This window comes from Monodelphis domestica, chromosome 7 (assembly GCF_027887165.1).
Source record: "Monodelphis domestica isolate mMonDom1 chromosome 7, mMonDom1.pri, whole genome shotgun sequence".
Lineage (NCBI taxonomy): Eukaryota > Metazoa > Chordata > Mammalia > Didelphimorphia > Didelphidae > Monodelphis > Monodelphis domestica.
In genome coordinates, this window is record NC_077233.1 from 13,131,839 (window position 1) to 13,358,534 (window position 226,696).

At 39.5% G+C, this 226,696-nt stretch overlaps 1 protein-coding gene and 1 pseudogene across 1 annotated transcript; both read left to right on the forward strand.

Moving 5' to 3' along the window:
• The first annotated feature begins 78,429 nt into the window (after positions 1 to 78,429).
• On the forward strand, positions 78,430 to 86,805 carry LOC130455387 (sodium channel protein type 11 subunit alpha-like; annotated as a pseudogene).
• Positions 86,806 to 86,888: 83 nt separating this feature from the next.
• On the forward strand, positions 86,889 to 217,781 carry SCN11A (sodium voltage-gated channel alpha subunit 11). Its single transcript, XM_056804223.1, has 25 exons — positions 86,889 to 86,998; positions 91,955 to 92,083; positions 93,241 to 93,335; positions 98,220 to 98,387; positions 99,132 to 99,185; positions 99,864 to 99,933; positions 111,639 to 111,780; positions 115,277 to 115,474; positions 117,364 to 117,537; positions 119,037 to 119,166; positions 120,716 to 120,954; positions 124,354 to 124,533; positions 134,686 to 135,048; positions 138,455 to 138,919; positions 163,561 to 163,656; positions 166,007 to 166,121; positions 167,910 to 168,064; positions 171,043 to 171,216; positions 184,614 to 184,736; positions 186,995 to 187,273; positions 200,656 to 200,709; positions 202,932 to 203,073; positions 204,321 to 204,421; positions 210,886 to 211,165; positions 216,129 to 217,781. The coding sequence occupies exons 1-25, from the start codon at positions 86,919 to 86,921 to the stop codon at positions 217,271 to 217,273; spliced, it is 5,151 nt and encodes a 1,716-aa protein (XP_056660201.1). The 5' UTR covers positions 86,889 to 86,918; the 3' UTR covers positions 217,274 to 217,781.
• Positions 217,782 to 226,696: the final 8,915 nt, after the last annotated feature.

The window sequence follows — 226,696 nt, forward strand, 5'->3', positions numbered from 1 at the left end:
TCCTCATCCATATAATGAGCTGGAGAAGAAAATGGCAAATCACTCTAGTATCTTTGCCAATAAAACCCCAAAAGGAGCCATGAAGTCAGATGTAACTGAAACAACTAAACAGCAAGAATATCTTCTATTTAATTGTGAGCACATAGTGTTCTCTGGACCTAGACTAATGGTAGCTGAAGGCAGAATGTATGTCTGGTACATAATAGGCATTTAATACATGTTTGCTGGTTAATTGACTGAGGGGACTAGAATATTTCTGAAGAAATTCTATTATTGATTAACATAAGGTTGAACCCTTTTCTCAGTGGTGGATAGTTGCTGTCCATTCAGGTAGCCATAGTCTACACTGCCTTCCTTTTGTTAGCCACTAGCTATTTGCCACAGAACTTTTTCTCTATGAAACTAACTGGCTTGACTAGGAAATTACAACTGGAGCAGTCATAGAACTTTGGATATGGAAGGGATCTCAGTAGCCATCAAGTCCCAAGGGTTACCCCCTCACCCAGCCTGGAAAACTTAGAATGCAGAGAAGTTTCTCCTCATACCTGTAGGTGCTTCTTTCAGACTCCAAGAGGTTAAATTTACAGGATGTAGGGGCGGTCCAATCAATGAAACTATGTCTTGGCCCTGCCATATATCCTTTTCCTTTTGTTTTCTATCCAAAGTAGGGCTGGGTTTTTTTTGGGGGGGAGGGGGGGAGTCTGCCACCTCCTATGGACAGAAATCAGTTTCTTAAACTCTCAATATTATCTAGAATGACCCATTGCCTAGAAACACCTTTTCCATGTCCTTTAGTTGGAGCTGGACACCCCAAAATACCTTCCCTAACATCTAGAGAACTTTGGAAGTTTTCTCATTCATGATTTGATAGGTCTGTGCAGGTAAAGTAGTCTTTCACTACTAGGATCTTGATTATGTTCTTTTTTTTTTCCTGACCCCTTATTTTCTGTCTTTGAATCAATTCTAAGTATCAGTTCCAAGGCAGAAGAGTGGTAAAGGGTATTGGGCAATTGGGGTAAAGTGACTTACCTCAGGTCACATTGCTAAGAAAATGTCTGATGCCAAATTTGAATCCAGGACCTCCCATCTCTAGACGTGGCTTCCTATCCACTGAGTCACCTAGCTGCCCTTTTGCTTTTTTGCTTATGTTCTTATCACTTTTCAAAGGAGAAGTCTATGAGTTGCCACTCTAATAGCCTGCTATGATTTGTGCTGCCAAGGTCAGTGACTAAAGTGGGAAGCAGTTTCTTTTTAGTCTACTGCCTGGATGCTGCCATCCTGGGTCAGGAGAACCTGTTCTATACCTGATCTAGTTTTCTGATGACCCAGGTCACCAAAATCATTATGGAGGGCTTAAATAGATATCCATAAATAGGCTTCAAGCTGCACTAATTGCTTTCTTGTAGTTGTGTAGGGCTATTTACAGTGTGTGATAAAATGTATTCTTCAGGGCATGACTAGATCTGCAGTCTTTCTCTCAACAAAAGGATACCTTTGGGGAGTTGAGATTGACTTTCAGAGGCGTGCATCCATTTATTTTTACTGATACCTCTTTTCGAGGGAGAAGATGGCAGGAGAGAGTAGCAAATGGCAGCAGAAAGCAGCTTGGTGACTTTGAGGCCAGTGGGAGGTAGCCGGTAGAGAGCTGAGGCAGGATTCCCAGTTAGCTGGACACAATGTCCAGCTGAGAGTGGCAGAAGCCAACATGATAAGATCACTAGATAACATTAGCAGCTCTTAAGCATCATCATGCTGGGCTCTGTTGGCTAACCTCTTTTCTCTGCCTGGGTGATCAGGTCTCCTGATTGTATCTTGTAGTCTCTGCTGGATGGGATAACTGGGGTGTGGCAGATAAAGAAAGGAAAGGGAGGGCATGCTAAAGCCCTTTTAGTGTGTTGCAGAGGACGGGCGGGCGGGCGTTGTCCATCAAATCCAGACAGGCAGCAGCAAAGGATAGCAGATATGATACACTAAGATGAGATTTAGTCTTGATTGTTTCTCTTGGTTTTACATTTGAAGTTCTTGCCCCAAGTTTACTGTCTGACTCAGAGTTAGAAAATTCCTTTGCACAGGAATCCCTAAATGTATGCCCCTAAAAGCCATTTTTGGAACTCTGCCCATCCAAACTCCATAGGAACTTGGTTGAAACTAGATTAAAGAGGCTCTCTCCTTGGCTCTCATAATGCACCCTCCGCTCCACTCATTCACACTGACATGCCAATAAACCTAAGGAAGGGTGACAAAAATCCTGCAAAGTCCTTAGCCTCAGCCTCTCCTTCCACATCCCTGCCTTTATTTTGCATATCATCTCACAACAAAATTCCTGACTGATGCAGCATTTTGGCCTGCCTAACTAAACCTTGCATGTCTCCCTACAAAATTTAGTGGTTTGAAGCTTGCAACTGAAAACAAAATTTCAGAAGAGTAGAATGATTGGGAAATGGGCTGGCAATAGTTACTGTGAGCTCAGTATGTATTCATGGTATGATTTGGGGCCATCCAAAAGATTGATGGGTTGGTTTCTTATTTTCACTATTTCACAAAGAAGCACAGTAGGATGGAGAGTCCTGCCATTCTCTGCTGGGGTAGAGAGTGAATTGCAAAGTGGATACACTTGTTATTTTGTAATATCTGACTCTTTGTGACCCCATTTGGGATCTTCTGGGCAAAGATACTGGAGTGGTTTACCATTTCCTTCTCTAGCTTGTTTTACAGATGAGGAAACTGAGGAAGAGTGAAATGACTTGTCCAAGAGTCATACAGCTAATGTCTGAGGCCAGATTTGAACTAGCTCATGTCTGAGGCAGATTTGAACTTAACTACTCCTGATCTCAGGGCCAGCATTCCATCTACTGTTCTTTTTAGCTTCACTCAAAGGGATACACTAGCTATCTTCAATTTTTTGAAGGACTTGTTAAATGTAATTATCAGAAGGGGCTCCCTTGATGCCACTGACATTCTGGTTAGAGCAGGCCTTGTGATATCTCTGGACTTATTCCTAGAGTCTTTGATTTGACCCGATTTTAATTGCTTCCATCTCATCACTCCTCCCAAATGTCACTTAATCACAACCAGAGCCTTTGGTCTCATCTCTCTGATCACTCTGCTGTAGTTTATTTAACCAGATCCTTCTGCCTCAAAGTAGGCACTTCTGACACATGTAGTGATGCTGAACTACAGTTCCTCTGCCTTGATTAATATATAACTCTACAATTTAAATATCCCAACAATTAGTGCTATCTCAAAATAGAATAGGATTTTGTGGAATGGAATTGAGTATTTACAAATAATTCATAATGTCCCAGGTGCTGGGGATACAAAAGCAACGAAGTAATCTCTCTTGTTGCTACTTTGGCAGTCTTTGTTTTTGGACTGACATATATGCAAGAGAGATTTGAGTTACTTTGTTGTTATGCAGTTGTTCAGATGTGTCCTATTCTTTGTGACCCTATGGATAAAAGCCACATCAGGCCCTTTTATCCTCTACTATCTCTCCCAAAGTCTAGCCAAGCTCATGTTTCTTGCTTTCATGCCACTATTTATCTCATCTCCGGTTGTCCCCATCTCTTTTTGCCTTCAGTCTTCTCCAACATCAGGGACTTTTCCAGTGAGTCCTGTCTTCTCATCATGTAGCCAAAGTATTTAAGTTGCAGGCAGGATTTGTTCTTCTAATGAATTGTCTGAATTAAATTCTTTAAGTATTGACCAATTTGATCTCCTTCCTAACCAAGAGATTCTCAAAAAATCTTCTCCAGAACCAGAGACCAGAAGCATTGATTCTACACCTTTTAGCTTTTATAGTCCAACTCTTATAGACATACATTGCTACTGGAAAAATCATAGCTTCAACTACGTGGACCTTTGTTGCCAAGGTGATGTCTTTGTTCTTTAGTATACTATTCAGATTTGCCATAGCTTTCCTTCCAAGTAGCAAGAACCTTTTAATTTCATGGCTGTGGTCTTTGTTTGTAGTGATCTTTGAGTCCATTTTGGCTCTAGACTAGAGAGCAGTTCCAGAGAGGCACCTTTTGGCTCAATATAACTTCCCTAACAATTAGAGATGTCCCAAAGTAGAATGGGCTTCTGTGGGGGATAATAAAGTATTTACTAATCACTTACTATGTCCTATGTATTGGTGATAGGAAATTTATGAAATAATCATATTCTTACAGAGTTTATATTCTAAGGGTAAAAAGAAGCATGTATGCATCTGGGCATGTGTGTATATATATGTATACATATATACATATGTTTACATAATCATTAAACATTTTTTTTACATAAATCAGATCTAAATAATTGGAGAAATAGTAATTGTTCATGGATGGGCAAAGCCAATATAATTAAAGTGAAAATCCTATCTAAAGAAATCTATTTATGCCATCCCAATTAAATCATGAAAAAAATTTTAATTGAGCTAGAAAAAATAACAAAATTCATTTGGAAGAATAAAGACCAAGAACATCAAAAGAATCAATGAAAAAATATATAAAGGGAGTCTAGCAATACCAGATTTTAAATTGTATTATAAAGTAGTAATTATCAAAACTGTCTGGTACTGGCTGGAAAAGGTAAATCAGTGGAACATGCCAGACATGCAACAAACAACAGTAAAAGATTATAGTAACCTTGTATTTGACAAAAGCATAGATTCAAGTTTTTGGAATTAAAAAAATTGTCAGGACAACTGGAAAGAAGTTTGGCAGAAACTAGGTATAGACCAGTATCTTATACCATTCACTAAGATAAGATCAAAATGGATACATAATTTAGATATAAACAGAGATAATAAGAAACTTAGAAGAACAGGCAACATATTACCAATCAGATTTATGGATAGAGAAAATTATGAGTCAAGAAGAGATGAAGAGCATTGTAAAATGTAAAATGGATAATTCTGAGTACATTAAATTGAAAAGTACAAATAAAACAAATGTTGCCAAGATTAGAAGGAAAGGACAATATTGAGGGGGAAATTTTTATAGAGAGACTCTTGCATAGGAGTCTCATGCCTAAAATATATAGAGAACTTTGTCAAATTTATAAGAATAGGAGCCATTCCCCAATGGATAAATGGGCAAAAAACAGTTTATATGTGTATGTATATATATATATAAATAATGTATACATTTATCTGTATATATACCTATATCTTATATACATGCATATAATATATGTGAACATATACATATGTACAAATACATGTATACCTACCTAGAATAATATATACACATATACATACTGAATAAATATAAAGAGAATAGATAGAAGATATATGAATAAGTATGGGTATTTGGGGAAGGAGGGCACTATCAATAGGGGGATAAGGAAATGTTTCATGGAGGTGGTGCTTGAGCTGTTTTGGAAGTCTTCTATCAAAGGTTATTAGACTATTTATCTAGGATGTCAGAGTGGATTCCTAATCTGACAAATTGGACTAAACATCAGTGACCTTGGATCCTGTGGTTTGAGTGGAATTTTTAAAAGAATTAAAATTCCCCTCTCCCCTTGATCATGTTGGTACAATTTTCAAGAATCATTTCAATAATTCTCCCCTTTTCCAAGATGACAGGTAATATTATATAGGTTGTACATATGTGCTATTATACCATACATATTTCCATGTCCATCATGTTGTGAAAGATGACACACATCCTAGAGAAAAATTTATGGAGGAAATGGAGTGAAAAAATGGCATGCTTCAATCTGCATTCAAACTGTGTTTCTTCTTTGGCAATGGATAGCCTTTTTCATCATGAGTCTCTTGGAGTTGTCCTGGATCCTTGCATTTCAGATAATAGTTGAGTTATTCACAGTTGATCATTGTGCTTTATGACTGTTACTGTGTACTATGCTTCCTTGTTCTGCTCACTCCACTTTGCATCATTTCATATAACTTTTCAGGTTGTGTGTGTGTGTGTGTGTATGTGATCATCTTGTTCATCATTTCCTATGGTGCAAAAGGATTCCATTACAGTCATATATACCACAACTTGTTCAGCCATTCTCCAACTGATGGATATCTGTTCAGTTTCTAGTACCACAAAAAAATGCTGCTATAAATATTTTTTGTGCAAGTAGGTCCTTTTTTCCTGTCTTTGATCTCTTTGGGATAAAGAGAGTATATGGAATTTAGGAATATACTCTCCTCCATCACAACCAATGGGAACTGTTTCAGGTAGGACTGGCCACCTTAGTAAAAATGATAGAAAAGTTGTTTGCTAGATAACCTGGTCTGTAGGGCCACACCTAACAGCACAATAGCAAGAATTCCACAGAGAAATCCAAACCAGAAATGGAAAATCCCCCAGAATGTTGCTCCAGGTGATGGCAATGGGAGGAGGCCATCCTTATGGGTCCCATTGAATGAGACTATCAAAGCTGGGCTAGGAGCAAGAGATGCTACAAGCAGAACTTAACAATAAGACTCCAAGAATATATGAAAAATAGGGCCAAAAATCAAAGAGTAGAAAAAGTTAGGAGCGTAACTCCAAAGAAAGAAAGCCATGTGAAGGAGTCTACTAACTAGTCACCAAATCTCAGAGCTAGGAAGGACCTAAAGCTTTTCTTGAACAAGAACCTTCACCACAACACAGCTGAAAAATGATCTTCCAGAAAGGGAGGCTGCTATAGTTGATTACTCCTCACTCAGCCTGCTCCTTTCCCATTAAAAAAGGCAGACCCCTTGGGAGTAGGGATTTTTTGGTTTAAAAATGTTCACATCACTGTTTTCCTCAGTATTTCCTTTCACCCTCTTCCCATGTAAGAGTCATCCCATCTAAGAAATATTTTTTTAAGGGAAAAAATCAGCAAAACTGATTGTATATTGAAAAATCTGTGTAACATATCTTATATTCATGAGTTCTGCAGAAGGGCAGGACAGGAGTGTCTTCTTATAACTCGTCTTTTTAGCCATGCTTGTTCTTGGTGATTTTGCAGTATTTACTTTTGATCTTTTTCCTGATGGTTCTTTGCATTAACATTGCTGACGTCATTGTGTATGAGGCAGCTAGATGGCACAATGGAACAGTGCCAGGCTGGAATCAGGAAGACCTGAGTTAAAATCTGGCCTCAGACACTTAGCAGTTGTGTGACCCTGGGTAAATCACCTAACCCTATTTGCCTCAGTTTTTTCATCTGTAAAATGAATTGGAGAAGGAAATGGAAAGCCACTCCAGTATCTTTGCCAAGAATTCTTTAAATGGGGTCATGATTTGGGAATGACTGAGAAATGAGTTTTCTTAGCTCTACTTCACTCTAAACTACTTCATAGAATTTTTTCTATGTTTCTGTATTCATCACATTTATTTTTTAATAGTCTAGTAATCACTTATATTAACTTTCTAAATTTATATAGCCATTCCCCAGTCAATGGACATTCACATTGTTTCTAGTTCTTTACTATTACAAAAAATGCTGCTAAACATATCTTAGTGGATGTGGTGACTTTATTTTTATCCATGGATTCCTTGGGGTATATATAATAAACCTGGTAGTAGAGTCTGGATGAAAGGCTATAGACATTTTAAGTCACTTTATTTGGATTTTGTTGTTATTGTTTGTTGTTTCAGTCATAACTGACTCTTTGTATCCTCATTTGGGATTTTCTTGGCAAAAATATTGGAGTGGATTGCCATTTCCTTCTCCAGATCATTTTATAGAATAGGAAACTGAGGCAAACAGGATTGAAAGACTTGTTCAAGGCCGTACAGCTAGTATCTGAGGCCAGATTTGAACTCAAAAAGTTGAGTCTTCTGACTTCACACCTAGCACTCTTATCAATTGGCTACCCCTCTATTTGCCTGATTTTAAATGATTTAAAAAATTATGTGATTCTCTTATCATAATTCCTCACCATTGACTATTACCACCTTTTCTCATCTTTGCAAATTTACTGGATGTGAGGTAAAACCTATGTTGTTTTGATTTGCAATTATGTTAACATTAATGATTTGGAACATTCATGTAGTTGTTAATCATTTACAATTCTTCTGAGAATTTCTTTTTTATGTCTTTTGACCACTTATTGGGGAATGGCTTTTGATTATATTTATGTATATGTAATATCTATACACACATATGCATGTGTGTACATATACAGATATGTATTTGTTAATTGTTTACACATTCTGGATATAAAACCTCATCAGAAAATTTGATACAAATCATTTTCCCATTCTCTGTTTCCCATTTTTTTTTCTTGGATGCATTTATTTTTTCTGTGTAGAAGTTTTTCAGTTTTATATAGTCAAAGTTATCTATTTTATCTTCTATAATTGCTTCTATCCCTTATTAGTTAAGAATTCATCTCTGTGAATTTTAGATTTACTCCACCCTGCTTAGTCTAACAAAAGAGGAATGTCTACGCCCCTACTTAAGGATTAAGTATTGAGAAGGATGGCCTATGACAGCCACGTGCTAGCAAATGACAAATGACAAATCAACTGACAACAAAACAACTGACAAATCAAATGACAGAAACAACTGACAGACCCCTGGGCTGTCGCAAGTCAAGATTAAGCTTCCATTGGTACATGTGAGACAGAGGAAAGTGATGTAAAAGAGGTCTATATATTTGGCATTACTTCCTCTCTCCAGGCTCTTTGCACAGAGAGGTGGCTGGTGGCAGCATGCTGAGCATCTTGGCGTCTTGGCGTGGTGGCAGCTATTGTCCGGGTTTGGTGGCAAGTGTCCTTGATACACTACTGGGGGAAGCTTAGTAACCTAGTTCAGGTGAGGCATCTTCTCTGAGCTCTCTTGGAGTTTAGGCTGATTCCTTTCTCCTTTACCTTCCAAAACACTATCCTCTTAGGAAGCCTCTAATCTTCTGAAAAGACCTCGTGGCAGAGGTCTTTAAAACTCCCCCTGGCACAGGCTAGGCCGGAGAGATCCTATACCCTTTCCCTCTCTCTTCTTCTTAATTCCTTCCCTCTATATTAATTAAACCACCATAAAATTTCCAAACTGTCTTGGGTATTTTATTTGGGATTTTCCCTAGCAACCAATTAAATTTGGATTAAGTCACAACCCTAAAATTTACGCCTACATCTCCTACTCATAGCTATTAAAAGAACATGATTTATTTCTCTTCTATTTTTTTCAATAGCACAAGCTTTAATATTAAGTACACAAGACTATTTAGAATGAGTTTGGAATATGGCTTAAGAGGTTGGTCTAAGTCTAATTTTCCCGGACTATTTTACCAAGCACTTTTTATTAAATAAGTTATTTCCTAGGCAGTTGAGGTTTTCCAGTTCACCAAATACTGTGACTTGGTTCCCTTGCTTTTGATTCTCTTTTGTCTAATCTGTTCCAGTGATCTACTTCTCTTTTTATTTTTATTCACTTATTTATTAATTATTAAAACCCCTTACTTTCCGTTTCAGAACCAATACTGTGTAGAGGTTCCAAGGCAGAAGAGTGGTAAGGGCTAGGCAATGGGGGTCAAGTGACTTGCCCAGGGTCACACAGCCGGGAAGTGTCTGAGGCCAGATTTGAACCTAGGACCTCTCATCTCTAGGCCTGGCTCTCAATCCACTGAGCTACCCAGCTGCCTCCTACTTCTCTTAAAAAAAATCATTGGGAAACTGGGTATGGTCGCCTTGCCCATAGTCACATGGATAGTGACAAAGGAAGAATTTGAACTCGGGTCCTTTGACTCTAAAGCTAGTTTTGTTTTTTCTACTCTCTTCTCTATGTCTAGCACCATTGCCTAGTGATATTTCATGGCTGAAGCCACAGGGACTGGTGACCTGTCCCCATTCCTGCCCTCATGCTTTGCCCAGAGTCCTGCTCTGGGGGAAGCTCAACTCCTGGTCAAGGGAGCTAGGTTCCCCCAAATTCTCCCATTCATTGTTTCATTATCCCTACTAGGGCCTCCCAAGGAAAGTGAATGACCTCACTGTCTTTGGTTCTGGTCTGGGTCCCCAAAGAAGACCAGAAAGGAAAAAGAGCCAATGTGTGAATATGAATTGGGTAGGAAATACGCCAAAGGGATAATGGGGAAGAAAAGCATGTTTTATAGAATGATTGACTTGTCTCTGGCAGTGGGTGGCAGGGGCGGGGGCACCAAGGCATAGTGGAGACAGTGTTGGGCTTGAAACTAGGAAGGCCTGAGGCTAAGGTCTTCCTCTGACACTCATTGGCAACCCTAAAATGCTTACGTCTCAGAGAAGGTGCCACCATGCTTTGGTAGAGGGATTTTCCTCCCCTGGGAGTTCCCTAAATCAGTGACATGGCAGGTCTCTTGGCTAGCCTCTCTAACAGACTCAATGAGACCACATGAGGCGGCGAATATCCATTTCACACCCCCGGTACAGTCTGATCAAACACCAAGCGGTGGCTTCTTTCCTGTGCTCCCCCAGCTCCGGGGCTCCCTTCTTTGGTGCCAGCACCTCCTCCCCAGCCACCATGGCTCAGCTTGCTGCTGCTGCTTCTCCCTAGCCCTCGCAGGCTTTCTAGGACTTTTCAGGGCTCCCAAGGAAGGAAGCAGACAAGAGAAGCGGGGAGCAGTCGAAGGCATGGAGTGAGCTCACCACCTTATCACAGCTATGTTGAGGTAGAGATGGGCTTTCCGGCACCTTTCGCTTTTCACCTGGGAAACTGTGGCCAGAGACCTTTAAGCTCCCAAGCCTCTTCTCTGAAAAAATGCAACCTCTCCCCCTTTCTGTCCCTGTAGGGGAGATCCAGAGAACCCCACAGGCCTTCCAGGGCTGGCTGCCGTGTGTCCAGGAATGTCCAAGCAGTGGGTCATCTGCAGAGATCTGAGCAACGATGGGATCCAGGCAAGGCTCCAGGGGACCTCTGGGAGCAGGGCCGGCCTCCGTGGGCTCATTCAGCCTTGCTCCATATCTAAAGTGCCTTGTTGACTCTAAGGTGTCCTGTGTGAAGGGAGTGATTGTGGAATGGCACCGTCTGCACACTCACCAATAACCACTTACCGGATTCTCTGAACGTTGCCCCGCCACTCCCCACTCAGGAAATTAGGCACGAAGGAGCTTCTTGTTCCAAAGTCCTGATTTCGCTGGACACTCACTAGGAAGATGCCACCCCATCCTGGTCAGTCACCATGGCTTGTGGGCCAGTAAGAAACAAACGTCTTCCCACTTTTCTGACAAACCATTCTGCAGCCATCTTCCACTTGTCCGCTAGAGGGCACCTGCGCTCCACTTCCAAACTAACCTAAACTCCCAATGGACATGATCTTTGGAGCTGAACCCTGGACCGGAAGTTACCTCAGAGGTCAGCTGGCCCACCCGTCTCATTTTACAAATGAAGAAACTGAGGCTCAGAAAAGGAAAGACACTTGCCTAAAGTCACAAGGAAGGAAGAAAACACATTTATATCGTGCTGTTATGGGCCACCTAAGTGTTTTTATAAACATCTCAGTCAGATCTCATAGATAACCCTTGAAAGGAAGTGCTATTATTATCCTCATTTTACAGATTGGGAAACTGAGGCTGAGAGAGGTTAAATGACTTTCCCAGGGTTTCCAGATAGGGAAGAGATCATTGTTTCGACATCAAATTCTTTTCCTCTCCTAAAAAGCTAGGGATGAGGTTCCTAATCCTCCATGTAATGTGACATGACTTTACAAAGGAATCTGTTCAAACAGTTAATTAAAACAAGTAGCTGTTTTATGAGAAACCAAGACCAAACAATTTCAGTTCTAGAACGATTAGAAGCCTTTTTAATAAACGATTTCCTAAAAAGCCAACTACTTCAGATAGAAGATTAAGCTTGAAATTTTGATTCCACAAAAGAAGTTCATTGTCTAATAGGCAATAGAAACATAGAAACACAACCTAACCATCTGCAAGCCATTTGCTTTTGAAAAGCCTCTTCTGAGCCTCCCCCCCCCCCCCATTTCTCCTTCTACCAGGTAAACCTTCTACAGTATAGATGTTATGGACGAGTAATGAGGTCTATAGGAGAAAACTCAAAGTCAAAACAAAGAAAATTTTGCAAAATAAACAGCCTGTTGAACCCAAGACTCTTGAAGACTTCCTTCAACACTCAGCCCAATTCTCACCTCCTACTGGAAGTCTTTTCCCTTTTCCCCAGCTGCTAATGTCTCCCATCCCAGACTACCTTCTATCTACCCTGTATGTTTTTAGTGCTGTGGCAGAAAATTCTGTATTCTTTGTTGGGGGCATGAGTTTTCTAGAGAGGTTTATTAATTAATTTATTTTTATTAGTTTAATTTATTATTAAACATAACATATTATCATATATTATTATATTTATTAATTAAATTATTCTTATTCTAAGCTTCCCTGCAGAGAGGTGGAGAGAGACAGAGACAGAAAAGAGATTCAGAGAGGAGAGAAAAAAGATTGAGAGAAAGAGGAGAGCGGAGAGACACCCACAAACTAACAGAGACAGAGACAGAGAAAGAAAGGGACACACAGAGAGAATCGATTGAGAGGAATCCCCAAAGAGACAGAAATCCATCCTGCTTTGAAAGTTGGATCCAAGCCATTTCTCCCAAGTTCCACAGAAAAATAAAACATAGTTCTAAAGCCCAAGGGAAAGTTTCCTTAACACTTTGGATTCTCCAGTCACATAACTTTTGGTGCACTTGGAAGAATCTTTCCCTAAAGTCATCCAACTTCCCTTCAATCACATACGAGGATTCCAAAGGTGAACTCAAGAGATGCTTCCCTGAATGGAACCAAATCTCAGGTTTCTCCCTTTATTCAGTGGAATCGTGAGCCCAATCACTCCGGGGAGAAGTCTTGCCTGGACTGCCTGAGCATCTCAGAAACTGGTGAGGCCGATAAAAATGGCTCTGCAAGACTTCAGGGCCGGACATTGTTTTCTATTTGATACTTAAAGACAAATAAGACTTCTTATTCAGGTGGGAACAAGGCCTTGAGAATAATTATTGTCTGCAATATTAGCCAATGAACAGATAGTTAGTAGATACCTCCCATGTTCCAGGAGTGTGCCAGTGTCCGAAACACAGATGTGAAGAATGAAAGGATCTCTGCTCACAATAAGCCTACACAGTTAAAGAGGGAATTGGAGCTTTAAGGTATTTCCAAGTAGCTACCGAGGTACATGTTGTCTTCCCCATTAAAATAGAAGTTCTTGGAGAGCTGAGGCCATTTTTGCCTTTCTTTGTGTACCAGCTCTTGGCACAGAGCCTGGCACATGGGAAATGCTTAGATGATGATTTCCGACTGACTTCCCTAGAGCTGAAATGAGAATCTCTTGGAATGATCGGATCACTCCTTATCTTCCTCTTTTATTAGCCATGCCCAGGACCTCTCCACTCCTGCCTGGGGGATTCAAAGGCAGCTCTGCTCTCCTACCTTACTCGGAGACAAAAATGAACTTCTGCTCTGGGTTCAGTTCTGCCATCATTTATCAAATTCCTGCTTATGCCAATCCCAGAGCTCAGCATTAGAGAGTCAAAGACATGCCCTCAAGGAGGTTACATTCTCCTGGGGGGACACAATGTCCAAGGTATTTATGTACATACAATGTCTATGTTGGCCTTCATGTGCTCATTCCCTGTTTGGTCTTACCATTCTATATTTGGTTGAGAAAATTAATAAGGAGTACATAGGTGGCCCAAAGGATAGAGAGCCAGGACTAGAGATGGGGGGTCCTGGGTTCAAAACTGGCCTTAGATATTTCCTAGTGTGACCCTGGGCAAGTCACTTATCCCCAGTCACTTAGCTTTTACCATTTTTCTGCCTTAGAACCAATACTTAGATTTGATTCTAAGATAGAAGGTGAGGGTTTAAAAAATAGCATTTATGTTGTGCTTTAAAGTTTCCAAAAAGACTTTACAAATACAGAAGATCCCACTTAAAATGTCACCAAGACTTTTGGGACACCCCTATTAAAATTTTTTTTTATTGATCAATTAATTTAGAACATTTTTCTATGGTTATATGATTCATGTTCTTTCCCTCCCCTCTTCCCTTACCTCCTCTCTGAGCTAATCAGCAATTCCACTGGGTTTTACATGTGTCATTGTTCAAAACCTAGTTTCATATCATTAATATTTACAGTAGAATGATCATTTAAAGTCAACATCCCCATTCATATACCTGTTGAACCATGTGTTCAATCATATGTTTTTCTTTTGCGTTTCTACTCCCACGGTTCTTTCTCTGGATGTGGATAGTGTTCTTTCTCATAAATTCCTTGGGATATATGCCCCTATTATCTCATTTTATTTTTACAACAACCCTGTGATAGGAGCTATGATTATTCTCATTTTACAGATGAAACAAAGTGCAAAAAGGTAACTTGAAGCACAGAAGGTTTGTTCCCCAGGATCCCACAGCTGGTAAGTGGCTGAGGCCAGATTTAAACTCCAGGGGTTCTGACTCCAGGCCCAGCAATCTCTCCACTGCTCCACCTACCTACCACTCACTTTATAAATACAAAATATGCTCAAAGCAAATACAAAAAATTATGGAGTTTGGAGGAAAAAGAGGATCAGGAGAGGCCTTTTGAAGGAAGTAACTCCAGCTGAGTCCTATAGGGAGCTGGGAATTTCAAGAACTAAAAGATGCGATGAAAGAAATGAACAGTAAGAGTATGTGAGGGGAGAAAATGAAATATCTTATAAGAGAGGTGGGAGCCAAATAGTGTATGACTTTAAGGATTAAGCAAAGGAACTTGTATTTTATCCTGGGGCAGTAAGGAAACTTCTGGAGTACAGAAGTGACGTTGATCAGGTTTGTACTTCAGAAATTCCAATATGGCATTTGTGGGATGAACAGGTCAGAGAAGGGAGAATTAGAACTATGGGAAAGCATTTGGGACCAAGACAGTTTGTTCAGATGGATATTTTACTTCAGTACCAAAGTCCAACACTCTTTATTTCAATGAAAAAAGCTTATATTCTCTGAGACGGGAATTTGGCCCTCATGGTGGAGAGAAATAAGAAGGGAGGCAGAGATCTGAATTTTATCCTTTATATGTTGTCCACAGTAGCAGGCACTAAATCATGTTTGTTTGTTTGTTTGTTTTTCCCACTGAGGAAGGAAAGCAATAGAGCAGCCTTGTATGTGAGTTCTTATTTTGTACTTTAAATGTCTCCCTTGTTTCCTCTCCCCCCCACCCAAGGTTTTCTTTGTCTTCTTCAAAACTCTTACCTTCTTTCTGTCTTTGACCTGATAGTATCAGTTTAGTAACAACTAGGCAATTGGAGTTGTGACTTGCTCAGGGTTATGATAGCTAGGAAATGTCTGAGGCTAGAGTTGAATCCAGAATCTCCTTCTCCATGTCTGGCTCTCTATCCACTGAGCCATCTAGCTGCTCCACTCCCTTTCAAGGTTTTCTTGATGCCTTTTGCTTAGCATCAGTCTCATTGTTATCCCTTCTTCTAATTTTATGTTTATCTTGACCTTCTTTTGACAAGTCAATAGTCTGGCTATACCCAAATGGCTAAAAGTAGAAATGACTCACACCAATAACCGGTTAGTTGTTTCTGATCTGATCTGAATCAGTTCCACTAATATCTCTCTCCCAGGCTCTTCATCAGCATTTGTGCCGAAGTTGTGCTGGGTTCTCCAAAGCATTTCCAGCAGAGCCAGAAGGATTTTGAGTGAAGGCTCCACCCCTGGATTGCATGTGTGTTGTGTGAACATCCTCCTAGTTCAGTTCTGAGAGTCTCATTATCAGCTTGTTAGCAGGATGCTGAATTTCTCTACTAACAGGGCATTTGTAATCTGAGCCAGCAGAGGGCAAACCACCCTGATGCAATCAAAGAATCTTGAGGGATGGAGGCAGAATTGAGGCTCTTTTATTGTGGGGGATGTTGGGATGCTCATGGTCATGGCATACAGATGGACCTGAGGATGCAAGAGTTCACAGCCCTTTGGGTCCTTTCACCTCGTAATCCTGAAACTTTGCAGCCTGATTTTTTGGTCATCCTACTTATACCAACCCTGGCTTTGAAGTCACTGAGGATCAAGCTATATAGTGACTTAGCTTGGAAGATCTTGACAAATTCTTCATTGAAGTTCTCCACTTTATCCAACAAATCAATCAATTAATAAGCATTTATTAAGTCCCTACATGCATCTGGGGCACTGTCCTGGGCACTGGGAGTTCTCATTTCACAAAAATGAAACAGTTCCTCATCTTAGGGACCTTTGCACTCTTGGGGGTGTGTAATTAGAATCAGTACCTGTGGATGCGGAGTTTTTGAGCAGGTAGAAAAACTTGGTCACGTGGTTGTATTTTGTCAGATAATAAACTTTATAAAAATACTCGAAATATTGGACATTAATTTAAATCTTACAAAGGTATACGTAGGTATATAGAGAAAAATGCAAAATAAGTTGGGGGAGAGAGTGGCTACTAGCAGGAAAGGCCCCCTGAGAAGGTGATAATTGAATTTATCTATAATTACAAGTCTTAGAGAGTTGCCTTATGCACTGAGAAAGTTAAATGATCTTGAGGTCACACAGCCAGCGTGTGTCAGAGTTTAGGGTTCAAGTCACAGGTCTAGGTCCTGCCTCTAAGGCTGCCCCTCTAAATACTAGGGAACTTGGCCTTTCTTCATTATTATTACCATGATGCTCTTTTTGCATATTCTCATTGGTGCTTCTATGTGGGATGACTGAGTATTTCATAACATGGTTTCATATTCCCTTTGGGTACAAAATGAGATCCACTTTTTCGATTGGTTCTCCAAGGAACACTTAGAAACTATCCTATCAATTACTTGCTTGTTAACAGCTTCTGATTTCATCTGTATCAAGGATATCCATATTGTATTTTGTATATACAATATTGTATCTTTGTATGCACATCTCATATTCACAGTACCAGCAATTGAATGAATGTTTATTGACTATCTAAGGCTACGTATGGGATCCCAACTACCATCTGCCCTCAGTTATCATTCCATTGTCATCACCAAAACAGAAAGGAACCATAAAGAATGGCATTTAAAAATATTCCTTTTGGGGGGCAGCTGGGTAGCTCAGTGGATTGAGAACCAGGCCTAGAGAAGGGAGATCCTGGGTTCAAATCTGGCTTGAGACACTTCCCAGCTGTGTGACCCTGGGCAAGTCACTTAACCCCCATTGCCTAGCCCTTGCCGCTCTTCTGCCTTGGAGCCAATACACAGTATTAACTCCAAGAAGGAAGGTAAGGGTTTTAAAAAAAATATTCCTTTGTTTCATGGGGTGTCATGACCAAGTAAGATATTCAGATATAACTAGACCAGGGAAAATGGGACTTTGCATCAGGACACCAACATGGTAGCAAAAATGTTTCCTCCTCAAAGTAATTGATGTGGGCTGAAACATCCCCAAGTAGCTGTAAACAATCAGAAGAACATAGATATAATAACTAGTTGATTAGAATGGGGCTACCTCAGGGGACAGCGGGGTAGCTCAGTGGATTGAGAGCCAGGCCTAGAGACAGGAGGTCCTGGGTTCAAATCTGGCCTCAGATACTTCCTAGCTGTGTGACCCTGGACAAGTCACTTCACCCCCATTGCTTAGCCCTTACCACTCTTCTGCCTTGGAACCAATATATAGTATTCATTCTAAGGTAGAAGGTTAGAGTAAAAAAAAAAAGAATGAGGCTACCTCTTAGATAAGACATATGAGTTGTCTAGATTTACAACTATGAGAAAACTCCTCAAATCAATCTGTAGACATAACCTAGGTCAGTGATGGTGAGCCTTTTAGAGATTTGAGTGCCCAAATTGCAGTCCTCATGCCTCATTGAGCCCCCTGCCTTATCCCAGATAGGGGAGGGAGAAGTGCTCCCAAATTGGACTGGTGGGCAGAGGGAGGGGTGATGTGAGAAATGTCATCAGACACTCGTGGAGAGGGGGGAGGGAGCAGCCCCCTCTAGCACACTCCAGCACATGTGCCATAGATTCACCAACACAGACCTAGGCCATTGGTTCTGGTCTCTGATCAGCAAGTACAGGTGGTTAAGTTTCATAGTCACACAGGACTAGGTTTAAAGAATGCTCAATTTCCATAGTCACTGCCTTTCTCAGAGTCTGCACAGAATAAGGCAAAAGTGACCTAAAGTTGCCCCAGAGTAAATCTCATTTACATTTTGGTTTGTTTTTCCCCTTGTTACCCCCCATGCAGTGGGCAAACAGAATAGCCCATGGGTAAAGCCACACAGACTAAAATGGACGATGGGTAAAGTGACGTCAGTTTCTTGGAGACCCAGGGCAACAAGTGCCCAAACAAAGGACTCCTTCCTTAGTAACTGATCTACATAAAGAGTGTTCCTGAGAACCCCTACAGCCCTTACTCTCTTAACTCTGACCATTTGCCCTTACTCTCTTACCTGTTACTCTTTACTCTCTCTCTACCTTTATTTGCCATACCTTCTTACCTTCTTGCCTTACCCTAAGTACTTAATCACTTTTCTAGCTATTCTGTCACTATATTCTCTTATAATAAAACTTGTTTCCTCAAAATACAGGCAGTTAGAGTCATCAATCAATTCTTTGGACAAGACCCAACTAGCATTAACCCCATCATAATCACCATCCCCATGCCTGAGCTCATCTGTCCTCTGGCAGTGCCCCATATCACCGTCCCTGCGTCACCATCCTCAGCGTCCTGTAGTGGGAGATTCCCCTCTCCTGGGGTCTCCCTGCCCCACGTCTTGAATGATCTTGTATTTACGTATCATAGAACTGGGGTCAGACAGGACCTCGCAGGCCACAAGTCCAACTCATGCATGAAAGGAATCTCCACAATCATATTTCAGACCAGAGATCATCTGGAAAGATCTGGAAAGAGGGGGATGGGATGAGGGAAGAGAGGGATACCAGACCCTAGCTGGTTGACTAGCTATCGAGACAAACATGCCTCTCTATTGAATTGAGAAAACTAATTCTCCTCCTGGGGCACCTCTCCTCCACCCAGAGGGACTCTGGCACTGGCAAGCAGAAGGCAAGGACATTCTGTCGCCACACTGACCAGAAGCATCATAAGTTTTTACAAGCAACTCAATTACGCCCAGGCTGATGATCTAGTCTGGCGATCCTCCTTGCTCTTTCCTCTCATTTCCATGGCCAGATTTATGCTCCAGGTCCCTTCTTCTGAGGGGGAGGTTAGAAGCAGTACGAAGAGAAAGTCCATAGATATGGCTACTTTGGACAGCTCCAGCTAGAGATCGGAAGAGGAAAACAACTGGCTAAAACAAGATCTGGATTATTATCATTATTAATTATCATCATCGCTATTATTTGTCTGGAATTCATTTATTCCTGCCACTTGGTTCATTGATAGTCATGAATATTAAGAAGTGGGTGCACCCATCTCTAGGTCCATTATAGAGATATACTAACATCGTGGAAGTCAGGGCAGGAGTAATTGGTAGGTAATGAGCCACTCTGCCCAACTGTTTGCTGTATGGCCCCTTAGAACAACATTCTGGATCTGGAGTCTGACATTAGCTGGGTGACTGTCAGGGCCCACAGCTGGGACTGAAAATGAGACAAACCAAACAACGCAGAAAACGAGGGCTCCTCTTATTTGGCATGTTTTGACTGGTTTTGACAGGGAAGGGCACTATGAGAGTTTGATGATCCCCTCCCTCCCCCACACGGAGGATCAGACTGACACATTCAGGTGGGGGTAATCTAGTGACTTTTCTCACACTGGGCACTGACTCCCACTTTCAAAGCAGCGCTGGAAAGGGGCAGCGAAGGAATCTAGCAGAGAGATCTCCAGAAAATGTCCAGCAATGTGGTCTTCAGACCATTGTAGGAGGAAGGACACTATACTTGTCTAAGACTCTTGGGTCCAAGCTTCAGGGCAGCTGAGGCAATTCCTGAGTCAGGCTAATGTCTGACCAGCTTAGAGATCATGATCATGGTCCATCCAACCCAGATCAGGTCCCTCATGGGTTTTTAATAGGGAGAGAGGCACCCCGTTCAGGCAGATCAGATCTGTTTCCCACATTTTTGTGGGCAAGATCTGGGAGACATCAATCAATCAGGAAGGAAAGTGTGAGATTCTAAGCTGTGATGCTCCAAATATGGGTGTTTTCAGATATGGGGGTGAGGTAGGAAGGTGTTCCATCAAAGGAGCGTCCAGATCAGAGGAGGGAACAGGCAAGCCAAGTGAATAGAGGAAGACAAAGCCAGAAAAGCCAGAGTTTCTGAACCATAACAGTAACCATCATCTCTTGGAGGCCCAGGCCACCTTGTCTATATGAAACGTTGGACTACAATTTCTGCCAGATAGCTTTCCAGTTTTCCTGGCAATCTTTGTCATGTTGTAAGTCTTTTTTCCTAGTAACTGTCACCTCTGAGTTTATCAAACAGTGCATAATTGTTTTCACTTGCCTCAGTTGTGTTAGTAATCTTTCCCCCAATCAAACTTGTTACTTTTTAATCGGTGCCATTTCAAAGATATGATTTCTGCTTTATGGTCTAATTTTGAAATCCGATAGTGCTACGTTCCCCCTTCTCGCTTTTACCCATGATGTCCCTTGAGATTCTTGACTCTTTGCTTTGCCATATGATTAAAAAAAATCTTACCTTCTGTCTTAGTATCAATTCTAAGATGGAAGAGTGGTAAGAGCGAGGCAGAGTTAAGTGAGTTGTCCAGGGTCATGCTGCTAGGAAGTGTCTGAGGCTAGATTTGATCCCAGGTTCTCCTGATTTCAGGCCTAGCTCTCTATGCACTGTGCTGTCTTATTGCCCTCCATATGAATTTGTTACTACTTTTTCTGACTCTATAAAATAATTCTTTGGCAGTTTGATTGGTAGGACACTGAATAAGTAAATAAATTTAGGTAGTATTGGCATTTTAATTATACTGGCTCATTCTACACATGACTAGTTAATATTTCTCCAATTACTTGTGTTTTGTGCCTCAATTCCTATAATTTCTGGGCATGTCTTGACACCTAAATGGTTTCTATACTTTGTAGTTATTTTGAATGGAGTTTGATTTGTTGTCAATATGTGAGAATGCTAATGCTTTATGTGGGTTTTTTCTATCCTGCAACATTGATAAATTTATGAATTCCTTAAATAACATTTTAGTTGACTCAAAAATTTTTGAGGCTAATCATCACGATCATTTACAAAAGATAATAATGGTGGTCCAGTGAATAGAATGCTCTACCTGGAGTCAGGAAGATCTGAGTTCAAATTTGACCTCAGACCTTGGGCAAGTCACTTAATCTTTACTTGTTTCTTTTTTCTCATCTAGGAAGTATAGATAATAATAGCACCGATTTCCCAGGGTTGAAATGCGATCTTTCTGAAGTGCTGTATAAAACATTAAAGAGCTTTATAGATGATAGCTATTGTTATTTCTTTCTTTCCTGTCATTGTTATAGAGTTAGAATTTCTAGCACTATATGATGTATAATATATACTGTAGAGATTAAAATTTAGGGGAGACGGGGAGACTGAGGCAGGTAGAAATTAGTTTCTCTCTGCAAGGAGTATTATATTTTTTAGAGGTTTATTAAAGGTTAAAGATTAAAGAATATACAAGTAAGAAACATGTGCCTAGGCCAGAGGCCTAGACAAAATAACCTCACATCACGCAAGAGACCGCCTGCTCCAAAACGGAAGTCCAAAAGAGCCAAGAGAGCCCCTCAAAAGCCTTTGAATCAGCTTAAATACCTTCTCGATCTCGGCCCAGGTGAGATTACAAGGCATTCTGGGGAAGTGGAGCAAAGGCTCGTGGGGATTGTAGTCCTGTATTCGAGTCTATTTTTTATAATACACATAAATGTACATGTCATATATATGTACAGACACATCATATAGGCATATAAACATATATGCATATGAATATATTACATATTTTAATATATGTTACATATATAACAGTAAAGAAATCTTTGATTTACTCCTTATTTTTTTGAAATGGTCACTAACTTTTTTCCAACCATATTTTTTCCTCTTGATTATGGATAGAAATTATGGATTATATTAAGGAATGGTTCATTGATTTCTATGCTTATTAGTGCTTTTTTAAAAATCAAAATGAGTGTTGGATTTTATAAAAAACCTTGTCAATGGTTTTTATTATTTATAATTATAAGAACATTCAATTCAATTCAATAAATGTCTGTTAAGCACCTTCTATGTGCTAAGCACTATGGCAAGTGCTGGGGATTCAGATTAAAAAAAAGAAAGATAATCTTTGCCCTCTAGGAGCTTATAGTCTAAGGAGGAAAGACAACATAGCAGGGGAAGCTGCAAAGGGTTAAGGGACCATCAGTGGGGATTTTGTTCCAGGGAGTTCAAATCAAGCAGAGTTACAGATGGAAAGTGGAGAGTATTTTTGTTTCCTTTCTAGTCTTCCTTATGTTAGTCCAACCCTGAATTCCTTGTGTGAATCCAATCTGGTCATAATGTATGATCTTGTTATTATTTTGTAGCCTATTAGCTAATAGTTGTTTTATTAATTAAAAAAAAATCCCTCACCAACTGTTTTGGAATCAATACTAAATTCCAAGGCAGAAAAGCAATAAGGGTTAGGCAACTAAGGTTAAGTGACTTGCCCAGGGTCATACTAGTAGGAAGTATATGAGGTCACATTTGAATCCAGGACCTCCCTTCTTGAGAACTCTGCTCTATCCATTGAGTGACCTAGCTGCCCAGGCTAATAGTTTATTTAAAATTTTTATCAATATTCATTGGTGATATTGATCTCTAGTTTTTCCTCTTCTTTGTTTCTTTCTAGTTTAGACCCCAAGATCACATTTATATCATAGAAAGAGATGAGAAGATTCCCTTCTTTTCCTGTTTTTGCAATCAAGCTATATATTATTGGAATTAATTGTCCCTCCAATATTTGATAGAATTCACTTAAATATCCATCTGGTCATTGAGTTTTCTTCCTTTAGGAATTCACTTATGACTGATCCAATTTTAAAATGATATTGGTTATGAAATAGAAAGGGGTAAATCTGTGTGAACTATTTCTTGTTGAAATAGAATAAATGATCTGTGTGACACTATTTCCTGTTGCTGTAGTAACTGGTATGTACTCTGGCTTGGCTTGAGAGAGCTGCTGGTAGGGGACACCTGCTACAGAGATAGAGAGGTACTGAGAGATGCTGTCAGAGATGCTGGTACAGGTAGATACTGGTACAGATAGATACTGCCACCGAGATACTGCTACAGGGGAATGCTCTGGATTTTGCCTGCTGATCCCTATTGATGGCTGGTGGATCAATATTTCTCCTAATCTCCTCCTACCCTCTCTCCCTCCCTCCTTCACCCTCTCCTCCATATCTCCCTCTCCTCCCAATTCTTCTTGAAGCCTTTGGCTTCTTCCCTCCCCCTGAGTGAACTATAAAGATACTCTTTTCTTTTTCAAGTCAGGATGTTTATTGGGAAACAGGATGGGAGACTGAGGTAAGAGGGATGAGGGTGTCCCTAATCTAAAATGAAGATTATGAGGGCTTGGGAAGTCACAATTGTGACAGAGGGACAGTCAGAGATGGAAGACAACAGCTAAAATCTTCTTTCTTCTTCACAAAGCTACCAATATCAGAAGCCCCCCTCACGGGTCTTTCAGTCTGGGACAGAAACTAAATAATATCAGTTCAGCTTCTTCCCCCTGGCCAGTTTCAACCCCCCAGAGCCAGAGACAGAAACAAAGTCCCAGTTTCTCCCTTGGTCAACTTCAACCCCCACAGCCAGAGACAGAATCAGTTCCTCATTTGATCAGAGCTCAAAAAATAAGGCCACCCTACAAGGGTCCTCAGCCAGCCTCAACTGCCAACTCCTGGGAACATTCCGTTTGGAACCTTCTTCTTGATTGACAGGCAGGTCCCCAGCCTTGGTTCTTGCATCTTGGCTTGTCCTGCAAAACCTCTCTCTCTTCATGTCTCTACCACAGTTATTCAATTAATTGATTTTTCCTGGCTAATCTATCTATCTATCTATCTATCTATCTATCTATCTATCTATCTATCTATCTATCTATCTATCTATTTATCTATCTATCTGTCTGTCTGTCTGTCTGTCTGTCTGTCTGTCTATCTATCTACTATTTAAAGAAGTGTTTAAAAAGTGTTCTTAGTGCCACATAGCTAAGAAATGTCCACCTAGCTTTCCTGCCACCCCAAATCTTGATGGAGGAAATAAAAAATGCAAAGGGAAATCTCTGGTTGGCTTTTGTTTATAGGATAAACAAAAGTAAGAATCTCTGCCCCAGTAGATGCTTGGGGGATGGGGTGGGGATTGGGAGTAAATTATATCCTTCAGCTAGAACAGGAGATCTCTCTTTTGAGCTCAGTTAAGATATAGGGGAGATTTAAACAGAAAAGGAAAATTATAGATTAACATTAAAAATCCAGTGATACAGCATTAAATTATTTCTTCTTCAACTAATCTTGCATCTGTGGAGCTGGTGAGAATAAATAACACTAAATGGTGCTATAAGAGCTTCCACACACAGGTACGAGAGAGCAGGAACTCATTTCCTTGTTATTGGCACTAACAACTCCATTTTGGAAACCATTTTCATTTTGCCAGTCATTCAACTAACATTTATTAAATGCTTATTATATGTCAGGCCCTGTGCTAAGCATCAGAAGTTCAAAAAGAGGCAAAAGACAGTCTCTGCCCTCAAAGAGCTTATGATCTAGCAAGGGAGACACCATGCAATCAAATATGTACAAAGCCAGCTATATCCAGCATAAATAGGAGAGAATTAACAAGAGGGAAGGCACTAGAATTGAGAAGGGCTTGGGAAAGCTTCCTATAGAAGATGAAATTTTTATTGGGACTGGAAGGAAGCAGAGAAGCCAGGAAGTTGAGTTGAGAAGGGAGAACATTGCAGACATGGGGATCAGGCAGTGAAAATGCCCAGAGCCAAGATATGGAGTATCTTGTTCATGGACTAGATTGAAGGGTATGTGAATAGCATCAGCTATAAGAAGCCAGAAAAGGCTAGAGGGAGGGGCAAGGTTATGAAGGTCTTGAACTCAAAACAGGATTTTGTATTTGATCTCGGCAACAAGGAGTCAATGAAGTTTATTGAGTAGGGGCAGGGGTGATGTGATCAGACCTCTGCTTTAGAGAAATCACTTTAGTGACTGAATGGAGAATGGACTGGAGAGAGGAAAGGCTGGAGGTAGACAGACCTATGGGCAGTGTTAGTAAGAATCTGTTGTTTGTCCTTTATCTTTGTAAGAGACCAATGATGCCATTCTTCATGAACTAGATTGACATGAGGCAGAGTTGTCCAAAGCCATCAGCCTTATTCTCTCTTCCATAGTTCTGAAGTCTAATGGCAAGACAAAAATCAGGATGATTGGTGATGGCCCAGGATGCAGCAAATGCCCTATGCTGTCTTCCATGTCTGACCAGGCTCTAAGACTCCACAGCCATTGTAACAAATTGTTCTCATCTGCTCATTCCTCCAAATGAAGTCTTCAAGTACTTGGGGTAGTCATCCCCCAACTCACAATGGGTTTGTGGCTCATCTGTTATCCTCAATCTGGTTAACCCATCTAAGAGGGTTTCCTGGAGTGTGCTCACTGTGGATGCTACAGCTTCTTGGAACCATAGGTGAGAGTTGGGTAAAAGGTAGAAACCAAAGGTGGATGAGTAGGCCTGAAAAAGGTTCAATGATCCCTTATACCAGAGGTCCTTGTCCTTTTTGAATACCCATACACCTCCAGGTGGATGCAGTGTCAGAGGAAAGAAAGAAGAATATTTGAGAGATGCTGCAGAGGTGAAATCAATGGGCCTTGGCCATAGCTTGGATATGAGGGGGGAGACACACACACACACACACACACACACACACACACACAGAGAGAGAGAGAGAGAGAGAGAGAGAGAGAGAGAGAGAGAGAGAGAGAGAGAGAGAGAGAGAGAGAGAGAGAGGGATGTAGTTTATAGAGGGCAGTATCCTGAAGCAGGGAAAAAATACTGATGGAGGAAATGTGAATGAGATAGAGGATTGAAAATTTAGAGCTAGAGGAAGGGAGTGGAAACCAGATCCAAGAAGCATCAGCTGAAGAGCAAGGAGATTTTTCCTTCTCTTGCCCACTAATGCTACATAATATGCATAAGCAAAAGAGAAAGCAAATGGGAGCGTGGCTTTCAAAGAGGAAGGCTGAAGATGAAAGGAAAGTCCAATCATCTGTAAATACTTTCCACAGTAGTGAACAATAGCACTGTACTTAGAATAATATTTATGGGCCCACAGGAGAGAAATGAAGTCTCACAGCCCAAGAGTTTTCAGGAATCTCTATAGATACATCAGGTAAATCAACATTTTCAGTAGCTCAAAGTCTTCCTTTCAACCAGAATTACCATCAGGTGGATAAGTGTATTTAGTAAGGTTGATGATGATAGTTGGAAGTAATAAAATGCTTTAAAGTTTATTTATTTTTATTTTTTTAACCCTTTACCTTCTGCCTTAGAATTAATACTGTGCTTTGGATCCAAGGCAAGAGCAGTAAAGGCTAGGCAATTGGGGTTAATGACTTGCCCAGAGTCACACAGCTAGGAAGTGTCTAAGGCCAGATTTGAACCTAGAACCTCCAGTTTCCAGGCTTTGCTCTCTATCCACTGAGCTATGCCAAGCTCATCATTCCTTTTAATTTTAATTCAAAGATTTTATTTTTTCAATTACCTGTAATAGTAATTTTCAACATCTGTTTTCCAAAATTATAAGACCCATACCATCTCCATCCTTCTCTTCCCTCTCTTCCCTTTCCACCACTCAGGGATGGTGAGCAATTTGATCTGGGCCATACATGTATTATTACAAAAACCCACTTCCATATTGGTCATTGTTGTATGAGCACATACATACAAAAACCAAAACACTGAATAAAACCATGAATAATACACTGATGTGAAAGATACTATGCTTTGATCTGCATCCATTGGTCTCTAACAGTTCTTTTTCTGGGAGTGGATAGTATTTCCTGTCATAAGTCTTTTAGAATTGTTCCAGATCATTGTATTGTTGAGAGCAGCTAAGTCTTTCACAGTTGATCATCACATAGTATTGCTGTTATTGTGTACAATGTTCTTTCAGTTCTGCCTATTTAGCCCTGCATCAGTTCATGTACATCTTTCCAACTTTTTCTGAAATCATTCTTCTTATAATTTCCAATAGCACAATAGTATTCCATCACCAACATATACAGCAATTTGTTCAGTCATTCCCCAACTGATGGACATCCCCTTGAAAAGTTGCTATAAATATTTTTGTACAAGGAGGTCCTTTTGCCTTTTTTTATTATCTCTTTGGGACCTAAGAGTGGTATTTTTGTATCAAAGGATACGCTCAATTTTAAGGCCCTGTAGGCATAGTTCCTGCATGCTCCAGAATGGTTGGATCAGTTCACAACTCCACCAGCAATATATTAATGTCCTAGTTTTGCAATGTTCCCTCCAACATTTTTCACTTTCCTTCACTGCCATATTAGCCAATCTGATAGATATGATAAAATAACCTCTGAGTTATTTTAATTTTCATTCCTCTCTATTCAAGAGGAATGTACAATATCTTTTCATATGTGCATTGATAGCTTTGATTTTTTTTCATCTGAAAATGGCTTGTTTATATCCTCTGACCATTTGTCAATTGGGGAATGGCTTGTATTTTTATAAATTTGGTTTAGTTCTTTATAGATTTGAGTAATGAGATCTTTATCAGAGAGATGCATGATAATTTTTTCTAGTTTGTTGTTTTCCTTCTAATCTTGGTTGCATTGATTTTGTTTGTACAAAAGCTTTTTAGTTAAATATAATCAAAATTATTCATTTTATATCTTATAATGTTCTCTATCATTTTTTTGTCCATAAATTCCTTCCCCATAGATCTTCCAGATAAATTACTCTAAGCTCCCCTAATTTGCTAATGGTATCACTCTTTATATCTAAATTGTGTACCTGTTTTCTTGATATGGGGTGTAAGATATTGATCTGTACCTCATTTCTGCCCCACTGTTTTGCAGTTTTTCCAGCAGTTTTTGTTAAATAGAGAGGTATTTTCCGAGAAGCAGTGTTTTTTGGGTTTATCAAACATCAACTTGCTAAGGTCATTTACCCCTGTATAGTGTGTCTGCAATCTGTTCCATTGGTCCACGCTTCTATTTCTTAGCCGGTACCAGACTGTTTTGATGATTTCTGCATTGTAGTATAGTTTGAGATCTGGTACAGTTAGACCTGCATCCTTCACTTTTTTTTTTCATAAATTCCCTTGATATTTCTAACCTTTTTTTCTTCCAGATGAATTTTGCTATTCTTTTTTCTACTTCTATAAGATAATCATTTGGCAGTTTGGTTGGTATAGCACTGGATAAGTAAATTAACTTAGGCAGAATTGTCATTTTTATTATATTAGCTCTGCCTACGCATGAGTAATTAATATTTTCCCAGTTGTTTAGATCTGATCTTATTTGTGTGAAAAGTGTTTGTAATCGTGTTCATATAATTTCTGTGTTTGTCTTGGCAAATAGATTCTCAGATTTTTTATATTGTCTAGAATTATTTTAAATGCAATTTATCTTTCTATCTCTTGCTGCTGAACTTTGTTGGTAGTATGTAGAAATGCTGATTATTTATATGGATTTATTTTGTATCCTCCAACTTTATTAAAGTTATTATTTCAGCTACCTATTCATCATTGCTTATAGCACAAATAGTATTCCACTACAATCATATGCCACAATTTACTTGGCCATTTCCCAATGGATGGGCATACCCTCATTTTCTGATTCTTTGCCATCACTAAAAGAGCTGCTATAAATACTTTTGTATAACTAGACCCCCTTTTGGGGGGATCTCTTTGGGGGTACAGACCTAATAATAATATTGCTTGGTTTCAAAGAGGGTATGCATAATTTCTTTGGGTATAGTTCCAAATTGCTCTCTAGAATGGTTGAACTAAGGGCAGCTGAGTAGCTCAGTGGATTAGGAGCCAAACCCAGAGACAGGTGGTCCTGGGTTCAAATTCAGTCTCAGGCACTGCCTGGCTGTATGACCCTGGGCAAGTCACTTGACCCCCATTGCCTAGCTCTTACTACTCTTCTGCCTTGGAACCAATACGCAGAATTGATTCTAAGACAGAAGGTGAGGGTTTAAAAAAATAGAATGGTTGAATCAATTCACAACTCCCCTAGCAATGCATTAGCATCCCAGTTTTTCAACATCCCCTTTAACTTTTGTCATTTTTCTTTTCCACCATAAAAGCCAATCTCATAGGTGTGGGGTAGTACTTCAGAGTTGTAGAATTTGCAGTTCTTTAATTAATAATGAGTTAGAGAATTTTTTGAAACCCTTACCTTTGGCCTTAGAATCAATACTGTGTATTGGTTCCAAGGCAGAAGAGTGGTAAGGGTAGGCAATGGAGGTCAAGTGACTTGCCCAGGGTCACACAGCTATGAAGTGTCTGAGGCCAGACTTGAACCGAGGACCTCCCATCTCTAGGCCTGACTCAATCCACTGAGCCATCCCTTGAGCTGCCTTTTTAATGTATGTTTCCTTTCCCTAATAGTGATTGAACAGCCATCTTGAGCTATGGAGGTGATTTGGGAGCTTGAAAAGGCTGCAGATCTTTGGTTTGGTTGAGACCATCGATGGCCACTAGATCAGTTGGTTGAGTAGTAGTAGGTGCAGCTGACCATGAGGTTTGGATTTCCAGTGGATTGACAGTGCAGGGCCAAAAGGAAGCTTCAGACACCTTTTCAGCAGCTCCCCAAACTGCTTCGGCTCTGCTCCTCTCACCACATTGCCCAGGAGTTAGAAGCCAATGGACTGAATCTAGCTCTATTCGTGCGTCCTCAAGGGTTTAAAATTGGGCACGAAGGGATAAATGGCCATCCGGTACTCAATTCCTCCTGTGTACTGAGTAACTTTCACTCCTCGTCCTTCTTCCTCAATCCTCTGGGAAATCCTAGACACCTGCTCATACGAATGTCCCTTTCTTTGCTGCCAAAGACCCTTCCCTTTTCTTGTCCAACTCCCTTCTCAGCTCTGGTCTTCTCATCAAGAGTGCTTGGAAGTCCTCGAGTTCATTAAGGAGCCTCCCCTTCCCTTGGCCTCTCCCGGGATTGTACTTTGCGTGGCCAAGGCAAGGAAAGGCTTCTTGTCATCAACTCAGATGTTTCTTTAGCCTTTTGGACCAGCGTATTCCAAGGGCTCCGATCATTTCCTTAGTAATTAAACCCTTCCCTTCCGTCTTGGAATTGTTACTGCAGAAGAGTGGTAAGCGCCAGGCAATGGGTCAAGGGCTTTGCTTAGGGTCGCTTAGCTGGGCAGTGTCTGAGGCCAATCTCTGCTCATTTAAAGAAGAAGCTGCCAAGATTGGCTTTTTAAAATCATGATTCTGACTAGGGCTCCTTGCTTAGTACTCTAGTTCCTTTCTACATGCTTGCAGGCCTTTTTCTTGGACATTTCTCTTTTCTTCTTCTCTCCTCTCCTCTCCTCTCCTCTCCTCTCCTCTCCTCTCCTCTCCTCTCCTCTCCTCTCCTCTCCTCTCCTCTCCTCTCCTCTCCTCTCCTCTCCTCTCCTCTCCTCTCTTCTCCTCTCCTGACCTGCCTGTCCTGTCCTGTCCTGTCCTGTCCTGTCCTGTCCTGTCCTGTCCTCTCTTCTCCTCTCCTGTCCTCTCCTGTCCTCTCCTCTTCTTCTCTTCTCTTCTCTTCTCTTCTCTTCTCTTCTCTTCTCTTCTCTTCTCTTCTCTTCTCTTCTCTTCTCTTCTCTTCTCTTCTCTTCTCTTCTCTTCTCTTCTCTTCTCTTCTCTTCTCTTCTCTTCTCTTCTCTTCTCTTCTCTTCTCTTCTCTTCTCTTCTCTTCTCTTCTCTTCTCTCCTCTCCTCTCCTCTCCTCTCCTCTCCTCTCCTCTCCTCTCCTCTCCTCTCCTCTCCTCTCCTCTCCTCTCCTCTCCTCTCCTCTTCTCTCCTCTCCTCTCCTCTCCCTTCCTTTCTTAATTCTTCTTCTTTTGATTAGCAAGTGCATGGCAGGTATCAGATACCTAAGAAATCCTTGCTAAGTTGGGTTGAATTCTGGTTTTGTCTTTGTCTCTGTTTTTCTCTGATCCTCTCTGTTGCTCAATCTCTGATTCTGCCAACCTCACCTATTCTTCAAGACCTGGTTCCACTATCAAACTTTCTGATTAGTCCAGCTAACTTCTCTGTTCTGATATTACTATTGGCAACATTGATTCTTATATGTATACGTGTACTTGTCTGACTTCCTTTAAGGAGAATAACTCAGAGGTCTTTATCTTCTTCAGGGTCCCTTACACAGTCAGGTTAGGCTAAAAATGGGCACTCATTTGAGAGGTATTCTTATTTTTATAGCTTAAAGGGCCTTTGAGATCATTTAGTCCAATTTGTATTTTACAAATGAGGAAACTGAGGTATATACATACCAGGTAGCTTACCTAAGTCACTTATAGATGGGGAGTTTGTGGGAAAGCCAGGACTAGAATTCAGGACCTGCATCTTAGTACTTTTTTCTAACACACCATAATAGATATAACACTCTCTTGAGGGAGAAGACCAATAATAGCCACACTTGTTTGATTATATGGCCTCATCAGTAAAAGTTCTTAAGCATGCATCCTTCAGTACTTGTTAATAAATAATATCCACATACTCCCATATTAATAATACCCATAATTACAGACATTGCAAAATTTATACAAAAACAGAACTTAAAAAAAGAATGAGAAAAGGGTGAAATAATATTTGATCCTTAAGCCAATAGGGAGTCATTAGTGTTTATAGAGGGGGAGAGTGCTGCAGTTAGACCTGCATTTTAGGAAAATTGCTTTTGCATTTGAAGATGGATGTGAGCGGGGAAAGACTTGAAACCGAGAGAACAATTGGGAGGTTACTGAAATAATCCTGGCAGGAGGTAACAAGGGCCTAGAGTTGTGTCCCTCAATAGAAAGAAGGTGACAAATGAAAGTGGATGTTATGGAAGTAGAAATAATGGGTGACAACTGATCATATATATGGAGTGAGTGAGTCTATAGTAAGACTAGGCAAGGGAAGGGGATAGCATTGGAGGGAATGTGGGGATGTGGAGGAGGAAGATGCTCTAGAAGATGCTTTAGTTGACTAAAAAGATTTTGGCTCTTATCTTGCCACTTCCCCACATTTTTCATCCAGGACTCGGTGGCTGAATTGGAGCCAAGTCCCAAAGCTATGAGCTCCTAAGTTCTTCCTGCATTGAATTGCTCTGCCTACAAATCAGAGGAAACTGTTTTAGAAAGTCTCTCTCTGCCAGCTTCCCAGCCCCAGGGGCAGCAATGCCCAGTACTTTCCTTGTTCCCCACGGACTCTCTGAGAGCATCAGTGTAAAACTTTAATGCCTGAAAGTCAATTAGAGTGAAGAAACCTCCAGTAATCAAAACAAATAACTCTTTATTGGAAAGGTCTAAATTGGTGGGCGTGAGTTAGGGTGTGCACAGTTCTGTGCAGCTAATGGCGTTGACTGGGCTGCCAGTCAAACACCCGCTGTATAGAGTCATGGGCATCCACCTCTATCCTTCTACTCACACAGCCACCCCTTTCCTCCGTGGTCCAGGTCCTCATCACCTCTGACCTGGAGTATTACAAAACTCTCCCACTGGCCTCCCTGTGTCTCCCATCTCTAGTCCATCAGAACTGCCAAGTAATGTCTGATCAGGTCATTCTATTATTCAAGAGCCTTTAGGGGCTCCCCATTGCCTCTAGGATAAAACACAAACTTCTGCCTTCGACATTTAGAGCCCTCCCCAATCCGGCCCCAATCCGGCCCCAGCCTGCCTCCCCAGGCTTCTTGCATGGCGCTCTCCTTCATCCGCCATGTTCCAGGCCAATGGGTCACGTTTTAATCCCTGTATGTGACATTCCATTTCCTGCTTTCAGGTTTCTGCGTTGACCATGTCTTCTGCCGTCCCTAGGATGCAGCCTTCCTTTGAGAGCTTCCTTCAAGGATCAGCTCAAATGTCTCCTTCATGAGACTTGGGATTCCCCAAGTTGCTCCTGCCCCTTCCCCCAGACATGAATGTGAATTGGCTTTCTTTGCATTTTGTATTTATTTGTCAATCTCTCCTCCACGGCAAAGAGATTCGGAGCTTCATCCAAGTAGGGGCTGCTTCATCTTGGGTTTTGTATCTTCAGCTCTTACTACTGTGCCCAAAACATAGAAGCCATTTAAATGCTTGTTGAATGAATAAGTGAATGAATCAATAAATGAATGAATGGATGGATGGATGGATGGACAGGAAGCCGAGGGGTTGAAAAACATATTAAGGGCCTAGTTAATGAGCAGTTATTTAATGAATGCCAACTACATGAAATCAGCTAATTGACAAGGACCCTCCTGTGTACCGGGTTCTGTGCTTAGCACTAAGGGTATGGGGTACAAAGAGAAAGAAGACCTGGCATGTGCTTTCCAGGAACAAGAATTCGTAGAGGAGAGGAGACAAAGGCACGAAAAGGACAAAACAGGACACAAAGGCAATAAGAGACATATTTGGAGTCAGAGGAAGAAGAAGCCAAAACCAGTACAGGAATCGGGAAAAGATGGAGGTGGCGTTTGGGATGGGCTTGGGTGGATTGGGAGGTCTGCGCTTAGTGAGGACAGGAATTGGCGACATCTCTCTAGGTTTGCATAGCCCTTGATGATCTACCCGGTTTCCAAGCCTGTAGATTCCGTTGCCTCAATGTGCCTAATGGTTCCCTTCTCCTTCTCAGTGGCAAGCCCCTCTAGGCTTGGTACTCTCTTCAACCACCCAGTGAGACAGAATAGAGCTCACATTTCGCTAGCTCTCACAGGTCTATGAAGCACTTTGCACAATACTACAGGTGTTATTACTCTCCATTTACAGATGAGGAAACTTAGACGTAGGTGAAATGATTTGCCCACTGACTCATAGTAACTGTCAGGGGAGGATTTGAATTCAGAGCTCTCTGACTTTAAATTCAGTGCTCTTGCCACACTACGATACTGCCTTTTGAGGAGGGCACTCCAAGAAGAGGAAACAGCATGAGTGAAGGGAAGGGCCTGTTCAGGGACAGTGAGGAATCCAGTTTGGCTGGAGAGCATGTACGTATGGGGAGACAATGGGAGAGATGCCTGGAAAGGCAGTTTGGAATTGGGGCATGAGTGTTTGTAATGTTAGGTTAAAGAATTTGGATTTCATTGAATAGAGCCAGTAGGGAATAATTGGAAGTTTTAGACTTGGAGTGACACAATCAGAGTTATGCTTTGAGAAGATTTATTGGGCAATTGTATATAGGAGCGATTGGAGGTGGAACCTGGGTGTGTGTTGCTAAGGAGACCAGAGTAGAAGAGATCAGCTGGAGGCTGTTGCCACAGGTAAGTATCATTTTAAGTAGGATGGAATCGGAGGGAATGGGAAGGAGGGAATGGGTTCCAGACCCGTTGTAGAAAGAGAATCAATGGGGGGCAGCTGGGTGGCTCAGTGGATTGAGAGTCAGGTCTAGAGATGGGAGGTCCTGGATTCAAATCTGGCCTCAGACACTTCCCAGCTGTGTGACCCTGAGCAAGTCATTTAACCCCCATTGCCCAGCCCTTATCACTCTTCTGCCTTGAAACCAATACACAGTATTGAATCCAAGACAGAAGGTAAGGGTTAAAAAAAAAAAGAAAGAATCAATGGCTTGAAATGATCAAAGGCAGAAGGCAGAGACAGAAAGAGAGGCGTCAAAGACCACTCCAAGTTGTTAGGTGAAGGTGACGGGGGCTGGTGGTCATTAGGGTCACAGATTTAGAGCTGGAGGGGACCTCAAAGGTCATCTAGTCCTATCCCCATCAAGTACCTTCAGGCTCACTCTCCCAGAGTAGGCTGCTATTTCTGCCCCTCTGGCTTCTAGGGCCCCCTTAGAGATTTTGGGAGGCCTCTTCTCTCTGGCCATCCATCAGTCTCCTCCAGGATTAGGCCAGGGTCTAGATACATCGATTAGCTTTTACAAGATATCATTTACTTTGAAGATGTAAAAGAACAAAAAGACAAATGTTTCCTCCCCAGTCGATACCTGGGAGGCACACTCTGATTCTTAGATATGTTGTTTCTAAGGAAGTTTATGTCCAGATGTAGCCTTGTTTCCACTATCACTAGACTAAATCCTAAAAACTGCTTCCTGAGGTGCTGCTATGCTGGCTGCCCATTTGTCAGTGTATCTCACAAAGTAATCACTGAACAGCGTGCCAAAGAGAACCCTATTACAGAGATCATAGATTTAGAAGGGACCATTCGGTCCATTTTTAGTTGAGGAAACTGAGGCCCGGAGGTGAAGAGACTTCCTGACTGTTACACATACAGGAAATGGCAGAGCTGGAGTTCAAACATGGAGTCTGACTCCAAGGGAGGATGGCATGTTGGTCCCATGGTTCAGCCAGTTCGCTGACAAGCTCAGTTTATTAGAAATAACTCGTCCCTTCCCTCCAGGGCTCTTGTTCATTGGTGTTTCTTTTTCTTAGATCTGCTTAATATTAAGAAAGCAGAAATCACATGAATATGGCAGGCATGTGTGGCTGCCTCAAAGCCCAGGTAGAGCATCTGTTCACCAGCCATCCTTGGCTGGGCTCTGCTTATCCCACTTATATCACTGACCACTGATGGGGCCAGAGCAGGCAACAGCCAGACTCCCTAAGGAGAAACCCAACAGACCTTGTTCAGGAACAAATACCACAGAGTTATAGAGAGGAAACTTGCGGGAAATAACAGGATTCAGCATGAGCCATGACTCTCTCCATACCCGTGCAGGGGATGTTCGTCAGGGGAGCCACTCAAAGTGCTCTATAAAATCCACAAATCAGTGTGAGTTAAGTGTGTGTGTCCAGCGTCGCTCTTTCTGGTAACTAGGATGATATCAATCCTAAGGAGGACAATCCAGAAAGGGCTTCTTGCCTTTGGCTAGGGCTGGGCCTTGAGGCTGAGCATGGCCTGAGTCTCTTTGGAGGCTGGAGTGGAAGATGGATTGGAGTGGGGAGAGACCTGAGGTATCTTGACCCACCAGCAACTATTGTAGTAGACCAGCTAAAGGCCACGTGTGTTAAATTTCACCCCTTTTCTAGGGTTCTCTGGTCCTTTAGGGGGTGAAAGTAGAGTTTCTCATCTCTGCTATTTCTCAAAAGTCCCCTGATTGAATTCTTCCAATCTGATCACTTAGAAGTTCTATAAAGGAATATTTATTTCAAGGTAATCTGAGAAGATGCCAAACCTTCTTAAGACTTCTAAAGAGTCACAGATGGTATAAGTACAGGGATTTTCTTTTGCAAATGTTGACCCTCATTTGCTCTTTTTCATAGTCCACCTGAAATTTCTATTTTTCTAGCATTTCATGAGTTAAAGTCTTGAAACTTGGAATCATATTCTGATTTCCATTGTGATAAAAACAGATTGTTTTCTATTCCTTTGTATTTGATGTAGAGAAGGGGAATCTAAGCAGAGAAGAAACTGAGTAGAAATGCCTATGAACCCCACCCAGTACAATCAAGAAGATTCCTGTTTGACTGAAAGCCAGGGGTGGCAGAAGAGCATTTGATCCAGCAGATGGGAGAATTCCAAATTTAGCTGGGGATGTTCTGGTACAAAAGAATCATTTTCTCCCAGGACCTGCAGAGAAACCAGGCACTAGGACACAGAACTCTTTCATACCCCAGAGAAGACAAAATCCCCCAGTAGTCTGAGAATCATAAAATAGATAAATATCCATCCTGATTTGTAGAACTTCTATTTCCATCGGTATGTGTCCTTATCAGAGGGGATACTGAGGGACAGAAAGATAGATCTAGCCAGTCTAACAGCACTAAATCCACCTACTTGTCTGATTGTTTAGTCATTTCTTGTCTTCTCTTCCACAGCTTTTTTCTGAAGTTGCTTGAACTTTTCTACCATCTTCTTCCATGATATTTTTCAGATGAACTCATACTCTGATCTGGTGCTGTTCTTGACTGGATGTCATTGCTTCTCACTTTGCAAGTGAGATTAAATGCTTTCTGGCCACGTTGGACAGGGAGGATTTGTCCCCTTTGTTATGGCAAACTGCCTTATATTGCTTTATTTGTACAGAAGCTTCCTAGGTATATGGTGCTGGGCAACTGACAACCTCTCTGAGCCTCAGTTATCTCATCTGTAAAATGAAGATAATAATATCATCTTTCCCCATAGGCTTATCGTGATGCTCAAGTGAGATAACATGGGAGCGCATTAGAGTATCACATATATGTTAGTGGTTATAATTTGTTAAACTTCTCTAAGAGACAATAATCAGCATCAGTGATATTCATTTTTGTCTAACTTTCATTTTTCAGTCAGTCGCTTATTTAAGTAGTTTGGGTATTAATTATGATCTTTGCTATTATCCTGAAATCTTACCACACACTGATAATTCATTCTGAAATGGCTTCCATGTTGGTAAAGTACACTCATAAACAATTTATAGGACAGTGAGTATAAAACTAAAGACGATGGAAGGGAGCCTCAGCCTTCTGCTATGTGCAAATGAAGCCATGAGCCTGAGCGGACCTGTAGGGCTCTTCCCAGGGTCTAAGACATTAGCAGAGGTGTGGAGTAACTGACCATTCTTGGGATGGATGTCTTGAAATGGAAGCCCGATTGTTTTTGTTATTGTTTGAGGTCAAGTTCATAAAATTGCTTCAATATTTCTCTGGAAATATGATTGCATCAGGGTGGGTACGGTTCAACCCTTAACAATTTTTGTCCATGTTTTCCTACAGATACTCTATAGAGAATTATTCCAAATATGACTGGAGCGTCCTCTTGACTTTTGAATATTTCATGGATATTAGCAGCATCTTATAAGTGCTTTGCCTATATTCTTGTTTATCCCCCCTTTTTTGATATATAACTAGTCTATGTTCTTTTTTTTTTTTAACTTTACCTTCCATCTTAGAATCAATACTTTGTATTGGTTCCAAGGCAGAAGAGTAGTAAAAGCTAGGCAATTGGGCTTACGTGACTTACCCAGGATGCTTTTGATATTGTGGTGCTCCAGGATTCACTGTCATAGGCTGAGCCCAGAAATGGATTGGAATTCAGGCTGGATCACAGCTGGGAAAGGGCGCCCTATTTTCAGTAATTCAAAGATGGTGGCTGTTACCAAATCCTTCCTTGCCACTGCCCATGTGCTCACAATGGAGGCATTTCTTTAACAGAGTAAGCGTACTTCAGGCCTCTCATTTGCGGGCCACTAGAAAAATTAAAAACGTTCTTGTTGATGACCCAAAGGCCCACCCATAGAGGGAGAATGGGGGAGCTTGTTCGTAAGGATTCCGTGCAGCCGCATGACCATACCTGGCTCTTGCAGCCTTGGGCAATGACCCTAACCCAATTTCCTCTCTCCTAATGTTATAAGAGCCCCGAGTTGAAGCAGGGATTCCTAGACTGCAGCAGCCCTTCCTCATCTCCCACAATGAGACTTCCATGTTTTCCTAATCTAAGATTCTTTGACTCTTTGCTCTAAGCATTGGCTGGGCTTCCACTGTTGCTGTAACCCTGTTATTCCAGCTTGAGCTGCAGCACAGATGATGGGGATAATTCACATTCGTGGCTCACTGGAAGGATTATGAAGCTGTTTCTCTGTGACAATGTCTGGAAGTGGAGGGCATAAGAGAAGACAATGGATTTCAAATAAAGATGACGCGTTATCAGTCTTTGGTCTGAAATTTTAGCCCTGTTGTTTGTACCCTTTTCTGGGCTGCCAATTCCTGTGAATCTCTCAGGTTCCTAAGAGCAGCTTGAAGGTGCAGTGGCTAGAGTGTTGGGCTTGGAGTCAGGAAGAGCTGAGTTCAAATCTAGCCTTAAATACTTCCTGGCTGTGTGACTGTGGTCAAGTCACTTAACTGATTGCCTCAGTTTCCTCATCTGTAAAATGAGCTGGAGAAGAAAATGGCAAATCATTCTATTATATTTGCCATGAAAACCCCAAACAGGGTCATGAAAAGTCAGATATGACTGAAATAACCCAACAACAACAAGAACAAGAACATATACATGTTGGCTATCATCATCATCATCATCAACTAGATCTTGGCCCCTTCCCCCACTTGATCAATCCATTCTTGTAGTCTGAGCTTAAGCATGATACAGGTATGTCCTCATTTGCATGTGACTTTTTGGTCCTTCTCTTGTTGTTTTGGGTTAGGTTGCTCCGACGATGTCCCACACAGACAATTGCCTCAATCAAATTGTTTTTCAATATTACTTTCTATAAGGAAGAGCCTGCATCCCTTACCTGGGGCAGAGGTTTGAATATAGATTGATGCGAGTACTGGGAGATCAGTAAGAGGTGGGTGTTCCTGACCCGTTGCCGGTTCTTTGTTTTGTTTCAGAGCATCAAGCACTGATCGAAGGGTTGCCCTCCTTCCTGTGGTCCAGAGGCTGTGACCTTCCTCAATCACTGCTAATATGGAAGCAACGGCTGCCATGTGGCCCAAGCCGTTCATCTCCAGAAGGAGGCCGTCAGGGGGTGCAGAGCAGCCATCTTTGGCTCAGCCAAGGCCACCCAGGAGCTGCAGAGTATGTTGGCTCTGTAGGACAGGAAGATGGTGTCAGATCCAAGGAAAGTGCTACTTAGAGTTGTCTAAGCCCAATCAGGTCCTTCCAGCCTTCCCAGGCAGCTTACACGTCCCCCTCTTCTACATGCTCAGTAGAGTCGATGACAATCCAGGGAGTTTTTTGTTGTTCCTCCTAAAGGGCTGACCTCCAAATGCTACCTTTGCACTGGGCATCCCTCATGTAGGACTGCTTTTTTTCTTTTTAACTCTTATCTTCTATCTTAGAATGATACAAGGATGGATTCCAACTCAGAAGGACAGTAAGGGCTAGGCAGTGGGGATTAAGTGACTTGCCCAGGGTCTCACAGCTAGGAAGTGTTTGAGGTCAGATTTGAACTCAAGACTTCCCATCTCCAGGCCTGACATTCTATCCACCAATTCATCTAAGTGCCCTTGGTCTGCTACCTCTTCACCTCTGCCCCCAGACTTCCTTTGAGACTCAGATAAGTTCAGCTTTCTGCAGGAGACCCTTATGCCTTATGGGTACATGGTTAATTGTGTAACCTATGCCTGCCATTTGAATGTGAGATCCTTGAGGAAAGAGGCCATGTTTTCACTTTTATTTATAGTCTCAATGCTTAGCATAGTGGCTGTATAAAGTAGCGCTTAATAAATGCTCATTTTCTGTAGGACCTACTGATTGACTGACTTTCTGATGTTTTTTTTTTTCTTAATTAAACTAGAATTCACTGAGCTTCTTGCTTTGTGGCAAGGATGAGGTTCAGTTGAGCAAGGTCAAGGAGAGTAATTGGAACCTTCCCAGGAAGGTTCCTTCCTGTCCCTTCAGACAGCTTGGTCTGAGTCTCTGCCTCTTGCCACACAAGATTTTCCTCTACCTACCATTTAGAGGGAAAGCGACAACAGCACTCAAAGTCTTTGTCTGGTGGACGCGGGACTTCAGGGGGCTCCAGTTGGGGACTTGACCTCTCCTTGGTGATGCTTTCACGGGGAGTCTGGCTACGTCTTACCCTGGACCTGCCTTGACCTGTGGAAGCAAAGAAGAGTTCCCAGTTACTGGAGAGGCATTGGCAGCCGCAGGAATGGTCAGTGGACCAAGCTGTGTTACTGTTTAGGGATTCTGGGGCCAGCGAGGATAACTACACGTGCTGAAGAGGGCCAGGGCCAACATGGAGCTTTGCCGGACAGGAAGCAACTGTGCATTTTTGTTTAATCTTTCCAGTTTTGTTTGGGGGGGGGGGTAGCTCCGATCCTCTGTTAGTCGGATGTACTATCTTGAAAAGTGACAGCATTTGAGAGGTAGACGCAGATACTGAGAACGAGAGGTACTTCCAGAAAGTCTTGGCCCCGTGGAACAGACTGGACAGCGATTCTTCTCTCTACTCCATCTCGTCCCGTTTGTTGTGACGTTGATGCTTTTTTGGCTCAGTGTCAGCCTCTGGCTTTGTGGCTGAGGGAATGAGGCTCTTTGTGGGAAAAAGGATGATTTTGTTTGCTTGAACCCTGCTGGCTCCTGATATTGCCCCGAGGCCCTTCAGGCTTCTCCCTGCCTTTCTATGATTCAAAATTTCTCTTCTGACATACCCTGCCCTTTCCCAACAAGTAATGAGACCAAGTAATTTGAGTAACCAATTATTGTAGATTCAATTTGCCATTATCATCCATCTAGTATTTCCTTTGTCCATTTAAATTAATCCTTTTCCTGCCTTGTGTCTGTTCTTATGGAGATTGCACATCTCTTAGAGAATTCTTCCTCCTTGGAGTGGAAAACAAGCATTCCTGGCTAGAAGTAGCCAAGCCCTCTTCATTCCTGGGTTCCTTGGCTCCTTGAACATTATTATTGAAAGGGACTGAATGATCATTAAATAGCCAAATATCCAACTGATCACCAGACCTCTGCTGGGCATCGTAGGGAGCACAGAGGAAATCATGGCCTTGAGGAGCTCCTAGTTGAGCTGAGGAGACGAGTCATGGATGGTTGGGAAGATACAGGACCAGAATAGGAGGTTGTATGGTTTGGACCATCAGCGCTGAAGTCAGGGAGGAATTCCTGGTGACATCGGAGCTCAACTCTGAAGGATAGACATCGTTTAGCCAAGGAAGGAAGGGACAAGAGTCCTGTATTATATGGGGTGCCCATGAATATTTTTCTAGGGACAGGTAACTGGAAGCAAGCTTATCTGGTACAAGTTTTCCCATAAACTGTCTCCTCTTCCACATTTCCCCATCTCTGCTGAAGGCACCACCATTAAAAAAAATCCTTATCTTTCATCTTAGAATCTATACTGTGCATTGTTTCCAAGGCAGAATATCCGGAAGGGCTAGGCAATGGGGATTAAGTGACTTGCCCAGGGTTGCACAGATCAGAAGTCATTGAGTCCAAATTTGAACTCAGGACCTCTTATCTATAGGTCTGCTTTCAATCCACTAAACCATCTTGCTGTCCCCATCACCACTACTTTTTTTTTTTTTAGTGTCTCTGGTTTGTAATCACTCTGCTGTTTCTTCCTTATGAACCCTTCTGGACTTCTAAAGTTTCAGACCACCACAGTGGATAGATTTGGATCCCAATTTTTGCCAGCTAGCCTCTACACATCACCAGCCTTCTCAGTCTTTGGATCAAATGAGATAAAATCTGTAACACGTTTAGCATAGTACCTGGCACATAGTAAGTGAGTAGCTAGGTAGCACAGTAGATAGAGAGCCAGGCCTGGAGTTGAGAGACCCTGGGTTCAAATCTGGTCTCAGTTACTTCCTATCTATGTGACCCTGGGTAGGTCACTTAACCTCAGCTGCCTAGCCTGTGCCAGCTCTCTGTCTTGGAAGTGGTACTAAGACAGAAGGTGAGAGTTTAAAATAAAATAAAGGCTTGAACCTCTCCTCTACTTTCCTCTTTCCCTTCCTCGGTGTACCTAACAGTCTGGCAAGAATGTTGGCACAACTATTTGTTCTACATGTCAGCTATGTGGACAGTGATCTTTCCACAGTGCAGACGGTGTTGGCTTCATTCATTTCTGCCTTCTTTTGCCGTAACATACCAGTTCACTGACAAAGGCTTGAGTGGGACAAAAGTCCTAGAGGCAGGAATGAGGAGGATGGTTGTGTGATCTGATCAGCATGGCTAGAGGTTATAGATGGTAGAACAACATCGGAGAAGGTCTTGGAGTTCTCTGCTTTTCTGTTTTGCATCAGCACGCTCTCCCCAGTTGCTACCTCCATTATACCCATCCTTTTTTTTTTAATAAAAATAAAATTAAAACCCTTACCTTCTCTCCTAGAACTAAGTATTGGTTCCAGGGCAGAAGATCAATAAAGGAAAGGCAACTGGGGTTAAGTGATTTGCCCAAGGTCACAAAACTAGGAAGTATCTGAGGCCATATTTGAGCCCCAAAGCTCTCATCTCCAAGCCTGGCACTCTATCCAGTGAGTCACGTAGATGCCCCCATTGTACCCATTCCTACGAAGTTCAGAGAATTGAAGTTACTTGTTTTTGGACTTTATAACTAGTTAGGTCACATAGTCAAGCCTAGACCCAGTCCAGAGGTCTCTTTGGTATATCTAATCATTGCCATTCCTAGGAATGAACCTTGATTATCACAGATGTCTCTCTTTTTCTGCACAATGTAAATTAAAATAGGTTCCACTTTGATTTTCCTACTGTTTTTTCTTTTATGTTATGCTGATTTTTACTTCCCCAAGTTTGCTCAAGCACATTCCTCACCTTTTTTTTTTACTTAATTTCTCCATCCTTCAAGGCCTCACTCAAGTACCACCTTGGACGTCTCTTTCTGTCTCTACAAAGACCAAGAAAAGAAATGGACTATTTATGAAATGGCCATAGGAAAATGTCAGAGAATAACTCCTATTTCTATAATACTCTCTCATTTACAAAGTATTTTCCTCACCAGAACTCTGTTGGGTAGTCAGATAAGAACTTTCTTTACAGAAAGAAACTGGAAGTCAGGCTCAGTGACTTCTCCAAGGTCACATAGCTTGTGGCAAAGGCAGGACTGAAGCTTATGCCTTTGGTTCATTGCACTAGAAACATGATAACCGGTCTGTCCTCATTGCCTGGTGAGTAGCCCTGGATGTAGCTTAAATCAGTCAGAATAAGGTTATTCGTTGGTTGTGGCATCTTCAAGTTCCAAGATTACGCTCATGTCAAGGGTTTTGGCCTGGAGTTTGCAATTTTAGGACTCTCCTAATTCCCTTCAGTGCCCTATCCCTACCCAAGGGAAAAATGAGATAAATGAGATTCATGGTAAACAGAAAATGATGAATCCTATTTAAGAGTAGCTACTACTAAAGTTCATTGTGATTCTTAAGTTAATTATATTCTCTTTGACTTCTTTCCAGGCCTTTCTCTGGGACTCCACATAAACTTGGCCATCTTTCCTAGCCATACACTGGCAGTATGCCTGCTTTCTTCCTTTCCCTAGTCTCTTCCTTACTCCCCAGGCAAACAACAGACCATTTCTGGATGTCTTCTGTGTGCCCAGTTGGGTGGCAGATGTTATGGGGTATCCATGAGAAAATATGGTCCCTGCTGAGAAGAGCTTACCTTCTGAGTGGAAAGAAAACATTGCTATGTGAAAGAACTGGAAAGATTGGGGCAAGTGGAAAGAGTGTTGGAGTTGGAGTCAGAAGGCCTGGATTTGGATCTTGTTTCTGTTCTTTGTTACCTGTGTAACTTTATTTAAGCTCTCTAGGATTAATTTTCTCCAGCCATAAAATTGAGATCTTGGACCAGCAGGTCTTTGGGCTTCTCCTAAGTTCTGTGATCCTATGACTAATGTAATGATAAAATACGGGCAGGCAATAAGAGGCTAGAAGGAGTACTTCCTAGTGTTCAGAACACTCAAACAGGCATTAGGGGTACTTTGGCTCATACAAATCTTGCTCAATATCCATTTCCTGTCTTTTAAAGTAAGAGGTTTGGCCTGGATAATTTCTAAGGTCTTTCTAGCTATGTGATCTAGCTCTAGAATAGTCTGGGAAGGTTTCTTGGAAGAAGTGAGACTGGAACAAGAACTTAAAGGATGGGGAATATTTGACCCCACATTCTGAACAGAAGAAAGGGGATTCCTGTTTGGGATCTTTCAGGATTCTTCCTTTGGCTGACATGAGGGAGAAGGCAAGCAGCTGGCACTGAATCTGTGTTGTCCCTCTATGCTGAGAGCAAGCAGGCTATGATATCTTGACAGAGCCACGCGTGGTAGCTAAGGAGGCCACAGAGTGGCCCTTGGCAAGATGTGATTGCCCACCCAGTCCCCCTTTACATGAACTCTCTCATCAATGTCCCTTACCTATGAATTGACATGATTATTATTCCCCCTAGTCTCAAAAAGGAATAATGCAAGAGCAAAATACGTGTACCCTATTTCTCTAAAACATCACCAAAAGATCTGACCCTTAAACCCAATCCCCCAAAGACTATCATGGGTTAACTTTTACTTAGGTACATAATCCCCAGTGAAACCGCAGCTACAGGCCAAGTCCCAAACTTTCCCACTCACAGAAACCTATTCTCATGAAGCCAGCATACAAATCAATCATAGAGGCCCATACAATAAGTATAAGCACATCAAGCTTCAATATGCCTCAGTGACTCGGTTACACAAATCAGTAACTCAGAAACTCCCTAGTACACCACCAGTCTAAATCTGAGTTGTGTTCCCAGTACCCCTCAACCTCAATGATATGATTGTTGAATTGTCTTTTAAGAACTGCTGATTAATTATTCCATTTTATTAAAAGTAGTAAGTGTCAACTAGAAAAAACACAGAACTATTAAGTAGTCAAAAATCACTCTTTAATCAAGGGAAAAAGGGGTTAGCGCTACTAATACGACAACAGAGCTGCTTTCCAAGACTCCACAAGGAACAAAAGAACTTGGGGAACCTATATACCACTCTAGATGACCTGGGGGGTTTAGGATTAGAAGGACAGTTGATTGACTTTACAATGGTAAGAAAGGAAAATGAAGAGTTCCAGACAGGAATAATAAGTGAGGGGCTGGGGCCCTACAATGGACACAAAAGGGAAAGACTCAGCCTAGGGCTGGGTCACTTTGGTCCTGGACCTTAGCCTAGGGGGAGAAACCATTAGGACAAAAGGGATGTTCAATATTGGATGGGATTAGCTGTTCCCACCCAAACTACCAGGAAGTTCACTGTCTGGTGAAGAGGGACCTTCCCTCAGGGGGAAACCTCTCCTGTGACAAGGTCAAAACCTGGGGTTTCTACACTAAAACTAAATAAACTGGGGATCTCTAGATTTCCATGTTGACATAAATAATTTTTCTTGATTGTTTGTAAGCTCAAAACTTCTCAAAGGGTAATGAGAAAATTAAGCCACCTGTGACAAAATCATTTATCTTGTGTGCAACCTTTATTCTGTCTGTAATCACAATACAAGAATATAGAATCTTAATCAAGTGATTTGTTAAAAGTTAATGTATCACTTTTCCAATTATCTGTCTTTGAACATGTGTATTAGGTAATGCATCTGTGTGCCAAGAAAATGGGTATAAAAATAAAAACCAGGCATGGGTGTGGCGGAGCAGCTATCAGATGCAAAGCAATACCATGGCTGTAAGGATTAAGCTGCCTTTCCTTTGTTATTTTTGTTGACCAACCATTCCTCACCTGTAGGGAAACCCTGGAGTTGTGAGCAAGGGTGGACTTTGCCTGTGGCACCTCCATTCAAGCCTCTTTTCCCCAAGAGATTCCTTTTCATAGACCAAGCTGGAAGACCAATATTTTATAAAATAAGACAGTATTCCATATTGTTTAGCCTCTTAGCTTGTGAAATAGCTTTTGGTGTTATACAAGATGTCCAATGTTTGACCAAGTCCCTTGTCCAATCTGAGCAGATTTTCTTTAGATTTAGGCAGGTGTTCAAGCTTTGCTATACTAGTGAGCAGGGAAGTGTGTTCTCACTTGATAACTATATCAGGTTATAGAGTCTTATTGCTTTCTTGAGATGGGATGTTTTTGTTCATTCAACTCAATTGATTTCTTCAGTCTTTGCCCCAATAGGCAGGAAAGTAGCTCAGTAGATAGAGTGCCCAGCTCTGTGTCAGTTCAGATCTCACCTCAGACATCTCCTAGCTCTGTGACCCTTGGAAAGTCACTTAAACTCTGTTTCCTTCAGTCTCTTCATCTGTAAAATGAGGATATAATACTCCCTACTTCCTATGCTTATTGTGAGGACCAAATGAGATAATAAAGTACTTAGCACAGTGACTGGCACTTAGTGATATGCAAATGTTGTCTATTCATCATTAATACAGATATGGTGATGATGATAATAATAATAATGAGTATTTACCTAGAGTTTTAAGGTTTGTGAATCACTACACTTATTATCTCATTTGATCCTCCCCAAAGCCCTGGGGGATAGATGCTATTATTCCGATTTTGTAGATAAAAGAAGCATTTATGAAAGGGAAAGGATGGTTGGCTTTCATTCCTCCTGTCTTCTATTCCTTCTTCCTTACAGAAACCTGGAAAGATCTTTGACAAGCTATTTAGAAGAGCTTGAAGAATGGGAGAGATCCAATAGGCCTGGGTAAGAACAAAGAATTAAATCTGCCAACCTTTGGTCAGTGACTGACTTTGATTCTTGGCAAATTGCTCAAAGACATTATTAAAAGGATGGTTTGTTACTGTCTGCAAATGAGAGTGTCAGTGGCCATATGCATGACTTACTCAAGAGTAGATCATGGGGGCAGCTGGGTGGCTCAGTGGATTGAGAGTCAGGTCTAGAGATGGGAGGTCCTGGGTTCAAATCTGGCCTCAGACACTTCCCAGCTGTGTGACCCTGGACAAGTCACTTAACCCCCATTGCCTAGTCCTTAGCACTCTTCTGCCTTGGAGTCAATATACAGTATTGATTCCAAGATGGAAGGTAGGGGTTTAAAAAAAAAAAAAAGAGTAGATCATGCCAGGTCTGTGTGTCTGTCGCTGTTGACTGCTAAATCAGGCTAATGATTGGGGGAATTCTGTAGTTTAGGTTATTAAGATTTCAACAAAAACTTTGGCAGTCTTTTGCAGTGTATTCATAGATGAGAAAGATATGTGACTCCGATGGTGGCATAGTAAGATAGCCTGAAATTGGCTGTGTATTAAAGGTTGAACTCAATGTATAAAAATGTGGTCACTGAAATTATATTACTCAAGTCAGGATGACTTTTGATGGTAGTTTATTTACAGAAGGAGAAAGAGCGAAAGTAAGGAAATAAGAGAGAGATTAGATAATTACTCCTGCCTGGTTCGAACCAGGCAGGGCTTAGAGGCCCAAGCAAAGGGGGTCCAGAGGTAAATTAAACAAGGGTTCTAGCCACATGACCTCCTCCAAGAAGAGGGGCCTCTCTGAAGGCTAGCACCTCCAGAAAAGCCAGGAAAGGGAGTCAGCCTATTCACTTACTCACATGGTAGTTCTAAGGGAAAATCCAAGAGCAGTTGGAGGTCCCAAGCCAGAGCTCCTTCACAGTCAAGTTTGAAGGTGAAAAAGCTGGTCACAGGAAGTTTCTTCCACTTTTAAAAACCCTTCCTTTTGTCACTTCCTGTGCCTTCCTTCCACTTTACGTGGGCTGACTGCAACTATAGCTTTGCTTAGGACTGCCTGGGGGGGCAGTCAGTTGATTTCAATTTGTCCATCTACTATCCACCCATGGGTCACAGACCTCCCCATACTTAAGGGTAAGTGGGGTGTATGTGCTTCTCATGATTAAATCTAAAAGTGGACAGGGGAGAGTTAATCCCATCTTCACAATTTAATTGTCATAGGGATACAACACCCTCCTCAGGGGGGATTGTGTAATTAGAATCTGGTACCCTAAAAACTATGATCCTCAGCAATAGAATTTGTTACCCTAAAAACGACGATCCCCAGCAAAACTATAATTCCCAGAATCCCACTCACTTCCTGTCATTACGTGCTAACATGGACAGAATATAAATTGGGTGGAGGTCCATCTCTCTGCCTCTTTTCCTTCCTGTGGTGGTTTTGGTGGAAGGGGGATTTTCAACAGGTAGACAAACTTAGTCACGTGGTTGTTTTGTCTGATAATAAACTTTATATATATAATACTTTGAGAATTGCACATTAATTTAAATCTTACAGATGGAAATCAAAGTCATTAAAATATTCATATAAGTGAAATGGTATTCTAGCCATCTTTCTTTGACTTGATGCTGTTCCAATTTTTATACAAATCAGTAACTTGGATAAAAGCGTTAATTTGTCACTCAACAAACATTTATAAAAGGGCTGACTATGTGCACAGAGCTTTGCCTGGCACCAGAGATACAAAGACAAATTAAAAAACAGTCCCTGCCATGGAGAAGCTTATTGTGGTGGCATCTTTGTCAAACCTGAAGGTGCTATCAGGCCAGGAAATAGAGCCAATATGTTGAATTTCAACATCTCAAAAGATCTTTAAAGTAATAGGCAAAATCTATTACAGTGAAAGGTTATCACAATCAATGTGAAGCCCTCTACTTGGATTAAAAACAGTAACCTTCAGGACAGCTGATAGAATACCAGGGCTGGAGTTGGGAGGACCTGAGTTAGATAGACACTACCTAACCCTGTGACCCTGGATAAGTCATTTAATCCCCATTGTCTAGCCTTTGCTGCTTTTCTGTTTTAGAGTTGTTTAGAGTTCTGTTTTAGAGTTACTAAGACAAAAGGTAAGGGTTTTTAAAAAACAAACCCAGTGACTTTCTCAAGGACAAGATGGGTGAGGCATGGAGAAGAGGATAATGTATCTTAGGAACTGCTAGGGATTTCAATGAATAGAAAACTCCCTATGAGTGAACAGGGTGATAACAGAGGCCAGAATGCTAATGTGATATTAGACTACATTAAGAAGGGCTTAGTATCCTGAAGGAGGGAAATGACAGTCCTGCTGAACTCTGCAATGATTGGAGAGTAGATGGTGTATTGGATTCAGTATTGGGTGCCATATTTGAGGAAGGAAATTGATGCGTCTGCTCTTAGGGGTAGGCGAACCACTCACAAATATATGTATGTAACACCGATCTTGCCAGAGAACATCAGTCCTACACCATTAGCTGCCTTCTGCACATCTTCTCCTAGATATTCTGTTGGATCACCAACTTAAGCTGCCCCAAAGAGAACTCATTCCCCTGAATTTGATGACTTTCCAAAGTTCCATATCTTTGCTAAGGCAGTAGCATCTTTCCTATTGCCTGAATATGAATTCTCTCTTTGCCTACCTTCACTTCACAAATGAAATCAGTTGCCAAGTCTTTTTCATTCTGCTTCCACAATGTCTCTTGAATCCATCTCTTTCTCATGGAGCTGTTACCCTAGTTCATGTCTTTCGCCTCATTCCTGGATAATTGTAGGGATACTTAATTGGATACCATAGTGCTTTGCACATAGCATGAACTAAATCACTACTTTAAAATTTAATTGTTGGGGGGCAGCTAGGTGACTCAGTGGAGAAAAAACCAGGCCCGAAGATGGGAAGTCTTGAGCTCAAGTCTGGCCTCAGATATTTTCTAGCTGTGTGACCCTGGGCAGGTCACTTAACCCCCATTGCCTAGCCCTTACTGCTCTCCTACTTTAGAACTAATAATACATAGAATTGATTCTAAGATAGAGGAAAATTGTTTTTTAAAAACCATTAAAAAATTTAAATTAAAAAGTGAAATTGTCAAGTATAGAGAAGAAAAGAACATATGGAGAAGAGAAGACTTGGAAGGTATATGTGGTGCCAAAGGGAAAGGAGTCAATATAGCACTAAGAACAGACTGTCATAAGATTAATTATAACAAGATTAAGAGTAATCTGGACCATTGAATGAGAGCATTTTTCTGAGTTGACTAAGGAGGCATGAGAAATGATGGGCAGGGAGCCAGGAAATATAATTCTACCTGTGCCATGAAATCAATAGATTGGTGCGTGTGTGTGTGTGTGTGCATGTGTGCGTGTGCATGTGTGTGTGTGTGTGTGTGTGTGTGTGTGTGTGTGTGTGTGTGTATGTGTAATCCCATCTCTGGATGGACTAGTCTTAGCATCCATTCAGCTTGGGAGACTGGGACCACACCAGCTGAATCTGTTTTCACCAGTGCACGATCCATGATGGCAGTTTCTAAGTATTTGATTAGATGTTACATGGGAGAGTGTTTAGATTTAGGGCTGTTTTTTTTTTTTCTGGTGCCAGAGAACAAAAGTGGAAGCACTGAGTGGAAAGTACAGAGAAGATTTCGATTTGATATAAATCTAAACCTGTGGCCCAGAATCCCCAAACTCTGGGTTTACTTGGACTGGATTTAGTCTTGGGGACTTTCCCATAAATCCCTTTCTGATACATGCCTCTACCCAAGGGTTTCCCTTTGAGCATTGGAATATCTTTTGTGTCTAGGTGGCTAACAATGTGGCCTCAAAGGATTCTTGCTTCTTTTCAAGTACTCAATTGATGAAATAATAGTTTTTTAATAAGCACCAATTATGGACCAGGTATGGTTCAAGAGTTACAAAGACAATGCTATTGACATCAAGAGAAAGAACTGTGGGAGTAGAAATGCAGAAGAAAAACATGATTTATCACATATTTGTATGGGTAAAAGATTTGAAGTTTTGATTTTAAAAGGTTACTCTACTACAAAAATAATATGGAAATTAAAAATAATATGGAAATAGGTATTGAGTGATAATATATGTTTAACCCAGTGGCATCCCATGCCCCATGTGCCACAAACTTTGTGCCTCAGTCTTTGGACTTCAAAGCCACATGAGGGTACATCAATAGATGATAATGCACAAAGACAATTGTCATTCTCGGGCATCGAGAGACTACTACTATTACTACTAACCCAGTGGAATTGCTTGTCAGTTCCAGGAAGGGGGGAGGGAAGAGGGGAGGGAGAGAACATGAATCATGGAACCATGGAAAAATACTTCTAAATAAATAAATATTTTAAAAAGTGAAAAAAAGAAAGAGTAACAAAACCAAAAAATGAAACAGACCTTGTTCTCAAAGAGCTTACATTCTTTGGGGAGGAGATATGTACAAATGCAGAGAATTACTATCTGCTGTATAGACATAAAACAATACTATGGAGGTAGGGAGGACAATGGCAGTTGTTGAATCAAGAAAAACATTGTCTAATATATATATATTTATTTATTTATTTTTTAAACCCTTACCTTCCGTCTTGGAGTCAATACTGTGTATTGGCTCCAAGGCAGAAGAGTGGTAAGGGCTAGGCAATGGGGGTCAAGTGACTTGCCCAGGGTCACACAGCTGGGAAGTGTCTGAGGCCAGATTTGAACCTAGGACCTCCCGTCTCTAGGACTGGCTCTTAATCCACTGAGCTACCCAGCTGCCCCCGTCTAATATATATTTATTAATTAAGGATAATCTTTTTTTTTGTGGCCACAAAGAAATGGTGCAGAACCCAAGTGGACTCACAAGAAGCTATAAATAGTGGAGAACATCTCTCTTTTCCTCTCAGGTGGGTCCCAATTTCTCCCAGAAGACCTATGTAGTTCTCTAGATTCATTGTGCCATTCTGTGGTTGACACCCAACTCTTCCCTCCAGACCTTAAGGAAATGCATTTAAGGCTGATAGAGAAGTGAGTCCATCATCTAACCCTAACCCTCTTTCTCCCAAGGACTTCTAAAACCTATCAGACTTAAGCTACCGCCTTACCATTTGGGGCTTCTCTGAAGAGAATTTTGGACTTGGGATTTCTACAGTCAACTCCCTTTCCCACTGGAGCTGCTCAAGATATACAGTGGAGGTTTACTCTTCTTCTTGGTGGTCCCTTTGCTGCTCCCATATTTCTGAGGCCAAGTACCTGCTATTCTTTCCTCTAAGAAGCTGGGTCCTGAAATTCTGCTGACCATAACTCAGTGTTGTCCAGCTAGTCTTCCATCAGCACTCCATTTCTGCCTCTTTCTCTGTCTCTGCCTCTGCCTTTCCACTGATTCCATCACTGGGGCAAAATTCCATCCCTGAGTCAGAGGCAGGGAGGGGTCTGGGGAACACTGTGGATGTACAGGCTTGACTTCTAGGGATCGGTATGTACGTGTGTTAAGCTCTGTCTTGCTTACCTGGTCCATTTTGCTCATATATAGAGAGGCCAGATTCTGAGGACTCAGATCCACAGTAGCCATAGAATCTACGTCAATGAGGAATTAATGAGGATGTTCATACCTCCCAAAGGGAGATATCTTCAAAGGCTCAACATGGTTCCCATCTCTCTACCACTGTACCGCCTGGCTATATTGGCATTCCTTTCACCCTCACCCTAGGAGTGAGAGTCTAGGAGAGAGACTTCCCCACTACTACTTCCAGACTTGACCTTGCTCAGTGAATTGTCCTCTTTTTAAAAAAATTGATATGATTTCAAATCCACTTATATTACATTTTTTAAGTGGTTACAGGATTCATGTTCTTTCCTTTCCCTCATCACAGCCCCCTCCCATAGCCAAAGCACGATTCCACTGGAACTGTCCTCCTTTGAAGTACACAGCATCAACATTGTCTACCCAATTCAGATGATGGTGGCTGTAAGCCCCAGATCATGCTTCCTCTTTTCTAAATATTTAATTTTTAATTTTCTTTTTCTCAATTACCTGTAAATGTTTTTTAACACAAAATTTTTTGAGATCCAAATTCTCTTCTTTCCTCCTCCCCTCCCCCTTCTTTATTATTATTTTTTTAGTTATATATATATATATATATATATATATATACATATATATATATATGGGTCTTTAATCAAGGTAGGAAGCTTAATCTGGGAAGACACAGAACCTCAATCCTGGGACTTCCCCTCCTCCCTCTTTAGAAGGCAAGCTCTACATGCTTCCTCTTTCTCAAACAGTCAAGGATCTGACTCATTGTCTATTCTCCTTCCCAGTTCCTGCTCTTATACTGGAGGATTTCATGTCCATGTTGATGCTTCTTCAAATTGCCCTAATTTCTGAATTCCTTAGTCTCCTTAAATCTCAGGACTTACTCCTATACTCTACCTTCCACCATTATTCTACTGGATTTTAAAGTTTTTCACTTCCTTAATTAGAAACTCTGACCTCCCTCTATTTTATTGCACTGTCTAATATCATTCCATTTCTCCCTGTGCTCATCAGGATGTTCAATCCCTCTACCACTCAGCACTTCCTTAGAGCATTGCCCCTGTACTTGGTAGACCATTGCCTTTATGGTTACTTGGCCCATTCAATTCCAGACTGTCCTTTGCTCTAGAATCCCTCACTCTCTTGCTATTTATCTCTTCTCAGATCTCTGCCCTGAGCTACTCTCACTATGATCCTCTTCTCCTACTCACATGCTTCTGAACTGAGCTGGAGGAAGTCTTACAAGCCTGCTGAATTGGGTGACCATTACACATTCATGTTGTCCAGCAGCCCTCCTTACAACATGGCACTCCTTGTGTTCTTCCCTGAGTCTCTCACTCCCAATCCTTCTCCCCAGAGCTTCTCACAGACAACCACACCTTTTACTTTACTGAGAAAGTTTAGTCTGTTCCTGCCCTCAAGGGAGGTCTCTTTTTTGGTTTATCTCAATACCCTTTGATTTCTCCCTTCTCCCCCCAGTTTGTGACAATGAAGGGGAGTCCTTTTTGCTTTCAAAGTCAACCCTCTGTCTATGCATTTGATCCATCTCTTCTCCCATTTTCTCTGGCAGATTATCAGTCTCTTTCTTCCATCATTGGCTTTCTCTGTAACATCTCCATATCAAGTGGTTCCTTCCAAACATGCTTCAATCTCCCCCATCCTTCAAAAATGAGCCCCTCTACCCTACTGTTCCCTCAAGCTATTTATTGTCTGATATCTGTTCTCTTGCTGGTTGCCAGAGTTCGAGGAAAAGCTCTCTCTATCTGTTGTCTCCATTTTTGCTCTGCTAACTTATTCTGAAACCCTTTGCAGTTTAGTTTCTGACCTCATCACTCCTCTTTGTTGTGTCTTTCTAGTTTCAGTGGCTGGCTGTCCACAAACGAACCCTTTTGATGTGGTGATCTCTGAGGATTTAGCACAGAAAATGAACTCTCTCTCTCTCTTTGTGCCTCTGCTTCCCCATTTGTATGATGGGCGGTAGATATTAGCATTTGCCTCTCCTCAAACTCCCAGGAAGGAAGGAGGATTTGCGAGTATGGGCTTTATAGGATTGACCATCCCGCATAATTGTAATTCTAAGTAATTTCTTCTTCCTGATCATTCTTGTAGCTTGACTCCATTACTGCTCAATTAGTTGTCTTTACCTTAAAAACGTAGGTAAAAATGAGGCTCGGCACGAAGGTTGCTTAATATGATTTAGCCCCCAAGAGAACACTGAGAGTTTGTAGTTTAAAAGCTTGTGGCCTTTTAAGGTAATGGCTTTTTAGAGAGGAGTGAGAGGAGCATGTGTCTTCTTACCTTCTAAACCTCCATGTGTTTTTATTCATGTAGAAAGAGTTCTCAGAGTCGGTGCATTTCCAAGGAGCAAAGGGCTGCATCTAGCTGGTGTGAGCCCTGTATGGAGGCCTGTGATGCCTCCCACAGCCCTTATGGGCCACGTGGTTCTGAACTCCTGCATCTCTTCATCCTTTCTTCCCTTCTCCATGCTCCCATCCCAAAGCCCTAGATATGGGCTAGCAAGCAACCAGCCAACAAGGATTTCTGAAGCACTTTCTATGTGTAAAGAAGAAGGCTACAAAACAAATGAAACAGCCCTGCCTGCTCTCAAGTAGCCTCCCATCAGCAAAATACCTATCGGTAAATGAGGGGGATTTGATTTCCCTCTTCCTCTCTCCCATCAGCCTGTGTCTTCACCCACGGGACAGACCCAGTCATTCTTTGTCCAATAACGTCACTCCCTTCCCCCTCAGAGAAAGGGGCTCATGTTTCATGGAGGGAGAATGAAATATTAAAAAACACTTTCTGCCGACATCATAACATCTCATTATATTTGATTACATGCTGTGACTACCTTGACTAAACTGAGTTTAGTCCCTTTCTATAGGAAATATATGAAATGAAGGTGAGGTAATTAATGAGCCAGGAAGATGTTGGTTCAAATCCAACTTCAGAAACTTACTAGCTGTGTGATCTTGTACAAATAACTTAACCTCATTTGCCTCAGTTTCCTCATCTGTAAAATGAGGTGGAGAAAGAAATGACAGACCCCTCCAGTACCTTTGCCAAGAAAACCCCAGATAGAGTCATGAAGAGTCAGACATGACTGAAATGACTGAACAACAACAACTCATGGGGAGTTTGAACTGGAGGCTGAGAGGATCAGGAAAGGCTTCAGGTAAAAGAGAACACTTGAGGTGAGTTTTGAAGGAAAATAGAGATCCTTAGAGGCAGAAGGAGAGCACCTTGGATATGGGGGAGGGTCAAAGCAAAGGTTCAGAGATAGGAGACGGAGCATTGTGTTGAAGAACAGAAAGAAGGTCAATTTGATTAGACCAGAGTGTAAGTGAAGGGCAGTAACATAGAGGCTAGAAAAGTAGATTGAAGTTAGTTTGTGAAATAATTTAAAGGCCAAAAAACAGGAGGCAAAAGGAGCCACTAAAGGTTGTTAGGTGGGGGCCTGCCATGATCGTCCACATTGTGTATTAGGAAAGGCACGTGGGCAGCTGTGTGGAGGATGGTCTAGAGAAGTAAGAGACTTGAGGGAAGGTGACCAATCAGAAGTCTCTGGAAGTCGTCTGGGTTAGATGATGAAGTTCATGTGAGAATAGAGATGGGGACTGATGAAAGAGGTTGGGAGGTAAAACTGGCAAGACTTGGCAACTGATCATGACTATGCGGAGGAAGAGTCGAGTATGAGTTGAAGTTGATCCTGAGTGACTGGAAGGATGATGGTTCCTATGCTGACAACTCCTAAAACTATCTGTCCTCTTTGTTTCTTTCCTCTTCTTGGATCACCAACTGCCCATTGAATAATTCCAACTGCATGTCCTCTAGAGACCTCCGATTCAGCATGTCCACAGTGCAACTCCTCCTCCTCCTCTGTAACCCACGTCTTGACTTTCTGTCACCTCCCATATCCAATTTAAAAAATTATCCCCCCCCCCCATTACATGGAAGAACAACTTTTAACATTCATTTTTAAAAAAGTTTTGAGTTCCAAATTCTCTCCCTCATTCCCTTCCACCCCTGCTCTCTCGCTGAGATGGTCAGCAATCTGATATAGATTTTACATCTCGTATCCAATTAATGCTGAGTCTTTCCGATTGTACAGCTGCCTCTCCTTTCTCCTCATGAGGATTCTAGTCTCCCTAGTTCAGGCCTTTATCACCTCTTGCCTGGACTGTTTTAGTCATTTCTTAATTGGTCTCTCAGTCTGCCATCTTTCTTTTCCCCTCTTCCAGCTTTTCTCCACTTGGTTGCCAAAACGATATTCCTAAAACACAAATAGGACCGCATTACTCCCTGATGAAGAAGCCCCAGCTATTCCTTATTGGCTCTGGATTAAAATATGTCCCCCTTTGTGGGCAGCCAGGTAGCTAAGTTGATAGAGAGCCAGGTCTGGAGATGGAGATCCTGGGTTCAAGTGTGGCCCATAAACTTCCTAACTGGGTGACTGTGGGCAAGTCATTTAACCCCATTGCCTAGCCCTTACTGCTCTTTTGCCTTGGAATGTATACTTAGTATTGGTTCTGAGACAGAAGATAAGTGTTAAAAAACGTACACCCTGCTCTGACATTCAAAGCTTTCCTTATTCTGGCTTCGTCTCAATTTTGTAATCTTATTCTACCATCCACCCTTCCTTATACTTTACATTCCAATCAAACTGGCCCCTTATGGTTCCTCCCCACCTCTGTGCCCTTCCAATGGCTGTTGTAATATTTATTGGGAGAGATGGGGAGGATGGAAAAATGGGGGATAATGGGAGGTTTGTAAGGGGTATGGAGGAGTTGAATATTGCTTGGTAAAGCAAAGGAGAGACGCCCCACCAGCTGTCAGTCTTATTTCCTTTCCACACCGTTCCCCATGCCTGTAATGCCCTTCCTCCTCACCTCTGCCTCTTGGAATCGCTAGTTTTCTTCCAAGCTGAACCTAAGCACCACTTCCTATCTGAGGCCCGATGGCCAAGCTGCCAGGGCCCACGGTTCAGATTACTCGGCACATTTTCCACATTTACTTGTGGGTGCCCGTTTCTCCTGGTGCAATGAAGCTCCTTAAGGGCAGGAGCTATTTTGTTTTGGATCTCCCAACATCTACACTAAATGGTTCATTCATCGGTGAATCGTGCTTTTTCTTTATTATCATGGATTCTCTACTGATGAGAGGGCCAGACCTTGGCACGATTGTAACTCAGAAGATTTGCTTTAGTGTCTTCCCAGCTTCCCTTTCACCCTCCTCCTCTAAACTCCTGGGGAGCTTGTTCCTTGCCTTGGATTATTGTCACCTAAGCTCTCAGGAGGCGTCAATGTGTGAGAAAGACTCAAGCTGTGAGTCTTTCTAGGGGATCGGAGTTTCCTTCATTATTCCTGGATTATTCCTGGATTTGTGGGCCCCCCGCCAGTGGGGCTGATGTTTTGGCACAGAGGCCTTCCTAGGCGGTGCTTCCAATGTGCTCTGCTCGTGCTCATGGTGCAAAGGACAGGAGGCCATAACCCCCCACAGGACGGGTTCTTCTCGATGTGCCAAGTTCTCCCGGCTAAGGAATGGAGTGCTGCACCCTGAAGTCCCCTTTTTGTCTCTTACTCACTTGGATGGCAGTGAATACAAACAACCTGTTTCTTTATTAATGCCACTGTCTTTCTGGCAGAGCTGGATTAAGCACTGATTAAAGGTGAATGATTCCACAGCATCAATCTAAGTGCCTTCTCACATTACAGTTTACACGGAGATTCTTTAAAATCACTTTGGCTTTCTTCCCATTTGCCTCACACAGTTCTCTCCACCCCACCCAAGAGAGGACTTCAGGCTTCTTCAGAGAGGCAGCTAGCTCAGCTCCAAGGAGCAGCTCAGCTCAGCTCAGCTCCTGGGAGGCATCACTGGGTCACCCTTGGGTGCCTGAGGACGCAGGCAAGGACTCTGGGGACTCTCTGCTCACAAGGTAGGAAGGAGCTGAATCCTCTCCTATGGTTTTTCTTTCTTCCTCTTTCTTTTCTAGAAATCCAGGGCTGGGAATTCTGACTTCTCTTTGGATGAATGATATAGTCAGGAGAAACAGGAAAATTCACTCTTGCCACTTTCCGTCTCCAAATCTAGAAGGCTTTGGCTTTGGCTCGGTCCCTGGAGATGGTACAGCTTGTTAGAGATGGCCGGCTGGCTTTCAAGACCGAGGGAGATGCATCTCCTACCCTTGAGCCAAGCAAGCTCTTCTGTCCCCACCAAAAGGGCATACTACGCCAATTCTCAGAACTTGGATCGATTCATTCATTAGGTCTAAATGACTTCCAAACAAACCCCCCTTTCCTCTTTCGGGATCTAAAGAAACAGCATTCACTGCTTCAGAATTCCCGTTTTAGGTATTTTGTATAAAGATTTGTTCATGTCTCTGACGATTTTGTTACTGTCATGTCTGTACGTGAAAACCAATTGAGAGTGGCCAGTTTGTTTGTAAGAACGTGTCAGATGGGAGAAACCAATGGCCTGTCATCTCTGGTCCAATTCTCTTATTTGGAGGGATCAGTGATAGCCTCTGAAATGACTTTGATCTGGGTGTGAATGTGGGAATCTGCTATTCTTGGGAGTTCCTGCATACATGATTCGGGAGGGAGAGGAGCCAGGTAGGATCTCCATCCCAATGTTCTGCTCCTGCTCTTCCTCTTTCCTGTCGGGAATGTCATGGCATTGAGTCCAGATGTGGAAGTTGGGGACCGGGGAATTTAAGCTTCTCATGGATTCTTCAGAGAGTGTTAAAATAAATCTTTGCTCATTATTGCTTTCTTTGGGTGGTTGGAGTAAGAATAAGAGAGTATTAGAATTCCTTTGCCTCTAGATATCCAACCACACTGGCAGAACTCCTAGGGAGAGAACCCCTAAAATATACATCTGAGCAAAGATGTGTGAGCTTCCCACTTAGATGAGAAATTATCTAGCTAGGGCGACTTGACATGTTTCTCATAGAATCAGCAGTCTTTTTGATTCCCATCCTTCCCGGGGACATGGGCTTAAGAAGGCCTCTTCTGCAGGCAGAGGCAATATTTTTCTAGATTTAATCAAGATAATAACGAGTAATTCAGTTTTTTAAAAGTGAGATGATCACTCTTTGCTGACAGTATTTTTCCCAAAGTTCAAGTATACTTTCAGACTGTGGCTCAGATAAAGAAAATGAATTGAGGCTTTTGGGCTCAGGTACAGAATAATATTGATGTGATCTATAAAAAACAAAGTGCTCTATGTATGTATACATAGATGTATATGAAACACTTGACAGAATAAAAATATTCAGAATCAAAGTTATGTTTTGTATGACTGAATAGAAGAACTAAATTATGGTCATGGAAGAAGGTATCCAGTTTATTCTCCTGCCTTCAGTTATAGCTGGTCTTCTGCTAAATGTTTAGCAATCAGCTCTCTGAAAGAAAAAAAAAGTACTCACTACATACTATTAAGATTAATCTGCATTATGAACATTTTATCCATTACTTTTTCACTTTCTCTTTCCTTCCTTTCTTTCATTTTCCTTCATTTATTTCCTTCCTTTTCCTTCTTTTTTTCTTTCTTTCCTTCCTTTTCCTTCCTTCTTTCTTTCTTTCTTTCTTTCTTTCTTTCTTTCTTTCTTTCTTTCTTTCTTTCTTTCTTTCTTTCTTTCTTTCTTTCTTTCTTTCTTTCTTTCTTTCTTTCTTTCTTTCTTTCTTTCTTTCTTTCTTTCTTTCTTTTCTTTCTTTCTTTCTTTCTTTCTTTCTTTCTTTCTTTCTTTCTTTCTTTCTTTCTTTCTTTCTTTCTTTCTTCTTTCTTTCTTTCTTTCTTTCTCTTTCTTTCTTTCTTTTCTTTCTTTCTTTCTTTCTCCCTCCCTCCCTCCCTCTCTCTCTCTCTCTCTCTCTCTCTCTCTCTCTCTCTCTCTCTCTCTCTCTCTCCCTCCCTCCCCCTCTCTCTCTCTCTCTCTCTCTCTCTCTCTCTCTCTCTCTCTCTCTCTCTCTCTCTCCCTCCCTCCCTCCCTCTCTCTCTCTCTCTCTCTCTCTCTCTCTCTCTCTCTCTCTCTCTCTCTCTCTCTCTCTCTCTCTCTCTCTCTCTCTCTCTCTCTCTTTTACTGGAGTGGCTCACCATTTTCCTTTCCAACTCACTTTACAGATGAGGAAACGGAGGCTAAGAGGGTTAAGTAACTTGCCCAGGATCACACAGACATTAAGTGTCTGTGGTCAAATTTGAAATCAGGAAGATGAGTCTTTTTGCCACCAGGCGCAGCACTCTATCTTCTGTGCCACCTAGCTGTGCATTATGCCAACTGGATTCATTATAAATTTATGTTAGCCAAACTGGGCCCTCACTACAGCAAAGCAGTCTTTCTATTTCTTCCTACCCATTTCCTTCTCTCCTCCTAGAAGCTGTCCCAAACCTTCTCTTTCTCTCTTACACGTTTCATATCTTCCTACGTTCACCTTAGCTTAGGACCTTGTCTCATACTTTATGGAGAAAATCAAGGCCATTTGACATGAGTTCCCTTTTCTCTCTTTCTTTTCATCTCAGAACTCCTTGAGAGCATCTCCCATTCTCTCACACTTTCCATTTCTCTCTGACAAAGAGGTGGCCCTTCTCCCTGACAAGGCAAGCCCTTCTACATGTGCATTTGATCCCATGACTTCTCCGTCTCTCTCTCTCTCTTGCACCTTCTTGCCTCCCTCGGGCACCTTCTCTCTACCTTGCATCTTCCATCTCTCCTATCAACAGGTCCTTCCCCTTCTGCATTCAAACATGCTCAAATCTCTCATCTCAAAAACAAACAGTCCTTAAATAAACCTAAAGACAAAAAGCATCCTGGCAGGATCTCCTCATCTCCTTAAGCAGTTGTCCTTCACTCTTCTGTTCAGCTTTTAAAGCTCTTGACAGCTTGCCTCTCCTTCCAGCCACATTGGACATTACCGACAAATGGCCGTCTTTCTAATTCTCCCACAAGCCACACCGTCTCCTGGATCAGGACTTTGGCACCAGCCATCTCATGTGCTTGGATTGGCTCCCTCCTCATCCAGTCCCTTTTGTCCTTTCAGCCTGAGCCTGAAGTGCCATCCCCCCCCCCCCCCGAGATTAGTCTAGATAAGAGATTGGGACGAGGTCTCCCATCCACGTACTAACCAGGCTCAACCCTGCTTAGCTTCTGAGAGCAAGATCAGGCTTGCTCAGGATGATACGGCCATAGCCAAGCACCATCTTCTTGATGGAAACGTCTCCTGATTCTCTCCATTTGCTACTACCCTTCCTCCCACACTAACTTGGACGTATTTGTACAAATTCACTTTGTATGGACATCTTTTCTTCTTTATGTCTTGTCTCACCCACCACACTGGGAACTCCTTGGGAGTAGGGGCTAGTTTATTTTATTTTTATGAGTACTCCCCGTGCCTAGGACAGGGCCTGGCACATTACTACAGTTTACTGACTAATTGGTAGGCAGTCTGCCAGAGTTTCTTAAAGAATCAAACACACTGGGGTTTCTAACAAAAATCACTGGTGTCCAGTCTTCTATTGATGACCCTCTCCATACTTAGCTTGGTTATTAAAGCTATTCATGTTTCTTCTTTTTTTTTTCAACCCTTAACTTCCATCTTAGAATCAATTCTAAGTATTGGCTCCAAGGCAGAAGAGTGGTAAGGGCTAGGCAATGGGGGTCAAGTGACTTGCCCAGGGTCACATGGCTAGCAAGTGTCTGAGGTCATAATTGAACCCAGGACCTCCCATCTCTAGGCCTGGCTCTCAGTCCACTTGACCACCTCACTGCCCCTGTTTTCATGTTTCTTATGGAACTTGCCAAGCTATGCATTCTGTTATCTTAGCCTTCAAGAACCCAAGAACAATTTTGGCTTATGAAGAGCCCCCAGAGATTGAGTTTTCCCATTTTTGAGGACAGAAATCTCATTATTTTGCTCATTGTTTTGGTTTTACTAGATGATCAGTTTGGATGGCATAACTTGTTTTCTCCTTTATTGTTCCTTTTATGGTTGTATGTTTTAATTTTTTTTAACCCTTACCATCTACCTTAGAATCAATACTGTTCTAATGCAGAAAAACAGTAAAGGCTAAGCAGTGGGGGTTAAGTGACTTGCCCAAGGTCACACAGTTGGGAAATATCTGAGATCAGATTTGAACCCAGGACTCCCTGTCCCCATGTCTGGCTCTCAATCCACTGAGCCACTCAGTTACTCCCCTTAATTTACTTTTTAAAGTTATACAGAACAAATTGTTGCCTCTTTCTTGTTTGTGGACTTGTTCTTTCCACACTTTTATTTTTGTTTGGGATTGAAATTTTGGGAGAAAGTATTTCCCTTAAAACCTCTGCCTTCTAAGGCTTTAATATTTCCATGTATAGAGGAGTCATTAGCCAATTGGGCTGTGATTGCATCCATGCATTCAGAAGTCCAGGGTCTTCCTAGTGCAAAATAGCCACCATATTGAATATCATTGGAACGGAAGAAATGGTGTGTGTGTGTGTGGACATGCACCTATATTTATGTATAGCTACACACACACACCAGATGAGATTGCTGCTGTCTGGAGCCCGTCCACCTATAGTTTGGAAGGTGGCTCAGTGACAGAATTCCGAGTTCTTGGAGTTTGAAGCAAACCCAGAAGTCATTCAGTCTAACGTGAAGAATAAGTATCCAGGCTTGTTAAAACTTGGATTGTTTGCCAGGGCTAGAGTTTGATAGTGAGAGGTTTTAAATGCCAGGCTGAGAGGTTTCAACTTTATGCCAGAAGTACTAAAGAGCCACTGAAGATTTCATAGTGAGAGTGACCTGCTCAGCAACACTAACCAGAAGCATTTTTAAGCACCTACTATGAGTCAGGAACCATGCTAAGTGCTAGGCCTAGAAAAAAAAGCAAAGGGCAGACCTTGTTTTCTTTCTTTTTTTAAAATTAGAACCTTTTCCACTTCAGATGAAACTATAATACATACATGTATGTAAATATACACGTGTATAAATATATATGAAGGTCTACATTAGAATTTATATTAGAATATCAGCTCCTTAAGAGCAGAGACTTTCTTTTTCTTCTTTCAAAAATTTCTTCTTATCGTTGTGCAAAATTCACTTCCATATTAGTAAGAACAAAGTCACGTATAACCAAAACCCCAAATAAAACCATAAATACGCTGATGGGAAAGACGGCTCCAGCAGTTCTTTCTCTGGAGGTAGAGAGCGCTCCCGGTCATGTCTTTCAGGATTGTTCTAGATCACTGTATTGGCTCCCGGTCATGTCTTTCAGGATTGCTCCAGATCACTGTATTGCTGAGAGTGGCCAAGCTTTCTCAGGTGTTTGTTGTACAATATTGCTGTTCTTGTGTACGATGGTATCCCGGTTCTGCTTATTTCACTGCATCAGTTCATGAAGATCTTTCCAGCTCTTTTCTGAAACCATCCTGCTCACCATTTCTTCTAGCACAGTAGCGCTCCATCATTGACACATACCAAAATTTGTTTAGCCATTTTCCGATTGATGGATTTCTCCTTATTTCCAATTTTTTGTCACCACAAAAAGAGCTGCTGGAAGCATTTTTATACAAGTAGCAGACCTTGTTTTGAAGGGACTCACAGTCTAATGCAAAGAACTAGGTGCAAACAAGTTATATACAAGGTAAATTGGAGATACTTAACAAAGGGAAGGTGCTAGCATTAAGGAGGGTTGAGAAAGGCTTCCTGGAGAAGGTAATTTCAGGTGGGACTTGAAGGAAGCCAGGGAAGCCAAGAGATAGATGAGGAGGGAAGGCATTCTAGCCATGGGAGAGGGAAGCCAATCAATGTACCTGGTGTTGGGAAATGGAGTGTTGTGTTGAAGAAACAGCAAAGAGGTCAGTGTCATTGGATTGCAGAGTTCATGAAGTGGGACATGGTATAAAAAGACTGGGAAGGCAGGAAGGAGCCAGGCTATAAAGGGCAATGGAGCAGCTAGGTGGCTCAGTGGATTGAAATCCAGGCCTAAAGATAGAAGGTCCTGGGTTCAAATTTGGACTCAGATACTTGCCAGCTGTGTGACTCTGGGTGAGTCACTTAATCCCTATTGCCTAGCCCTTATTATTCTTCTGCCTTGGAACTAATATTCTATTGATTCTAAGAGGGAAGGTGAGGAATTTTTAAAAAGTCAAATGGAGGATTTCATGTTTGATCTTGAAGGAAATAAGAAGTGTGTGTGTGTGTGTAAGATATAGTCAGAGGCACTTTAGGAAGGTCTCTTTAATTGATAAGTGGAGGACAGACTGAAGTGGTCAGGGGTTTAAGACAGGGAGGCAAAGCAGCAGTTGTTGCAATAGTCTAGATGCAAAGGGATGAGTGCTTGTGCCAGGGTTGTGGCTATGTCACAAGAGAGAAGGCAGTGTATATGAGAGGTAGGAAGGTAGGATTGGTCATGCTTGGCAATAGATTGAATAGGAGGTATACGTGGTTAGAGAGAGTGGAATCAACAATGACTCTGAGGCTGTGATATCTAAAGGATAATGGTGTCCTCAATACTCAGAGGAAAATGGAAACTGAGGAAGGGTTTTGGGGAAAGATAATAAGGAATTTGGAAAATATTTGGAAAATATCTCTGGAATATTCCATTTGAGATGTCTAATAGGGAGCTAGAGATTTGAGGCATGGAGGTCAGGAAAGAGATTAGGACTAGATAAGTAGATATGAGAATGATAATAATTGAATCTGTGGGAACTCTTGGGATCACTAAGGGAAACTGTTGAGAGAGAGAGAGAGAGAGAGAGAGAGAGAGAGAGAGAGAGAGAGAGAAAGAGAGGGGGGGAGAGAGAGAGGGGGGGGGGAGAGAGAGAGAGAGAGGGAGGGGAAAAAAGTCAGATGGGCAATAAATATTTCTCAAGCAGGCATTGTACTAAGAGTTGGAGCTACAAAAAGGGGCAAAAGATAATCCCTGCCCTTAAGGAACTCACAATCTGAGGAGATAGGCAGGAAGAAAACATGCACACACAGGCTGTAGATAAGAGAAATAGGAAATAATTAAGGAAGGGAAGGCACTAGAATGAAGAGTGATTAGGGAAGGCTTCCCATAGAAGACAAACTTTTAGATGGAATTCAAAGGAAGCCAGGGAAGCTAATAGGTGGAGATAAGGGGGGAGAACATTCTAGACATAGCAGCCAGAGAAAATGACCAGAATGAAGAGACAGTGTATTCATGAAAAAGGAAGGAAGCCAGTATGCTGGATTGAAGAATATGTGTTGGGGAGTATGATGTGAGAAGACTTGAAAGGCAGGAGGAGGTTAAATTATAGAGGACTTTAAATGCCACATAGAAGATTTTGTATTTGATTTTAGAGGCAATAGGATGTTGCTGGAGTTTATTGAGTGTGTGTGTGTGTGTGAGAGAGAGAGAGAGAGACAGACACACACACACACACAGAGAGAGAGAGAGAGAGAGAGAGAGAGAGAGAGAGAGGAGGGGGTGGTGGAGAGAGACATAGATTTGATCTTTAGGAAAATCACTAATTATAAGAATTGATTCATTCTCCAAATGAAAAATGGTCCAAAAAGATGTGAAGAGATAGTTTTTGGATTAAAAAATCAAAGCTATATAAGAAATGCTCTGGACAATTATTGATTAGACAAAATGCAAATCAAAACCATTCTGAGATATTATCTCACATCTATCAGACTGGCTAAAATGATAAAAGGGCAAAATGGCAAATATTGGAAGGGATGTGGAAAAATGGAAACACTACTACACTGTTGGTGGAACTGTGAACTGATCCAACCATTTTGGAGAGAACAATTTGGAATTATGCCTAAGGTTTTGAAACTGAAACTGTATTTACCTTTTGACCCAGCAATACCACTATTAAGTTTATTTCTTAAGGTGATCAGGGAAAAAGGAAAAGAAATTTTATGTTCTAAAATATTTATAGCATCTCTCTTTGTAGTGGCAAAGAACTGGAAATTGAAGGAATGCCCATCAGTTGGGAAAAGGCTAAACAAATTGTGGCATAGGATTGTGATGGAATATTACTGTGCTGTAAGAAATGGCAAACAGGTTAATTTTAGAAAAGCATGGAAAGACATGAAATTATGAAGAGCGACAAGGATAGAACTAAGAGAAAATTATATACAATAACAGAAAGATTGATTGAAGAGTGACTTGTGTGTGTCCCCACCTCTAAGCAAAGAAAGGTTCATAAGTTTTATATATACCTGCATCTTTTTGTTAAGTGATGTCTTCTTCTCTAATGCAGGGAAGGGGTGGAGGGTGAGAGATACCTGGGAATTTTAATGTAACAAACAAATAATTTTAAAAAAGGAAAAGCATTTTAGTGACTGAATGGAGGGTATATTGGATGCTTTGAGGCAAGCAGAACTCCCAGAAACTGTTGTAATAAGCAAGGCTGGAAGTGATGAGAACCTTCATTAGAGTAGGGGCAGTGTCAGAGGAGAGAAAGATGAGTATTTGAGAGATGCTACAGAGGTGAAATCAACAGATCCTGGCAGCATCTTAGATATGGGGCATGAGAGAGAGTGAGGAGCCCAGGATAACTCTTAGATTGTGAGCATGAGGGACTGGGAGATGGTATATCTTTTAACAGTAATAGGGAGGTAAAAAGTGGGGAGGTGGTAAAGGAAAAGATAATGACTGGTTTTTAGAAATGTTGGGTTTAAGATGTCTACTGAATGGAGTGGGAGATTGGGGGCCAGCAGAGAGATTGGGACAGGATCATTGGCTTTTGACTAGATTATTGCAACAGTTTCTTTTTTTTAATCTCATTGCTTTAAATCTCTTTCCAATCTAATTCATTCTAGGTGCTGCTACTAAAGTGATTTCTTTAATGTTCTATGTTACTCTCTACTCAATCTACTCTAGTTGCTCCCCTTTGCTTCTAGGAATAGAATATAATAAACCTTTCTCTAGCTTTTAGAGTTCATAAAAATGACTTTATACTCTCTATTCTGCCTCACTGAGTATTAGTCCCTTACACACTCTGTGAGCCATCCAAGCTACACTTCTCTATTCCTCACGAGTGATCCTCCCTCTATTATCTTTGCTCTGGCTGTCTTCTATACCCAGAATGCACTTCTTCCTCCTATTTGCATCATAAAATCCCTCTCTTCCTTTTAGATATTTTTAGGTATATCTCGAGTGTATAAGGATGACATTAGAAAATTAAGTCTTGTTATATTAGTTTAGAGATAAGAAGTGAAGAAGCTGGCTTGAGAAAGAATTGGAGTTTGAAGCAAAGCTGAGACAGTGTCAGTTTCAAATGTTGACAGTGTGTGTGGGAGGGGTAATGGTTTTTCTGTGGCAGTTGGTTTCTGTGGCAGTTAATCTCTCTCAGAGTTCTGGGAGTAGGTGACATCTGCTTTTCTCTCTCTCCTCCCTGTCTGAGGTAAAAGGCAAGAAGGGAAAAACCTGAAGGAGCTAAGTGATTTTCCTTTTCCAACTTGGGAAACACTAGTGACTGTCTATTGTTGTTTCATAGATTGTTTTTTATATCTGAGAAGACCAAAGAAAGATTTGATCTTTGATTTGGACTCTGAGTCTAGGCTGAGAGTCCTAACTTGGTTCTTGCAGAGGCTCAGTCAGCTAGCCTTTGTTCTTTTTATAACTTGGAGACAAAGTTAGGAATTATATACTTTGTATAAGGATAATAGTATTTAGTTTATTGCAGAATAGTGAAAATTTGGGTTAGTCACATCAGGAAGGATCAGTGTAGTCTGTGGAAACAGAAGAAGCAGTTCCTTGTGGAATCAGGGAGTTTTATTTGGGTGGATTTAGAATTCCTTAGAGTTATAAATCCTTTTTTTATCCTTATATTTTCAATAAATAGTTTATTTTTATATAACAAGAGTCACCTCAGTGTCCTTGCACCTGGCCCTGAAGAGAAGTTAACTTATGAACTTCACTGATATAAACTGAAGATACTCTGTAAACACAGCAAGCAGAGTATCAAACCAGTTTATAATCAATAATCGATTCATTGACCATTATTTTTACAAGTGCCACCTTCTTGATGATGCCTTATGCCAAATGATCTTATAACTAATGACTTTGTATTTCTTTTCTATTTCTTCTATATGGATTCTTTGTTGTAGTCATTTCAGTTCTTCATGACACCATTTGGAATTTTCTTGACAAAGATACTAGAATGATTTGCCATTTTCTTCTCCAACTCATTTTACAGATGAGGAAAGCAAGGAGGCCAGGATTAAATGACTTGCTCATGGTCACACAGCTAGTAAGTGTCTGAGGCCAGATTTGAACTCATGAAGCTGAGTCTTCCTTATTCTAAGACCAGTGCTCTATCCACTGTACCCCCTAGCCTCCCCTCTGTGGGCATTTATATATGTACTAAGAAGTGAGTTGAATGCAAGCCTCTTGAAAGTAGGAATTGTTTCGTTCATTGAATTAGAATCTCTGGCAAACAGTAGACACTTAAATATTTGTTGATCAATTTACTGAAGAAACAAAACTCAGAAAACATTCACCCAGTTATACCAAAAGTTAAAGAGGGCCCTGTTGGAAGTGACTTATGTAGCTCCTTTTACTGCTTGGTTGTTTTTTTTGAGCCCTTCCATTTCCATCTCCAGAATCGTCCTCTTTTGTAAGTTGTGATAACATTAGGTCAGGAAAGACAGTTGTGGCCAATAGCTTGACGTTCCAGGGACTATAGTAGAGTGTTGCGAGCTTGGTGTCAGGAGGCCTGTAACACTGGACATAGGTGAGTCCATTACTGCCACTCAATGGCTGCTTTCACTGAGCACTGGGCACCTACTATATATGCCAAGGAGTTATTGAAGAGGAAGTAATTTTTTTTTAAACCCTTACCTTCCGTCTTGGAGTCAATACTGTGTATTGGCTCCAAGGCAGAAGAGTGGTCAGGGCTAGGCAATGGGGGTCAAGTGACTTGCCCAGGGTCACACAGCCAGGAAGTGGCTGAGGCCAGATTTGAACCTAGGACCTCCCGTCTCTAGGCCTGGTTCTCAATCCACTGAGCTACCCAGCTGCCCCCGAAGAGGGGGTATTTTTAAAAATTAGTGAGATCTTACCTTGTTCCCTTTAATTTTATTTTTATTTGATCCCTCTCAGTATTCTAACCTGTCAGCATCATCTTTTTGAATTTGGATTCTGTTGTTCAGTGAGCTAGCTTCCTCCTAGCTTTCTATTCACCAGTGAATTTGATAAATATGCTTCTGGGTCTTTAGGCAACAAGGTAACATGGTGGATGGAATGACGCAGTTGGAATTTGGAAGAACTGTTTATGAATCCCACTTTGGGCACCTACTAGTTGTGACATCCTAATTATTCTAAGAGTATAAGTCATTTCACCTTTCCTAGCCTCCATTTCCTATCTATAAAATGGGGGTATTATTGTTCATCCTTCTTTTCAAAAGGGGAATGTCTTGACTCATGCATAAACTGGATTTAAATAAGCTAGAATGCCACAAAGTCATCAGCCTCACTCTTTCCCCCGGTGTCCAGTGACAAGAAAAAAGTCAGGTTGGCTGGTGATGATTTGGGATGCAGTGGATGATGTTGGAATCTTCCATGTCTGACCAAACTGTAGGTGTTTCACAGAATCTGCTTCAGCTGCCTTCATGGCTATTGGAACAAATTGTTCTCATCTGCTCATTCTGCTGTGGGAATGTCTTCATGTGCTTCAAGTAGACGTCCTCCCAACTCACCAAAGGATTTGAGTCCTGTGAATTACCCTCAATCTGGTCTAGCCTACCTGCCAAGACAGTTTTCTGGGGTGTGGCTGCTACAATTTTGGAGCCACAGGTAAGAGAAGGTGCCAGGTGGACCCCCAAAGTGGGGGAGCAGCCCTGACTCCACAAGCCCTCACACCAGAGGTGCTAGTCCTCCCAGAACACTTCCTACAAAAATGGTGGTAATAATGGCCAAGACTACTGTTTCCTTGAAAAAATCTATGTTGATCAATAACATTTAGCTCCTTAGGAATATCTTCATTGTCATCTCTAGTAGCAATGACTTGGTTGTCGATTATTTTCATTAGCCTTTCCCCAGGTCCACAAGCAAGTTGCCAATGGAGGACCTTGGGGTTCACCCTTGGATCTTAGCAATCTCTTGGGCTTTGTCCAGGAGTAAACAAATATCAATAACATTCAATACATCCAGTCATGTGTGCCTATTGTCAGCCTTTAGAAGCATTTGAGCTAGGTCGTACAGTGAATAGAGTATAGGGCTTGGAGTCAGGAAGACTTGAGCTCAAATCCAGCTTCAGATACTTCCTAGCTACATGACCCTAGTCAAGTCACTTAACCACTATCTGCCTCAGTTTCTTAATTTGTAAAATGGAGATAATAATGGCACCTATTTCCAAGGGATGTGAGGATTAAATGATCAAATGAGATAATATTTTAAAGTACTTTGCAAATCTTAAAGTGCTATTTGTAAAAAATATATATATATGTATATGTATATATATATATATATATATATATATATATATATATATATATATATATATATATATATATATATATATATTTGTTGTTAGTTGCCTCAAAGTTCCCAGGAATCTCCTTCCTTCCATCCCCTTTCCACACTAAAGATATTTACAACCCTTCTTTGATTTACCAGAAGAGACTCTGGATAAATAATAATATATACTAAGTACTCATGAAACGCCCCCTCTGTACCATTTGTTGTTCCAAGGATGGGGGGGGGGGTAATCTGCATAGACCAAAATGAAACAGTTCCCTGCAGAAGTCGACATTCAAAATTAAGCAAACTTGGTATAGCACGTTTTGCTTTTCTAGATGACCATTAACTCATTATCCTTTATAAAACTTTCTGGGAGTTAAAATCAAACTAAATGGTCTATAATGTAAATACTCCATTTGCTTCCTTTTTTTAAATAGGACATTTGCAATTCTTTAGTCCCATGGAATCTTTTCCATTTCACATGATATCTTAAATATTAATGAGTGGTACATATACCAGTTTGCCAGTTTCTTTAGTACATGAGAATGTAGTTTCTTAGGTCTTGGTAACTTAGACTTATAAAGAAGGGAATTTAAGGGCTTAAACAAGTCCTATCTTAATACTCCTCTATTGAATTCAACTCAAAATAATAATTTTTAATTTGATCATTTCTAGTCTAAAGGGAAAAAATATTGAGCAATTCTGGCTTCTTTCTGTGGTAGCCGAATCCCTTCTTGGATTAAGTTTATGGTAGTGGTTTTTTCCATTACATTGTTGTAGCCATTGTATCATTTTTCTCTTTACTTCACTTTGCATCAGTTCATTTAAGTCTTCTATATTTCTTTGTATTTTTCACATTTGTCATTTCTTATAGCATAGTAGTATTTTATCTCATTCATGTGCCACAATATTTTTAGGTATTCCTCAGCTGATGGGCATCTACCTTGTTTCTAGTTCTCTGGCTTCTATAAATATTTTGGTATAAATAAAGATTTCTTGTAGATGATCTTCTTGGGGGTATATACCTAGTAGTGGAATCTCTGGATAAAAGGCATCATTTTCTTTGCAAAATTCCAAATTGCTTTCCAAAATGTTTGCACTAACTTACAATACAACCAATAATGCACCAGTGTGCTTATCTTTCCAACACTGACTATTGTCTTTTTGGGTCATCTTTACCAATTTTCTGGGTGTGAGATGAAACCTTAGCATTGGTTTTTTCCCCTTTCAGGATTTTCTCTTATTATTTATGATATGGATCATAATTTTATGTGATTGTTGACAGTTTGTAATTTTCCTTTTGAGACTATTTGTTCTGGCTTTAGACCAATTATTCCACTGATGTGGCTCTCTCTAAAGTTACTGTTGATCTCTTTGATTCCAAATATAAGGACTTTTCTTAATTCATGTTCTCCTTGACTACTCTGAAGCCTTTGATATGGTTGATCACCTTTGCCTCCTTGATATTCTCTTTTCGAGGTTTTTAGGACACCACTCTCCTGGTTGTCCTTCTGACTGTCTCTCTGTTCCTTCTCACTCTCCTTGGCTGGATCATCCTCCAGATCATGCTCTCTAATTGTAGGAATCCCTCACAGCTTTGCCCAAGACCCTTTTCTTTTCTTTCTCTATTCTGATCTCAGTAGTTCCCTTGGATTTAATTGTCATCTCTATACTGATGATTCTTAAATCTGCCTCTCCTTCCCTCAGACTTGGATCTCCAATTGCTTTTCAGACATCTCAAACTGGCTGTCTTGTATATATCAATTAACATTTATTAAGTGCCTACTTTGTGCCACGCATTGTGCTAAGTGCTGGAGAATTTTTAAAAAAGGCAAAAGACAATCCTTGCCCTCATGAAGCTTATGATCTAATTGGGGAAACAATATGCAAGTACATATATACAAAGCAAGCCATATACAAGATAAAGAGGAGATAATTAATAGAGGGAAGACATTGTAAGTAAGAGGGTTGTAAAAGATTTCCTGTAGAAGGTACAATTTCATTTGGGATGTAGAGGAAGACAGTGAGGTCAGCAATCGGAATGGAAGAGGAGAGTTCTAGGCATGGGGGACAGACAGCCTGAGAGGAGTCAGATGCCACTCGATTAAAGAATAAGTGTCAGGGCATGAGGTGTAAGAAGCCTGGAAAGGCTGGAGGAGGCTATGTTATGAAGGACTTTGGATGACAAACATAGCATTTTGTATTTGCTCCTGGATACTGGAGTTTATTGAGTAGAGGCTGTCTTGGTTGAGCTTTTGTTTTAGGAAACTCATTTAGGTGGCTGAATAGAGGATGGATTGAAGGAGAGACTTTGAGGCAGGTTTGCCCACCAGCAGCTATTGCAGTCATCAAGGCATAAGGTGCTCAGGGCCAGCACCAGGTGGGGTGCAGTATCAGAAGAAGGAAGGGGGCACATTTGGGAGATGTTACAGAAGAAAAACCAACAGCTTGGATATGAGAATAGGAGATAGTTAAGAATTCAGGATGAGGCGGCAGCTGGGTGGCTCAGTAGATTGAGAGCCAGGCCCAGAGAGGGGAGTCCTGGGTTCAAATCTGGCCTCAGATACTTCCTAGCTGGGTGACCCTGGGCAAGTCATTTAACCCCCATTACCACTCTTCTGCCTTAGAATGAAATACTTAGTATTGATTCCAAGATGGAAGGTAAGGGTTAAAAAAAAAAAAGAATCCAGGATGAATCCCAAGTTGTGAGTCTGAGGGACTGGGAGAAGAGTGTTACCCTCTACAGTAACAGGGAAGGGAGAGGATTTAGGATAATTAATCTCATTTTGAACAAGTGAGTGTAAGATGTGAAGGCAGTTGGAGATTTGAGTCTGGAGGTCAGTGGAGAGGTTAGGGCAGAAGAGGTAGATTTGAGAGTCATCATCATAGACATGGTTGTTAAATTCATGGAAGTGGATGATTTTGCCAAGTGAATTAGTGTAGAAAGAGAAGAGATGAGGGCCTAGGACCAAACCCTGAAGGATACTTGTCTTAAACTAAGCATTTCCCAAAGAGGACTCATTATCTCCCCCCTGCCCCCACCCCGCAAACTCTCCCTGCCACCTTCCTTATTACTGTACAGTCCACCACCATCTTCCCAGTCCCTCAAACTCCCAACCTAGGAGTCATACCAAGCTGTAAGAGGCTTCTTAATTTCCCCTCTGCAACATCCCCTGAATACTCTTTCTTCTGCCTTCTTCCCCGTTAGTCTGATCCTCATGCCTGCATTAGAGCAATACCCGCTGATGGGTCTGCCTGTCTCCAGGCTCTCCCTCCTCTTAGCCATACTTCTTTCAGTTACTGAAATGATTTTCCTAAACCAGGTCCTATCAGGCAGCTAGGTGACACAGTGTCAATCCTGGAGTCAGGAGGACTCATCTTCTTGAGTTCAAATCTGGCCTCAGACACTGGGAAAGTCACTTTACCCTGTTTGCCTCGGTTCCTTAAATGAGCTGGAGAAGGAAATGGCAAACTTCTCCAGTCTCTTTGCCAAGGAAATCTCCAATGAGATCATGAAGAATCAGACACAACTGAACAACAGCAGGTTCTATTGTGACTCACTGTGCCTGCTTCCCCTTCCCCTGATCCGTACTCAATGAATTCCAGTGGCAACTGTTAGGATAGGAAAAAACATATAAAAATCTACTTTATTGTTTTGGAAGGGAAAGGAATAAGGGCTTAGTGATTTACTTATCCCTATTTGCAAATTGCAAACCTTTCCATCCTTTATCACACTTCCTATCCCTGACAGAATCCTATATCAAATTGTCTGTTTGATATTAATATCTCTTCATAATGTAGACATGCCCTCCCTTTCCAGTCTTCTAAACCTTACTCCCTCCACCATGTAACACTGACCTCCTGGCTATTCCTTCCATCTCCCAAACTCTGGCTATTTTCACCAGCTATTGCTTGTGCCTAGAATTCTCTCCCTCCCTCTCCTGGTCTCTCTGATATCCTTCAAGACTCAGCTAGTCTCACTTTCCAAAAGAAGTCTTTTCTAGTCCTTCTTAATCTTATTGCCATTTCTCTGAAATTATCTCTAATTTATCTTGCCTGTATCTTGTTCATATTGTAGTTGTTTCACCCATTGTCATCTTCCATTGGATTGCGAGCTCTTTGAAAGCAAGGGCTGTTTTTGCCTTTTTTGAATTCCTAGCACTCACCACAATTCCTGGCACATTATTGGTGCTTAATATGCAGGGGAAGTGAGGTGGCTCAGTGAATTTGGAGTCAGGCCTAGAGACAAGAGGTCCTGAGTTCAAATCTAGCCTCAGACACATCCTAGCTCTGTGATGGTGGGCAAATCACTTAACCCCCATTGCCTAGCCCTTACCACTCTTCTGCTTATTGATTCTAGGTTAAAAAAATGCTTTTTGCCTTGTCTAACCCATAGTTGTTCACCTCCCTCACCTTTTCCCTGCAGTAAAAGATTTTATTACGTGTGCTTTCATTGGTTGCTATAAAAGGTTTATACACTTGTCTTGTTTTCCCCTTATCTGGATTATTCACAAAGCAAATAATCTGCTTCTGTTGGTTTGTTGTTGGAATGTTTCCAAAGTCTTTTAAAAAAACCAAATATTCACTTTTTAAAAATAGATATTTAAGCTCAGGTTTCAGGGAATGTTACATTGCGTTGTTCCTGAGTTCCTTTGTTTTTTGGATCACAAATTATTAAGAAATGAACAATATTATTGATACATAATTTATAATAAATTAATAATGATTAATCATTATTAACAAAATGAGTCAATCCATTCCCCCTTTCTGAGGTTTCCTGATGGATGCAAATGTTTTGTGTTACTCAAATTTATTTTTCTTTATATCTGAAAGTCTTTCTCCTGGCTGCTTGCAGAATTTGTCATTTCTCATTGGGGTTGTTAAATTAAACATGAGTCCTGGAGTTTGATACATAGTTTTTTCTCCCCCTTTCTAGCGGTCAATAGTGGGTTGTTCTATTGGCATTTTATTTTATGTCTCCATGTTATATTCTTTTTTGGATTACCATGAACAGGTTTTTGTGACTTAATGTGCTCTTCTGTAAGACCTATCATCCTTAGAATCATCTCTTTGTATCCTGGCTTTAAGATCATTATGTTTTGCTGCCCTCTTATTTACCCCACACTTTCATCCAGTTGACAAATCTTGTTTCTACTTCACTAGCATCTTTCCCATCAAGTCCTTCCTCTTGATTCTAACAGCCACCATATCTGTTCAGACTCTCATCACCTAGTGATGACTATTGGCATGATGACACTGTTGGTGTCTTATCTTTGCATCAAGTCTCTCCGAATTCCAGCTCAGTTCCCATACAGGGACAAAAACTGTCTAAAGTGCAGGTTTGCCCAAGTTCATGTCCCTAGTGAAGTCCTCCAGTGGCTCCTGACTTTTGTCTAAGATCTAATACAAACATTAGTTTAGCATTTCAAACTCTGCCCAGAAGTTAGGCCCAAGCTGCCTTTCCAGGCTTATTAAGTACTACTCACCCTCATGCATACTATGGTACAGCAAAGATGTCCTTTTGTCTTTTTCTCCTATGTAATTGCCCACATTTCCTCTCCCTGACTTTGCAAAGGGTCACCCTCCTCTTGACCTGGAGTTCACTAACTCCTCACCTCTGCATCCAAGGATCTCTCATTTCCTTCAAGGCTTAGGTCAGGCACCATCTTTCCTATATCAACATTCCTCAGCATCCCCGGCTACTAATGTCTTCTGTAACCGCGAAAATGTAGGTTTCAAGTCTATGAATTGACAAAACTGTAAAGATAATTTTTAGTGTCTTGATTTAAATAAAAAATAAGTGGTTGCCATGGGAAAAAATTCCCAAATATGAAAATACCCAAGTCATCTGGGTTTTATGGAGATTTTAATTAATACAAATGAAGGAATTAAGGAAAGGGAGAGAGAGAGAATAAGAGAAAATAATATGAAGAGAAAATAATATGAACCTTAGTCAGTCTTTTATCACTCACCACAAGATTTGTCCCAAGCAAAACTCCAGTCCTTCACTGAAATCCTCAACTCCTGAACTGAGTTCAGAGACCCAGCTCCTCCAACTAACTCCAAACTCCCACTAAAAAACTCCACCTCGAGCTCCTTCCTTTTAAAGAAAATTTTCTCTTGTGTCACCTCCCCTAAAATTTCACATCTACCAATCATAGTAGATGTTTTCCCCAGGACTGACCATTCTTAGTTCACATCTTCTTTTGTTATCACCTTCTCTGATTAGATTATATCTTCTTAATATTTCACATCTCTTTGCTAAGCTTGCCCTTTGTAAGCTGCTTGACCTTTTTGTGATTAATTTAACCTTTATAGGTACTTAGTACCCTTTTGTATTAGATCTAAAAATAGACCACCTAGCTTAAGGAAGGGTTTTTGCTTCACTATAAGTATGAGTTGGGGACTTTTCATTGTTCAGTAAGGAGTTTGCAACTTTATCTTCCCCTAAAGCAATGTTTGAGCATGGGTGGAATAATTTTAAAATTCCCAATACATTCCTGATCAAGTACCTCCATTTGTTACAATAGGGAAATAGCTTAACCAAATCTTCTAAGGTATAGTCTGAGCAGTTTTTAAGATTCACACTTCCTCCTAAAATTATTCTGTCTTTTTTATGTATACATATATGTTCATATGGTTTTTTTCCATTAGAATGTAACTCCTTGAGGGGAAGCTTGGTGACTCAGTAGATTAAAAACCAGGCCTAGAGACAAGAAATCTTGAGTTCAAATTTGACCTCAGACACTTAACTGTGTGACTCTGGACAAGTCACTTAACCCCCATTGCTAGCTTTTACTCCTCTTCTGCCTTGGAACTAATACACAGTATTGATTCTAAGATAGAAAGTAAGGATTAAAAAAAAAGAATGCAACCCCTGTAAGGGTTAAAATAGGGGTTTTGACAAAATAAGAGAGCAGCTTTTAGTAATTTAAGCTTTAATGAGAATATAGTAGAGTTGTAAATTAATATTATCTCTTTAAGTCAGAGAAGAGAAAACTTCTAGTAGCTTTTAACAATGAACGATTCAGTTCAATGAAAATAGAGATAGTAAAGAATACAGTAAAATGAATATAGTAAAGGAGAGAAACATAGGAAAGAGGTAGAGAAAGAAAGTTTCTTAATATCTATTCTAGTGATCCCCAAACTGCCTATATCTACCTATAACTGCCCTTAGAGAAAGTCCAGCTGATCACCCTTCAGCTCAGCTTACCAGGTAGAATCAATCTATATCTATAGCTATAGCTAGCTCCCAACCACCAACTAATCACTAACCCACACCACCAGCAACCAACCCCCCACTGACCAACTCACACCCAGCAGCCAACTTCCCCACAATAGCCAACCCTGTCAGCAACTGACTCCTTTTATAACCTTTTCCTACCTCACTTCCTGTCTCTATGATTCCTCCTTCCTGTTTCTATGGTTTCTACTTCCTGACACAGTGGGCTGGTTAATCCCTACACATCTGTGGTAAGAGGACCTCCAGATCCCCAGTTAAATGAAAGAAATTTCACTGCTAGATATGGAGGACTAGGTGCCTTTGGACTTATATTCCCAGAGTCTGGTGCTTGTTGATTCAAACATACTGCACTATTTACTAGATCCACCACCAGTATGTTTATTCTCCAGAGATTTAGCAGCATGGTCTTCTTCTGTTTTTAACTAGTTGGTACCTAAGAATTGTTTTCATTTGTGCTTTCTGATTCTGTAACAATTTGAAATTTTTTTCAGGTGGCCACTGATATTATATTTCCTTTTGAGACTTGCTTATTCATTGGTTAATCAATAAGACAGTTATTAGGTCCTTAACATGTCCCAGGCAGCTAGGTGGTATAGTCAATAGAGCACCGAGCCCATCTTACTGAGTTCAAATCTGGCCTCAGATATTTACTAGCTGTGTGACCCTGGGCAAGTCCCTTAATCTTGTTTGCCTCAACTTCCTCATCTATCCTGTGAGATAGAGAAGGAAATGGTAAACCATTCCAGTATCTTTGCCAAGAAAACCCAAAACGAGGTCATGAACAGTGAGACACAATTGAAAAATGACTGAACAACAAGTGGCCAGTGTTTGTGCTTGGTGCTGGTGATAAAAAGACATAAACGAAGCAAACCCTGACATTAAAGAATTTATACTCCATAGAGGGAGGCAGTATGCGTGACTCTAAGTATGTATTAAACATAAAATAAATACAAAGGGGTGTGTGTGTGTGTGTGTGTGCACGGGGTCACAAGTAGCTGGGGAATGAGGAAAGGCTTTATGGGAGAGATGGCATTAGAGCTGGGCTTGGATGGGGACCAGGGTTCTAGGGGGCTGAATTTTGCACAGTTAGTCACATATGCCTGATGGTCACTGACCTGACCTCTCATCAGAGGCTCCTTTGACCCCACTGTAGAGTAGAGGACATAAAGGAGAGTAATCTAAGGCTAGAAAGGTAGGTTAGAGTCAGACTGTGAAGGGCTTCCTCTACATGCCAACCAGAGGACTTTGTATTTCATCTTGGAGGTCATTGTGAATTGGCACGGCTTATCTGATAGGGAAGTGACAAAGTTAGATCTGGCTTTGGGAAAATCCCTTTGGCCTCAGTGGGGAGAGACTGAAGCAGGGAGGTGGATCAGGAGACTCTTCGATTAATTGATAATAAACATTTGGGATGTGTTTACCAAGCTCTGTGGTAGGCACTGAGTATGTAAAGACAAAACCAAGCCTGCCCACATAGAGCTCACTTATCACGCAGGAGAGTCCTTGAGTTCACATGGAGATACATTCAAAATATTCATATTCAAGTACTTTGTGATAAGGGGGCTCTAATAGCTGGGGCTGGGATGAGGAGGGTGGCTTCAGGAAAGGTTCCATTCATGTAGATGGCAGCCATCGAGCTGAATCTTGAAGGAGACTAGGATTTAGAGATGGAAATGAAGAGGGGGTGCCTTTGAGGGCCATGTGAGTGGCTAGTAGGACTGATATTGCAGAGGCAGAATCATTGGACTTGGCCATGGATTAGAGAAGGGCAATGAGGGAGAGTAAGAAGTGGAGGATGATTCTAGAGTGGCTAAACTCAGTTACTAGAAGGATTATGGTACCCTCAACTGGATATGTCCATTCAGCATCAGATGATGAGAGACTGGAACTCAAACAAGAGACTAGAACTTTTGAATGCGTTGAGCATTTATCAACAGATTATATAATAACTCTTTTCATAAGTTTATATCAGTTCTTTATAGATTTTGGACATAAGATTTTCAACAGAAATAATACAAAATTCCTTTCCCAATATTCCCAAAATTCCTTCCTTCCTTCCTTCCTTCCTTCCTTCCTTCCTTCCTTCCTTCCTTCCTTCCTTCCTTCCTTCCTTCCTTCTTCCTTCCTTTCTTTCTTCTTTCTTTCTTTCTTCTTCTTTCTTTCTTTCTTCTTTCTTTCTTTCTTTCTTTCTTCTTTCTTTCTTTCTTCTTCTTTCTTTCTTTCTTTCTTCTTTCTTTCTTTCTTTCTCTTCTTTCTTTCTTTCTCTCTTCTCTCTTTCTTTCTTTCTCTTCTCTTCTCTCTTTCTCTTTCCTTTCTTTCTCTCTTCTTTCTTTCTCTCTTTCTTCTTCTTTCTTCTTTCTTTCTTTTCTCTTTCTTCTTTTCTTTCTTTCTTTCCTTTCTTTCTTTCTTTCTTTTTTTCTTTCTTTTTTTTTTCTTTTCTTTTTTTTCTCTTTCTTTCTCTTTCTTCTCTCTTCTTCTCTTCTCCTTTCTCTTCTCTCCTTTTCCTTCTTTCCTTCTTTCTTTCTTTCCTTCTTTCTTTCTTTCCTTTCTTTCTTTCTTTCTTCTTTCTTTCTTTCTTTTCTTTCTTTCTTTTCTTTCTTTCTTTCTTTCTTTCTTTCTTTCTTTCTTTCTTTCTTTCTTTCTTTCTTTCTTTCTTTCTTCTTTCTTTTCTTTCTTTCTTTCTTTCTTTCTTTCTTTCTTTCTTTCTTTCTTTCCTTCCTTTCTTCTCTTCCTTTCTTTCTTCCTTCCTTCCTTCCTTCCTTCCTTCCTTCCTTCCTTCCTTCCTTCCTTCCTTCCTTCCTTCCTTCCTTCCTTCCTTCCTTCCTTCCTTCCTCCTTCCTTCCTTCCTTCTCCTTCCTTTTCTCTCTCTCTGTCTGTCTCTCTGTCTCTGTCTCTGTCTCTCTCCTATTGCATGTTGAGGAAAGATGCTGTTTTATTTTTCCTTTGAGTTTTTAGCACATCATTTTTCTTTACCACTAGGTTGAAGCTAGAAGTAAAGATGGCCTGCCCTGTGATCTTCCCAGATGCTCGTAATTTTCACCTCTTCACTCCTGATTCACTGGCTATGATTGAGAAACTGATTCAAGCAGAAAAATCAAAGAAGAAGACCCCTAACCCAGCAGTTTTAGAAGCTCCTCTTAGGCCTCAGCTTGACCTGAAAGTATCCAGGAAGTTGCCCAAGATTTATGGAGACATTCCTCCTGAGGTTGTGGGACAGCCCTCTGGAAGACCTTGATCCTTTCTATTTTAATCACAAGGTATGTATGCCTAGGGAGGGAGTTAGGGGTAACTGAGTTGGGGCAAAGCGTCCCAACTGTGCTTTTATGTCTATGGAATCATTGGCCTTGGTGTTCTCACCTTTGCCATCCCAAATACTTTTCGTAGTTCTGGACTCTGCCCTCTCTTTTCAGGGTATTTCTTGAGGCAGAAATGTGGGCTAGTAAATAGGGGGTCAGAGGAGAATAGAGAAGCAAAAATGCCACTGGTTTCAGTGAAAAGAAAATTGGATTATGTGCCATAAGACTGGGGCTCTCAGTTCTGGCTTCAGGTCTTTTTTCTTCTAAGGTCAAAAAACTAATTAAAGATGAGAAAAAGAGTAAAAAATCCCAGTGGAACCATTAATGAAATAAAAACAAAAAGATAAAAGATGGCAATGAATCAGTTCCTGTCTCCTTTTTTAAAAAATGGTGATGATAATACCTGTCCGGTCTCTCTCCTGGTTTTATTCAATTAGTTAATCAGAAAGTATTTGTTAGGTTTTTACTATATGCCAGACACTGGGGACACAAAGAAAAATGGAAAACATTCTAATGGGGGCATCAGCATGTTCATAATATACAAAGAAGATGAACACAGACTATCTGGGAATTAACATTGGCAAGGATGTAGTGAGCACCTGGGTGGGGGACGAGGAGCGAGAAAGGTCTGAAGAAATGATCATTTGAGTTGAAACTTGAAAGATTTTCATAGGCAGAGGGAAGAAGAGAGAGTATTTCAGGAAGAGGATGGCTAGTCTGGAGACACAGAAGATGGAGTGAAGTGTATGACAGAGAAAAGTGTATTGCAAATGTAAAATGCTATTATAGAAATGTAAACTATTTTCAACCACTGAGATCTTTAAAATTCTATTTTATTTTTATTTTCAGCTTAAATTTCTAACCCACCCCACTCATTGAGAAGGCAAGAAATGCAATAGTCATTATACATGGAAAGGCATGCAGATCATATTTCTGTATTAGCCATATTTAAAAGAAAACAAGAAAAAGAAAGAGAAAAATATGCTTCAATTTCCATTCATTAGTTCTCTATCTGGAGATGGAGAGCATCCTTTACCACAAGTTCTTTGGAATTGTGGCATATCCTTGTATTGCTCAGTCACTGAATCCTTCATAATTGATTATCTTCCCAATATTGCTGCTACTGTGTAAATTGTTCACCGGGTTCTGCTCATTTCACTTTGTATCAGTTCATAGAAGTATTTCTCAGTTTTGGCCATTTATCTTTTGGAGAATAGTAATTGAGAAATAAGACCTTTATCAGAGAAACTACACGTGTTCACCACTGCCTCCACTTTTCTGCTTTTCTTCTAATGTTGGCTGCATTGGTTTTATTTGTGCAAAAAATGTTTAAATTTTGTGTAATCCAAAGGAATAGTTTTTTAAGGAAAACGGGTTTCTTTTTGGACATATTGAGTTATTGAAGGAGGTATTATTATTAATCATAATACTAAGATAACATCCTCACCTTTTTGAGTGTAGAAATGAGTGGTTACCAAAAGTCTTTAGGTTAGACTGAAAAGGGACATGTTTTCCCAGCAAGATTTAGGATTTGGTGCAAGTCGTTGAGGGAAAGCTTAGAGTTGTTTCCCTTAAAACCTTCAAGAACAGAACAGACAAATGGACAGTTCTAGAATAAACCTCTTGGAAATTGGAACTGGAACATGCAGCCTATTGAGATTTTTTTTTTTTTTTGCTGCTAGGATTCAAAGCTTGGTTATCTTTCATATGAAAACTGCTGTTTCCCTGGATTCACATTTTTACGTTGGGTAGTCAAACTACACCCAGTCTTGGTTACCATATTTTTTATATATTTTCTTATTTTTCCATGGTTACATGATTTATGTTCTTTTCCTCTCCTCTTCCCACACACTCCCATAGCCAACAAGCTATTCCACTGGGTTTTACATCTATCATTGATCAAGACTTAATTCCATATTATTAAAGTTTACAATAGAGTGATCATTTAGAGTCTACATCTGTTGTATTCTTACTGTCTGGTTCTAAGCAGGTTTTTGATGCTTCCCTTTATTTTCTTTATTCCTTCATCTTGAAATATAATCCCTGTTGTTTGTGTCTTACAGACATTCATGGTGTTGAACAAAAAGAGGACAATCTATCGCTTCAGTGCCAAGTCAGCCTTATTCGTTCTTGGGCCTTTTAATCCAATCAGGAGGCTGGCCATTGCCATCTCAGTCCATTCATATCCTTTTATTAAGCTTCTTTCTCTCCTTCCCTCCATTACTAGTCAGACAGGATCCCAGATGGGCTGGGTGGGTGGCCATGTGCTATCAATAGGAATTCCGTAGCATTGGGTAATTGAGAATTCAAGAGCAAAGCATGAATTTTCAGAGTCAAGGAAGTGATATATATGACTGTAAGCAACATTATAGAGACTGAAGTCAGTAGGTTCCATAACAATACCTCTGTGGCAATATCCAGGGATGCCTTCAAAGAGATCTCAAAACAGCTTTCAAAGACAGTGGGCATTAGCTTCACCAGTGTTGACCAGAACTCTCATCCATGCCTTCTTGCTGTAATGACAACAGAAGAGTCTATTAGTGTATTGATTTATTAATTAAAGAAAAAAACCCTTACCTTCTGCTTAGAATTTATACAAGTATTGGTTCCAAGGTGGAAGAGAGGTAAGGGACTAGGCAATTGGGGTTCAAGTGACTTGCCCAGGGTCACAGAGCTGGGAAGTGTCTGAGGCCAGATTTGAACCCAGGACCTTTCATCTCTAGACCTAGATCTCTATTCACTGAGCCATCTAGCTGCTCTGGTTTAGTACTTTTTAAAAGTTATATTGGACAAAATAGGAGGAATCAAAGAGAGATTAAGACCCTTGCCTGGGGTGAGACAATAATAATGGTTATCACAGAGAAGCCAGATTTATCCAGATTTATTATTATTGTTTCTGTTTTCCCTACCAAAGGGAATAATATTTATATTGGAAAGAACATGATCATCATCACCATCATCATTGTCACCATGATCCTAGCTAGCTAGCCTGTAGGTAGCTATGTATGTGCTAGCTCAGTTTGGTCTTTCCAACAACTCTCTGAGGGAGGCCATATTGTTATTCCAATTTTACAGAAAACATATGAGTAATAAGTTGAATGTCCAGAAGAGAAGACAAAGTTTAATGAAGCACTTAGTTAGCCTGGATGAACTCCAAGTCACCAGATCCCAACGACCTCTATGGGATTTGGGCACTGAAAGAATTCAAGATGGACTTACCGAGCTATCATTGGTGACTTCTGAAAGACAGAGCCAAATGGTAGTTGTAGTGCAGGTTTGCAGAAGGGCAAGTATTTCTTATTTTCAAAAAAAATGCAAGAGAATGGTCAAAGTTTACAGAGTTTTAAAAGCAATGGATGGGGACTATCTAGCAAAGAAGGCGATGACCAGAAAGATTCTATATGGCTTCACCAAAAATAAATAATGGCTGACGATTTTTCTTATATTGACCCGTTAGTGAACCAGTTCAATCTGTACCATCCTTTTTCTAATGAATCTCAAGCCTCCCTTTTCTTCCATTGATTATGTCCTATCAAGTCTTGGTCTCACTTCCACCACCCACCACCTTCTCTCCTACACACACATTGCTGAACAAAAGCCCTCTTCCTTTCCGAACCTTCCTATGATGGTTGAGGGAATGACCACCCTCCCAGTCTCCCCTGCTCACAACCTGGCTGTCAATCTCTTCCCTATCTGTCTCTCTCCATAGCTGGTCTGCCAAAGTGTTTTGATTTTCCCTTTGTAAATATCTCTCAAATATACCTCCTTCTTTCCTGACACTGCCTTCACTATTGTGCAGACCCTCATCATCTCCTACTTAGACCATTGCAATAGTTGTTGGGGAGAGGGCCTGCCTGCCTCAAGTCTCTCCCACTCTAGTCCATCCTCTATTATTCCTCCAAGGGGATTTTCCTAAAGTAAACATTTGGTCATGTCACCATCCTCCTCAATAAATTGATGTGGCTCCCCATCATTTCCAGGATCAAATACAACATCTTTTCTTTAGCATTCAAAGACCTTTTTAACCTGCCTACCCCACTAGCCTTATTATACCTTACTTCCTGCCACATACTCTTCAATCTATTGACACTGGACTTCCATCTGTCCTATGAACAAGACCCTCCATTTTTTGCCTTTGGGTATTTTCTCGAAGCAGTTCTCCCATGCTTAGAATGCTCTGCCTCCCCATCTCTGCCTCCTGGCTGCCCTCAAATCATGACTAAAATTCCATCCCCCCAAAACAAACAGAAACTCCAAATTCCAAGCCCCCAATCCCTCTTAATTCTACTGCTTTCTTTCTTTTAATTATTTTCTTTTCATTCTGTATATACATTGTTGTTATTAGCTTTCTATATCCCCTATTAGACTGTAAGGTCTTTGAGGGCAGATTTTTTTTTTTTGTATCTCCAGCACTTAGCACAGTGCCTGGCAAATAGTCAACACCTAATAAATGCTTATTGATTGACTGACTAATGGTATACAGAAGTTAATAAGACTGCCAGACCATGGAACATAGAATCTCTTCTACCTAGGTGGTGCAATTGATAGAGCACTGGACCCAGAATTAAGAAGACCCAAGTTTAAATCCAGCTTCAGACACTTAACTTACTAGCTATATGATACTTGGCAAGTCATTTAACTTCTGTTAAATAAAAATAATTGGAAATATTTATAAAGTGTCTAGTATAAAGAAGGTGTTTAATAAATGCTTGTTTTCCTTCCTTCCTTCCTTCCTTCCTTCCTTCCTTCCTTCCTTCCTTCCTTCCTTCCTTCCTTCCTTCCTTCCTTCCTTCCTTCCTTCCTTCCTTCCTTCCTTCCTTCCTTCCTTCCTTCCTTCCTTCCTTCCTTCCTCCCTTCCTTCCTCCCTTCCTTCCTCCCTTCCTTCCTCCCTCCCTTCCTTCCTTCCTTCCTTCCTTCCTTCCTTCCTTCCTTCCTTCCTTCCTTCCTTCCTTCCTTCCTTCCTTCCTTCCTTCCTTCCTTCCTTCCTTCCTTCCTTCCTTCCTTCCTTCCTTCCTTCCTTCCTTCTGTGTGTATGTGTACATAAACCTTGGCACTCATCTCTTTCTTTTTATGCTGATTGCAGGTGAGAAATGATCCCCCCCTCCCCACCAGATTGAGAGTGGGAGAGTCTGAACCCTCTCTCCAAGGACAAAAAGTATTGGGAACAGGGGTTTACAGTAGCACTGCCAACTCAGGCAGTCTGAGTTGCCCTTCTTGGCACAAGTTTTGCCTTACACCTACAAAGGAACTGCAGGGAGAACTCGGATGGATCTAGAGGAGCAAGAACTGAAGGGAGCTGGGTTGGCTCCATTCCCATTTCATTGTTCTTTATGAGTTTTCTCATGTTTTCCTTAATTGTGTCTTTCACATTATTCAGTATGTTCATCATATGCACTGTTATTGTCAACTGTGTGTTCATGGCTTTTCTAAAAGATGCGAAACTAAATGAATACCTTGAGTAAGTGTCTCCCCTTAGTTCTGTTCCTTCAGACAGTTATCTTTGGTTTCTTCTAGTTTCCTTTCCTTAGTTTCCCAAGAAAGGGCTAAGAAATCAGAAATTCTTTTTCTCTAGGACGACTTTGGAAGGGATTATCTAGTTAATAGAGACTGGGTAACAAGTGTGACCACAGATGCTTTAAATCTCCTAAAACAACTTAGATGAAGTGAACAGTCTGCAGAAAAAGGTCAAGATTTGTTGAACTGTTTCTTTAAAAAATAAGGACTTTGAGGAAAACAATGGTTTTAAACATCTGTTGGACAATTGGTTGTGTGCAGGCCATTGTACAGATTAAATGAAAAGATAAAGTTTAGATAAAATATAGAGAGATGTTTGACACACACCCTTTTTGCCCTTCTGGACCACAGCAGTCAGAGACCTCACAGAATGAGGCATCGGGTGAGAATCATCTCTTTGCCTTTGACTGTTGCCTTTGACTGTCCCTCATCTCTGAAATGTATTCCTTTTCATCTTCTCCTCTTCGATTCCCTTGTTTCTTTCATTGAAACTTAGCTCAGATGCATTTTCTCTGTGAAGCCTTTACTGATCCACCCAGCTACTAGTTCATTCCCTCCTCTTAGCATGTTGGATCAGTGTTCTTTTAACCATGGAAATACTTATATATGCACATTATGCCTTCCCCATTAGAGTAGAAATCCTTGAACTAAAGGAATTTCCCTTTTGTCTTTGTAGCCCCAACACCTAGCATCTTAAGCATATTAAACAGATAAGAAGTGCTTTTATTTGATTGATGGGAAAACTGAGGACCCCAGTTATATAATTTGTTTAAGATCACACATGTGGCAAGTTGTGGAGCTAGAATTCAAACCTGTCTTCTTTGAACACTGAATTTGTTTTTTTTTTTTGCAATTTGCAATTTTTCTTTTGAGGATCTTGTTTCATATCCTTTGTCTGTTTATCTATTGGGGAATAGCTATAGTCATCTATGTATATAATATTTGTATATATATGCATATATGTCTAATATGTAACTACAAGGCAGTCAGGTGGTGCTATAGTAGAGTGCTGGGCATGGGGTCAGGAAGGCTCATCTACCTGAGTTCAAATCTGACCTCAGATACTTACTAGCTGTGTGACCCTGGGCAAGTCATTTTACCCTCTTTGCCTCAGATAGTAGAGTGGTTTGCCATTTCCATCTCCAGTGGGATCTAATACCCAGATATTTTATGTATTTTGTACCCTTTCTATTATTGCATCTCGTGTTTTATTATATTAAAAAGATATTGATTTTTGAAGATTTATTCTGTAGTCTACAACTTTGCTCAAGCTCTTAAATGTCTCAATTGGTATCTTTGCTGATTCCCTAAGATTTTCCAAGCATGCCATTCCACTGTCAGTGGAGATAGTTGTTATGTCTTTAATGTTTTTCTCTTGCCTTCTCTTTTCTTTTTGTACTCTTTGGTAGTCAAGTCAATTCTCCTTTTCTTTCCTCCCCCTTCAAACCATTACTATTCATTAGTTTTAAATTTAATTTAAAATTTTAAAATGCTTATATTCTGCCTTAGTATCAATTTTAAGACAGAAGAGCTACAAGGGCTAGGCAATCAGAGTTAAGTGACTTACCCAGGGTCACATAGTTAGGAAGTATCTGAGGTCAAATTTGAACCCATATCCTTCTGACTCCTGGCCTAGTGCTCTATCCATTGTGCTACCTAGATACTCCCATTCGTTTTTCAAATTTCATTTTTTCTACCTTTCCAAAAAGGATTTCTCTCACTCTCTTCATTATCTAGCCTATCTTTCTGTGTCCTCTATATACTCATTCTTTGATTCATTACCCACCCCCTCTCCTGTATTCCTGTATTCTCTTCTCTAGATTCTATATTCCTCATACAATCAAAACTTCCAAGGTACCCATTCTAGGTTCTCCTCCTTAGACATTTACCCCCACTGCCTTGTACGGTTTACCCCACCGATTTCCTTTTTCTATTGTGCCTCACCCTTAGAACAATGCCAATTATTGCAGATGTCAGAGAGGACACTGTCCCATGAGAGGGCCAATTATTGCAGATGTCAGAGAGGACACTGTCCCATGAGAGGGCCTCCTCCTACCATGTCCCTTATTATGTAGCTCATCTCTGTCCTCTACCTTCCACCATTACCTTTTCCCCCATTTGCCTCAAAATCTTCCGAGTTCATGCTCTTCTCCTATTCTCCAAGGTTCTAGTTACTTCTATGAATTCCAACTTGCTCTCCCCCCAGTCCAGGTAGAGGTAAGCTCCAAATCCCCTAGACCACATTCCATGCCAGGTCTCCATTTCCTTTTACCAACTATGTCTTCACCCATAGGAGCATTCAGTGGTGGGAACACTCTACCACTATCAAAGCAAGACCTCCTTCCTCTCTACCTCTTTTCAAGTCTCCTCTTCTCCACTTCCTCTCTGTTCATTGGGTGACTTGAAGAAAGGCGAAATACAGCTCTCTAGTCTCTTCTTTCTCCCCTATCCTCCAAGGGAGACTTTAATTCCTACCAGGAGGGGAAGTAAGAAGTTAAGATCAGGAGCCGCCACTCTGCTCTCCTCAGAGAGAGGTTGTCCTAGGCTAGAATACTATCTATCTGCTCCCTTTAATATGATTTGTCCAAGAGATATTGTTTTCAAGTTCAAGATAACTTCTAGTCATTGTTTCATTGATGAGGGAAGTTGGATCCCAAGCTTTATATCCAAAGCTTGACTTTGTTCCCACCAAATGCCATTTCTACAATGAATATGCAAAAGACTTAGCCAAGAAACCCATTTACTCAAACCAGTGGTAAAATAGAAGGCAGAGAAAGTATATATAGAAGAATATATACCAGACACACCAGAGTGAAGGAGTTCCCCCATTGGGAATGAGGTAACTCAGCTCAGGAGACATAGAATCCTAGATTTCACCCAACAGAAAATTCCCTCAAGTCTCTAGGGCTGAAGAAATGGAGGAGAGGAACATGATGGAGAGTGCCAGTTCTTCTCCTATTAGCCTCTTCCTAGAATATTGTCCTTTGGCAACCCAAAGTGGGATTGACATCTTCCATCTTCTCTTTGAGCTGGAAGCCAGAAGTGTCCAAAGCATTATGAGCCTCAAAGGAGGTCCTGAAGACTGAGAAGCTTGAAAAAAAAATTCAAAGAAGACCAGGGATGGAAGCTTTCTTCCATTCTTTTTTTTTAAATGATGTGTAATATTTTATTTTTCCAACTATATGTAATAATAATGTTTAACATGTTTTCCAGAATATTTAGATGTAAATTCTCTTCCTCCTGTTCCCTTCCCTGACATGTAAACAATTTCATCTTGTTACATATATGTGATCATGCAAAATGTAGTTCCAATTTGATCATTTATTCCATTCTTGATAGCTCTTCCAGTGCTCCTCATTGAAGTGCCAGCATCCATCTCTACCAATGAGAGAGTTCTACACCAGTAGATTTGGGGACTAGGATTACACTAATTGTTCCTGGCTTTCTGAGTCTCTTGATTTATTCCTTTCTGATGATCATTTCCCTAGGGGCTGAATCTCAAGGCATCTCAGTCTCCTCCCACACTAGGCAATTCACAATACCCCACCCTAGGTCTTTGCCCCAAGCAAGTGGTCCAAGCTGAGTGCTAAGTCTTTTCCCTCAGATTTAGTAAAGGCTTACACAGCAAAGTGTCCCCTTCCTCTCCATCTACACACTGTGTCCTACTCTGCTGTTCTCTCTGGCTCCTCAGGTAGTAAGGACCTGGGTTCAAATTTAACCTCAGACACTTCTTAGCTGTGTGATCCTGGGCAAATCACTTAACCTAATTTTCCTAATTCTTACCCTTCTATCCTAGAGTTATTACTAGAATAGAAAGCAAGGGTTTCTAAAAGAAAGAGATGATAGTCTTTGTCTTCAAGGAGTTACCCTTCTACTTTCATTCCTTGTCATTGTTTTTTCAACTGTGAAGCCAGCCAGGCTTTTGGCTAAAAGGAAGCCCATCAGTGAGCACTGAACCAGGTCCACATCCTTCAGATAAGAACATAGACCTGTAGCAAGCAGCCAAATAGATCTGGTTGAATGAACTGTTTCCTGAAAGATTGAAAGCCTATGCCTGTCGCTGATGATCTGGTCTGACAGCTTCTCATCATTCTAGCAGGAACTTTGTTTAGTACTCATAATGTACATAAGACTATGTGACTAAGGAATAGCTAACCATTACTGTTGAACTAGGGCTCCTTTTTGCTGTTTGTGTGAATTGGTGTGTCTCCCTTGATTCTGCTCACTTGGGGTTGAGAGGACCCTGGAAGGACAAGTATTTGAAAGGCAGTCAAGAGGAAGTGGGGGTATTCTTTTTGATCTCTGCCGATAAAAGTTGGAGCAATGTCTGGAAATTACAAAGGGGTGATTTTAGGTTTTGTATCAGGACAGCTTTCCTGACACTAAGAGCTTCTCAAAATGGTTTGACCTTGGAGGTGATGGCTTCCACCTCGTGAGCCGTCTTCAAGAAAAAACTTGGGTGTGTAGAAGAGATTTCTCTTTTGGGTAAGGCTTAAACCTGAAGACCTTTGGAATTCTTCAATTCTGGGAAGAAGACTCTTGGTTTGTATGCATTAGTGGACAAGAGAGATGAAGGAAACTGGCCTGAAATGGTCACATTATTTTTTGGGTAGCATTAATAAAACTTTGTTTTCCTTTTGATGCAAAATATAGTCAATAACGTTATCATGGAGCCAGGCATTTGAGGGTATTTGTTTCTTCATGCATTGGCCCATTCCCCAGGAATTTCAACCTTCTAGTCTACTCTAGTCTATCATATAGCATTTAATAGGATATGATGACATATTTACATGTAATTTTGTTATTATGGTGTGGCAAAAGTAGGGTTAAGAGATAAACTTTCTTATATTTTCATTTCACTGAAAATGCTCATTTCTGTTCTAAATTCTTAATTCCATAGGTATGTTTTTACTGCCATCTACGTTTTTGAAGCATTGATTAAAATATTAGCAAGAGGACTTGTTCTGGATGAGTTCACTTACCTTCGAGATCCATGGAACTGGTTGGATTCCACTGTGATCATGCTGGCGTAAGCATGCCCAGAAGTAGGAAGGGACCCTTAGGACGACCCCGATCCATCTTCTCCACAGAGCCCTGTCTAAACTGGAGGGAGTTAGGTCAGTCACAATGGGCCTAGAATTGGCCATGGATCTGAAAACATTTATTGTTCTGCACCTGTAAGTCTACACAGGCCAGAAGGTGTAGATGGTAACAGGCTTGCATCCTTAGATTCATTTTTAAGCAACAGAGTTCCTAACTATATTGAGATCAATTTAAATGCTTCTCAGAGATTTTTGAATTGAAATGGAGAATTTCCAGAGTTTGGATAACATTAGTGTAATGGGTTCAGATGAGCTCTTGGTCACTGAGCCCAAAGCAAAAGCCAAGATTTACAAAAGGTTCCTGTATAGATCAGAATCGCATAATCTCAGAGCTATCTTGGGGATCATTTCACAGCCCTTTTACTTTATAGATAAGGAACAGGGGGCCGGTGAACTGACGTGATTGCCCATACACGATATTCATATTCAGATCATAAATAACAGAGTAGACGGTTTGCTCAACCAAATCCAGGACTTTCCCCCAGGACTATCTAATCACAGAAACAGATCATAAGATTTAAGGACTGGAGGAGATTTAGAGACCAATCCATTTAATCTCTTCATTTTATAGACAAAAGCTGATAGAGAATTATGGAAGGATTATAATAAGCCTTAGGAAATTCTCTCTCTCTCTCTCTCTCTCTCTCTCTCTCTCTCTCTCTCTCTCTCTCTCTCTCTCTCTTTCTTTCTCTCTCTCTGTCTCTCTCTCTTTGTCTCTCTGTCTCTCTCTCTGTGTCTCTCTCTGTCTTTGTCTCTCTCTCTCTTTCTCTCTGTGTCTCTCTCTGTCTCTCTGTCTCTGTCTCTCTCTCTCTCTGTCTTTGTCTCTCTGTCTCTCTGTCTCTGTCTCTCTCTGTCTCTGTCTCTGTCTCTCTCTCTCTCTGTCTCTCTGTCTCTCTCTCTCTCTGTCTCTCTCTGTGTCTCTCTCTGTCTCTGTCTCTCTGTCTCTCTCTCTGTCTCTCTCTCTGTCTCTCTCTCTCTCCCCCCCCCCCCCCTTTTCTCTCTCGTGTTTGACTTTGGGAAGCTCTAGGATGCCATCTTCAGGGGGGCTTCTGCTAACGTGTTATCCCTGCTCTTACATTGGCAGATTCCTATCATGCAAGATAGAAAAACTAGACAGCGTGTCAGCCCTTCGCACCTTCCGAGTTCTCAGAGCTTTAAAAGCCATCTCCATCATTTCAGGTCAGTAGCCTCAGCTTGTTCTCCTTAGCTCTTAGATGCATGCCGAGGCCTGGCTGGGTGTCCTCAGTGTTGGTAGGCGGCGGTCCACAGGGCCATCAGCAGCAGCTCTCCCCACTACATCTCGCGGATCCTTTCTCCTGCTGAGATTCACTTATGTTAAACTGCCGTTCCATTGGGTGTGTTGAGATTTGCTAAAACGGTCTCTGTTGGGAGCATTCATTTCTACAATCTTTTATCCAATTCACAATAAGGAGGAAAGAGAACCCATTTAACTGGCTATTTCCATGGGAACAAGGTGAACGTTTTCATGACTGCTGAGAATCTTGGGGATTTTTTAGGATTAAATGAGTCACTATCCTATTCTATCCTACCACAGTGAGGATATATCTTCTCAAACGTGATATAAACACTAGCATATTGTTATTATTAAACCCCATCTTCTCAGTAACAAAATGGGGACTCAAACCCATGCCTGCTGACTTCTATTAGAGGACCATGATGCAGCTAGGCGGCCTAGTGGCTAAATGACTAGACCTGGAGTCCCTTTTAATTTTATTAAAATTATAACTTTGGTGCTTAGATTTTAATAAATATTATTAGAATTAATAAATATTATTAGAATTACTCAGATAGGCAAAAGAAGAGAGAGAGATGAAGATAGAGAAAAGGGCCTAATCTGGCTACCCATGTGGCTTTTCCGGCAGCACCCCAGCACCCAAGTTCCTTGGCAGAACTCAGGAGGGTCCCAAAACTTTCTGTTTAACCTTTTTCATCAGGGTCAAATTCAGGCTCACATACATAGACACACACAGGTAGATATCACTTAATCTCTGCTTGCCTCAATTCCCTTAACTATAAAATGAGGGTAATAATAGCAACTACCTCCCTGGGTTGTAAAGCTTCAACAGGATAATATTTGTAAAGTACTTTGCAAACCTTAAAGCACTGTATGAATGCTGGTTTAAAAAAATCATTTATTATTATTATTATATAATAATACAATAAAATATTACATATTATATCATATATTATGTAATACATATTATCCATAATAGATATGTCATATGTAATATACCATATCATCCATTATATTATATATAGTGATATAATTTAAAAGATAACATTATATTGTTACTTTTCAATCAATCAATAAACATTTATTAAGTATCTACTATATACCAGGCATGGTGCTAAGTGCAGAGTATCCAAAAAGAGGCAAAAGATAGTCCCTGCCCTCAAGGAACTTACAATCTAATAAAAGGAGACAATAGGCAAACAAATATATATAAAGCAAACCATATAGAGAATAAATTATTAGAATTTATTCTATATTTTATATACAGAATTCATTTACGGCTGAAAGGTGCTAGAATTAGGAGGGGGTGGCTGTTGTTATTATTCTGCACTTTTGTATCACTGATTTATAATATCTAGAGAAAGGGCTTCAATGTTACGCACATTCAATAACTACATTTAAGGAAGAAGAAATGTCTATCTAGAAAAAATAACAGTAAATTTCAAATTCAATGATCATTCATAAAAGACTTATTATTTACATGGCACTAAATTAGGAACTGGGGAGTGTAAGATTTAAATTAATGCCCAATAATGCCAAGTCTTAATTTTATAAAGTTTATTAATAATCACTTGAAGTAGAAGGAATAAAACCTAATTATCTAACAAAAATAAGACCACGTGTGTAAATTCTCCTGCCACTCACCTCACACCACCTCCACAAAATGCAATCAGGGCAAGAGAGAGCAAGAGGCGGGGCTACACAAAACTTATATCCTTCCTACGTCAGCACATAGCGTGAGAAGGAAAGTGGGATGCTGGGAATTGAAGTCCTGGGGAGCCAATTCTAATTACACAGGAGTCCACAATCACCATCGGTGGCCCCCACTTTCAAAGCTATTAGGGATAAATATTAGGGATAAATAGGAGTTAATGAGTAAGTACAAGATTTATTCAAAGTGAATGCAGAGTAATTTGGGGAAAAAAAGAACTAACTGTTTGGAGCATCAGATACACCTGGTGTATCAGGTATATCAGGTATACGTGTGTGATCCTGGAGCTGAGCCTCCAAGAGAACCAAGGCAGATGCAAAGGAGGAAAGCTTTCTGGACCATGGCAGTGTGCGAAGGCCCAGAGGAAGGAGTTGGAGTATTCTGCATAGGCAACAGCTAGGGAGCCAATTGAATGGGAATGTAGAGGACCCAATGGGGAATAATGTGAAATCAGTCTGGAAAAGGAGACTGGAGTCAAGTTGTAAAGAGCTTGGCAGGAATTCGTGTGTCCCTTTGAGGCAGTAGGGAGCCAAGGAAGCTTCTGGAGTCATTTATAACCCAATTGGATGGGCGCTTTAGGAATATTAGCTTTTTGACGGAGTGGATGCATTAGAGGAGGGAGACCAGATGGGAGAGGACCAATTCAGAGGCTACTGCAGAGCTAGATGGAAGGTGAGCTAGAGGGAGGCAGCTGTGCGAGTGGAGAAAAGAGAATGGAGATGAGGAGTGGATGAATGGAAAAGCACTTCAGGACTTGCTATGTGTTAAGTGCTTCATAATGATGCTGGAGATATAGATACTAGAGTGAGACATTCCCCACTCTGGAGGAGCTTACAGACAGGAGCAGGCAGTGGTGGCCTGGGAGGGGTCTTTAGTTTGCAAATCGCTGGGATGATGAATAGAGCCATAAGAAAGCAGACTGACACAATTTCCAGTGGCAAGGATGAACTTGATCCTGGGTACAAAGTCAGCAGCTTCCAGGCTGGGGAAGATTGCATGTCTGGTATCACAAAAAGATGGCTGGGGTATAAAGGGATGTATGGCTTGAGCCGTATGAGGCACCCACCATTCAGGAGAGCATGGGTTCCAGAGAGGTAGTTTCAGAGCTAAAAGATAATATGGAGATAGAATTGGTAAGACTTAGAAACTAAATCGGGAGGGGACAGCTAGGGGGTGCAGTGGACTAAGAGCCAGGCCTAGGCAGGGGGTCCTGGGTTCAAATGTGACCTCAGATGTTTCCTAGTTGGGTGACCCTGGACAAATCCCTTAACCCCTATTGCCTAGCCCTTACCACTATTCTGCCTTGGAACCAACACACACTTTTGATTCTAAGATGGAAAATAAGGATTAAAAAAATCATGCGTAGGCTACGGGGGGTGGGAGGGAGGAAAAGAAAATGATCTTTGTCTTTAATGAAAAATGCATGGAAATGATCAAATAAAATACTATAAAATTAAAAAAAAAAGATAGAGCCTTCATGTATGCATATCCACTAATGACAGAAGAGCATGAAAAACGATCTGACCAAGAAGATTAAGAAGGAATAGTCATGAGGGCAGCTGAGAGCCAAGCCCAGAGATGGGAGGTCCTGGGTTTAAATCTGGCCTCAGACACTTCCTGACTGTGTGACCCTGGGCAAGTCACTTAACCCCCACTGCCTAGCCCTTACCACTCTTCTGCCTTGGAACCAATACTTAATATTTATTCTAAGATGGAAGGTGAATCTTTTTTTTTTTTCCAAAGAAGGAACAACCTTACAAAAAGGAGTGCCATGAAAACGTAGGGAAGATAGGCTCTGAGTAGCAAGCATCAAATGCTGCAGAATGGGTGAGAATGAGAAAAATTCATTAGATTTAGTAATTCAGTTTATTGGCAATCTGTAGGAGAGAAATTTCAGTTGAGTTATGGGATTGGAAGCTGTATTTCTTCTCTATTACTCCCAGCCTTCTAGTGCAGACCCTCGTCACCTCACACCTAGATCAAGGCAATGGCTGCTGGGGGTTCTGACTGCCTCAAGTCTCTCCACTCCATCCTCCATTCAGCCTAATGTGGTTTTCCTAAAATTTAGTTCGATCATGTCACTCAATAAACTTCCATACCTCTAGGATCACATACCGAATGCTCTGTTTGGCTTTCAAAGCACTTCTTAAGAAGCCCACTCCTACCCCTTCCCACCATACCCTTTCCTCCCGTGTATTTAATGTGCCACTGTTGGTGTAAAGGCTACGTGCATTCACCTGGAAACAGGATCCTGGAAACCATGTTGTCTGAGGACAAATTGAAGGACTTGGGAATGTTTCTTTAATGGATGATGCGTGCTCTCCCCTTTCTTCTGAATAGAAGTCAGCTAGATCTGCTCTGCCTTTGGACATGTTGCTTCCCTTATATCTGACTCAGTTTCTAATGGCCCAATGAGCCCCTACCCTTCTCTGGTTCTGCAAATTTGTAGCCATGTGTTCCTTGGCTGTGAATTATGTCCATGTCCCCATCTACATGCCGAGTGGGCCTGCTTAATGTTACAAATTGTCCCATTCTCTCTCTCTCTCTCTCTCTCTCTCTCTCTCTCTCTCTCTCTCTCTCTCTCTCTCTCTCTCTCTCTCTCCAATAAAAATACTTGGGGCAGTTAGATGGCTCAGTGGATTGAGAGCAAGACTTAGTGATTCTGGGATCAAATTGAGCCTCAGATATTTCCTAGCTGTGTTACCCTGGGCAAGTCATTTAAACCCCATTGCCTAGCCTTTATCACTCTTCTGCAGATATAAATTATCAATTCTAAAAAAGAAGGTAAGGGTTTAACAAAATTCTTACCTTCTCTATTAGAATGGATACCAAGTATTGGTTCCAAGGCAGAAGAGTGGCAAGGGCTAGGCAATTGGGATTAAGTGACTTACCCAGGGTCATACAATCAGGAAGTGTCTGATGCTAGAATGGAACCTAGGACCTTCCATCGCCAGGCCTTGGAAACATCTCTTCTTGTGGAAATGTGTTACACATTTTTGAAATCTTTCTCAGTGTGCCAGGTATTGTACCAAGACTTGGGGTGGGGAAGTTAGAGAAATCATGAAGCACCACCTCATGATTTAGCTTCTCTGTCTAGGTTTGAAAGTCATTGTTGGGGCCCTTCTGCGCTCAGTGAAGAAACTGGTGGATGTGATGATTCTGACCATCTTTTGTTTGAGCATTTTTGCTCTGGTGGCTCAGCAGCTCTTCATGGGAAGTCTCAGGTACAGATGTATCATGAAGACCTGTTTGAACCACGAATATGGTAAGTGCTTTTCCTATGTCAGTCAATAGATTTTTATTAAGTGCCTACGATATACCAGGTGCTGTCCTATGTGCTGAAGCTACAAAAAAAGTTCAAAGAGACTCCCTGCAACAACTATGTGTGAGCACATGGTAAGATGGAAATATTGAAAAGAGGAAAGGCACTAGAATTAAGGATTGGGAAAGATCCCCTATAGAAGGTGGGAATTTATCTGGAACTTTTAATTATCTGGTTTTACTTATATTGTCCAGTTGGTTTAGGGTTCTTGTGTAACAAGTTTATTGGTGAATTTCCAGACAGAAGTGTTTTGTGTAGATGTATGCATATGGGTATATGCCTGTGTGTGCACTGGCCAATGAGTGGAAGACTTACACAAAAATAGAATTCCCAGGCTGTGCCCATGGAGGATGATCAGCTAGGAAGATTGGCCATTTGTATTGTCACTTATTTCATGACTTGTCTTCCTTGTTGCTCTTTCTCTCTCACACCTCTGATGAATCTCCCATGGAGCTCCTTCAGGGCATCCTGACTGGGTCATGAAAGTCAGGGTGGACTGGGCACTCCTCTGGCTTTTTTCATCAGCCCTTCAACAGAAGCTTTCTTTGTATTGTACCTCCCTTCCCCACCCCGACCCCTCCATAGACTATTCTAATCCCTGACCTCAATCTCCTTCGAATACTTGACTGTTAAGTCCTAGATCAGTTTTTGCTTGTATTCTATTACATGTATTTCTTTCTTTTCTAGACTTGAAGCAACCTGACAACTGTACATTTAAACAGGATGATGATGACTTTATAGGTACAGAAACAGAGACTCATGCTCAGTTGATCTTTCTTATGGTTTTTATTGATAATTTTCTAGCCAAGTGAATGGCCAAAGGACACAGGATTCATATGCCCAACTGACCCATTATTGCCTGAATATTAGAGAAGCAGTCCATGTAGTAGCTTTACTGGAGCTTTAAAGACCATTTCTGGCCAGGGAACGTTTGAGTCCGTGGGGTTTTATTCTGAGACTGATGAATAGAGTTGGTCCCTTTTCCAAATATACCCATCTAGAATCAACAGCCACAGCCACTTCTCAATAAACCAATCATGAGGAGGCTATATGAGGGGTCATACAGGGGAGACAGGTTGCATTTAGTGGTCACCCCTGCCATTCTAGTAGTTTCTGTTTACAAATCCTCCTCTTCCTCTCCTCTGAGGGAAGGGCTTTGGTCTAACTGTACCCCCTCAACATCCTCAGACCCGAGGCAGGTATCTGGATTCACAGATGGGTTTGACAACTATGCCATCCACTGTATACGTCTCTCTCCTCCCTCCAAACTTCCTTTCAACTCATCCACTTTTTATGAGCACTTTCATTCCTTACCTTGTCTTCAACACTTTGAAATCAGAGCACACTTGGGGGCTCACATTATCCTCAGACAATTAATTCTGTGATTTCTATATTTCGCCATGCCCTTCCCCTTTACAGAACGCTGCTCTGAAAAGAAAAGTGAAGGCTCATCTGAAGCAAGATTATGTGGCACCTGGATGGGTAACAGGTAAGTCAGCTCTGCAGTCCGTGGGAATTCTGGGGTGGCTTGGTTGTCTTTTCCAAGCAGACTTTTTTTTGTCCCCATCTAAATAGTGTGATGATCACTGAGTGCTGCTTCTTGATACTATATATGGCAGAAAGGAGGAGTGACAAAAAGCATTAGACTGTATCTGTTAGTGGCTTGGGTTCAGTTGTCCACAATGAAGCCTTCTTTGCCCCATAATTGTTTGTTCTCTCTCTCTCTCTCTCTCTCTCTCTCTCTCTCTCTCTCTCTCTCTCTCTCTGTCTCCCCCTCCCCTTTAAATAATCAGGAGTTATATGTTATACTTATCTTTAAGCATCTCATAATAGAATGGAAGCTCTTTTTGAGTAGGGTCTGCTCTGTTTTTGTCCTTGTAGTTCCATCACTTCACACTTAGTTGGTGCTTGGTCAGTGTTTATTAAATGGAATTAATACTCTTCCTGGCACATCATTCTATGAATCAATATCTTCATCTGTTAATCTGTTGTTGTTCAGTCATTTCAGTCAAGTTTGACTCTTTATAACCCCATTTGGGGTTTTCTTGGCAAAGATACTGGAGGGGATGCCATTTCCTTTTCCAACTAATTTTATAGAAGAGAAAACGGAGACAAAGAGGGTTAAATGACTTGCCCAGAGTCAACAGCTAGTAAATGTCTGAGGCTGAATTTGAACTCAGGTCTGCCTGATGCCAAGCCCTGCATTCTTTTTGCTGTGCAGCCCAGCTGCCCAGTCTGTTAATCTAAGTGGTGCTTATTTTCTGAGTTCAAAATTATTTTGAAGACATAAATTATAGCATTCTTTATTGACACTGGGCTTCCATTCTTAAAAGAAACACTTGAAACTTGATTACACTTTGAATTAATAGAGGGAATATTCAAATATTCTGGAGATACTGAAATACATTGGTTACATTATGCCCATTTTTGTGACATCTTTGAGTACGTAACAGCAGGGGAGCTCTGATCCACTCAGATCTATGACCTTTGATGTTTAATTTAATCTTCTCTTCAGCCCATTCAGATATTTGGGTATTTGAGTTATTTGCTCTCTCAGTGACTTCATCAACATCTGTGGGTTTAATTATCTCCATGTTGTTGCATTTCACATCTACACTCCCAGCTCTGGCCAGCTCTTAGGTTGCATCACTATCTGCCTCCTAGATCTTGAGCCAGAATCCCAAGTTTTCTTCAAGGCTCCATTCATGAGACTTCCTATAGGAGGTCTTTCCTGTTTTCCCCAGCTGCTGGAGCCTTTCTCCCCAAGTTACCTTTTATGTGTATTTTATGTATGTCTATATATACACATATAATGCACATATGAATAAATAAAGCATTTATTAAATGCTTTTTATGTATACAACCATGATCTAAGCATTAAAGATATAAATAGAAAAGTCCAACAGTCCCTGCGCCCCTGGAGTTCACCCTCTAAATGGGCAGATAACACATTAGAGGAAGTTTCAACTGTGGGTCAGATGGAAAGGTCTGAAAGTCCTCAGGGAGAGGTGAAGAATGTAGATATTAATGCTTCTTTTTTTAATGTCATCTTCACTGATATCAAACTATTTGGCAAGATCAAGGACTTGGTAATAACTTTCTTCTTTAAACCCAAATCTTCTATCTTAGAATCAATATTGTGTATCAATTCTAAGGCAGAAGAGCATTAAGGGTTAGACAATTAGGCTTAAGTGACTTGCCCAAAGTCACATAGCCAGGAAGTGTCAGAGGTGAGATTCGAACCCAGGATGTTTCCAGGCTTGTTGCTCTATTCACTTGTCTGCCTTTGGTGATAACTTGCTTCTCTGAGTTTTTACTAGCTGTAGTTGCAGCATATACACAGAGATACAGACATAGAGACCCCCTTATCAGAGAAATTTGATACAAGGGCTTTACCCACCAACCATTTCCCTTTTTATTCATCCTAAGTGCATTTAGTTTGTTCTTGAAGAAGATACTTTATTCAGTTTTATTTCATGAAAGTTATCTATTTTGTGTTTTGTAATTGCTTCTTTTCCTTATTTGGTGAAAAATACATCCACTAGGGACAGGCAGGTGGCCAGGCCTGGAGATGGGAGGTCCTAGAGTCAAATCTTGCCTCTGTCATTGCAAGTTGTGTGACCCTCAGTATCATTTAATCTTTATTGCCTGGCCCTCACCATTCTTCTGCCTTGGAACCAATACACAGTATTGATTCTAAGATGGAAGGTCAGGATTAAAAAAAAATATATATCCACTCATATCTGTGAAAGGTACATGATCTGCTTGTCTTTAAAAAATTTTAATTATATGATTTTTAACATTTTGGCCATATATTTATTTAAAATATATTGTATACGGTTGGTCTAAGCCTCATTTCTGCCATCTAGTGTTGCCATTTTCCCAGAAGGTTTTAATAATAGGGAAATCTTTCCTAAGTATTTTAGGTTTGGGGGTTTATTAAACACTAAATTATTGATTTTGTTTTCTCTTCTTTTTCCCTTGACTAGTTGTTCTATTGATTCATTTCTTTATTTTTTTAAAAATGGCTTTTTTATGATTGTTGTTTTTTTAATGTAGTTGGTTTCTGGAAATACTATTCTTCCGCTTCCTATAATTTAAAAAATATTTCAATATTCTAGATTTGTTTCCAAATGAATTTTGCCATTTTAATCATGTTTATCATGTTCTATAAATACATTTTAGATAATCTGCTTGGCAAATCTTTAAACTATACATTGAATTTGGGAATGTTGACATTTTTATTATTTTAGCGTGACCCAGTCATGAACACTGAATATTGTTCCTCCTACAATTTAAGTTGTTCTTTTATTTAAAGAGTATAGTATTAATTATATTCAGAATCAATATAGGTATTTTGTGGGCTTTGTTAGAGGGTTTCTCAGATATTTTATGCATTTTATAGTTCTTTGGAATATAATTTCCCTTTCTATTTTTGCCTCTTTGATTTTGTTATAATTATATAGAAATATTTTGATTTTAAAAAATCCCTTACCTTCCATCTTAGAATCAATACTAAGTATTGGTTCTAAGGAAGAAGAATGATAAGGGCAAGGCAAGGTTGTTGAGTGACTTGCCCAGGGTTACCCAGTCAGGAAGTATCTGAGGTCAAATTTGAACCTAGGACCTCTCATCTCTAAGCCTGGTTCTCTATTCCTGGAACCATCTAGCTCCACCAGTACTACTGATTTTTAAGAATTTATTTTGTAACCTGAAACTTTGCTGAAGTAACTGTTTCATTTATTCTCTTTGCTTATTCTTTAGGATTTTTAAAGTAATTTATTGTATCATCAGCAAAGAGGAATATTTTTTCTCTTTCCTTAGTTTTAGTTCCTTTCTGTAACTACAATAATAATAGGTAGAGTGGCCACCCTTGAAGTTTTGCCCCTGTTAAGTATTAGGAAATTTTCCAGTGTATTCCCATTGCATATGAGGTTTTCTTTCTATTTTATATATTTTTATGATATTAACAATTTTTTCTGTGCCTATACTTTTAGAGCTTTTAGCATAAATAGCTATTGTACTTTGTCAAAGACTTTCCCCTCATTTAATGATACAATTATGTCATTTTGTATATTTTTATTTTTAAAATAACATAAAACTCATTGTTATCCACCCCTGGTATAAATCCAATGTGGTCATAATGAGTGATTACTTGGATGTATCATGGTGTTGTGTTTGGCGGGATCTTATATTTGCATTTTCAATTATTATTCATTAGAGATATTGATGTATAGTTTCCCTTCTGTGCTTTAGCTTCCATGGTTTATTTATTAGGACTACATTGGCTTCCTCAAAGGAGTTTGGTAGAAGGTTTTTTTTCTCATTTTTCTAGAATAATTTGTATAGTATTGGTACTAATTGGTCTTTAAAAATGTATTTGAATTTTCCTGTGAATCCATAAGGATCAGGAGTTTTTTCTTTGGTAATTCTTTTACAGTTAATTCTATTTCCTTTTCTGAGATTAGATTACAAAGCCTGCATCAGTTATGTCTCAAAAAGAATGAAAAAGAAAGAGAAAAATAGATATTTGAATCTGTGCTCTGAGACCATCTGAATTCTCTATGTAGGAGTAGATAGCCCATTGTTATTGTGGTTGGTCATTGTCTAGATCAGAGTTACTAAATCTGAAAGTTTATTGTCTTTACAATATTGTTGTTATCATATAAATTGTTCTCCTGCTCACCTCACTTTGCACCAGTTTTTTCTAAAACCATCTTCTTCATCTTTTCATATATCATAATAATATTCTATCACATTCATATACCATAACTTATTTGGCCGTTACCCAATCAATGGACAGCTCTTCAGTTTTCAATTCTTTATCACTACAATGAGTTGCTATAAATATTTTTTAAAATAAATCTGGGTCCTTTCCCTCTTTCTTTGATCCCTCGGGGGTGAAGAGTTAGTAGTGGTATTGCTGGCCAAATGGCATGTGCATTTAATAGTCTTTTGAGCATAATTTCAAATTGCTTTCCAGAATTATTAGACCAGTTCACAATTCCACTAATAGTATTAAAGTACCTGTTTTCTCACAGCCCCTCCAACATTTGTCATTTTCCTTTTTTTTTGCCAACTTGGTCAATTTGAATGGGTATAAAGTAATATTTCTGAGTTGCTTTAATTTGCATTTCTCAAGCTTTCCCCTCTCCCCCTTCATATGGCTATTGCTAGCTTGGATTTCTTTCTTTGAAAATTGCCTGTTTATAGTCCTAGACCATTCGTCAATTGGATAATCGCTTTTATGCTTATAAATTTGACTTGGTTTCCTATGTTGCTTAAAAATGAGACCTTTATCAGAAAAACTTACTGTAAAGGTTTTCCCCTCAGTTTCTTGCTTCTGAAGAGATTTTAGTTGCACTGGTTTACTTATGGAAAAATTTTCAACTCTGAACAATCAAAATTATCCATTTTATTGCTTGTGAATACTTCTTCTTTTTTTTTTTTTAAACCCTTACCTTCCGTCTTGGAGTCAATACTGTGTATTGGCTCCAAGGCAGAAGAGTGGTAAGGGCTAGGCAATGGGGGTCAAGTGACTTGCCCAGGGTCACACAGCTAGGAAGTAGCTGAAGCCAGATTTGAACCTAGGACCTCCCGTCTCTAGGACTGGTTCTCAATCCACTGAGCTACCCAGCTGCCCCCTGTGAATACTTCTTATCTATTATTTGCTCACAAACTCTTCCCCTATCAATAGATATGGAAGATAATTTCTTCAATGCTCCACCAGTTTATGATGTCACCCTTATGATGTTATGATAGGTACACTAAATCGTATACCTGTTTTGAGTATCCTAGTATATAGTGTGAGATGTTGGACATCACCTAGTTTGTGTCATAGTTTCCAATTTTTCCAACTGTTTTTGTCCAATAGTGAGTTCTTGCCTCAGTAGATGGGATCTTTTACTGCAATCATTTTCTTTTGTAAATTGTGTACATAATCTACTCCATTAACCAACTGCTCTATTTCCTATCCAGTATCAGATTGTTCTGATGATTACCACTTTGTGGAATAGTTGGAGATCTGGTACTTCCAGACTGTTTTCCTTCACTCCCCCTGACCCCCACTGGTTTCCTTGATATCCTTTTCCTTTTATTCTTCTAGATGAATTTTGTTATTATTTTTTCTAATTTTATAAAAGAATACTTGGTTGTTTGGTTGATTTAGTACTGAATAAATAAATTAATTGAAATGGAATTGCCATTTGTTTTGTTGGCTTATTGTTTGTGGTCTGCCCACAAAGAACTAATATTTTGCTAATTGATCTGTCTTTATTTGTGTGAAAAGTTTTTTTTTTTTTTGTAATTGGGTTCATATAAATCCTGTGTATATCTTGGTAGACAGATTACCAAATATTTTATATTGTCTAAAGTTATTATAAACGGACATTCTTTCTCTATGTCTTTCTGATGTGTTTTGTTTGTTATATAGAGAAGTACGAGTGATTCATGTGGATTTATTTAATATTCTGCAACTTTGATAAACTTACTTGTTTTGAGCACTTTTTTTAGTTGACTCTCTTTTTCCATGTTTTAGTAATTTTCAATCATGTCCAACTTTTCATGACCCCTTTTGGGGTTTTCTTGGACAAATATACTAGAACAATTTGTCATTTCCATCTCCAGCTCATTTTATCGATGAGGCAACTGAGGCAAACAAGGTTAAGTGACTTGCTCAGGGTCACATAGCTAGTAAGTGTCTGAGGCTACGTTTGAACTCAGATCTTCCTAACTCTAGATCTGCCACTTTAGGATTCTCTAAATATACCATCATCTCAACTACAAAAAGAGATAGCTTTGCTTCCTTGTTGCCTACTCTCATTCTTTCCATTTCTTTTTATTGTCTTATTGTTATAGCTAGCATTTCTAGCATGATACTAAATAATAATGGTGATAGTGGATATCTTTGTTTCATCCCTTATCTTGTTGGGAAGACCTCTAGTTTATCTCTATTACAATGTTTATTCTTGGTTAGATAGATACTATTTATCTTTTTTAAAGAAAGGCTCCATTTATTACCATACTTCAAAAAAATTATCTATATATACTTTCTATTTATTTTAATAGGAATGGGCATCTTGTTTTGTGAAAAAAATTTTCTGCATTGATTGATATAATCATGTGATTTTTGTTGTTTTTGCTATTAACATGGACAATTATGTTTATAGCTTTCTTAATTCTCAACCAATCCTGCATTCCTGATATAAATCCAGCCTGGCCATAGTGTTTGATCTTTGTGATATATTTCTATAGTCTCCTTATTAATACTTAATTTAAAATTTTTGCATCAATATCAATTAGGGGAATAAGTTCAATTTTTTATCTCTATTTAGTTATCAGGATCATATTTGTGTCATAGAAGGAATTTACTAGGATCTTTTACCTATTTTTTTTTCAATTTATGTGGTATTGAAATTAATTATTTTATAAATAAATGGTTGAACATACATGTAAACTAAGGCAAAGAACCCATATTCTACCTCAATATTAGGAATTTCCCCAACTACGAGTTTTGATTATTACCTACCTCATAACTATTTTTCAAGAATTAAGTACTGAAATATGTATATTAAAATAATGGGTAAAACCTATAAATAGAACAAAATAATAGTTTCTTTTAAGGTAAGGGAAGAAGGGAAGGGAATTGGGAAGATCTTATCTTAAGCCCCAAACCAAATTGCTAACCCTCACTATCTAATAATTTTCACTACCTACAAATCTAGCTAACTACAGCTAATTAAATTTACCCCCCTTAGTCAGTTTATAAAATTGGGAAAGACTGGAAGGTTACAGGAACAAGGGTCAAAGGAAGCCTCACTGACAGTTGTCCTCTTGGGTCTGGCACGAGTCCTAGTGGAAAGTAGCAGCAGCAGGAACACACAGGAACAGATACTGATCCACTAAGAAGGGGAGTAATGGTTTCACTCCCACAGTCCACCTGTGAAGTGTAAACCAATCTCAACCACTTCCCAGAAGGTGAAACTTGCTTGAAGGAAAGTTCTCAGTCTCTTACTCCAGAGAGTAATTCTACCACCTGCTCCTTCAGAGTCAGTCTCCCCAGGGTTCCAGAATTTTTCCTCCTGCTGCTACCTTAGTACTTCCTGCTTTTAGTTTACTCTTTGTAAATCCCTTATAACAGTACCCAGTGCTGAAGAGGAGGGAACCCCGTGGAGCTTAGGGGTTATTCCATTTCATGCAGGCTTAAAACCAGTTCATTATTGTAACCTAGAATTATAAATGTAGGATCCTTAACTGAGAGAATGGGGGGAAGAAGGAGATACTTGAAGAGGAAAGAGGTTTGGCATGGCTGCCCTCTCTGGAGAGTGAGATAGGGCATCTAGGAAGGCTGACCAAGACATTAGCTCATTTCATTGAAGGTCCACATCCACAAGCTGATCTTTGTCATCTCTTCCAGCTCTGTCACCTGCCTGTCAGTAGGATGGAGTGATGCACATGAGGGCAGTCATCCAGGGCTGGAGTTTGCATGAATGAGCATCAGCAGTTCAGAGGGGCAAACCTTTTGTGAAGAGTCAACAGTGTGAAGTTGAACTGGTTAATTATTATGGCCCACTCTGGGAGTTAAGTGAGAGCAAAGACAATGCTTTGAGATGGTATTGAAGGATGGAGGCATTGGGAGCCGTAACGAGGCTGAAGAATAGTTTAGGAAGGTTGAGATATAGGGGAGAGCTAAAACGACAGGACACTATGATCCCATTAAGGACTGTCAGAGTCTCTGACACACATGGAGCAGGTGTGGACAAGGATGAGCTCCATCCAGTGTGTGGCCATCCCTGTAGGTGGTTGAAATGAAACGGAGGAAGGCCTCGTGGGATCTGAGGACAACCAGGAACTGGAAGGGTAGGGAATTTGAGGGAGGATTATCATGAAGGTTCAAGAGCCCTTTGAGGAGGCCATGACTTGCTTGGAATACAGCTCAGCCAGTTTAGCTTTGAAAAATAAGTGACCAAGAGATGGAAGCAAAGCCAGGTAATAGATAATGACTTTGGGAGCATGTCTGGGGTGTCATGGTTCTAGAAAGAGAATTGTCAGGAATGCTTGTGCTTAGAGAGAGCAGAGGCTGGGGAGTGTGACAAGGAAATCACTTTAAAAGACTGATATATATTAATTTAGGGTAGCCAAGGAATTCAGCTATGTAATTCCTAAATGAAAACTCAAGTCAGCCGTCAGCCTTTTATAGAGTTTAATTACAAACAGGAGGAAGAAAGGAATTAGAGATAGAGATAGAGAGAGAGAGAGAAAGGGGAGAGAAGGGAATAGGGCTTAAATATCCCCTCTGTTTAGGCTGGGCCAAAAGGCCCAAGCCCTTAGATAGCTGGGGCAAAGAAAGGAGATCAGTCCCTATTACTCACGTGACCAAAATGGAGAAACAGTCTCAGAGGCCCCCACCTTCAGCTTCCTTCAGAGCAAGCTTCTCAGAGCATCTCTCCAACCACTCAGAGCCAAAACTCTCCAACCCCCCCCCCCACCCAGTCCTCAGACCCCTCTATCTTTAAGGAAACCATCCAAGTTCCCTCCCCTCAGTTCTCACATCTACCAATCACTGTCCATCATTTTCCCTGTGCCAATGGTGGCTCTAGCTTAACCCAGGACCACCCAGAGGTCTATGGCTTTGCACATGTCTGTTGAAGGTCATATTCTCAAATAATTAAATCTTGATCCTTTGCTACAGCCCTTCCTAAATCCTGTTAACCTGAGTAGGGTAGAGATTGGAATAATTAAATTTTGATCTAGGCTGCAGCCCTTACTCAATCCTGTTAGGACTGAATAGGGTGGAGATTGATTCCAAGTATCTCCATTGTATCAATTCTAAAATCAATCATGACTCAAAGAAATTCCTGTTCTATGCTTAAGCATAGGTCAAAGTCCTTTCCATTGTTCAGTGAAAGGTTTCTGTCCTAAAGTAATCTTAAGAAGGGAAGAGAAGGAACCTCCCATGCCAATGGGGTTCACATTCCAATAGCCAAGACCCACTATCAATAGGAAATTTTTCAAGTATGAAATTTCCCAATGGTGAAATTTCCAACATTTATAAGTCTAAGAAATTTTAAGGTTTACAGGAGGGAAGCTCGGAACACCAGTAACACAAATGCTGTTGTGGTCATTTTCGTAATATTGGGAGGAAAAGGAAGATCCATGAAGGGATAAGACCTTTGCCTACAGTAGGTGGAAGAATGACTACTGAATTAGTTTCTCACAAAGGATAATGAAGTTTGCACTGGAAATGATAGGACAAAAGTGACTTGAGTTGATTTAAGTGAGGTAAGGAGATAAGAGAAAATGGAATTACCTTTGGTGAATCCAAGTTACTTTGCTGAGGTGAACTAAGTATCCTATGTACTAAAAGCTGTGGTTGTTGTCAGTGATATTTGAAAAATCATTCAAAATTGGAGAAGAGATAGGTAGCTAGGTGGCTTAGTGGATAGAGAGCTAGGCCTAGAGATAGGAAGTCCTGGGTTTAAATTTGACCTCAGACACTTCCTAGCTATGTGACCCTGGGTAAGTCACTTAACCACATTTGCCTGTCCCTTACCACTCTTCTGCCCTGGAACTGGTACTTAGTATCAATTCTAAGACAGAAGGTAAGTGTTTAAAAAAAAAAAGGAAACCAGGGAAGAGCTACAAGATAGTAGAAGGGCAAATAGTGTCCCTATTTTTTATTTAAAATATTGTAAACTTTTACTGTCTGTCTTAGTAACAATGCTAAGAGAGAAGGGCAATGGTTAGACAAACAGGGTTAAGTAACTTGCTTAGAGTTACATAGCTAGAATGTGTTTAAAGTCAGATTTGAACCCAGATCTGGTGCTCTATCTACTCTGCCTCTTAGCTGTTCCCCTTCCCTCATTAAGGTATGTACATTCTATTGAATATCTTGACACACATCCATGGATTTCCCTTTAACCAGGCAGCTAGGAGGCATAGAGAAATAGCACTGACTTTGGAGACAGGAAGTCCTGAGTTTCAATCCTGTTCCAGATGTTCAAAAGCTATATGAGATCTGGGCAAAGTGAAGTCCCTTCGCTTTCTGTGCCTCAATTTCTTCAGCTGTAAAATAGGGATGATACCTCTGAGGATTCTTATGAAGATTAAATGAAATAAAACAAAGTGCTTTGCAAACCTCAGGGGCCATATAAATGTGAGCTATTATTATTATTATTATTCTCCCATGGAGCAAAGGAAGCTGGCTGCTTTTTCCTCAGAGGATCCAGCCTGTTAAAAACTAGAGCTGCTCAGAAAACCTTCTTCCACAATTCTTTGTCTACACCGAATTCTTCAGACTCTTTACTGTCCTGCTTCTGGGTTGTATGCTATCTCTTCAGAGCAATTTTCTCTTTTGTTTGGTCCAGTGGACCAGAATTCTCACCCATCCTGCTGAGGAATTCTACCTGGTAAAACCGGAGAGACAAGAGGTGGGCCTGCCACCCATCTTCGTCCTCTTCCTGCAGGGAGAACCACCTGCAAATCTATACACACCTAATGATGATTTACCCCAATTAGGGACACAGACATGCCAGATCTCTTCCCCCTGCAGGAACTTGGGACTCTTCCCTCAGCAAACTGCTCTTACCCTCCTTGACTACATCTTCTTCTGCATCCATGCTGTCCTCTTGGCAAGGCTGGCCTCTGGGCTATAATTGACGGTCCTGATTTCCCTCCAATATTGTGCCCTTCTGTGAAGGGGCTGTTGCCTATGCAGCCTGCCACAAGACCCCCAATGTTAGAAGCACATTTGATGACAGAGGGGGCAGCATTCACTCCAGAGAGCCCTAATAGAGACTCCAAGAAGAAGGAAGGAAGTCCTTTAGCCCTGGCCCCATTAGAGGTGCTTCTGGGTAGGGGCTGATGGAACCACGAGGATTTGGGAAATGCATCTGCTTGTGGTTGGTGTGCCTGGGTGGTTAGGAGAGCCTGGAGGTGAAGAGGAGGGCTCCGAGGCTACACTCAGGCAGTACAGAAGGGAGCTACTTAAAAGAGCAAGCCTTGGCCCACCTCGGGGGATCATGTACTTTGGAACAACTGGGGAAATAAGGAACAATCGCTCTGGGATTCTCATGACCAGATTTATCCATTTCCCAAATAGCCAGGGTGACGATGAGAAAACAATTGTTGTCCAGGACAACTGAGCCACGAGCTACGTAATAATGCCTTCTCTTTCCTTTCTTGTTCCCTCTGTAGATCATGCTGCCCTGACTTTGTGTGCTGTAAAACGAAGCTCAGCCCTGATTACGGTTTTACAAACTTTGACCATTTTGGTTGGGCTTTTCTTAGCATGTTCCGAGTGATGACTCAGGATTCCTGGGAACGCCTTTATCAGCAGGTACCAAGAGTCCTGGGAAACAGGGGTCCAAATCTACCTACTTTCTTCAGGCCAAATTGAAAATGACATTTCACTTTACTTTAATTGACTTTAAGTGTGTTGTTGAGAATCACTCCCTAGAGGTAGGCAGACAATAAGAGGCTTCTTACAGCAAGTGACTTACTTGAAGGGTGTCAACGTTCTCCTTGGCCTCAAAATCCTGCCTTTCTCCTGCCCTTCCATCCCTCCCCCCCTCCAAAAAAAAATCAATCAAAGACACAATATTTGAGGTTAAGTAACACCTACTTTATCCACTCTTTCAGGTTAAACATTGGGGAAATCTCCATTTTTCTTTTCTTTTTTAAACCCTTATCTTCATTTTAGAATCAATCCTGCATATTGGCTCCAAGGCAAGAAGGGCAGTAAAGGCTCAGCAATGGTGTTGAAGAGACTTGTTCAGAGTCCCATAGCTAGAAAGTAACTGAGGCCACATTTGAACCCAGGACCAAGGTCTTGTTTCTAGGCCTGCCTATCAATCCCCTGAGCCACTTAGCCTCCCCTAATCACCATTATTCTTTAAAGATCCAAATTCCCACTTTAGGGTAGGTGGGGGACGTGAGAAATTGTTGCTAACCAGTCTTAGAATTTATCTCTGTGGCATTTCACATCTTGGATAATCCCATCCTTTGGGATCTTTTCTCCTTTCTAAACAATAGACATTACATTTAGTCAATCAATCAACAACCATTTATTAATTATTTACTATATTCTGGGCTCCAAGATAGTCGGAAGTTTTGGTATGGTCTGGTAAAGGTTTTTTCTTAAGATTGGGAAGATTTGATTATGTTTGAAGGCAGTAAGGAAGGGAATCACTGAACAAGGCAAACTTGAAGATCCAGAATCCTTCTAGATTCACTCTCAATTTGCTTCCTTTTCACTCATCACTTGGTTTGCCAACGCCTCTCCTAAGATGGTGCATGCACATTTTCTGTAAGAAAGATCCAGCTGTTTTCTTTCCTTTAAAAAAACAAAACAAAACCCTTATCTTCCATTTTAGATTGATTCTAAGGCAGAAGAGCAGTATGGGCTAAGCCATGGGGGTTAAGTGATTAGACCATGGAAGGTTAAATGACCTAGGGTCACACAGCTAGGAAGTGTCTGAGGCCAGATTTGATCTAGGATCTCCCACCTACTGAGCTACCTCACTGCCGCCATTTTCTAAATATTTCCAAATTCTTTTGGAAGAATTTTGTTTTTGTCTCTTGGCTTCTCAGTTGGATCCCTTCTAGTTGTAGGGTTTCTGGCTTATTTTTAGTTTTACTTCATCCAAGAAGCTTAGACCAGGCTTTGATGATGCCATGAGCAACATCATTCTACCTCAGTTTCCTCTCTGCTTGAGTCCTGTGGACCCCTTTTCTCATTGATGAGCTCTTCCCAGAACTCCATTTTGAAAAAGATCCAGAACAGTATTTCTCATTCTAGACGTCACCACCACATTCCCCATGGGTATCCTGGCCCTTTCACAGCTCCTCTTTTATAATATCTCTTCACCTGTTGGAAAGTAAGTACCTTGAGGGCAGGATTGTCTTTCTCTTGCTTAGCACAGTGCCTGGTATATAGTAAACACTCAATAAAATGCTGACTGACCAGACTGATCTCAAATTTTTCCTTTAGCAAGCAGCAAGAAGGGAGCTAGATCATTAAGATCATCTGCTATGATATAATCTGAAGAGAGTCTTAGTTCAATCTTTGTTAAGCAAAGGAGAATTTTTTAAAAAGTTATTGCTCCCTGTTAATTTCCAGAACATGGACTTGAGCTTAACAAGAAGTTCTTGGAAATGATTTTCCAAGGGGACAAGTGGCAAAGAGAAAAAATGAATTGCTGTTAATTTTTTTTTAATCACGTGTAGGATAAAGTAGTATGAAAAAGCTATTTTATATGTAATTTACTTTTTGTGTGAATGCAGCTGTTACTCCTTTAAACTTTGAGTTCAAAATCAAAAATGAAATAAAAAAATGAATGGTCAGTATTGTTTTTTCAAACTGGAAGAGAAATATTCTTGTTCTCCAACTTAATGATGCTTAGTGAAATATCAGAATATGAAAAAATCATGTTACTTAAGTAACTTATATGCTTTTTTCTATAACCCTTTTTTATAACCCTTCCGTCTTGGAGCCAATACTGTGTATTGGCTCCAAGGCAGAAGAGTGGTCAAGGCTAGGCAATGGGGGTTAAGTGACTTGCCCAGGGTCACATAACTGGGAAGTGTCTGAGGCCATATTTGAACTTAGGACCTCCCATCTCTAGGCCTGGCTCTCAATCCACTGAGCTACCCAGCTGCCCCCTTATATGCTTTTTTTTGACCCACTGCCCTGCATGTTTCAGGGAATTAAGAAATATGTTTAACTGGAATAAATTCATTAGGAGGTAGGATGTCCACTGGTCCATAAAGTCCTGGGTTCAGATTCTGTTTCTGATGCTTCCTACCTTTGTGACTTGAGAAAATCACTTAACCTCCACAACCCTTAGTTTTCTTATCTGTAAAGTTGTCTCTAATGGTCCTTCTTTCTCTAACTTTGACAAACTGACTTTAATGCCCAGCTTTGAGTTCCTGCTTACCTCCAATCTCCATTAGGTGGAGTGTGGCTAGAGTTTTTGGGGTTGAGTGATCTTGGTGGAAAAGGGCTTATAAATATGAAGTATATACTTAGTGCCAGTAAATAGTTTAGCATTCTGGACCTCCTTTTACTAGTATTTCTTCTCCTCTTTCATACATTTTGCCTAGACTATCTGGGCAACTTTGCACCAGTTTTCTAGCCTTCATCCAAATGTTCTTACATGGATCTTTTTTACTCACGTTTGGTCGTCACTTTGTTTCATCCAGCTCCCTTAAATGGCTCCCCATTACCAATTGTGTCAAGTCTGAATTGCACTGCTTGGTGTTGAAGGCTCTCCATCTCACTGCATCACTTCACTTTCCCAGGCTTATTTCATCCTATTCTCCTGCATGTGCTTCTAGACCCACTGGTCAAACTACTTGTCATTTTGTGTGAACAAGCCTCCAAGTTTTACTGCCTTTGAGTGTCCTGCCGTACTTGGAAAGTCTTCCTTCTTCCCCCTCGGTTGTTGAAATAGATTATTTAATCTTTCCATCTCTCTTTAGTAACTGCTTCTTCCATGAAGACTTCCCTCATCCCCCCAGTCAGTAATGCTCTTTCTCTGATTTAAAAAATAGTTCTATAAGCACAGAGAAGGTACCATATAAATGTTGATGATCATCATCGTCGTTATTGCTATTATTCCTTCTCTGATGCACAAAGTTCTTTGGTTGGCACTGTAGTTGTTCTGGGTGGGTGCAAACAAAAGACGATAGATTGGAGGCTCACTGAAGACAGGTCTCGGTCTTCTCTCAGCACTGAGCACAGTGCTCCGCCCAAAGTAGGCACTTAATGAGGTTGTGTTGGGTTTTTTGAGTTGTTATATTGCAGAGACTCTGCTTTCATTTGCTACGTGCAGACTCTCCGAGTTGCCGGGCCATTTGCTGTGGTCTTTTTTGTGGTCATCATCTTCCTGGGCTCCTTTTACCTGATTAACCTGACCTTGGCTGTTGTCACCATGTCATATGAAGAGCAGAATAAAAATGTGGCGGCTGAGACGGAAGCCAAAGAGAAAATGTTCAAGGAAGCCTTGCAGCTACTGAAGCAAGAGCAGGAGGTAGGGACCGCTGGGATGGGAGTGGCTAACCCTGGGGACGCTGCTCACCTCTTGGAGGGCTGCATCCCAGAGAGGCATTGTGGGGGGGCTCCTGTTTTTATTGCTGCCTAGCCAGCTCTCAGCACTCTGATAGACCACTTCACTGTATGTCAGGCACTGGGGACTCAAGGACACAAAAGAAACAGCCCCCATCCTGAAGGAATGTACATCCTTTGGAGGGCAGCAACAGGCATAGACAGAAGGAAATAAAAAATGTGTACAAAATACACAGTAATGAGGTGGGGTGGGGGCTAGAAATGGGCAAGCCACTACCCGGGAGAATCAGGGGAAGCTTCCTGTAGGAGGTGGTATAGAAGGAAGCTCCAAGATCCTAATGGCAGAAATGAGGGAAAAGTGGTCTCGGATTTCTTTTCTGTAGAATGAGGAGAACTAAAGATTTGCTACTTGCCTCAGAGGAAAATGGGGGGATTTAGTAAAACTTAAAGACTAAGACTCGATACCAGCCTCGGTCAGTGAGGAGAGATTCACTCCCAGAGAAATGACCATGACAGGGTCTTCTTAGACCATCTAGATAGAAACCATAGACTGGAATGTAGATGACTTTTTTTTTTTTTGATTTGTCTCAGCAGAGCAGAAATGACCATCAATAACCTGTGTGTCATTGCAAAGTGAAACAAGCACACCACTGTATTCTCAGGCCACTCATGATGGCAGTGGCTGGGGAGCAGTCTAGGGTCTGTGCAATTGGGGCACGTGTCAGGGACGGGACCTCACTGAGCATATTCCTGCCTTCTCTAAGGAAGAAACACAGTCCTGGGTGCAGTGGGGTGTGTGGCTTGGCCTTGTCTTCTCTTCTGAAGGATGAAGATCTAAATGCCTTAGTTTCTCTGTGGGTCAGTAGCTATAAAATGCAGATTCAGGTAAATCTGCAGCTATAGATTCATTGGCATTCAAGGGACTCGTGTAGTGGGATTTGGGCACTTTTGTGCTGCCAGAGGGAGTGTGTGCCCCCTTTGCCCATAGAAGCAGCGTAGAAGATGTTCCAGCGAATAATGAATTCCTTTCTGAAAAGAAATGTCTGATAGTGTCAGGGCTTCTCTCCCCAGTGAATTGGGGCTCCTCTAAGGCAGCGAACCTATGTCGGCCTTTGGTGTGCTCCCGGCACAACTGAGGTTCTGTGTAGTCATTGGGGCCTGACGTTCCTGGGCTAAGAGATCTCCATTAAAGGGGCCTGCATCCTAGCTGGAGGCAGGGTCTGGGGGATCTCTCCCATAGGATCTCCCCCTTGGCTGAACGAAGGGCTTCATCTTGTATTCATACCCCCTTTGCTCAGGCAAATCGAAACTCATCCACATTCCAGTAGACAGTTTTTTGAGTGTTTGCAGCCTAAAAGGTCCTCTGGGAGTGAATCTCTCCTCACTGACCGAGGCTGGCCCTTGGCTGGGACATCCCCATTTGCTGGGCCAGTCCTTGAAACCCTTCCAGTTCTTGAGGTCCTTTAAGAGCTTGTTCTCACTCAGAAGAAATCGACTTCGAGCATCCAGAATCACTCTACGAGTACCATCATTAGGTACATAAACTATACAGACAATTTCCCATGCCCTTAATGTATTAATGCAATAATGGAATAGAACAATGAGGCAGGGCATAGAAAATGGGCCACCATGGGTGGGTTGTGATCTGCACTGCTAGAGAGGAAGTCTAATTCAGGGCGATCCCAGAAAATAAGTCATAATGCCAGATGACATAAGAGGTGCTCACAGTGCAATGAGTGGCCCCATGGCAGGGAGGGGAGAGCACTAGGATCTAGCTGGGCTGGGGTGTGGGTGGCGTTGGTGGAAGTAGCTGGTCTTGATGGATCAAAGGATTTCTTTTCCTTACGTTTTCAGACTCTAGTTGCTATGGGAATTGATAGGAGCTCACTTAATTCCCTTGAAACGTCATCCATTTCTTGCCAAAAGAGAAGCCTGTTCGGCAACAAGAGGAGGAAATCTTTCCTTGTGGCAAATTCTGGGCAAGTTCCAGGGCCACCATCTGATTCTGATGAAAGTGTCCAAACAAAGGTACAGCCAGAGGCCATGGAACTGGGGCCACCCAAGCAGCTGGGATCCAGGGCATCTCTGGGGGCAGATGATTTCCCATTGGGTGGGGAGGGGAGAATGGGCATGGAGAGGGACTCAGTCAATCAAAAAACAGTTCTTAAGTGCTACATGCCAACTCCTGGGCTAATTCCAGACCTCCCTGCCCTCCAGGAACCTCCATTCTAATGAGGGAACCAGCCTACAAATGACAATTTCTATAATAGTGACATACAGTGTAAATGGAAGGTAATCAGAGCATTAAGTCTCTACAGGGCAGAATAGGGGGAAGGCAGAGGTAGAAGGGGAAAGGTCCTATGTAGGAGGTGGGTTTTGAGTTAGGCCTGAAGGAATCTAGAGAAGCCAGGAGACAGAAGGGAGGAAGAAGGGCATTCAAGGCACAAGGGTCAGCCCGTGCAAAGACTTGGAGATGGTAGATGAAAAGCTGGGAGGAGGACAGAGAAAGTCAATGAAACTCAATCCTAGACCATGTAGAGGGAGAGAAATCTAAGAGGGCTGAAAAAGTGGGAAGGGGCCAGAAGCCAAAGGATTTCAGATTTGGTCCTGGATTTGCTAGGGAACCCCTGGAGTTTATTGAGTTGGTGGGGTGGGGGGTGACCCAGGCAGACCTGCCCTTTGGGAAAATCACATTAGCAGCTGAGTGAACAATGGATTGAAGTGGGCAGGGAGGCTATTGCGATAACCCAGGGAGCTCGCACGAGCGCCATGGCTTTGCAGTGGAGAGAAGTAGCAGATGAGAGAGATTGGGGCTGCTGGGTGAGGCTGAAGGAGAAGCCAACAGAGGCATCAAGGCTGAGAGCCTGGAAGCCTAGAAGAATGGCGGTGCCTTTGACATTGAGAGGAAAATTGGGAAGAGGTGGTCAAGGTTTGGCTGGACAAATAGTGAGTTCTGTTTCAGACATGTTGAGTTTGAGATGTCTTTGGGATATCCAATATGTCCAAATGGCAATTAATTGGTAATGTGGAGCTGGAGCTCAGGAGGGAGACCAAGAATACATACACACATATTTATATATGTGTCTATATATCTTATGCATACATACATATAAGGGTAGCCAGGTGGTACAGTGGATAGAATGTTGGGACTGGAGTCAGGAAGACCTAAGTGCAAATCCAGTCTCAGGCATTTTCTAGCTGTTTGACCTTGGGCAAGTCACTATGCCCTGCTTGCCTCAGTTTCCTCATCTGTAAAATGAGCTGGAGAAGGAACTGGCAAGCCACTCTATTATCTTTGCGAAGAAAACCCCAAATGGGGTCATGAAGAGTTGAATGCAACTGAAATGACTGAAGGCAATTTAAGGCCAAATTGCCATAAATGAATATTTGCCCAACAATGTGACTGACTTGTAGAACATACTGAGCCCCTGGCTCTCAGGAAGCTCCCATAGACCAGGTGTACAATTACAATGGGGCATGATCTTTGTTCTCAGCAAGCTCATAATTGTTTTGTCATTGTTGTACAGCAGCAGATCCTGAGCCAAACCAAGCGTCTATCACAGAACTTGTCCCTGGATTATTGGGATGAGCACGGTGACACCTTTCAAAGGCAGCGAGCCCTGAGTGCCGTCAGCATTGTCACCATCACCATGCAGGGTGAGTGGTTTTGCCATATGTTTCTGCCCTTTCCACATGGAGGCAAAATGGAGTTTCTGCATATTTTCTGGTGCTCTTCTCTCTTCTGTTTCTGCCAGTCCTCACCCCTTAGCCTCTCTCCATCTCTTAGAGTGTTGCTCCTTGATCTGTTTTTGAGATCAATTGTTTTTTAATTATTAAAACAATTTCATTTTTCTTCAATTACATGAAAAAAATTTAAACTTTTTTAAAAGTTTGAACCACATTCTCAACATCTGCCTCTCCTCCTTCCCCCTTCCTAAGATGGCAAACAATCCAATATAGAGATTACATGTGTAAGAGTTTAAAACATCTGTCCATATTAGTCATTTTGTGAAAGAGGACTCCAACAAAAGTGATGCAATAAAGTTGGTTTGGAGATTATATTCACTAGATTTTCTTTTTCTTCTTTTTTCAAATTTTCTTTTTATATTCTGTCTGGCCCACTCAATTTGCTGGCAGTCAGTTATTCCTGGATGGTTTCCTATCATCGAAAGCAGTGGTTCTCAACCTTTCTAATGCCGTGACCCCGCACTACAGTTCCTCATGTTGCGGTGACCCCAACCCAAAAAATTATTTTGGTGGCTACTTCAAAACTGTAATTTTGCTACAGTTATGATTCGGAATGTAAATACCTGATATGCATTCTGGATTCTCATTGCTACAAATTGAGAGGTTGAGAGCCACTGATCTAAAGAGTCCATTTTCCTTGCCATACTTTCCTCCTTAGCTTTTCCATCAATCAGATCACGTTTCATCTCCTCGAGGTACTACGTCATTCCCTGTGGCCAGGGCAACTGAGTCTGATAGTATTGACCACTTTCCACATCCCTGGCTCTCTACTTCTCTGCAGAGGAGGAGAGTGTGTTCTTTCCCATTGCTTTTCAGACCCTGGGCCAGTACAGAAAGAATCACCATTCATATTTTCCTTATAATTCACAACTTTTTCATTGATAGAGCTGTAAGGTTGGCAAAGTGGCTTTCTTGCAAAGACATTCATGAGTTTGATTATTCTCCTTTTGCTGATGAGGAACTGAGGTTTTGAGATATTGATATAAGTTTGGGAGGCAGGATTTGAACCAAGACCTCCTGATTCTTGAGTCAGTTTCTCTTCTCACTATGCCATGTGCCATTGACTTAAAAAAAATCCAAACCCTTACTTTCTGTCTTAATAACTCTAAGATGGAAGGGCAAGCAAATGTGGGATTAAATGACTTGCTTAGGATCACAGAGCTAGGAAGTGTAATGAGGCAGATTTGAACCCAGGTCTTTCCCACTCTAGACCTGGTACTCCATCCACTGAACCCCTAGGTGCCCATTGACTTTAGTCTTACTCATAATGTTTTCTTAGAGTTTCCTCAGAGGTTGGTAGGTCACATGATTATAAGTCTTTCAACATAACTAGGATATGGGTGGTATTAAAAAGATGGATGTTTGTGTTTTTAAGTAGCTTAGGATCCTTGAAAACATGGAACCATATTGTTGATTTCTAATATCTGTTATTTAACTGATTTGTTTCTTTTCTTATTAGAGTATGAGAAATCACAACAGAAATGCCTTCCTTGCCAGAATAACTTTGCCTCCAAATATCTCATTTGGGAGTCCTCCCCTCGGTGGCTACGCATTAAAAGAGTGGTGGAACTTGTGATTATGGATCCCTTTGCTGACCTGGCCATCACCATTTGCATCATCCTCAACACTATATTCATGTCAATGGAGCACTATGGACAGGGAAAAGACTTTGATAAAATGCTCTGTATAGGAAATTATGTAAGTGTGCACATGGTCTTTTCATGGCTTTTATTGACATAGCATGTTGAAGCTGATCCTGTGGCACAGATGGTGCAGAGTTGGTCATCTTCATTTTACAGATGAGGAAACTGAGGACGAGAAATATGGAGAAGTTTAGGAAAGGGCAGAACTGGCCTCAAACTTGGATTTTCTGACTTGAAATCCTCAGGTCATCCCACTATTCTGCATTGCCTTACAAGTCCTGGGAGCCAGCCTCTGAAACCTGGAATGGCACCCCTTTTTATGAGCAAACCAGAAAAAAAGAGAGGGTTACAGCCAGGTTTCAAGCGATGGGCACGGTCAGATCTCAGGGTCCCAGAGGAAAGTGTAAATATTACAAGAAAAGGAGATTTAATACGGAAGGCTATGGAGTCACACAGGGAGCCCCAAGATAAGGTATACCCATTTGTACTCAGCTATAACTGATGAGGAGAATCGACACAATTTTCTTGCCATATAAACTTCAATGGTCTCATATTTCATAATTTTATCAATGTATTTCTTCCACTGAGAATAATCAAGATAACAATGATGACAGTAATAGTAATTATAAGTAACCATAAGAATAAGTGCTTTAAGATTTGCAAAGCACTTTCTAAATGTCATCTCATTGGATTTTCATAATTGCACACTGAGATGGGTGCTATTATTTCCATGAGGATCCTGAGTCACAGAGATGATGTTACATAGTTAGTAGGTGTCTGTGATAGGATTTGAACTCTGGTCCTTCTTGAATCCAAGTCCAAATAACACTGTTTGTGAACTGAATGGGTGCTATTATTTCCATGAGGATCCTGAGTCACAGAGATGATGTTACATAGCTAGTAGGTGTCTGTGATAGGATTTGAACTCTGATCCTTCTTGAATCCAAGTCCAAATAGCACTGTTTGTGAACTGATCTGGACAAGAAGAAGATAAAAACAAAAACATCGTTTGCTAGCTAAACCTTCACTTGTAAGCTTCTCAGGGCTTATCTAGACCAGTCTTTAGAAAACAGACATATAGCCCATGCATGGTCTCTGCTCAAAGTCTTTCCTTAGCGCTGTTGGCATGCCTTTTGAAAAGCCAGAGTCATTGAAACGATCATGAATGGATCCACACTATTTGGAGAGCTGGGTCTGGTTGAGTTCTTCCCTTCCTCATGACTTCAAGCTCTGTTTCTGTTTCTGTGCTTGAATGACTTGATATCAATGACTTGAACAGAGAATTTGTGTTCATCAGATTTGCCGATGACCTGAAGCTGGGAGGGGTTGGGAACTCCTTGGATGATAGTCTGGATCTGAAAAGAGTTTACTAGGGCAGAGTGATGGGTCACACCTAGTAAAACGCAATGTTGTTGCTGTTGTTGGCATCGTCATTATCGTTCAGTTGTTTCCAAATCTTTCTGACACCATTTGGGATTTTCTTGGCAAAGATACTGGAATCCTTTGTCATTTCCTTCTGCTCATTTCATAGGAGAGAAAACTGAGGCAAACAGGGTTAAATGACTTGTCCAGAGTCAAACAGCTAATAAGTGTCTGAGGCCACATTAGAACTCAGGTTTTCCTGACTTCAGCCCATCATACTCTCCACTGTGCCACATAGCTGTCTAAAATGAAATGTAGTGAGTGTAAATGCAAAGTCTTACACGAAAGTTCAAGAAATAAACTTCAGAACTGGAGGAAGGCAATGGAGTGAGGGGTTCCTTAGGCCATATCCCCAAATGCAGCAAAATCACCAAAGGTGGATAGAAAAATGGAAAGAAGTCATTGCAAATTAATTTATTGTTTCCCCCTACTTTTCCCACATCCTGAAACCATGTTGGTAAGGGAATCTCTTGGGTTTTTGCAGATGATTCAATCTTAGGTACTAGGCTTTTTTTTTTTAAAGCTATAGCTCTTTTACAGAATCTTTGGGGTAGGTGGAGAACCTAGTTCCAACTTTGATGGTCTGAGATAATAGAGTGTATTCAGCAAGGGTTGAGAGAGGGATATGGCAGATAGGAGTCTTTAAAGTGGAAAGAAATGGTAATAAGAAATATGTTTGTAGCAAGAATGTTTTTAAAAATTTGGAAGAATTCTTAATAAATAGAATCTGATTTTAGGAAAATGTTAAAAATCAAAGGAAAGAGATACCTCGATGAACAAGTATTTGATAGTAAAGGAGATTAAATCAAAATCACTTTAGGAAAATGAAGGCCCTAAACCAATTTGTAAAGTACCCTAAAGTAGCAACTCCAAGAATTTCCAGAATCACTTGGAAGAATAATCAAGAATTAAGTAAAAATATTTTTTAAAAAAAACAGATATTAGAGTTCTTAAGGAAAAACCCAGCAAGTACAAGACAAGGAAATTAACAGAAATTAGAAATATTCTTTAGAACTATAGACTCTCTGAAAAAAAGATGATGATGATATTAGAACACATAAATTTAGTGACAATAGAAACTGATAGAATAAAATAAAAAGCTGGGATTGGGAAAATTCAAGGTTCCTAAAACATGAATGCTCAAGTTGAAGATTGCATACAAAGAGATAATCTAATGATTATAGTGATATCAGACAAATTTCACGAACATGAAATACTACTCTCAGAAATCAAACCCCACCAAATTGCCTAGTAGTGGAAGCAGAAGACAAAATTAATATCCACAGAATCTACAGAACACCAACTAGAAAACACAAGTTTAATTCACCAAGAAAAATCATAGTCAATATTTAGAACTGATATTTCAAAGAACAGATTTTACAGACCCTGAGGGTGGGGGGCAAAATCTTTACATTCCTTGTAAGCCATAGATTGTGGCATTTTGTTTACTTATCTAACTCAGTTTATTGGATTATTAAGTTCATTCACATTTGAAATTATAAGACATTTCCCTCTAGTTTTTCCAAAATTTTCTGAATCATCATCATCATCATCATTATTATTACAATTTTTTATTATTTTATTTTTATTAAAAAGTGGATTTTGGTCCCCAAAACTGGGATCTTTGGGTTTATCATTGACTGTCCTGCTGAAGTCATTTAGCCCAAGTCTATTCCACTGATCCTCCTTTCTGTCTCTTAGCCAGTACCAAATTGTTTTGGAGGGTATATCCCTTCCTGTTTGTGGTCATAAGTTGGGGGATTGGGTAGGGAAAGATGAATGGAGGAGACCTCAGAAGGGGAAAAGGGGGAAGGGACTTGGGAAAGGGAATTGTATCGCATTTTGTACCTCTGACCATCTACCTTAATAAAGAATACTCCTGTCTTTAGGATTTTGAGGGTACCACATTTACTGTGGCATTTGTTTTGTTCGGTCATGCACTGATTCCAATTGTTTCAAGGCGTTCTTGAGATATGTTCTTCAGAATATAGACTATGCTCATGCCTTCTCTTCTTCTCTTCTCTTTCTGCAGGTTTTTACTGGAATTTTTATAGCAGAAATGTGCCTCAAAATCATTGCCCTGGACCCATACTACTATTTTCTGCGACCCTGGAACATTTTTGACAGCATCATTGTCATTCTAAGTATTGTGGAAATAATAATTTCTGATGTTCTTAAATCAAATCTGTCAATATTGCGTTCCTTAAGGCTGGTAAGGTGCCTCCGTGTTTTATTGTAATAACATTGCTCTGTTGTCTGAACTGAAAAATATTCCTAAACCACTGGGACCCGTGTAAGAGTGGAGCCACTAGACCGTGCTTGTTGGACAGATAGACTGGACTCCATCTTGACGGGTTCTCTCCAAATAATAATCTCTGTGCTTCTTTGTCCCTACCCAGAATTCCACCCAGGGAATATTAGAATTTAGCTCCCATCTTTCAGATGGAGCTCTGTACCTATTGCAAAGCATCACAGACTCGGAGTAAGAAACATTGAAGCTTATTAATGATATACAAATGAAAGAGAATAAGAACACCCATGGCTGCCATTTGCATATTTAAGTTAACAAAGTGCCACCTGATCTCATTTTGATTTTCATAACAACAGATATTATGATCCTTATAATACAATGAGTGAAGCTTGTGGTTCAGGGATATTAAATTATCTGCCCATGCTCACACAACTAAGGGCTGGAGAAAGGATTTGATGCCACGTATTCTGGATTCCCAAATTCAGCATTCTACCCTCTACAACGTAGCTTCAGTCCCTCAACACTAATAACCTGTTGGACATTTCAAACCAGAGTTCTTGTAGTCACCCCTGACTCAATGCATCTAAAACAGGACTCATTATCTTTCCTCCTAAAACCACCCTTTCCTAATTCTCTCACTGATATCAAGGGAGCCGTCATCTTCTCTGGCACCTAGGCTCAACATTTTAGTGTTGGTCTAGATTTTCTTCTTTTATTCTTCCCACAGAGCAGATACATTGCCAAATCATGTTTCTCCATTGGTTGAGTCCATCTGGGACCTGGCATAGCAATCAGATCAATTTTACTAAGAAAAAGGAACATGTTGCACGTGGAGTAAGGAAGACCTAAGTTAAAGCTCATCCCAAACATTTACTAACCTTAGGCAAGATATTTGACTCAGTTTCTTCATCTGTATAAATGGGGATAATAATAGCACTTATGCCATAGTGTTGTGAGAATCAAATGGGATACTATTTGTAAAGTGCTTTGTAAATCTTAAAGCACTATACAAATGTTAGCTATTATTATTAACCTCTCTAACCTCAGTTTCTTTATCTGTAAAATGACATAATTAGACCTGATGACACTAAAAATCCTTTTCATTCTAAATCTATGACCCTAAGGCCCTGTGCCCTTTTTGCATGAATAGATTTATTCTCATATTATAAACATAAAGTTGGCATTTAGGTTACTAATATTTTTCCATTTACCCTTTAAGAGTAGTAATAAATTCCAACCTGTATTCCCAGGTTTTGCATCTTCTCCTTTTTACCCATCTCCATGTTATCTCCATTCTTGACTTTCTCTCTGGTCCTTGGACTCATTCTGGTCCAGCTGCTTTTCTCCTATTGTTTCTCTTTCCTACTTTCTTGGGAACGAGGCCCAGAATGCTATTGTTATAGTCCAAGAGAGGTGAAGATATAATCACTGATGGTGACAAAAGTTTGTTACAAAAGCTTTTACTGAGATTTTCCATTTTTTTTGTCTGTAATCTTTCTTCCATCTTCCTCCTTTGGCACTGTAGCTATTAGTTTAGAAGAGTGATCCATGCCAGCAGGCAGAGCTGTTAACCTCCACATTTGCTTGTCTCATACTTGGGCAAGCACTACTCTTTGCATTTGATTGTGGCCTCTACATTTAAGAAATAATGCCCAGAAAAAATGGAAAGAGGTCATTAAGATGGCAAGTTAAAGCCTGCGAGGAAAAATGAGAAACAAGGTATTTTCCTTAGGGAAGAAAAAGTTGTGTGAGGGCTTGGGAATGATCTCTCCATTTTAAGAATTATTTTTATCCCAAAGTAAGTGTGTTTGACTTGTACTGGTGAATTCAGTAAAATACAAAGCTGGATTCCAAGGAGATGGTGCCTAAAAGATAGAAAAGCAATCAGAAATCAGAGCAGTCAGCAGGCTCTCAAGTTGGGTATCTCCCTTTTTTCATTCCTCTGAAGTTTCCCTATATACCCAATCTTTTGCCAAGTCTTATTGTTTGTATCTTTACAATCTCCTTCATATACAACTCCTTCTCTCCACTTGCAGAGCCGTTATGCTAGTTCAGCCTTTATCATCTCTACATTGGACTATTATAAAAGCTTTCTAATAATCTCCTAGCCTCAAGGATCGAGACTTTGCTCTAATCCAGCCTCCACTCAGCTGTCAAGGTGATGCTTCTAAAGACTGGCAGGGAGAGAAGTGGAGCCAAGATGGTGGAATGGAGACAAGGAAAGCTTGAACCTCTCTGAAAATCCTCTCCAACTAACCTTAAAATAACATTTCAAAATGAATACTGGAGTGACAAAGCCAACAAAGGGATGGAGTGAAGCAACATTCCCATAGAAAACGACTTGGAAGGTAGACGGAGAGGGTCTGGTTCACTGGGGTGAGAGAAGAATATGATTCTCAGCAAGGCCACACAGCCCACAGCAAGCCAACAGCAAGTCCCTCTACCCTACACCTATTGCTCAAGGTTCTGAACCTGGTCCCAAGCCAACTATTGAGACCTTAAAACCCTTCCTAAGCTAATAGAAGAGCACTCCCATGCTCATCCCTTGAAGTTCCAAGCCCTAGTACAAGCTCTATCACAAGATAGTACACAGTGCACTGGGCCAGTGCAAATCTAAGAAGAGGCCTGGAATTCCTGCCCAAACCTTCAGTGAGACCCCAAGTTTCATTGTAGGGAAGTCCACAGTATACCTAGCTGGTGTATTGTCTAAAGTAAGGATCTGAGTCCCTACCCAAGGCTAAGCACAAATCAGTCATTCAGTAAGGTGCCTACCTGGTTCAGGCCCAAGGGGAAGGCCCAGAGCCCTTGCCCAAGTTTGTAGTGAGGACCTGAAGCCCAGCACAAGGCAGTCTATAGTTCACTGTGCCTGTGTCAGTCCAGAATGAGGTCTAGAGTTCGTGCCCAAATCTAAGACAAGGTCCCAAGGCCCATCACAAGGTAATTAGTAGTGAGTGTGACTGGTGCAAGACCAAGGGGAGGTCCAAGCCTGCAGTGAGGACCTGAACCCTAGTGCAAGTTAGTCCCTAGCACACGTATTCTATGTAAGCCCAGAGTAAGGTCTGAAGAAGCCCCTGTACAAGCCAAAGGTCAAGCCCTTGAGCTACCACACAAGCTAGCTCACAGAACTCTGAGCTTGGCAAACCATAAACAGTTCCTGGGGGGGACTGAATTAACAGAGGCAAGGGGTTTTCAGAACTTTAAGCCCACAGACCATCATATCACTTTGGAAGAATTGAGGTAAATAGCAAGGAAAAACTGAAATTTAAAATGTCCCCCTTCCTGGGAGAAGAGTCCACCTTTAAGATAAAAATAAAAGTTCAGAAAAAGCCTTGGAAAATGGGCAAATAGAAAAAGAAACAAAAAATAAAACACCAACAATAGAATATTATTTTGGATACAAAGAAGAATGAGGCACAGATTCAGAAGAAGACAGTGAAATCAAAGAATCTACATGCAAAACTTCAAAGAAAGATGTGAATTGATTTTGGGCTTTGGAAGAGCTCAAAAAGGATTTTAAAAATCAAATAAAAGGCAGAGGAAAAATGAGGAAGAGAAATGAAAGCAATGCAAAGCAGAATTAAATAGAAAGAAGAGATACAAAAATATAATAAAGAAAAGTGTTTCCTAAAAACTAGAATTGTCCAAAAGGAAAAGGAAATTCAAAACCTCATGGAAAAAAATAATTCCTTAAAAATTAGAATTGAGCAAACAGAAGCTTACAACTTTATGAGACATCAAGAAACAGTAAAACAAAATCAAAAGAATGAAAGAAATAAAAAGAAAACATGAAATATGTAATTGAAAAAAAAACTGACTTGGAAAAACATCCAGGAGAAGCACTTTAAGAATTATTGAACTACTGGAAAGCAATGATAAAAAAGTAGATATTATAAGAAATTATCAAACTGCCCTGATATTCTTGAGCAAGAAGGTAAAGTCAAAATGGAAAGAATCCACCAATCACCTCCTGCAATAAATCCCCAAATGACAACTCCCAGGAATGTTATAACAAAGTTCAAGAGCTCCCAGGACAAGGTAAAAATACTGCAAGCAGCTAAACAGAAACAATTCAAATGTCATGGAGCCATAGTCAGGATTACATAAGATTAGCAGCTTCTATGTTAAAGGATTGGAAGATTTGGAATATGATATTCCAGAAGGCAAAGAAACTAGGTTTATAATCCAGAATCACCTATCCAGCAAAACTATCTTACCCTATAGAGAAGCAAGAAGAAAATAAGATAAGGGGCAGGGGTGTAATAGAAAGGATGGGGAAGTGGGAATGCTGATTAAAATCAAAACACCTATAAGGAGAGACAGAGTGAAAGGAAGGAGAAAGAGCAGGATCAAAAGGGAGAAATAACATGAATGGGAATACAGAGTTGATAGTTATAACTCTGAATGTAAATAAGATGAATTCATACATGAAACTGAAGCAGATAGTAGAGTAGATTAAAACCCAGAATCCTATGATATGTTGTTCACAAGAAGCATTTATAAGGCAGGGAGAAACATACATGGAGTAAAAGTAATGGGTTAGAGCAGAATTTATTGTGCTTTAGCTAAAGTAAAAAAAAAAGCAGAAGTAGCAAGCTCAGGCAAAGCTAAAGCAAACATACATCTAATTAAAAGTTAAAGAGGGAAAGGAAGTCTTAATAAAAGGTACCACAGACAATGAAGTAATATCAATACTAAATATATATGTACCAAATTGTATAGCCTCCCATTTTTAAAGGAGAATAAAATGATCAAGATGAAATAGACAGTAAAACTATACTACTGGAGTACCTCAACTTTCCCCCTCTCGGATCTAGATAAATCAAACCAAAAAAATAAGAAAGAAGTGAATGAAAATTTTTAGAAAAGTTAGAACTAACATATTTGGAGAAAATTGAATGGGAATAGAAAGGAATATACACTCTTTTCAGTAGTGCATAGTACCTACATAAAAAATTGATCAAATATTAGTGCATAAAAATCACACCCAAATTCAGAAAAGCAGAAATAATAAATGCATCATTTTTGGATCATAATGTAACAAAAAATTTAATCAGTAAGGGTTCATGACAAGAGAAATTAAAAGCTAATTAGAAGCTAAATAATATAATTCTAAAAAATGGGTGAGTCAAAGAACAAAGCATAGAAACAATCAATAATTTCAATAAAGAGAATAACAATGAGGAGACAACATATCAACATTTATTGTATACAGCCAAATCAATACTTAGGAAGAAATTATATTTCTAAATGCTTTCATCGATAAGATAGAGAAAAAGCAGATCAATGAATTCGGCATGCAACTAAAAAATCTAGAAAAAGAACAAATTAAAAATCTTCAACTAAAGACTAAATTGGAAAACCTGAAAAATCAAATGAGAAATTAATAAAATTGAAAGTAAAATAACTTTTTTAAAATAAATAAGACCAGGAGTTGGTTTAAAAAACACAAAGAAATTAAATAGATAGCATTGGTTAATTTGATTAAAAAAGAAAAAAGAAAAAAATTAAATTACCAGTATGAAAAATGAAAAGGGTGAATCACTACCAATGAAGAAGAAATTAAAGCAATAGTTAAGAACTATTTTGCTGAATTACATGTCAATAAATCTGACAATGTAAGTGAAATGTATGAATATTTTCAAAAATATAAATTGTCCAGATTTACAAAAGAAGAAATAGAATATTTAAATAATTTCATTTCAAAAAAATTGAATAAGTCGTCAATGAACTCTTTTAGAAAATGTCTTTAGGACCAGATGGATTCACAAGTGAATTCCATCAAACATTTTAAAAATAATTAATCCCAATACTATATAAACTATTTAGGGAAATAGGCAAAGGAGCCCTATCAAATTCTTTTTATGACACAAATATGGTGTGGATAGCTAAGCCTAAAACAGAGAAAGTTACAGGACAATTTTCTTAATGAATACTGATGTAAAAAATTTTAAATCAAACACTAGCAAAGAGACTACAGCAATATATCACAAGCATCATTCACTATGACCAGGTTGAATTTCTAACCAGGAATTATTTATACCAGGAATAGTATAATATAAGGAAAACTATCAGCATAATTGACCATATCAATAGCAAAACTAACAAAATTTCAATACTATCTCAAAAGGCAGAAAAAATCTTTGGCAAAATACAACACCTATTCATATTAGAAAACACTAGAAAGCATCAGAATAAATAGCCATTCCTTAAAACAATAAGTAATTTCTATCTAAAACCACCATCAAACATTATCTGCAAAGGGGATAAGTTAGAAGCCCTCCTAATAAGATCAAGGGTGAAGCAAGAATGCCCATTATTACTATTATTTAATAATGTACTAGAAATAGTAGTTATAGCAGTAAGAGAAGAAAAAGAAATTGAAGGAATTAAAGTAGGCAATGTGTAAGAAATGATGAATAGGATGATTTCAGAAAAGGCCAGGAAGACCTACTTGAACTGATACAGAGTGAAATAAGCAGGATCAGGAGAACATTGAACACAGTAACAGTAATATTGTATGATCAACCGTGAAAGACTTGGGTACTCTGAGCAATACAATGACCTGGGACAATTTTGAAGGATGCTAGCCATCTTCAGAGAAAGAACTATTCGATTCAGAATGCAAATCAAAGCATAATATTTTTCACATGAGTTTATTTGTGTTTTTATTTGGGGATTTTGATTTTATGTAAATATTCTTTTATAATAATGAATAACATGGAAATATGTTTTTCATCCTCAGATCAAGAGACAATTTGAATATTATAATTTCAGAACATGTATGTGAAAAATTGTTATTACATGTAATTGGGGAGAAATATCTTTTTTCAAAGTAGGCAATGAGGAAACTAAACTATCATTCTTCGCAATTGATATGGTATACTTCGAGAATCCTAGAGAATCAACTAAAAAACTAGTTGAAATAATAACTGTAGGAAAGTTGAAGGATACAAAAGAAACCCATATAAATCGTTAGCATGTCCACATATTAACAACAAAGTCTAATAGTATAGATAAAAATATGCATTCCATTTAAAATAACTCTAGACACTTTAAAATATCTGAGAATGTACTTGCCAAGAAAAGCATAGGAATTATGAACACAATTTTAACACAAATAAAGTCAGATATAAACAATTGGAAAAATATTAGTTGTTCATGGTTAGGCCAAACAAATATAGTAAAATTTATAATTCTACTAAATTAATTTACTTATTTAGTGCCATACTAATCAAACTACCAAAATATTAGTATATAGAACTAGAAAAAAATAGAAAAAAATTCATTTGGAAGAACAAAAGGTTTAGAATATCAAGGGGATAGATGGGAAAAATGTGAAGGAACAAAACCTACCTGTACCAAATCTCAAACTATACTATTAAGCAGTGATCATCAAAATATTCTGGTACTAGATAAAAAATAAAATGGCAGATCAATGGAATAGATTAGATACCTAATATACAGGGGTAAATGATCTTAGCAGTCTAGTGCTTGATAAAACTAAAGACCCTAGCTATGGGGATAAGATCTCACTATTTGACAAAAATTGCTGGAAAAACTGGAAAACAGTTAAGGCAGAAACTAGGTGTAGACCACCTTACACCCTATATATCAAGATAAGGACAAAATGGATATATGATTTAGACATAAAGGTTAACACTATAAGCAAATTAGAGGAATATAGCTTGTCAGTTTTATGGAAAAGAAAAGAATTTATGACTGAACAAGAGATAGAGAGCATTACAAGATGTGGAATGAGTAAACAAAATTTAAAAAGGTTTTGTACAAACAAAACCATTATAACCAAGATTATAAGGAAACAACAAACTTGGAAAAAATTTATAACAACTTTCTCGGATAAAGGTCACATTTTTTTAAATCTATAAAGAACTAAGTCAAATTTATAAGAATCCAAGCCATTCCCCAAATGACAAATGGTCAAAGGATATGAACAAGCAATTTTCAGATAAAAAGCCCATATTAGAAAATATTCAAAATCCCTCTTGATTAGAAAAATGCAAATTAAAACAATGCTGAGGTACCACCTCACACATATCAGATTGGTTGATATGACAGTAAAGGAAAATGATAAATATTGGAGATGGGGCAAAACCGGGACACTAATGAATTGTTGGTGGAGTTTTGAACTGATCCAACCGTTCTGGAGGGCAATTTGGAATTATGCCAAAAGGACTAAAAAATTGAGCTTATTCTTTGATCCTGTAATATCACTATGAGTTCTGTTTCCTAGAGAACATGAAAAGCGAGAAAGGACCTACTTGTACAAAAATATTTAGAGCTGCTCTTTTTGTGGTGACAAATTGGAAATTGAGGCAATGTCCATCCATTGGGGAATGGCTGAACAAATTGTGGTATATGATGGTGATGGAATACTATTGTGCTGTAAAAAATGATGAGCAGGATGATTTCAGAAAAAGCTGGCTAAAGACCTTTGTGGACTTTTGCAGAGTGAAATAAGCAGAACCAAGAGAACATTGTACACAGTAATTGCAATGTTGTATGATAATTAATTGTGATAGTCTTAGTTACTCTCACCAAAGCAAAGATCTGGGATAATTCTGAAAGACATGATGGGAAACGCTATCCACCTCCAGAGAAAGAACTGCTGAAATCAAAATGCAGATCAAAATATACTGTTTTTCACATTAGTTTGTTTGTGTTTCTATTTGGGGGTTTTAAATCAATATTCTCTTATAACAAATGAACAATATGGAAGTATATTTTGCATAATTAGACATGTATAACCCAGATCAAATTGCTTACCATTTCCAGTATGGAGGAAGGAAGGGAGAGAGGGAGACAATTTGAATCTTAGAATTTCAGAAAACATATCTTGAAAATGATCACATGTAATTGGGAAAATATAATATCTTAAAAAAATAAAAATTGGTATGACTATGTCATGCTTCCTTTCCCTTTCTCCCTCCTCTTTGATCTCAGTGACCCAAATTCCTTGTTACATTTAGGATCAAATAGAAAGTCCTTTGTTTGACTTTTATGACCCTTCTTACTTATCTAGACTTTTTATACATTATAAGATCTCCTCCACGCTCTGTAATTCAGCAACAATAGTCTACTTGCCTTTCCTAGTTCATAATATTTCATTTCCCATTTCCAAGCCTTTGTCCTTATTTTTCCTTCTGTCTAACATTTTTTGTCCACTTGCTTCTGTCTCTTAGTTTCTGATTTCTTTTAAAACTCAGCTCAAAGTTCACCTTCTGCAGGAGGCCTTTCTTGCTTTCCTGGGTTACCTGGGCTTTTCTTTCTGAGATTACCATTTACCATTCATCTACTCTGTATGCGTTTTGTTATGCCCCTAGTTATTTACATATTGTCTCCACCAAAAGAATGTTAACCCCTTGATAGTATTATTCAGTTTCAGTCATGTCCGGCTTGGCTCTTTGTGATCCCATTTGGGGTTTCCTTGACAGAGATACTGAAGTGGTTTACCATTTCCTTCTCTAGCTCATTTGACAGATGAGGAAACTGAGGTAAATAGGTTTAAGTGACTTGCCCAAGGTCTCATAGTTAAGTGTCAGAGGCCAGATCTGAACTCAGATAAGTCTTCTTGACTCTAGGTCTGGAGCTCTGTGCACTATGGTGCCACCTAGTTGACTTTCTTGACTGTAGGGACTGTATTTTGGACCTTTGTATTCAAGACTTTATGCAGTGCCTGGCACACAGTAAGCACTTCAGTGCTTATTGAATCACTAATTACCTTTGCATATATTATGTCACTTGATTCTCATAGCAACCCTGTGAGATAGGCGTTACTATTATCCTCATTCTAAACATGAGAAAACTAAGGCTCAGAAAAATTAAAGAACTTACTCAAGGCCACAGAGCTCGTGAGTGATAGGAGGAGAATTCAAACTCAGGTCTTCCTGACTCGGAGTCCAACTCTGCATCCTATGCCGTACTACATTTCATTTATTTACCTTATGTGCTTGGCAAACCGGCAAGCTTTGGGGAGGGAAATGGCTTTAGATGCATTTTGTGCTCTGTAACTCAATGCATTCCAGCTCTAACTACACAATCATGGAATTAATTCTTCTTTATTTGTCTTTTGTTTTGTTTTCATGTTGTTTCCAGCTGAGAGTTTTCAAGTTAGCCAAATCCTGGCCAACGCTAAATACTCTCATTAAGATCATCGGTCATTCAGTCGGTGCCCTGGGTAACCTCACGCTGGTCCTGGCCATCATCGTCTTCATCTTCTCAGTTGTTGGCGTGCAGCTTTTTGGGAATTCCTTCAATGGAACACTCCCACAGAATGGTTCTTCCCAAGTTCCAAAGTGTCGGCGTTGGCACATGGGAGACTTCTTCCACTCCTTCTTGGTTGTATTCCGGATTCTCTGTGGTGAATGGATTGACAACATGTGGGAGTGTATGCAGAACTCTTCCCATGTGCTGTGCATTCTAGTCTTCTTGCTGATCTTGGTGATTGGGAACTTGGTGGTAAGTTTATTCAGGTTTTCTCTCTACTATTAAGTGAACAAATGAATTTATTTTTCACTCAGGTTTCAGCATTGGACAACTGATAACTGAAATGTTTTGGGACTTTAGAACTTGCACAATTAATTAATCAAGTTACCCTACTCCATTTGAAGTAAGTGATAGCCTTCTCCCTTAATCAGCTTAGAAGCAATCAGTTATCGGTTTAGTAAGTATGAAAAAGTCCTGGATAAAATGGAGTGATGTTTTCCAGAAAGGCTGTTCAGACTGACTGAGGAAACTTGGTTGTGCCCTGTAGGGCTTATGTGGCATGAAAGAGAATTCAGGAGAGATGGTAGCAAGTGGCAAGGAGAAAGAATTCCAGATAAACTTCCTAGAAAGAGTTGATTGGAAAGAAGGAACCAAATCTTAGGGCTTGAACTTGCCAGCACCCCCTCCTTGCCCACCCCTAGCTCCTTTTTACTGTAGAAGGACCTCAAGAACTTCAGACATCTCGAGAACTTTACCTTTCCATCAGTAGTTCACTAGCAGTGTTCCTGGACAAATGAATGATACTTTATGCATCAGGAGCTAAGGGCAGATTAGCCATAGGTTCATCGTTCTCCCAGGAGCCTCAAAGAAAAGACTATTCCATTCCTAAAAGGAACATCTTGTAGACTCTAGCAAAAGACCTTCTAAGAGCTGTGAATTACCTATTTGCCCCAAGAGCTCTCTAAGCTTGAGCTCACTCTCCTCAGGATTATGCACATATTAATGGGAGAATGTGGATCAGACCTTTTGGGAATTTTTTTTAACCAATTATTCCATTTGTAAGATGTCATTTTTTAACAGGCTAAATTAAATCTGATTGACTAATTGATAATCACTAAAAAGGAAGTATGTAGAAGTATGGAAATGGCTGAACTATAGCACTATAAAAGGCACATTTTTATAGATAAAGAAACTGAGGCAAACAGAGATGAAGTGACTTGACCTGGGTCATACAACTATGAAGAATCTTTGGGTATTCTGTAAGGATTTGAGCTCAGGCTTTCCTAACACTAAGTCTAGCACTCTATCCACTGTACCAGCTAGCTTCCTAGAAACACCTCAGAAGCATTTGATACAAATATTATTCCCCAATTGACTACCGTCTGCCTTATCCTAGTTGTATTAATTTTGTGCATGTATAAGATTGTCAATTTCATATCGTTGAAATGACCCATTTTTATCTTTTTGATCATCTCTGTCTCTTACTTGATTGAGAACAAATTAGTTTTAAATATCTACGGTACCTGATTTCGTTCTCTTAGATATAATTTATTATATGGCCAATAATATTTAGGTCACATATCCAGTTTGAGCTTATTGTGGTATGTTGTGTCATATGATGGTATTGGTCCAAATCTAATTTCTGCCAAACTCTTCTAGTTTCCCACCAGTTTTTGTAAGATAGAGACATCTTCCTTTAGATGAGGGTTCCTGTATTTATCCAACACTGCTTTATGTGTTTATTGTTTTCTGGTTTATTCTTATCTAGTCTCCCTATCTGTATTTTAACAGCAAATATTTTGAATGGTTACTGCTTTATAGTATAACTTGAGGCAAAAATTTTCCTTCATTCCCACTTTTTAAATTATTTCCCTTGTGATTCTAAATCATTTTACACCTCCAGATAAATTGTATTATTATTATTATTAAATTTTTTTTTTCAGTCTTAGAGTCAACTCTTAAGGTCGAAGACAGAAGAGTAGTGAAAGGCTAGGCAATTGGGGTTAAATGACTTGCTCAGGTTCACACAGCTAAGAAGTATATGAGGCTAGATTTGAACCCAGGACCTCTCATCTCAATGCCTGGATCTCTATCCACTGAGTCACCTAGCTACTCCTGAATTATATTGTTATTTGTATTGAATTATTATTATCATAACAATAGAAAATATATCCTTTTTTCTTGATACATCATTAAATCTGTAAATTGATTTTGGTGGTATGATTTTTATTTATTGGCAAAGCCTAGTCCTGGTCTTTGAACCTCCCTCCAGGTATTTAAGTTCTTTATTTAAAAAGCATTTTCTAACTGTGTCTGTACTGCTGCTGAGCGTAGCTTTTGGTAGATTTACTATCTATATGGAAATGTAGGGGTTTGTGGGCTTATTTTGTTTGAAAGCTATTATTGCCATTTATTTGCTGATTATGAAATTTTCTAAGCAAACCATCCACTATTCAATACTAAATAGGGATAGTTTTGTCTCTTCTTTGTCAATCTTTATTTATTAATATTTATTACTTCCTCTTTGTGACCCCATTTGGGGGTTTTCTTGGCAAAGATATTCAAGTGACTTGCCATTTCCTCTAGCTCATTTTACAGATGAAAAAACTGAGGTAGACAGGGTGAGTGAAGTGACTTGTCCAGGGTTACACAGATAGTAAGTATCTAAGTCTGGATAATGGAGTCTGGTCTTCTTGACTCCAGGCCCAACCGTCCATCCACTGCCCCTCACTATTCATTTCATCATTTATTATGGCATCATTTATTCTAAATTACATGAATATGCCATAATTTGATTAGAGCCTAATTTTTTTGCCGTCACAAAAAGAACTACTACAAAATATTTTTCCACATAGGAATCCTTTTCTCTTTGATCTCTTTGAAATATAGCCTGCCTTGAACTTCTTTCTCAGCTCGTATCACTCTAGAATTGCTATTCAATAATGATGCTGGCCCTTTTTGTTTTATTTTTATCGTGATTTGGGTATTAGGATGATCTTTTTCCCAAAGAAAGAGTTGGATGGAATGCTTCCTTTCTCAGTTTTTGAGAATCATTTGTGTAGTGTTGATAATCTTCTTTTAAATTTGATTGAATTTTCCAGTAAATCTCTCCAGACCAAGGCGCAGGAGAAAAGAAGATCAAAAGTTTTCTATTTCTTTGTTTAATAGACTAATAGTAGGATATAGCAAATACAGTGGGGTTTGTCTATACCTGCAGATATATCTTGGCCAGTAAGGAAATTGATGAAGCCTCCTGCTTTTCGTTGGATGACACACAAGAAACATTATTCATGGACTGGTAGAAAGACCACTGCTCCCAGAGTTAGGAGGCCTGGCTTCCAGGTTTCCCTCTATTGTTTCCTGTGGGACCTCTCTAAGCTTCTGCTTTCTCATCTCTTTGATGTGGGGCTTAGACAAATTGGCCTAATTTAGCCTAATTTTTGTGGTGACACTGCTTCCTTTCTCTGATGATAGAAATAGAAATATTTTTAGAGAAAAGAAAGAGTGTTCACTAAAAGATGAAGAGCCATCTGTTTGCTATTTTTGTGACGCTTGGGCAAGATGGCCACAGAAAACCCTTCAATGGTCAATTGTCTACTGTTGTTCCTCAAATGTATGGAATCCCATTCAGGTGACCTTTCTTTCTATTAATTCTCAGGTACTCAATCTCTTCATTGCCCTCTTGCTCAACTCTTTCAGTTCTGAGGAAAAAGAAGGGAATGGGCCTGGAGAGATGAGGAAGACCAAGCTGCAGCTTGCTTTTGATCGCTTTCGCCGGGCATTTTATTATGTGAAACATGCCATTGGTCACTTTTGTAGCCGTTCTTTCAGGAAGCAAAGGTCTAGAAAGCTAAAAGATGTGTCCAAGAAATGTAAAGTTCAGGATAAAGACATCATTCCACTGGAATCAGGAATAAACCAAGAGCAAAGAAACCAGGAAAAAATTTGTTCTCAGGACCAGGACAGTTCCTTTGGGTTCACAGGCTTGGGCTCTTTACAGGAGAATTTGAACACCTGGTATGCTCCATTTATTAAAGCTCCCCTTGCTGAAGAAGAAGAAGATCAGGAGTTTATGGTTGAAGATGAGCTTCAGAATGTCATGGAAACAGAATTTTATAAACAGGTATAAAAGCTTGAATTTGGTATATTTGAGAATAAAAATTAATCCTTTTTGTTGTTGATTGAAACATTTTAAATCTAATTTTGTTTTTCAATTAATAGAATTTTCTTTCCCTCCAACCCCCCCAATTCAAAAGAAAGAAAAAAGAAAAAAAATTCTCATAACAAATCTTTGCATTATTCATGATTAAAAATGTAAATCTCCATCTTGAGTCCATTGCCTCTCTATCATGAGTTACATAGCACAGATCATTAGCCCTCTGCCATCATGGTTGGTCATCCCATTGATCACAAACCTTGAGTGAAGAGTCATGTCTTAACCATGTGTCCAGCTCTTTGTTGGACCCTGTGGGGGTGAGAAGAAAAGAGTAATTTTTCCTCCACATTAAGCTCGTGATTCATTTATCATACACAGTACACCCATGAAGTCTGATATTTTGGTAATGCCACCTAATATACAAGATTGAGGAATCTCAGAATCTTAGAATTTGAAGAGGTTTAGGTATTCTAGTCCAAAGCATACTTGAAACTTTCTTACAACATGGGTAACATGTGACATTTGATGTCACCTTTTTATCTTTTTGTTGGATGTTGGTGACAATGGTCACTACCAAAAAATCCCAAAGAAAACACATTTTACCCTAGAAGCTTCTTATTCAACATACTCTTGGTACGTCCCCAATTTAATAATAAGGAATTATGTTAGGGATTATGCAAGAAATGAATTTCCACACTAGATATAAACTCTATGCACGACTCTGGGCAAATCATCTCACCCTTTATGTCCCAGGCCACTCTTTTAGATTAGAAATCCTAGAAAGGGAACTTATCTGTCCTGGTAAAAGTCATAGATCCTTAGTTACATACTAATAGTAAGTTTAAAAGATCATTGATCTAAAATACATATGTATCTAGCACACACATGTGTTCATTTCTGTGACTGGGCATACATACACAGAGTCTAGATGGATTTACCTGGAAGTGATGCCCTGACTTACCTCCCAGAGAATCCTCTTTGCTTTGGGTCCTTTTCCATAGAAAAACTGCTTTTGGTGTTACTCATGACATTTTGGTGTTATACTGATACTAATTCCTCTTAGACTACTGTGGGACCATTGTTGTTGGTGCTTTAAAATAAAAAAAAAGTTTTTACCCACTTGTATGCAAAAATAATTTTTGGCATCTGTTTTCTAAAAGTTGAAACCCATGATCTCTCCATCCCTTCTTCTCCTCTCCTCTTCCTGAGATGGCAAGCAATTTGCTATTAGTTATACATATGCTATTATACAAAACACATTTCCATATTTGTCAAGTTGTGGATGAAGACATAAGAAACATGAATAAAAGAAAGCGAATGGTCGACTTTGATTTTCATTGACTCGATCTATCCACCTTTTTCTGGAGGTGGATAGCGTTTTTCATCCTAAATCCTTTCGAATTGTCTTAGATCATTGTATTACTGAGAATAGCTAAATTCTTCACAATTGTTCATTGTATTGGATTGCCGTTACTATGTTTAATATTCTCCTGGTTCTACTCACTTCACTCTGCATCAGTTCATATAGATCTTTCCAGGTTTTTCTGAAATCTTCTGGCTCATCATTTCTTATAGCACAATAGGATTCCATTACAGTCACATTCCAGAATTTGTTCAGTCATTCCCCAATTGATGGGCACCCCCTCAGTTTCCAATTCTTTGCCACTACAAAAGGAGCTACTATAAAATTACATCTTTATAGGATACAGAACCAGTAGTGGTATTGCTCTATAAAAGAGTATGAACAGTTTTTTAGCCTTTTGGGCGTAGTTCCAAATTGCCCTCAAGAATAGTTAGATCAGTTCCCAAATCCACCAACAATGTCTTAGTGTCCCAGTTTCCCCACATCCCCTCCAACATTTATCATTTTTCTTTAAGTCATGTTAGCCAATGAGTTAGATATGAGGTGGTACCTCAGAGTTGTTTTAATTTGCATTTCAGCAATCAAAAATAATTTAGAACATTTTTTCCATGACTATAGATAGCTCTGATTTCTTCATCTGAAAACTGCCTCTTTATCTTTATATTCTTTGACTATTTGTTAGTTGGAGAATGATTCTTATTATATTTGACTTTGTATGTATTTGATAAATGAAGCCTTTGCCAGAAACACTTACTGTAAAAAAAAAAATCCCCATCCCCTGTCCCAATTTTCTATTTTTCATTTGGTCTAGTTTCCACTAGTTTTGTTTGTGCAAAACCTTTTAAATTTAACGTAGTCAAAATTATGCATTTTATATCTTGTAATACTCGATTGTTTGGCCTAAATTTCTCCCCTATCTGTAGATCTGTCAGGTAAATTATTCCATACTTCTCTAATTTGCTTTTGGTAGTAGTCTTTATGCCTAAGTCAAATATCCATTTTGACCTTGTCTTGGTATATGGTATGAGATGCTGGTCTAGATCTAGTTTTTGCTGTTTTTGTCAGATGGTGAGATGTCTCTATGGATTTATCAAATGCTAGATTACTAAGGTCATTCTCTGCTGTGTATTGCATACCTAATCTATTCCATTGGTTTATCACTATGTATCTTAGCCTGTACCAGATTGTTTTGATGATTACCGTATTACATTAGCAAGTTGATACTGCTGGGCCCCCTTCCTTTGCATTCCCTCCCCCCCCCATTAATTTCCTTAATATTCTTGAGCTTTTGTTCTTCCAGATTAATTTTATTATTTTTTCTAGCTCTATGGAATAATTTTTGGTAATTTGGTAAAACAGGTATATAGTTTAGGTAAAATTGTCATTTTTGTCATATTGGCTTAGCCTAACTATGAAAATGTGCTTTTTTCCCCTTTTAAACCTGTCTGAGAATAGATATGAAGTTCTAAGGCAGAAGAGCAGTAAGGGGTAGGCAACTGGGGTTAAGTATCTTGCCCAGGATCAGAGAGCTAGAAAGTGTCTAAAGCCAAATTTGAACCCAGGCCCTCTCAACTCCAGGCCTGACTCTATATTCACTTAGCCCCCTAGTGTCTTATAATTCATTTTTCTAGTTGTTTGGATCTGACTTTATTGTGTAAAAAGTGGTTTGTAATTGTGTTCTAATAATTCCTGGGTTGGTTTTGACAGGTAGACTCTGCCCCCCCTCCAAGGCATTTTATATTGTCTACAGTTATTTTGAATGGAATTTCTCATTATATCTCTTAATGCAGGTCTTTACATATAATATATAATATAGGTAATATATAGAAATACTGATGATTTATGTGGGTTAATTATATATACTACAACTTTGCTAAAGTCGTTAATTATTTCAGCTTGTTTTTTAGTTGATTCTCTAGGATTCTCCAAGTATATCGTCATATTGTATTCAAAGAGTAATAGTTTAGGTTCTTTGTTATCTATTCTAATTTCTTCTTCTCTTATTGCTATAACTAGAATTTCTAGTACAATATTGAATAGCAGTGGTGATAATGGGCATCCTGGTTTCGTTCGCTCTTGTTATTATGGGGAAAGCTTCTAGGTTATCTCCATTTTAAATAGTGCTTGCTGATGGGTTTAGATAGACGATTCTTATCAATTTGAGGAATATTCCACTTATTCCAATGTTCTTTAGGGCTTTTAAAAATAGGAATGGGGGCTCTATTTCATCAAAACCTATTTATCCATCTTTTGAAATAATCACATGATTTCTCATGGTTTTGTTATTGATTTGGTCAATTATGCTGATTGCTTTCCTAATATTGAACCAGTCCTCTATTCCTGGTATAAATCCCACCTGCTCTTAGTGAATGATCCTTGTGATCCCCTTGCTAGTGTTGCACCAGTACTCAATAAGGAAATTCATCTATAATTTTCTTTCTCTGGTTTTGCTCTTCCTGATTTAGGTATCAGTACCATATTTGTGTAACAAAATGAATTTAGTAGGACTCCTTTTTGTTTTTTGTGCCTATTTTCTGAAATAGTTTATACAGCATTGGTATTGTTATTTAAATGTTTGGAAGAATTCACTTGTGAGTCCATCTGGCCCTGGGGATTTTTTCTTAGGGAGTTCATTAATTACTTGTTCAATTTCTTTTTATGAGATAGAATATTTAGTATTTTTTATTTATAATAATAATATATATTTGTATATATAATAATTTATAATAATAAATAATAATAATTTAGTATTCTGCTTCCTTTTCTGTTAATCTGGACAATTTATATTTTTATAAATATTGATCCTTTTCACTTGATCAGATTTATTGGCATATAATTCAGCAAAATAGCTCCTAAGGATTGCTTTAATTTCTTCTTCATTGGTGATGAATTTTCCCTTTTAATTTTTGATAACAGTAATTTGGTTTTCTTTTTTCTTTTTAAAAATCAGATTAAGCAATGGTTTATCTACTTTATTGTTTTTCCTCATAAAACTAGCTTCTTGTCTGATTTATTAGTTTGATATTTTTCTTGCTTTCAATTTTATTGATCTCTCCTTTGATTTTCATGATTTCAAATTTGGTGTTTAATTGGATTACTCTCCCATCTTCTGCCAGGGAGATAGTTCTTTCCTGTGGTCCTTCTACATTATTTTGTTCTGGAATATTGTTTCACTCTGTCTTTTGTGGGCTCTGCTGCTCCAGAATTCATTTTGAGGCATTTTTTGCAAGTGTGGTTGTTTAGAGGTAGGTTTGGATGAGCTTGGAGTATTTCTTCCTTACTCTGGCATCTTGGTTTCTGGAAGTGTAAGTAAATATTTTTTATTCATGCCCTTTATCTTCACATTATAATTATTTTATTCTTCTCCTACCCTTCTAACTTGAATTTTTCTTTGTAGAAAAGGACAATAATTAAGCAAAACCATCCCTTGTTTCAACTGCATCTGAAAATGTATATAAATTTTTGTCCTAGCACCCACTCTCCATCACCTTCGCACGCATTCCTGCCAATGAGGGGGCAGTTATGTCTCATTTCCTGTTCTCTGCAGACTCTCTCAATGGTTTGCCACTTATTCAGAGATGGATTTACTCTGAGTGATAGTCTTTGTGTATATTATTCTTTTGGTTTGATTATTTCACTCTCTCTCAGTTGATACAGATATTTCCAGATTTCTCATTAATTATTTTTTATCAAATAATAATATCCCATTATATTTCTATATCATAATCCTTTCAGCTTTCCCCTGTTGATGAAAGCTCAGCTTATTTTAAGTTTTTTCCTACCATAAATATTCTAGCATATATTGGACTTTGGTCCCTGTGTTCGACTTCCTTGGGGAGTATATGCTATATAGTGTGAACCCTGGGTAAAGGTTATATGACTAGCTTAGGCACTTTTCTTGCATAATTGCAAATTGATGTCTAAAATGGTCCAGTTCCATTAAAAATACATCAATGTGCCTGCCTTCCCATGGTCTCTTTGACACTGAGGGTTCCTCTTTTTGTCATCTTTTCCAGTTCCAGAGTGTGGGACTCAACCTCAAAGCAGCATTCTAAACTTTTTGTTGCTGTTCAGTCATGTCTGACTCTTAGTTTTCAATTTACGTTTCTCCTACTATTTGTGATCTGGAGGGGAGTGTGAGTGTAAAATTTGGAGACCAAGGAAATGAAGCAGTGGGCTATCAAGTTATACCAAGGGAGAACTGATCATAGAGGTTTTAGCAGAGGAGCTTAGCAATGAGGAATAAATACCCATAAATAGGTAAACAAAAACAAGATTGAAAATTTCAACCAGGATAGAGAACAGCGGAAATTCTGCATGGCTTGCATAGAGAACAAGGCAATGGGCAATGTTTCTTTTCTGTTGTAATACGGTTAGATGAATTTAGAACTGGGTGGATGTCTGAACTCAAAGAGTGGGCATTAATGGTTCCATGTGACTTGGCAGGAGGCCTCCAGGGGAGTGTCCCAGGGAGATTTTTTTGGAAATCAATGACTTGAGTAAAAGCATAGATAGTATACTTGTCAAATTTGCATGTGACTAAAATCAGAGAGAGATAACTAACAGAGAAGATTAAAAGGTGAAGATCCCAAAAGACCTTGGCAGGAGAGAACCTTGAGATAAATTTAATAAGATGAAATAGGGATAACTGTAAATGTCTAGATTTAGATTTTATATAATTAGAATTTGCTCCCCACGGCTCTCTTTCCCAACATCCCATTTACTAACTATTTAATAATCATTTACTAATGTAAATGGGATGCTAGGAAAGAGAGTCGTGGGGAGAAAATTCTAATTAAACAATTCAAAAATCAACGTCACAAATATAAGGCAAAAGAAGGCCTAGTCAGTAATTTGTATAAAAAAAATATGTAAACTAAATATGAATTAATAGAGTGATGTAGCAGCCAAAAAAGCTAATGTGATCTTGACCTACATTTAGAGAAGGATGACTTCCAGGGCAGTTAGATGGTACAGTGGATTGTGCACCAGGCCTGGAGTCATGAAGGCTTCTCTTCATGAGTTCAAATATGGCTTCAGACACTTACTAGCTATGTGACCTTGGTCAAGTCACTCAATCCTGATTGCCCGAGTTTCCTCATCTATAAATGAGTTTAAGAAGGAAATGGAAAACCATTTCAATATCTTTGCCAAGAAAACCCCCAATAGAGTTAGAAAGTGTTGGATACAACTGAACAAAAACAACTTCCAAGGAAAGAGGATAAGTCTCACTGTACTCAGACCTAGCTGTCAGATCTTGTTTGAAGATTTGTGTGCAATTATAAGTGTAAAGGCTTTCATAAGCTGAAAGTATCCAGGAGAGGGCATTCAGGTGTGGGAAGGATCTTGAATCCATGAAAAATGAGGGCTAGTTGCAGGAACTAGGGATGGCCAGTCTGGAAAAGAGAAGGCTCAGAGAATATATTAGCTGTCTTTAAGTACGTGGAGAATTGCCACACGAAATCAATCAGTTAACAAGAATTTACTAAGCATTTGTTGGGCATTAAATGATAAAAAAGATGATTTCAAAAAAACCCTAGAAAGACTTACATGGACTACTACAAAATGAATTCAGGAGGACATTGTACACAATAACAGCAATACTGTATGATAAACAATTGTGAATAGCTTAGCTATTCTTAGTAATACAGTGATCCAAGATAATTCCAAAGGACTCATGATGAAAAATGCCATCTGCCTCCAGACAAAGAACTGATGGAGTCTGAATGCAGACTGAAAAATAATATATTTCACTTTCCTTCTGCATTTGTAGCTTAGTTTTTGTTTTGTTTAAGTTGTCTTCCACAAAATAACTAATACAAAAAAGTTTTACCTTATTATTCATATAAAATCTGTCTTAGATTGTTTGTCATCTCAGGGAGTTGAGAAGAGGGTAGAAAATTTGACTCAAAATTTTAAAAAAGATTAAAATTTGTTTTTACACATAATTGGAGGAAAAATAAAATGCTTTCAATGGGCATTATGCTAAGGGTACAAAGAAAGGCCAAAAAAAAGTTCTTCTTGTCAAGGATCTTACATTCTAACAAGGGTTGCTGACAGTATCAGGAGTAGACAAAAAGTCACAAATATTCTAGCACAGGGTTTCTTAATCTGGGATCCACGAACCTAGGTTCAGGGTCCAGGATCTGGGACAGTTTCTTTATTATTTTATAACTATATGTCAATGTAATTCATTTTCTACCTTCACCAGCTGCCAAAGTTGGTCATAACCTAAGCCTTAATCTAGATGCTGGGAGTACCTGGAAAGGTTTCCTTGTAGAAGGTGGGATGGGAACTGAGGTTTAATGGTAACCAGGGATTCTGAGAGTCTATGGGGAAGAAGGGAGAATTTTCTGGAAATTTACTTCTCCTTGAGCTTTGTTCTGGGAAAAACAGAACAAAATGAATGAATGAAAAAAAATTTCAGTACCTAGTAGGAACCAGGCACTAGACTATAGATATAGATATAGATATAGATATATAGATAAAGGCATAAATTCCAAAGTGAGGCCAGTCCTGCCTTCAATGAGCAGGGAGATACAGCACATAGAGAGGAGTGGCAGGGGAGAGAGTTTGGGCTAGAGGAGTTATAGGTATGATGAGTGCAGGGAGCCATAGGGCATGTGATTGCCATGTCTTTCCAGAAGCAATGTTAGTATGGAGTTGATTACTGATCCCAGAGCAGGAGGTGAGAAGCTGGGTGTGGATTTGGAGGGGAGGATGTTATACAGTTGGTGGCAGGGATGGTGGCCAGTTATCCATGGTGGATGAATATCAACTATAGTCTGGGGCCAGTTAGATATAGTGAGTCAGGTGAGTTTACATTCATTTATTAATCAGGACAGTTCAGACCTATGGTAAGAGTTCCAAAGCTATGTGGATTACTTACATGAGGGAGGAGAATCTGGTTTTTGGAGGTCTGGTCTGGGGGGTACCATTATAGGGTGAGAAAAGGGAGGCAGAGATGGTGAAAATGGCAGCAGGCAGTTGGTTTCCAAGATAAATAAAGGCAACTTCAACTACCTGGGACCAAAATCTCCAGGAGACTAGTAAGAGGGAAAGGTGAATAGGTGTGGGTTTCGTTTTAATACAAGCTCAGGTCCCTGGGTCTTTGCTGCCCATAGTATAATGGGTATTGGTGGGGAAGGTACTTCAATTTACAGGGTTTTTAACCACTTTTTTTTAAAGATTCTGGGTATCTTGGGCCCATGGAGATAGCTGAAATTGCTTTATCTCTGGCACATAATTTCTGTTATAGAAAGGCCCAAGAGGTTAAGAAAAAATGTCTAGTCTTCCATTTTATTTGTCATATGTAAGAACTGAAATAATATTTCTACCCAGACATTTATTTTATAAAGTTTATTGGAAAGGGTAGACAATCATTCCTATAAGTAACCTGACCATGTGATCCCTAGTCTACCAGTCTCTTCCTCCCTCCCTTCACCTGTCTACTCTGTTCCCAACTTCTTCCTTCTCTGTTCTCTTCTTGGTTCTTCCCCAAGAAGCCCATAACCTTGACTTTTATTGACGTACAACACATATATAGATGCAATCCTGATGAAACTGTGTTATGTCAGGAATGTTTGATGAATAGGTCAAGCTACTCACAATTTCTTTGCCCACACCTGTAGGTTCCACCATACTGAGGGGAGTTCCCACACTGAGTACAGATGTTTGGGTGTGAGTTTTGATTTTCCTCATTGGAATAACTATTTGTCCTATTATTATCATTATTCCTGAAACTTCTATCCCCATTTTCCTGATTTCTCTACTTACAATTCATAATTACATGATCCCCTTTCCACAAAAATAACATGTTATTGGTTGTTTTGTGGATTCTTGTAAGGGAGCTATGATCTCTCCTTGCTTTACCTTTATAACTTTTTCAGTTAATTCTTTTATTTTCTTCCTCAATGTCTCTACTAAAGTAGCATTCTCTTTATCCTTCTCACTCTGTTTAGCAGTCAGTTCCTTTATTTCCTTCCATAATGCTGCCACTAAATCAGTGTTCTCCTTCTCCTTTTCCTTATGTCCCTCAAAAGCATAAACTACCACTCTTTTCAAGTCTTCAAGGTTCCTAGTAGGCTAATTTGGACAGTTAGTATCATCTGTGGTAACTGATGATTGGCCTGTGTTCTGGAGTTCAATGGAGTGCATTGTGGTGAGACTGGTAGGGGAAGGGGGTGGGGTGATTGAATGGGGCTGGGCAATAGGTAGGGAGGCAGATTGAAAAGATTGAGGCTGGGGTTCAGGGTGGGATGAAGAGGAATGGGGAGAGACTGGGGGCAGGATGGAGTGGAATGGGGGAGGGGCTGGATGGGGTGGAGAGGAGGGGGTGGGATGATAGAGTGTGTTTCTTGCTAGATTTCACTGAAGGAGTTAAGCTACAATGGTTTCCTCACTGGAGGGGATGGTCAATTTATCAACATGATATGCCCACAAGAACCAGTATTTATAATCTTTGGAATCTTTGTTTTAATGGCTAACTTCAAATATTTTAAGATCTTGAAGTCAAAAGAGCCATATTTTGGCCAGGTAAAAGACATGTCCATCCATTCCTTACAAAGATTTCTAGTTTCTTTCTTTGCCATCCAATTCTTCTTAGGTAGATTGGGATCACGCCAGGAATTTAAAAAAGGTATGCAGGGGTGAATCAGGAGGAATATTTCCTGATTTCCCTTGATGTGTTGCAGTATTTCCCATATTGTCTACTGTCCCATATTGTCTGTATGTCTTATTTTAAGCTAGTCTGAGTATTGCTAAATGGTCAGCTTAAACAATGAAAAGTTCCTAAAACATAAAAAAAGGAGACACAAAGTTCTTCAATGTTACTGTGAAAGGCAATAAGAGGATGTTTAAAACAAAAAGCTAATTAATTAATAACAACATGCAGTTATTATAATTATTGATGATGTTATTAATAATATGCATTTATTATGGTTGTTATTAATAATTAACAACCACAAACCATAAACAACAAGTATAAATAATCAATAATAACTATTAGTGATTAATAATAGGAGTGACTAATAATATTTATTGAAAATTAATAAATATTGTTATTGATAGTATTACATATACTATTGTATTCTAAAATTATTCCTTAATATTGCATGTAATTAATTTGATTTAATGTTGGCTTTGTTCAATTTTAGAAATTTGGTTTTAATTTAAATTCAATATTATTAATATTTCCTATTAATAATTTTTTAATTTACAATTTAATAGCATTATTTTAGATCACTAGTAGCCATAGCAAAGGAATTCTTTTTATTTTCCTACAGTTTTAATTCTCAACAGTAGGTGGTGCTACAAATGCAGGTAGTGTGGAAGGCACCTGTGGGAAGACCTCTCAAAGCAAGCAGTCAGATAAAGAGAAAGAAAAGAATTATGGTTTTTGATATGCTAAAGAAGGCAGGCACTCTGCAAGGAAAGGTTGAGAAAATGTGGCTTTTGATATGCTAAAGGAAGACAGGCAGTCTGCAAGGAAAGTTTGAGGGTGGGGGAGGGCAGAGGAAAATTCCAAGAGAACTTCCTTATAAAAATGCAATCTGAAGAAACATGCTAAGGAGGGAAGGGAAGAAAGAAAATAATTCCAAAAAAAAAAACAACACTTCCTCTTAGCCCAGTTTTAAGGATTGTTTTGGAGGGGAAGGGAGAAGGGAAAGAAAAATGGAGTTAAATCCCTTCCCCTCCCCCAGAGTGAACAGTCACATTTTTTTCAAAATTGGAGGGGCAGGGAGCACCTAATCCTAGTCCACAGTCTGGAAGGACCCCTAGGATTAATTTAATGGGTAAAATCTCAGTCCTGTTTGGAAAGGGGGGTGTTCCCATGTACTGGGCTATGCTGATCGCATGCCTGGGGAGAGTGTAGAGGCTGGGAAGAAACAAGAGTCTGCATTTTTTGCACCTGGGAAAGTCAAACTGTCAAGGGGTATGTTGAATCCTGCCCTTTAATATAAAGCAGTCACTCCACTACCTGGGTCCCCGGTTCTGTTTTGGTCAAAAAGTATCCTTTCCCTTCTCTACTGCCCCAGGGAGCCCCCAACTCTACCCCAGGATTAATGTGAGTGGTGTCTCTTCACTCAGCACAGCACCTAGCTGAGCAAAGTGGCAGTACAAGCCAGTAGTTTCACACACCTGGGGAAGTCAGGGGTTGGGCTGTGCTGTGCTCCAGCCAGGACTTTACTGACCCACCCTGGGCTATGGTAAAAGAACAGGGGTGGCAAAACACATGGGAGGGAGTTTTCTCACCAATTCATCTGAAGATGCACTTAGATGATTATGTTTCTCTGCTCCTTTTCTCAGCATTTCATTCTCAGCATTCTCACCATTTGTGAATGCAGCAAGGTGCAACTGAGTTTCTATTCTTAAGCTTTACTAAGCACTCACTCAAAACTTCTCAGAATAAAATTAAAGGTCCTAAAGTCCCATCTAGTCACTACTTTGTAAGAATTGAAATAATATTTCTACCCAGATATATATTTTATAAAGTTTATTGGGAAGGGTAGACAATCATTCCTATAAGTAGCCTAACCATGTGGTCCCTAGCCTGCCAGTCTCTTCCTCCCTCTCTTCACTTTGCTGCTCTGTTCTCAACTTTTTCCTTCTTCGTTCTCTTCTTGGTTCTTCCCCAAGAAGGCCAAAATCTTGACTTTTATTGATGTATCGCACATATACAGACACAAACCTGGCAAAATTGTGTTATGTCAGGAATGTTTGATGGATCGGTCAAACTACTCAGGAGGGGGAAGGGATAATCTTCCTTGACACACATATAACCCAGAAATCTACTTTTTTTCTGATTTGGGTTATAGACAGAAACATTTTTGAAATTATAGAATCCAATTTTGGACAGAATAAACACCTAAGAGGATTAGAGTGCTCATAGATTTAGTTTTGGATAGGATTTCAGAGATCATGTAGTTCAAGCACCTCATTTTACAAAAGATATACTCAGGGAGGGAAAGTCATTTGCCCAATTTCACACACACACACACACACACACACACATTAAGTAACAGATCTCGAATGTATCCCCAAGTCTTCTAACTCTTAAAATGAATATTCTTGTCATCAAAATTATATGGTATTACCTAAGTGTATAAATGGGGATTTTGAACCCTAGACTTCATTTCCCAGAAGTCCTTGGTATTTCCCAGAATTCCCTATAATCTCTCCTGTGTCTCCATGTTGACAAGATCACAATTGGTATTTAACTGGCACTAACACCTCCCATGCTCTCTCTCTCTCTCTCTCTCTCTCTCTCTCTCTCTCTCTCTCTCTCTCTCTCTCTCTCTTCCTGTGTGACGTAGCATGAGCAGTGATGGTGGTAAGGTGGGGAAAATTAGAAAATGGCTAACCAGCCATGGGCACGTGGTTTTTATTTTGTGACCCCATTTATTACTTGATATCTAATGATCCTTAATAAACCTCACAAAATATAATAATTTTATTATTAGAGATAAAATTAATTTTTAGTTTGGCAACCACTGGTCAGATGAGAACTTCTCAAAATAATTTTTTAAAGATAGCCTAGATAATTTTTTTAAGCCACGTTTCTCCTGCCAAGGCTTTTAGCCCACCCTCACAAAGCAGCTTCTCCTGATTCAGCTCATTCCTGCAGCTAAATCCCAGCGACTTGCTTTTCTTGCTCCTGATCCTGCTTCTTCTGCTGGCTCCTGCCTCCAGCCATCCACTCCTGACCTTGACCCAGATTGCTCACCCATCCCCAGCCCTGGCCCTGGCCCTGGCCCCAGCCTCAGGCCCCCGCAACTCTACTCCTGATCTCCCGCCTATGATCCAGATCGCTCATCCAACCCCAGTCCTAGCCCCAGGACCCAGGCTGCTGGTAATCACAAACCAACTGGTAAAAACTGGGGTGTTTTTTCCTTAGAATACAATTAGCCTCCACATGGTGGGGGACCTTGGGATGGGGCAAGGAGAAGGAAGAGAGTTTTCCAAACAGAAAGTCGATTACAAGCATGGTGTATTTTATGAGAGAGCAGTGCATTACCTATTTCAAACAACTTCCAGATTCAGGATGTTTTTTCATGAAGGCACTGATACTTTTCTTTATCTTGCCTGAGTTTCAGGAAAGAAATTAATCTCCCTGCAACTCTTTACCATTCTGGCCTGCCCAGTCTCTCAGATTAATTCAGTTTGAGATTCCTAAAACCCATGTTCTCCCTCACTATGGGCGATCCCACAGTGCTGATAAAAGTAATCTCAATGGATAAAAAACTGAACTTTAAAGAGATTGGAGGTGAAATTTTTAAGACTTTTCAGACAACAATTTTTTTTTAAACATTATTTTATTTGGTCATTTCCAAACATTATTCATTGGAGACAAAGATCATTTTCTTTTCCTCCCCCCCCCCCCACCTCTCCCATAGCCAATGCGCGATTCCACTGGGTATCACATGTGTTCTTGATTTGAACCCATTTCCTTGTTGTTGGTATTTGTATTAGAGTGTTCATTTGGAGTCTCTCCTCAGTCATAACCCCTCAACTCCTGTAGTCAAGCAGTTGCTTTTCCTCGGTGTTTCTACTCCCACAGTTTGTCCTCTGCTTGTGGATAGTGTTTTTTTCTTCTAGGTCCCTGCAGATTGTTCAGGGACATTGCATTGACACTAATAGAGAAGTCCATTATGTTCGATTGTACCACAGTGTATCAGTCTCTGTGTACAATGTTCTCCTGGTTCTGCTCCTTTCGCTCTGCATCACTTCCTAGAGGTTGTTCCAGTCTCCATGGAATTCCTCCACTTTATTATTCCTTTTAGCACAATAGTATTCCATCACCAACATATACCACAATTTGTTCAGCCATTCTCCAATTGAAGGGCAACCCCTCATTTTCCAATTTTTGGCCACCACAAAGAGTGCAGCTATGAATATTCTTGTACAAGTCTTTTTACTTATTGCCTCTTTGGGGTACAAACCCAGTAGTGCTATGGCTGGATCAAAGAGCAGACATTATTTTATTGCCCTTTGGGAATAGTTCCAAATTGCCCTCCAGAGTGGTTGGATCAATTCACAATCCCACCAGCAATGAATTAATGTCCCTACTTTGCCACATCCCCACCAGCATTCATTACTTACCTTTGCTGTCATGTTAGCCAATCTGCTGTGTTTGAGGTGATACCTCAGAGTTGTTTCGATTTGCATCTCTCTGATTATAAGAGATTTAGAACACCTTTTCATGTGCTTATTAATAATTTTGATTTCTTTATCTGAAAACTGCCTATTCATGTAACTTGTCCATTTATCAATTGGAGAGTGGCTTGATTTTTTGTACAATTGATTTATCTCTTTGTAAATTTGAGTAATTAAACCTTTGTCAGAGGTTTTTATGAAGATTGTTTCCCAATTTGTTGATTCCCTTCTGATTTTAGTTGCATTGGCTTTGTTTGTACAAAACCTTTTTAATTTGATGTAGTCAAAATTATTTATTTTACATTTTGTGACTCTTTCTAAGTCTTGCTTGGTTTTAAAATCTTTCCCTTCCCAAAGGTCTGCCATGTATACTATTCTATGTTCTCCTAATTTATTTATAGTTTCCATCTTTAAGTTCAAGTCAGTCACCCATTCTGAATTTATCTTGGTGTGGGGTGTGAGGTGTTGATCCAAACCTAATCTCTCCCATACTGTCTTCCAATTTTCCCAGAAGTTTTTTTATCAAATAGTGGATTTTTGTCCCAAAAGCTGGGATCTTTGGGCTTATCATAGACTGCCTTGCTTACCCCAAGTCTATTCCACTGATCCTCCTTTCTGTCTCTTAGCCAGTACCAAATTGTTTTGATGACCGCTGCTTTGTAATATAGTTTGAGATCTGGGAGTGCAAGGCCCCCTTCCTTTGTATTTTTTCCATTATTTCCCTGGATATCCTTGATCCTTTGTTCTTCCAAATGAACTTTGTTATGTTTTTTTCTAAATCAGTAAAAAAAAATTTTGGAAGTTCAATGGGTATGGCACTAAACAGAGAAATAAGTTTGGATAGGATGGTCATTTTTATTATATTTGCTTGTCTTACCCATGAGCAGTTAATGTTTTTCCAATTGCTCAAGTCTAGTTTTAATTGTGTGGAGAATGTTTTGTAGTTGTGTTCATATAGTTCCTGTGTTTGTCACGGGAGATAGATTCCTAAGTATTTTATTTTGTCTAAGGTGATTTTGAATGGGATTTCTCTTTCTAGTTCTTGCTGCTGAGCTGTGTTGGAAATATATAGAAATGCTGATGACTTATGTGGGTTTATTTTGTATCCTGCAACTTTGCTAAAGTTGTTGATTATTTCAATTAGCTTTTTGGTTGTATCTCTAGAATTCTTTAAGTAGACCATCATGTCATCTGCAAAGAGTGATAACTTGGTCTCCTCCTTGCCTATTTTAATGCCTTCAATTTCTTTTTCTTCTCTAATTGCTACTGCTAGTGTTTCTAGTACAATGTCAAATAATAGAGGTGATAATGGGCATCCTTGTTTCACTCCTGATCTTATTGGGAATGCATCTAGTTTATCCCCATTGCAGATGATATTAGCTGATGGTTTTAGATATATACTGTTTATTATTTTTAGGAATGACCCTCCTATTTCTATGCTTTCTAGTGTTTTTAATAGGAATGGATGTTGTATTTTATCAAAGGCTTTTTCTGTGTCTATTGAAGTAAACATGCGATTTTTGTTGGTTTGCTTGTTGACATGTTCAATTATGTGGATGGTTTTCCTAATACTGAACCAGCCCTGCATCCCTGGTATAAATCCTACTTGATCATGGTGGATGACCCTTCTGATCACTTGCTGGAGTCTTTTTGCTAGTATCCTATTTACGATTTTTGCACCTATATTCATTAGGGAGATTGGTCTATAGTTTTCTTTCTCTGTTTTTGACCTGCCTGGCTTTGGAATCAGTACCATGTTTGTGTCATAAAAGGAATTTGGTAGAACTCCCTCTTTGCTTATTATGTCAAATAGTTTGTATAGAATTGGGATTACCTGTTCTTTGAATGTTTGACAGAATTCACTTGTGAATCCATCAGACCCTGGGGATTTTTTCTTAGGGAGTTCTTTGATGGCCTGTTGGATTTCATTTTCTGATATGGAATTATTTAAGAATTCTATTTCTTCTTCTATTAGTCTAGGCAGTTTATATTTTTGTAAATATTCATCCATATTGCCTAGATTGGTATATTTATTGCCATACAATTGGGCAAAGTCATTTTTAATTATTGCCTTAATTTCCTCTTCATTGGAGGTGATGTCCCCTTTTCATCTTTGATGCTGTTAATTTGCTTTTCTTCTTTCCTTTTTAAAAATTAGATTGATCAGTACTTTGTCTATTTTGTTTGTTTTTTCAAAGTACCAGCTTCTAGTCTTATTTATTAGTTCAATAGTACTATCACTTTCAATTTTATTAATTTCTCCCTTAATCTTTAGGATCTCTAGTTTGGTTTTCTTCTAGGGGTTTTTAATTTGTTCACTTTCAAGTTTTTTGATTTGCATTTCCAATTCATTGATCTCTGCCCTCCTTAATGTGTTAATATATGCACTCAGGGTTAGGAATTTCCCTCTGATTACTGCTTTGGCTGCATCCCATAAGGTTTGAAAGGATGTCTCACCATTGTCATTTTCCTCGATGAAATTATTAATTGTTTCTATGATTTGTTCTCTAACTAACCGATTTTGGAGTATCATATTGTTTAATTTCCAATTAATTTTTGATTTGGTTCTCCATGTACCCTTACTAATCATTATTTTTATTGCCTTGTGATCTGAAAGGGCTGCATTTATTATTTCTGCTTTTCTGCATTTGTATGCCATGTTTCTGTGACCTAGTGTATGGTTAGTCTTTGTGAATGTGCCATGTGGTGCTGAGAAGAAGGTGTATTCCTTTTTGTCCCTATTTATTTTTCTCCATATGTCTATTAACTCTAATTTTTCTAAGATTTCATTCACTTCTTTTACCTCTTTCTTATTTATTTTTTGATTTGATTTATTTAAATTTGATAGTGTTTGGTTCAAATCTCCCACTAATATGGTTTTACTGTCTATTTCCTCCAATTCTCCTAGTTTCTCCATTAGAAATTTGGGTGCTATACTATTTGGTGCATACATGTTGATTAGTGATATTTCCTCATTATCTATAATCCCTTTTAACAAAATATATTTACCTTCCCTATCCCTTTTAATCAGGTCTATTTTTGCTTTGGCTTTGTCAGATATCATAATTGCAACTCCTGCCTTCTTTCTATCAGATGAGGCCCAGAAGGTCTTCCTCCAGCCTTTAATTCTGACCTTGTGAGTGTCTACCCACCTCATGTGTGTTTCTTGAAGAAACATATGGTAGGGTTTTGGATTCTAATCCATTCTGCTATTCGTCTACGTTTTATGGATGAGTTCATCCCATTCATGTTCAAAGTTATGATAATCACTTGTGGACTCCCTGGCATTTTGATAACTTCCCCTAATTCTGACCTTTATTCTTTAGCTATAACCTTTTAAGCCAGTGATTTACTTTAAATCAGTCCCCCTATTCCCCTCCCTTGATATGTTTCCCTTTCTAGCCCCTCCCTTTTTGTTCCCTTCCCCCCCACTTCTCCTTCCATCCCTTTTTGTTCTCCCTCCCCCCTTCCCCCTTGGTTTTCCCTATTCTTTTACCCTGTTGGATAAAATAAAATTCAAGATCCCAATGGATCTGGATGCTCTTCCATCTCAGAGTTGATTTCTTTGAGAGTAAGGATCAAATAAAAACTCTCTTCCTCTCCTTCTTATAGAATTCTTCCCCTCCCCTTCCCATGTGTATTTTTGTGTGAGAAAGATTATTCTATTTAGGTTTTTTTCCTATTTCTTGGAGTATATCTTAGTACCATCAATGATTCCCCCTCCCTTTTTCTTTCTATCCCCCCTTTCTCCATATCATCTTGATGCCCCAAACTTTTCCTTTGTGTGATTCTTCTTACTACTCTAATGATGCATACAATTTTTGAGAGTTACACATTACATTTCCCCACATATTAATATATATATATATATATAATTTGATATAAAATGTAGTCCTTATAGAAGAGAGTTTGAATAAAAGAAAAAGATAACATTTTTCTCCTTTTCCCTTTCCTTCATATTTACCTTTTCATGTTTCTCTTGGTGTTTGTGTTTGGATGTCAAACTTTCCACAGAGCTCTGGTCTTTTCTTTTCAAACACTTGGAAATCTTGTATTTTGTTGAATGCCCATACTTTCCCCTGGATGTTTATAGTCCATTTTGATGGATAGCCGATTCTTGGTTGAAGACCCAGCTCTCTTGCTTTTCTGAATATCATGTTCCATGCCTTACGGTCATTCAGAGTGGAAATTGCTAGGGCTTGTGTGACCCTGATTGGTGTTCCTTTATATCTAAATTGTCTTTTTCTGGCTTCTTGTAAGATTTTTTCTTTTGCTTGGAAGCTTTGGAATTTGGCAATTACATTCCTGGGAGTTGTCTTTTGGGAATTTAGTGTAGAGGGTGTTCTGTGAATGCATATTTTGTCCCCTTGTTCTAGAATCTCTGGGCAGTTTTCTTTGAAGATATCATGTATTATGATATCAAGATTACTGTTTATTTCTGGCTTTTCTGGTAGACCAATGATTCTCATATTGTCTCTCCTTCCTCTGTTTTCCAGGTATGTCACCTTGTCAGTGAGATATTTTATGTTATTTTCTAATTCTTTAATCTTTTGACTTTGCTTTATTAATTCTTGCCCTTTTTTGATCATTGTCTTCCAGTTGCCTGATTCTGACCTTTAAAGACTGGTTTTCCTTTTCAGTTTGGTCTGACCTGTTTTTTGAGGCTTTGAGCTATTTCTGCATTTGCATATTTTGGTCTCTCAGATTGCTGAGTTCCTTTTGCATTGTTTCCCATTTTTCCTGCCAGAAGGCTTCCATCTTTTTGATAATTTCTGATTTAAATTCTTCAAGAGTTTGTGGAGAATTTCCATTTCCTTTTGAAGGTTTTGGAGCATTTGTTTGTGTTTCCTCTTCTACCTCTTCTGTATTTTGTATTTTTGCTCCATAAAATGTGTCCAAAGTCACCCCCTTCTTATTGCTTTTCTTGGTTTTTGGAGGCTTTTGCGCTTCTGTACTGTTTGCCATATGTATGGTTTTTCTTCCCCTTTCCAGTCAGAAATCTGAGTGAGGAGGACTGGCTCTTAGTGTATCTGTGTGATGGTCCGAGGCTTTAGCCCCAGGCAAATTGTCCATTCTCCACAGCTGCACTGTCTTCCTGGGGAAGCCCAGGGTCTGCCCTCCTCTGCCTGCCGGTATTTCGGGTGTTACTGCTCTCAGTTCCCTCCAGTTGCTTCTCCACTGCCTTACTTCCATGCTCCGAGCCTGGCACAGCACTGTCTGCAAGGTACCTCAGTGCCTTTGCTGGCCCTGAGGTTCCTGTCCTTTCAGAGGGCGCTGCACTCTAAGGGGGAAGGGGTCCTGGCCTCCTTGAGCTCTGAGGGCTCCTGATGGGATTAGGTTCAGCTGTGTTGGTCTGGATATGCCTCGAGGCAAAAACCTCCGGTGAGACTCCAATGGAAGGACCCAGCCAGGGGGCTACAGGCTCCCCCCATCTCTCTCAGGCTGCTTCCCTGCCATCTGTGTTGGATGCCCTGAGACTGGCCCAGGTTTCTTTCAAAGTGTGTCCTTCAGAACAGCACTTTTGCTGACCCTGAGGTTCCTGCTGCTGCTGTGGGCTCAGTGCTCTGGGTTGGGGGGGGAGGGGTCCTGGGACCTTCCTTCTGCCTTCCCCTTAGACCCAAGTGTTTTAGGATTCTGGCTTTTGGGGGGGCGTACCTTTTGATTTGAGTCCAGAAGGAGGGTTCCCTGGCTCTGTTCTGTTGTTAAGTTTGAATTTTAGGAGCATTCGGTTTGTGATCAGTAAGGAAGGGTTTTCAGAGGTCTGAACTTTTGCTTCTTCAAAGCTTCCATCTTGACCGGAAGTCCCAGACTCCAATGTTTTATTAAAGCCTCTGCATTTTTTATTGTATTTTGCTGACTGTTGCGTTTAAGATTTTTGTGGTTTTCAGTTCATATATTAATGTATTCAAAACTATTCTGTTACACTGAATCATTTTAATGTACTGAGTTTTAACTACTGTTATATTCTGTTGCTTTCCCCCTATAACTACTGAACAAATATCATTGAATAAGCCCATATAAAAAAGCAAGCTTTTTTTTTTTTTTTCTATTTTGGCTTTGTATATTGTCACATAGAGGATGAATGGACTTCATCAAAACTGGTTACAATTGTATAACAACCTTTGGAAAATTTAAAGAGCGAAATATCTCAAATTGATTTTAAGGGGTCTTTAGACAGGATTTAAGATTTTTTCCAACAACTTTGATCATTTTGTCTGCCTCTAACAGGAGGTATGGTCCATTTTAGTAGCTGAAGCAAAGTACAATTATAATCCCCACCTCCCAATGGGACATTACAGTCTCATACCAAAGGAGCTGGGAAGTTGATCCTGGGGCATGGTGCCCCTGGATGCCTCCCAAAAGAGGAGCCTCTCTCATTTGTAACTCCTCAGCTCACTTTACCAATTCTTGGTGGCATTTTTATACCCAACATCAACAGTACAGAGGTTTGTTTTTTTTCTAGACCCTCTGCCACATTTTTGTAATGATGGCAGTAATAGATTTCTTTGAAATATCTCAGCCAAGGTTGAAACATTACTACACATGTAAAACTTGTGACAATTATCCATTAGCTTCTAAGGTTTTTTTCTTTATTTGTCATACAGCAGACTCGTGTAAAATATGATAGTGAGTTTGTTTGCAATTGTCATTAAATGGGCTATTACAACATTGGGGATATTGATACTTTTTGAATGTGCGTTACATGCTGTACTACTGTTCTTTATAAAAAAATGTTACTTTGAGAAAATCATTTACTTTGCACTTTCAGTGGATCATGGCCAGGTTTGAAGAGGAAATGTATCTCATTTTTTGTAAGAAACTTTTGTATTCTACATTTTCTTAGCTGACACATTGTGTCAATGATTATAAGCTATATTTTTGATTTTTAAAACTCTTATTATTGTTTTTGCTTGCATGGGCAATATATTATTTTCTCTTCTTTTTGTATTTGAAGCACATCACGATTTTTTTCTCTCCTTTTTGTATTTGAAGCACATGTCACCAGTATTGAGAAGATTTTCTTTAACTTTTTTTGAATTTACAGTAATATAAGTTTAAAATATATTTTCTATAATGTCAATGCATACCCAAAAAGCTTGAGACCATAAAAATGGTGCCATTAATTGTTTAAAAATTTTATGGGACTTTGCTTAACGATTCTGTCTGACTCCAGGACAAAAGAATAGAAAAAAAAAAGCCATTGCACAGTACCAAAGAAGCACAAAGCTAAACTGCATAGTGCCAATCAAGCACCGGGTCAAAGAGACCAACCAATCCCAGTGGGATTGATGAAAATTTTGAGCCAAGACAAGAAGACTTGAACTTGTTTGGGGGGTGAGGTTGTGGTTGTTTAATATGTTAAAGGCAGGTCTTCTTTGTCTCACATTCTACCAAATATCTCAACTTGGGCTCCTACCTGACTCCTATAATCTAGTCCCTTTTCTGTCTTTCATAGTGTGGCAAACTTTCTATAGTCCTGGCTACTGATTGGGTAAATGCATAATTTAATTGGGCCCTTGATTCAAGGACCTATTATAGATTTATTTTTTCCTTTACTTAGAATTTTTACATATAAGGCTTTGATAGTCTATATTTCATCCAGAACTTATTTTTTTATTTGGATTTTTAAAATATTTTTTATTTCTCTTGCCAATTGATTGGCAAGAACCTCATAACTCATCCATGCATCCCTAAGTGATCCCTGTTTTTTTCAATCACCCTCTTCGGGGTGGGGGGTATGTATAAATTATTATTATTCTAAATTGCAAAGTTTAAATTCCTTTTGGGAGTAATTTTAGGATAAGAAACATGCTACCTCTCCGAATCCAGAGAGTAAACTGTTTGGAGAAGGCACCATGAAGATGCCTCCACAGACCACATGCTGCACCAGAAGATCCAGAGTGAACTTTGAGATGTGGTGATTTGAACTGTGTGGATTTTAATGCATTTGTTTTGTATGTAAACTCTTACACCAAAGGGGACTTCCCCCTAACTGGCTTTTTGTCAATGCACCTAGCAATTATTGGTTTTGTTCTCTTTTCATTTTATCTTCAAATTATTGTCATTTCATAGCTGGTATGTTTGCAAGACCCACTGGAGAGACTAGTCTTCTGTGGGTCTCGGGGCGGGGATGTATAAATGGAGATTTTGAACCCTAGACTTCATTCCCCAGAAATCCTTGGTATTTCCCAGAATTCTCTATAATCTCTCCTGCATCTCCACATTGGCAAGATAAGGATTGGTATTTAACTGGCATTAAAGCCTCCCACTCTCTCTCTCTCTCTTTTTTGCATGATGTAGCATGAGCAGTGATGGTGGTAAGGTGGGGAAAATTTTGAAAATGGCTAACTATCCATAGGCATATAGTTTTTATTTTGTATCCTCTTTATTCCTTGATTTCTAATGATCCTTAATAAACCTCATAAAATATAATAATTTTATTAGTAGAGATATACTTTAATTTTTTCATAAGAGACAGAGGCGTAGATCAATGGAATAGATTAGGTAAATGACCTCAGTAAGCTAGTATTCAATAAACCCAAAGACCCCAGCTTTTTGGACAAGAACTTACTATTTGACAAAAAATTCTGAGAAAATTGGAAAACAATATGTGGAAAATTAGGTTTAGATCAATATTTTACACCCTATACAAAGATAAATTCAAAATGGGTCAATGATGTTAAAAATAATGAAATCATAAATAAAGGAAGTGAACATAGATTAGTATACCTGTCAGATCTGTGGGAGAGGAAGGAATTAATTAAGCAAGAGATAGAGAACAGTGCAAAATGTAAAATGAATGACTCTGATTATATTGAATTAAAAAAGGTGTTGTACAAACAAAGCCAATGCAACCAAAATTAGAAGGAAAGCAACAAATCAGGAGAACATTTTTATGACAAAACTCTCTGACAAAGGTTTAATTTCCCAAATATATAAGGAACTAAGTCAAATATACAAAAAATAAAGCCATTCCCTAATCGATAAATGGTCAAGGGGCATGAATAGGCAGTTTTCACAGGATGAAATCAAAACTATCAATAAGCACATGAAAAAGTGTTATAAATCCCTCCTGATTAGAGAAATGCAAACTCTGAGGTACCACCTCACACCTAGCAGACTGGCCAATATGGCAGCAAAGTAAAGTGATAAATGTTCAAGGGGTATGGCAAAATTGGGACTGCTGGTGCAGTTGTGAATTGGTCAAACCATTCTGGATGGCAATTTGGAACTATGCACAAAGGGCTTTAAATGAATGCCTGCTCTTTGATCCAGCCATACCAGTGCTAGGTTTATAACCCAAAGAGATCATAAGGAAAGAGACTTGTACAAAAATATTCATAGCTGTGCTCTTAGTGGTGGCAAAAAATTGGAAAATGGGGGGGGGTCCATAGATTGGGAAATGGTTCTATCTAATGACTATGGAATATTATTGTGCTGAAAGGGATAAAGAAATGGAGGGATTCCATGTGAACTGGAACAACCTCCATGAGCTGATGCAGAGTGAAAGGAGCAGAACCAGGAGAACATTGTACACAGAGACTGATACACTGTGGTACAATTGAATGTAATGGACTTCTCTACTAGCAGCAATGCAATAATCCAGGAAAATTCCAAGGGACTTGTGAGAAAGAACACCATCCACATCCAGAGGAAGTAGGAGTAGAAACACAGAAGAAAAATAACTGACAGATCACATGGGTTGAAGGGGATATGATTGGGGATGTAGATCACCCTAATGCAAATATTAATAATATGGAAATAGGTCTTGATTAATGACACATGTAAAACCCAGTGGAATTGCTCATTGGCTACAGGAGGAGATTGGGAGGAGGAGAAGGAAAGAGCATGAATTATGTAGTTATAGGAAAATATTCTAAATAAAAATTTAAAAAAGAAAAAAGAAAATTAATTATGGTGCTGATCTAAAATTTTATCCTCTAGGATGCATAATAAAGCATTACTACCAAAAATAAAAAAATAGTCTTTTCCCCTTTATCTCTTCTATTTCATGTTGCTTATTAACTTGCTTTGAAACAAATAAGATGTCCAAGAAGAAATCTGACTTGTTTGTGGATTTTTGTGGCAGGCAGAAAAAGAATGTGTCAGTCCTGGAGCCACGAGTGGAGACATTGATGTATTTTTTGAAGATGGCCCTGAATTGGCAGCACCAAAATTAAGAGAGGTAAGTCTATCAGATGAACAACCTAAAAGTAAAATCTACAGGAAACCCTCACATTCTAACTTTCTGCTCGTCTCCTGATAACCCAAAGTGGGAACACCTTGGGAGTAATGCAGGCCAGTGTGGACAACAGAAAGAAAAGGGTTTTTTAAAGAATTGAAATTTGTATTTCTTTTATGACTAAAGCATACAGACTTTGGTGACCGAACCTTCCCTGCCTAGGCCACGAGGCTAGCTTTTCTTTCCATGTTCTTAGGGAGGCAGGAGGAGTATTCTCTATCATGTGGCTCTGTTACTTAGCGGTAGCATAATATAATGAAAAGTCTTGAGTTTGGACTCTGAACACTTGGGTCAAATTCTGGTGCTGCCATTTACTAGCTATGTGACCTTGGGTAAGTCAGTTACCTTCTCTGGGTTTCAATTTCTTTATTAATCAAATGAGGAGGTGGATTTAATCATCTCAAAGATTCCTCCCATCCCTAATGGAGAATGGGACTCTAATGATCTTTTAATGTCCAACTTGGACCATGGAGTGAGGAGAATGGACAAAAGGAAGCATTCCATTAACATATGGATAGTTTATGGTGGTCTGAGCCCTTTTTTTGGAGGTAAAAGGATGCGCTTTCCCCTTCCACAGAATAGTGGCAGTCTCTCGGAAGCCTAGAATGACGATTGTCTTTGTGCATTATCATCTATTGATGTACCCTCATGTGGCTTTGGAGTCCAAAGACTGAGGCGTGCCACAGAATATGGCAATAATAAGACATTTGTATTGCATTGTAAGATCCCTCCTCTCATTTACAAGAACCGCCTGATGATCTCGAGCTTCTATGGATTTATTTGTCATCTTTAATCTGATGCCCAATTCTATTTGTCCAGCCCTAAACTTTCTCTTCACCTCCACACTCACACTGCCAGCTGCCTATTGCACATAGCAAACTGGATGTCCTGTCGCTATTAAGTCCAACACTGACTGCATTATCTACCTGCCAAAATAGACCTCACTGCCAAACTTCCCTGTCTGCTGAGAGTCGTGCCATCCTCCGGGCCACCCAGGCTCAGCCCTAGGTGCCATCCTCAACAAAGAGTCTCTTGGACGAATGCCTGCACTTTTGCAATGGGCTAATGGTTGGTTTGGCTGCCTCAACAATCTCCCCAGTCCAGTCCGCTCTTCTTCACTCTGCTGCCAAATTAATCTTCTTAAATTAAAAATAAGACCATGTAATCCATCAATCGACTCCATTCCGCCAATCCCCCATTCAACACACTCCTCTCACTCCAGAATCCAACCCCAAATCCCCTTCACAACCTGGCCCCCTCCTTGATTTGCAGTACTCTCACACGATGATCCCGTGACACCAGCCTCCTTGGGTCCCTTCAGCCAGAGACACTGGACAGTGACCCCCATGCCTGGAATGCTCCTCTTATCTCCACACCTTGGCTTCCTTTTATCCCAGCTAAAAGCTCACTTTCCAAAGGAAGCCTTTCCCAATCCTTCTTCATTCTTGTGCCTTTCTTCTCTTGATGAGTGATCTCCACTTCATCCTGATAAGAGCTTCTTTGTCAGTATCTGTTTTCTCCATTAGATTGGGAGTTCCTTGGGGAAGGGACTGGGTTTTTGCTTTTTTTGTTTGTTTGTTTGTTTTTTTGTATCTCCAAGGCTTAGCAAAGTACCTGGCACATAGTAGATGCTCCACAAATGTTTGCTGACTGACTAGCTGACCCTGTGAGGCAGGTGCTCCAAATATGATTGATTCCTGCTTACAAATGAGGAAGCTGAACTCCAGAAGTTTGTCTGTGGTTGTGTAGCCAGTAGGAATTAGGGGCAGAATTCAAGTCCAGGCTACCCTGGCTTCAAGTCTACCACTTCATTCACTCCATTCCACTGCCTCTCATCAAGCCCTCTCAGGGGACGCAACGTATCATGAGGGTAACTAGTGTGGGGAAATTTCATTTTTAGGTTACTTGCATCTTTTTTCCCAGAGCAGAGAAAATGATGGCTTCTGTCTGGGAGTTGGGCTGTTCTTGGCCCTGGGCAAGTAGTATAGACTCTTACCTTCTTTCTAAGAATGGTTCCAGGGCAAAAGAATGTTAAGGGCAAGGCAATGGAGATTAATGACTCACCCAGGGTTCAGCTAGGAAGTATCTGAGGGCACTCCTGTCTCCAGGCCTGGTGTACTATCCACTATGCTACCTAGCTGCCCTGACTACTCAGAAAGCTTTCCAGGAAACTGAATGCTTGTGTTGCTTCATCTCTGACCACTGGAGCCAGCTGTTTCTCTCATCATCTGTAGCTGTGATGAGGCCTGTGGCTCAATGGCTTTCTCCCTTTTCTTATGCTTCTCTTTTGTAGAGCTTTGATGTCACCAGCTACCTCTCAGATTGCAGCACCATTGATCTAAAGGATCTAGTTTTGTTGGTTCCTGAAATGCTACCACCAAAGGGGCCTGAGAGATGTTTGCCCAAAGGTAAGGAGTCACTTGTTTGTGAAGGTTTTATGCCCTGATGCATAATCAGTTTTTGTAAAGGTACCAGAAGAGAGCTGAAAAATATTATTTTAACATCTTCTTATTTAAATATAAATATGAAATAATAAGTATTTATGTATCAAAACATGTATATATATGTACACACATATATATGAAAAAAGAATATATAATCTTTTTTCATTCGATAATTACCAGAGGTCTGTTACATCTGACTTTTCTAAAATTGTATTCAAGCCTTTTCATTTCTTTTTTTTTTCTTTTTTTTTGGTCAGAATTGTGTAAATCTGAAAGGGAGGACTTTGAAGTCTCCCATAATTCATTTTGTTGCTTATTTCTCCCTATAACAGAAGCTATCATTTAAATATTTAGATGCTATGATATTTAATACACATATATTTAATAATGGTATTGATTTATTGTTGATGGCGTATTTCAGCATAATGTAATTTCTCTTTATATATATTTAAATGAATTATATTTTTTCTATTGCCAGCCCTTTAAATTTTGACATTGAGTAAAACTTTATATTTCAAAAGTATTTCTTTTAAATGACATTTTTGAATTCTACTTTCCAATCCACTTACTGTCCTCTTCCATTTCATGGGTAGTTTATACCATTCACATGAAGAGTTATGATTGTTAACTGTATTTCCTTCTTTCCCATTTGCTTATACACTTTCCTTTCTTTATTCCTTGTGTCCTCTTTTCAAAGAAGAAATGGGTGGAATGAGAGGAATGTACTTAGCCCCAGTGTTCGATGTTTGATGCAATCTGCTTCTACTGCCTGCCCTTCTCTTTCCCTTGTAGCTACCCCAGTCACTCTCTTCTTCAATAAACTCCACAGGAAAGAAAGTAAGGAAGGAAGCATTTATTAAACACCACTGTGTTCCCAGGCAGTGTGCTAAATGCTTGGGATAGAAACCCAAGGGGAAAAAATCGTCTCTACCCTCAAGGACCTTCCATTCTAAGAAACCATACAGAATGGAACTCCTGGAGGAAGAATGACAGTACATCCAGAAAATCAGAAATGAGGCTAGGAAAGAAGTGAAGGCAGATTGTCCTGGGCCCTGTAATGAAATGGAGGCTCCAAGGTGAACCCCTCAATGAAAAGAGGAGAGTGGAGGGACGTTCCTTGTGAAGGGGTATTCCAGGATGAGCAGGACACAGGGATGGTGAGATGTCCCAGAGCGAGGAGATTGCCCTCCCACCCCAATCCCAGCAAAGGGACAGAGTAGAAAGAGCACTAAATTGGGGGTTAGTAATCCAGTTTCAAATCCTGCCCCTTTCCACATCATAGCTGTGTGACCTGGGGCTCTTCCAGCTGAAAATCTGTGATCCTGTCCTTCCACCTCCATGACCTCTCTCCAGATCTGGATGGGGAAGAATCATTTGCAGAGGGATAATAATTGAACCCAGGATGGGTGGATGAGAGGCGATGCCAAATATTCAAATATATGTAAATGGAGAAGTGACTGAATGTGCCTGCATGACTGGATCTGTTGGACATCATGACTTATGCCTTCTGCCTCACTAGGGCCCACGAGCATCACCACCTGGTCCTGAGTCAGGCTGCTTCTTTTTTTTTAATTTTAATTTTTTTTATTTTTAAATATAATTTTATTTTTAACAATAATTTTCCCCATAATTACATGATTCATGTTCTCTCCCTCCCCTCTTCCCTCTCCCTCCCGAAGCTGACAAGCAGTTCCACTGGGGTATACATGTGTTATCATTCAGAACAAGAGTGATGCTTCTGTTTTCTTCCAGGCTGTAATAAATGCTTTCCATGCTTTGCACTGAATGTAAGAAAGTCTCCTGGAATCATTTGGCTGAGACTAAGGATAACCTGCTACAGAATTGTCAAGCATGACTGGTTTGAGAGTTTCATTATCTTCATGATTCTTCTGAGCAGTGGAGCACTGGTAAATGGTTGTTTGAACGGACCTAAGTAATTTAGCTCAATGGTGCAGTGGTTGGAGTACACTGGGGCTAGAGTCTCAAAGACCTTAGATTAAATACAGCTTCAAACACTTACTGTGGGACCCTGGGCAAGTCACCAAACATCCATCTGCTTTGGTTTCCTTATCTGCAAAATGGGAATAAAATTAGCATCAATCTCTAAGGATAGTTCAGAAGACACAAATAAGATATTTGCAAAGTGCTTAGCACTTTACACAGCACAGACACAGCATAATGTCTGGCACATGGTAGGCATTAAATAAATGCATGTTTTCTTCCTTCCTCCCTTTCCCCCCTCATTTTTCCTCCCTCCCTTCCTCCCTCCCTCCCACCCTCCCTCCCTCCCTTCCTTCCTTCCTTCCTTCCTTCCTTCCTTCCTTCCTTCCTTCCTTCCTTCCTTCCTTCCTTCCTTCCTTCCTTCCTTTTTTCCTTCTTTTCTCCTTTTACTTCCTAAGGAAGAGCCGATTCTTAACCTGATTTGTTTTAAATATATATATTTTGATAACTGGATTCCAGTGTAATTTGTTTTCTTTTTGATCCATTGTATTTTATTTCATGGATTTAAAAAGATTGCTCTGAGAAAGGGGTCCATAAACTTCATCAGACTGCCAGAGGAGTCTATAAACCAAAAAAAGGTTAAGAACCAGTCAGGGGTATCTTAGTTTAAGTCTTCATGGTTGTGGGATGTGGGTGGTTCTAGCCATTTTCACATTGCAAACGAGACTAAACATTTCCCTTGTGCAAACATAATGCCCCCAAAGATAAAACTTTGACTGCTTTGAAAGAGGCGTAATATCCAGAATGGGAGTTATGACAGACCTGTGTGCTTTGCCCTGAGCAGAACACGCCTGGGATGTTGTGTTGAGCTCTAAGGTCCACATTCTAGGAAAGAACCTGTGCTGAACAGGAAGGCTATATGCCATGTTCTCCAGGTCTCTCACAATCCTGGCCTTCCTACTGACTACACTTCCCCAAGCTTAGCTTCATGTTACTTTTTAGGTAAGAGCATCCTTTCTCGTGGCTACTAGTAAAAAAATGTGTCCTCTGTTCTAGAAAATCTCTGCACAGATTGTGTGTGTGTGTGTGTGTGTGTGTGTGTGTGTGTGTGTGTGTGTGTGTGTGTGTACAGAGAATCACTCATCTGGCCATATGGGAAGACCTCATTTACCTGCTCTATAACCCCGTGGCCTCTTGATGGAAGGCAGGCTTGTGGCTTTCCATAGCTGTCACTTGACTCGCTGGAGAGCTCTTCTAACCTGCCAGAATAAGGAAATACAATCAGTTCAGATAAGGTCCTCATTGCCTCCAAAAACAAAATGATTCACTCCAGTACTCTGGTCACCTCCAAGTTCATAAGAGACAATCCCATTCTGTACAAATGGGAATCACAGAAAATCAGTTTTGTATGGGAAGCATTAAATGAGGAGTTTTGACAAAATAAGAGAGAGCAGCTTTTAATAACTTAAGTTTTAATGAGAATATAGTAGAGTTGTAAATCAATATTATCCCTTTAAGCCAGAGAAAAGAAAACTTCTAGCAGCTTTTAATAATGAACCATTTAGTTTAATTAAAATAGAGATAGTAAAAAAATATAGTAAAATGAATATAGTAAAGGAGAAAAATATAGGAAAGAGGTAGAGAAAGAAATTGCCTAATACCTAACTAGCTACCCCATAACTACCTATAACTGCCCTTAACTGCCGTTAGAGAAAGTCCAGCTGATTACCCTTCAGCTCAGCTCACCAGGCAGAAGATCTATATCTATATCTATATCCATATCCATATCCATATCTATATCTATATCTATCTAATCTATATCTATATCTATATCTATATCTATATCTATATCTATATCTATATCTATATCTATATCTATATCTATATCTATATCTATATCTATATCTATATCTATCCATATCTACATCTATATTTACATCTATCTATATATCTACATCTATATTTCTCTATCTCTATCTCTATCTCTATCTCTATCTCTATCTCTATCCATATCTATATCTATATCCATATCCATATCTATATCTATATCCATATCCGTATCTATATCCACATCTATATCTGTATCCATATCTACATCTATATTTACATCTATCTATATATCTATATCTATATATTTATATCTATATCTATATCTCTATATCTATCTATCTCTATCTCTATATATCTATGTCTATATCTCTATCTATATCCGTGTCTATATCTTTATCTCTATCTCTATCTCTCCCAACCAACAACTAACAACAACAAACCACCAACAAATCACCAACCCACACCACCAGCAACCAACCCTAACGAACCAACAACCAAAGACCAACGACCAATCACCTCCCAACCCCAAAAAGATCCAAAAATCCCCCCCAAAAAAACCCTCTCAGTCCTTGCACTGGCCTTTTATATCCCCTCTTCCCTTACTTCCTATCTTTCTGATTTCTACTTCCTTTCACTGTGGGCTGGTATGTCTTTACACTTCTCTATGGTAAAAGGACCTCCAGGTCCCCAGTTAAATTAGAAGAAAGGGATTAAGAATTCCCTTTTACAATATGGATGTCAGACAGTTTGGCAGACAAGCCAAGATGTATTCCGGAATTACAATAGATTTATTGTCATCTCTAGACCATGATTTTTATAGGGCTAGACAAATGAAATTAAGTGACTTTCCCAGGGTCACACAGTTAAAAATTGCCTGAAGCCAGATTTGAACCCAGATCCTCTCCAGTCCAGGCATAATGCTCTATCCACTGAGCAACCTAGCTGCCCCTAAGTGACTGAATCTTGATTTGAACCCAGGTGCTTGGACTTCAAATCCTCTGCTTTTTTCACATTGACATTTTCCATTGATTTCTGTATATAATTAGTAGGAATAAGAAGTGAATTCTGTAGGATAGTACATGGATATAATCAATATTAAACTTTGTCATTTCAGATATTTGAAGATTGTTCCCTTCAATCAAAACCCAAAATTAAGGAGTTGCTGAATTTTACAGACAGGGTTTTTACCTATATTTTCACCCTAGAAATGTTCTTAAAATGGGTGGCATTTGGATTTAGGAAATATTTCACCAATGCATGGTGCTGTCTCGACTTCCTCATTGTAAATGTGAGTTTAACATCTACATTCTCTTGTTTGTGGTGGGAGACTTTACTGGGGGGTGGATGTAGTAAGGACCTTGAGTAAGGTGGCTGATGTGTAAGGAAGATGTCTCATAATATAGAAAGTGAATAAAGGAATCTATTTTTTTAAAGTTTATCCACTATTTAAAAATTATTTTATTTCCCCCCAATTCCATGTAAAAAGTTTCCAACATTTTTCAAAGAATCTTGTCTCAAATTTTCCCTCTCCCCCTCCTAGCCTCTGTCCTCTTGAGATGATAAGCAGCATTCTATGGATTTTACATGTGCAATCATGTAAAACACTTCCCCATATTAATCCTTTTGTGGAAGGAAACTCATATAAAAATAATTTAGAAAGAACATGAAAAAAGTTTGCTTTGCTTCAGATTCAGATTTCTTTTTCTGTGGAAGCAGATGATACTTTTATCATGAGTGCTTTGGGATAGTGTCAGATCATTGTACTGCTGAGAATAGATAAGTTAATCACAATTATTCATTGTATTCTTGTCATTGTTTATAATGTTCTCCAGGTTCTGCTCATTTCACTCTCCTTCAGTTCATGTAAGTCTTTCGAGGTTTTTCTGAGTTTTTCCCACTTGTCATTTTTTTACCATACAATAGTATTCCATTACAATCATAAGTTATAACCTAGACATTCCCCAATTGATGGGTAACCCCTCATTTTGCAATTCTTTGACTCCCCCAAAGAAAGAGCTGCTTTAAATATTTTTAATCCTTCTCCCCTTTTAAAAAATCTCTTTGAGGGGGCAGCTGGATAGCTCAGTGGATTGAGAGCCAGGCCTAGAGATGAGAGGTCCTAGGTTTAAAGCTGGCCGCAGACACTTCCCAGCTGTGTGACCCTGGGCAAGTCACTTGACCCCCATTGCCTAGCCCTTACCACTCTTCTACCTTGGGGCCAATACACAGTATTGACTCTAAGACGGAAGGTAAGAGTTTAAAAAAATCTCTTTGTTATATAAACCTAGTAATAATAATGGGTCAAAGCATGTGTACTGTTTATACTTATTTTATATTTATTTTTTTTTTGTGCTTTGGGAATAGGTCAAAATTGCTCTTGAGAATGTTAAAACACTTCACAACTCCTCCAACAATGAATTTGTGGCTCAGTTTTCCTCCATTCCCTTCAAGTTTTGTTATTTCCCTTTCTGTCTTAATAGCCAATATGATAGATGTGGGATGGTACCTCCCAGTTTTCATTTGCATTTCTCTAATAGTGATTTAGGGTATTTTTTATTTTTTGCACAACAAAGACAGCTTTAATAAATTACTTTGTCAGAGAACTGCCTATTCATAAATTTTGTCCATTTATCAACTGGGGAATTAATCACATTCTTATATATTTGATTCATTTCTCTATGCATTTGGAAAAGGAGGCCTTTATTAGTGACTTGTAGTTCCTTCAGGTCTTTCCCTCCTTTCCTTCTCCACTCCTTCAGTGGAGTGAAATGAGCAGAACCAGGAAAACATTGTATACAATGACAAGAATACTGTACAATGAACAATTGTGATTAACTTAGTTATTCTCAGCAGTACAATGATCTGAAACTATCCCAAAGGACTCATGATAAAAAAAATGTTTTCACAATTTGATTTTTGTTGTATATATTTTTTGTTTTGTACATATAATGTACAACATTGTTATATATTACTCTCTATCCTGTTTCCCCCATTTAATTTCTAACCACCACTTCTGCCTCTTTGCCTCTTTTCTATCAGCTCCACCTCTTTCTCTCATCCCCTTTCTCATAAATTTCTCATAAATTGTTTTATATCTGAGAAGACCAAAGAAAGACCTTGTCTTTGGTTTAGACTCTGAGTCTGCTAAGGCTCAGAGTCCTAACTTAGTTCTTGCTGAGACTCATCCAGCTAGCCTTTGTTATTTTTAAAACTTGGAGATGAAGTTAAGAATTTTAAGGAGAATAGTATTAGTTTATTTAGAATAGTAAAAATTTGGGTTAGTCAGATCAGAAAGGATCAGTATAGCCTGTGGACACAAGAGAAGTAGTTCCTTGAGGAATCAAGGAGTTTTATTTAGGTGGAGTTAGAATCCCTTAGAGTTAGAAATCCTTTTTTATCCTTACATTTTCAATAAATAGTTAATTTTTTAATGACAAGAGTCTCTTTAATGTCCTTGTGCCTGGCCTTGAAGAGAAGTTCATTTATGAGCTTCACTTCACTGATATCAACTGAAGATACTTTGTAAGCACAGTAAGCAAAGTATCAAAATCAGTTTATAATCAATAATAAATCCATTGCTATATTATTTTTACAGTTTATATTTTATTTTTACAGTACTCCTAACTACCTTAATAATAATGAAGTTCTTTGAAGTTTCAAAGATCATTTTCCCATGTAGGTATGAAAACAGTTTACCTTTATTGAATGCCTTTTGATTTCTCTTTCCTGTTTACCTTTTTATGCTTCTCTTGTGTCTTGTATTTGAGAGTCAAATTTTCCATGCAGTTCTAGTCTTTTTATTAGGAATGTGTGAAAGTTTCATTGCATACCCATTTTCCCCCTCAAGGATTATGCTCTGTTTTGCTAGGTAAGTGATTCTTGGTTGAAGTCCTACCTCTTTGATCCTCTGGAATATCATATTCCAAGCCCTCTAATCCCTCCAGTTCATTTTTCCTTTGAGCCCAATATTATTTCATCACCAACATATACTACAATTTGTTCATCAATTCCCTCATTTTCCATTTTTTTTTGTCACCACAAAGAGTTCATCTATAAATATTCTTGTACAAGTATTTTCCCTTATTATCTCTTTGGGGTATAGACCCAGCAGTGCTATGGCTGGATCAAAGGGCAGACAGTCTTTTAGTGTCCTTTGGGCATAGTTCCAAATTGCCCTCTAGAATGGTTGAATCAATTCACAACTCCATCAGCAATGCATTAATGTCCCAATTTTGCCACATTCCCTCCAACATTCATTACTTTCCTTTGCTGTCATGTTAACTAATCTACTAGGTGTGAGGTGGTACTTCAGTGTTGTTTTGATTTTCATTTCTCTGATTATAAGAGATTTAGAACACCTTTTCACATGCTTATTAATAGTTTGATTTCTTTATCTGAAAATTGGCTATTCAAGTCCCTTTCCCATTTATCAATTGGGGAATAGCTTGATTTTTTTTTGTATAATTAATTTAACTCTTGATAAATTTGAGTAATTAGATCTTTGTCAGAGGTTTTTGTTATGAAGATTTCCCCCCAATTTCTTGCTTCCCTTCTTATTTTGGTTGCATTGGTTTTGTTTGTACAAAAATGCATGTAAGAATTAAGTATTACCTGTCTCCAACCTCTTTCACCCTTCCATTGTATTGGTCTTCTCCCTTGCTCCTGCCATGTGATTTTTTATGAAATATAAATTTATCCCATGTTGTCTCTTTTTCCATTTTTCTTAGTATTATCCTTTTTTGCCTCTTGTTTTATATATATTTATACATACACATATATATTTTGACATTTCATCCTATACAGGTTGTCACTGTTCCCTCTAAGTGTACTTCTTCTAACTACCCTTATGATAATAACAATTTTTAATACTTACAAATATAATTTCTTCTTATTGGAATACAAATCATTTAAACTTATTGGGTCCCTTAAAATTTTTTTGTCCCCCCCCCCCCATTTCTTAATTGCCTTTTGGTTATTCTCTTGAGTTCTGTGTTTAGCATCAAATTTTCTGTTTGTTTGGTCTTTTCTTTATTAATTCTTGGAAGTCTTCTATTTTATTAAATGATAATTAAATAATCCCCCCTGCAAGAATATAGTCAGTTTTGCTGGGCAGTTGATTCTTGTTTATAGACCCAGTTCCCTTGCTTTCCAGAATATCATATTCTTTGCCTTCCAGTCTTTCAGTGTAGATGCAGCCAGATCCTGTGTTATTCTAACTGTGGTTCCATGGTATCTAATGACTTCTTCTTAGCAGCTTGTAATATTTTTTATTTATGGTAAAAAAAAAACATGGTGTGATAGTTCTTCAATTTGGCTATAACTTGCATGGGCATTGTTAATTAGGAACTAAATGCAGGAGGTGATCTGTGAATTCTTTCAATTTCCACTTTCTGTCTTATTCAAGAATGTTGAGGCAGTTTTCATTGGATAATTTCCTGTAGATTGATGTCCGGGCTTTTTCTTTTGTCTGAATCTTCCAGTAGTCCAATGATTCTTAAATTGTCTCTTCTGAATCTGTTTTCAAGGTCTGTGGTTTTGTTAATAGGGTGTTTCATGTTTTTCTTGAATTTTTCATCCTTTTGATTTTGTTTTATAGATTCTTGCTGCCTTGTGAAGTCAGTTGCCTCTAGTTGTTGGATTCTAATTTTTAAAGATTGAATTTCATCCCTGGCTTTTTGGTCATCCTTTTCCTTCTGGTCTGATTTTCTTTGTAGGTCATATTTCATCTTCTTTGCCTTGTTTTCAAGCTGGTCAATTCTGGCTTTTAATAAACTATTTTCTTGTTTTAGTTCATGTGCCTCTGTTTCCAGAGGACTTATTTTGCTTTTCAAGTTCTTTTCCCAATTGACTTCAGCCTCTCTTAATTGTTTTTTGAATTGTATTTTGAGTTCTTCCAAAGCCTGTGTCCAATTTGCTCGAGTTTCTGTGTTTTTGCTTAGTGTTCCTTGGTCCTCCTCTGTTCCATTTGCTCTTTGTTCATTACCTGGATAGAAGCTGTCTATTTGTAATTTCTTTCTTCTTTTTCTGTTCTTTACTTCTCTTTCCCCCCGCCCCCCACAGTAATTGGCTATAATCTTAAACCTCTGGTTATTTTCTGTATCTGTGGGTTTGGGCTATTCTATCTTGAAGGGGCTTCTTCTCTGCTCTGCTGATGATATAAATGAGCCCTGATCTTCCCCAGATGGCAGCAGAAGCTGAAGGTGTAGGTGAAGGTATGGAAGCTGAAGGGAGCTGGTCTTCCATCCTTGTTAGCAAGTATTCTCTCAGCCTTTGCCTTGAGCTCCCCATGAGTTGAATTCTTACAGCTACTCTCAGTGTAGTCTATGGGGGAGGGGTGTTGGAGATTGAGCTTCCCTGCCCTCTGAAGACTTCTTATCTGCCCTACTGATAAGATTAAGTGGGGGTGGAGTTGATCTGCAGAGCTGGATGTGCTTTGAGGTCAAAACCTTAAGAAAGAGGGAGGGCAAGATGGAGTGTTTTGACTGTAACTAGGCTGCCCTCTCTGTGCTTCTCCTCCAGCTTCCTCCCTGCCACCTGTGTTCAATGCCTTGAGCCTGACACAGCTGTGCCAGCAAGGCACTCCCTCTGGACTAGATCCCTTGCCCACCCAGAGATTTCAGCCACTGCTGAAGATTCAGCACTGTAGGTAGGGGAGGAGTCATGGGACCTTCCTTCTTCCTTTCCCTTGAACCTGAGAATTTAAGAATTCAGGCTTTTTTAGCATACCTTTTAAGATGAATACAGCAGGAGGATTCCCCAGCTCTGTCCTGTTGCTATATTTGGTTTTCTGTTCCCTCAAAACACTTTGGTTTTGATTGCTATGGAAGGGTTTTCAGAGAGGTCTGGACTTTTGCTGTGTCTAAACCACCATCTTGACTCCACCCCCCCACCCAATAAATTCTTGAATGGTAATGTCTAAGCTCTTTTTATTTTATCATGGCTTTCAGTTAGTCCAGTAATTCTTAGATTATTTCTCCTTGATTCATTTTCCAGGTTCCAATGAGATATTTTGCCATGAAATATTTCATCATTTTATTCGATTTTTTAAAAATTCTTTTGACTTTGATTATCTTTGATGCCTAATGGAATCATTATTTTCCATTTGCCCAACTGTAATTTTTAAGATACAATTTTCTTGAGTGAGCTTTTGAACCTCCTTTTCCATTTAATCAATTCTACTTTGTAAAGATATTTTTTCCTCAGTGAATTTGTGTACCTCTTTTTCCATATGGCCAATCCCGATTTTTAAAGAGTTCTTCTCTTCAGTGGATTTTTGTGCCTCCTTTACCAATTCACCTATTCTGTTTCTTAAGATATTAATTTCTTTGGTATTTTTTTTGTGCTTCCTACCAAGCTGACAATGCTTTTTCATGATTTTCCTTTATCACTCTCATTTTTTTCCCTAATTTTTCTTCGATCTCCCTTATTATATTTCTAAAATTCTTTTTGAGCTCCACCATTAATTCTTTATGGATTTAAGAGTAACTCATATTTGTCTTGGAAGTTTGGGATGCAGCAATATTGACTTTCCTTTCTTCTGAGTTTGTGTTTTGATCTTCTCAGTCACCAAAATAACTTTCTATGTTGAGTTTCTTTTTTGGTTGTTTTATCATTTCCTAATCTTTTTCTTTTTTCTTAATTAAAAAAAGTTAAAGTTGGGCTTTGTAACTGTGGTGAAGGGAACACTGCTCCAAGCTTCAGGTTCTTTATGCAGCTGCCTTCAGAAATAGCTCTGAGGATCCACCTGCTTTCAGTTCTTCCAAGATGGTATGTTGTAAAGAAAGGTGTGTTTAGTATTGTCCTGGCCTGTGCTCTGATCTTCACATAACCACAAGTACTCTCTTACCCCTTGGAACCATAATCAGGGTCCCCTGCTCCTCTATGGTCAGAAGTGCTGGTGTTTGTGAGTGTTCCTTCTCACCCTGAAACCTTGCCCCAGGACTGCTACCTGGATCTGCGTATGGGCAATGCAACAATATTCTTACATCCAGAGCCAACAAAGGGACCCTTACAATCTCCTGATCAGTTGTCCTGACACACACACCCCTTACTGTCTGTGGATGAGAGCTTTGGAAGTTTTTCCCGTTTTTCAGCTGCACCCAGAGCCTGTTGCCTTGGTGGAATCTGCCTTGTCATGTTACTTCATGCTCCACCTCCCTTTCAGTCTAGTAGATCCCTTTTGTTGGCCTTCTAAGTTGTTTTGGGTTGAAAATGACTTTTCCCTGTCTTTTGTGGGTTATGCTGCTCCAGAATGCATTCTGAGGCATTATATCATCTTTTTTGTTGGGTAATTTGGTTGAGATCAGATCATATAGGTCTGTGTATCTTCTCCACTATCTTGCCACCCCCCCATCCAGTTTTTAAAAATTCTAAACAGTTCTGACTTATTTGTTTGTGTTTTCTACACTGCTTTGGAAAGAGAGTCAGCCTTGAAGTATGGAAGATCTGATTTCAAAACTTGTCTCTGCCCTTCTTGACTATGTGAGCAGGTGATTATGACTACAAGTTTCAGAGAAGGTATCAACCTAAATTAGTAGATCCAGGAACTATCACCAAAAATTCTCTTATACCAATGAGTTTGAGACCAGTATCAATCTATTCAGCCCCATCTTTTTTGTTTTATATTACCTTCATTTCCAAATATTTTCCCCTCCCTCACTTACAGAGTCATTCTTTATAACAAAGAATAGAAAACCAAAATGGGAGGGGGAAAGAAATCAACAAAATTAATGAATGCTTCAAGCAGATCATATGTGTTCTGTACTTTTAGTCTTCCATCTTTGCAAAGAAGGGATGGTGATGTATTTATCAGCTCTTCTTTCTGACTGAGTTTGATCATTATAATTATATAACATTATATATCATTTAGTTTTTTAAATCCTTTCCATTTATATGCTCAGTGATTACATATGTGGTTTGCCTGATTCTACTTTCTTCATTTTTCATTCATTCATATGTCTTTTCATGCGACTCTGTATTCTTTATTTTTACTATTTCTTACGAAGTAGTAATGTTGCCTACATTCATGTCCTGCAATTTTTAGTTCTTCCCTAATCAATGGACATCTAATTTTTATTCAGTTCTGCTATGAATATTTTGTTTTTATGTATCTTTTTAATCTTGACGTATTTAGGGTTTCTCCCTGACAGTAAAAATTCTAGGTCCCATGATATAGTCATTTTGATTACTTTATTAGCATAATTCCAAATTTGCTATCCAGAATAGCTGAACCAATTCACAGCTCCACAAAAATTACATTAGTGTTCTTATCTTTCCACACTGCCTATCCCTCTACTCTATATCACCTGGTGAGTTCATCAGCTCCCACAGATTTAATTACTAGCTCTATATTGATGAATCCCAAGTTTACTTATTCAACCCTAACTTCTCTGCTGATATTCAATCTATCATCTCCTGTTCTCTTTTTAGAAAAACTCAAAAAGAATAGTCCAGTAGACATCCAAAACTAAACCTATTCAAAACTGAACCCACTATCTTTACATTCCTTTCCCCATCCTCTCTCTTCCCTAATACTCTAGAGGGAAATTCATCCTCCCAGTGTCTCAGGTTCACAAAATGGGACATATCATGGTCTCCTCATAATCTTCCTTCCCTTATATCCAATCTGTTATTAAGGCCTGTCAACTTCACCTTTGCACCATCTCTGACATGGCTCCTACCTTGGTGTGGACTCTTTTCGCCTCACATTAGGATTATTATAATAACTGCTGGTGGGTCTGCCTGTCTCAAGTCTCTCCCTACTCCAATTCATTCTCCATTCAACCTCCAAAGTAATTTTCCTAAAGTGCAGATATGACCATGCCACTGCCCCCAACCCCACTATGGTGGGTGAAAGATGAAGTGACTGAAGAAACAAAGGTTCAAATTTCTGAGTATGTTGATTTTTTAAAAGAAATATATGCTGATTTCCTGATCTCCTCAGCTTAGGTCTGAACCTTAAATATGGAGGAGATATTCTTTTATGCACTTAAAACCAATGAACAAATATGGCACATTAATCAAAAGAATTAATTAATTGTTAATTAACCAAGATTTAAAGTAAGGCAATCTGATCTCTAATTGGGAGAAAGTTAGGGACTTTCTCTTTATCATGACTTTCAGGTAGTCCAATAATTCTCAAATTGTGTCTTCTAGATCTATTTTCTAGGTCAGTTATTTTTTTCAATAAGATATTTTTTCCTCTGGTTTTTTTTTTCATTCTGTTGATTCTGTTTTATTGTTTCTTGATTTCTCATGAAATCATTAGTTTATAAATGGTCAATTCTGATTTTTAAGGCCTGGTTTTACTCTGTCGGTTTTTGGTTCTCCTTTTTCAATTGCCCCATTTCTCCTTGCACCACTTTCATTTCTCTTACTCACTTTTCCTCTGCCTCTCTTAATTGTTTTTTGAAGTCTTTTTTTAGCTCTTTGAGAATTTCTGTTAAATCCATATTTTTCTTTTGGACTTTGTGTGTGTTTCCTTTGCTTTCACTGTCCCCTTCTATGTCTGTACCTTGCTCTTTGTCTCCATAAAAATTCTTTAGAGTTAGGTGCTTTTTTGTTGTTTGTTCATTTTCCCTATCTAATTATAGGTAGACTCTGTGTTCTGGGAAATTGGGGTACCCTCTTAAACTTAAGTTCTTGTTTGAGGTTATTCTCAGCTTATTTTCTGGTTCTGGGGGCTGAGAGCTCTGAGAGCTTCCTCTCCATGCTGATTCAGTTGACCCTTAGGACACTGATGGCCTAAGGACTTGCCTCAGGCTTGGGCATAAGCTTTTAATTTCACTCTGACCTTGATCAGGTCAAGGGCAGATCAAATTCTAGCCCCAGACTTATGCTCAAGTTTTTGGTCTTTCTGTGTATTTGATCCAATCAGGCACACTCTTGATTGCCCTGTCTTGGAGCTCTGCCCTGATCTTTAGGCAGAAAGATCAGTGCTTAGTACTATCAGCCACCCTCAGACTGTGTACTATGTCCTTATCCCAAACCCAGACTGGAGATCCTGGCTTTGCTCTGGGCCCACACAGATCAGCCCATTTCAGCCCAGACTCTGGACTTCTCCAAACATTTGAAATGTCAAGGGGTATGGATTGGCTTGTACCACTATTTTCCCAGGCACTATCTCAGAGTCTGAATGTCATCTTGAGCTTAACTTCCTAACCTGGGACAGCAGATGGGGGTGGGGGGTGGCTTGCTCTTCCTTCCTTGTTACAGCTTTTGCTGGCTTTGCTTTCCTCTCACTCCAGTTCCCCAGATGATATCTACCTACATGTTGGGTTTTTCTTTTCTTGAAAGTTGTTTCACTCTGTCTCCTTGTTGGTTCTTTCACTCCTATTTGTTTTGTGGTGATATGTTAATCTTGGTCAGAGAGGATTCTTGTGGTGACATGGAGCAGCTCTGGTTCACTCCTCCATCTGGCCCCACCCTGGAATTCCTAGGGACTTTCTAAGTTGTGAGGAAGAGAGTAAACAGGTGAAATTCTCTGAAATCAGAAAAAGATATATTTAAGTCCCTAAGTTTGTATTCAAACAAAGTAACATGGAAACAACTGATTGACCAGTTGGGGGCCAATTTTCAGATAAGACATATGGGTCACTTGAATTCTATAATTTTGAAAAAGCTCCTTGCATCATTCTCTGGGTCTAACTGGTTTTCTGGTCAGCATAACCTATGTCCTCAGGTAAAGGTCTCTAAGCAGCAGGTATAAGTGATTTAGCTTCCCAGGCACATGGGTTCAAACAATGCAACAAAGTCCTCTACAGTTCTCACAAGACAAATTAGACTAGACCCATAATTGAATAGAAAGGACCTAAACTAGCTCCAAAACTGAGTCACTAGATGGGAGTCAGTGTGGTTCATTCAATTCCCACTACCACTTGCAATTCTAATGCTCACAATTCCCTTATCACACCACTCAATAAATTCCACAAAGTTCCTGTTACCTCCAGGATATAATTCAAAAGACTGTTTGGTGTTCAAAGCCTTTCATAACCCAGATCCCCCAACCTTTTCAGGCTTTTTATAATTTTCTTCCTATTATATACTCTTTGATCCAGTGAAACTGGCCTCCTTGTTCTTCTGCAAACAAAAGACTCCATCTTTCAGATCCAGGCACTTTTTCTACCTGTCCCACATCCCTGGAATGAACTCCCTCCTCAATTCTGTCTACTGACTTCACTGGCTTCCTTTAGGTCTCATCTAAAATCCCATCTTAAGGGAAGTCTCTGCCAATCCCTCTTAATTCTATTAATTATTTCCTATTTCTCATACTATATATAATTTGATTTTTCTATATTTGTTTGCATGTTGCTTTCCCTACTAGATTGTAAGATCCTTGAGGGCAGGGACTATGTTTTTTTGTCTGCTTTTGTAACCCTGACACTTAGCATATTGCCTGACACATAGTAGGTACTTAATAAAAGCTTGTTGATTGATCACAGATCTTTCAACATTGACTATTCCCATCTTTGGTCATCCCTGTCAATTTTTCTGGATTTGAGATGAAGCTTGAGAGTTGTTTTGATTCATATTTCTCATGGTAATTTGAAAGTCTTTCTCATGGTTATCAATTTGTGATTCATCCTTTGAGAATTATTCATGCCTTGTGATCACTTATCCATCAGAGAATTACTCTTTGTCTTGTGTAGTTTCCTATCTATCAGTTAGCAAATCCTTATCAAAGATAATTGATCCAAGGAATGAGAGAATAGTAAAATATATATCTACACCTTCATAAGGGTATCTATTATAATACAAGGAGACTAAACCCAGTATAAAATCTGAAGTTTGGTGATTATAATAGAACTATCTAGGCTAGATGATACACATGGATGATATGAACTTCAAGAAGAAGAGGTTATGAAAGGCAATATATTTCAGTGGAAGACATTAGAAGTTTCAGGGAGCAAGTAATATGTCTGTTCCTCCTCCTAGCTTAAGGTTTCAGGAAGCATAAATTATACAACTACAGAACTGAGAAGGTGGAAGGCATCTTAGGAGTCACCTGGTTCATTCTAAACCTGAACAAAATTTCTTCTCCAATTTACCAGTTAAATGATCAATCTAAGTTTTGCTTTTGGATCTCTAATGAGGAGAAAGCTCCCATCTTCTAAGGCAATCTAGTTAACTTTTCCACTGCCTTCACAACATCTTTACATCAAGCTGAGAGAGAAAAATAACATAGTGATTGATAGTCAAATCCCAAAAGGTCTTGACTGGTTAGAATAATAGAGTGAATTTAAGAAGATGAATACCAACAAGGGATTGTTCTTGGGTTCAACAAATTAAATTAAAAAATACAAGATAACAGAGGCATGGCTGGGCATTAGGTTGTCTGGGAAATTATTGGGGTTGCAGAGAACTGCAAGCTTAATATGCATCAGCAAAGCTATCAGGGAGTCACAAACTATTATTCCATTTAGCTGTGTTAAGAGAAGAGTTGCCACCAAGAATAAGGACCTGATAATCCTGTTGTGTTCTGATTTGGTCAGACCACATCTGAAGCCAAAGGTCAGAAAAGACATTGTAGAACAGCCAGAGGACAGCCAGAGTGGTAAAGATTCTGAAGTCCATATCATTGGTTAAAGGAACTGGACACAAAGGGATTTGGTCACCTTTTTCAAGGACTATATTGGAAGTGCCATTGAAGGAAAAGAAAGCTTAGAATTGTTCTGATTCTTCCCTCTAGAGGTACAACTCAAAAAGAGGAAATTTCAGGCTTAATTACAGAATGAAAATTCTAACAATGAATGTCTCCCAGAGAAATGGACAGCCAGGAAAAAAGTGGTGGGTTTGCCCTTAGTAGAGAGCTTCAAGCCAAGGTTGGAGCACCATATGTTGAGTATTTCTTTCTTTCAAAAACTAAAAACCCTTACTTTCCATCATTGGATCAATACTGTTTGTTGGTTTCAAGGCAGAAGAGAGGTAAGGGTTAGGAAATGGGAGTTAAGTGACTTACCCAGGGTCACACAGCTAGGAAGTGTCTGAAGTCAAATTTGAACCCAGGTCCTCTCAATTACAGACCTGGCTCTCTATCCATTGAGTCACCTAGCTGCCCCTCATTGCATATTTCTTAGTAGATATTCCTCTCTTAGTGATGGATGGTAGCTACTGTGGTTCCTTCCAAGTCTAAAATTCAGTAGGTTGCCTACATGACTTCCAAATCATTCTAATTTAAAGCTCATAGATGGGAGTCAAGGAAGCCTTTGAAAGCTATGACTTCAAAGGAACTGGTTGGTGGAAACATTTCCCATGTGCACTGTACCAGGTCAATTACTTCCCTCAAAGTGCCAGTGGAGGTTGGGTAGAGAGAGCATGAGAAAGTCAAGAATAAATAGGATCAGTCTATCTTCAGACACCATTCAACTGATTAAGCTGTTTTATTGAACGTGTATCTAGATTGATCCCTATATTAAACAAGGAAGCTTGATACAGATACAAAGCAAAGGGACAGTGGATAGAGAGTCAAGCCTAGAGACTGGAGGTCCTGGGTTCAAATCTAAGTTCAGATACTTCCTAGCTGGATGAGTCTGGGCAAGGTGTTTTGTTTCTGCCCTAGAATTCACACAATATTGTGTTTGTCATTTGTTCTCAATCCACATTTATCAAAGGAATGACCAGTAGGCTATTTCCTTAAATTAGCAAATGTACTCTGCTTATTTATATGTTCTTTGTTTTTCCTTCTAGGTATCTATTATAAGCCTTATTGATGATAGCCCAGGCTCACCCAAATCTTTTAATGTTAAATCCTTTCGAACCCTGAGAGCTCTGAGGCCATTGCGAGCCCTGTCCCAGTTTGAGGGCATGAAGGTAAGCCATCAGGAACCCGGGGTAACTCAGCTATCAAGGGATCAAATATTGTCTTGTGTTTTCTCAGCAGAAGCAGAAAGACATTTATCTGTGGTGTCTGTTTGATCTGTGATAACACCTCCATCCCTCCATGATTGTGCCCTTCTTGTACCTTGATTCTGTGGGAGAAGGTATGAAAGAATATTGTGGAGCTGAGGGCTTTGGAGAGTATCGAAAACCTCGCTTTGAGTCCTCAGTTTACAATGCATCCAGTAGAGGATCAAGTCCCTGGAATGCTCCTTTTCCTCACTTGTCAAATGAAATCACCCACAAGAGTCATAATTGGAATCAATGACCAACAAGCAGTTCTTAAGTCATTATTATATCCTGGGAACTGTGCTAGAAGATGGAGAGAAATGGCTAAAGAATGAAACATTCCCTACTCCCAAGAACCTTGCATTCTAAAGGGGGATACATAGGAGCAATCCACATATAAACATGAAGAGAGGAGATGCAAATATGCACAAGGGAGTTAAATGTAAAGGAGTCTGGGAGGGAGGGCATTAGCCATTGCAAGTGGAAGTAGGAAATGCTTCATGCCAGAGATGATTCTTGAGCTGCTTTTTAAGGGAAGAGAAGGACTTTGAGACTCAGGTGAGCAGAGAGTTTTCTAGGCATGGAGGTGGCCGAAATGAAGACATGGTGTGACGGACGATAGGGTAGAAAGTGTAAAGAAGAGGGAGGAGCCTAGTTTGCCTTGATCATACCATGTGGGAGGGGGAAGAATAATGTCTAGTGAGGTTGAAAAGATAGACTGGGTCCAGGTTGTGAAGGAACTTAAACGGTAACCAGAACTTAAGGAAATCACAGGAGTTGTCTTCATGATCATATCTGTACATAAAGCAAATGTTTTGTTCAGTCATTTTTTCAGCCTTGGCTTTACCACAGTCTTTGTGACCTCATTTGGAGTTTTCTTGGGCATTTCCTTCTCCAGCCCATTTTACAGATAAGGAAACCGGAGCAAACAGGGTTAAATGACTTGGCCACAATCACACAGCTAGTGGGGGTCCAAGGCCAGATTTGAACTCAAGAAGGTGAGTCTTCCTGACTCCAGGCCTGGCACTCTATTCACTGTACCACCTAACTGTCTTCTAAAGAAAATTAGCTTGGCAATGACTTTGACTTTTTGCAATAACCAAAGCCAGAAGTGATGAAAAGGCTTGAGCTAGGGTTGTAGCTGTGTGAATAGAGGGAGAATAGTTGGATTCTAAAGATGTTGTGAGATAGAAATGCCAAGAAGAACACAATAGTGCTTCTCCATGTTGAGGCAGTGACCATTTGGAAGCTTCTTTTAACATATAACATTCACACTAGATGATTTATCAACGCTTTCTTTTTCCAACTCTTGTTTTTTGCAAGTTAGGAAACTGCATTTTAGACATGAAGTGAACTGTCCAAGGTCATACAGATAGTTAGTGACAAGAAGTGGGATTTCTGTGAAGGAAATCATTGAGTGGATTGGGTTATGAGGAAAAAGGCAGCAACAGAATCAAGAGATCATGAGATAGGGCAGGCTAGATGTCCTCTGAATTGCCTCCTGGACTGCCCCCCCCCCCGCCCCTGGGAGGCCCAGTCAAAACAGAAAGCCACAGTTGGTTCCTGAGATGTGATGGGTGAGAATTAGTGGGTAGAGAAAAAGTTTGATAAACTGAGGCAAGAGCAGATTTCAGGCTCTTCTCTCTTCTGTGTTTGTTGCTGGCTGGCCTTCCCTGTGAGCACGGCTAAGGGCAGCCACAGAATAGCAAGCTAAATGGAACAACAACCTATATAATCTCCCTCCTATTTTCCAGCTTTTCTCTTACTATTTTTGAATGAATAAAATGATTAATTTACAGCCAGTCTCATCATTTTCCCTCTTACAGATTCAAAGTTGGTGTTCAAACTCCAGATCCAACACTCTTCCCCGTGAGTGCATTGTGCTGCCTGGGGATTAGGTGACATGGGTGTAGGATCTTGGTGTAGAATTGTAAGCATCATCTAAGGCAACCCCTTCATCTACAAATCAGGAAACAGACCCAGAGCCCTTAAGTAACTCCTCCAGCGTCACACAGACAGCAAATGGCAGATGGGATTCGAACCCACATCTGATTTCAAATGCATCCCTCTTCATACTTCACCATCCAATCTCAGCATAGTTTGTGCCTCAAGGGCTTTTCTAAATGAGAGAGTAAACCAAGGGAGACTCATGGGATGCCTTTCTCTGATCTTGTTTTGTGCAGGTCGTTGTCAATGCCCTTATTGGGGCCATCCCTGCCATCATGAATGTCCTGCTTGTCTGCCTCATTTTCTGGCTCATCTTCTGCATGTTAGGGGTGAACCTTTTCTCTGGGAAATTCAGAAAGTGCATCAACCAAACGAAAAATGATGAACTTGTAAACCATACGACCATTAGTAACATGTCAATGTGCAACAGCACTGAAAACCCTCATGTTTGCTGGATTAACACTAAAGTCAACTTTGATCATGTTGGAATTGGTTACTTGGCCCTCCTGCAGGTGGTAAGTGATGGAACCAACCACTACTTCCCCTCCTCCCTCAATGCGCAGGGAAGAAAGGCTGCAATCAGCTGCCCACGTTCCCCGGGCTATGTGCCTCCCCAAACTTTTCTGATTCTCCTTTCTAATCAAGCTGGTCCTCAATCTGTCCTCTATATTCATCTCCTCCTTGTAACCTTTGCCTTTTTCCTTCCTTCTAACTCTCCAAACTTTCTCCATTTTGGAAGGTCCAGTGCAAGGTCCTTCCTCTAGGACAACAGTAGCCCCTTTGGGGGCTCCTTACTCTGACTGCTCCCAGCATTGGTTCCATGGATTTTGTTCTTGGTTATATATTATCTCTCATCTGTGAGGATAATGCCTTTAGCACTTTCTTATTAGACCTGGGACAAGAGTCAAATGTGCCTCATCTTCATCAGAAAGCTCCCATTCCCAATAACCCGATCAATTCTGGTCACTTTTCCAGTTCCTTCCCATCACTGGGAGATAAACACAAACTACAGGTCACTCCACTTGAATGAGAGTAAGAGACACGACACACATCCATGTACTATCCCCAAATGGATAGTTCTTGGGGGGAAGATACAAATACACACCTGAGCGTGGAAAGGATTGGGATCCCAAAGCATTACAGAGAAAGTTCCTGAAATAAGAATAATCAGCATTTTTTTTTTAGTTTTTAAGTTTTGCAAAGCACATTACAAATATCATCTCATTTGGTCCTCACAACAACCTATAGCTAGGTGTTTTTATGATCCCCAATTCACAGTTGAGCAGAATGAGGCAGGCAGAGGATGAGTAACTGGGATTACACAGTTACTGAATGTTGGAGACTGGATTTGAACTCAGGTTTCTGTGACTCCAGCCTCAGTATTCTTATTCACTGTGTCAGCTAGCTAGCTGCCTGGTCACGGTGCACTATTTGGTATTTCTACCAGAAGACCACATAGTTTCATGCTTCAAGATATCATCTCTGCCTAAGCTAAATAATGGCCATAATCAGGTAACCAACATGAGAGCATCAGTTGGCCTTGGTTTTTGTAGGCTAGGCTTTTCTGTGGAAGTATCAAGATGTCTTGTCTTCTTCCTGGGCATGCCTGTATCTCAGACCTTCATTTTACAAGTTGCCCATCTCCATTACGTCACAACTTAGTGATCACCTTTTATTAAATAGAATTGAACCTGTTTGAATTTTCCTTCTGTCATTTCAGAGTAGGGGAAGAAAAACATGAGCATTTAATACAAACTGAAATTCATGGACTTAGGGCTGACATGAACACAGAGCAGACTCAAACACCACCAAGCCTTGTCACAGTGGTCACATGGCATGCTGGATAGCATCTCACACTTGGAATTATGAAGACTTGGGTTCAAATCCTTCCTTGCCATCCGTGTGGCCATGTGCAAATAACCACTTTATCTGCAGTGGGAACAATGATAGTAGCTAATTTACAGAGTTATTGTAAGGTTCAAATTAGATAAAGCTTGTCAAGTTCTTTGCAGACCTTAAAGAGCAATGAACATATTAATTATTATTATCAAAGGCATTTTCTAGAGAAGTTTATTCAGGGTAAGTCAATTATTATAATGAATAGACCATCAAATCATCTGACTTCAAACATTTACTAGATATGTGTCTATGGGCAAGTCACTTAACCTCGGCCTGAAAATACTAGGCACCCAAAAAAGGAAAAAGAGTCTCTCCCTTCAAAGAGCTTACAATCTATTACAGTGATGGTGAACCTTTTAGAGACCAAGTGCCCAAACTGCACCCTCACGTCTCATGTGACCTGTCCCTTTACCCCAGGGGAGGAAAGAAGCACCCCCATTGGGCTGCTGGGCAGAGGACTGGGTGATATGAAAAAATGTCCTCAGGTGCAGTGAAGAGGGGGGAAGGTAGCAGCCCCCTTCAGCACATGTGCCATAGATTTGCCAACATGGATCTAATATAAAGTGTTATGATATTTGGACCTGGGTTTCAGTGTGAAAATAGAGAGGAAATGGAGAGTTTCTGAGGCATGAAAAAAAATGAATTGATGACAGATTAGATACCAAGGAGGAAGGTGAAAAAATAGTCCAAAGGCTTCGAGCTTTAGAGACTGTAAAAATGGAGGTATTCTTGGTGGAATTTGGATTTTAAGTCCCTTCTCCTTCTTCCTCCCTGCCCTTCCCATTGTCTGGGAGGGCAAGCAATTGGATATTGACTTTCCCACATTAGCAAAACATCTTGATCTCAAAAACAGTATGTGTAGAGACAGCTTAAGGTTTCTAAATCTCCTAATAGAACAGAAGCAAAAAAAAAACACCCTGGAAAATATAATGTGAGAAATAATGCAAGAAAGCTATTCAGAACTTCTTGACAGAAAAACAAAGTACCAGCTGAAAGAATCTGTAGCTCACCTTCAGGGGAAAACAATAACATGAACCCTATATTGCAATTTCCTAGACATACTGGCAAAAATTGAACAATTCTAATGACAGAAAATGAATTCTGTGAGCAACCCAGAAAAAGACCCCCCAAAAGAAAGGAAAGTCATTCTGTACTCACCAGAAATGACAAGCAGGGAATGGAATAATGTGTTTTGAAGAGCAAAGAACTTCAAAATGCCATCCTACATGATATACCCAAATGATATATTTAAACCTGACCTTAGCCATCAAGGGAAAAAATGGATGTTCAATAAAAAGCAGCATTTGAAACATCCCCACAATGACAACCAGGCATTATCAGATTATTTGCTTTGAATAGATAATAGAAATAAAAGACAGCAATCAAAGAAGACCTAAGTAACAAAAGAAATTACTCCAGAAAAAGGGAGGAAAAAAGTAAATAGAATTAAAAACAATAACAACAAAATAACAACAGAGAAATCATTAAGACATTTCTTTCTACTGTTGAGTTGGATGAATGCAGATCAAAGCAGACTATCTTTCACATCAATGAATTTGGGGGTTTTGATTTTGTATGAGTGTGCTCGACAACAATGACCAAGAAGGGAGTGAGTTTTCTTTTGTTTTTAATTTTTATTGACAATATTTTTCCATGTTTACATGATTCATGATCATACTCATACTTTTTCCTCCCCCTCCCAAAGCTTAAAAGGAGTTCCACTGGGTTATCCATGTATCAGTGTTCAAAACCTATTTCCATGTTATTCATGTTTGCAGTAGAGCCATCTTTTCACATCAAAACCCCAATCATATCCCCATTGAACCACGTGATTGATTTTATGTTTCTCTTCTGTGTTTCTGCTCTTTCAGTTCTTTCTTTGGATATGGATAGTGTCTTTCTTCTAAGTCCCTCAGAAATATCCTGGATCATTGCATTGCTGCTAGTAGCAAAGTCAGTTACATCTGATTGTGCCACAGTGTATCAGTCTCTGTGCACAACATTCTCCTGGTTCTGCTCCTTTCGCTCTGCATCCATTCCTAGAGGTTGTTCCAGTTCACATGGAATTCCTCCATTTCTTTTTTTTTTTAAACCCTTACCTTCCGTCTTGGAGTCAATACTGTATATTGGCTCCAAGGCAGAAGAGTGGTAAGGGCTAGGCAATGGGGGTCAAGTGACTTGCCCAGGGTCACACAGCTGGGAAGTGTCTGAGGCCAGATTTGAACCTAGGACCTCCCATCTCTAGGGCTAGCTCTCAATCCACTGAGCTACCCAGCTGCCCCCAATTCCTCCATTTCTTTATTCCTTTCAGCATAATAGTTCACCAACATGAGTTTTATATGATATGTATTCATGTATGGCCCAGGAAAAAAATGAAATGTCTTTCTAAAAGTACACAAAGTGATAAAGATATAAGTTAATTTAAAGAGAAGTGATGTTTGCAAAACAGATTTGAAACACTATGTAATAAATCTCCAAACAATTCTGCCTACAGGTGAATCAATGTTTTTCCAGTGACAAGAGTACAGAATGATAGCGTGCATGAAAGAAGAGAGAGGAAGAAGAAGGGACTATGTGTTATGCCCTAATCAAATCAGTTGGCAAACAATGAAGGCAAAATAATTTCTATAGTTGCTAAGGAAGAAAAGTAAATGTGGGAAAATGAGGGCTGAAATCGAAAAAAAAAATTGGGAAATAATTCAGTAGTGGCCAGAAGGCTCACTGAAGAATACTTTCATGAATTGCTTGTTGACTCCAGGAGTGGGGAGGGAAGTGGGAGAGAGACAACAAGAATCATGTAACCATGGAAAAATAAAAAAATAAAAATAAAAAGCATAAAAAAGAATACTTTCACTGAAGAAGACATATTTTGTAATGAGAGATGGGGATCTTACAATGCATATAATCTTGCAGAGATCTATTGCTTAGAGAAAGACCACTACCTCTCCTCAGGAGAAATGGAGTTACAGTGCAGTTGACAGCCAGAAGGGTGGGAGGGTATGGATGAGACAGATTTCCTGGTAACAAGGAAAAAATGGTCATGGAGAGGGAAGAGAGTTGGAATGAACTACACAATCAGGAAAACTCCTACCATGGGGCACATCTTCTTTTTTCCCCATCTCTAGGAACTGATACTTCTGGAAATGAGACCCAACAGAAAGAAAGAGGTCAGATAGCAGCAAGATCTACAAGGCAATAATGTAATAACTGTTTAGGAGAAACTCAAAACAACTAAAAACAACCCTAAAGTTTTAATTCCATGAGGAATAAACTAAAGAAGATATACATGAGCATAAAGACTATCAATAAAAAGTCTAGAATAGACAAAAATGGAAAAGAATTGGTATAGAGAAAAAGTTAAAGGCATTCTTCTTCTTCTTTTTTTTTTTAAGAAAAAGGCCCAGAAAATTAAAAAGAAAACCTAACCCAACAAAAGTTGAAGAACAAAGGGAAGGAGATTTTACTTAGCTGAGAGGGGAAATTAGATAAGAAATTGATTACTAAAGAAAAAAGAAAGAGATATTCATATATTGGGTAAAGTGCTAAAACTAAGGAAAGGCATGAAAAACACTTGGGAGTCAGAGCTTTAGAGTAAGGGGAAAGGAGTCTTTGGAGAACAGGGTTGCCTTAACGTAGATTAAGCAAAATAATAGGAAACAAAAGGTACTGGTTTCTACAGAGGAATAACAATGTAAACTCCTAATGCTAAAAAGGTCAGAATTAGAGATGAATGGAAGAAAATACAAAAAATGGATTACAAACATTTCCCCCAATTTTCTACTTTCCTTCTGATCTTGACTAAATTGGTTATATTTGTACAAAAGCCTTTTAGTTTATTATAATAAAAACTATCCATTTTACATCCTATAATACTGTCTTGTTTATTCATAAATTCATTTATAAATCTGATGGGTAATATATTTCACAATTCTCTGATTTACTTATGATATCTCCCTTTATGTTTAGGTCATGGATCCATTTTGATCTTATCTTTGTAGGTGGTGTAAGATATTTGTTTATACATAGTTTCTGTCAGAATACTTTCTTCCAGTTTCCCAGCAATTTTTACCAAATAATGAATGTTTATCTCAAAAGCTTAGATCTTTGCATTTATCAATGCAAATTTATAAAAAATTACTATAATTACTATATAAATATTTATATAAATAATATTAATAAAATAAATAAATAAAAATAAATAAAAATTTATATTAAAATATAAATAAAAAATTACTATAGTAATTGCTACTGTGTATTATATACTTACTTTACTCTAGTGATTCACCATTCTATTTCTTAGCCAATACCAGATAGTTTTGATATTTTTCACCTTATAAATTTGAGACCTGGGCCTGGTATACTTCCTTCACATTTTCCTTTGATATTCTTTTTGTTCTTCCAAATAAATTTTATTATTGGGTTTTTCCTAGCTCAATAAAATAATTTTTGGTAGTTTAATTGCAATGGCACTAAATAAAGTAGATTGCCATTTTTATTATATTGGCTTGACTCACCTATGAACAATTAATATTTCTCCAATTATTTAAATCTAACTTTATATAAAAAGCATTTTATGTGTCTTCATATTCACATTTTATGTATATTCATATAGGTTTGGATTTGTCTTGTCAGGAATACACCAATGTTATTTTATATTGTCTATGATTATTTTAAGTAAAATAACTCTTACTATCTCTTCCTGCAGGGTTTTGTGAGAAATATATAGAAATGCTAATGATATGTGTGGGTTTATATCTTGCTTCTTTGCTGCAATGGCTAATTATTTCAATGAACTTTTTAATTAAATCTTTAGGATTTTCCAAATATATCATCCCATCATCTACAAGGATTTATCTTCTCCCTCCCATTCTGATTCTTTTGATCTCTTCTCTTATTGCTATAGCTAGCATTTCTAGTACTATATTGAATAATATTGGTGATAAAGGGCATCTTTGCCTACTCTAGATCTTATTAGAAAGCCTTCTAACTCATCTCCATTATAACTAATGCTTGCTGATTGTTTAGGTAGATTCTTCTTACCATTTTAAGGAAAAATTGTTTTACTCTTATGCTTTCCAATGTTTTTAATAGGAATAAGTGTATATTGCCAAAGGCTTTTTCTGCATCTATTGATATAATCATATGATTTTTGTTGATTGTGTTTCTGATATAATGGTTTTCAAATTATATTGAGGCAGTCCTGATTTCCTGGTATAAATCCCACTTCATCACAATGGATAAAGTTTGTGATATATTTATTATACTGTCCTTTGTTGTTGCTCATTTGTTTCGGTCATATCTGATTCTTCATGACTTCATTTGGGGTTTCCTTAGCAAAGACACTAAAGTGCTTTGCTATTTCCTTCTCCAGCTCATTTTACTAGTAAGGAACTGAGGCAAACAGGGTTAAGTGACTTGCCCAAGGTCACATAGCCAGTAAATGTTTTAGGCCAGATTTGAATTCAGGAATTTCAGAAACATTTCTGACTCCAGACCTAACACTCTCTCACCTGTATCATGAAGTTGCCCTGCAGTATCCTAGCAAGTATTTTATTTAGGATTTTTGTATCACTATTCACTAGTGAAATTAGTTTGTAATTTTCTTTCTCTTTTTTTGTTCATTCTTGATTTAGGTATCAGCCTCATGTTTGTGTCATAAAAGGAGTTTGCCTATTATTCCATATAGTTTATTTAAGATTGGACTTAAATATTTGCTAGAATTCACTTCTAAATCCATCTGGTCCTGATGCTTTTTTTCCCTTAGGAAGCCGTTTATGGCCTACTCCATTTCGTTTTTAAAAATAAATTTATTTAAACATTCTATTTCTTCTTCTGTTAATCCGAGGCACTTTATATTTGAGTAAGTATTCTTTCATTTCACTTAGATTGTTTAATTTATTGGCATGTAATTGAGCAAAAGAACTCCTAATGATTGCTTTAATTTCATCTGCATTAGTGGCATATTCATTCTTTTCATTTTTTTTAACTAGTGATTTGGTTTTCTTCTCTTTTTAAAAAAATCATTTAACCGATGGCTTATCTATTTTCTTGTTTTTTTTACCCAATAGAACCAGTTTCTAGTTTTATTTATTTATTCAATGATTTTCTTGGATTTGATTTTATTAATTTCACCTTTAATTTTTTTTAAATTCTCTTTTATTACTATGAGCTTGATAAGCATTAACAAATGTGTATGTTTCCACATTAAAAGAACAGAAAAAGGGACCACATATTAAATTCTGAATCTTTATTACATATAACTTTTAAAACATATATGTTTATATTTAATATTTCAAATTTAACATAGAACATTGCTTTGCTTGTTTGGGTCTCTTTCTGTATTTTCTTTTACTCTCTTATTTGTATTTTTTTTAAACCCTTACCTTCCATCTTGGAGTCAATACTGTGTATTGGCTCCAAGGCAGAAGAGTGGTAAGGGCTAGGCAATGGGGGTCAAGTGACTTGTCCAGGGTTACACAGCTGGGAAGTGTCTGAGGCCAGATTTGAACCCAGGACCTCCCCTCTCTAGGCCTGGCTCTCAATCCACTGAGCTACCCAGCTGCCCCATTATTTGTATTTTAAGTGATTCATCAATATACTTTCTTTTTTATATGATTATCATTATTAACCCTACTTATTTTCAAAACCCTCCCATTCAACAAGAAACTAATGAATTTTTTAAAAAAGTTTCCCTCTCTTTCAGCCCTTCCTCCTTCCCAAGAAGGCAGGCTTGTACATGGATTGTACATATATTTTTTATATTTACTTGTTCATCATGTTGTGGAAGAAGACATATATTGCTTACACTAGAGACAATTTCACAGAGGAAATTAAGTGAGGAAAAGTGTCTTTTTATCTGCATTCAGATTCTGTTTGCTCCTATGGCAATAGATAACATTTTTCATCATGAGTCTGTTATAGTTGTTCTGAATCCTTGCCTTGTTGATCATATTTAAGTCATTCACAGCTGATCATCCTATGTTGTTACTATGTATGTCATTCTCTTGGTTCTGCTCGCTTCACTTGGCATCAGTTCATATTAGCCTTTCCAGGTTTTTTTTATCATCTTATTTGTCATTTTTTATGGCACAATAGTATTCCATCACAATCATATGCCACAAATTATTCAGCCATTCCCTAATTGATAGACACCCCTAGTTTCTAGTTCTCTATCACCAGAAATAGACCTCCTGTAAGTATTTTAGAACATAAAAGTTCTTTTCCATTTTTCTTGACCACCTTAGGAAATAAACCTAAAAGTGGTATTATTGGGTCAAAGTGTATACACAGGTTTATAACTCTTTGATTATAATTCTAGATTGCTCTTCAGAATGGTTTGATCAGTCCATAATTCCAACAACAATAAATTTAATTTTTAGAATTTCTAGTTTATAGTTTTTAATTGGGAATTTAAAATTTGTTCTTTTTCTAGTTTTTAAAATTTAATACCCAATTCTGCTATGTCTCTCTTTTATTGATATAAGCATCTAAAGATATAAATTTTCCTCTGCTTACTGCTTTTGCTATATCCTGTAAGTTTCAATATGTTGTCTCGTTATTATCAATCTCCGTAATAACATTATTTATTGTTTCTGTGATTTGTTCCTTGACCCATTCATTTTAAAGATTATATTATTTATTTTTAAATTAATTTTAACCTGGGATTATATAGCCCTTTGTTAAGTTAAATTTTTATTGTATTATGATCTGAAAATAGGCATTTAATATTTCTGATTTCTGCATTTGACCATAAGGATTTTATGCTCTAATAATATGGTAAGTTTTTTAAAAGGTACCATATTCTATGGGGAGGGGGGGGAAGTTACTATAAATTCCTTTCTATTACCATTCAATTCTTTTCACATGTCTATCATATGTAGCTTATCTAAGATTCTATTCCCCACATTGACATCTTTCTTGTTTGTTTGTTTTTGGTTACATTTGTCTTGTTCTGAGAGGTTAAAGTTGAAGCTCTTCATTATTCTGGTTTAGCTATCAATTTCCACATGTAATTAATTTACCTTTTATAAATTTGGATGCTAGAGCATTTGATACTTATGAATTTAGTACTGATACTGTTTCATTATATATTTTAATATAATGTAGTGTCCTTGATTATTTCTTTTAGTTAAATTTATTTTAAATTTAACACTGATTTCTCCTGCTTTTTTACATCAAGTAAAGCATAATAAACTTTAGCCCTTTATTTTTATTCTATTTGTGGCTCTCATTTTAAAATGTATTGTTTATCAACAACATATTGTCAGGTTCTAGTTTTTTATCCATTCTGCTATCAATTTCCATTTTATAGGTGGGTTCATACTGTTTACATTCAAATTTATAATTACTAGTTGTATATGTCCCTCCATCTTATCCCCTCCCTCCATTATGTATCCTTCAGTCTCTTTCTCTTTTTAACCTATCCCTCATCACAAGTCTAGTTTCCATTTGACCACTCCTCCATAATCTGTAACCTTTCTAAGAGTCCCTCCCTTATCCTATTTCTCTGTAAGTTAAGAAGACTTTTTATACCTAACTATATGTATATGTTATTCCTTCTTTAACCCAGGACTGAGGAAAATTAAATCCCTATGCTGCCCATCTTCCATCCTATCTTTCCCTCCATTGAAAAAGGTTCTTCCATTCTTGCCTCTTTTGTATGTAATAATTTATTCTCTTTTAGCTCTTCTTATCCAATTTTATTCTTTAGAATCACCCCCATCATAATCAATTCAAATCTTTTACTATTATTACCTCTGTTATAATCTATCTTAATATTGATGACATTCTTAAGAATTACAAACATCATTTTCTCACATAAGACAGTAAAAAGTTTAAGTCCTTCATGATTAGTCTTTCATGTTACCTTCTTATGTTCCTCCTGATTCTTGTATATGAAAGTCAGATTTTCTGTTTGAGTCTTGTTTTTTTCCTCAAGAATGTATGAAAATCCATTAATTCATTAAGTATCCATTTTTTTACTTTGAAGGATTATATTCAAGTTTGCTGGAGAGCAAACCCACTTCCTTTGCTCCTCAAACTATTATATTCCATGCTTTTTGATCTTTTAATATAGAGCTGCTAACTCTTGTGTTATCTTGTCTGTAGCTCCACAGTGTTTAAATAATTTTTTCTAGTTCCTGCTAATATATTCTCCTTTGCCTGAGAATTTTAAAACTTACTATATAAGCTTCTTGGGAGTTTGGGGCTCTCTTTCAGGCAATGACTGGTGGATCTTTTCAATTTCTATTTGTCCTTAGTTCTAATTTCCTTAACAATTTCTTAAAGTATAATTTCTAGATTATTTTTTATCATGATTTTCAGGTCGTCCAACAATTCTTATATTATCTTTCTGAATCAGTTTTGCATATCAGCTGTTTTTCTAATGAGATATTTAATATTTTCTTCAATTTTTCATTCTTTTGTTTTTGTTTTCTTATTTTTTGATGTTTTGTCAAGCTATTAGCTTCCTCTTGCCCAACTCTAATTTTTTTTTTTAATTTGGTCAACTTCAAACATTATTCCTTGGTTACAAAAATAATTTTCTATTCCTCCCTCTCCTCCCCTCCCCCCTCCCATAGCCAACACACAGTTCCACTGGGTAGAGCATATGTTCTTGCTCAGAACCCATTTCCACGTTGTTGGTATTTGCACTAGGATGTTCATTTAGAGTCTATATCCCCAATCATATCCCCTTCAACCCATGTCATGAAGCAGTTGTTTTTCTTTACTGTTTTTACTCCCACAGTTTTTCCTCTGGATGTGGATAGTGTTCTTTCTCATAGATCCCTCTGGGTTGTTTGGGATCACTGCATTTCCACTAATGGAGAAGTCCATTACACTCGATTGTACCACAGTGTATCAGTCTCTGTGTACAATGTTCTCCTGGTTCTGCTCCTCTTGCTCTGCATCACTTCCTGGAGTTTGTGCCAGTCACCTTGGAATTCCTCCACTTTATTATTCCTTTTAGCACAATAGTATTCCATCACCATCATATACCACAATGTGTTCAGCCATTCCCCAATTGAGGGGCATCCCCTCATTTTCCAATTTTTGGCCACCACAAAGAGTGCAGCTATGAATATTCTTGTACAAGTCTTTTTCCTTATTATCTCTTTGGGGTACAAGCCCAGTAGTGCTATGGCTGGATCAAAGTCTTTTATCGGCCTTTGGGCATAGTTCCAAATTGTCCTCCAGAATGGTTGGATCAGTTCACAACTCCACCAGTAATGAATTAATGTCCCTACTTTGCCACATCCCCTCCAGCATTCATTACTTTCCTTTGCTGTCATGCTGGCCAGTCTGCTTGGTGTGAGGTGACACCTCAGAGTTGTTTTGATTTGCATCTCTCTGATTATAAGAGATCTAGAACACTTCTTCATGTGCTTATTAATAATTTTGATTTCTTTGTCTGAGAACTGCCTATCCATGTCCCTTGCCCATTTGTCAATTGGAGAATGGCTTGATTTTTTGTACAATTGATTTAGCTCTTTGTAAATTTGAGTAATTAGACCTTTGTCCGAGGTTTTTGTTATGAACATTGTTTCCCAGTTTGTTATTTCCCTTCTGATTTTGGTTACATTCATTTTGTTTGTACAAAACCTTTTTAATTTGATGTAGTCAAAATTATTTATTTTACATTTTGTGGCTCTTTCTAAGTCTTGCTTGGTTTTGAAGTCTTTCCCTTCCCAAAGGTCTGACATGTATACTATTCTGTGTTCACCTAATTTACTTATAGTTTCCTTCTTTATGTTTAAGTCATTCACCCATTTTGAATTTATCTTGGTGTAGGGTGTGAGGTGTTGATCTAAGCCTAATCTTTCCCACACTGTCCTCCAATTTTCCCAGCAGTTTTTTATCAAAGAGTCGATTTTTGTCCCAAAAGCTGGGATTAATTTTTAAGAAGATATTTTTTCGGTAAGCTTTTGGACCTCTTTTTCCAGTTCATCATTTTCTTTCATTACTTTGATTTCTTTTCCCAATTTTTCTTCCACCTCTCTTATTTGATATTTAAAGTCCTTTTCAAGGACTTTAAATATCATATTTATTTGTTATGATAACTCTTTTTGTACTTATGACCATTTTATATTTTCTTTGATGCTTCATTGTCTTCTGTGTTTGAAATCTGATTATTTATGCCACTGTAGTAACTATGTCATGTGTTTTTTTTATCTGAGTATAAAGGCTTTTCTTTAATCTTTGTTATAGGTTATCTGAACAGTTTCTGAGAATTTCTCTCCTTTTTCCCCTGAATTTTGTTTTTATTTGCCTTTTCCCCACCATTTTCAATTTATTTTCTATTTTCAAGAATGTTGTGCCTTTCATCTGAAAAGTCTTCTAGTCAGTTTTTTTCCCTTAAAGTATGCCTTTTCCTTCTCTGCCAACTTGTTCCTGATTTCTGCAATTTCTTCTTCTGTCTCCTTTCCTGACTCTTTCAGGCCCTTGAGTCCATGTCATGTGAGGACCAGTTGTAAAACCACGGTATATTTAGTTAGGAGAAAAGGAGGGCTATGGGTAACAAAACAGCTATGTTTGAGTATTTAAACGGCTGCCATGATGAGATGGAAATCGGCTTGTACAGTAGGACCTGGAGTGATAAGTAGCATCTATAAAAAGGCCAAATTGGGCTTGATGTTGGTGGAGGTTTCCTCACAATTTAGGCCACCCAAAATAGATTATGTTAGAAGTTCCCCTTTTAGTAGGTCTTCAAATAGAAGGTAGATGAGCTCTGATCAGGAATATTATAGTAGAGATTTCTTTCATGCATGGATTGAAATAGATGGCCACTGAAGTCATCTGTCAAATTCTGTGACTTGTTTTTGAAGTTTTCCTTTCATTTAAAGTACAAATACTTTAAGGGTCAAGAAGTTCTCTATCCTCTGTTAATTTCTTATAGCACTTTATGCATAAATGTATAATAATGTCTATTGATGCTGTTTATGTTTAATTCAAGGAAAAACGATGTATAACAATGTTCACTTTTGTGCTTTTGCTCCAGGCAACATTTAAAGGTTGGATGGAAATTATGTATGCAGCTGTAGATTCAAGAAAGGTAAGTCAGAGACACTGGGCATCTTTCTGGATTATCTGAAAGTAATTAGGAGAGCTTAACAGTGACTTTGGGGTCACACTGTAGTAGACGTGTGGCTGTATTCAGAGGAATCTTTCTTTGACAGTCAAAAAATGCCCATAGGGAGGAAATCTACTCTGATGGAGGTGAATGGCCCACAAAAATAGATGTTTCCTCATCTGTATGATTTGGGTTCAGAATGCTATGAACCTTGACCCTTCAGTAAGTAAAATAGGAAAGATGGAATATTCCCCCCTGAATCTCTCTTTTCCTGCTTAGCCACAGAACCATAGGTTCTGGGGGCCAAAGAAGTGAGCTCATGCTCCAAGAGGACAGAGTCACAGCACTCAGAGTTGTGAACACTGTGTCTTTTGGAATGGATGTAAAAACTTTGAAATTGTCCAAATCGAAGCTAAATTCTAGTCTGTGTGTGTGTGTGTGTGTGTGTGTGTGTGTGTGTGTGTGTGTGTGTGTGTGTTTTAAAAAGGAACACCACAGATTCACCCAGAGTGACAAAGGACCATACCCAACCTTAATGTTACAGGGAAACAATTGCTGATCCCAAGAAATTGAGAATTTCTCAAGGTCACATATGAAGCCAGAGATCAAGTGGGGACCAGAAGCTATAACTCTTGACTCCTTCCACTCTGCCACACCAAATGCACACATATACGTGCACACACACACACACACACACATTATCTTTTCCTCTTTCTTAAGATAGCCTTGCGTCCATGTGCGTTTGACATATTTTATTTATACTAAGCCTTCAGACACTGTGGCTGTCTACAAATGGACCCTCCAAATGAATTTATTGTCCGAATCATCACAAAGCCAGTTTATGCCTTGGTTATGAGACGCAGGTTTTAGGCAAATGACCTCGAATCACCCAAGTGTAGCTATGCCGATCTTTGAATCCTTCTAGAAAAAGCCTCTAATGCTAGTGTCTGCAGTTTAAGAGAGCAAAGGAGGACAGGTCTGACCAACTGTGTTCACTTTCAGCTTCCTCCACTGCTTTTGTCTACTGTTATTACTAGGAATATTTCACTTTCTTTAGTACTTTATCTTGCTTGTGTGGGCCAGTGAAATCAGTGAAAAAAGGAGTCCAGGGATGGATGGATCTGCCTTTTTCATACCCAAAGAAACTCAGGCTCAGGTGAAACCATTTACCCATGATCACAACTGATAGCTGCCAGAGCTAGGATTTAGCCTGAAGTCTTCTAACACAAATTCCAGTGCTCTTTGTCCTGCTATATGCTGGTCCCTCAAACTGGATGTAGGATGTAGGGACAGAGACAAGATGGTGGATTCGAGGCAGCCACTCAGCTGAACTCTCTCAATATTCCCCTCCAAATGACTTTAAAAATAACTCCTCGAATCAAATTTTTGAGCAGTAAAGCTAACAACGTAATGAACAAAGTCAAGAAATAGACTGGAAAAATGATCAAACAGCAACAAAAAAGAACTTGACCATAAAAAGTTTCTATAGTGGCAGAGAAGACCAAGACAGAGAGTCAGAAGAAAGCAATAATGTACGAGTGTGTGTGTGTGTGTGGGGGGGGGGGGGGTTGCTACAAGGAAAGTCTCAAAGAAAACTGTTCATTGGACCCAAGCCAAACAAGAATTCCTAGAAAAGTTAAAGGAAGATATGAGTGGTGGAAAGAAAATTAGGAAAAGAAATGAGAGTAATGCAAGAAAATTATGAAAAGACAGTTAAGAGCTTGATGAAAGGCACAAAAAAGTACTAAAGAAAATAACATCTGAAAACCAGAGTTTTCTTGCTTTATTTTCTCACTTTTTTGTAATATGGCTAATATGAAAATATGTTTTGTATGATTTCACATCTATACTATAATCGATATTTTGCTTACCTTCATAATGGATGGAGGAGGAAGGGGGAAGAAAGGAGAGAATGCAGAACTCAAAATTTAAAAAGAAAAGAATGTTAAAAATAAACAATAAAAAGTTTAAAATAAAATTAAAAGCTGGATTGTACTACTGTGATAATTTGGAACATCACTCTCTGCTTGGCTGAAATAGCCAATAGAATTCAGATGTAACAACAGGAATTTAGGATGTTTTCTGATATTACCTGATGTGTCTGAGTATTTCTGAGGTATTAATATGGTCCTTAGATAAAGAAATAAAAACAAGAATATATTTTTCCTTGCTGATTTTTTGTCTTCGGTGTTTTTGTCCCACAGGTAGGCGAGCAGCCCTACTTTGAGGCAAATCTCTATGCATATCTCTACTTTGTTGTTTTCATCATTTTTGGCTCATTCTTCACGCTGAATCTTTTCATCGGTGTAATCATTGACAACTTTAATCAACAGCAAAAAAAGATAAGTATGCTGAAGGTCCTGGTTCTTTCAAATGTCCTTTGTCTTTTGCAGAGAGAAAATCCTCTCCCTGGGTACAAGGCAAAGCATTTGTGTTACTTAATCAAGATGTGAAAATTGTGTTATTGTGCTGCTGTTAGCGTGGCATATCATTCCTTTTTCTTTCATCTCCATTTTCTTTTCTAGTCTTTTCTCCTTCCCTCTCTTCTCCTTTCCTTTTGTCCCAAAGGACTTTACTGTGGAGAATTCATAACAGATGACCTCATGGTGGTGTTTATTCATGTTGCTTGTTTGCATTGTTATTGCTTTTCAGATTTCCTTAGTCATTTAGGAGTAAATGAGGTAATGAAGGAGGACTGACCTTCCATGTAAACAGACCTCAGGGACTTGACTCAGGACTTAGCAAGAGATGCTCAGTTTCCCCTGTACACCCCAAATCTAGGTCCATAAGGCCATTGAATGAAATCATTTGGGATATCAGGACAAACAGCAGAGTGCTTGGCTTTGTCACTACCACTAACGTTTCTCTCTGAGAGTGTCTGAGAGCACCTTCAGAGGGACTTTTCCACATTTTGTTCTGCCAGGGACACCTTGAAGTACAAATCATTTTTCTAATGTGCAACAATTCCTTTTGCACCAATCAATGTCCCCCATCTTTTAGCAATACCATTAGCAAAAAGCCCTCAATAGAGCCCAGAATATGAACAAGAATGACTTCAAGAACTTGCCACAGTGTCTTGGTCTAACTGTCCCTGGACTCTTTTTAAGACAGAGAACTCTGCTCTCACTAACGATGCTCCTTGTAGCAGATTCCAAGTTTCCTTTACTTGTCTTCGGGAATGTTTATTCATCTTAACTGTCAAGGAATGAGTCGTTTGTAGACCTGCACAAAGTCATCTAGTTCATCTCTCTGTTATCACGGAGGTTGTAAACTCTTACAAACAGATTGTTGGCCACTTTAGATACTAAAGGAATGGCAAAGGATTTGAAAAAAGAATTGCTTTCTTCCCACAAGATAGGTCCGACTCTCAGAAACGTGTTCCTCTAAGTACTGTAGATGGAATTTGCGTTGAAAAGCGTCTGTTCGTGAATCCCCTCCCCTAGTTCTGCAGAACAGTCTTCTCACTTCTCCCACTTGCCTTTGGGGGGGGTTGATAGAAAATCATGAAAATGCAGAGCTTCATTTCTGAAATTTCAGGTGGTTTCCAATAATGAACACAGAAAGGAATAACCAAGTCTTTCCAATGTACTTAGGTGGCCAAGATATCTTCATGACAGAAGAACAGAAAAAATACTATAATGCAATGAAAAAGCTGGGATCAAAGAAGCCCCAAAAGCCAATCCCAAGGCCCTTGGTAAGACCAACTGACTTGTTTCAAAGACATATAGCAGAGAGGGGACAAAATTACGTTTACGAAATGCCGCGCTTTCTATGTAAAACGCTTCTTTCATTACTTCAGGATCCATGATGGTGGACGTAGGGCTTGCCTCCCCCCACACAGATGATAGCTCTGCCAAGCAGCAACTTGGTGGGTGGTCTTTGAAAGGTGCTGAGGCTAAAAGGGTCAATCTGAATGAGCTTCCTCCAGTCACACAGTCTAGTCCCAGACCGATACCTGACCGAGCTTGGCTTAGCTTGCATTCTCCTCACTTACCTTAGGTGAAGCCAAAGACACCTCAATCCTACAGTGATGCATCACAGGAGGACTTTAGTCAAGGGCAAAGGAATGGAATAGTTTTAAATTATTTTTGTTATAAACTGAAACATAGCTTTTCCTCTGTACAAAGCAAGACAGAAAAATGTAAAAACACAAATCTCGAATACATAAAGCTTGCTTTTCTTTTTTGTAAGTATTAAAACAGTAGTTCCAACACTGCCCTTATTGTTTTATGTCCCCTTATGAACTTCCTTCGGTTCTCTTCTCTGTATTTAAAAAAATGCTTTATTTACATTCTTTTCTTTCTCATCTTTTAAAAAATATTATTGTTGATCAGTGACACATGTAAAACCCTGTGGGATTGCTCATTGACTATGGAAGAGGGATGGGAGGAGGGGAGGGAAAGATCATGAACAGGGAAAAATATTCCTAATTAATTAAACTTAGTTTTTTAAAAGGCAATTAGGTACAAAAGATAAATAAAAACATTTCAAGTTAAAAATATTATTGTTACTAACTTCTCAATACCCCACATGAATCTCAAGATCCTCAAGATCTCTTTCTGTGTGTGTGTGTGTGTGTGTGTGTGTGTGTATGAGGCAAAGCAAAACAAATCTCCATAATAGCTGTCTAAGAATGTCTCATGATACACTTCTAATCCATCACTCTCCTGCCAAGATGCAAGAAGCTTACATAATCATCAGTCTTCTAGAATTCTTGTCATCCACTGTATCAGTCATTATTCATGTCTTCGTAGTTATTTTCCTTTATAACATCATAGTTATTCTTAATTATTCTTTGGGTTCCACTTATTTCTGTCTGTATCAATGTGTGCAAGACCAATCTGGTTTCTCTGAATCTATCTCCTTTCTTCATTTCTTATCTATCAATAAAATTTTATTACATTCACATATCATAGCTTCTACAGTCATTCCTCAGTTGATGGGATTTTTTTTTCCCAGTTCTTTGCCACAATGAAAAGTAGTTATATTTTTGTGCGTATGGGTTCTTTCTCTCTTTCTCTCATTTCTTTGGGATAGTAATGTTATCACTAGGTCAGAGGGTAGGAGCATTTTAGTGACTTTTGAGGTATAGTACTAGACTGCTTTCTATTATTTTCATGTACCAAATTTGTATGTTTGGACCAATTTACAACTCCCTCAACAGTGTATCAATGTGTCTGTCCTTGCAAATCCCCCTCCAAAAATGACCATTTTCCTTTTTGGTTATATTTGACAATCTAATGTCCACAAAGTAGAATCTAGGTGGGATTAACTTGCATTTCTCTTATTGTGAGTAGTTTGGAGTATTTTCATATGGTTATTGATGATTTGATTTTCTCTTATTGAGAACTCCTTGACCATTCATCTATTGATTCTTTTCCTCACATAGTTTAATTATTTCCCTTTATATCTGATCTTCCTTCAAACCTGGAATGCACTCCTCCCTCATCTCTGCCTCATAGAATCACTCTCTTCTTTCAAGAAAATAGCTTAAGCATTTCCTTCTCCATAAAGCCATCACAACTTCTAGTATACTCCCTCCCAAACTATCTTATATTTAACTACTTTATATTTATTTATATTTGTTCTCTTTACATTAATGCTGCATGTACTGATGCATGTCTCCCTCATTGGGCCATAAGTCCCAGGGAGAAGAGGTTGTTTCATTATTCTTATATCCCTAGTGCCTCACTTTGTGCCATCTATAGTAGGTGCCACCATGTCTTCACCTCTCACTCAATTCTAAACATTCTGCAGACTGGATTCTGATCTCATCATTCAACGGAAACTACTCTTTCCAAAGTTACCAGTATTCTTTTAATTACAAACTCTGGTGGCCCTTATTCAATTCACTTCCTTTTTGACCTCTCTATAGTCATTGACACTTAATCAACTTCTCCTATATTCTCTTGCCTCTCTAAATTTTCAAGATGTAGTTTCAAGATGCAACACCTTTGGGGTATTATTTCTTTCTTGCTGGACTGCTCTTTCTCATTTTTCTTTGTTAGATATTTATTTGTTATGCTCATACTTTATTCAACATTTTTGCATGAATATTCATTAGTGACATTGATCTGTAGTTTTCTTTTTCGGTTTTATCTCTCCATAGCTATTTTACCTCAAGGGCTAATTGGTGTCTGTAGAGAGGGAGCAGGAATGTAAGACAACCTGTTTCAAATTACAGGCAGAGATAAATTCATAAGTGTTATGCCCTCAGAAATATGCCTTTTTTGTTTGTAATATTCAAGATAAAAAGATTTGAACATTAAAGTTGAATTTAGATAGAGGCTAGTCAGTATTTATTTTCTTTCTTTTAAAAAACATCCTTACATTATGTCTTAGTATTACTTCTGAGACAGAAGAGTGGCAAGTGCTATGTAATCAGTTAAGTGACTTGCCCAGTCACATATCTAGCAAGTGTCTGAGATCAGATGGGAACCCAGATTCTCCTGACTCCAGGCCTGGTATACTGTCTACTGTGCTATCTAGCTGCTCCAGAAGCTAGTTTACCAGATAATTATAGATACTGTCTTTTGCATCTTTTGGTACCCCCAAGGCTTAATTCAGTGCCTGGCATATAGTAGGCACTTAATAAATGTTTACTGATTGACACTCAAGAAATGGTTATGAGTTACATTTATGATCTCATTTCACACATATGTTGCCCTAAATTGTAACTGCATTTGCTATTATTATTTAAAATACCAATCACTCCTTCATGCATTCATCGAATAAATTCCAGTTAGAGCATAAGTTTTAACATTAATATAACAGCAGGAACCTTCCATCACATTTGGAATTCCAGAAAGTGACCTTAGTTTAAGTCATTTTATTGGTCAGCATCCATGAAGTCTGCAAAGATGTAGTTCTTTTAATAGATCCATACCAGTGGGGGCACTAGTTCAGAGGACTATCCAATCAAACAATACAGGGGGGAAAGATGAGAAAAATCTCCCCTGTACACAGAGGAGTATGCTTCCCTCCTAGGTTGCCATATTGGCCCTGAGAAAGCACACACAAATATTATGAATATACACGGCCAAAACCCACACACACAGGGAGGTAACACCCAAAGATGAGGAACACTCGTGGCTAAAATGGCTCACGGTTTTAGTGCTGCAGAAGTGCTAGTGACCTCATGCTAAGTCATCTTCTGCTCAGTGTTGAATGTCTCTGCTCAGCCATGCTTTCCTCTTTCAACTGGGCTTTTTTTTTTAAAACCCTTACCTTCCGTCTTGGAGTCAATACTGTGTATTGGCTCCAAGGCAGAAGAGTGGTAAGGGCTAGGCAATGGGGGTTAAGTGACTTGCCCAGGGTCACACAGCTGGGAAGTGTCTGAGGCCAGATTTGAACCCAGGACTTCCCATCTCTAGGCCTGGCTCTCAATCCACTGAGCTACCCAGCTGCCCCCGACTGGGCTTTTAACCAGGGCTGCTGCTCTATTTTTCTATAATCTGCAATGTATGACCTGCTGTTCATTTTGAAAAAGCTACCTATACAATCTATATGTATAATTTTTGCTTTTACTTCCTTTCTGCTTACTCTCTCTTTCACCCTACATTACGATCTACCTTCTGACCTCATTATTCAAATGAAATTATCGTCTCCAAAGTCACCAACAATATCTTCATAGCCAAATCTATTGGAATGATCTCATTCTTCATCCTTCTTGATTATTCTTCAGCTTTTGAATTTTTGACCGCTTGCTCCTCCTAAATATTCTTCCCTAAATCGTTTTTTGACATTACTCTCTTCTGATTTTCCTCCAAAATTCTGTCTTTTTTAAACCTTTTTCCATCAGTCAATTTTTGTAGAGGTGTTGAGTGGCAGTGAGAAATATGAATTTTCTTTTATATGCCACATCAAAATTTTGTTTCAGGTCTAGCTTCTATACAATTTGTTCAATTTTATATTTTCATTTAAAAATCTTTCTTTTGAATATATCCAGTGCTGAGAAAAGAACGTTAAAGACTTATAATTATTGTGTTAGTTTCTTTATCTTTTTGCAGTTCAGTTAAGTTTACCTTTAAGAATTTGAATTCTACACCATTGTATGTTTACATCTTTAGTATTCATTCATTCATTCATTCACTAAAATAGTGTCTGTGGTACCTTTGAACCTTAAGTGGTTTCTCTTTTAACTCTTGAAATTGTTGATGTTAATTTTTGCTTTATCATGGTGGTAACTCTTCCTTTTTTCAAATAATGTTTTGTAAAATCAATTTTGTTTCAGCTTCTTGTTTCAACCTGTATTTTAATATACCTTTTGCATCAAATTGTTGCTTTTTTTCTTATCCATTATGCCCTAGCCTCACATTTAAATAGATTGTTTTACCTCTTGACATTAAAAATTTTGACTGTTGGACATCTATTTTCCTCCATTTATTTCTTTTTTATTCATTTTCCTTCCTTCCTTCTTCATTCAAGTTAGCAATCTATCCCTAAAGTTAGTCATGCTTACACTACTCACTACTTTAATGCTAGTCTATTCTACTGCACCCACTTTAATGCTAGTCTTTTCTACTGGACCCACTTTAATGCTTGTCTATTCTACTGGACCTGCTTTAATGCTAGTCTTTTCTACTGGACCTACTTTAATGCTAGTCTATTCTACTGGATGAACCCCTACCCTGATTTCTGTTGACTTTCCTTCTTTAAATTCTTTGAAATTAATTAAATTGATACTTTATCTTTCTTTTTATGTATTATATATGTACATATATATGTATATATCCTCCCTCTCTTTTGATCTATGGTTTTTTATTCCCAGACAAGTATATGGTTCAAAATCTCCTTTCTCCAACTTTTTGTTTAATCCACATGCTTTTATAGTACTTTTGCTTTGGTCTAATCAGTGTGTTATGGATCTGATAGTTAGGGTTAGGAGTCAGAGGTCTAGTAGGGATGCAATAAGAGTTTACAGGAGTCATGATTAGAGATCTGATGAGATAGGCATATGCTAGGGGCTAGAGTTAGGAGTCTGAAGGGTTAAGTATCTCATAGGGTTAAAGTTGAGAATCTGGTTTCTAGCTTCCAAGCAACCAAGATGGCCAGTGACTTTGAACCTATTTCAAATAAGGGTCAGATATAGGATTTGAGGATGTTTAGCCTGGGAGACAACCAGGCAGTGACAGAAATGTGCAGACCCAAGTGGATCCCAGAATCATTGGGAAGCAGAGTAGTCAGTGGTACAAACCAAAGCAGCAGTTGAGAAGATGAAGTCAAAGCCCCAGAAACAGCTAAAAGCATAGTGATACTGCTAAACATTCAGTTGTTTTTTAGCTACATCTAACTCTTCATGACCTCATTTGGAGTTTTCAAAGATCCTAGATCATTTTCCATTTCCTTCTCCAGATCATTTTCCACATGAGGAAACTGAGGTAAAGAAAGTTAACTGACTTTCCCATTGTCACACAGTTAATAAGTCTCTGAGGTCAGACTTGAACTCAGGAAGATGAATTTTCTTGAGTCCAGGATCAGCTTTCTATCCATTGCTCCTCCCTAAACCTGATGGTTCCTCTCCACATTATAGCCAGTGAAGTACGTAAAAGTCTGCTTATCTCTTTCCTGGGGATGACTTGTAGCAAAAAGGGGTGGCTATTGGGAAGAGGTTTGCTTTCTGGTGGCAGGGGAGGCAAAACCTTTTACCCAATCACTGTCAAATAAGGGGGTTAGTTGTTCCCCAGCAGAGGTCTCTAATTGTCAGAAAAGAGTATATTCAAGGCATTGGAAATGGTAAGTGCTAAGATACTGGAATGGGAAATAAAAGGGTAGGTATGAGCAATAGCAAGAAAGCCAGTGTGACTAGATAGCAGAGTATAGGAGAGGGGGTGATATATACTGCTGGATCCACTCTGTATTATAAAATGAGAATTCAGAATAAGATTTGGGCTATGATAGTTGAACCTCAAAAATGACCAGAATTTGCTTCTCATGTTTCATGGGTCACCAGACACCAGTGAATGGAATCCCCATAACATCCAGACCAAAGATCCACCTATTTCCCAAGTGTCCCATGGGAGGAGAAGAACCTTTTTCTCTCTAAATTCCATCCCCATAACTGGGAGGAAAGACTGGTAATAGGTATTTCATTTATTTTATCTGGGTGATAAGATTCCTATAAATTAAACAGATGTCTCTTTTATCTTCTTTCCTCAGAATAAGTGCCAAGCTTTTGTGTTTGATGTAGTTACCAACCAGGCCTTTGATATTTTCATCATAACCCTCATTTGCCTTAATATGGTTACCATGATGGCAGAAACTGACTCCCCTGAAGGACCAAACAAACAAAAGGAAAATCTTCTAGAGTACCTCAACCGAGCCTTTGTTGTCATCTTCACAGTCGAGTGCCTCTTGAAAATCTTTGCTCTGCGGCAATTCTACTTCGCTAATGGCTGGAACTTATTTGATTGTGTGGTCGTGGTGCTCTCCATTGTTAGTAAGTAAAGATGGCGGCCAGGGCATATGACTAGAGGCTTTGAGAAATGTCTTGAGGTTGACCACAGTTTCATAAACTATCCCCATATCATTCTAGCATCAATCTGAATGGCATTTTGAAAATTCAACTCGCTTTTTTCCTATCACGAGCTGCTCTAAAGTTGGAAGAGGTTATGACCTAATTTCTATCCATTTGGTTTTGTCCCTAGTGGCCAAATGAAGTGAAATTTTCAATTCTGTGAATATTGATTAAGTGTACACTGTGTACAAAACACTGTAGTAGGTAGGTACTGGGTAAGATCAATGTGTAGTGAGTACCTAATCTTTATCCTTATAGCCCTTAGAATCTAAGTCCAGTAGGGAAAGGTGACACCTATAGAAGTGACTCAGTGACAAAATGCCTCAACTCAACGAGTAGCTGTTTACTCTGAGTTATGAGCATGGCTTTCTACCGGGTATCCAGGATACACAGACAAAACGTAAAGGAGTCCCTGTCCTCTAGGAGTTTTGATTCTACCAGGGCATAACAAGTACAAGGATTAGTAAATACAAGAAAATCTGAGAAGAGCATTTATAGAGCAGATTAGACATGCATCAACAACAACACTTGCTCAGTGTAATTTTAGGGTTCCAAAATGCTTTCTCCATTAGTCACAAGGGCTATCTCAAGTACTCTGGAAACTAAGATTTGGCAGGGACCTTAGAGACACACAATCCAAACTAAACATGACCAGGAACCCCTCTACAACATGGATGGCAACATGGTAGGACTCAGGTAGCCAGTAGTCAAAGTGCTCTACTGAGGAGGAATGTAGCACCTTCCTTTCCCAGGTCATTCAGTCTACTTTGGGATGGACAACTCCAATGGTTAGGAACTTTCCCCCCCTTACATTAAGTCTCCATTTGCTTCTTTTCAACTCCCAGCAATTGTTTCTTATTCTGAATTCTGGGACCAAGTGGAATAAAGCTAGATAGGTCAACCCTTCAAATCTCTGAAGATTTAACTCCTTTCATGGCCCACTTCAGTCTTCTCCAGTGCAAATATTCTTTGTTCCTTCAATAAGTGTTTGTATAGAATGATCTCCAAGCCTCTTGCCATCCTGGTCCCCCTTCTCTGTATGCTTTCTGTCTTATGTTCTTCATGAAATGTGATAGAGAATGATCCATCTAGACCAGAGGAAAGTGGTATTGGTAGCCTTGGTTTACAAATGAGGCCACTGGAGTACCAAGTGGTCAAATAACTGTGCTCCAGGTGACTGAGTTGCTAAGTTTAGGGACTTAACATCCTTTTTTTAAAAACCCTTACCTTCCATCTTGGAGTCGACACTGTGTATTGGTTCCAAGGCAGAAGAGCTAGGCAATAGGGGTGAAGTGACTTGCCCAGGGTCACACAGCTGGAAAGTGTCTGAGGCCAGATTTGAACCTAAGACCTCCCATCTCTAGGCCTGGCTCTCAATCCACTTAGCCACCCAGCTGCCCCCTTAACATCCTTCTAAGTGCTATGCTCTTTAATAATTATGATAATAATCATAATTATAGCCAGCATAAGGTGTGCAAAGAACTTTTTAGGTGTTATCTCATTTGATCTTCCCAACAACCTTTGGAGGTTAGGGACCATTATTATCCCCATTTCATAGATCAGGAAATAAAATCTGAGATTCAGGGACAGGCTGAGGGTCACACAGCTAGTAAATATTAGAGGAAGGGTTGGGACTCAGGTCTTCCAGACTCTAAGCCCAATCTTCTACACACTGGATCATCTACTTCTCTGCTTTTATACTCTTGTGCCCTCAACTTGATGTGATATGACTTAGAATGTGTTTCAGTTGAGGAACATCAGGGAAGACTTTATAGAGAAAGTGATATTTGAGTAAGTAGAAATGAGAGATGGTTTCGTCTAAATAGAGAGAGAGAACAGAAAGACAAAGGGTGCTGAGTTGGAAGGGGACCAGATCAAACAAGGACAGTAAGTCATCCTGTTGGCCTTGAACATAGGAGACCTTCAAGGTGAGCTTTGGGAAAAGCTAGAGAACAGTCAGTCAGGTTGTAGAACACCAAATGCCAAACTAAAGAGTTTGATCCATCCATTTGGAGCTGGAAATCCCACCTTCCTCATTTTCCATTTGAGGAAACTGAGGTCCAGAGAAATGAATTATTGGCCGAAGGCCCAAAAATCTTGCAAGACCCAGGATTTGAGTAAAGCTGAGAAATCTCCAATTAGATGACCCCTAGTCTTCTCCATAAAGTAGGAGACAAAGACATAGGTTAAAAGTAAGGGGTTATTAGGTGGTATTGGGGGGTTGAAGCCACTTCATAACCTGAGTTGAACAGCAGCTTTAGTGTCTTCTCCAACCTGTGGGAGAAGGTTTGGACTAACTAATTGGATGAAGGCATCAATGAAATCCAAAGACCAAGGTAGGAAAGTTCACTTACACCTAGATAGGGCTGGGGCAGGGGAGAGGACACAGTATTAAAAAATAAGCGTATCAGTATCAATTGATATGGACCTCCCCAATCCCTGGGAGCTTCTCATTTGAGACAATATACACCTGATAAAGACACAGCAACAACCGATCCTCGAATAACATAAAACAAAGAAAAACATTCTGAGCAAGCAGAGGGATTGGACATGCATACACTATGGGGTGCTGAATGAGGAAACTGGCCAAGGGGCCAGAAAACACCCATCGCAGGGCTCTTTGAGCCCCCCAAATGCAACAGAAACATTTCATGCTCTTTCAAAGGGCTGGCCCTGACCTAAGAAAAGGAGGATAAGCCAACCCAGAACTTCTCTCATGGGCTTTTTGCTAGTCTCTTTCTGTTCATTAAAGTCTACTTTCTCTCCTTTCCGGATGGCTTACACTCAAGGGGCTTCCTTGTTTTTCTCATTCTGTTTCTCGCAAGTGTAAGTTGGCAACTTGACATTTGCCTTGTTAATAGTCCTTTAGTTGAACAAATATTTATTTCCTTGCATAATGAGAGCAAACAGAGCAATCTTCTCCCCCACCTGTGGGACCCTCAGACATCTCTGATTGGCCTCATGTGTTCTGGCTCAAGCTCTGGGTGTTGCTGCTGTGGGATAATGCAATGAATCCTGGATGATCCCTTGTGCTCTCCCACCCGACCTGGATGGAAAGTATCAGAGAGAAGAAGGAAAAGAGAAAAAGATGTATTTTCTTTCAGGCTGAGGAAAGACCAAGAAACCATTTATGGTTTGCTGTGTCATCCCAAAGGGCTAACCAGAACACCAGACATGGCCCATGGTCTGGCAGATCCAAGGAAGTTCCCCTCCTTGCCCCCATTATGCAATATATTATATTATATACAATATATTATATAATATTCATTATTAATATATTTAGTCAATATATTAATTTACAAAAGAGCCAAAAATGCACACCTAAGCAATTGTTATTATTATTATTATTATTTTGGCATAAATAAGAACTCCCTTCAATGTCCACTTTAATGCTTACACTCTTCCTTTAGCATCCCTGTGAAACTGGATAATTATTTTCATTCCAATTCCAGAAATGAGGAAACTGAGGCTGAAAGGGTAAATGCCAGAGTCACACACAGTTCATAATGGCTTAGACATTATTTGCATGATCACGATTGTGTACCTCAGTCACAAATCTAGTAGCAAACCTGGGATTTGAACCCAGGTTTTTGACTCTATAAATACTGACCTTTGGAGAAAAAGGTGTCATCCTCAAAGCCTCCCTTTCTTTCACCCCCATATCCAATCTACTGCCAGTTCCTATTAGTTTCACCTTTGCAGCATGTCTCATAGGCCCCTTCTCCCCGCTGACACTGTCACCCCACTGACATGGTCCCTTGTCACCTCGGGCCTGGACCGCTGCAATAGTTGCTGGTGGATCTACCTGCTTCAAGGATTCCCCCACTCCCATCCATCCTCCATTCAGCCACCAAAGTGATTTTCCTAAAGCACTGAGCCAGCCATGCCACCCCCCAAACTCCATTGATTCCCTCTTTCCTCTGGGATCAAATATTAAATATTCTGTTTGGCATTCAAAGCCCTTTTTAACCTAGTCTCCCCCCAACTCTAAACTTCTTACACTTTACTCCCCAACACGTACTCTTTGATCCAGTGGTATTTGCTCTCTGAACGTTGTATGAACAAGACACTCCATATCTGGGCTCCAGGCATTTTTTTTACTATCTTCCAGTCCCAGAACCCTCTCCTTCCCGATCTCTGCCTCCTAGCCTCCTTGGCTTCCAAGCTCTCTTAATTCTAGTGGCCTTTCTCACTTGACTGTTCCTAATTAATCCCACGTGTAGTATTGGTCCATAGTTGTTTGCATGTTGACTCCCTCATTGGGCTGAACCAAGCTCTTCAAGGGCAGGGACTGTCTTTTTTCTTTCCTCGTATCCCTGGTGTTCAGCACAATACCTGGGTGTGTAGACATTTAATACGAGTTTCCTTATTGACTGAAAAAGTCAAGGAAGCCTCTGACCACTAGCCTGTGTCACCTAAGGCCATGAGGACCTTTGGTTCCAATGGAGAGCACTCTAGGTTTGCTCTCATGCTTTTGTCCCTAACGTTCATCACAGAGTCAAAGTTGTAAATGAGATCACAGCCCTGCACTGGAGAGAGGCCACTCAAACCTGTGCTGATGAGAAATGGGTGGCTTCCTCACTCTCAAATGGTAGCCAACATTTCTGAGAAAGAGCGTATTTCTTAGGGACGCCCCAACGCAAACCCAAATCATGGAGGTTTAAAGACATTTGGAAATGTGCCTTTTGGCTTCAAATGCCATCTTTTTAGGAGTCTACAACTTCACTTCTTCAAAATGCCTGCTGGCAAAAGGTTCCCCTTTAGGTGGTAACAAATCCTGATGACATGAAAGTCACCCACAGATTTGTAGCTCTGAAAAGTTACATATTCACATAAATTTAAAATGTCTTCTGGAAAATTAATTCTTCTGCTTTTTTTTCTAAAGGCAGTATGGTGGCTCTCCTGGAAAAGAATAAAGCAATTCCATTCCCTCCCGTGCTCTTCAGAGTCATCCGCTTGGCTCGGATCGGCCGAATCCTCAGGCTTGTGCGAGCAGCTAAAGGCATCAGGACCCTCCTTTTTGCACTGATGATGTCCCTTCCTTCTCTATTCAACATTGGGCTTCTTCTCTTTCTGGTCATGTTTATCTACGCCATTATCGGGATGACCAATTTCGCCCACGTGAAATATGATGCGGGGATTGATGACATGTTCAACTTTCAAACCTTTGGTAGCAGCATGCTGTGTCTCTTCCAGATCACTACATCAGCAGGCTGGGATGCCCTCCTAAGTCCTATGCTGAGTTCAAAATCTGCATCTTGTAGATCCGACGATTCACCTTGTATTCCAGGAAGCTCGTCTTGTAATGCAGAAAGTTCATCTTGCAAACTAGAAAATTCACCTTGTAATCCGGAAAGCTCACCTTGCGTCAGAAATGGCATTAAACCTGGTGGCGACTGTGTGAGCTCGGTCATGGCGATTGCGTTCTTTGTCAGTTACATCATCATCTCCTTCCTAATTGTCGTAAACATGTACATCGCCGTGATTTTAGAAAACTTCAACACGGCCACTGAGGAGAGTGAGGATCCCTTGAGTGAGGACGACTTTGACATATTCTATGAAACTTGGGAAAAATTTGATCCGGAAGCAACCCAATTCATTGAATATTCAGTACTCTCAGACTTTGCTGATGCCCTGCCGGATCCTTTGCGTGTGCCCAAGCCAAACCGAAATCAACTTCTGATGATGGACCTGCCCATGGTCAGTGGCAATCGCCTCCATTGCATGGATATACTGTTTGCGTTTACCACAAGGGTCCTGGGTGACTCGGAGGGAATAGATTGCCTTAAAAGCCAGATGGAAGAGAAATTCATGGAGGCCAACCCGAACAAGAAGTTATACGAGCCCATCATGACCACCACAAAACGTGTAGAAGAAGAGCGCTGTGCTGCTGTCATCCAGAAGGCCTATCGACATTATTTGAAGAAGAATTCCGCCAGGAAAGCGGTCACTTCCTCACCGCATCAGATGGTCTGTAATGGAGCCATTGATACCTTAGAAGTGCCTGATGGGAAAGTACACTTTGACTGATGTTGATGGCGGTCAAACAACAGACCGTCACAAGCTATAGCCTTGCCATTTTGCCTTCACACTATATGAAGGCATAAGGTGGAATCCACTGCCTATTGAACATCCAATTGGTAGCTGAATGCTCAGTTGTTTTATCTTGTCAAGCATAAGTAATTGTTCATTTAAATATACAAGGGAAGACTTTAAGTGTGACTTCAGGAATCCAGTTGTAGAATGTTCCGCAGCCGTGTTTCTATTCCTTTAAAAATCAGGTACTGGATTGATGCCTAAAAGGAAATCTGTAAAGGACGGGGGCGGGCACGGGGATGTCTGGATTATTCTCCGAAGGTTGTACGGATGGCACCCTGATGCTGCCCCTGCTCCTAGGAATCATCGTATCTAAGGACCTCGCATGCTAGCCTGGTGCATTACCCACTGCAGATGCTTTTGGTTGGCATAAACGGAATGTCTGTGTCATCTCCAAAAGTGTTCCTTTGCTGCCTTTGTCATGAATGCTTGAAAAAATAAACGCTCTTCTTGTTCTAGTGGATCGTCATTCGCTTTCAATGGCGCGTTCCTTGGCTGCCTTTCTTGTCTGCTCATTCTACTTAGGGGTAATTCATGGTGGCTTTCCTACCGCCTTAGGCTGTGGAAGTGGCTGGTTCCTCAGGATATCTCCATGGAGCTTAGTCTCTGGCAGACCCTACAGAGCTGAGGAAGCTTCAGGGAGGAGCTCTAGTGGACACACTATGCGTTTGCTGTCCATCGATAGATAGTCGGACAAAAGTCAGAAAATGTGGCATGTTTTTGGATACATTCATACATGAGGACCAATAAGAAAAGGAGGGAGTTGATTTGCATGTTATACCCAAGGAACCATAATCTTAAAAACAAAAACCAGCCTTACTTTCTATTCTAGTAACAACTCTAAGAAAGACGGGCAAGGTAAACACAGCTAGGTGACTTGTCCAGGTCACAAATCTAGGAAGTGTTTGAGGTCAGATTTGAACCCAAGTCCTCCCAACGTTAAGTTTGGGGCTCTCTCCATTGTCCCAGCTAACTGCCCCAACACATCAGTGTCTTTAAAAAAAACCTTTCACTTCCATCTTGAAATCAATACTACATGTTTGATTCCAAGGCAGAAGACTGGTGAAGACTAGGCAATCAGGGTTGAGTGACTTGCCCAGAGTCACCCAGTAAGGAAGTGTCTTCAGTCAGATTTGAGTCCACGTCCTCTCATCTCCATGTCTGGCTCTTAATCCACTGAACCACTTGGGTGCCCCAGGGAACCATAGTCTTTTTTTTTTTAAATATATTTTATTTGATCATTTCCAAGCATTATTCGTTAAAGACATAGATCATTTTCTTTTCCTCCCCCCCACCCCCCATAGCCGACGCGTAAGTCCACTGGGCATTAGATGTTTTCTTGATTTGAACCCATTGCTTTGTTGATAGTATTTGCAGTAGAGTGTTCATTTAGAGTCTCTCCTCTGTCATGTCCCCTCAACCGCTGTATTCAGGCAGTTGCTTTTCCTCAGTGTTTCACTCCCATAGTTTATCCTTTGCCAGGGAACCATAGTCTTAAAGAATTGGAGTGACCAGGAATTATGTGCCATGACTAGTGCCCAATCCAGTTTAGTAGTCAAGACTACAGGCCATGTGGCTGTCGATCAAGAACTCATCTATCCAGGGGGTGGCTTTAGATCGCTGGCTTGGCCTCCATCCTACTAGCCCTTCATGTTGTCCTTTGACCCTCTGAGTTTCCTTGAAGGGTCTTACAAAGATGTAACTTGTTTACAAGCTTTAATAGTGACAGTGAAGGAGAGCAGCCTAACACCCAGCTCCCCAGCACTCCCTTCCCCTGTTTTTTATCCATCTGTGGCCTTAGACCCTGAGGGAATCACGAAAGAGGCAGAAGAAACAGAAGCATGGATGTTCCTGTATGGATCTATGTGTTAGGGAAACCGGCCGTCCCCTATTACCTCGTTGGTTTGAGTGTACAAGGTTAGCCCTCAAGAGTCAATTGATTTCCTCACTGATACTTGCCACCAGGCAAACAGTGGTGTCTTGGTGATGGCTTTGGCATGGGAACAGTATGACACAGAATTCTATGTGGCACTTCAGGGCCATCAAATCTATCTCTCAGCAGGCCACTTAACACCTAGAAGAGATGGGGGAGGGAGAGAGAATCTGAATCACAAAATATTTTTAAAAATTGTAAAAAATTATTTATCCGTGTAATTGGGATTAAAAATAAAGAAAATTTTTAAAAGTATTTTCCTCATTTTACAGATGAGGAAACTGAGGGCCAGGAAGATTCCATGACTTTCCCAGAGATGGACATTGTAATCATTGGTAACCAAGTATGAACCCAGGCTCTGATTCTAGAGTCAGTACTCTTTCCCTGGTGCTGAATTCCTATAATCATTGTTTTTATTTTGATTTTGTAAAGAAATATTTATTTCAAAGCTATAGTAAAAACAAATCTGAAGTCAATTAAAGGTTGGCCCTCTCAGATGAGAAAACTATCTCAGGCAGAAGCTCTTCCATGATTCCCTCAGTGTCTAAAGCCATCTAACTGGAGTTTGGACAGAAAGTATCCTTTTCCTTTTAGACAGGACATGGCCACGTTCTCTGGGGAGCCTATAGCAGAGGTGATCCCCACAGGGGTCCAGCAAATATCCTCTGGGGCCTTATTCCCAAGACACTGAACATTTCCTCATCTTCCTGGATCCTCATCTTCTACGGGATAAGACAAGGAGGTTCAGAGAAGAAGCAAAGAATGCCAGCTGCTTGTGGACTTTAGGTGCCAGCATCTTACTCCCAGCAGTTTCCACAAAGAGGCAAAAGCCTAGGTCTAGTTGAAAGGCAAAAGGAAGAATGGACATTCCTAGAATGCAGTAGCATTTGAATGATGTAAACTTCAGGTGTAATAGTAGCTAATAATAATAAACTGGGGAGTGAGAGGTAGAGGTGAGGAAAAAGAGTCTATCCTTTAAAGGAATGGTTTTCTTTCAAACTAAAACATGGGTAAGGATGAATTTCTGATTCAGTGCCAACCAGTTGCCTTCCCATAGTGTTACTAACTTGTTTTGTTTCCCAAGGAAACCCCAGTGAATATATTCTCTCAACTCTGAGAAATTATAAAAAATAAATCATAGGGAGGAGCTGGGTGGTTCAGTGGATAAAGTCAAGCCTATAGATGAGAGGTCCTGGGTTCAAATTTGACTTTAGATACTTTCTAGCTATGTGACCCTGAGCAAGTCATTTAACCCCCATTGCCTGACCCTTACTGCTCTTCTGTCTTGGAACTAAAACTTACCATTGATCCTAAGATGGAAGGTAAGGATTCCTTTTTTTTTTAATCATGGCACCTTTGACACCTTGTGCAGTGGTGTTCGATTCATAGTCATAGAAAAAGATCCCTGAGGGTCATATATTGACTTTTTTTTAAACTTAGTGTTATCTATGTTGTAGTTTTAAAAAATGTATTAAACATTTCCCAGTTACATTTTAATCTGGTTCAGGACAGCTTCAGATGCATTGCAGAGCTCATGTAGCCCATAGGCTATGTCTTTGACATCTCTGGTCTAGAGGAGAGAACACTGAATCTAAGGTTAGGAAAATGAGAGTTCAAATCCTGCTTCAAATATTTTCTAAATTGTGACCTTAGGAAACTTAATTAATTTCTCTGTGCTGGAGCTTCCTTATTTGTAAAATGAGGATGGTAAATACAACAGCTTCTTAGACCCATTTTATTTCTAAATCTATAATCTTATCTCTAATCTAATCTCTAATCTCTATCTCTTTTGAACATAAACTTCAACACAGAAATCTTGACCTCTCAGAGTCATTTTAAATCTTCTTCATCTCCAAGATTATTTCCAATAGACCTCCCACCCCTTTCAACAGACCATTTTAAAAAGGCACAATTTAGAATTTCTCTTGATCACAAATTTCATAACATTTAGCCAAGTCAACTTTTAAGTATAAAGGTCAATGAAATTTGAAGAAATAAAGGTAAGCACCCTTCAAGCCCTGTAGGAAACATTGGGCTTTATAAGTGCTCTGATTCTCTCAGGAGAAATGAAAATGAAGGTCCTAGGCTTTGGTTTTCAACCTGAATGGATTTGAGCAGTTCAGAATCTGTTCGGACATAATTTGTGTATGCTTTATCTATACCACCAACTCCAGAATTCCTGCAGCTACTAGGTACTTCTAGTGTCTAATCAGCTCTTCATGGAAGAAACTCCTTAACTTCTACCTCCCCAGCTCCTGCCATTTTTCCTGTTTCGCACTTCCACAAATCCAAAGGTGGGAGGGCACAAATCCCAAGGGGAAGATGGGCCAATGAAAAGGGTGCAGGAAAATCTTGGCTTAAACCCAAAGTCATTTATGTGTATCCAAAGTTCTGATATTCCTGACAACACTTGGAGAAGGTATGTCAAACACAGAGCTATCTATATTCCTCCCTGGAGTCAAACGTTTTTTAGTCCCTTTTAAAATCAGTCCTGGGATACTTGAAATCTGCAGACATACAACATGAACAGCAAAAAAAAAAAAAAAACATCAACTCTTCACAGAACAGGGATCATTAACCCAAGTATTCAGGTAACTGTTTCAAAGTGTCATTCATGGTCAATAAACATTGGCAGAAATGTATTTGATAGAATACAGAGTTATTTGGAAGGCTACTTCAATGACTGCCTGTACACATCACATGCAAGCCCTAGTACATGAACCTATTTTAGTATTTCACACAGAGCTATAGAATGAGGTAAACAGGTCTAACAGCTCAACAAGGAACATTAATACATAAATGTGCATAAACAGCAATGTATATGCAAATGAGCATTAGCAGAACTATATCTACATCCTTCACTTTCCAAGAGGACTGATGACATCACATGGTGAGAACTTGACTAGTGCATGGATTTGATTGAAGTCAGCCAGAAGTGCCCAAAGATATCAGCCTCCCTCTCTTGTCTAGTCACCAAAGTTCAGTGGTGAGACAAAAGTCAGGATGACTGGCAATGGCCTGGATGCAATGGGTGACTTTGGCTTCTTCAGCCACGTTCATGGCCATTGGAACAAATGGTTCTCATTCACTCATTCTGGGGGTGGGGGGAGTCTTCACCTGCTTGGGGAAGATGTCGTCCTAACTCTCCAATAGGTTTGAAGTCTGTCAGTTACCCTCATCCTGGTTTAGCCCCAATGCCAAGATGATTTCACCAAAGTCTGACAGATTCTTGGAGGCACAGCTGAGAGTTAAGAGGAAGGTGGGCACCCAAAGTAGATGAGCAGCCTTGAAATGGGCTCAATGATCCCTTGCACCAGAAGTGTTCATCCTGCCCGGACACCTCATGAAAATGGAGAAGGTTAGCGCTCCCCTTTGACAAAGAGGGAAGAGACCCAAGTGACCTTTATAACACAGGGGCATCTAAGACATTGTCCCCCATTCTATGGAATCTAGCCATGCCTACAGTACATGCATGCTGTGATGAGATAAGCAGATAAACACAAACAAGAAGACATAAAACATATTCTGAATGTACAATAATCAAGATGGGCATCAATAAACAAGGCACACATTACATGAGCAAACATTGATCATGTGGCCTGGCTACATGGATGACTGCTCCAATTTCCCCTGTAACACAAAAGCTAATCTGGACAAGAATCAGAGAGATCTAGATTTCTTGTGTTCTTCTGATCCATCTTGCCTCCACCCTTTCCTCCTACTCACCCAATGACCACCCCAGTTCATGCTCTCTTCACCTGCCACCAGCAGTCTCTAATTTGGCCTCCTTGGGTTGGCAGCTCTCACTGCTCAGGCAGGGAAGGCAGAAGGAAGGGGCATTTGGGAACCAACCAGCAACCTTTTGTCTAGAGCCAAAAGCGCTTGTCTCACAAGACATAGTCAGGGCACAAGCCAAGCATCCCATGAGCAGTGAGTGCCTCCATCAGAACACAACACAAGGAATGGGGAGGGGTATAAACTTAGCCTCATCATCAGGCAGCCACTCTAGCACTAGAATATGGAACCCAGGACTGGGTACCATCCAGCAGACAGGGTTTGACCAGAGTAGCGAGTACAACAGGACTATTATTTCTCTTGTTTTATATAGACAACTTCTCTACAACCTGAGATCATAGCAGGTGCTTGGTTGCTACCTCATCCTTTTCATCCATCTTGAGATTGCACTTCTCTCTGATCCCTAGGACTTTGTCAAAGTGACTTCTTTTTACCCACATCACTCACAGGTTGTATTCCTGCATCCAGTTGTATTTTTTTAACCCGAAGAGAAGAATAAGGACTTCTTTTGAAAAGATCCAATCTCTTGTTTAGGCATGAAATGATAACTTGCATTTTTATATAAGGTTAAAGCAGTTGCCTCAAAATAATCCTATCATGTAGGTAGTGTATTATTATCCCCATTTTATAGACAAGGAAACTGAGGCTCAAAGTGACTAAGAGACTTACTTATTTTTTTTTAAACACTTACCTTCCATCATAGAAACAACAATACTCAGTATTGGTTCCAAGGCAGAAGACTAGTAAGGGCTAGGCAATTGGGATTAAGTGACTTGCCCAGGGTCACACATCTGGGAAGTGTCTGAGGCCAGGTTTGAACCCAAGACCTCCTATCTCTAGACCTAGCTCTCAATCTGCTGAGCCACTTAACTACCCCTAAGAGACTTACTTGTGATCATAAAATTAGAAAATGTAATTTATCTAGTAGATTTCCTCATGTTAGAATCAGTCTATTTTTAAAGTTTATTGAGATCTTTGGGGATTTTAAGTCTATTCTCATACAAAAGGTATATCCCATCCAGCTTGATGTCATATACAAATTCAATAGTGAGGATGAACAAAACAAGTTTTGTGCTATCTCCTTTGCCATAACAGCAATTAATGCAATTATTCCTTTTGGGTTATAATTTAACCAATTCTGAATCAACCTAACCAATCACTTTGTCTATATTTATGAATGTTGTTGTAGAGAGATCACAAATGATTTTGCCAAGTGCCTTGTTGAAGCTCAGATGCCCCCTGCACATGATATTTCTTGATTTTTCAGCTCAAAGAGGAAAGGATGTTAGTCTTCATACTGCTTCTTCATGAACCAGTGATGTCTCATAGTGATCACTGCTTTCCTTTCTAACTACTCACAGACTATCCGTTTAAAAAACTATTCTAGGCTTTTTCCTGACCAAGTAATTAAGATCCAGCTCCTCTCTTGTTCTTATTTTCTGGAAAATGTACACATTTGTCATATCTCCAGTCTAGGGAGAGTCATGTTGCAGCATGTGCCAGGCAACTCAGACTACTACGACCACCACCACCATCACTGGCTTGACCACCATCTCCCCTCAGGCCCTGATGGAGATGCTCCCAAGATCCTGAACCCAAGAGGGAGGGAGGGAGGGAGAGAAAGAGAGAAGAAGGGAGAGAGAGAGGAAGGGAGGGAAGAAGGGAGGGAAAGAGAGAAGAAGGGAGAGAGAGAGGAAGGGAGGGAAGAAGGGAGGGAAAGAGAGAAGAAGGGAGAGAGGAAGGAAGGAAGAGAAGGGGAGAAAGGAAAGAAAGGGAGAGGTGAAGGAAGAAAAGGAGAAAGGAAGGAAGGGAGACATAAAGGAAGAAAAGAAAGTAATAAAGAGAAAGGGAGGAAAGAAAGAAAGAAAGAAAGAAAGAAAGAAAGAAAGAAGAAGAAAGAAAGAAAGAAAAGAAAGAAAGAAAGAAAGAAAGAAAGAAAGAAAGAAAGAAAGAAAAGAAAGAAAGAAAGAAAGAAAGAAAGAAAGAAAGAAAGAAAGAAAGAAAGAAAGAAAGGAAGGAAGGAAGAAGAAGAAAGAAAGAAAGAAAGAAAGAAAGAAAGAAAGAAAGAAGAAGAAAGAAAGAAAGAAAGAAAGAAAGAAAGAAAGAAAGAAGAAAGAAAGAAAGAAAGAAAGAAAGAAAGAAGAAAGAAAGAAGAAAGAAAGAAAGAAAGAAAGAAAGAAAGAAAGAAAGAAAGAAAGAAAGAAAGAAAGAAAGAAAGAAAGAAAGAAAGAAAGAAAGAAAGGAAGAAAGAAAGAAAGGAAGAAAGGAAGAAGAAAGAAAGAAAGAAAGAAAGAAAGAAAGAAAGAAAGAAAGAAAGGAAGGAAGGAAAGGAAGAAGAAAGAAAGAAAGAAAGAAAGAAAGAAAGAAAGAAAAGAAAGAAAGAAAGAAAGAAAGAAAGAAAGAAAGAAAGAAAGAAAGAAAGAAAGAAAGAAAGAAGAAAGAAAGAAAGAAAGAAAGAAAGAAAGAAAGAAAGAAAAGAAAGAAAGAAAGAAAGAAAGAAAGAAAGAAAGAAAAAGAAAGGAAAGAGCATTCTTATTGCTTCCTTAATGCACAAGCCAAAGCCATTGCACTCTTCTGCTTTAAAAGTTTCTTTAGCTCCCTTTTGCCTATAGGATAAAATAAAGACCTGTCAAGCCCAATTCTAAGCTATCTTCCAGACAGAATACATTATTCCTCCCAACTTATCATGCATGTTCTAGCCAAACTGACTTACTCACTGCCTCTATGACCCATGCTTAAGAACCTTAACTAGGGAATCTCTCATCCCCTTCAGCAGCCGATGGTACAATGGATAGAGGAAAGAGCCTGCAGTCAGGAAGACCTGAGTTCTAATGTCACCTCAGAAATTTACTAGCTCTGAACCTCAAAGAAGTCCCTCAACGGGTTTGCCTCATTTTCCCTATCTGTAAAATACTTGATGGGAGTGTTTTGAGACACTCCCATAGAAAGACATCGGCAATTGCGAGTTATTAGTATTATATAAAGGAGATAATAATAGCTGTTATATTGGGGCGAATCTTAGAACGATGCTTATGCACGTAGCACCCAGAACAATGCCACTTAGCATCCTTAGCACCCTTCAGGAGGGTGTTGTTAGACGTCTCTCTGGAGACCCAAATTGTCAGGGAGTTGGGATAAGGGCTCCTGCGGGACGGGGAGTCCAGAAGACTTGAGTTCCGGTCCTGCCTCAGACAGTCCCTCGGCTGAGAAAGTGGAAGGTGGGGTAAAGGGGTGGGGGAGGGGACTGGGGACTGGGCGACCACCGGAAGTCGCTAAGATAAATGGGCAAAGAGAAGGTTGGCTGATCGCGATGCCACCTGGTGGCAGAAAAGTAGCGCATCAGGCACTGACTAAGCCGCTAGGTGGCAGCCCCTGCCAAGGTGAAAACCACAAGTTTCCCAGGCACTTTCTGACCCTCCCTTCTCATTCCCCTTATTGTGTACCCTGACTGAATTGCACTTGTTTAAGATGGAGGCTACAGTCCTGGCACAGGGAAAGAGCTCTGGGGGTAGAGTCTAAGGACCTGAGATCAATCACTCAGTCAAGCAAGAAGCATTTATTAAGCACCTACTGTGTGCCAGGCATCATGCTAAGTGCTGAAAGTACAAAAAAGGGGCAGAAAGCAGGTC

Coding starts and splice junctions, on each gene's coding strand:
- SCN11A (XM_056804223.1), top strand. CDS start 86,919: ATGTTCATCATATGCACTGTTATTGTCAACTGTGTGTTCATGGCTTTT. Junction 124,534..134,685: donor TATTGCGTTCCTTAAGGCTG/GTAAGGTGCCTC, acceptor TGTTGTTTCCAG/CTGAGAGTTTTCAAGTTAGC. Junction 204,422..210,885: donor AGCCAATCCCAAGGCCCTTG/GTAAGACCAACT, acceptor TTCTTTCCTCAG/AATAAGTGCCAAGCTTTTGT.